This window comes from Sylvia atricapilla, chromosome Z, assembly GCF_009819655.1.
Source record: "Sylvia atricapilla isolate bSylAtr1 chromosome Z, bSylAtr1.pri, whole genome shotgun sequence".
NCBI lineage: Eukaryota > Metazoa > Chordata > Aves > Passeriformes > Sylviidae > Sylvia > Sylvia atricapilla.
Genome location: NC_089174.1, coordinates 7,396,985 through 7,679,088, shown reverse-complemented (window position 1 = coordinate 7,679,088; position 282,104 = coordinate 7,396,985). Strand labels below are relative to the sequence as shown.

Here is a 282,104-nt window from a genome sequence, read left to right as displayed (position 1 = left end):
TCCCATTCCCTCCACTCTGTGGTCTCAGGGAACTGGGACCATATGACTCCAGCAGTTGGGGCAAGTCAGTTTTTAAGCCCTATAGGGGGACACCACAGGGCTGGATAATGAGCTAAAATTTTTAACATTGTTCAAATACCCAGGAAAAATACTAGCAGCATTCACGTTGCTGAGATAATTTTTGCTGTGAATGATGAAACAGGAATGTCTTGGTTTCTAGGCCTGGGGATGCTTGTGTAACTGTGATTGGTTTTGCATCACCCTTCTGCGTCACTCTTCTCTACCACTTCCATCTCCAGAAATCAGTCTTCAATACAGAAATAATTGAATCTTGTAATTAAATCTCATCCTATGGAACAAAATCAGATTTAACTCTGATTTATGAGTACTGATAGCATTTCAAAATAAAAAAGCTTAAGCAACATGAACATTGTGCATCCAGTGCCTCTAACAGCTATTTCACTATTAAACAGTTATTTCTAGTAACAATCAATAATCATGCAATTGGTCTTGCAGGAGTAGAGCACGAAAAGGATTGCTCCTTTTCATTTGCTCATCTAAACTGCACTAACAAAAAAATACTGTGCCCATATTTCTCCCTGTTCTGTCTGGATTTACATGGATCCAACCATGAATCTCTAAAATATCCCTTTCTAGAATTAATAGAGATAAATCAACCTACCTCAAATTAAAAAAAAAAAAAAAAAAAAAAAAAAAAAAAAAAAAAAAAAAAAAAAAAAAAAAAAGGAAAAAGCACATGATTGCCATTCCACAGATTTTAGTTCCATTTTCTTGGTTTTTTTATGGACAGGAAAAATAATGCAGTTGCAGTTACAAACTTCGTCTAACATAAATTTTAAAGAAGGGGAAAGAACCCAAGCCCACATTTTGGTAGCAGTGAGACATAAAAAAAACCCTCCAAGGTTATTTCCAATGAACTTTCTCCTTACCCTGTGTCACAAATTGCCTTGTACAGAGAAAGGAATTGGGTAAATATTTTGCAGGAAGATGAAACGCAGAGTTTCTTCAAGAAACAGGAGAAGCACATGGAGAAAACTACATCAGCCTTTTGCTGCAGCTGGATTGTCACCGACATTGCCAACACATGGAATTTCATCACTAATTATACAGTCTGCAGATTCTAACTTCAGCTGTGGGTGCCAGATGACCACATCCAATCCTCAGTCTCATTCGTTTGTTTCTTGGGAAGCAGAAATTTAAATCTCCCCCAGTTGCACAGGATAACTAAAAAAACAATCCAAAAGCTCAACACCAATGAACTGGTTTATTCTTCGCTTTCCAGAAATCAGAATAATGAGCAATACTCAAGCCCTGTCCTGTCTCCCAGCATTTCAGTGTCTCCCCGACTACTCTGACAGGCTGGGTGTCCTCGGGTGGCTTTGTAATGCTTGTATCCCCAATTGTCTCTTCGTTTGTGCTGTGTATTGAATTCAGTGCCTTTAAGACTGGTTCTGAGAGTGAACCAGGGAAAGAACACTCACTCAGTTTGTTTCGAAAAACAGCCTTCACTCCTCTGCATTTTCCCCCCTATGGATGGTGTTGTTCATCGGAGGCATGGACAGCAGCTGGACAGAGATCTTTTATTTTGCTTTAATTACTTTAGCTAGCTGAGGTAAAGAAGTTTCCTGGACTATTTTTTCCCCCTTTTTCTTGGGACTGTTTAAACCTGCTTTGGACTGAAAACTCAGAGAAGCACCGAGGGCTGGCACCTGTGGAGGGACTAGGACTGGTGGGAGACTGAAGGAACTGAGCTACACCCACAGCAAGGACTTCCTCAGATTTGCCATCTCTCTTTGGAGAGAGGTTTCATTGTTTCATATTATTCACTCTTTGTGCTCATGGGAATTTTGTTTGTTTAAATAAATAGGTTTCTTCCACTTTTCTCCAAGGAAGTTCTTTTCCCAGATCGGCTAGGAGAGAGGGGTTATTTAGATTTGTTCTCCAGAAGAACTCCATTGGGAAGTTTCCTCCCAAGTTTGCCTTAAACCAGGACACTTTGCAACAGCTTCACTGTTTTTTCTCCCTGCAGGGACATCCCAGCAGTGCCTACATCAGCAATGTCCCTTTCTCACCTGCATCCCAAACCTGTCTCCCTGCAGTGCTGCTCTGTCCAGCCGTGTGTGAGCAGCATCCTCATCCCCTCCTGAGCCCAGCGAGAAAGGTCTGACAGGAACCTGGAGGGTCCAACCCTGCACAGTCAGTGGTGTCAGTGACAGAGACACCTCCTGTAAAGCCCTCATGGGAAGCAAAGCTCCAGCGTGAGGTCAGGCAGGACCTGTGAGCTGCCACCAGGCTGGCAGGCAGGAGCATGGGAGGGAGTCAAGGGATGGAGCAGCAGCAGGGAATAGACAACGTGCAGAGGGGAGGTGTCAGGATGCTGTTGGGAGCGATGAAGAGGGATATGGGATGAACGCCGCCGGTGGTGAAATCGTGTGGCAGTGCTCAGTGGCAGCTTGTTCTCCAGGGACTCTGCTTTGTGGCTTTGCATGGTGAGTGCTCGAAGCCTGACAGAATTGTTTCTCTTGGGAGCTGAAAATGACGACGTGTGTCACAGCTTTCTTCAGCTAGTTCCCTCCCAGTTACAGGTGTTGAAAGTTCTGCCTCTGTAAACATGGGAAAGGTCAGCCACAGCTAGCAGTTTCCATGCTGGCAGTTTTCAACCACACTTTCCTAGCCAGTTCTGTGCCCTGAAGCCCTTTTTGTTCTCTCCTCCAATGAATTTTGAGGCTTTCCAGCTGCCTTCTTCCCTGAACTTAGATAAAACCACAATGCCCTATGAGCACTGGCAGCCAGTTTCTTAGGAAAATATCTGGGTTTGGCACAGTTATTCCTTGTTTACTTCTTGTGAAGCAGCATTTCAGCTCAGGCGACAGTGTTCTATTCATACTGCTGTCACAGAAGAGTGTTCAGAGGTTGCTCAGGTACCACCTCTCCTCTTAGTCTGAGGAGGATCTTAGGTTCCCAACACTCCAAATGAATGCATGTTCATTAACCATTATTACTATTGTTTTGTCACATGCCTCCTTTTCCACGTGGAGACAGACCTAAATTTTGATTTCCACCATTCCTAAGGACCTGGATGAAAGAGGGTTCATTGTTCAGTTCATCACACTGTTACACAGCTGGAGAAACTGTGGAGTGAGAAAAGGACTTGTTTTCCAAAAATGGATCTTTACCGTGCCCTGTACCTGAATTACATGTTGTAACATGCACATGAGTCATACATAATAGATATGCTGACTTTAGAACAGAGTTTAGGATGAAATAAAGCTCAAATGTAAACCCAGTAGAGATTAAAGCCCAAAGCATCTGTCAGGGGCAGAAGAGCAGGAGGTAACAGAAGGTAACAAAGGGTTGTGCTATGGACATGGTGGAGGAAGGAGAAGAAGCAGATCAGAGGAGTTGGAAGCAGCAGGACTTGCTGGCTGATTTCCTTCTCAAAGTTCTAAACTCCAGCACATGTCAAGGCAATCAGGAACATGGAGCATAAAACTGCATTTTTTTGTAGCTAAGCCTTCATATGGATCTAATACAACTGAACCTGTACAGACTAAACCAACAAGCTTCCAGTGGCTCATAAATAACTGTGGATTTATGTCTGTGGCTGGCTGCTTCACTTCTGAACTTGTGGTAGGGATGGAAAAAGCCTAAAGCTCTTGGAGCTGGTGTGGAACAGGAGCTGCTGGATGTGCTGATTGAATCCCCTGACTCCTCTGGAAGTGGCTCAGCTCCACCACAGGTAGAGAGAGTTCTGTAAGGAGCAGAGGTGAGTAGCTCTGTGCCAGTCCTCCCTAATCCCTGCACCATAATTCTCTGCTGAATCCTACAAGTCATCGATCAAATCCTGCCTAAGGCAAGAGAGGAGATTTTGGAGGACAGGCAGATTCCTGCTGAGGCTCCCCAGAGGGGTGCTCAGGTTGGCCAAACAAACCCTGGGCTGCTCTGCTCAGATGGTGCCAGGACATGTGCAGGGCTGGGCATGCCAAGGAGGCAGCCACAGGAATCTGCAGAATTCACTGTGCTGCAGCATCGTGACAGGGTCAGGATGGAACCTGAAGGTTCCTTTGGGAACCTTTCCTTTGGGAAGGAAACCAAAGAAATGAAACTAAAGCAAACCCAGAGGATTGTGTGAATTCCTGCTCACCCCTGAGGAGAGTTTGGAAGCGTGGGCCAGCTGGGGGACTGGAAGTGCAAAGTGACAGACAGAGGCCTGTGTTATGGAAAAAGCATCCTGGCCTCTTTGGAAAAAGGCATATTTTTGTTCTAGAAAGGCATCTGTGCAGTGAAAAAATGATGGGAGAGTGTAAGACTGCCTGAGGAGCTTGGAAGGATGAGGGTATGTGAATTGAACAGAAGGTAAGGAATTGTTCCAGCAGATGATGGGCAGGGAGACACTGGTGACAAAGATGCTGTGTAGGGATATGAAATCCTGTGGAACTTAGAGTCCCCAAAGCCCATGATTTTCTGATAGCATCACAAAAAGAGCCAACATTTCCTCAAGGAGCTCTGACTCACTTCAACTTTCACAGTTACAGAGGATTTAAAGCAGGGAAATATGATGTCACAATAATGAAACTGCAACATTTCCACGGCGAAGGGAATGTAGGAAATGGTATCAGCGATGTGGCTCTGTGGGAAGATTCTCAAAAAGTAGAAGCAAAGGAATCTGCGGGTTTCTGCCACTCTTTGCTTTGTTGCAGAAATGGCAAAGGTAGGAAAAGCAGCAACAAAAGAAGGGAAAAAAATGGAAGAAAGATTTAATTCAAGGGGAATTGAAGACATTTTAAGCATTTTTGCAAGGTATATTGAGATGAGAAGTGCTGAATTTCTGTTCCCTCAACCAGAAGTTCACCTCAGCCTCTCCCTTTGCCTGAGCTCAGGCACACTTGGGCTTATTATAGGAGTTTGCTGTTGTGCACATAGGTTTGGGAATAATTGGGTGAGAGACTGGGAAAGTGGAAGCTGAGCGAAGTTGAGGTGATCATCCAATGCTTTATGTCAATCCTGTGTGATCTGTGTTCATGGAAATGTTCATGTAAAAAAGAGGAAGCAGTGAGTGAATCCAGAACTTCTCGTATTGCCAGATCTTCACTGATTCTCAAGTCCTTCATGCCAGTCTGAAGATAGGCCTGTGCCCTCCTCTGAGATGCCTCTGTTTGCTGAGAGTGGAACAAACAGTCCTAAAGTTTAACTCTTTTTTTTCTTTCATTTCTTTCTTTTTTTTCTTTAATTTCATTTTCCGAATATTGGCATCCTGCTCTATCCCTCTTGGGCTGCCCTAGAGCCTGCACTGAGAGTTTGTGGTGAGAGACAGTCCATCAACATGCTGGAATATTTGTGAGATAATGCTAATAAAAAAACCTTAATGGCCCTTTAGTCCCCAATTCTTTTTTGAATTCTACATCACCATAACTTATTTCCCCTTGGTGGAGGAGTATTTATGCTCCATATTTCATGCATAAATTGCAGACAGTTGTCAACTTATAAGGAAAGCAAGATGGCAACATTACCTATGCAAGTGTTTTAGCTAAATGCTTCCTTCATTGCTCCCAAAAGGGAGAGAAGAGACAGTGTGTAGCCATAATGTTCAACTGCAACATTTATGATCTTTAGCTTTAGTCATACTAATTAGGCACACACTACTTACGTGACTGCTGGATGTGGATTTTTATCCTACTGCAGCAGTCTATGCACATCTCCCTTGGAAGGACAGTCAAATCAACGGCAGCATTTTCAGAAAGATGCTCCTGTGTACACTCAAAGGGAAGAAATCTCAAAGAAATAACTTGCTGTCAGGCTGAAAGAGATTACTCTGTAATTAAACTTCAGAAATTGCTAAGTTTAACTGAAATATGGTCTAAAATGAGGACCACTGGAGGCTTGCTAAAAGCATTCCTAACAGTGGAAATTGTTGTGGTTTTTTCAGATTTAGTTTTTCCATCTCTTTCTTAAGCAGAATGCTCAAAGGTGTCCACTGTAGTTCAGCAAATAAGAGAGTAGTGCTCTGGGGTGGGAACTGGCATCATTCTATGACTTCTTGGGTTTTTTTTTCCATTTTCCTTATTATTTTGCTTTTAACCTTCCCCAAAGAAAATTCACCAGTTCGTTAGGCTAGAAGGAACATGCCCCTGTTTCCCAGGCAGAATCAGTGATTTAGGTATTAGAGAAGAACTCTTAATGTACTGGATTGGTAAGTTAGGTGGTCAGCAAGGTCAGCACACCTCAGCAAGGGGCACAGCTAAAGCTCAGCCACAGCAGCATTAGGTTTAGTGGCACTGATACTCATGACCAGTTTGGACATGGCAGGTTTTTTCCATCCTTGAGTTAAATCCCAAATGAAAGAACAGAACTTTTTTTTGCTGCAGATTTCCTAAGTCAGCCACTGACCAAGAGTTCCCAACCAGAAAATTTATCCTCCAGTCAAAATTAGCCGTTTGCTGAAGATTTTGGAGATGTCCAGCCTGCTGCTGACTATATTTAGTCACTTTCTGTTTTCTCAATCCTCACATGTATCTTAAAATTCCTGATAAGGAACAGAAGGGAAAAAACCAAATGCCACAGAGGGAGATAACTACCTTGGCTGAAACTAAACAAGTCTGGAAATCTTCTTGGAAACTGAGATCCCAGTAATACCCTAAGGGAAAAGTTTTCCCAACACACTTTGGATAGTTCAGTAACAGGAATTTCAAATAAGACTTGAACTGTCTGACAACTTTTGCCTGTTCAATATGAGCAATATGTGATCCCAAGCCAAGTATCAATTCAGATTTTAAAAAAAAATATATGGGAGAAAAAGAGCATTGGTTTGGTTTAGGACAATGCAATCATGATAGATTTGCTTCATCATGCAGAAGATGGCATGGATTAGTCATGCATTTAAATTCAGGAGTTCATTTGCTGATTCCTAGAGTGTTTCAGGTCTTTTTTCTTGCCAAAAGGAATTAGGCTGTGTTGTGATTTCAATTTGGTTTCCCAGCCAACGCACCATTCATGTCGTGGTTTCACATTCGCCAAATTTCGTTTATCAACTGGGAGATAGGGCTTTGGGAGAAAAAGGCAAAACAAGCACAACTTAAAAGTAAAACCAGATAGATTTTAATAATATACACTAAGGAAAAAGAGAGAAAAAAAAGAGACATTCTGAGACATTAAAACACCTTCCCCCTTCCCCCCTGCCAACTATTCACTTTCCCACTCATCACAGAGAGAAAACTATGGTTTTCAGTCAGTTTCAGTCAGGTTTTCAGCCACCATTTAAACACGATCTTACATCACCTTGGGAGAGGAGCCTCTCTAGGGTTATGGAGAACACGCCACAAGAAAAAGTTCTGGTGGCCTTCACAGATCTGCAACTGCCCGAAATTTTTGCAGATTCTGTGCTGTCTCACCCATATAACAGTTTTCCATGCTGTTTATGGGCTTCCACATGTTTGGGGTATTGTTTTAAGAATGCTTTTCTGGTACAAAGCAGGGATTCTCTTCCATCTCTAAATTCGCCTCTATCTCAAAAGAAATAGAAACCTCCTTGTTCATCCCCAGGAGCCAGGGACATATTCTAATCAAAATTCTCAGTTAAAACCCATGTATATCAATACACACAACCCTTTGGCTAGAACCTGCATTCCCCCAAGCAGCATTAGGATATTACAAAAACAATCCATTTCCCCATAATTCACATCCAGAGAAATCTGGTCAGAAATGTCCACTTCCTCCATCCCATCTTCCAATAGTCTTTCTCAGTTCTTTCACTGTCTTTGTTTCAATACTGTCTCTCTACATTTCAAATCGCTCTGTCTTCCATGGAGGAGGGAAAAGGGTTAAAGTCCTTGCCCAGAGTTTTTTTTCTCTCCAGTGGACTCCAGGAACTTCAAGGCCACAGGTGATGGTGGGGAGAGGAAGGGGGAGAGAGAGAGCACATGCTCAGGAACACTGATGGACGAAAACCTCCTCCACCCCTGGTCAGATCTAAAGCGACTCAAACTTGGATCAGCTCCTTGGAGCTCTGGAAAAAAAGTTCTTAAAGGTCTCTCCTCCTTTGGACCGGCGGTTCTGGCCACCAAGGCCCAGAGCACGGCCACCATGGTCGTGGCACAGGGCCAGACTGCTGGTCTGCACTCCTGCTCCTCCTCTCCCCACAGGAGGAGCTGGGAGGGGACAGAGGGGACACTGCCAGCCCTGGCCGCTGTCCTGGCAGGCCTGGCCCTGGAGTAACCAGCCTGAACCCCGACTCACGAGATGGTGTTACCCTTCTGCTGGCCGGAAAAGAAAAGGGCCAAGTCACTTGGGACTTGTGATTTAAGACTGTGTTTCCAGAGATGTAGAAACACTCCCATTCGCCAGCCAAGCTGTCAATCACAATTCATGCTAGAACTTCCTTAGGAAAAAAAACTTTTCACATTCATGCTAAACCATCACAGGCTGTAGATTACATTTCACATTCAAAAGAGCTGAACAGTTTGGATCCAGCACATACCTGGAAGAGATCAGTGAGAGCTCCATCCAATTTTAGTCTACCAATGAGTCACTGAGTGGCTTGAGCCACTTGCTGATCATTTTCATCCTGCACGCATCACTGTGTTTTGTTTGCCTCTGTAACCCAGGATGGAGAGTCTTGTTAGGAGTGATGTCCTTATACCTCAACTAAGTTTGAGTAAAGTCTCAAATCCCATCCCTTAGAGGGGCTGCTCTTCAAGGGAAATGCAAACTGGCTGGAGAGACTGTGGGCAGAATAACAGGGATAATCAGAGATCCTTTAACTTGCCTTCATAACCTACAAAGACAGAGAACTGTGGCGAATCCATGGAATGCTGTTGCCCAGAAGGGAATAGTCTGTTCTGTGAGCTCATACTGGGTAAGACAAGAAATAATGTGCGTAAACTGCAGTGAGAATGATTAAAGGGAGACATAAAATAAAAAGAAGTATTGGCAAAGGACAAAGAAAGCCTTGGAATAGATTGTCTGGGGATGTGGTGAGGTCTGTTCCTGGAGGGTTTTAAGAGCAGGTCAGGAGTGCTTGGTTTTGATTAGACTTGGTTCATGGTAAAGACAGATTATTTGTTCTCTGAGGTCCCTTCTGGTTTCTGTGAAGCTGGTTTTTATCTTCCATGACTGCAGTCCTGTGTCCTGTGCTCTTGGTGTGCCGCAGGAGCCTCAGCAAGGAGTGTGAAGTCACTCTTCAAACCATCATGGTGTAGCAAATGCTGCCAAGGGTGAATTTTCATTGTTTACAAACTCTGTGAGAATAGAGCCTGAGGAATTTCCAATGAAGTCATCAAGGATCTCACACACAAGATAGTATAGACCCAACATGATGTTTCTTAGATGTTTCTATGAAACCTCAAAATCATGTGTGATTTTTCCTTTCTCTGCAATTGCTAGCAAATGTCATTATTCATTTTCTTGAATGGTCTTGTTAGACTTTTTATCTCCTTTGAAGTCCTGATGCATCCTAAATGCCTAAATCTCTCTGTGCAGCAGTGCTGGCAGATTACTTCCTGTGATCTTCCTGGTTGCTACCCATTTCTTAGGGTCACCTTAATTAACTTTGTCAGGAGCTGTTGTGTGATACAGTCAGTGCAGACAGGCTGGACCCTGTACAGGTCTCTTCTTGATGGTGAGGCAATATTCATTTTTCAATAGATGAGACTGCTTTTGGGGAAATAACTAGCTGTTTTTGCCTCAGTCACTTGTTTACAATACTGAGTGATGTGTGCAGCCAGGGACATCACCTTAATGTCTGATCCCTTGGATTTACTGACCAGGACAGAGGAAAGTCATGGCCTTATTTCCCTTCAAAGAAGCAAGTGAGGCAGATCCGTAGCACAAGAATGGAGATGTATCCCAGCTGGGAAACTCCCACAGAGATGCATAACAGAGCACTGTTGAAAGGTGGAAGAACAAAAATAAAAATAAGATAAGAGGAAAAGAAACACTGTTGTTTTGTCAGGCCACGGGGTTAACCCAGGTGCTGTAGGACTGGCTTGGAAAGAAACCTGTTGCAGGCTTATCTCCAATCACAGCTGCACCTCTCAGTGCATTGCCTTCCACAGTCCCTAGGAATTTGTACCACTTGGTTACTCATGGATTTGAAATTGAAAATTTACCAGTTATGTAAGAAATGGGACAGAATGAACTCTGCAGTTGTGTGGCCAGTGAAACAGGCACCAGGAAAGCATCTAAAAGGTGTCTACCAGACTTCCCAGTGAGAGGTTTATTCCTTGTCAACCCATCCCATCTTATCCCATTCCAAAAGCTGGAGAAAAAAAAATTTAGCATAGCCAAAAACCTTAATGACCATATTCCCCCCAGGACAGGCCCTTCTAGCACCAACACAGCTGAGTTGAATGTGCTGTGGAAAACATTTCTGGTCTGTGCACTGGCCAAATGGCTTTTTCACGTGACCTTTTGTTGCAAGCCATGTCTGCTAAGTAAAAAGGAAATTAAAAATAAATAAAAGTTTGCAGTGGTTAGTTGATCAAAGCTTTTGATTTCCCCTGTGGTCTCAGCAGAAAGCAATGTTATAGCCTCAGACTGGATGGGTGTGTTTGGTGAGATCTGATGGGAACTGATAAATTTGCAGACCTAGAAGCCAAGGAAGAAAAGGTAGATGGCTATCTGGGTTCTTCTTTGGGGGATTTTCCCCACAGTTGTTCTTTCTTGTGACAGTGAGATTTGACTTTTGCACGTCCCAAATGAGAACTTCTTAGTGGGTATTAAGCAATAATACTGACTTGAATAAAAAGGAAGATTAGAAATGGCATTAAATGGTGTCACAGCTCTGTCTTGGGCCATGGTTCTAACATTTTTATCTAAGAAGTAGATTTAAGAAATAAAATTCAGACTGCAGCAGGTGTTGAGAGAGAATCTTGGGATGTCAGGGAGGCCAGACAACAGAGCTATATACAAAGCACTGGCTGCCACATGGGGCAGAGGTATCTGAGTTATCTTTAAACCCAGTATCTTGAGGGCTGAAAGAAAGAAACCCCTTTGTTCAGAAATGTGCCCTGTGCCTCTTCCGTAGGAATAGAAAGGAGGAGAGAAACAACCAAATTCTTTTCTGCAATGGTGTTGGATGAATTTTTGATTGGCCTTGTATGAAACAGTAGTGAAATTACAAACAGTATGAAATTGCAAAAAACTGTTCTTAATGACTTGTGATATCTTTTGCATTTTCTCTTTCTGGGAATTGGAGGAAGCTGTCTGTGATTTTATTCTAGACTGGAAAGCCTTGGAGCGAGAAGTGATCACTTTTAAAAGGCATAAATTAATTGAGCCAGTTCCACAAAACTATAATCATGCTGGAGTTTCTGTTCCACTACGTACCTGGTGGGCAGGAGTGGTGGCTCTGCAGGAAGAGAAACATGAATATCTGACTCTGGTGCTAGTGTCCTGGGAGTTTACACTTGTATTTTTGCTTTTTATCAAGAAAAACTTGCCAATTGGATTCCCTGTAAGATCACAATGGCCAATGTGTCGGAAGTATTCAGTAGCCCCTCACTGTCACCTCCTTGTGCCATTGCAAATTTTTTTACCTTGTACAGCTGCAAAACAGAATGTCAGAGAGCTCAGTTTTTAAACATGCTCAGAGGGCCACAGGGTTATCTGAGAGCAAGAACTATTATTTTCCCTGCCACATTCACCCAGATATTCCTTCCCCCCATGCAATTCTTGCTAGTTTTTGCAGCTGTACAAGGTAAAAATTTTTGCAATGGCACAAGGGGGTGACAATGGGCGACTACTGAATTCTTCTGATGAGTTGGCAATGCCAGTCAAAGAGAGGGACTGACACCAAGCTACAGCTCACCTCCATGTACCCAGGGCAGATCTATGCAGAATTCACCAGAGCTTTGGCTTAAAGCAACCAAAACTCCTATCTCAGAGCTGCATCACTAGAGAGAATCCTGGAGAGAACAGCCTGTTCCATCACTGATGCCCAGTGGAGGCATAATGAAATGCCAGGGCTGAAGCCTCGAGTTACAAAACTGCAGTCAAGGAATATAACACAAGTTTTTAAAGGTGAGGTGGGCAGCCAATGCAACGGGCTCTCAAGAGAAAAGCTGTAAATTTTTCAGCACTTCACATAGGTAAATTAGGACTGAAAGATTTTATGAGAGATTTCTAGTTCTATGAGCAGCTGTCAAACTGAAGAGAGTTTATTTGCACAGCAAGGCAGCCTGTATCCTAATATCATTCAGTGAAGGTGTTACCAGGCAAAATTGCCATGGCTTGTGTTTCAGGGATCAAAGTAGATCCTGGCAGTGGCCTCCCTTAGCCTTGAAGAATACAGGAGGGATGTGGGAGAGGCAAGATGCAAAGGGCTGCTGGTTCAGTCAAGGACCATCCTCTTACCACAGATGAATTTTCACCACCATTATGGGAGATATTCAGGGAATGTGGTAATTAATTCACCCTAGCTGTGTAAATAAATAAAGCCAGTTAGAAAAACCCCAAGGAACACTCACAACACATTCTGGTTCCTGTAAGAGGATATTAATGACTGTGTTAATTAGGCAGTGTAGAAGCAGCTTACAGTGTCAGAGACACAGAAAATTACAATGGCAGGATATTGAAATATTCCTTCCCACAATGCTTTTTGTACAAGCCCCATCATCATTTTAATGACATTTACCTCATGTTTTACTAAGGAGACTGAATTTGATGACTCTCAGAGGAGCCTCAGAGGACCATAATGACCCAGGTGACTTAAATTGATTCATGTTGTGTTAGAAGAATGAAACTTCTCAACAGAAACTCTCCTCTCTGTGGCCAGGCATGGCTGGCCAGCCATCCCCATACATGGGTCATTAACATATGGAAATTGGGGATTTCTAACCTCACAGTCTTAAGGCAATAGGCTGAGGAAGAAGAGATGTTTCCCTTTTCTCAAGCAACAATTTGTACCTGCATGTTTTGGAGCCAGTGGAAATAGTGTATTAGTCATTCTCAAAAACTGTTTGGTACAAGAGGAAAAAAAAGTATCTCCCAGAATTTTACTGTCTGGATCACTGCAAACATTTATCCATTTTTAGAACTAATTTTTCAGTGACTATCAAGAACTCCTGCCTTGATGCATTTCCTTTCTTTGTGTTCAGAGTGTGGGCAGGGGCAGGGAAGGCAGCAGAGTTACACTATTTAGAAATACAAAGAACCCGTGAAATCATCCATTCTTCCATCTGCCTAGGCAGACATACCATGGTGATGTTCATTTCTGAAAGGTGGAAGGTCCACTTCTGCTGGATGGATTTTTCAACCACTTCCAGTAGGAGATAACTCCAGTGTCTTAAAAACACATTGCTATGAAGATTTTCTAGATATTCCATCTTTACAGTCCTGTCTAAAAGAGAAAAAAAATCATCTTCCATCCACTGGGTAATTTCAGTGCACAGTGGCCAGGAAACAGATCTGATTGCCTGTGTTTTTGCCCTGAGACAGGCTCTGAGGAAGCCCTCTGAGACCCCTCAGAGATGGGAAGAGCTGCCAGAGAATGATGAACGTGCTCCATTTTCTATGTTATTTAATGGGCTGAAGATTCCTGATTTCATCCCAGTTCACAACGTTTGAGTGGTCATTTAGGAAAGGTTGACAAATGCTGGATTTTGCTACTATGGGTTTCCTTTATCAGTGTCAGCACATCTCCTTGGAGCCACAACTCTGGGCTGTGTGGATGGATAGTAGAGAACATTTTGTTTATATTTAAACTTGTTCCAGCCATGAAATTAGTAGAATAAATAAAGATAGAAGTACAAAGATTAGAGAGGTTTTAATTTGGTACAGGCACCATTAATGGTTTATTTACTTTGCGTGCTTGTAGCTTGAGCTGTGTATTGATAACTAAAAATGCTCCAGAACAGCTGCAGGGACAAACAGGGAGAGGAAGGCACAGACAAAAGGAGTAGAAGCCAGGTAGCCTGGGACAGGTATTGCAGTCAAAAGCAACAGGCCTTGTTGTTTTTGGGTGGATATTTGCAGATCCCACAGAAAGGAGTGAGCTATGAGTAGCATCAGGTGGGCTTCTGATGTTTTGTGGTTTATTAGCAGTGTAAAATCAAATTAAATAGTGCTATAGAGCTGGTAACAACATAATCCTCTGGAAAATGTGTTAGAAAGCACTTCCTCAGGCATGACAGGCTTTAAGACAGAGTGAATTCAGCAATGTGTACATGATTTCTATGTCGTTCCCTAAAAATGAGGAATGCAGGAGTCCAGGTGAGTCTAACTGAGAATGCCTCCAGGAATTCCTTCCTGAACTCAGGGTTTAAGCTCTTACTGCTTTGTGGGGGAAGACCCAGCATGACTTCCACTGCAGGCAGAGTGTTCACAGCATCCTAAAACGTGCCAGTGAACCATCTGAAATTCATGTTCACAGGTTCTCACACCTGTGCTGTGACCGATGATGCTGAACAAAGTTGCTGACCTGAATAAGGCATTTTACTAACACAAAATTGGTTTATCAGGTTGGTCAGTGGCTGCTGGTACCTGCAGCAAATCCAAGCACTGGGTCACTGCTGTGCTGCTGTTTGATGTCAATGCTGCTTCCTCCTGAGAGGGAAGGAGAGGAGGCTTTCCCCACCTGTGCCACTGGATCACTCCTTCACCTCTGCTCATTTCCATAACTCAATTATCTCCCACATTCAAAGGGAAATATTTCACCAAATCATTCAAAGGATGAGGAGCTGGTCCAAGTTTGTGAAGTAATTCATAATTCTGGCTGGAAAAGCTCTGCAGAGGAGTTGGTGCACAACACAAATGGTTTTTAGAGTTGTACTACCTAAACTCACATGACTTTTGATTTTTTCCCCATGTTTATTTCTTTATTTATTGCATATTTTCATCAAGCTTTATTTAAAAAGTCTGATGTAATCACATTAATCACTGTGAGATGTGGTGTTTTCCTGGTGCTTCATTTTATTATTCTTTGAAGGAAGTAGAAAGAAATTCCAGCTCAGTCCTGGCCTTAGAACAAGTTTTGCTTTTGTTTTCAGTCAAACTAACATTTTCCTCCATTTAATGTTCTCTTTTCCCAGCCTCAAGAAGAAATCAACAAATGTTAGTTGTTGAGGCTTCTTTCCATCCATAAGGAATTCAAGGAAGTTCTCCTATGAGACCTTGGGGTGGTGCTAGTTCTGGCATTTTTCTTTCAAGAATTAAAATCTCTCCTGGCTTGATATATAAACAATATGCAACAAACAATATGAACAATATCTGAGTGCAGCTTTGAGTGCTCGTGGAAACATACTGCCAGGTAGGAACAGACCACTGGAACTCAGCTCCAGGCTCAGGACCTGAAGAACTGCAATCATGTGGAATAGCTGTGATGCTTCCATTCGTGTGTTTAGGAGTCATTGAGTAAATTTTATCCTTTATTTACAGCTTAACCAAGGAGACTGTGGAGAAACTGCAGGGAAAGTTTTATCTCTGGTGAGCTCTTGGAAAACAATTAGAGTATATGCTGGGACCTTGCAGTTCCCTGGCTTTTGGATTTGCAATTCATGTGAAGGCTTGTCCAATAGCTTGGTGAGCACCTTGAGCTTTGAGATTTTTTGCCAGAAAAATCCTAGCAAAGGAATTCCTTTCTCTTCAGTGCTTGACAGCTCTCTGACAGGTAATGTTCTCTCCATTGTCTTTGTCTATCCCAGAACAACCCCAAGCTGGTGATTCAGCAGTGTGTAAGATGGGAAGTTTTTTAGACAGCAGGAGTTCTTTGCAGGTTCCAGGATATCTAGATCCTGGACAAGGGCACAGTTCACTGTTGGTATTTCTCCAGTCACTTCAGTGCTGGGTTTTGATTGATTGCTGTTCGCGGTCCAGAAAAAGGAGAGATTGCAATTGCCAAACAGAGCTCGTTAACTTAAAAGCACAAGTTGATGAATCAATGTTACACATAATAACTCTTCCTTAATGATCCAAATATCTTAAAAGCTCAAATTCCCTTTCATCATAGAACTTCTCTACCAACACTTTCCCAAGCCAATGACTGAACTCCCTCCGTGGAAAGCAGTCATGATCAGTCCTGGGACACACACTGCCACAATTAATTAGCCACAAATCCATCATTCCAGAGGTTCAAGAAGGAGATTATTAATTAATTTGTTCTGTACTTTGCCTGAGATTATCCTAGGTGATTCTGGCCTTCTTTCCAGCCGCTGGTTTTCCAAACTGACAAAAATCTTGGAGATAGATGGGTCTTGTTACCTCCTGTTGCTACTGAGACATCAGCTCCTTTTTCACTCCAACATTGAGATGGTTTTGATGCCAGTGCTGTTTCTTGCTTTGCAGCAGAGAGAATATTCAGTCTTGTTGATTCTGTTTATATTATAAACGCCATAATATCTCCAAGGATGGAGACTCCACAGCTTCTCATGTCAAGTTGTTCCAGTGTTCAATCATCCTTTCAGTGGAAAAGCATTTACTTAAGTATAAATGTACATCACATATAAGCTCACACCTTCTCCTCATGTCCAGCCATGGAGGACAGGGAGACAAATGAGCAGCATTTCTCCCTCATCCCTGTGCTGTGGCCCAGGCACCTGTGTTCTCTTGTTTTGCTTATTCACCTGCTATTGCCACTAACAGTAGATACAAGATGTCAGCAGACATTTCACCAGACATATTGAGGCAGAAAACAAGTACTGAGCTTCTCAAGTCTTTGAGTTAAGAAATATAGAGGCAGTTAAAAAACACCAACAACCCAAAGACAAGATGTATGGGCTTGCAGGCTTGCCACAGCACTGTGACCATTTCAACAGCTTTATTTATTACCAGCATCTTGGAAGGAAATACAAACGTGTAAGCCAGAAGATGATTAAAGAGTGAGTTGGGGAAGTTTAGACTCCTTCAGGACACATTTGAGTAATGAACAACAGCATTTATCATGTCTGTTTAAAGGCAAGCTAATAAGGACAAAGGGTAAATCTTCACCAACAATTAACTATGGGTTCTGGGTTGTATTTCTGCCTGTGTCACCCAGCTCTCTCACGTAAGTTCTCTGTACTTGCTTGCCAGAACAAGTACTTTCCAAGCCCATGATTTCTGCTCAGGCAGGAGGTAGATCCACACTCAGCTGTTGTCCACAGCTGCAGACTGTCAATAAACACTGTGCTGGCAAACACAGAGAGTTCTTCCCAAGAAAATCTTACTCCAAGCTGAATTCATTGCTCTGATACCTTCTTATCTTCTGCCAGCAGCAGTTCTCTCCCAAATTCCAACCTCAACTGCCCCTCTTGCCTACCTGGGGTTTAGCTGTTTGTACATCCCCTGTGGTGCACTCAACCCTTCTTTACCTCCAAGACCAGACTGGGTTAGCAGATCTAGACTGGTTCCTTCCTTTCAGCCTCACTGGGAGGTGTCACTGTGCTGCCTGAGGAGCCAGAGGGGGACAGTACGTGAAGGAATGCAGCAGGTCTCTTGCTTCTGGTCACAGCAGCCCCATCCCCTCCTTCTTTGCAATGAGTGGTCAGAAATGGGCATGGCCTGGTTGGAGAGAAAGTCTCCAATATCACTCTCCAGGAGGGCAAGGGACACATACTGGAGGTGTGATGGTGCACGAGATACGTCCTTGCTGTGCAGGATCAATACTCCACCTCAGTCCACTCCAATTTCCTCACTAACTTCTTCCCTGAGAGGAAACAGCTCATAATGCTCTGTCATTTTGCACTGAGAAATCTGTGTCATTGTGCACAGCCCGCCTTATGCTGTTGAGGTCTGTGGCAATAACACGCTCCCGCACATAATTATTTTTGTCATGAGATCTATAAGATAACTTTAGATTAGTTACTAGTGCTGGATATGTTCAGCCATTAAGAGTGATCTCTTCACCTACATCTGAGTGGGTTTTGACAAGTGCTCTTACTCACTACAGAAGTTAGGAGTTGTCAAGGCCAAAAATAAATTATGTTGAGGTGCAAACTCCTCTGCAGGGAAGTCGCAGCTCACCATGTAACACACAAACAATAAAATGGTTTCTATAACCTGCTGCCTGCCTGGCAGAGATTAAGCCATGAGGCCACCTGTACACAGTACCAGCCACTGTCAGCTCTAGGGGACCACCACTCGTGTCTCTACATTGCTTCACAACCTCTTTTGTGCCTCAGTGTTGGTCAAACCCTTGAACAAAATCCTTCAGTTCACATTTTAAAATCTGTGTGTAATTACTGAGCTGTGTCAGCCCATCACCAGACAGGGGAGCTGCTGCAGAGCAGCCTGGAGGAGGTGTTTGTTAGAGAGGGTCAGAGCCACAGGATTTGTAATTGGACTCCTTCAGAGTTCAAGTCAAGGGCCTCCTTGGTCCTCAGTATGGATGAGGCTTTGCAGATTCCATTAGTTCAGAGGTGTCTGAGCTCAGTTTCCATTTGAGGCTCCGTGAACGACGTCCCACGCAATCTCCTCAGCAGGATTTGCTGTATGTGCTTAGGCACGAGCAAATATTTCCCTGTCTGAATTTCTGGATTTGTTTTCACTTTTCAAACTTTGATCTGCTTCTCCAACTCTGGCCATATGTTTTCCTTTCTCTCCCTCTTTTCCTTTGACGTGCACTATTACCTACTGAATTTACAGCCTGTTTATGTTGGTCATCAGCCTCAGAACCTGTCCAGGGCTCCCATCCTCTAAGCACTTGGATGAATCATTCTTCTTTGCAAGATGATATCTGCTGTCAGTGTTCCAAGATAACAACCAAACTGTAAAGTTTTACTCACCCCGTTGCTTTCAGTGGCCATTTTGCCATGACTGCAGCCCAGACAAATTACAGTATTTACACATTTATTTATCTGTCTTCATTCCCGACCTTGGGATGGACATTTTCTTCTGTTTCTTTCAGGAGTTTAAGTGGGAATATAGTGCAAAATTAGAAACTGGATTCCATGTATGTAATTTCCCTGGCCACACCAGTGTTTTTCATTTAAAGACAATAGCCACAAACCCTGTCTGACTAGAAAGGGCTTCTGTTTGCCTCTGCAATTGCATGTACCTCACAGGACTGTGGGGAATCATGTTCTGACTCCAGACAGGAGAGCATGGAGTATGTGATCCTGATACCTTGCTTTTTTGGTCAGCATTTTAATTCCAGTGATGGGTCAGGCATCTGAGGATCAAAAATCTGAGGGTTTTGTCCTCAGAACATCTCTGTGACACAGAAGTAATGGTGCTGCGCTGCTGGAGGAAGTAGAAGTCTTGTTTGATCCACAGAGTATTGCCCAAGGTCCCATTCCTACTGTTGGCTTGTCACATAAGGCTTCTAGAAGAATTCATGACTGTGTCACCAGCTCTGAGATTGGCAAAACTGCTGGACAGCAGAGATTGAGGTGAGAAATGAGAGATTTAGAAATGCTCCAAAGTCAAGAGGATTATGCAACATACAAACTTTGCAAAGGAACATGGCCTTAAAGTTCCATTAACTTAATTTCTTAAGCAAAAGTACAGCAGAGGAAGGAGATTAAAAAATCCATAATCACGTTTTTGCTTAGCATATGTTGCAAATTCTGCCTGGTCTTACAGGGGAAAAAAAGGCATTAGCTGGAATTTACTCCAGAGGCAGAGAGTCAGAAATAGGAAACATGGGCTCATTTGAAAGAGCAAAGTGATCAAACCCTGGAACAGACACCCCAACAAAATACCAATCTTTCATTCTTGGGTGTCATATTCTCATTCATTTTCTTTCTGGACCATGGATTGAACTTGATAACGTAAGGTCTTTCCTCAAATATGATTTATTAAGTTCAATAGGATATACAGAATATCCCTTAAAGATTAGGAATTTGTGGTTCATCATTATAAGCGCAGAAAATTCTGAGTCCCCAATATTTCACAATGCTTAAACCAATATTAGCACTTTCTTGTTCCTTGCAGGTGGACAACCACATTTGCAGAAGCCTGGGCATAGCTGGAGAGGGAAGGAAGTGCCTGGAGTGGGCTGGAAGCCCTTTGGGTGTTTGGGGAGCTGTGGGACAGGACAGGAATTCTCACAGGGCTCTGTCTCCAGCAGGGACTGGTGGAGTCAGCTGGGACCACCTCACTTACACTTCTCTTCCCTTGATGTAGGGAGGAGAAACCATGTGTCTGGTCTCATCGAAGCATCTGATAAACTTTTCTGCCTACTCCTGGTGCCATCAGCTCCTGCCAAAGCGTGAAAGAAGCTGCTCATCTCTTCACTCTTTAATTTCCAGTTTCTGATGAGAATATCTCAGAACATTTCCCTGCAAATCCCATTTTCATCCCAGCTATCATGAGTTCCACAGCTGATTGAATGGCAATTACAGTTGTTTTAAGACTATATTTACTCTATTAAATAGGGACTGTATTAAGCAGCAGGGACATTTTTGCATAGGGGTTCTACTTTCCAAGGGGTTCTACTGACTTAGAGAAGTAAATTAGTCTCAAGTCTGTGTGAAACCAGATGGCTGGATTAGGGAGAAGGCTCGTGTGCCTGAGTCTATCACTGCATTAAACCCTGGAACAGACACCCCAACAAAGAACCAGTCTTCCATTCTTGGTGTCACACTCTCACTAGGTTTCTTTTTGGACCATGGGTTGAACTTGATAATGTAAACAAACATAAACATGGCTTCCAGAAGTAATATCATAGTTAGTGTAACATTTCATCTCTGAAAATAAAAAGGAAGAGCTGCTTGCAGGTTCTTCTTCACCTCTGGCTTTGAGTTAATTCCACTGCATGCTCCATAAATTAAATACCAAAATCTGGCAACATGAGAAGTGACTGCTGTAAAAAGGATTCTCCTACATCTGTGATATGTGACTAGTATGTGATACTTCTGAACATGTAGAACTCACATTATGAGAATCTGCTGCTGCACCAAACCATCCCTGGAGGTAATCTCTCTCTGTGCTCACCCTCTGTTCTCCCCGAGCTCTGTGAAGCTGAAATCCCACTTCTTTTGAGTTCCTGAAAGAACACCACCATTTCATGGGAAATTCAAATCCTATAAGAAAAATAACATATAGTTAGGGTTAGGGTTAACACATACAAGTGATATATTGAGCTGTGTGATGTGTGATATGTTTACAAGAACTTGTGCTGCTTTTCTCCTACTTACATTGGCTGTTGAGATTTAGGAAGGGTGCAAAGGCTGGAAACCCTGCTCTCAGGGAAATAACCATTCTTGGAGTGCTCCCTTGGGCAGTACTGAGGCAGCCCTTGCACTCACATGCATCTCTCACCATCGGATCCTTGTCTTGTTTATTTCCACAAGAATGTCTCTCTTGTTCCTTCGCTCCCTGTTCCTGCCTCATGGCCTCGTGGTGACCGCACACTGCCTTGACAGAAATCTCTGGCTGGAATGATGTGCTTTTCCAAGGTTGTCTTTATTTAGACAAGGTTTCTGCTTTCTGAATTCTCTTGTGGGAATGGAGGGATCGTAAAGCAAGTGCCGCATCCCCCATGGGGTGTTCAGGGGAAAGGATCTTTGATATTCCTACCTTGTTTAGCATCTTCTCTCAGCTTTTTACAGGGAAAACAGGAACTTCTAAATAATTTTGCAGTGTGGTAGACAAGAAGGATTTTTCTGCTTTGAATTTGAGCATGTCAACCACTGGGAAACAATCCCTGCTACCAAGATAGCCAGGGCAGTGGCTGTCTTTGAAATCCCAAGTCACTCCTTCCCTGAGCAGTTGTAAAAAAAAAAACCTGTGGGTATGGTTTCTCCTCCCTTCACCATGTACCAGAACACAGGAGACTGAGCAGTGTGTTGTGTTAGTGTTGGAGGAGAGCCTCACCCAGGGCAGCCCTCCCCAGGCAGTGTACCTGCAGACAGCATTTATCCAGAAGACCTGGCACTCAGGCACAGGAAAGGTCACAAACTGATTAGAGATTAGAGAAAGCAGATTTTCCCAGTGGCAAAGTGACAAAGCAGATTTTCCCAGGCCAGGGACAAAGCCCAGAACAGAGTTCTGGCTCCTGTTAAACTAACAACATTTCCTAAATTTATATTAATTGGGCATAATATATTGACCTGGATTTAATAAAAGCAAATTCTGTACATATTTGCATCATTTTTCATGCTGAGTGTCAAGCCTAACACAAGGAGTTGAGACATGAACCTAAGTGTGTATAGCAGAACAAGTATTTAAACTGGAAACAGAATTTAGAATTGTGATCCTGCCCTCCAGTGTGGGCTGTGCAAGCCAGGGCAGGAGAAGGGTCTGAGCACAGGTATCAAGTTCATTTCCCCATGCAGAGTGATTTGGATGAATATTTCATCAGTTCAGAAAGGTCTTGACAAACATGGATGTTTAAAAATACCAGTTATTGTAAAAGAGTTATTGTAAAACATCTACTTAGGATAGATTTCATGGGCTTTCAACCAGCTAAAATAGGCATTGCTCCTTGTTTGGGTGCTGTGACAATTCCCTGTGGTTCACCAAATCTTTTCCTTTCAGGGAGATGGGAAATGGCAGCCTCAGCCAGAAGAGATGGATTTGGCTAGAAAACCATTAAAATCAGCCAACTAATGTTGCTGATGATGCTTCCTATTTCAGATTTTTATGTGCTCAAAAGAGATGTTTTGCAGCAGACAAGTAATCCCTAACTCTGGAGCAGGATCTGAATAATGGAGTAGGATTGCTGCATCACCACTTCCAGCCTCCCTGGTGAAATATCTGCACCCTAGCACCTTGCCCGAGGTTGAATTTGTAAATATCCCTGGCAGAATCAGCCTTCTCACCATGCTGGTGTGATTTATGACGCACAAATTCATCCCAAGCAATCAATAAACGAGTGAGCACATCACTGAGGGACAAAGTTGCAGTGCACAGTCACCACACATCACAGAGCTGGGACTCCCCTGAAATAGACAGTTTTCTCAGCTGCACGCAAAAGTCAAAGTTCAAGAGCTGTTTTTACCATTAGCTTTGCTGTGACTTAGTGCTTGGACTGATTATGCACATTATTTTGCTTTTAAATGCTCCTAAAAGGAGTGCTGAGGCTTGTGACATGCTGGGTGATTATTTACTGAGGGCTGACTAGGCTTTGGGATATGACTCAGTGTCTCCTTAGCCTTATTCTACTTTAGAACTGGCCTCACTCAGTCTGGATCTGCTTGAAAACTTGAAACATTTGAATGTCTGAACAGTTGAAAACCTTCACATTTATATTTTATACTATAGCATAGACTTGACTGTAAGCTCTGCTGAAAAATGAAGTTTGCATTCAGCATCCTGATTCATCCAAGAGGATGTGGCACTTGAGGACTGGATTTACTGGTGAACATGGTGGTGATGCTGGGTTGGGCTTCATGATCTTAAAGATGTTTTGCAGCCTGAATGATTCTGTGATTTTGTGATTCTACATGAGATGGTCAATTCTGTGTTCTGAAAACATTGGCTTCAGTGTGTGCATCCTGTTTCCAAACACACTGTGATTACTGGTCCTCAAAAATGCTCTTCTAAATCTGGAACTGCATTTGGTGATAGCCGTGCAAAAAACAAAGAGACTCCTAATAAATTTGTCAGCAGTTAGGTCCAGCAAATTCCATACAGATGGATTCAGCACAAACAGCCTGCACAGCTGTGAGCCTGTAAGTGTGGAGGGAGGGAGAGAAGGAGCCCTTGTGCCCTGGCAGGATGGTTGGAGGACATTTCTTGCTAGTGAGAAGCACTCTGATGGGGGTGCCCTTACATCTCTGCACTCCAGATGCTTTCCTGACTCCTTCAGTGCTGACTGGAATCATACTGAGCACATCCCTGTGGCAGGTGAGACTGCTGAGGACAGGGAAGAGCTGTTTGGGTGCCAGGAACGTGCGTGTTGGTTGGAGCTGTAACAAATCCATCAGCTGCACACACCAACAGAGCATTGACCTCGGCACTGCAAACCCAAGCTGCTTCAGCTGACTGAAAAGAATGCAGAGGTGAGCAGGGGTTGTGAGCAGGGGCACCCTTTGGGTTTGGTGAGGGGCAGCTGTGTGCAAGGCCATGGTGGGGGTGGATTTTGGGGGTAGGAAGGAGTGGTAGCACATTCAGCCTGAAATGGGGCTGGCCAGGGTGAATGGCTTGCCAGGTGGCTCTGCAGCCACCACAGCACATTTTGACAGAGCCTGGGGCTGGCCTAGGCACTACAGAGAGGCTGGGGCAAGGCCAAGCCTGTCAAATGAAAGCCCAGAACTGACCAGCATCAGCAAGAAATGCTTTGCTTGATGCTACAAACACCCATGAAAACTTCCCATCTTTTCGTGTCAGACAGATAAGATCCTGATCACAGCATGGTAAGGGGCAGGTGCAGTGGGCAGCACTGCACTGCATAATGCTGATTTGCTGCAAAGAAAAGCCTCTTTAGAAAATCCAGGTCTCACAGAGAAACTTCCAGAGTGGATAAAACCTAAAAATATTGAAAATGGAAACAAGTAATTGCTAACCACTCTGTTATTCGTTACCCTCCCTCCATATAAACACAATACTCACTGCTTCCTGTATTCAGTTGCGTCTCCTTAAGCAGAATTTCAGTTGCATCTGTTAGTTTTTTAAGTGCGCACACACACAATAATTTTAAACCTTTTTTGTAAGTGTCTGAGCGGGCTATTTTGTTCTACATGCATACAGAACAATTTCTGCATTCACACCACAAAGGAACCAGAAGGCAGGCAGGGAATCGAGATGGAATTAACAAGAGCTGATATCCTTGCTGTCTGCTGGATGCCGGCCAAAAAAGCTAAAGCCACCCACCACAGACTGTGAGGTATGAGAATTGCTGCTGCCGGGGAGGTTGAGCATGCCTGAGCACCCCCCTGCCCTGTCCCAGTCTGTCCACCGGGGTCACTCACTCCAACCCCAGCCAAAATACGGGCAGGCAACAGATGATTTGTGCAGATCCTTCAGTCTAACGAGGGGAAAGTTCCATCTCTTTCAGCTACCTTCTTGCTTGGACGGATCCTCATTTGACCTTGAAAGTTACTTTGAAAATGTGTGAGTATGGTTCTGGGGCAAGACTTAAGCGACCCAGCCCGAGGAGATGAGGCACGGCAGAACTGGAAATCAAACAGCATCTGTGTCCATGTCTGAAGTGCTGCCAGCAGTGCTGGTTCTGCTGACTGACATCTCACCTCAGTGAAAGTGTGTGCTCCAGGCAGGACACTGATGGCACTCACCTTGTGCCACTATTTCTGGCCTTATGACTAATATACTTGTAATTATTTCCCAACCTGGGGGCATCAAGCCTGGAAGAGAGGACCACATCAGTGCTTAGGTACTAACCTTGCCAGTTATATGCAAAAGGGAGCAGCTCCCACTGTTCCTGCTGACTTCTTTTCCTAGAAATGAATGCAAGACTTGCAAAGAAAACAAACTCTGTTGATAGTCTCAAGGACAGGAGCGCAGCTGAGTTCACAGAGCCCAGGATTCTGGCCCTGGTTTCACTGCTGTTCAGGAATTCTGCTCAGTAACTATTGAATAAACCTCAGGCTCCTCCTGCTCTGTTTTCTGCTACTTTGGCTAATTCTCCACTTTTTAAAACGATCCAAACTACTCCCAAGCTTCATTATATACCTTTTGGTATTTTACTTTGCCACAGTTATGATCTCTTATTGCCACAGACTCCCTGAGCTCGGGGGTCTCTGGGAGCTGTTCCCACAGACCCCACAGGCTCAGTGATGCCTGTTTGTCCTTGGGAACAAGGTGCTGCTGAATTTGGATTTGGCTGCTGAATTAAAACCCTCATGCACTGCTTCGGTCTGGTCTTTTTTACTGTTTTGGGTACAAAATGGAAACTTTGGGTTTATTTTGGTATGTGCTTTTTAAACTTGGCTGAAAAGCTGCAGTACTCTAGATTATCCATTAAATTAAAATGTACATTTTTCTAAAGAAGAGGCAGAGGTATGAAGGAGGAAAATTAAAGAGAAGGAGGAAAATGAAAAGCACTCTCCAGGTTATTCCCCGTGTGAGAATGAGTCAGCTAAATAAATTGATATTTGGACAAGGATTTTCAGTGCATCATCTGCAGTTTACTACAAAAGAAAAAGAAAAATTAAGAAAAAAACCACCTCTGTTGGGAGGATGAATTCTTCGTGGTGCAGTGCACTCAAGCTCTGCCCTAAACTGCTCTCACTGATGTGCAGTTGCACACTGGTGGCCCGAATTTGAGAGGATTCCAGAACTAGAATTGCCTTTGTGATAAGACCACCTGTCTAAGGCCCCTTAAAATACCAGCTCTTTAAAAATGCATCTCATTTCACAGAGTCGCAGAATCACCAAGGTGGGGAAAAGACCTCCAAGATCATCAAGTCCAATCTGTGATAGGTCACCAGCTTAGAGCACTGAGTCCAGGCATTCCTTGGACACCTCCAGCTCCCTTCCAGCAGCTCCAGCAGCTTCCTGGGAAGCATTTTCCAATACTTTGCAGCCCTTTCTGTGAAAAAATTCTTGCTGAAACTCACCTGATTTACCTAACTTTTGAGTAGCACTGTTGGGCTCTGGTCCTTCTCCTCCACAAATGTGACAAGTGTCATGGGGTTGGGTTGTTCTGGCAGAGCTTCACAAACAGCCCAGGCCTTGGTGGAAACAGAGAGGGAGGAGAAGAGCAGGGCAGAGAGATCAATTAGCAGCAGAAGAAATGAGAATTAACAGAGAAGGAATGAACGACTGAGGCTTGCAAGTTTACTGAAAAACCTGCAAAGGCCTGGAGAAGGTAGAAGCATGGGTGTGGACACATGCAGGAAAGCCTGTGAGGTTTCTGCGTGAGGGGGAAGCAGTGGCAGGGGTGAGGGGCTGCTCCCTCCCCTCAGAGCCCAGCAGCACACCCAGTGTTCAGCTCTGGAGACTGTGGGCTCAGTTTATCCACACTCACTCCAAGAGCCAACACCTGGGATTGCAGATAAAAACCCTTGTAAGGAGTGTGTTCCCCAACCAACAGATCATTCACAGGCTTCATTCTGTGCCTGCTTCATCGGGCAGAACATGCTCTCTCCATATTCTCCAGGGTATGGGTATCGATCTCCATCAGAGCAGCCCCAGAAGAATGAAAGTGCAATCACAGGAGTGCTGGAGAGAGTTACAGCCCAGGGCCGGGAAGCTTAGTGGTGGCAGTTTAATAGACCTGCCATAAATGAAAGGCAAGACAAAAACAATGTGCTGTGGGAACCATAAATATGTGATTATGAAATAAGAAACCAGGATTCTCAAAGTGCTAACAACCTGCTGGCATTCCATTTAATAACTATAAATCTGCCATGGCTTGAGTTAAGTGAATTCCCCTCAGCATATTAAACTCTTTGTTTACAGGGAGAGTAATTACTGTGACTTTTAGTGCAAATAAGAGATACCCCGTCCAGGACCTGTAAAATAGAGCACAGACATCTCACGTTAGGCTGCAAGGCTCTCGCTGACATTTGGGGAAAGCTCCCTAAACTGTTCTCAGGCAAGAGGATCTGTTTCTACCCATCCTTGCACATACCTGCAGCCTTTCCTGATGTGGTGGGGGCAGGAAGGGGTTAAAGTATCCTGGAGGTTGCTGATGTGGGCAGGGATGGATTGCAATGTGCAATGTGCAGTGTGTCACTTCCAAACCGAATGGGGAGGTTTCTGTGGGAGCAGCAAGGTCAGATCCCAGCAACAGGAGTTGAGGATTTCTGAGTTAAACCTCGGTTCTGACACTGACTTGTTTTTTTGGTTTGGAGAAACCAGAGAACTCCAGCATGGACAGGCAGAGGATCAGAAAGCTCACCCACCTTACAAGGAAGCTTGGCAAGTTCATTAGGGTGTATTTCCTAGTGCCCTGAATGTGAAAGCTGCCAGGACATACACCTGATAACATCTACAAACAACCACAGATAAACTGAGAATGTTTAAAAATGTTTGTTACAAATTCAGTGGGAGCAACAGGAATGGTTCAGATACAAGAAGAGAATGGGAATGGTGTAGAAAACCAAGTAATACCATCTCTTAGGTCATGAGGCTATCGAGGACTGACAGCCTTGAGCCCCTTCCACCACAGACAGTGAGAATTCCCAAGGGTGACAGGCAACTACCAAATGGACTCTCAAGGACACTGGGCAGCCACTGCCCAATCTTGTAATCTGGATTGAAACTGAGCAGCAGGGAATGTCCTTAATTATGCCTCAGGGAGGAGTGAAAGATGAAAATAAGGTTGACGTCAATCTAGTGGTCCTCGGAAATAGTCACTGAATAGATGTTTGGGCGAGAAGAAAACAAACTGGATAACAAAAGTAACTTTACACAAGGTGGCACAGGATAGATGTTGGAGTCACATACAGAATGAGGAACTCCTCAGCTGGTTTATGCAAACCCTTCCTGGAATTCTTCTGAAACAAGAGGTTGCTCAGATGCTATCAGGTTCCTAAGTTGTGATCCTTGATGGAGATCAGAGGGTGGGGCAAAGAGAAGAGTCCTGTCCTTTTCCATTTCCCATGTACATCACACAGATTCTTATACTCCATCAATGAAAGGTGCTTGCAGTGGCCCAAAGATCGTGCTCAGGTACAGACCTGCCTGAGACCATGCTGAGAGTCTTTCTGACCAAGAACTGGGTGCTGGGTGCCTGCAGGGGCAGAGGAGGGTCCAGCACACTCTGTACCTCTCACAGGTGAGTTGTAATTATGGCAAAACACTGGAAGGAATCAGAGACCATACTGGTTTACCTTTTCCTTACCTGCGTGCCTTAGGAGAGTCATTCTTGCTTTATGCCCGACTCCTAATTGTGATTAACCTTAATAAGCCCCTTGGCCATTCCAAATACTTCCTTCCTGTGAGATCAGTGGCTTTTCAAACCCTCTCTTTCAAGGAACCCAACAGGCACAAGAGATGTGTTTGGGGGTGTTTTTATTGAATCTGCAAAAATACATCTCACCTTATTTCCTCACCAGAGGTGCACACGGGCTGTGAGCTGCTCCCACACATGGGGAATGGGAGATGGATGAACAAAGAAAGCCATGGATGCCCTCCAGTTCCAGCAGTGTCAGAAGTAGAAGCGACCAGATGAGTAAAAGAATAAACACATAAATAAAGCAGCACTGAACTGCACTGAACAGCACTGAACAAAGCTGAGGCATGGGGAAGGGCTGTGCGCAGAGGCAGAAGGGCTGGCCCACTCAGAGGGACAGATCCACCAAGGGAATTCTCTCTTTCATGCCAGTAGCCTCACACAGAGGAAAAGGAGTTTTCCCTCTCCTTGAAAAACAGCTTTTCCAATATAGCAGCCCACTAATCATCCTAAGGAAAGGGAGAGATGACATAAGAGGTGATTATTCCCCCAACATATTTTTACTTTGTTTACCATTCTATAGTAGCCTGTGCAGCTGTTGGTCTTCCATTTCCCCGTCAAAATTTATGACTTCTGCCAAAAGCAGTAAGGTTCCACCCTTAAAGCGACTGGAAGCATTCCATGAAACTGATTGCATGCAAAACCTTCTTTCAGGGCTGAGAAGAAGACAGAGCTGGATAAGGAATTGTATTTCACTTTGCCAAATTAGTCAACACAATGAAGGCAGCAATCACTCCGTAAACACAAGGCAGGAGCTGGCACCTCTTTGCAGACGGACAGGCAGATAAGGACACACAGAGGCAGCACATCCCAGTCACCCAAAGGGCAGCTCATATGGGTTTGCACTGTTATTGCTGAGGGCTGGAACAGGAGCAGATGACCTATTGAAAAGACCCTTTCTCTGCAGAAAAAAAAAGGACAAATTGGAAATACAATCAATTGGCCCACTCCAAACCTCTGAGACACTCTGGGGTTTTTCAATGGAGCTTTAAATATTTGTTCTTGTGCTGGTAAAAAGAAAAGATTCTTTCCATGTTACTGTTTTTCTGAGTTCTTAAATCTTTTTTTCCAAGGAGATTATAAATAATACTCCAACCTTCTCTGCAGCACTGCAACAGTCTGATCTCTCCTTCTTTGAATCAGGTCTCCGATTCCTTTGGAATTCCTCATGCCTTGTTAGATTCCAAGAAAAAACTGCAGATAGTTTGTATTCTATATTAACATCAGGGCCCAAAAGATTGCGGATGCTCAAGGACATGCAGAAATTCCTTTCTCAGATCCCCTCCTTGGCCTCTGTGGCCTTTCTGGGTATTGGTTACACTGGGGTGTGAAACAGCCAATTCACATTTCCTTGCTGTTTGTCTCATGGCTTATTGACCCAATGCTTGATGTGTTTGTGTTCCAGGTCTAACAGAATTATTTATATATAAACCAGACCCACTCTTTTTTGTTCAAATCAGTTTTCTCATTGCATTTTTGTTCTATGACAAATCATTTTCAGGACTGGAGGATCTTCCAAGCCCCAGTGGACATAGTACAGGATGATGCATGCCTGTGGCTGGGGACAAAGCATCTGTTACGTGTGAGCACAGGGACAGCAGCTGGGAGAGCTCTGCAGGACTCACTGGGCTTATAAAAACCACAAAGGCATTGAGGGGTTCCTATCCTACTCCAGTGCTGTAGGAAGATCAAAAAGGAAAAGGAAAGATCAACTGCCACTAAAAGAAAGAGGCAGAGAAGATTATCCTGTAGGTCCAACTCGCTGCTCTTTAGCTGCCAAAAATTGTACAGCCTTTGCCTTTCCCTTGTCCTGTGGTAAATTTATGGATATCAATGGGGTAATAATTTCTTGGCTTTGGGACAAGAAATAGTTTCTTGTGGTCTTTGGACATCCACATTTTGCATTTCTTCTAAACTTGTTTTTCTTCGGCTGAAAATGCTAAAAACATTTTGGCTGGGTTGTTGTTGTGATTTTTCAGGTGAAAAGCAGCTCAGTTCAGGTCCTGTTCTGTCCAGCAGACAGAACAGATTTCAATTGTTCAAAGATCTGTTGTGAAACAGGACTTCAGCAGTGGCAGTGGATTTGAAACACACTGCTCATGCTTTGTTTCTCCTTTATTTTGGTAAAATTGAACAGTGTTTTGTCTATTAGCACAGAAATAATTAGCTGATATGGGTTGCTGTGAGCAGCACTAGTAAAGAGGAAGGAAGCACTAAATAATTGTCTTGTCAGAAAATAGGATAAACAAGGTTGGCCTCAACGAGACTGCAATGCAAGTGAGTTCCATTTTCCTTTCAGGCTATGTTCTCTCTAATGCAGAGGTTTTGCCCAGCTTTTTGCTGCAGATTAACAAACACAGCGCTGATCCCCCAGCAGAAAAGTGATAAATCCTCCTCCCTTTTCTAAATCCAGGAAGATGGCCCACCTTTTAACAAAGCCAAAAGCCTCTTCTCTTTGCAGAATGAATGGGCACTGCAGACCGTGTTTTTAAGGGATCACAGAATCACACACAGCCCGAAAGAAATGCTCTGTGTGTGTGTGTGTGTGTGTGTGTTGATATGCTGGACCAGCTCTGTAATACACCTGGGATGTGCTGCTGCAAGGAACACCATCCAACAGAGGTTTATATTCTCAGTGGCTGTTGCCTCTTTGGTGCCAACAAGCCCAGAAAGTTGGTGCTTTGTGCTGGCTCTGGGTTAGAACGTGATGCTGCACCAGGTTGTTTTTGCAGGGTTACAACTGTGCCTAAATGGAATTAAAAAGAAAAAACAAACAAACCCACCACCACCAAAAACCCAACAACAACAACAACAAAAAAAGCAAAACCACAAAAAACAAAAAAAAACCCCAAAAACAAACAACAAAAAATCCAAAACCCTAAACAAACAAACAAACCCACCAAAATTCATCAAAACAAGCAAAGTGAAGCTCTGCAGGAACTGAGGCACGGCTTAACTCCCCTCCTCTTCCTGCCAGCTGTGGCTGATGCGGACTCAGGCTCAGGAGGAGAGGAGACCAGGAATGAAATGTGGTGCTGGGCTCCCAGCTGCAGAGGCACATGCAGCCACCCCTCAGGCCTCCCTCAGGCAGGAAGGAGCCAGCAGCTCTCTGCATCCACAGGGAGAGGGGCAGCAACACAGCTGGGGGCTCACAGTGGAGGCAATTAGTGACCCTGGTAATGAGCTCGGCTTTATGGCAGGGTGGACACCTGCCTAGCCTGGGGATCTGTCAGGATTGCAAAACCTGACAGCACAAGAAATGGCATTTCTAGTGTCTGTTTCAGCATAGGGCTGGATATCAGAGGGATGGATTCCTTGGGGGCAAGACTAAACAACAAAGTACAAATACGCACAGGAACTGCAGAGCTCTGTGCTTAACAAGGAGATACATAACAACAAGAAAAACGTCCTCCCTTATTTTTCTGTTAGTAAAGCTGCCAGTTTCTTGATGTTTCAGAAATATGAGACATCTGCTGATGATTTACAACCACAGAGACCTCCCAAGGAAACATGCAACAGCAGTTTGTGAAAGTACCCAGAGAACATCTCATGAGATACAATAATGGGCTCTACAAAGGAGGCTTTGGGCAATATGGTCCCAGATACAAATTTAAATTTTTAAAGTCAGTAAATGTCAGTTATTTGTTGAGCAAGGCCCAGACCAACACTCAGTTTGGCAGCATGTCTGGTCTCTGGCCAGTGCCCTGAAGTGTTAGAGAATGGCTGCAACCACTGGTGTAACCTCTGCTCTCAGTGTGGGACCAGACTGAAGCATCTGTGTCTGTGTGTGCACACCCTCGTGTGTGCACCATTGTGTGCTGCTGAGGCTGGAATTGGAGCAGCAAAGATAAAGCCAAAGGAGCAAACACCCTATGTCACTGCCCATGGCAGCAACATTACAGAAATCACACCTCTGCCCAGGGTGCAGAGGGTTGGGAGTCTCTGTGGCTTGTTTATGTCAAGATTTACTGCCCCGGAATGATGTCACTAGCAGGTTTTTGCACTACAAGTCAAAAATTTTCAATGCTAATTGAAAGGCAGCAGGAGATAAATCACCGAAAACTCGTTCCACCAGCAGGTTACTTTTGTGCTGCAAGAGAACATGTGGGGAGCACGAACCCTTATGACCTCTCTGGGTTCTCTGTAAATTATTCTCCCCTCTGTGTTGCAGCCGTCCTGGTGACTTCAGACTCCTGTGCTTAAAGGTTTCTTTATTTTAATTCACTGGAGGCACTTTGGAGACACTACACTACCCATATTTATGACATTCTTCCAGGGCACCTAAGTAAGGCATGCCTTGACAAATACTTTCCATCTCTACTGTCTCCCTTGGGGATACACTATTTTAGTTTTTCCTTTAATTTATTACCAAGCACACTTCCTCCTTATACTAGAGAGGCAGGGAAGTGCTTCAGAAAGGGCAAGAAGCAGTGAACACCAGCCAGGCTTGGACTCATCTCTCCAGGGGCAAGCCCAAGGACACCCCTGATACACCTTGCATGTTGTCCTGGGATGCTGGGCAGTCTGCAGTGTGGAATGCAGTGTCAGTATCTCAGGACCTGCCTCCAGGTGAGTGCTCCAGCATGAGTGTTATGCAGCAAAGGAAACACAGACAGGAGAGAACAGGAGAGATGGAAATTCTCCCCTTCAGAAGCATGCCTGGCCCTACAGACAATAAAAACAGGCTTGTCACACCAGCGCATGGAGGAAGGGCTCCATGCTCAGTGAAGGGAAAGCGGGGAGTTCAGAGTCAGTAGATGGGGAGAACGAACACTGAAGTCAAGGTACAAGAGGAATGACTTAAAAGGGCGTGGGAGGTTTTCCTGATGAAAGAAGAGACACCTCAGTATCCAAGGACCAGTAAAAATACACCTGTGAGTAAATCATGCAGTCTTTCACCTCTAGGGCATTGCACCAGAGTTTTTGTGAGCTGTGCTGTAACATGAAAGAGATATGCTGTTTTATTGAAGTTTCCAATGGGCAATTTTTTTTTTCCCACAGCAGCTCTTACATTTGATCAACACAACCTTGTCCTTTCAGTCACTCTCAGCTGAGCCCTGTCATACTTTTCTACTCTGATTATTCTTTAGATGTGTTATATGGTCTTTAAACAGCAGTGTAGGAAATTAGAACACATGCAGTGATCTCTGAGGTGTGCTGGGGAAGAGCTGTGCCTGCTGAGCTGGGGCAAAGACCAGCAGCATTAGAAACTGCAGATAAAGGAAAACATTCTGACACCTGTTGAAATCCTCAGAGTATTCAAACACACAGCAATAACAAAACACAACTCCACACTGAAGCTTGGATGAGCCCTGGCCCGCTGAAGGCAGCCCAAAGTGCCCACAGGCTTCAGTGGAGCCACTGAAGCTCCATCAGCCTCTGGCATCTCACTTTAGGTGGGCATCCCTGCTGAGAAATGGGAGTGGACTTGCCCCAGTCTTCTACCAGCTGCAGGCTGGGAAAATTCATCTGCCGGTGTTGTTGCCTTGGTCCAGATTTCAAACTGGAACTCATTACAAACTGGTTTATCATTTCTCTGGCTCCTGAGAAACTCCAAACTCTGCCCAAAAGGCAATTGTGTAAGACATGGGAAACGGTACAAATCTGTATTTCATTAGGTGTGAAGATCTGTGTTGTTCTCAGCACTGCAAGGATTGATCAAACGGACCAAGCACTTCAGTCATCTCACTAAGGTGCATGAACAGGCTGTTCTGAAAATTGGCCTCCAAGCTGTCAGAGAAGGAAAACATGCTAGGGATTCTGTGGAGGTGACAGGGATGAATTTGGGCAAAGAGAGGAATAACACTTCAGGTGATTGTAACTGTTCCAGGAATATTACCTAAGACATCACTTGGCCTTGTTTTTAAAGCAAGATCTGTTCCTAGATGTGAACAAAGGCATTTGAGAGGCACTGTGCAGGTCTGCCTCCCTCTGATACTGCTGGGCTGATGTCACCCCTGGGCAGGGCCCAGCCAGGGAATCCTGCTGCCAGCCAGGTCTTGGTCAAGCTCTCCTTCTCCTGCTTTTTGAGAGGTGACAATCCTCAATCAATCCCCCCTCGCTGAGAGAAGGCTTATGGAGAGACACGAGCACAGCAGGATTCTCTCACTGATCTGTCCCAAATGCCTGATCAAAACTCACTGAGGGCAGCAGATGATTCCTGCCCCAGGGGCACCTGAACTGAGGGATTTCTTGGGTAAAAGCAACATCAGTCTTGGCCACTAAGGAGAGGTGCAAGGAAGAGTTAAGCAACCTGTGCCCTAAATCAGAAAGGTGCAAGCTGTGAGAGATGTAAGGCATTATTAATGTTAAGAATTAAAATAGATGAAAGTGAAAACATTGTCTGCACCTTCCTGCAAGGGCAAATTTAAAAGCCTCTTATGCCACCCATGTGAAGTCACATATCTGTGTGATGAGACAAGACAGTTAGCAATCCAGGATTGACAGAAATGGCTAAAATATTTGAAATCTTAAGAAAACGGTATTGTTGTGTAGCTCTGGCAGCCTAAGGATAACAGAGTGGATGGAATAATGAGGAAAAGCTGTGGGAGGCAGCAATAATGTGGCATCCTGGTGTCGTGCCTGGTTGCTGCCCACGGGTGTGGGCTAGTGGAAGGCTGGGCTGGCTGCTCCTCCAGCCCTAATGGGCTCACACACCCTGGCCACAGCATCCAGGAGGGTACAAACCAGTCTTCTTTGCCTCATGCATGTTGCTTGCCCCTAAATTAGCATGTCATCCTTGCCGAGGGGCAATTAGGTGAGAGCAGAGACATGTTCCAACCTGCACAGGCACCACTGAGGCTCAAAGTGCCTCTGGCTCATCCAGCTGCCTCTGCCCCGGCAGGGAGTGGAATATAGCACTTGTGCTTGTGATTCTTTCTGAAACTCTGTCATTATTTTCAACGCTCCACAAGAAACAATTCCTCTTTTTCTCATGCAGGCTGCTGCAGCTGGAAGAAACTCCGTTACCCCACCATTTAAGGGACAGGTGTACCACAGACAGGTTCACAGCTGCTGACATCTCCTCACAGCTGGGATGGTACAAAACGAGGAGAGCAATCAGAGTAATTCAGTAAGTGATGGCTAATGGCTTATGCCTGCAATTGGCTTCAGGGAATGGAACCAAAACTGTCTGTGTTACTGGCCTCATTTTACTAAAGATTAATGGTGAAAAACGATTGATTCTGCTCCTGGCAAGTTCTGCAGGGCTGTGATGATAACATTTGAGCTCTCTGTGGCTGCAGATTTGAGCTCTTGGAGATCACCTGGTGTTGGATATTTTTTCAGGCAACAAAACAAATGACCACCTGTTACTCTTGGGTCTAAAGGGAATCTTTTTCATGGAATAGCCCCTATCTCTCTGAAAAATGTTGTTTGCTGCAGTTCTGAGCAGTCACACAGGACATTCTGAGCCAAAGGATTTTATCAGAAAAAGTTTTTTCTTGGTGTCCAATGTTTTTGACAGCACTTCATAAATAATGGTCTTGGTAGTGATCCAGCAAAGCACTTAAGGGAATCCTTAACCTTAAGCACAGGAGTATTTCCTAGATTTCAGTGGGACTACTTATACACTTCAAGATGAAGATATGTCGAAGTGTTTTGCTGGATCAGGTTTCCTCAGCATCTCCCCCCTGCCCAGACTGGAGCTCTCTGCTTTCGATGAGGCCAGGAAAAGTGCCTGTTCTACGACACACACTCGAGTCCATCATCTTCAATTTTTTTAACCCCTCATGCTTTTAAATTGACTTTGAACTGAAAGACCAAACTGTTGGTGACATAGACAGCTCAGACCTCAGACTGTGGAGAAAGTCTTATGAATACTTGTGTGGGTAAAATGGATGTTAAAGTCACATTTTAATAACCATTTACAGATACAAATTACTTGAATATGTGTTGCTGGGAGAATGGGAAAGTATAATTGAAATCCATATCAAATTCAGCCTGGGAAAAGGACATCTCTAGAACACTGTGTAATGACTTCAGCAACCAAGTATAAAGATTAAAATACACAGAGCCTTTAAGCATAGCATATGCAGTCGTGCACATATACAGCCAGAAAATCCAGTAACATATCATCAATTTTAAATGAAATGTGAGGACTAAGTGTAAAAAAAGAAAAACAACCAAACCCTTGGAAGATGCTTGTTCAAGAAATAAATTAAAAACATCTTTACCACAGATCATCAGTCAGAACTGAAGTTGGCTGTGCAGGCTGAAGTACATAAACCATTTAGTTTAGTCTCTTAACTTTAGTTTAGTCTCTTACTGCACCTCTGCAGTGATCAACATTCCAAAAACCCCACAGCATTCAGATGGGAAAAATCCAGGGCCCTGTGGATGCTGCAGTGAGATGAAAAGGCAAGGCAACATGAATAGCATCAAAGCCAAAGCTCCAGAGCTGGGAGCTGAGGCGCAAACAGGTCCCATCCCAGACAGGAAGGTTGTTTGAACATCAAATTTCTGAACCGTGCTGAAGTCTTTGTAGGTTGAGGTGTTTCAGGGGGTACAAGCTGAGGATGTTTCCTCCTTGTGGGAAAAGTAGAGTCAAACAAAGCTCTCTGGTCAGAACCCAGGTCTAGTTTGGGGTGTAGAGGCCCTTGTTCCTTCAGCAATACCATGCTGCAGCCCTAGCCCTCAGCCCTTCTCAGTACAGTTCTTGAGGCTGATAGCAAGAATCCTCCCCTAGATGTTTTCCAGAATCTATATATTTCACTCCATAAGCCTGTCAACTCTGAGAGGCTGGAACAGCAAAGACACTGGAACCCACATCCACTTGGCAGCACACATCTTATTGCATCTCCCTCGGTTTTTGCTGTCTCAGGTGTTAGCTGAGCTGCCTTCAGTGCCTCAGGGGCTGTGGGACTTGGCATTAGAGCCCAACTTGGTGTTTCAACCGCATGTGAGGCTGATGAGGTTTCTCCGCAAACACTTTTCCTCAATGGTGGCCAGGGAGAGCTGGGCACAACCCTGGGCCCGCCACGGCCGGGGGATGGCAGCCCCTGCCCGCAGCCGTCCCGGGCTGTATCCCTGTCCTGTCGCCAGCGGCAGTGGCTCTGTCCCTACCGGCGCACCAGCCCTGCTCCCCCTGCTCCAGCTGCTCTCATCACGCAGGCAGGATGGAGGACATTGCCAAATTTTGCTTGGCTGGACTTTGATTTTTATTTTTATCTTCTACAGCTTGTAAAAAGGCTTTTAAAAGATGGGATATGTCTCTCTGTTTTCCCCGCGGGCTCGGCTTATTTATGACTTTTTTCCCCTATGTCTCCAAAGGGGCTCAAAGTAACGTCGTAAGTTAAGGGCTTTTTTTAAGCTCCCTCGAATGAAAATGATTCCATTCCCAGGTTGCCTGGGGATGGTGCCTCCCAGAAGTTGCTTTAGGACTGTTATTCCAGGACCAGCAAGGGGAGCTCAAGCCTTGTTTACGGTAGGTCCCGCACTAATTTTTTTATTTTTTTCTTTTTCTGCTAGCGAGGTGTTTTTCATCCTAGTGCGTGACCCGGGCGGGGATGCCCACGGGATGGTTTGTGCTTTAGCGGGCGGGGGCTGTGGCACGACGCGGGGCAATGGGAGGGGGAAGCGGGCGCTCGATCTTCAGGCAGTAGGCGAACCAAGAGGTGCGGGGGTCGGCTCGGGCCCAGTCGGCGGTGGGGAGCATCTGGGCGCCGACACATCAGCGCGAAAAGAAGCATTTTTCTGAACAAGTCTGCCCAGCTGCGCCAGCTGTCAGCCGGGGGGACAGGGGGGGAGCAGCTCAGACGGCCCGGGGCGGGTGGTCCACACGCACCCGCTCCATCAGCAGCCCAGTTGGGAACCGGGACAGCCGCGCCCCCGTCCCCGCCCCGTCCCGTTCCGCCCAGCCGGGGCGCGGGGGCTGGTCAGGAGCTCACCCAGGGGCCGCGGTGACAGGCGATGTCCCCAGCGGGCCGGGAAGCCTCATCCGGCTCCGACGCGCCCGCCGAGGCGCCAAGCCCGGACACTGCGGCGGGGCTGCGGCTCCGCGGCGGCGCTTCTCCAAGGCCGGCGGTGGGGCCGCGCCGAGCGCGGGGCCGGGCTGGCATCGCTGCCGTCACAGGGTTAATCGCGGCGGAGCCGCGGCGCGGGGCGGTCTCCCCGCCGCGCCTCCCTCCCCGCGGCCGCCCCCGCCCGCCCCTCGCTCCGCCGCCGCACCTGCCCGCGCCCCCGCCGACAACTTTCGCTGCCTGTTGCGCGCACCGAGCTCCGTGCCCGGCGGTCACTGCCATGGGCGCCGCGGAGCAGCGCCGCGGGTAGGCGGCCCGCGGGGGTCGGGCCGGGAGCGCTGCCAAGGCTCTCCGCCCTCGCCTCGCTCCGCCGCCGCCGCTGCAGCGATCGCTGCCCCGCGCTCGGCGAGCATGGAGGTGCAGCTCGGGGTCGGTCGCGTCTACCCGCGACCGGCGGGCAGGACCTTCCGCGGGGCTTTTCAGAGCTTCTTCCAGAGCGTCTGCGACGCTTTCCAGCCGCCGCGAGAGGAGCTGGGCGCCGGACAGCCGCCGCCGAGCGCGCCCTGCCCGCCGAGTCCCCGGCCGCCGCCGGACTCCCCCGCTTGCCTGCCGCCCCCGCCGGGCTGCCTGCCGCCCCCCGAGCCCCGCGCCGTCGGTAAGGCGCTGCCGGCCGCCGGTCCCGCCATGGGCTCGTCCTTCCCCTGCGCCGGAGAGCTGAGGGAGCTGCTGGGCGAAGCGGGTGCGATGCCGCTGCTGCCGCCGCCCGAGACCGAGCCGGCGGACAAAGAAGACGCGCTGGGCGACAGTGCCCGGCAGTTGTGCCGCGCCGTGTCCGCCTCCATGGGGCTGGCGCTGGAGGCGCTGGAGGCTCCGGCCGAGCCGCTGCCCCGCGAAGACTGCATGTTCGCCGTGCCCGCCGGGCCGGCCCGCGCCCCGCGCCCGCCCGCCCGCGACCCCTCGCCCGCCTTCGAGGCCGCCCTGGCCGCCGAGCCGCCCGCCGGGCCGGGGCTGCCCCGCGGCTTCGGCCGCGTCAAGCTGGAGAGCGCGGCGGGGCCGGCCGCGGGCGGCGGCTGGGGCGGCCCGTGTCGCTTCGGGCCCGAGCTGGTCCCGCCGGGCCCCGCGCCCCCCTGGCCCACCTTCTTCGCCGAGGAGGGGCAGCTCTACGGGCCGTGCCCCGAGCCGCCCGCCGGGCCCGCAGACTGCCCTGCCGACTCCTGGTACCCACCGGGCCGAGCGCCTTTCGGCGCCTCCGCCCCCGGCATCAAGAGCGAGCTGGAGCCCTGGGTTGAGGGCTACGCCGGCGCTTACGGCGACCTCCGGTGAGTACCCGCGTCCCGCAGCACACCGGCATGCGCACCCTGCTCTGTACTTCCCGCTGGCATCCTGCATCCCTCCTCCCGGCATCCTGTGCCCGCATCCCTCATGTCCCCTTCTGTGCCCCGCATCGCCCCCAGCCTCCCCGCCGCTCACCGCGGGTCCAACCCCGCTGTGTCCTGGCAGTTCCTGCTTTGGTGCACCTCTCTACTGCCGAACCTTCCCTTCTGCCGGGATGCCGTCATCTGGGGCTGGTTAGGTGAGATCCTGCCAGGAATATCGCGGTGCGCGCCCGGTGTCCCCGCCGTCCTGTGTGAGGTCGTTGTGTTTATCTCGTTTCCTCACGCGTCTGTTACTCCGCTGCTCCCGGCCGCTGGGAGCGGGCGAGATCGGGACTCTGTGCCCCAAAGCACGGACGGATCTTGACATCGAGTTAAAGTCTTCTCAGCGACTTGTCTCGCCAAGAACTGTCTGCCGGGAATGCACTGTGCAGAGCAGGAAACCCCGAACGCCGTGGCAGAGAAACATCACCTGTGCTTCGGGACTGTTTTAAGTACAGGGAGATAATGTGTTTTAAAGTAGAGCTACAACAGGTTTTGGGAATGATCCAGGGGAGGGGAGATTTTTTTTTTTTTTTTTTTTTTTTTTTTTTTTTTTTTTTGAGAAATAGGATTCAGTCGAGAATGATTTTTCCTAGTGGATGAACCTCAAAAAAAGGAGATGAGCCGTCTCTGTAAAATAGTTGTACAGCATTTAAAGCACTGGGCACCTGCCTGCTCACCTGTCAGCACGGCAAAACGTGGCCGAGCTGATGGAAATGGGAGGGAGAAAGGGCTGACCAAGGGATTTTCTGCTGGCTCAGAGGCAGCCCCATCCAGGAGTATGTGAGACCTCAGCTGGGGTTTGCATCGTGGGAGTCCTGCATCCACACACTCAGCCCATGATGCTGGGAGCAAAGGCTGAAATGAACAATTAGATTTTACCTCTGAATTAGCACCAAGCGAGTGCACTGCCCCTTGGCTTGTTTCTGTTTTAAATGCTCACAGCTTCATTTGGGTATTGGGGCAATTTCCATCCACACAGTGGTTTACTGGGGGATTGCATGGACATGTCAAGGGCTTGGCAAAAGAAGAAACAACAAAAGTAATGACAGGTCAGAAGGAATGCAGCTGTGAGCATTATCCAGATGTGAGCTTCGTACGTGGCAGGAGCTATGCAAGCTCCGGGTGTGCCTCTGGAGTCTGGATAAACCTCTGCTGGAATCAGCACAGAGGGGGCAGGGAGGAATCCAGTTGGGAAAGTTCAGCATTCGGATGCTAGTGATGGTGGTGCAGGTTTGTTCTGTGCAGCTGTTCTGCCTACAGAGCCTGTGCAGTGGGACCTCACACAGACAGGGAATGTCACTCTGAGGAGAGCAGGTGTGGGGTCCCATGGAGGTCTGCAGGCAGTCTTGCAGGCTGGACTAGGCAGCAGCAGATACATTTTGCCCGGGTCTTGCATTGGAGAAAAATGACATCTCCCTCATTCCTGTGGGAAGTGCTGTATACTTCTCTTCCTTGCAGTTCTGTTGGGTGTGGTGTGCCTGCTTCCCCTAGCAGATTTCTGTGAGATCAGCAGGGTTAGAGCTGGCACAGCAACCTTAACAACACCACTGTCCTGTCCTTTGAACTACCAAGGCTTGTACAGCACGACCCTGCTGCTGCAAAGGTGTAGTAGAGTGACATTGTTTCTGTGTGTTCAGATGTCATTTTCAAACACCGTAAGGAAAGCCGAACACTCGTCGTGGTCTGGCTCAAGCCACATGTGTGAATTGCTGCCAGGTTTACATTTCATCCTAGCAGAGTCTCCATTAGCTTTACAGCGTGCTGTTGGCCCATTCCTGCAGCTTTGCATTTTCTCCCGGATCTGTGGGTGCCAGCATGGGAACAGCCTCAGCTGCTCCTGGGGCGGCAGATCATGTACCAGCATTCCAGGCAGCAGTGCCTCTGGGAAGTAAGGTTCATGGGAGCTGCGAGGCTCTGTAGTAAAATTCCCTGATGGAAGGATGATTGGTATTTGGACCTGCACCCCTGTGCTCTCTGGTGCTTGGTCTGATCTGCCCTACTTGACCTTGTACGTGATGCAGTGTTCTGTGAGTACAGTGAGGGGCACTTCTGGGGCTTTACAAGCTGGGGGCAATGGGCACTTCAGAGCCCTGTCCCTCGACATGCTGCTGGGAGCAGAGAAACACATAGCCCCCTTGCTTTGGAGAATAAGGAGTATTTCAAGGTGTGCTGCTCCTACTTTCTTTCCTCTCTGAATGGTCCTTCTATCTGCCAGCAGGATCATGGCTTTTCCCTCACAGATGAAGTTCTCCCAAGCCCAAATTCCACCCTGCTGCAGTGGGCATCAGCTGGTAGGTATATTTTGAGTTAAACACCCTTCATACGACACTAAAGCATGAGCAGTTTTTAATATTTGAGGAAGTGTCAGGGTTAAGAGGTGCTGGCACAGCTCAGAAACACTGTAGTTATTAACACAATTTGGTTTAATTTAAAGCTTTCGGTACAGTGTTCCTGACTGTGCCAGTCAGGCTTGCATGTCATTTGCAAATTAATCTGAGGTTTTGTTACTCTGTGGACTTGGAGCTGTTTATTTTTGTGCTCTGGTTGTTGCATCATTACTACCAGCAGTATTTGAGGTGACTAAATCATTTCAGGAGCAAGATGGAGCATTGTCAGAATAAATCCAGGGTTCTGCCATCAGAAGACAAATTACAGTGGCAGATTGGAGGCAGTGGCCTCTGGTTTAAAATGAAATGGAATCAGAGAAGGAACTGTTACTGGATCAATGGAATCAAAGGGGAGAAAAGGATTTAAGGGGCTTTTGGCTCAGGAAAATCTGCTGTCCGTGTAGCTTCAGACGTTTTTAAATGGCTATTTGCTATCACTGCTGTTACCTGGTGCTGATACTGGTTGGAATCCCGGTGTTTGCTGGTTACATCTGCCTTTGGTTCCTTTCCCTAGTCTGGCTGTGGTCGGTTTGGGCCAGCGCCACGTGTTCATTCATCACCTGGCTCGATGGCTCTGTAATCGGTTCAGCTCTGTAATTGTGATAGGCTTAAAGATAAAACCTGTGGTAATTCCTTCCTATGGAGGGAGGAGATAAGACTGACAAAGAGATGAAGGGGTGAAGGGCAGCTGTTACACAGAGAGATGGAATGAGGCAGGAGGCTGTTCTCAGGGTTGCCCTCGCTCCCAGTCATGCCCACCAGCAGCTGGTCTGGTGTCCCTGTCCCAGGAGGGCTCTGGGGACCCCCAGTACTGCGCTGCAGAACTCCAAAGCCCTTGGGAAGACCCTGCCATCTGCTGTTGTCAGTGTGACTTTTCTGCTCTGGAAATTGGCAGAGGATGTAAATATTTCCATGAAGACAAGAGGACCATGGCAGAATGTCATGTGGGCAGCCGGTCCCTTCGGCCCCTATGGACACATGGATGGGGAGCCTCTGGTGGCCAGGAGAGTTGTGGATGTGCTAAAGCATGTTGTCAGTTCCTGATAAATGGAGAAAAGATAAATAAATTTCTTCCTAGCACCTGTCACCCTTTTCTTGCTCAGAGACACAGGATGACTAGGATAATTCAGCTGGAGCTGGGTGAAAGAACTCAGGGCTTGGTTGAATGTGAGCTGGCATGGTAGCAGGCTGTGGCAGGGTGCATGTCTGTCATGGCTGGAGCTGAGGTTGTGAAACAATATGCTGAGGCCGGGTAACTGGAGCTGCAGGGATGTTGGAGATGTGCTCCCCAAGGAGAACCCCTCAGGACTGGGGGAACAGCCAAGCAGGTGCTGGAGCATGGCACTGGTGGCTCCTTTTCCTCGCTTCTGAGCATATGTCCAATCTCATAAAATGGTCTCCTCCTTTTCTCCTGACTCCTCTGCGTGTCCCTCCCTCTCCTCCCTGTTCTCCTGTGCTCTATCTGTCCCTTACTCCTGGGAAGAGGAGATGGGTCACCTGTCAGGGGTTGGGTTGTGGAGGGCAGACATGTAGGGTGCTCATGTGGGATCTACCCAGCTGCTCTGAGGGTAGGTCCCTTTGACTCTTCACTGCTCAAAGGCAGACTTTGCCCCATCCTCCTCTAGGCTTTCGCATCCATTTTTACAAATGTCTTGAATTTTTGAGCTCTTGCACCCTCTGGAAGCTGGTTCCACAGTCTCATGCTTGGTATCGGCAGTGAGCATTCCACCCTGGTTCCTCTAAAATGCTGGTTGCAGTGGAAGGACAGGCTTCATGCGGCACTTGGTGTTGGAAACCGCAGCTGAGAAATCTGAAAATTTTGCCGAAGAAACAAACCACAAAGAGCTTTAAGAGTTCGGTGGGTTTGAGTCACACAGGTATTTTGTGTGTTTTCCTGAGGCTTCAGGGCTGGAAGCTGCACAGGATCTGCTCTTGGCAGCTCTTCCTCTGCTTATGCAGCTTTTACTTTCTTCCCACTGTTTACAGATTCCCTGGTATTTATGCATTGCACAGATGAGCTGTGTTTTGCACCACACCCTGCAACCAGTCTGGCATAACCAGTGGTTTTCCTCCTGGGAGAAAAACCTTCGTTCCAGACTGAGAGCTGGTTAACAGTGGGAAGTACTTTAGTGCTGCTTCTGAGGACAGAAGAGTGCACCCAAATACTGTTTTGGAACAGGGACAGAGTGTATGTTGTAGCCCAGGGGACAGGCGGGGCTCCTGGGTCAGGACTCCCACTGCAGAGATGGGTTTTTCCCCTCGGGACAAGATCCCTACAGGGATGGGCACAGGTAGGGGATGGGCCTCAGTGGGTGCTGGAGTTGGGATCATGTCCCCGCGGCACGGAGCTCATGATTCCTGGAAGTCACTGCCTCTGTCTCCTTTCTCAGAGCGAGGAAGGTGTGGGACAGGCCCGGGGAAGAATGAAAGCAGAAACACTGTAACGAGGCAGCGAATGACAGCGGCATCCAAGGGACGATGCCAGCTTCCCACACTCCCACACCAGGACTCTCCAAGGCCACGCTGGGCTCCAGCAGGGACAAGAGCCCGCTCTGTGTCCATGCCAGGGGTCACCTCCGGGTCCCAATGGGAGCAGATTGCGGATGGGCAGTGGGAGGAACAGGCGCAGCAGAAACTGGAGCAGTCCACAAGTCATTCTGTGCATGGCAGGTGGGACATGCTCCTGAGCTGGGAGGAAAGCTGGAAACGCTGCCATGTGTGGCAGGAAAAAAGTCACCAAATTCCCTAAAATACTGAAAATCTTGTAGTTCTGTTTTGGTGTGATGAAAACAGTTTCGTTACACAGGGTTAAGAATAATTTGTAGTAGAGAGCAGTAGCTCAGTTCTTTACGTTTTTCTGTCATTCCCATGAATTCCACTCTTGGCACGGACCTGCATTCATATTTTATAAATTACTTGTTTGAAGGTGGCTGTCCCAGTTTGCCAGTTCTCCATTGCCAGTTGCTGTCTAGACTTGGAATGCTCCCTGGAGGCCGCTGGGTTGGTGTTTGCAGTGGATACTTTATGCTAGTGATTGTGGACTGAAGTTACAAAAGAAGGAAATTGTATTTATTTTATCCTCCTGTGGAACATTTAAAATTTATCTAATGAGTGTTTACTGAAAGAAAACTATTCAGTGGGAGACTTCTTGTAAAAACTGTTTCTGAGAGCTGCCCTGGTGGATCCTGGAGATCTGTGCAGCTGTGGATGGCTCTGGAACATTGGAAATATATAGGAAAAGTGAAGATTCCTCCTTGCACAGCTCCTCAGCCTCATTACTTTGTGCAAGTTAATTTTCTTGTTGGAAGATTTTCTGCATAAGGCACATCTGCACCTCAGACTGATGCAAAGTAAGTGCCACAAAGCCATCATGGACAGCCTGGGCCAGCTGGGGAAGGTGGCTTGCTGCCACCACATGCATGTAGTGATGTGGCACAGGGGGCACAGGCACCTCCTGTTGGGATCATCACTGGGTACAATGTGAGCATTGACCAGATTGATCTGCTCTCACCTTGGGTGAGCCCGGCTCTACGCCATCTCCATAGGAAAACAGCAATGGCAGCGCTTCCTGGGGGGGTGCTGGATCCTTTCCAGCTCTTTCTTTTCCTGGAGAAATCCAGCATACAGCATGCACAGGAGGCAGATATCCCACCTCCTGTTGTAGCAGAGCATTTATGCCTGGTAAACAATTAAGAGGCAGATAGGGTCACATCACCCCTTAGTGGGTGGCAGAGCAGGCACGCCCAGTGGTGGCCTTGGCAGCGGCTGATGTCCCTGGTATCGACGTTTGCTGCACACTGTGGGCACCAGAGCCAGCCCTGTTTGTTAACAGTAATAGTGGTATGAGGGAGCTCTTTGAAATGAAAAGGAACTGGCCCAGTTGTCATGGCAAAGACTTGTGACGGAGGTTCTCCATCCATATTCTCTCGCTGTTACCACTGCCGCCTGCCTCCCGTGATCTGCCTCTGCTGCCCATCTGTGTCCAGCCACACTTAATCCCCCTGCCTGCTCCGGGTGAGGGGCACAGGGAGGGAAGAGACCTCCTTGTGGGGGGAGTCCAGCTCACCCTGGCCAGGTGGCTGCAGTGGGCAATGCTTTGTTCTGCTTCAAACCTAGCCATTGCCACCCTGATTCTTCTTGCCAGTGTTTTTAAGTGAGATTCAAAGTATTCTCTGACAGTAATAAAAACACTCCCAGTAGCAGGACTTTACTGCTGAAGCACTCGTGAGCAGCAGTTCATTCAGCCCTCAGAAAACTGTGGAAAAAGGAATGGTCCCTTTCCTGCAGGCAGGGTCTGAGGTTTGACAGCAGCCCCTTGGTGTGTGAGTGGCCGCAGCCCTGGCTCAGTGCTGGGGTCGTGCGGGGCAGTGTTGACTTTGTTCCTAGTGCTGGACTTTGCACCCCATCCACTGGCCCATTCACCTCTGGTGGCCCCAGTGTCCCTGTCTAGCCCCCGGGATAGTGTTTGCAGGAGAGGGGTTACGGGAGTGCAGCATCCTGGCTCAGGAGCACACAGGTCCCTGGGGACCTGTGTGGGACAGGCTCAGTTTGCTCGGTTTGCCTTGGGTCAGCTTGGCTCAGCTGCCTTCAGGGTGCTGCTTGCTCCTCGGTTAGTGCAGTCTGAACAGAGGCCAGAAAGAGCAAGGTCACCCGCTGTGCTCTGGCTCGGAGCTCCCCAGCCCCTGCCCGGGGACGCCTCTGCAAATAGTGAGAACAAAGTCAGGTGCTGACACGTTCTCAGAAGTGGTGGGATTGGTTTGTAGGGACACAGACCTCACAGATTAAGTGATTTGCAATAATAGAAATAATCTTGAAAGTATAAGCCAGTTCTCCAGGTATTTATAGCTTCTGCCCTTTTCCCAGGCCACCCAGCCCCAGGCAGCTCGGGTGTCCACAGGGGTGGATTACACCCGTGCTTTCCACAGGTGTCCTGGTGGCTTCCCTGTGCCATCCAAAGGAGAAGGGAACCCATCCTAATAAGTAAATAACAATTCCTGGGATGAGCCCTTGTTTCTGCTAAGGGGGCCAGTCTATCATGTTGCCTGGCACGTGGGGCTGCTGGCGGCTGGGTGGACCATGCTGAGCAGCTCATGACAGGCAAGGCAGCTGACACTTCCCAAACAACTCCAGGGCAAAAGAGATGGCCTAAGTCAGGATGGGAGAGTCGGTGTAGAACCACCAGTGTTGGGACACCAGTGCTGGCCTGGGACACCCCTGGTGTGGAGAGGGAGTGCTGTGGGCAGCCTTAGCCAGGGCAAGCAGCCAGGCACGGGCACGTTTACCATTTGGTGTATCTGCCCTGAGATCTGGGTACTCTTGGGACACATTTGGGGTGTGCCTGGGCTGGCAGAGCAGGAGAACTGGTTAAAGGCTCCATGCAGAGTCCTAGCCACCCCTCATGTGCTGGGCATGGCAGCAGTCATAAGGATTTACCTTTCATGTCTGTAGCCAGATGTCTGTGACAGGTACTGCCGGGGGGATGTTCTGGGTGCTGGCTGCCTGATCCAGCTCTTGCTAGAGTCTGGGATGCATGGTCATAGACTCAGGGAATGGATTTTTGGAAGCGGCATTAAAGTCCATTGCATTCCACTCCCCTCTGTGTGCAGGGACGCCGCCCACTAGATCATGTTGCTCCAAGCCGTGTCCTGCTTGGCTTTGTCACCTAAGGATGAGTGGTGTGTTCTGGTGGGTGACCTCTTCCTCTGCACCAATATGCTCCAGCAGGGACTAGACATGGGCTGGCTGTAGCCAGTGGCTTTGGGAAGAACCTCGGAGCAAATCTCCCTATTTTACGGCAGCATCCTCACCTTCCAGACCCCCATCCCACTGAGTGCTTCTGGGATTGCTGCCAGCAGGAGCCATCCCTACAAATGCCAGAGGGGAGGCTGCAGATCTCCAGAATATTTTTACGGAGGATGTGTTCAGTCCCTGGGATAAGGTGGGAAAACCCTGGAGTTGCTTCCCTCCGCCTGTGCTCTCTCTGCTTGGGGGTGGGTGGAGGGGGCTTCTTGTCTTTCCGAAAATGACACGACACTTCTTTCTCTGGTGTTTTTACCAGTCCTCAGCATTTTGGCTGCTGTTACACGTTTTAGCTGTGTTTGCTTCTTTGCTGGTTAGAAATGGCAGAAAAAAACCCCGAATTTGACCTTGGCCTGTGTGCTGAGAACAGGCACAAGTTTCTGTATCACAAATTTCCTCGTGAAGGCTCCTGCCTCCTCCCCGTCGCACCAATCAGCAAAGCAGCATCCGCACATCTCCCGACCTGCTGTTGGGAGGGCTGGGACGGGATGTCTCGGCAGCTCCGCTTTCCTCCTGAAAGGGAAATACAGGGAAGGAAATTTTAGTGCGGATTGGGTTGATAGCTTTCATCTGGGAAGCAATGAGGTGAGTTAACTGGAAAATGAAATCCCCCTGCAAAGAGAGCTCGCATGATTTACTGTGTCTCTTGAATCGTGTGCGTGCCTGTGCACATTTGTGGATGTTTCTCATCTTCCCACGAACACCACACACAGATTATGTGTGTGTTCTCTTCTGTGTGGGGAACATCCCCACCCCTCACCCTGGGGCCTGCAGTGTTCCCTTTGCAAACTCGTCCCTGGAGGGCAGGCACAGTGTGCTGCCCGCTGGAAGGAGAGGTGGCTGGAGCTCCCTGAGCCTCTGCGGGCAGCACAGGGCTTGTTGTGGGATTGGCATTGCTCCTTCTCCCTGCTCAGACGCTGAGAACCAGCCTTACAACTCACCCCCACTCCCTCTCCACTGTCCTCAGTGCCAGCTCTATTAGCAGGGCAGGGCTGGGGACACGTGTCTGGAGCCATGGATCCGGTGTGGACTGTAACCCCCGTGGGCTGGCCTGGGCTTTGTCCCTGTGCATGTTCCTGTGCTCCAGAACATGTGACATTGTCCCGATGAACTCAGCCTGTTCACATGGATTTCGTTTTTCTGGCTCTCTGTAATTGGCTTTGTTTTCACGTGTTCCCTGTGGTCAAAAAGTCTTTTCCTGGATAATAGGATCTTCCCCTTACAAAGAAATCTATCACTTCCCAGTCTGCTCCCCAGTCCTCTGGAGCATCTTTAAATGGTTAGAAAAACAATAGCAGCACAGAGACTTTTTCTCTTTTTTTGTTTACAGCACAGCCTGTGCCAAAGTGCTGGGTCCTTGATTCTGGGCTGTATTGGGGGTGGTTTGAAGAGGGAGCAGAGCACAGTGCTGGGAAGCCTGCAGGACAGAACATCCCACTGGAGCTGTGCTCAGGGTTGGACATAGCTAAGGTGAGATGGGAGCTAAGGTTCTGGAGGGGGTCCGCTGTTCTCTCCTTGTTCAGTTCACCCTCCCTTTTGCCGTGTGTGTGCTTAAACCCTTGGATTATGGCCTGAGCTGAGCATGTCCAGCAGGGAGAAGGTGGCAGCCTGGGGTTAGCAAGGTGGCTGGCCAGTCCCTCTGCACTCGACTGTAGTGAGTGGAGGAGGCTCAGTGTGTCCTGCAGGATCCCCTGGGAGCAGCAGGGATCTGTGAACTCCTGGCCATGCTGTGCCCTCCTGCCATGCCTCTGCCCTCTTATCATTTCAGAGCTGGGGTCAAGGCGGGTGCACAGCCACTGCGGCTGCGGCGTGTCCTGAGATGACTATCTCACTGCTCACTCAGAGAGACTCGGGAGAACACTCTCAAGGCTGGGAGGCCTAAAATTAGATGTGGCATCTGTGTTTTGGTTTGCAGGCGGGCTTGAAAGAAAATGATTCCTGCTGCTTTCATTCCTCGCCTGCTTGGAAGAGCACAGCCAAGGGGTAGTGGGCAGGGCTTTGAGCCCCGGCGTGCCACGGCTCTCTCCGGACATCGCTGCCCAGCAGGGCCAGTCAAAACTCCAGCATGGATCTGTGATAACAGCAGGACCACCCATACCCACAGGTCCCTGGAGTCAGCTGGTTGCAGGGCAGCAGGGCTCTGCTGTCTGTGTTTTCCTGGGAATGCTCTCAGCCACCAAAACAACAGCTCTGGCTGTCCCTGCTGTGTGTCAATAAAAGTGCAAACTGGCATCAAAGCACTGTTTCCCGGTGCGTGCTTTTTGGGGATACCCTGGGTTGCAGTAGTGTGCCACTGGGGTTGGTACTGGTGCAGCTGTCCATCCATCCATCCATCCATCCATCCATCCATCCATCCATCCATCCATCCATCCCCACCATCCAAGCCTTGCTAAGGGGCCACTCCTGCCCTGATCCTGCCCCAATCCATGTGCAGCTGGCAGATGTGGGCAGCTGTGAGCTGTAGGCATGCCAGGAAGGCCAGGCTAGGAGCAGGAGGATTGGTGGGGTCAGCCAATGGCTGTGTGTTGCTGGGGAATTTGCTTCTGTCTTGCCTATTCTGCTGAGACTGGGGCTAAGAGTGGCACATAATATCTGAAACCTTCATTATAATTAGTGTGTTTATGTCGGGGATGACTCACAGCACGATCCGCTTGGAGGACGCGGGAAGATGATACTGTTGCACAAGTCGTGAAGTCTCCTCTAGAAACTCAGCGCTTTGCCAGCAGAGATGAAGGGAAATGCTGCAGATAGAGCTGGTATCCACTCCCAGACATAATAAGCAGAAGATTTTTTTTTGCCCCTGCAGTTGTGTCTCTGCAAAGGTTTGGTCTTGACGCCTAAAAATAAAGCAGTTCTGCTGATAAGTTGTGGGACCAATGCTGCAGTGCCACTGCAGTGATCCTTGGCTTCCTCTGCCAGAGGGGCAGGAGGGGGGCTGCTCCCTGAGATGGAGGGTTTTACTTCTTGTTTCTGTCCCCGACCATCCCTAGGGCTCTGTGCTGTGCCAGGGGGAGGGTGCTGGCTTGGGCCATGTGCCTTTCCAGCCAGGTGCCAAATCCGTGGCATTTGTGGTCTCCTCGTATTTCCACACCAGGTTCCCGCCCTTGTAGCTGTTTTTGCCTTGTGTTTTTTCCAGTGGAGAAATAAAAATGCAGAATTTGCAGCAGTGGTTTCCTTAGCAATAATTCCGCTGCCAGAGGAAGAGGGGAAAATATTTTGTGTTTTAAATATCTGAGTCTGGGAATGATTCCTAGCGTCCCTCAGCAGCCCAGCTGGGATCCGACCACTGACCTCTGGCCACCAGCACGACTTGATCTTTGTTGCCAAGTTAAATTCCACATACATTTGGAGTTCCATGTGACACTGATTGGAATTGTTCTACCCTGGGTTTCTCTTGGTAGCCCTGTAGCGGATGCCATAGTTAGCTGGGGGACCTTGGGGGCCACGTGGCTGGTTCATCTGAGGTGCTGTGCCCCATGGCTGGACACTGGTACAGTGTTCTGTTCCTCTGGAGATTTTCCTGGCACACCAGCTGTGAGAAAAGCCACTAAGAACCCGCATCCCCTCTTCCGGAGCATTTCCTAAGTGCCACTGCACTTGATTTTGGAAGAGGGAAAGGTAAAAGTTCTCCCACAGGTGAAGATGTTGGTGTGTGGCACCACAAATCTGTACCCTGGATGCTTTCCTGGGAGTGGTAAGCCTGTACATGCATCTGGCATCATGGCAGTGTCTCTTGGAGCATGAAATATATATATATATATATATGTGTATCAAGTGTCTCATTATTTGTGATTTTCTTTACACAGGTGCATTTTCTTTTTGTGAGCAGAGGAGATGGGTTTGAAAATGGAAGATTATGGTGTGGCTTAAACTTACTGCATAAATATCAGTGAGGACAGAGTGTTTCCTTGGGAAATAAGTAGGGTTCTCAGTGCAAGAAGGATGCCAAGGTCCTGTCCTTGACGGCTCCAGGTGACTCTGCAGTCACCAGGAGGATACAGTGTAGGGCTCTGGTGACTTTGGGAGTGCTCCTCAGGGCTGCAGCCTGCCTGCAGCCTTGCTGCTCCTTGTTTGTTTTTTGTCTCTGTGCTTCATAATCAGGAGAGTTGCCATCTGAAGTGACCTTGCAATGCGCTGGTGCCATCTCTTTCTGTAGCTATCTGCTCCATCTGGGGGATCAAGTGTTTGTTTCATCTTCTCTGAACTGATTTATTTAAGCTTCTTCCTGGACCTCTGTCTGGACATCAGGCTTTGAGGCAGAAGTTCTGGTGTCTGCTGTACCAAATGTGGGCAGCAGCCTCCGCTGTGGCAGCTGGTGAGGTGCAAAAGCTGCGGGGTGGCTTCGCCCAGGCTTTGCATTCCAGGTGTAGCAAACCTGCCACCTTTCACCTTTTTAAGCTCATTTTCTGCCTCTTCCTTATGGATGATGGGAAGGTGAGAGCCCAGGATGGCCATTAAATGAGGGAACTCCCCAGCAGGCTGGGTTGTGCCGTGGCTCTGCCACCTGTCTCATTGATGGGTGTGCATTGCCTCAGCCAGTCAGGTGGCAGATTGGGGCTGTCTCCTGAGTGCAGGGACAAAGAGTGGCTGGCTCCATGCATCTCCAGGCTTGGAGGAGCATTCATGAATCACAGAGGAGCACAGGAGAGAGGAAAGAGCCAAGGGCTGGGAGTAGTGGGGGATTCAGCTGCAGCTGGGACACGCTGTGTGAAAAATAAACTGTCAAAATAAGTAAATAAAGTGTTTGAAAACAAAAACCCAGAGTGTAATTTGGAGATTTGAGAAAGGATTTGTGCAGCTGTGCCTGTGAAAGCTATTTGTGCCCCTGGGGCTGAGAGGCAGTGCCAGGTCTGGAGAGCCAAGCCTGCTCCTTGGAGTTGCTGGTGGGGGGAGATTTTCTTTCTCTAAAGTGCGCTCTTCCTGCCAGCCTGCACTGCTGGGATGCTTGGAAAACCCATTGTCATCTGCTAATATTTGTTTAAATCCGGTGAGGATCCAGTTCCTATGTGTATTTACCAGGCCTGGGATCGTGCTGTGCCCTGCTCTGCTCTCAGACGCTATCGTGCCTCTGCTGCCATCACACACAAAAAACAAGGCATGGGCAGACTGGAAACATACTCAAGGCTATTTAGCACAAAGGACATGAATTCAGTGTACAAAGCTGCATGTTTATAGATTAAATGGCTCAAAGCATTTAACAGATAAACGCTTTAAAGTTTCTGTGCAGGCATTGTTATCTGGATGAGCATGATGTGGTGGCTGTGAGCTGAGCCTTGGCTCAGCTCTGGCTGGAGCCAGCAGCAGCCAACTGCAAGGGGGCACAAGGATGTGCCCAAAGGGAGCAGTCATGCCCTTTGCTGAGCATGGGTCTGGCCCCGTGTTGGGAGTGACAGAACTTCATCCAGGCAGGAGCCCATCAACTGCACTGAAGGGAACCGAGTTAAATTTAATATTGCATTAGAGAATGTCAGGCACAGGTGATGCTGTTTTAAAGGCAGAGATTCCTCCTGAAAACATCCTGAGTGTCCCATAAATGACGGTATGTGAAATGACTGGATAGGGTTCTGTGGCACCTGAGTTCATGTGTGAGTGCTAGCTCAGTTCTGAGCTCAGCATCCTCCTGAGCACCTCAGTTTATGAGTAAGTGCTGGTTCAGTTCTAGCCTCAACAGCCTCCTGAGCATCACAGATGTGCAGGCTTTGGACACAGCACAGTGAAGGTGCAAAGCCCCTTTCTTCAGGGAGTATGGGGCCAGGGAGCTCTGCTCCGAGCTTCCTGTGTGGGATGAGATGGGGGTGTGTGGGAGCTGCCATCATTTTGTCCTGGTCTGGCTTAGTGTTGGGAAGTCATGGGCAAGGGGGCAGTTCTGTCCTGGGTTCCTTCTGAGCAGCTTGTGCTGGCTGTTGCTGAGATGAAGACTTCCCTTGTGTACTGGGAGAAGTGGTTGGCTCCTCTTTAACCAGTGCTTTCTCTTGCCTTTCTGGGGGTGTTGTGAAATGTGGCTGTTTGGTGATATTTAACTTATGCCAAACAAATGCTCCATTGCAAAATGATAGTTGCTACTCCCTTGAATTACTTGCATGTGAGGGGAGCTCAGTAAATCCTCCTTAAATTTTCTTACAGAACCCTTCTGAAGCAAGAGTAAAACTCACCCTGGGGCTGTAGAAGAGATACTGAGGTTGTTTTTTCCCTGCCCCCAAAAGCCACCAAGCTCCTTTGTGACAGCCACGACCTTGGCCTTCGAGGAGGCCTGTAACCATGTCCCAGTTGTGTCTGCCCTGATGTGCTATCACCCTGCTTTGGGCTCTGTCTCTGCACAAGAGCTGACACCGCCACACACTGTACCAACTGCGAGCCCCCTGCAGCACCCAGGACTGGTTTTGGTCAGCCCCGAGCACTCCTGCAGCCCTGTGGGCCAGCACAGCTCCACAGAATAAAAACTTCCACCCACAGGAAAGCTTTGGAGCTGCTGGTGGCAGGCTGGGTGCTGAGCCACCCCTCGTGTCCTCCCTGAATGGGGGGCCGGGGCACTGCTGTGCATTGGAACCTTGGGGCAGGTGGCATCTGGGGCTCTGCCCAGAGTGCTGCTGGCCCTGCAGCTTCTCCAGGCACCTCCTTGGCTCTTTTGCCAGTGTTGTGTATTACCTGCACGTTTTGCAAGCACCCTGGAAATGGCCCTTGGAAACTGGAAAAATGGATCATTAAGGGAACCGTTCGCATAGCTCACTCCGAGTTGCTAGAACATTTTTACATTGTGTTTTTCTTGCAATTCTCTCACTAAAAAAGAAAAAAAAGAAGAAGGAAAGGCAAATTGGCATTGTTTTAAAGTCAAGGGCATTCCAGGGCAGATACTTCAGCTCTGAGCAGGGAACCACACTGGTGCTGCAGGGCCTGTGGCAGAGCTGCTCCCCACCTGCCTGAACACCACCTCCTGCCCTTTGGGGTGCTGTGCACGCCCTACCAAAGCCTTACCCCAGGAGGAGCCTGTCCCATGGCCAGGAATCACCTTCCATGTCAGCTGGTGTCCCCCAGCCTCCAGACGCTGGTGGCAGTGGGGACGAGGGTGGCTGAGTGTGGGGGGTGTGCAGGGAGCCCTGCCCAGCCCCATCCCAGACAGGGTCATGTGTTTGAGGGACTCTGGATGCACACCTGCTGGAAGGTGTTTCTGTACTTGCACAACTCTTCCCATACATGAACAGCTCTTTAAAAGCTGTTTCAGAAGCTGCTCAGTTGCAAACCCACTTTACAGTTTCAGATCATTAATCCTCAAAAACAGCCTGGGGTCCTCTGGGAGTCCTGTGTCTGCTGTCACGACACCTGCTGCAAGAGGCCCTGCTGCTCACGGCACACCCAGAGCTGAGTGTGGGGGAGACAGAGTGGAAGCCTTATGGAAACAGGGAAATGAGCGCTGATGGATTTCTGACTGCACAGAGTGCAGAAAAGAAGTGTTGGGCCATTAGCAGAAAGGGCTGTTATGTGTGGATTTAAAACACACTGGATAAACGAGACGTTTTTATCCAGGCTCTTCTGCTGGTATTCCTCGGCTGCTCTCCAGCAGCCCCTCTGACACAGTGGCAGGGCTCTGTAGCACATGGCATGGGAGGGATGTGGGAATACCCTGAGATGGGTGATGGGATCACACCAGGACATGTGGGATGCCACCTAAGCCAAGAAAGGAACACGTTGGTTGCAGCAGGACTTGACTGTGCGGTGCAGCCAACTGTGTCTCCTCCATTTCATCAGGAATTCAGGAAAAGCCTTGGAAATGGAGATAGTTGGGGAAGGGTGGTTGAGCTGCATCTACAGATGAGTCACTGATCGCTCCTGTTAAAGAGATGAGAAATCACTCAAAAGGTTTCTGCCTTTTAATAAATAAGAATTGAGGATGAAATTGCTGCTCCAGTTACTGACCTGAAACTGAGGTGGGGTCTGCACAGCTCCCAGGTCAGGGAAGGGTGAGGACAATGCGTTTTTTCTGGGTATAAAAGTTTTTTTCCAGAAGTCCCATCTTCGTCACACTCACTGTTGTAGTGACCTGATTTCTCAGAGTTCACCTGCAAACAACAAACAATGCCAAAAATGAAAGGGAATCTAATTTTACCCAAAAGTTGTGGTGACTTGCAGACTGTTAAAAGCTAATTGCCTCATCCAGTGGTTGCAGAAAAATGAGTTCTGGTAGTTAACTCAGCATGCTGGTGCTTCCCAAACTGCCTGAACATGTTGGCTCCTGATTTGGATAAGCCCCTCTCCTCCTGCCATACCCTCTGGAAAAGCAGTTTCTCCATGGATCTGATCAAACAGATCATATCAGGTTGGGGAGGGGATGGTATGAGATGGTGTAAGAGAGCAAAATCTGGGTGTGTGGAATGCTGAGGTGTTGAAGAAGGGACATCAGGCGCTGGGGACATCTTGGCATGGTGGTTGACGTGGCATCAAGAGTTTGGCAGTGCCTTGCTCTGCCTTGTTTGGTGCATGAGCTTCATTATCGAAGCCAAAATTCCGTGAGCACTGCAACAGCCACCCTCAGTCACCTTTTCTCCCTAGGCTGTGCTGTCACTGTATGTCACTGTCACTGTACTTAGTCACATTTTGTCACATACTGCACACAGTGGGCAGTGTCAGGAGGAGCACAGTCTCTGCACGATCAGGGCTGGGCTTGGCTCAGTTGTTGCTCACCCCCTCGCTGCTCAGTGCTTGGCTGATCCACCCCTGCAGTTCTGGGATTGCCATGATCGTGCCCCTCACAGCTTGTCCTGACCACGTTTGCTAATCCTTCTCTTGTTCTCTCTGTTTTATGCTGCAGGTTGGAGGCTGGCCGTGACCATGTCCTGCCCATTGATTATTACTTCCCACCTCAGAAGACCTGTCTGATCTGTGGGGATGAAGCATCCGGGTGCCATTATGGAGCCCTCACGTGTGGGAGCTGCAAAGTGTTCTTCAAACGGGCAGCTGAAGGTAATGGGGACAGAGAGGGAAGGTCACTGCTCCACTGTGGTGGCAATTCTAAGATCTCTTCAACCAGGAAAGGAGAAAAATCGATTGATCCTTGATTTTTCTCTCCTGCGTTTGTCATTTCATTTTACAGATTGCTCTCAAAAAGTAGCCAAACCAGCTTGACAAAATAGAATTCTTTTCAGTGGCATTGAGCAACCTCATCTCTTAGAAGGTGTCCCTGCCATGGGAGGGGTGTGGACCAAGATGGTCTTTAAGGTCCCTTCAAACCCAAACGGTTCTGTGATTCCATGATTATCTTAGTGACCTGGTGGGACCCAGGAGCAGTCAGTTCTTGCTTCTCTTCTTGACTTTCCAGAGTGCTTTAAGCTCCCATCACCCCACCTGCAATTTCAGATGCACAACTGCCAGTTCAGGGGAGGCTTTTCCTCTCTTCTGGAGGGTTACTTCTGTCACTGCCCACAAAACAGCACAACCCTCTGTCCATCAGGAGCCATGCTCTGACCTTGGGGTCCATGATCATTCTCCCCAGCCCATGAGAATGCAACTTCTCTTTCATGTCCATCTCCATAGTGTCAGGCTCTCCAGGGATAAGTGTGAGCCCAATGTTCCCTCTCAGCAGCAAGGTCTCTGTTGCATCTTTCCTGAGGAACGAACATGCAGAAGCACCCAGCCCAGCTGTTTCCTTAGGCTGTGCCTCAGCAATGTCTGGTTTCTACCTGCAGTTCAGAGTTGTGCAGCAGGGAGAGTCCCTGCTGTGGAACGTGAACTGTCCTGCAATGTAACACGCCTGCAGTCACTCCTCAGGCTTGCTGTCAGGAAAGATGAACCAGCACAAGCTGTCATTTTTCCTTGGTGCTAACACAGTTTATGTGGGCAGGCTTTTGGCAGCTGGGTCACTGGCCGTGGTGTCCTTGGGAGAGGGCTGGCAGCAGAGATGGGGACGGAACTTCTGTCTCACCCTTTCCCTGTGCTCTGCTTCCTTTATATGAGCGGAGATTCCAGGCTAGGGGTGCTCACCTGCTGTTGTCAGAATGCTGCTTCCACATCAATGAGATCAATTATCATTATCCTGCCTCTTTTTGGAGTTGTGTTTCCCTCATTCTTCTGTGCCAGGAGCCAGCTTGCCAGGGAAGAAGAGGGGTTATGCCACAGGGGACATCATTGTCCGGCTGCCAAAAAGGGCAGTCAAATAACAGTTAACCAATTTTGCATATTTCTCCCAAGTAAATAATTTGCAGATCTGTCTCTGCTGCACACCACCTCTGTGTCAAGCCAAGTGGGTTGGCTTGTGCAGCCAGAGTAAATAACAGATGCTTGTTTAAGTCAGCAAGTTATTGTTGATTTATAGTAAGTGGAGTCTTGGCTCTCAGTCAGATAAACTGCCGCTGGAACGAACGCCTGTGTCTGGGGTGGATGTGGGAGCTGTGCTCCCCTGGCACAAGGTGGGCTCTGTCCCTGGGGGTGACAGGGGCTGGAGGTGCCCACGGGCAGCAGGGCAGCTTGGGCTGCTCAGCCATGGAGTTGTTCCCTCTCCTGGATGTGTTATATCATTAATTTAAATGGCGTTTTTGTCTCCTCTTGGTTCTTCAGCCTCGCAGTGTGGCAGAGGGTTGGGAACATTTGGTCATGTTGGTATTGGGCAGCAGCCCTTTGCCTTTCCTGAGGAGCTGTATGTGTGTGCAGGGAGGAGCAGGGGAGGCTGCCAAATTGTGAGGTTTCATCTTACGCAACCCTGAGGGTACATGGGTAAGTCTTTATTTTGGGGAAGTGACAATAAATTGTGCTCCTTTATAGGTACTGAATGCAGAGATGGCAGGTGATGATTTCTTTTCTAACTTTTGGTGAGTTTCCAGACAGATCTCTTCCCTCTTAAAGCTGAGGAGCATTATTCTAAGCTGATATTTCAGCGCGTTCTCATGTTCTAAAGTCCATAAATGCTTCTCAGAAAACCTAGGTTGCCCTTGTAGACTTTACAGCAGTAGATCAAAATGCTTCCCCATGAGAAAAGAAACCTGTTACCCTCCTCATGCTGGTGTCAAGCCACAGCCTTCAGTGGAGGGAGCAGCAGAGGGCTGTGACTGGGGCAGCACAAATAGCATCTTAGAGGAGAGGGAAATAGCTGAGAACATAATTTCTTTTTTGTTATATTATTCTGAGATAATAGTGGACTAATCTGGAAGGGATTCAGGGATATGTGAGGAGGTTTTATAGACACGCACTGGCTTCTAGGATGAGAAAGAAAAAGATTAAAAAAAAAAAAAAAAAAGTTGTGACGCTGGTTCTTGTTCCCGTTAGATACATTGAGGAGTTTATGGGCAGGAGCAGGTCACCCCTGCTTTGATCAAATGTTTGACAGATTTGAGAGGTTTCACAAGTTCAGGTTCAACTGCTTTTTCCAAAAAGGTGCTGGAAGAGTTAATAGAAAAGACAGGAATGTTGTCCTGATCTTGTTTCGCCAGCTCTCGTGATTCACAGGCTCCCTCAAGATGTCCTGGCCAGCACTGAAGCACACTCTGCAGATTCCCCATGCCAGTGGGGTCCCCTGGCCTGCAGGGTCACCACCCTCCTTTTGTCACCAAGCCCAGCATTGTGCTCTCCCTTGCAGTCACCTGTCCCAGGGTCCCATCAGGGAGAGTCCAGAGGGCTCCGTGGCTGCCCTGTGACCAGGGCTGCTGCTCCTCTGCTGTCCACGGAGGATTTGGTGAGCAGAAGGCTCATCCAGCTCAGCACAGAATTTGTTTTTCCCTACACGAGAAGGCAGGACACATCTGTGGTGAGCATGGCTGGGCTGGGTTGGAGACACGGGAGTTCAGTCCTTGTGATGCCACCCTGGTCCCTGAAACAGAAAAATGCTTCAAACAAAGCAGCTCCTCTCTCAGTTAGCAGCCCAGGGGTTCCTGCTGCTCCATTCTATCCAGGAGGGGAATCACTGTGTCTCTGTGTATACCCCTGGAGAGAAGCAGAGCTTCCTTGTCCCTCTGAGGTTTCTGAGATCTGGTGGCCAGCCCAGAGCTGCCTCCATGCAGCGTTCCTGGCAGTGTACCACTGGGATGCTTTGAGATGTGCTCCTGATGGGGCTGCCTTTAAATAGCAGAGAGCTAAATGAAAAAAATAACACAGTATTTGGCAATTTTCCTAGCAGGCACCCAGCCAGGCTGCTGTGCAGATTGCCCTGAGTGCCTCCATCATTCTCCATATGGATTAGTGTTCCTCGTTCTGACCTGCTGAGGATTAGCCTCACACCAGAGAAATGTCTCTGGGCCAACTCAACAGTTTTTTGCCAGATTTCAAGATGACACCAAGTTAAAGTGAATGTTTGCAAAGATCCTTGCCATGTTATAAAAAGCTTTCTCCTCCTTGCCAGGCTGATGTGATATGCAAAGACATTGAGTCTGCTCAGTTCTGAGAAGATTCAGTGGTGCTGCAGCACCAAGATGCCCCAGTGGTGCACATTTCTTGTGGCTGTTTGGGTATTATTTGCCTTAAAAAGCCATGGGGAGAGCAAAAGATGGGACGACCAGAGCACAGGGAATGCTCTGGGTGCTTTCCCTATGCTCACTGTAGCCATCTGGTGAATACAGAGGACTGTTCAGAAAACGACTTTGCAAAGGTTGTTCATCAGCAGTGGCTCAGTGCTGGCTCCTGGGAGCCTTGTGGCTGAGCCTCCTTGAGTTATTAATAGGAGCATCACATGGGAAGGGTGCCAGCACCAAACCCCTGGCTCAGCTCTGGGCATGGCCCTGCTGGTGACAGCCCCAAGGACCAGAGGCTTTCCAGGGGAGCTCTGGGGCCTCCATGGTTACCTGAGACCTGGGGGAGTTGCTTTCGCAGAAATCTTGGCCTTATCCCCCAGCTGTTAAAACTCAGTTTATGCCCTGAAATACGAGGATCTCTCTATTCCAAAAGGCATTTACTGGTTTTTCACATTTACAGTCGTATATCTTGCTCCAGATGTTTGCACAGATTACTTTGTTGTCTGGAGGAGAAAGTCTGGGCACAACAGCTTGTGTGGCAACAGGCTGTTAGTTATATGATTCCTCCGGATTGAGCAACTCACCTCCATAAATCATTATTTTAGTCAAGAAGAACTGGATAGAAGTTCCTCCCCCTTGGCTCCCAGTGTGTGCTGTAGTTCTAGGAGATGAGTGGGAGCGCTCAGAGATGGTGGAAGCATCTCTCTGCCTGGTGTGGGGTGGCCCAGGAGGGGCCCAAGGTGGAGGGGACATTCCTGGCAGAGGGGACATGGGCACTGCACTGTGTTCATGGTGGGGGCTGCTGCAAAGATGCTCTCTTGGTGTGCCTGTGCCAGTCTGGGAAAGCAGAGGGTGCTGGGTGTGACTGCCCTCCTCACCTCTGCACATGTCAAACAGGTCCTGGGTGGCAGAGGAGGAGGTGGGACGTGTCTGGGTGACACTTGCAGTGTCCTCAGCTGGACAGTGGTCTGTGGGTTGCCTTGCCAGTGCCCTGGGGAAGGACAGGCTGGGTGATGGGCCTTGCTAAGAGCAGGACTGCTGGGGACCACCAGAGAGTGAATGTAAGGTTTGGATCTGTATGTGCAGGTTTGCAAAACAGGAGCTTCTGCCTTGGAGTGACACGAGAAAACATCTCTGTTGTTTGCAGGGGATAAAGGGAAAACAAAGAAGTAGTTTTAGTGTTAAACTCTAGAGAAGGAAAAACCAGTGCATTTATCTTTAAATAATGAATGGCTAATTGCAAATGCCTAACCTTGCTCTGAAATGAAGAGAATGAATTGCCCTGAAATTAGAAGCAGGTCTCTGTGTGTGAGAAGCCACGTCAGAGGGAAGGAACTCACCCACATTCCAGCCACTCTTCCCTGTTCTCACACCTTTTAGAGCTGGTGGTTCCTTTCCTGGTGGTGAAAGGGAAATCTCTGCATCTCCAGGAATTGAGGCAAGGTGAGCTCAGCTCATTCTCATGCTGAGCAGCAGCACCGTGACAAGTTCTGACTGTTTGGTTCTTTTTGTCACTGGCAAAGAGCATAAAGCAAACAGGGCTCACCTGTGCAGCCCCAAGCAACAGAGACGAGGTTCCTGCCCCAAAGAGTCTAGGAACCATGAAGCTGTCCTGGCCATCTCAGCAGTGTCACTGTACCGTGACCGTGGGGAGAGCTGCTGGCTGCAGCTCACAGCCTGTGCTGCTCCAGGGTGGCACAGCCATCCTGCAGCCTCCTCCAGCCTGCCCTGTTTGTCCCCTGGGGCATTCCACCTGCTTCTGGCTTGTGGGAAAGGCTCCCTCTCCATTGTCCCTTCTCAGCAGTTCTGGAGCTGGGAGATGCTGCTGAGGAGCAGAAGGGAAGCAGCACAGTGGCCTCCTTGAGCAAGGATTGGACTCCATCACCAAACCTCACCCGTGCTCCCCTCCTGTGGAGACAGAGCAGAGTGGGGGATGAGCCCACATGTTGGGATCTGTCCAGATCCCAGGGATGAGGAGGGGATTGGGGCTGTGGGGTGCTGCTCCTGACACAGGGGAATTCGGAGGAGCTGTGCCTGATCCTGGAACTTCCTTGGAGGGGCTCAGGCAGCCAAATCTCCTGCCAGCTCTTCGTTCCTCAGAAAGTAGGGCGCCCATTTGTGAGTACCTAAGAAGGTTGAGTGGAGGGAGTGTGGTCTCAGTGCTCAGTGCCCCTGGCACAAAAATAACTCCAAGTAACCCAGTTTCAGATGAAGTTCTTTGTTACTGATCCTCCTCCTCAATGAACTGCTGAAAGGGAGGATGGTGTTTGAGCTCCCATTAGGATCTGTAGGGATTTGGGTGTCATCAAGGCTTGCCTGTGTATCCTTCTCACGGGAAATGAGCCAGGGAGAGGGTGGGAAGAGCTGTTTTGAGGACAGTGTTAAAATGAGTTAACAGGTGTGAGGTGTGGTGGGCAAGGCAGGTGATGGCTGAGGTCAGGGGTGGGTGATGATCCACTTTGAAGAGGACAGTTCTGAGAAGGTCAAAGATGTTTGTGCAGCCCCTGGGTGCTGTGAGAGGAGTGGGATGGGTGCTGAGCCCTGCCAGGGGGGTCTGTGGGGTGCCAGTGGCAGCTGGTCCTGCCAAAACCATGGCCAGGCACAAGTTGAGGGAACCCAGGAGGGCACTGTGAAAGCCTCAGGCAGCAAGGGCAGCAGTGGTGGAGGTGTGGGGGTTGTAAAATCTGTTCACCAGAATTGGTGCATCTCATGTCAAAACTGGTACATTAAGGTGTAGGATTCAGCCTGGTCCTGTTCATAGATCTCTGATGACTCCAAAGGGCAGTTCATACAGGAATGCAGAAAGTAACCCCTTGCAGGATGATAAATAAAAGCCATGGGCTGGTTTCCCATGTGGCCTGCCTATGGGTCTATAAGCTGCACCTCTCTGTTGTGTGCTGAGTCCAGTTTGGTTTGGAATATCAGACAAATCTTGATCCGGTAAATGTCTTCAAACTTGACAAGAAAAGTGATGATTCTTGTCTTGTCTGGCAACTGGGGCTGTGAAAAAAAGCTGTGGCCTGGAGCTGCACTCTGAGTGGGTGCAGGGTGAGTCTGAGGTATGGATGACTCTGACCATAAGTAACTTCAAAATTTTCTGCACCTCCCCAAAACCCATGGGTGCACAAGGTCCCCCATAAAGGGAGTTGCTGGTCCCAGTTCCCTCCTGGCTGATTGCAGATGCATCCCAGGGGTCAGGGTGGCATCACACTCATCTGTGGACCAGCAGCTCCCTAATCCCAATATCTGTAACCTGGAGACAAGAGGCCTGACTGGTATTAATGGGTTGCACAAAAGATAATTCAGTCCCAAAAAGGTCTGTACAGCATCATGGTTAGAAGGGGCCTGACAGGTGAGTGTTGTGGCAGAAAGATCAAACAGTGGGGTTTGGTGGTCTGGGCAAAAACCCACCAAAAGCCATGCAATAGATGGATGACATTTGAAAAACAAGAACCAAACTCTCTGGGCTGCCCTCAGTGATCCCAAAAGAGCCCAGCCCTTGTCTCTGTTGGTACCCACCACCCGTGTTCTGTTTCTCTGGTGTTTTTAGGCAAACAGAAGTACCTCTGTGCCAGCCGGAACGACTGCACCATCGACAAATTCCGGAGGAAAAACTGTCCCTCCTGCCGCCTGCGGAAGTGCTACGAGGCCGGGATGACTCTTGGAGGTATGGCCAAGGTCCCCTCCTGGGTCCCCTCCTGGGTCCCTGCAGGTCACTTGAGGCATGAACAGTCAGTGAAGTGGCTGGAAAATGAGGCTGATGGAGGGTGGGAAGATGCTCAGGAAACATCTTCAGGGTTCTAATACTGAATTTCAATAGCTTTTGTTTGTGTTTCAGCTTTCCCCTGATTTCAAACCTTGTTAATCTAAAAAATACGTGTAAATAGCAGTGTGAATTGATTCTGGCTCCTGGAGTGTCAGAGCAGAGCACTCCCCTGTTTTGATGGGATTATTCCAAGGCAGAAATGGACAATTTCTTGGTGAAATGGCAACCTCAGTGTTTTCCTTTGCTGCTCCTGTGTCCCTGGTGAGGGTTCTTGTTACAATTTGTCTTTGTTCCCAAACTGACAGAGTGCAAATATCCAAAATCTTAGGTTTTCTACTCAGAGTCGATAAGCTGGTGCTGATTACTGGGTTGAGTCCATTTGGTGAAATCCTTCCCTGTGTGGTGAGGCCCTGGCACAGGGTGTCCAGAGAAGCTCTGCATACCCCAACCCTGGGAGTATCCAAGGCCAGGTTGGACATGGCTTGGAGCAAGCTGGGATAGTGGAGGGTGTCCCTGGCCATGGCAGGGAGGGGAACTGGGTGGTCATTAAGGGCCCTTTCCAACCCAAACCACCCTGTGATTCTGTGATGTTACAGTGAGGAGGAAAATACCCTGGAAAAGGGGGCTGACAGACCTGCTCCTGCTGAGAAACCCTGGATTGAGGAGAATTCTGGGGCTGCAGAGAGGAGCCCCAGCAATGCCAGGCACGGGGCAGGGGAACAGAGGCAGCCCAGACTGGCTGGGTGTGGCAGCATTTTGGGTTAAATCCTGACCCCATTTCTGGGATGGGATGGGCCTCCAGAGCTGCTGGGCTGCAACAACAGTGTCTTGAAGGGCTTGTTACCAAAGTGGCTCTGATTTGTGGCTCACCAAGGAGCAGAGGGTTTAGTTTAATTTCTCCCCAAATGTCCCAAAAGGCAGTGCAGTCCTAACTACCTTTTCTTAGCTTATTTTTAAGCGCTTTTTTTTCTGGTGAAGTTTCCTTAAGTAAGAGAAGACATACATCAGTGCAACCCTCTGCTGCAGGACACACTGACAAAATAATGCTAATACGGATACCCCGCTCCCTTCTTTTTTCTTCAGCTCTTTGGGTCAACCTGACCTGTTCTGCCTGGTCTATTTTACATTTGGTTTGGATGTCGGCTTAAAGGCAATTGTTAGGAACAGGCAAGCTTGTGGTTGCCCACAGTAACCTCTCCCACAGTGGAGGCAGGGCATTTGAAATTACTCCCAAGCGCCAACCAGTTGTTTTTAACTGGTGGTTAATTACAGGTATTGATGGGGTACATCCCGGCAGACCCGTGGCTATCCTGGGGGAGGAGGAGGACGAGGAGGAGGACGAGGAAGACGAGGAGGGTGGTGGTGGTGGTGGGGGAGGTGACACACTGAATGCCTTCTGCAGGCTCTGCTCTGGAACAGGATGGCAACGTGTTGAAGCACTTCATTATTGATTGAGATCACAGTGACCTGCAAGATGGTATCCAGTAACCAGGATCTTCTCTATGTAGAGAGGGAAAAGACACTGTAAAGAGAGAAAAGTAAAAAAAAAAAAAAAAAAAAAAAAAAAAAAAAAAAAAAAAAAAAAAAAAAAAAAAAGAACAAAACAAAAAACCAACCCAAAAAAGAGCAAAAAAACACGGTGATAATGCAGTTTTAGTGTGTTGGGTCTTGCTGGTGTGCTGGCCTGTACCCACCATCTCACTGTGCCTGTGCCTGCTGCTGGGGAAGATGCTGCTGGGATTCTGACAGCCCTGAGCCCAGGAAATATCCTGGTATGGGCATGACTGTGGAAGTCCTGCCAGCCCTGACTCTTGGGAGATATCCTGGTGTGGACACAGCTGTGGGAATCCTGTCAGCCCTAGCCCAGGGAACATGTGAGGTGCCAGGGGCTGTTCCTGTGGGGAATTCCAAGCTCCAGAGTGCCCACAGTGCCCACAGCCAGAGCTGGCAGCCACCCGAGCTGCAACCATGTGGGTCCTGGCTGGAGCAAAACCTCAAAACACATGCAATTCCTTTCATTTTGTTTATGGTGGGGCTACAGATCTCCTGTAGTAACAGGTAAAAGCTTGCGAAAGCCCAGTCCTGAGTTTAGTCCTGATTCAGGTTCAGCTGCTGGGGGCAGAGCTCATGTCTCAGCAGCACAGTGGCTATTGATGTGAGCAATTCCAGCCAGGGGGAATCTAACACAGTTTTTGCAGAGCTATTGCAGTAGTTACAATCGGTGTTATGTTGGATGTATCTGGTTTTTCATCTTGTCTGAACTTGATTTACAGCAATTGTATCTTTATTACAACTTGGTTTGCTTGATTAAAACCCCTAATTTTACTGGTTTTCTGTCCCCACAGTGGGTATTTGTCACCTGTGATTCAATAACCCTTCTGCCTCCTACACAGCCACTCAAGTGACATTCCTTACCTCCTTGCTCCAAGGCATGTCGTCAAATCTTTAGTGTCCTCATGGCTTCTGCAGTTTGCCAACACCTATCAGCCCTTGTCTGCTGATCTCAGTCCATCTGTTCAGTGAATATCCTTAAAGTTCATCCCTATTTTCCCATCCCTACATTGCCACACAGACTGGTTGAGTAAAAATGTTTAAGTTAAGGTTTTAGGGTGAGTGTAGCAATGAGCCAGCCACCCTTGTAAGAAACAAACCTGTCTGATGTTGTTTCAACACTTATAATTGCCTTTTAGATGTATCACTAGGGGGTTTACAATCATTCAGCAATACTATCTGCTGTTACATCCTTCAAGTTCTTTTCATTAATGTGGACCTGTCTGACTCAGATCTCATAAATGTGTCTGCTATAAGCAGTAATGTTACTATTATCAAGTGAAATTGTTGAGCCAGGCAAGATTGATAGCTTGACAGGTTCAGATTTTGACAAGCCTTGTGTGAAGTTCTTAAAAACTGCAAAGCACAGCAGGTTATAAATCAAGTCCTGTTCAGCTCCTCAGTGTCCTGCTGGCAGCTGAGCTTGACATGTGCTGCCAGGGGCTGCAGGATCTCTCCACTGAAGCCAGTGTGAGAGCAGCTTCTCCCAGGTCTCCATAACTTCCCTAAGTCCTGGCAAAATGGAAGTTGTTGCTGGAGCCCAGACTGCTCCTTCCTCAGAGCTTTAGATGTGCCTATTTAGGGAGATGCTTAAAATGTGCATCACTTTGGCCATCTCTCTGAGTGTACTCCAGGTGGTTCTTGCTCTGGTGAATATTTTATTTTGATATGTAATTGTGTCCTTTAAGTTTTTTTCCAGATCTGTCCAGTACTTCCCCAGAGATGCACAGGTCAGCTTGCAGGGCTTGGGGCTGTGCTGCAGCTGTACCTCGAGGCTCCCTGGGCCCCTTGTTGCTGCTGACAGCCAAGCAGGAGCATCCCAATATTGGTCACAGGTCCTAAGGTTCTTCCCACCTTGGTTTGAAGAAGTGCAGTGTAGACTTCTACCCAGCCTAGGACATCCTAGAGTAAAAAAAACACTACGGATGTCTTTAATCCCAATTTTTAAACTTTTGTTTATATTACCTGCTGGGTAGGAGCCACCACCACAGAGGGGTTTGGCACAGGTGAGTGATTCTTTACCTCTGAAGGTTTTCTCCACCTGGTAATGTCAGTGTTTCAGTGACCTGTGAGACAGCTGGATCCTGGATGTACAAACCCAAAGCCTGTCTGATAGTCGAGTTATTACCCACTGTCACAGAGGAGTCTGATTTGTGGCTGCAGTCTCAGAGCCAGCACAGTAGGTACTTGCTGTCTACTCACTTCAGTTGTGATCTTTTCATACTAGATAGTTAAATGTTGGGGAAAAAAACCCAAATATTTAAACCAAACCACGTGTGTGCTTTATACGTGCGGGTTTGGCTTTGCTCACACACATGTCCTGGGGCCCTGTTTATTTCTAAATCCTGTCACAGGCTGCCCAAGGCAGTGGTGGAGTCACCATCCCTGGGGGATTTAACAGATGTGCGGATGTGGCACTTGGGGACATGAGTTAGTGGTGGCCTTGGCAGTGCTGTGATTCTGGAGGCAAGGGAGAGGAGGCTATACCAAATGAGTGGTTGATGGCCAGAGGCCATCACACTGTGCTGTAGCACTGTTTTCCTCTTGCTCTGCTTTATTTTTATTAATCCTTTCTCCTCCCTTTTTATGGAGAGTCCTGTCTTCATTGCCCGTACAGCAGATCATCCGGAGTACGACGCTTAAAGATCAACTCCTGGATTTAATTTACAGAGCTGCACTTTGGCTTGACATTTTTACGTTTTGCTGCTTATTTTTCTAATTACAGCTGAAAGGAAATTCGAGATAAGTATCATATAATGAAGGAGCCAAAACCCCAAGGACAGCTGGTTTGATGTTGTATTCCCTGCTGAAGGAGACCACGGGCTTTTGTTTTCCAATTAGCTGGAGTTTGGATTTGGTGGGGGGGGGGGGGAGGGAGGGGCAGTAGCAGGCCACATGTGCTGAGCAAAGTCATGCTGGTATCAATGAGGGGAACATGGACTGTGCAAGACCTCTGGCATCACGCCTCTGGAGTGCTGGTGTGCCTTGCAGGCAGACCAGCAGCTGTGGTTAAGGGCTGGGTGCGTGAGGAAAAAGCCTTTTCGTGTTGGGCACAGTCACAGTCACCAGCTGCTGCAGTCCCCCTGAAATCTGCCTGCACTGCTAATGGGGGTCATGAGGCTGCACAGCAGAGTGAGGCCACCCAGGCTGGGTCTGCTCCCCCTCAAGTCCTTCCAGTTGGGGCAGCTGGCAGACTGCAGGGAAACAGCCCTGGAACCACCTGAGATGGCTTCTGAGATTTGTTTTCTGTAATACCTGTGCAGTGTGTTTGGGAGAGCCTGGCTGTGGGGCAGCAGGCATTGCAAGGGAGAAGGCTTTTATCTCGGATGCATCCCACTTCTACTCTGGTTTGGGATGGAACAGTCCCACTTGGACTGTGGGATGTGCACAAGTGCAATTTTTTATTTTTTTTTTCCCCTGGAGGTGAGTGACCTGGTACTGAGTTTATCATCTTGTGTTGCTCCTCTTTTTGATTGCATATGAAGAGTTGTTTGAGTCAAGTCAAAACTTCTTCTCTCTCTTCCCTGGATCTTCCTCTCTTTCTAAGTGGGAGTTAGAGACTAGTCGTGGCTGAGGATGTAAATGAAGTTGGTTCTTTTCCATGTCAGAGTAGCTGTGAAATGGATTTTGTCACGCAGTGTGTTCTCCTCTCACCCTTAGGTGAGAACTGCAGTGTCAGGGCACTCCTTGGGCAGTGCCCACTGAGGGAGGAGCTGCTGCCGGTCATCACTTTTCCTTTCCTTGTAGGAATGATGGAGCCAAGAAGCCCTGACTTTTTTTTTTTTTTTAATATATATTTTAAGTATAACACTACACTGTACCTTTCCCACAGCCCGCAAGCTGAAGAAACTGGGTAACCTGAAGGCACAGGATGAGGTGGAGGGAGCCAGCTCATCCAGCCCCACAGAGGAGCAAGCTCCCAAGCTGGTGATGACACGCATTGATGGCTACGAGTGCCAGCCCATCTTCCTCAATGTCCTGGAGGCCATTGAGCCCGGAGTGGTGTGTGCTGGCCACGACAACAGCCAGCCTGACTCCTTCTCCAACCTGCTGACCAGCCTGAATGAGCTTGGGGAGAGGCAGCTGGTCTACGTGGTCAAATGGGCAAAGGCCCTGCCAGGTGAGAAGGAGAGCAAGCAAACAGATCCCCTCCCAGTTCCAAAGCCCATCTGCACTGCTGGGGGTGGGTGTAAAGGGGTGGTCTGCAGCCCGTGTCCCATCACACAGCTCCCGGGGGACCATCTCCATGGGCAGTGTGTGTGTCCCCTGCCTGGGAAGCAGCCTGTAGCAGAATGGGACTTATCTCTAGAGGGGCTGATGATGGGAGAGGGAACTGAGGGGTGATGGAATGTGTTGGAGCTTAAACTCTGGGTTCAGATAGCCCCTGGCCAACGATACTGTGTGGGCACAGGGCATTTCTCCCCCTGGCAGGGGTGCAGCTGGTCTGAGCTTGGGGTCCTGCTCTTGTACCCCTCTCTCCGTGGAGGATTTGCTCCCAGGCCGTGTCTGCCAGCCGTGCAGAACTGCCCTCTAGACAAGGGTTAGCCCTGTCCCAGAACCCACCTGAAGTGATGGAAAGGGTATATTGCAGCATGGCAGAGGAGCAATGCAGCATGCCAAAGGGCTCTTCCCAGCAGTCACTCAGGTTGCCCATGTGATAGCCTGGCGGGATATATTTATGATGCCTTCAGAGAGTTAATGAGGATCAGAAATTTCCCAGATGCTGGTCAGCAGGTGCAGTAAATGGAGCATCCTGGTGACTGATGTGTTTATTGAGCTGGATCTGCAAGGCGTCACTGCAAGGTTGGTGACGTGCTCCCTGTTCCACGTTGTAATCCTGGGACTGAGTGAGTGGGATTGCAGAGGGCTGAGCTCAGTCTGGGCAGAGCAGGAGCTCACCTCCCAGTATCCCAGAGACTAGGGCATGGGGCTAGTTCGTGACACCTGCTCCGTTTTGGCCCCACTCCTCAGGGGACATTACAGAAAAGAGGGACCCCACTCCTCGCATGTGGGGGGAGATAGAAGCCAGAGGAGGAGACTGAGGCGCAGTAAATTTGCACCAGTACTCTGGTGATGAACTGTGGGCAGGTGTCTGACATTCCCAAGAGTTTGGCAGCCCCCTAGACTGGTGCTCCCAATGGGATATTGGTCTGAATACCTGTAAATGTAGAGTAGCCTGCTCTATTTCTGTTGTTCTTGAGTCACTTGGCTTGTAAAACCAGGGACAAACCTTGCTTCCTCTTTGGCTTACCTGTGCCAGACATCAAAGTCAGACACAGAGACACCATGAAAGCCACCACCTGGCATCTGGGGCTGAGGCTGTACCACTGCAGTAGAGCTGATGGAAAGGGAGAGTGCTTTGGAAAATGTTTTCCATCATTAACATCCCCTCATCAGAGGGTTTTACTCTCCTGAACTGCACCTGATGCCCAACCCCTCAGTGTGTAGCAGTGTCAGCTGCTGCCCTGCTGCACCCCAGGGCAGCACCAACTGTGCTGGGCTAGCATCTGGGCAAGGTTCATTCTCCAGCTTATTTGCCTTGAAGAGCTCTCCAAATCACAGAGATCCTTGCCTCAATGGGTTGTAATTATACACTAGAGCTGTTAAAATGCTTTAATATTTGATTGAAATAATGCATGATTGCCTTGAAACTCAATTATATTTGCCTATTTACAAGTGCGTTTTAAAAAACAGCGTTGGAGGTGGTATAAGCCTACCTGGGGTTTAACTGGGCTGCCATCTGGGAATGGTAATTTGAATTAGTTGCTATTTTTGTTTCTCTTGCAATGCAGCTGAGGTTTCCACGCTGATTCCCACAGTCATTAGATCCATGCAGTGTGTATGGGACAGAAACTGGAGCACCTGTAACCATGGCAGGAGGCCTTGGGGCTGCCTGCTGGCTCTGGGTGCCACACTGAAATCCAGTTACTTAAATTCGGAGAAGTCCTAATGAGACTTTCTCCCCTCCTTGTGTCCAAAGTCACATATCTTCTTGGGGCAAGTTTGTGCTCATCTATTCTTGATTCCCAGTCAAGGTGGGAGCTCCATGTCGTGACTCATATCCTGGGACATATGCTGAGCTTGGGCTGTGGACTGACCACCTTGTCCTAAGAGGATTGCTGCAGGAGAGCTGGTGTCTGCATGGAAACATCCCTGGAAAACTGCAGGAACCCAACAGTAATCCATAATATCCCTCCCTCGTTGTTTATTAGGATTTCGCAACCTGCATGTGGATGACCAGATGTCAATAATCCAGTACTCTTGGATGGGCCTGATGGTGTTTGCTATGGGGTGGAGATCCTTCACCAATGTCAATTCCAGGATGCTTTACTTCGCTCCAGACCTGGTCTTCAACGAGTAAGTTGGAAACAACAACAGCCTAATGATGAGTTTTGGGTCAACTCAGGTGACAAACTACACTTAGAGCAGCCTGGCTGTGCCCAGCCTGCTCCCCACTGCCACCACCCATGGTGGCCTCCAGGAGCAGTGAGGGCGCTGTGATGCCTCTCTGAGTCCTTCTGCCCACTCCCTCAGCCTTGCTTGGGCTTACACCCACCAGGACAGCAGCAGAAGCTGGTGTGGAGTGAGGGGCTGCTCCATCTCTGTCTTTCTGCTACAAAGTTTGAATTCCAGTTTCCAGCTCTGTTGGGCAGCTTGAGTGGGCACAGACAGAGACAAAATGTACTGTAAGGTCCTGGTGGGCTCTCTCTGGTGGGCCATCAGCTTAGAGCTGGGGAGGGTTTGCTGGCACTCAGATAGAAGAGCCTGAACCCAATAACCAAGCACAGCAGCAGGCAAACCCCCACCTGCCTGGGAGCTCCAACTCAGCCTCATATCCTTCTCAGACAGAAATGTTTGGGAAATCATTGCAGTTGCTCATCAGACAAATGCTGCAGGTCCCTTGTAGCCATCCATGTCCAAGGAGGATCACACACAGGCATTTTGGAAAATGCTCCACTCCTGCATGTGGCATCCCTGGGACAGAGCTGGGGCCCTTGGCAGCAGGGTGTGCCAGGCAAGGGGGGGTTGCTGGGTCAGGGAGTGTCCTCCCCATCACACACGTGCACTTTGGTCTCCGTGCCATCTGTACCCATCTCACCCTGCCAGGTACCGCATGCACAAATCCAGGATGTACAGCCAGTGCATCAGGATGCGGCACCTCTCCCAGGAATTCGGGTGGCTTCAGATCACGCCCCAGGAGTTCCTCTGTATGAAGGCTCTCCTCTTCTTCAGTATTAGTAAGTATCCACACCCTTCCCTCCACAGAGCTCCAGCATCTGCTGCTGCATCGCCCTTGAGGCGTCTGCTGCTTTCCCTGTGCCTGGACTTTCACTTCCCAGGAGGAGGCTGGGGATGTCCTCTGCTTCAGTCTTCCTCTTGCTCTCCTATTGTTGTCACCCTCTGGGTTCCTCTCACTGTTTCCTTCCTGTCCCACCCAGTTCCAGTGGATGGCCTGAAGAACCAGAAGCTCTTTGATGAGCTCCGCATGAATTACATTAAGGAACTTGACCGCATTATTGCCTGCAAGAGGAAGAACCCCACCTCCTGCTCCCGGAGGTTTTACCAGCTCACCAAGGTCCTGGACTCTGTGCATCCGGTAAGAGAGGACAGGGAAATGCCCATCTATACACATAATGTCCATCCAGATGCATAAGAAACAATATCAAAGGGAAATATTTCACAGTAAGAATGGTCATTCCCTGGGGCAACTTCCCCATCAAGGAGGAGTTCAGATGCAGCTGGAGAGAGCAGTAGATAGTCTCATCCAGGCTCCCTTTCCCAGAGAAGGTGGGACCTCTGTCGTGTGTCTTCCCAGAGAAAGCACTGCCCAGGGACGTGTTTAACCAGCTCTCTTCCTTCCCTAGATTGCCAAGGACCTGCATCAGTTTACATTTGATCTCCTGATCAAGGCACACATGGTGAGCGTGGACTACCCTGAAATGATGGCCGAGATCATCTCTGTGCAGGTTCCCAAGATCCTGTCTGGAAAAGTCAAGCCTATCTACTTCCACGCACAGTGATCTTTTCAGAGGGATTCCCATGCTGCCACCCCCATTCCAGCCATCTCCTGCCTGTTACTTCTGCACTACTGTCCTGCAGTGCCTTGGGGAATCCCTCTGCGGTGGTGGCCAAGGGGACAGGCAGTGACAGACCTGCTGAGATTCCTGAGATTACTATTTTCCTGAGGTACCTCTGAACTGAACAGCCTTTGCCTGGCTCCAGCTGCTCATGGTGCTGGGCAGGGACTGGCAGGGGCAGTGGCACCATGTCTGAGTGTTCTCCTCTGTTTGTCACTGTGACTCCAGCAGCCCAGGGCCATGGGACAACAGAAGTGCCAGGGGTTGGTGGGTTTGTGGTAATTTTTATAAAAAGAACACAACACAAAGCAGGTTGCAGCTCCACATTTGGGTGTGGGTTATGTTGACAGCCTCCTTCCAGATGTTTTGTTTGCATTATGGTACTGGGAAGAAGATAAGTTCAAACATTGCAGAAGAGAAGCAGAGCAGAGCTGAGGGGCAAGGCAAGTTTGTGGCTGAGGAGTTCACAGGCCCTGCAGCCACTGTGGGATCTGCTCGGCCCTGGGACCTGCCTGTGCTGCTGAGACACGAGTGATGGAGAGCACAGGCTGCAGTGGAAGGCCTGCCAAGGAGGATCACCTTGGAAATCACCAAACGGCACCTGGCTCCTGTTTTCCACCTGGGATGTTTTTCCTCTGGCCTGTCCAGCTGGGTCTCAGTCTGCCTGCAGAGCCCTGGGTGCTCAGCAGTCACATTCCTGTCCTTGCCAGCTGCTGCTCCCTGGCAAAGCCGAACCCACCTTTGAAAGTGCCTGATGCCCTCAGACCTCACACCTGCCTGGATCCCCTGGGCACCTGCAGCCCCTGCCCCCACACCTGCTCTGCTCCTGTCGAGGCTCTGCAGACCTGGAATTCCAGCTATGCTCTCTCCTTCCATTTGTCTCAAATATTGTCCCAACTGTTTTTTCCAATGCCAGCAGATGAGTGTTCTGGAGCCAAGACCAAGGCCAGGGTCTTTGAGACCTGTGGGAGACCATGGGATTCCTCTCTGAATGCTGTCCATGGGGAGGTGGCAGTGGGAACTGGCTGATGCCACCATGGCTTTTTGGGAGGCTGGAATGGAAGCCCCCTGCTCTTGGAAGCAGCACACACTGCTGATGGCAGTGGCTGATTGCAGCCCAGGAGGACACCATGGTGCACTCTCTGTCCCATTTACATGGTCCTGTATGCACCACATCACCCACACACCATCCCTTACACACCATTCCTCACACACCATGCCACACACACCACCCAGACACACACCACCCGTCACACACCATCCCTTACACACCATCCCACACACCACCCATCACACACCATCCCTTACACACCATCCCTTATACACCAGGCCACACACACATCACCCCACACACCATCCCAAGCACACCCCAGACACACACCACCCCACATACACCATCCCCTACACACCACCCCACACACCCAGCCTGTCCCCAGCACACACAGTGGCCAAACCTACGTGCCCTGTGGTATTTTAGCTCCCCTCTTCCTGCACATCCTGAGTACATCAGAAACACCTGCCCAGACCCAGACAGGCTGTCAGTGACTGCACACGCACAGGCTGGTGCCAGGGTCACACATGCCATCACGGGCTGTGACATGGTCTGGTGTTACCAAGCCAGATATCTACAAAGGATCCTTGAGCTGGTACAGACAAACAGCAAACTCTGCACCCTTTCAGGGCAGTGAGCCCACCCAGAGCCCTGTGCCCACCTGGAGCCTTGATCCCACCCAGAGCTCTGAGCTCTCCAGGAAATGCCATCATGGTGCAGCTGCTCCTTTACATACTTAGAGTAAAACAAACGATTTCCCTGATATTTTCCAACTTTTTGGTGGGATTTTCATTATATGAAGGAGTGGGGGAAAAAGCCCCTGTTGAAGGGGAAGATCTTGCTTTGCAATGGCTTTCATTCCTCTGCTAGATACAGCTCTGATCCTGCTTCTCCCTGAAATCCTGTCGTGTAGGCAGCAAGCCATAGGTGAACTTTCTGGCTGGTAGCCAGCAGGTTGCTGCTCTCAAAGGCTCCCCCATGCCAGGGGGCTGCTGGCATTTTCAATGCTGGTGTGAGCTACAGATATTTGCAAATGAACTGGTAAAAAATTCCAGCTGGTGCATTCCTGTCTTCTGGAAATTTCCCTGGCTCTTCACAGCAGAGCTCAGTGAGCACATGGGTGGTGATTCCCAGATGATGTTATCATCTCAGGATGGCTCCGAGCAGATGGAACAGCAATTTGGGAGAGCTCTGTGCTTCACACGGGCTTGTGTCTGTGAAGGTTTTATTGGTTAATGAGTGTGGCAATGTCCTGCTGGGTGTTCACCTGCTGAAAGACTGGAAAGAGGCCAAACTTGACAGGAATTTGCCCGTCCTGTTTTGCTGGTGGGAGCACCGTGTGAACGAGAAGTGGGGGAGCAGGGAAAGGACACTGCCCTTGTATCACATGCCCTGTGTGTGTCACCTGCTGTGAAGCTGCTCTGGACAGTGAGTGCTGAGCAGGGCAGGAGCTCACGGGGAGCACTCCCAGCCCAGGACAGTGGGTCAGTCAGGGGCATTGAGGTCATGTTCTGTGTCTCTTCAGTATCACAGTAAACATCTGCAACTTGTTCATTCAAAAGTTGGGTTTCTACAGTATAATTACCAGGAAATGCGGGAGCCAGGACTTGCAGCACGTGTATGTGTGTATTTGCTGGGGGAATTAATGCTATTTTCCATGTGGATTTTCATGAGCTGCTGCAGGAACTGGGGAAGAAGAGGCTTTAAGAAATACCAAAGTCCAACTGCTGCCATTTATCTTTATGCTTTTTTGTTTTCTTCTGCGTTTTCTTGTCTACTTTTGCTTTAATAAAGCAAGGAGAATTTCACCGTGTTCACAGTCCCAAAGAAGCTGTCCCTGAGGCTCTCCTTGGGCTGGCTGAGCCCTGGAGTGGGAACCCCCTGGGTGTCACAGCTGAGAGCCAACCATCTCCACGTTTCCCTGTGGATTCCCTGACTCTGCTCTGGCTCACCTCAGAGATGTGGGGGATTCTGAGCTGGCTCAGTCTGGGTGGTGGCTCAGCCCATCAGCTCCTGCCTAAGGCAGCAGGTGGATGACAAGGGATACAGACGTTGGCATCTCCCTGGGAGCAGTGTTTGTGCATGGATGGGCACCATTCCAGAAAAGAGGGTGTGGGATAAAGGATGCTGCCTTTAGTGAGGGCAGGAAGGGATGCTTCCTTATCTCTGTGTCAGGCCAGAAGCATGAGACAGATCAAATGGTGCAATGGCACACAGCATTCCCAGGGCAGGGATCACCTGTGCCCACCTGAGCCTGACAGGCTCCTGCCAGCACCCCCTGCCTCAGCAAGGAGCTCAGCACAGCAGGAGCAAGAGCCAGGACAGCAGCTCTCTGCTTGGAGAGGCTGTGGCTGAGTTTGGAGACCCAGCAGCATCCACACGCCACTGCCAAAATGTCCAAGAGGCCCTTTGTGCTTGGCTCAGGGAACAGGGTGCTCAGTGAGGGAGGTGAAGCTGGGGCAGGACCCTCCCTGCAGTACCACTCCTTGCTCTGGGCCGTGGGGTTGTTGCTGTGGTCTGTAGGGAATGCTGAGGGGTACCCGAGGTGTCACCTGCCTCCCAGCCAGCCCGAGAGCTGCTGCCCTCACAGTCACCTCCCACCAGCAGCCAGCCCTGCAGACCCCATGGTGTCCCTCCCCTTGCTGAGCTCTTGCCCTGGATGTTTCTATAACATAATGTATGCTAAAATTATCTATCTCTGTATAGAATAAAGGCATGGCCCATTTTCTATTGCTAAAGATACCTATTTAGTGACATGCTCTAAGAGTCTTCTCTGGTCGCCTACTGAGGTACTGGATGCTTTGCAGGAGATGAGTCAGAACGTGCCAGTTTAATGGAAACTTTTAGATATTTTTCTGGCTGGGTGCTGCCCAGTTTGCAAAGGTCCTCTCTTTTGTGGTATGCACAGACCACACTCTGGCATGGGCTGGGGTCAGTATCAGCTTCTGCAGCTTTCCTGTGTCTTCTTGAGTTTAGACAAGGGACAGTGTTTGCATTCAGGGAACAACGGCATGTCTTTTGTTTCTTCCCTCTTTGACTTGCACAAAAAGTCCCCACACGTTTGGGCGGAATGCTGGGATTACAGAGAGTGGCTGTGTTCTACCTGTTTGGCTGTGGTATCCTGGCCCCCTGGAGTGGGTCAGAGCCTCCCTTGCCCACTGGCAGCTGCTCCCTGTGCTCATTTCCCTTCAGCAGCAGAGGGACGCTGTGCTTGTGACTCACAGAGTAAATCTCTGCACCCGCATAAACCCTTAGCAAGTGGATAAAAGCTGCTCTCTGTGCCAGGTATTTGGTGTTCTGTGGCAATTTTATGCTGTTTCTCTTTGTTAACATGTCTCTGTAATAGTAAGAGTTCTCTATTTGATATATTTTACTTTTTTTTTGTAAAAAGCCAAAAAAGCTCATTGCTGGTGCCTTTTTGCCTGGGGCAGGGGGGGTGCTCCCAGCCCACAGCTGTGTTCCTGGGAGTAACAAAGGCCAGTGTCTGCAATTGCTCCTTCCACTTGAGGGAAAGAGAGAAGGCAATGCCACAGCACTGCCAGAAAATAAGAGCCAGCTGCCTTGGAATGGCAGAGAGACTTTGGGCTACGATGCTGGTTGTCTCCTAGGGCCTGGCTCCAAGGTGAGGGCTGAGCATGATACTGGGGACACCTTGGGCCCGTTTTGGTGGGGCTGTGGCCCTGGAGACCCCACAAACCTCGTGATGCAGGTGCATGCACACAGCCTGGTCTGGCTCAGTTTGGAATCGCAGTGCTTTGCCCAGGTTATAGCATTACCTGAGGGTAAGTTTTCCCAGAGAAGGAATTGGGTGGATTGCTGACACAGGTTTTTTTAGTGTTGTTTGGGTTTTTTTTAATTGGAACTGAGTGTATTGGATGAGGAAGAGAGAGCCCCAGAGCATTCTGGTACCATGGGGGCTGGACTGTGGTGACAGATGCTGCTGAGGCCAATGGGGTGCAGGATGCCCTGGGGGCAAATGCAACTCACAAGTCCCCGTGTGGGACTGAAGGATGTTTATTTGTGTAACCAAAGAGAGGGGTCTGCCTGGCACTCAGATCAAGAAACCAGTGACACCACGCTGGGGATAAATGAAAATTCTCATTTCTCTTTCAGCCATGCCTGGTGCCCACTCGAGCCCCCAGCCATGTGACGGAGTGGCCCCTCAAGCTTGGTGTTCAGCTCTTTTTGTAACCTGAAAATCTGCTGTTGTTCTGAGTCCAATAAATGCAGAATCCAGTTTGCTGGAGCTCTACCCTTTGCCTGCATTTGGCTTTTGTGTCAATTTTGTGCATGAAATTGCTGTGGGTGTGATGGCTGCCAGCAAGCAAGGGCACTGGGAATCAATGGGTCGTTTGCCAGTAGATGAGGCTGTACATTGGGTCATTGTAGGGTTTCTTTCACAGTCAGATCTCACTGTTAATCATGTCTGAACTCATAATTCAGTTACATATCAATTGGCTAATCCTTTGATATATTCCTCTTTAGGTCTTTTAAATTGAATTTCAGTTGATTAATGTATTTCTCGAAGCAAGGAGCTAATAAAGGCCAGTGTCCTCCTGCTCTTGTCATTGTTTTTGCTATCTTTATGAACAATTGTAAATCTATTCTTCTGGAACGTCTTTATAAAATTGACCTGTGCTCTCCAAGTAATAAAGAAGACGCTTATCAGCCACTTGTTAAATCAAGGCACAGATGTGAGTCCTGCCGAGGGCCAAGATTTGATTCACTGAGACAAAGCAAAGAGCTTGGAAAAAATGAAAGCAGCTCATTGGGCCACAAATATCTGGCAATGCCTCCTGTGTAATTGCACAGCAGCAGTCCACACATTGTGCCCCATGAGCCGAAGAACAGTGTGCCAAGAGAAAAAAAAAAAAACCTTGGGTTTGTCATCCGCAAGAAACCTGATTCCATCCCTTGCTCTGAGTCACAGTGAAAAATTAATATGTTATTTTCAAAATTCACCCTTAATGGACACTGAACAGGCTTCAGCTCCTCAGGGCTGGTGTGGCGCATTGGGTACCTTACCAGCTTGCCAGCTGTCACCTGCCAAATGGCCACCTGGGCACCAATGTCCCCAGGGACATTCAGGAGCCACTGGTCCAGCACCTCATGCGATGATGGACTCCGTGCCTCAGTGACTGCACATCCTTGGGCTTACACTGGCCTCGGTCTCTGATGGCCCTGAACATGTGTGGCTTGAACAGTGTCTGTGGGAGAGCACTGAAGGAGCCCAGCTGGGGGCTGCCAGGTCAGAACTAGCTGAAGGACAAATCCTCCTCACTCAACTCCTTCTGCCCCATTACGCTCCTGCCACCTCTGCTGGATGCACATCCTTGCATCTCACATCCTCCATTGCCCCTGCACAGCTCACCAGGACCTACAGGTCACAGGGAAGCTGCTGACCTCCCTGACCATTCCTAACTGCTGTAGTTGTGAGGCCTGACAGGCACCATGCCAGCCTGGGGATGAGCCACATGCCAGCAGGCTCCAGAGCTGCCCTCAGGGATGCCTTGGCTCCTCGGCAGAATGGCACACCAAGCTCACAGGAAAAATTCCAGTTACCATGAAGAAGAAGTCAACTGAAAACATGGAAACATCATGAAAACCTCCAAATGGCCCCATGCTTTCAGGTAATTTATTTGTTCTTGTCCTGAGAGCAGAAAATGGGATATTTTTAAAACAGAAAGTTCTGTTTCCTAAAATACAGACGAGTTGTGTCAAATAGCCCTTTCAGCTGTGGTTCCCCTCCCTAGGGGCCTGTGAGCGCCAGCACTGTGGCCCTGCTATGCTGGCAGCCAACCCTGTGTGCCTTCCATGGTGTCAGGGCTGTTCTGTGCTCCCAGGAGGAGCCAGTGGCAGCCACAGACCTCAGCAGGGTCACTCTGACTCGAGCGACCTGACACCATGGACATCAGCCAAGGCTGGGGTTTGCTCCTTACCCAAAACTGCTGCTGCTTCCCTCTGCCAGCGGTGGGCAGGTGCCAAGGGGAGGGCAAACAGGGCCTGCCTGGGATGCCCCATGTCCCATCCCACAGGAGCATCCATAGGAGCAGTGGCACATGGTGTGGTGGCCACCACGAGAGCCTGTGGGGCCAAGGCACAGAAGGGAGCTGGGGTGTGCAGGACACAGAGTGAGGAAGGATGCAGCTGTGGGACGATGGAACTCCTGGGGACTTGCCTCTCTGAGCTTTCATGGTCATGTCCACATTTTATACAGGATTTCAAGGATCTTCAGAACTTCTGCCTTGCAGGAGCTCTTAGAGACACTGGCTGAGGCTGTTAAAGCACTGAAACTTCTGAAAACACAGAAACGGAAAACATTGTGGCCTTTGCTGGTTCAAAGCATCTCCTGATTGTTTAAGCCAATCACAGGATTTTTTGGAGGCCTGACCTGATTTACAGCTATGAGTACAGGCCAAGAAGGGCTAAGGGCTGCCAGGAACCCGCCCATCGCAGGAGCTGCTCCAAGCTCAGAGCCTCCAAATGGCTAATTGTGCAGTGGGATGGGTCAGGGAGAACTACAGAGCTGAAAACCACAGCTCTGATCCTCCAAGGAGTCCCGCGTGGGTGGATTCTGGCGCCTTCGTGGGTCTCCGTGTAGCACATAAATTTCAGATGTCAGTGCTCCACTAAGTATATTTCAATTCTAAATTTATCACACAGATGTGTCTGCTGCAGAGTCTTTGGCCTCTTGAAATTTTTCCTCTAAAAAGAACTAACTGAGGCTCAGGCTCAAGCTTTGGAACTGCTTGTTATCTTCTCTCTATAAAAACCTGAAAGGTTTTACTTGTGCTGGAAAATAATTTTCTTGCTCCTATTAAATGCTTTCTGTAAGAAAGCAAGCCAGGCACCTGTGGGTTGGGAGATAACGATGCTCATTCCAGTTCATGATCACTTCATATAAGGCCTAGTGAGGAAAGAAAACATTTTAGTTCCCCAAACGCCGCTGTTCTGAATGCATCCAGCCCTGGAAAAATTACAGCTCTACAAAGAAAACTTTTGAAACAGGAAGCCAGTAAAAACAAGCAGGAAAGCCTCCAGCTGCTGCTCCAGGTGCATTGTGTCCATGCCCGTCCCAGGAGTGCTGTGGCTGCTCGGGCACGGCGCCAGGGCACGGCACAGACCTCTCCGAGCTGGCAAACCTGGTGGATGTTGCACCAAGAGCCCGCGGGCGGGGGCCGGGCATGCACAAAATAATTGCAGGAGGATCCCCAAAACAGCGACCAGCCCTGAGCAGGGTGTGGGTGGGAACGCTCCCCTCCTCCAGATGGGGACCCTGGCGGATGTGGGAGCAGCTCTGCTGTCCCTGGGGCACCCTCTGGAGTGGTCACTTCCCTCAAGGCTTCTCCAGAAATCTGGGCTCCGAGGCTGGCTGCAAGATTCCTGTTTTGGAGAGAGAAGCTGTTCTCTACTGAGAGAGTGATCACTGTTAAAGCAAAGCAAGAGGCCTGAAAAGCAAACACTGGTGCACAATGTCAAGAGTCAGAAGGTGGGGGAAAACAGATGTGAGGAGGGGAAAAGAGTGCTGGATAGACGGAAAGAAGCTGTTGGTGGCCACAGGAAAACCAGAGTCCCAGTGACCCCAAGGCACAGGACGCTGTCCAGACACTGTGGCAGTACAGGAATATTCAGCCTTGACAGGGAAGCTTCTCCAGTCGGAAACATACAGAAAAACAGCTTTGGGGACTGGAAACCCAGAGTGGGGCTATGGCAGAGCCGAGGGCACTCCCAATCCCATGGAAACAGCCCTGTGTGGGCTCCCCAGGGCACAGAGCTGGGCCCCCACAGCAGGGTCTGCCTGCAGAGGGGATGGCAGTGGGGGCAGCACTTGGGCCTGGGGAGAAGAGGAACAAAACACACTGAGATGGTTGTTTCACTTCATGAAAACTTTTATAAACACTTGCAGTAACCTAAGCTTATACACATTACAATGGTTCTGGGGCTGACGCTGGGGGGCTGCCATGCTGCACAGGGTACTCCTGCATTCCCAGCTGTCACTCTGGGCCACTGGCAGCAGCGACTGTGCTCACAGCTGCAGGGATTGGGCCCCACAGCCCCCCGCCAGCACAACCAACATCCCCTACCACTCCAAGTGCTGGTCCCCAGTGTTCAGCTGCACCCAGAGGTGCAGGAAAAATCAGCACAGATATACAAGTGACAAAAAAAAACTTCAAAAAGACACCATGAAATAGTCTGCAAGAAGCTGCCTCTCCCCACTGCTTGCACAGTCAGACTGAAGCCCAACCACCCTTGGATTCTCCCTACCCAAGGAGCCTGGCTCTGGGATCTCTGCTGGACAGTGGGCAAGAGTAGGAGGAGGATGTGACAAGCCACTGCTGCAGAATGCCACCTCCAGAGCAACCCACATCAGCAGAACCCAAGGAGCCTCCCAAACTGACATGCTCCCCAGGGATCCCCAAAGAGCAGCCCAAAGCAATAAAGACAGTTGGGAAATGCTGGCCTTTTGTGTGGGAGCCACAGTCCCAACACCCCAGCAGGGCCAGGGGCTGATGTGCTGCAGGCAGGTGGCCCCACTGCCAGGCTGGTCAGAGCAGCTCGCTCCAGCTTCAGCTCCATCCCACCTGTTCAGAGGTCCCTGATCAGAACCACTGTGTGTTGTGCTTGAGCCCCTGGTGAGGGGCTGCAGCAGGAAGGGCCCAGCACAGCCCCAGTGCTGCCAGTGCATGTGGCACAGCCTCAACTGCCACAGCACAAGGCTGGTTTGGTTTTAAAGCCACATTCACGTGCCAGGCCTAAAGGAGGGAGCAGCTGGGGCACTGCAGAAGCCAAGAAAGCCAAGAGCACCATGGACATGACACATGTGAGTGCCAGTGTCTGCCATTCAGCAACAAGAGGCACGAGGTCACACAAAGGCAAAGCGCCAGGCAGGACACAGAAATCTTGAGGGATGGAGCACACGGGAAGCAGCTGTAGGAATGTTTGGCCACTGTTTTGCAAATGCTCTCAGCACCTAAAAAAATGATTGAAAAGGGGGAAGTAATCTTTGGGCAGGTGGAGGAAGCGGAGAAGCAGCTCTCTGCCAGGCACAGTCCTGGAGCTGGGTCCTGGTAGCAGCTGGAGCAACTGAAAAGCCTCTACTGCTACTGAGGTCCTGGCCAGGGACACCTCCTGGGTCAATGGACATCATTCACAGGGCCATGGCTGAGTGACAGACTGGGCATCTTGTACTGAAAGGAATAAACAACAAGAAACTGGGCAGTTCTTACAAAAACAATGGGTTTGACCCACAATCAGTGAGTTTCAGATCCTCAGCACCTCTGTGCTGGCCACCGCAATCATCCAGGATGGAGACTTCTTGGTGGGCCTGTGAGAAGTGGATCTGGTGGGAGTGTGGCTCACATGGAAGAGGAGGCAATGAGGAGGAAGAGGAAGAGGAGGAGCACCTGCTGCCCTCTTCCCCCAGCTGCACCCTTGGAGGCTGCTGACTCGAGGGTGCTGCTTGAGAGCTGACCCCCAGCAAGGCTGTGGCCATGGCTCAGGCCAAACCCCTGGCCAAGCCACCTCTGTCAGCGTGGTATCCCAGGCCAGGGATGTGCAGGAGGAGATGAGGAGACATCCCACAGAGCTGAGCACAGTGGTTTTCCTGTCCCTGCCCAGCCTGCATCACCATGGACAGTGTTACCAGGCACGGCTATCCCACACACTGACACTCACCAAGTGAGGGACACAAACACAAAGGAAGGGGCTTCTCAGGGCAAGGGGGGAGTGCAGCTGTTTTGCCCTTGCATCCAAACACAGGGACTCAGGCCTTGTGCTGTCCAACACCCTTTTCAAAGTGAGTTTACTGAAAGTGAGCAGGTGAGCAGGCAGTCCATATCCCCCATCCCTGCCCAAGCTGCTGTCACCTCCGTGGGCACAACACGGGCACTGTCACAGTCTGCAGAGAGGAGAGGAGAGAGAGCAGGGAAGAGTTCAACATAGATGTGTGGGCAGGTCCTGCTCTCCATTGTGGTCTCCGTCTCCTAATTTCTTGAGCCACTTGTGGCTTGGAAATCATTGTCTGGTAAGATAGCTGCTCTCCAGGGCACTGGGGCTGGCAAGGCTCAGCTCCGACTCCTGGGTCACAAGCACAGAAAGTCTCCTGGATTCAGACGGGCTGAGGTGTCATTACAAAGCCTGGAAGAAGAAAACAAGCTCCATGTTCTGTGCAGTCGTGCAAATCCACCAGCAATGGCAGAACCAATGGACTCCCACAACCCCAGAAATGCTGACTTTGTATTCCATGTCTTTCAGTCTACTATTTGATTTGTTGTCATAAACACGTACCTTTAGCCTCAGCTCTCATCACTTGGGATCCTGCCTTGTGGTGATGAAGAACTGAATAAAAAGAAGTAGAAGAATACAGAAAAAAATTAGTGCAAGGAGCAAGCTCCAACTCAGCTCCACAAGCTCCTTGAGGCTGGATAATGGGCAGGGAGGAGTCTATTTTGCAACTGAACAAACGTTTTCTCTCTCAGTACCAGCAGCAGCAGTTCTCAGACTTGCACACAAACCTACTCTCCCTTAGGCAATGGTTGGCAGCTTTTCAGAGCAAGAGGCTGAGGCTTACTTGGGCAAATATTATCACAAATATTATCACAAATGGCACCTGCTGCCCCTCAGTGTGCCCCCATAACCTCCTAGCTCCCTGTCTGCACAACCCCTGCACTGGACCAGAAATGCTCTCGGCAACTGCTGGGACCTAACCAGCCCTCATCACCTCATCTATGACCTGATCCTCCCACAAAGCCTGAGTACAACAGGCACTACACCATGCAGATCCAGACACATGGTAACCGAGATCCACAGGGATGTTCCTCATTTGGCAGATGTAACTTATCAAGTCTGTATCTGGACTCACATTTTACGCTTTGTGCTCTTTGTTTAGTTTCAGCATTTTAGCAGTGCCTCATCTGCTGTTTATGAGTACGAGACAAGGCAGGCCTGGGACTGGGGCTGTCTGCACTGGCTCTGCCTCAGAGGGAGCACCCTGCACTGCAGGGCTGCTGCTATCCACGTGCCACCTTCCCCGTGCCAGCCTTACCTGCCGGTTCTTCGGGAAGCGGTCTCAAAGAACTTGGTCCTAGAGGCCACCCTGCAAAGTAAACAGGAGAAGTCTCTCATCTGATTCAACCTGGCAACTTGCTAATGACATTTGCAATGAGATCAGGGGAATGAGCATTGGCAGAACTGCAGAGATCACCTTCAATTGACAGTTCTTGTGCCAAGGCACAGCTGGGCTCTTTCTGCAATGGCTACACCCTCACATCACCTGCCAGCGCTTTGGCTGGGCTGCTTATCGAACCGTGGAATCATGGAATCATCTGGGAATTTGGGTTGGGAAAGATCTCCAAGATCATGGAGTCCAACCTTTCATCAAACACCACCACACCAACTAAAACATAGCACCGAGTGCCACATCCAGGCATTATTTCTGTACTCTTGCCTATAATCCTATGTGCATCCTTCCCCTTTATGGTCTTTCCTTCAGTGTTTATGTGCTCCTGCTTGAGCTCAAGAAAGAGAAGTTCTGCCAGGCAGTTCTGGCACAGAGCTGATTCTCATGGCACCTTTTGTATTCTTTTGGTTAATTCCCTCTAAAGCCAGCAGGGTTTCTGACTCTCAAAATCTGAAAGAAAACTGAGGATGAGATGAAGCTGAACTCCATCCAGTTTCCTTAAAAAGATCCAAGCGGAATCTTGTCCTGTCCCAGAAAGTGTCTCATTTGAGGGTTTTTCTGGGGGCAGGCAGGGAGAAGCCCAGCTCCACCGACTCAGGGACAGCAGGGAGGGGGATGAGACAAGGCCCAGCCCTGAGAGGCTGTGCTTGAGCAGCTCCAAAGCTTCATGTTTCCCTTCACTGCAGGCCCACTCCCCTCCCTGGCCATGCCCTCTGCTCAGCTCTCCAAGTGACAGTCAAACCTGCACTTGCACCAGTGCCAAGGGGACATCCACAGGCTCAAGCCACTGAGCCCCAGATGTCCCCACCACCACCATGCCCCTACCACAGTCTGCTGGCTTACACAGATGAGGGCATCTCCTCTGCTGTCCCTGCTATCAGATCTGGCCTCTGCTCCAGCTTTGGAGGGATGGGAGTCCGGCACGGTGGATCTGGAGGTCTCACAGGGGGACGTGTTATCACGGGCTTATCACCATGGGAACGTGGCTTAGGGACACCGTCACAGTCACCTGCAGAGATGGAGATGACAAACACTGAGCAGGAAGCTCTGGCAGAGGCCAGATATTTATGAAGGAGCACTGAACAGGTTGGTGGGTTTAGTTCTGTCCTTCTGCCTCAACACTCTCTCCCTAAGAGCAGCCAATAGCCAGATGGAGGGACAGATTTCAGGGAAAGGAAGTTCCCACACTACCTGCCCCAGAAAAGCCTTCCTGGCACTGGGAACAGGGGCTGGAGATGGACCTGCAAGGACAAACTCAATGTAGTTGCTGACTGTGAAGCTGAAACTTCCTGGGAATGACAAGTGTCCGTAACCAAACTGTGTGCACTGCTGCTTTGTGAAAGGGAGAGGAGCAGCACAGACTGGTGATACCTGCAGCTGAGCTTTCGTCTTGGACAGTGACACTACCTGTCCTCTTCTCAGCTGCTTTTCTTCCTCAAGATCCAGCCAACCTCACTATTCTTACCTTTCAAAGTCTTTAAGAGTCAAGTCAACAAGGAATGAGTGTCAGACTTCACCCATGCCTGCACCTTAGGCTTGTTCTGGTATCCCAGCCCCTCCTGCTGAGCTGCATCAAGAGGACTCAAGGGGAGAAGCCCAGCACCCACCCAGGGAGGGCTGACTCAGGCATCTCAAGCTTCTCCTGCCTGGCTCTGGCCAGGCCCCTGGTGGACACTCACCCTCTTTGCCAACAACGCCCGGCCGGGGCGCGGGTCTCCTGGCCTGCAGCGTGGCGGTCCTCAGGACAGGGCTGGTCACCACGCCGTTGGCCGCCCTGCCAGCTGGCTTTGCTCCTCCATCCTGCAGCCTGTTCCCTGGCTTCCCCAGCTCGGGCTCAGTGCGTGGCTGGGGCCGGCTGTCAGCGGGGGGACGCCCCAGCTCGTCCCCTCCTGGCCGGGGTGCGGGCAGGCGGCTCCGGAGCAGGGGCTTGGGGACCTCCACGCCGCCACCGTTGGGGGTCTGGCCGAGCCGCTCTGCTGCAGGGACAAGAGGGCACCGAGCCGTGGGGTGAGTTGTGTGCCGCACTCATTGTCTCCCCAAAAGTCGCTCGTCCCACCCCTCTTGCTGTGCTACAGACCCATGTGCTATGAACCTGACTGCTCCCTGCAGCCTCGGGAGGTGCAAGGTGAATGTTTCTGCTCCCAGGTTGGGGAAGCATTGAAATGCAAGACCAGCCCCAGCTCCATTAGCAGTCTGGGGGTTTTAAAGAGCAGTGTGAATCAATCACGGTATGCCAGAGTCACAAAGTGCACTTTACACCTAAACATCATCAGAGCTCTAAAAACTAATGGAGAAAGAGACTTCCCATCTCTTTGGTGACTGTGGAATCAGGGCACAGCCTGCAGTGCCAATTAGAGCAAATTAGGTGCAGAAACATGATTTTAAGCTGATGTGCCTTTTGCTGTTAATACAGCTGACAGTAAAGAAATGCTGAAGCCCTTATCATAATGTCAGAGTAGAACTTGGCCTAGAAAATACCTTCACTGTGTCCTGAAAAAGCTCTTTGGAGTTCTTGCTCTGGATGTGGAATTGCCAGCAGCTGAGCCAGCTTGAGACCTCTTTGGGCCTCCTGCAGCACAGCCCTCCCTGGCTACCATCCCACCAGCACTCCATGCAGTTTTTTTTGCCTCTGATGCCACAAAACCTCTCCTCTGGGCCTTTCCTGCACCAAGAACCAGCATTAATTTAGCTAATAGAAAATGCAACAGATACCAGAAAAACCCAAATCCCATGAAGTCTGACTTATTACATGATGCAACCAATGTATGAAGTGTTTTTGGCTTTCTTTTCTCTCTGAACTGCTTCTCATGTCCAGGACCCAGGAAGTGCAGTCCTGCTGCTGTTACCTCCATTGCTCCTGGAAAGGTGTTAAAGGAAGCAGGAGGGGTGAGAGGCAGGTAAGGCATCAGGGAACAGCCAGACTGACCTCCACTCTCCTCCACAGAGGCACCAAAGAAGACAGGTCTTTCCCTCAGGGGACGCTTGGAGATGGTGATGGGTTTGTGCCGCCGGGCAGCCACCCTGGGTGGGGGCACCGGGGGGGCTGTGGTATCTTCTGGGGGGCCGGAGTAGATCTGCAAAGGGAGACACGTTCAGATGACCCTACACAAAGGGGCTGCTGCCTCATCTCCTGCTGCTGGTGCTCCCACCCAGCACAGAAGGAGATGGTGACACTGTTCCCACCATGGCGTCATCCCCACCATGGCACCCTCCCCACCACCGACACCCTCCCCACCACTGACACTGTCCTCACCACTGACACCCTCCCCATCATGGCACTGTCCCCAGCAATGACACTGTCCCCACCAACACTGTCCCCACCACTGACACTGTCCCCACCACTGACATTCTCCTCACCACTGACACGGTCCCCACCAATGACACTGTCCCCACCAACACTGTCCCCACCACTGACACTGTCCCCACCACTGACACCCTCCCCACCACTGACACTGTCCCTGCAGCTCAGCAGAAAGATCACAAACACAAACCATTTGTAGAAGCAAATTCCCCTGGAGCAGATGAGAGAGGCTTTGAAGCTTTAGAGCAGACAGCTCCCGACCAATATCAAGATTCCCATCGTCAAAGAGATACAATCCTCAAAACACACAAACCAACTCTGCATTGTTTCAGATCTAACACTAAAACTCTTCAGCTCTTGGCTTACAATGACGTGCTTGGCACCAGGCAATCACCTGGGATGAAATACTGGCATAAAAACAATGCTACTGAGAAGTTTTATCTCCTTTTCTCACTGGTCATGTGGCACTTATTTGGTTGGAATTAATGGTGAGGTTCTCATTTATGTCAGGGCTTTATTTAAGAGCTGAAAAAGAAATACATCTGAAGAGCTGAAACACTATAACAAGGCCCAAAGCAGCTGCCCCTGTGTTCTTCCCAGAGATGTTAATTGAAGTTTTATCAGGCTTTAAAGCCTGAGTTACTATGGGGAGGTGGCCTGAGCTGCTGAGCCCAGAGGCTGCACTGCCTGTCCTGGGAGATGTAGAGCTGGTCCCTTCCTGGCTCCAGCCCAGAGGAGGAGAGCTGTGCCAGCCCCACCGGCACGCTGGGTCACCACACCCTTGGGCCACACTTCGATATGGAAAAACAACTTCATTGCATCACCCAGAAAAATCTTAACATGAAGAAATGTAACATTCTGCTTTGATTAAGTGCCTCATTTTGGTAATTCAAACCAAAAGCATATTCCTTCTTCTCTGGGCCAAAGAGCAGGGCTAGGAGACCAAGATGGGGGATGGAAGAGGCAAACATGACCCTCATTTTAACTTCTTGGTCCCAAACATGTGCCTGGAGAGCGCAGGCAGTGGCAGACAGCTCCCCACTCCCTAAGGTCAGGCTGCTCTGGCGCAGCCTGGATAAATCCACATGCTGGGACCAGGCTTTGCTCCCGACAGTCTGGCCCACTCAGCACAAGGAGAGGAGGAGCAACACAGAATCACAGAATGGTTCAGGCTGGAAAGGCCCACAGTGGGTCATCTAGTCCATCCTCCTTGCCCAAGCAGGGTTTCCCTAAAGCAAATGGCACAGGACTGTGTCCAGACAGTTCTGGAATATCTCCAGTGAGGGAAGATAACACACCCACTCTGGGAAAAATCCTCCACACTCAAGGTTTGGTGACACAGGGCAGGTGCTGGCTGACTGCCTGCTGGGCTCTGCCCTGGGCAGGGGCAAGACATATTCCCTGCTCCAAAACACAACGTCTGGAGTGCTCTCTTGCTGTGACATAGCAGCAACTGAATTAAAAGCAGCAGCTCATGTGTTATTAAAACAGCAAAGGATTGCCTGTAGGAGGGAATTTTTTTGGAATTATTGACCTAATCCCTATATCCTAAGCAGAATCTAATCCTGCTTTTAAAAGAAACATTAAGCTCCCAATGGACACGTATACAGGTACCAAAGAATGCTGCTTTCAACACCTGAAACCCAAGCTAAACCAACCACAAATGACTGTTGAAGAGATGGGTGCAGGCTTTGATTTACTTCTAATTGAAAATCCAAATTAAATAAACTAAAGGTACAAAGATATTGACAGATCCTCACCTTAAGGAGATTTGTACAGGGAAGAAGGTGTTTCCAGAACAATCAACCTATTTAATTTAACCACAGCATTGAAACATGAGCTGTGGAAACAGCAATTATCCACAAACACATCATGAATAGTTACTTTATCCTCAGTCTTCAGATTGCACCATATAACCCACATTCCCTCGTTCTCCAAGACTCATTTGAGCTGTTTGCTCATGTGTGAGCTGAAGACACTCAGCTCCAACACCAAACTTATAAACTCAATCCAATAAATGTGACTAACTTAACCTTATTGCTGGAGAAATTAAAAGCAAGCAAAAGGACATCTGTCTTAATTAAAATTGCCCTCCCAGCTCTCAGAGGTGGCGGGGTGTGTTGATTCAGACTGTGCTGCAGGCTGTAAGTAGGGGGGCACAGAGCCTCATCTCTGGAGCCAGCATGTGAGACACAAACCAGACACAGTCTGTTTTTCTGTGGGAACTTATTACAAGTGTTCATAGTGACCTACAAAGGAATTGGCTGGTGTTTCCATGAATTTCTGCTGTGGATACTCAGAAGCCTCTCTGAGCTCCTTCATCCCGTTTCAATCCTTGGCATCACAGCCTCCTCATCTGGTCGCACACACCCATGTGGGCCCCACCTGGTTGCTCTGGCTCCAGATCCCTGTTGCAAGACCCTTGCTTTGGCTGCCACTTGCCTTTCCAAAGGGAGCTTTGTCGCCATCCATGTGCTGCCCTGGATGCTGAGAGCTGCCCCAGCCCCCTCACAGCAAACAGCATCCCTGAATGAACAGCTCCACGTGCTTCCTGCTTGTAAGGCACGAGAGAGGCTGGACACTGTGCATTCTGATGTGAAAAGCTGGAGGAACAAACTCACTCCCTGGAACCCAGGGCTTTTACCAGGGCAGTAACCTGCTCGCTGCCCGGGATCTGCTGCTCAGCTTTCAATATTAACACCCAGCTCTTGTCATCCTGCAGCCACCTGACACCCCCGAGCCGGTGTTGGGTATCGCTGAGAGCAAGTGTGAACAGAGACACAGTGGGATATTCTGCTCTCCAAAGACACAACTCCACATGATAAAGCTGCTGTCTACACGTGCATCTTCAGCACCACTCCAGCAACTGGACTCTGGCTGGGCACACGGGCGATGCTCAGGCTGAAATATGAAATACCCAGCGCAGATCCATGGAAGCAGATGAAACTGGAGGCTCTCCAGGACTCTCAGTCCTGTGAGAGCATGGCCCAGGGCCACGGGCAGCAGTCTCAGCTCCTCCAACAGCTCCACCCCAGGCAGCACCTTCCTCAGACTCCCCATACCATCTCCACACTGTCCCTGTATCTGTATTTGAACACAACCACAGCTGAATTACTTTCATCAACCATTCAATGCTTGTCTGCTCTAGGTTTCTTCCACTGATTTAACACTTGTGTAGTGTCTCACCTTGGACTGTGCCCATTAAAACCACTTCTGCTCTGGCCTAGCTCCTGTCTAGCAAAAGGAAGAGTGAAGCCCTGTAATGTCCAGTCATACAACAGGTTGGTTTTTTTTCAATAAAGCTTCCCCCTATTTTAAAACAAAAGGCAAAAAATGCCCAGACTCACTGTTTCCTGTGGGACCAGATAACAGCAACACTGAGGAACACACCTGCTACTCTTTGCTTCCTCTTGAAGCCTTTTAGAGCAGCGTGTTACATAAAGCCAGCCCAAGGAGACTCCAGAAGGAGCCGGAGCAGTGCCGTGTTGCCACAGCAACAGTCTGCAGGAGCAGGCTGGAGCAGCTGGGGCTGCTCCGGTGCTGCCCCGTACCTTCCCAAAGTGCTCTATCAGGATCTCGACCACGATGTTTTGGAACTTGATGTTCATCATGGCTGCCACAGTGTCCTCCTGTGCTCGCATGAGGGTGGGCCCAAAGATCACCCCCATGTTGGACGGTGACATCAGGTTCTCCCGGCTGTGCTCGCAGACGCTGCAGAGAGCAGGGGAAGGAGGAATAGAGTTCGGTTTGATTTTTTTCCAAGCAGGTCTTATTCCAAGTGAAAAAGCCTCAAAACCCAGGATATGCTAGGAATCAGTCATTCAGTTTTCTTCACTGTGTTTCAGAATTTGTTTCCCAGCAGTGACAAACATGGCTCTAGCTCTGACACACACATTTGGCTCGGACAGATGCTGGAGAGTGCAAGGTGCTGACAGCATCTTTATTTGATCTCTTCTCACTCCCAGATCCTCTTTAACTCTGTAATCAAAAGTTATCTGCACAACATATACACAAAAGGAATCATTTGAATCTTGTATCCTTTCTATCCAGAACTGACTTCTGGCTTCAATTTTCTCTCTCTCTGAAGGAAGATAACTGAATATAGGGAGCACACTATAGTGGCTTCCAATAAATTCCTGAGGGGTCATTATTTACAGCCCCTGCTCTCAGAGAGTATTTTCATTTTAAATCATTTCCTGATCTGTGCATGTCTGAAAGGGGATGGAAGGAGCAACCAGAAAGGGAAGCATCACTTCATGCACAGGGCAAGAAGGATAGTCACCCTCATTGTGCAATCCACATGGAAATCCTCAAGACTATGGTGGGTAAAATTTTCCAAACCTGACCTCTCAAAAAGGCCTGTTCTGCTGATTCTATTTTTCCCCTTTCTTTGGTTTTAGAGGAGAACATCTGCTTACTTGACGAGGTGCTGGATGAGGAGTTCTAACATCTCCCTGTTCTTCTCAGGCAGTTTATAGACCAGTGCATGAATGGCTCCCAGCCTGTAATCCAGATTCTCAGACTCTGGAAAGCAGAAACACAAAGAAGAATTTATACCCAACACTTTCAGATTACACCAGGGAAATACAAAGCCAAAGGAAACCTGTGGAAGCTGTTCGCTGTGCAGCATGGGAGCAAAAGGGAGCAGAGGGAAGTGAGATTTCACAGCAACAGGATGAACACTGTGAAAAACAATATGAAGTGGAAAGAGGAAGAAAAGGAGCTTGAAAGGGAGCCCAAGGACACACTCCAAAAGAGGCTGGGCATGGGCAGGTCCTCTTCTTCCCACCCCTGTTCCACACACCTGCCTCTGGGAGTCCAATCAGCCCAGAGAGCTATGACACTGAACAACACTTAAAATATTCTGCAGCAAAAAAACCCGAGTCCCTGACCCAGAGAGGTCACCCTTAGAAGAATAAGTAATCAGGAAACAATAAAATACTCAGCGTGAAAAGAATGGTGTGGGGTTTGGGTGGCTGGGAAGCTCAGTGGTGCAAGTTTCTGAGGGAGGGCAGGGAAGGTGTGCCCTGCCCACACCCAGCTATCATGGCTTAACCAGCTCTGAAACTAATAAATCCTTGGCTTGACCACCTTCAGCAAGTGGTGGAACATTTCCCTTTCCAAGAAAGAATGGGTGTTATTCATTCTCCAGAAGGATGAACAAGAAGTGGACACCCTCCCAGTCTCCCGGTGACTTCTGGAGGCACAGTGGGATGAGAGATGCTCTAATGCCACACATTTCCAAATGCCAGCACTCCCATGCTGAGGGTGATGACCAGCTCTTTGCATCCCTGTCCCCTTAACAGGGCATTGGCTCACAGCTGTCACGGCTTATCTGCAATGGCCACAATAAGGTGACAGCTGAGGACAGGCTGTCTCAGCACAGGTGAGGCCCTGGCACCACACTTGAACTTCTTGGCTGACATCTGTTATTCCCAACTGTGACTCAATCCTGACAGCTACAGCAGAGAAATGTCTTCCATGTACTGGTAGACACTGTTTTCAACATCCCCAGACAAATTCCACAACCTGAAGGGAACACAACTTATCTGGGTAGCAACAGCACATCCAATTCCCTCACAGGTTTTAAAATAAATACATCAATAAGAGGGGGAAACAATTCTGGTGCCAGCTTCAAGTGAGTAACATCTTCTGGCTCTCCAGACCGCCCGAGACCCTGTCTTGTGAAGGAAGGGCACTGCACTAGCAAAGGAGGGAAGGGAACATCCAGCACCACATCCCCTGCACAGAAAAGAATTTTGAGGAGAGAGCCACTGCTCTTTTTACAGGTGAAGCAGCCAGACACCATGGAGCTGGGCTGGCAGAGCTCTGCCAAATGATTTTGGGGAAAGCAGGATCAGGGACCATCACTGGAGAAGCTGTGGGACTTACTGGCAGCCAGGACCAGCTCTTTGTGGAGCTTGTATGTCATGACGGGTTCAGACAGGTTCCTGCAACAACCAGAAAGAAAACTGAGCTCTGCAGGGCATTGTGACCCACTCGTGACTCATCTTGGACCAACAGGCAAACTGGCTCATCCCTCAGTAGCACCAAGTCCAAGTGGCATTTCCCTCTGCAGGCAGTATCAGTGAAACAGCCCTCCCCATGGGATTGAGGGGTTCTGCAACACCCATATTTATCATTCCTCTTCCCAAAGCCTTTGTCACTTTGCCCTTTACAACAGCCAGATATGAATATCTGGCAGCTCATTTCACCTTTCTGGATCAGCCCCAGTCCCCTTTGCCTCCTTGGGGCAGGTTGACCTGCAGTGCTACCTGAGATAGAACTTCAGAGAGCTGGTAATGGTCTTGATGTCCCAATCCCCACTCTGGAGATCCACATCCCCAGGGCATTTTGGATCTGGAAGAAGAATGAAAACGTTTTAGTGTACAGTTAATTTAGATGTTGCTAATAAACAGTCTGCTTGGGGTGGGGGTTTCCCCTCGAGACACACAAAGCCACAGCAGCACACACAGAGAGCTCCTAATTCCCATGGCTGGGAAAAGCAGAAAAACAGCACCAGTGTCAGTATTTTGGAGAGGCTGGGAAGTGGTGCTAATGAGGGACAAAGAGGGAAGCACAAGGTAAAATTTAAGCAGTGCTGAGAAGTCACTGAGGGCATATTCTCTATAGTTTATTTTTTTCCCAAGGCTGGCAGAAACAACGCATTTCAACATGTCCAAGACAAGCTTTCTGACATCCAAAGTAATCTGAATGCCAGCTCCAATCCCTCAATTGCAGCTACTCCCCTGAAGGCTGTTCTGGAAGCATTCCCTCTTGCTGCACAGAGAGGAGGGAGCTCAGGGGAGGCCCAGCAGCATGGAAGCACAATTTGCTCCTGCCTATCCCCCTGATAAACCACATCATGTCTGTGGCACCACGAAGTGAAGGATGTAGCTGTTGAATGGGGGGAAATTGGGCTACAGAAATAGACAGCAGGATTTATTTTTGAAAATAAATAGGACTAGAGATAAAAAAAAAAAATCTATCTCCTTCGACTGGTTAAAGATGAAATCCTGCTGTTATTTCTGTGGTGTTGGACTTTCCATTGTCCTTTTATATGCAGTGGGGTGGCAAGTGGTTACCCAGACCCACGCAGATAAACAAAACAAAAAGCCACTCACTGGTGGGATTCAGAGGAGAAAACCACAGAGCTGCTCACAGGGAGGGTGAGAATCAAGCAGCAATAGAACCTGAGGCTCAGCAATGAATCATAAGCCAGTGGAGCTGGGCAGATGCCCAAAGTCGTGGCTCTGTGAGAACAGGGCATAGCCAGATACCAGCACAAACCAGGGTTTTAATAAACAACATCCAGAGTAAAGCAATAGGAAACAGCCAAAGCCTTTGAATTCTGTGTTAATATCAGATGTCTGAGCTGGCGTGAGCCCGAGGCAGGCAGGCAGTGAGGTGAATGCAATCCCTGCCCTCTGCTCCAGCCCCAGGCAGGGCTGAGGAGAATGGCCCTGGGCACGTAGGGATTGACCCCAGAGGTCCCCTGAGAGGCTGGCAGGTGACCATGAGGTGAGGGTATGATGGTCTCGGCCAGGGCCCAGCCCAGAAGGGCCTGTCCCTGCACAAAGCAGTGCTGCTGAGCCCCACAGCATGCCAAGAGTGCACTCATTGTCCCCAGTTGCCAAGCCAGATCCAGCCACAGGAAGGCTCACGGCAGGAATGCATCAGTTGACTTCTCAACACGTACACTGGCTCCTTATTGCACACACTGCACACAGTGAGGCGTCCTTCCAGAGAAAAACCTTACACTAGGGTGGAGGGCTCCCTGCAAATGCCACCTTCCCAGTCCAGCTCATCGTGTTATCCCAGGAAAGACGGGGAAGATAAACCTCAGAGGGGTCGCAGGGACCAAAACTCATGCTGGATGGTGGACATTTCTCACTGTGGAACCCGATCTTCTCTGTCCCTCAGACAATTCAAGAACAGGACAGTGTAATTGCACGGAATAATTAATTCTTACCAAAAAAGGCATTCAGTAACTTCTGCACCTGGATATTGCTGCCAACAGTCCGGTACACGCCCTCCGTAGTGATTCCTAAGAGGAAAAAGCCAAGAGCCTTAGCCGAGGTTTCCCAATGCTGGTCCAAAAGCCCCATCTAGTGGAATTGTTTTCCTGCTGCTGGGCTCTGTCCCACATCCCGAGTCTTGTCCCACATCCCGAGTCTTGTCCCACACCCTGGGTTCTGTCCTATATCCTTGGGTCTTGTCCCACACCCTGGGTTCTGTCTCATGCCCTGGGTTCTGTCCCACTCCCCAGGCCCTGTCCCACTCCCCAGGCCCTGCAGGCAGGGGCTCTGCTAATCCCAGCAGCAGAGGCCACCAGCACCACTGTGGTCACCATGTCATGGTCAGGTGAGCACAGCCAGGGTGTGACACACCCCACTTCTGTGGGGTGCTGCTTTATCACATATTTGCTCAAACCCCCACAGAAGACAAACACAGTGAAGCAGAATCTGAAAACACTGCCCAGGGCTGGGACAAGCAGAATCACTGTCTCTATCAGCTCTGAGAGCAGGGTCTTTGTGCCCCGCTGCTCCCCACACCACTGGGCCTTGGCTGCCACAGCCCCAGCAGCCCCAAGCCCACATCTGGAGATGAATCCAGGCCCCCATTTCACACTGGTGATGTTCAGTGGTGCAGGCTGTATGATATGTGGCAGCACAGAGGATGAGCTGCCACCCTTCCACCTGCTTCTGGTGCTTCACAGACTGGGGCTGAAGCAGCCTGTGCCCACCCTTTGGCCCTGTTGCCAGAGCTGTTCTCCTGCCCAGCAGTGGGTGTGCTCAGGGCCAAAACTGAGAAAACCATGAGTGAAAACAGCATAAAGGTGAAAGTTCAACCCCAACCGGCCTGGTACAATATTCCAAACCAGGTGGGATTTCTGTTCCCAAAGAACATGCATTTACCTGAAGAACACACATTCCTCAGCTAAAAGCTGAAGTCCTGTGTCAGTGGCTAACACTGTACTGCAGGAGCTGCAGTGAAACTCAAGGCCATGGGAAACACAGCCAGGCTGGATGAGCTCCTCACCTTTGGTCTCCACCGCATTGATGCACTTCCGAACAAACTTGAAGCCCACCTCGTTCAGCTCCACTGTTTTGGACAAGGAAACTGTGTTAGTTAGCTGCCTGAGCACTCCTGGAGACCCCCTGGGATGCCCCCAGCCCCAGCCTTTCTCAGCACCTGCAGCCACAGTGCCCCAGAACACAGAGTGTTCACACCTGCACCCACATCCCCTACCCCCTCAGGAAACACCTGAGCATTCTGGACATCCTGGCAAGGAGTTATTAGTTCCATATGTTCTCACATTTTTCCTCAAATTTATTTTGAGTTGCAGCACTGCTCCCTACTCCCTCTCTGTCTTTAATAATAACAGTGTAAATTGGTGTTTAATAGCAATAATAGTGGAAATTATTTGGATTGTGTCTGATAAAGACTTGAATAATCACTTCCAGAGCAAAATCTGTAGTTAACGCTCTTCCTCATCATGGGACTGTGTAATTTCTGCCTATCTACATCACTAGGATTAAAAAGCAAAACCAATCCAGCTTGATATGCTGAGGAAAGCTGAGCACAGGGCTTGCTTCACTGAGCTGGGGAATCCTATGGGATCCCTGCATTTTCAGCAGGTTGTTTATACTGATTCTGCCTGCTCTGAGCAATAGCAACATCAAGCTCAGATATCTCTTAGCCCTACCCCCGGAATAAGCACAGACCCACCTGGTGCTTGACACTGAGGGCTATGATACCACTGGAATTCTTACCAGCTCTAATCTATGACAAATAGAGAATGTTTATTCAGTGAAACGCTAATTCACATTCCTCTCAGTGTGTGATGTGAACATGGCCACACAGAGGTTTGTGCTATGCTTCTGGGAATGCTCCCCCTGTGCTCATTAGAGCCAGCTAGTTACAGTGCTGATGAAGAGAGCTCTGAGACAGAATGCAGGCTTCACCCAGCTAAGAGAGCCCCATAGGGGTTCCAGAGCTCTGCAGGAACTACTGAGAGAAGGGACACAGGACTTGGTGGTGGGTGGGAGATCTAGAGAACTCAGTGCCACCTCTATTGCCCCATTACAACCTTTGTTAAGGAACACATCATCAGAATCTCTCACTAGGGGTTTGGAGGTGCAAATTGAACCTCACCGTCCCATTACTGCTGGCTAAATAAAATCTGCTCACTGCAGTTCCTGTGCAACTCATTCTCATCTGGGCTCAGTGCCAGACACTGTGATACGAGAACAGAAGTGACACTGCTGTCACGGAGCGGGGACAGTGCTACTCAGCAGGAATTGAGGATGAGTGTATCTGTGAGGAAAATCCTGCCCGGCCTCGAGGCTGTGAGAACCCAAAGAACAGCAACAGAAGTGACTCACTTTCTTCCTGCTTCGTGATGGGACTGTGATAAATCTGAAAAGGGGGAGGGAATGGGGGAGGGAGAAGCAAAAACACCATCAGAATAATTTGGTATTTCTTTCTGAAAGAAAATGCAGCATCCCACAAATCACTCGTAGATCACCCAGAGGCAATCACAGCCAAAAGGACAATGTCCCATAGAAATTTCATTTTATAATTAGGCACGAACCCATTATCTGCACAATCAAGGAGTTTCTGCTGCCTCCCTGCATTTCAGTCGGGCACCTATTGTTAGGGAAATTCTCTGTTCTGTAGGCAAACCACAGGGCTCTGAGCTTTGCTCAGACTGAAGGAATGGAACACCATAAGCACAGAAAGGTGGGAGAATACGGGTGTGGGATGGACAGTGGCACCTTTGAAAAGGTGGCTAAGAGCAGGGACAGACAAAACATCATTTCCAGCAGGTAGCAAGGAGCAGTAATGGGAGCGAACCAGCCCGGGAAAGGCCGGTCCTTAGGTGGGCTGGCACTACAAGGGAACGTCCCGAGATTTAAGAGGGAAACCCAAAATCCACAGTGAGAGCTGAAGGAACAGCATGGACCCCGTGGCGATCGTGCAGCACTGATCCCGACCAGCACCCGCCGGCAGAGGACACTGCTCGGCAGCGCATTCCAGCTGGGAACAGCTCCAGGAACACTCACCGGCTCCTTCCCGTCCATGGCCTCCATCCACAGCCTTCGGTTGGCTTCTGAGAGCGCCTGCAGCGTGATGGTCCCGGACCTGCGCAGAATTCCCACAGGGACAGGCAGGGAAAGGAAGAAAAGTTGTTTTTAATAGACAGCACAGAGGGATTTGCTGCAAGCCCGTGTGGTTTGGGGCCACCAGACACGAAGCCTCTCACCTTTCATTAGTTTCAATGTCAAAACAAAACCTTTTGTCTATGGAGTCAGTCTTCCTCCTTACGCAGGATTTCAGAGTCAGGTCCAACGTGCCCTAGGAGAGAACATAAAAGCAGAGGTGAGAGGTCAGAAGCATGGGAAATTTTGGGCTCCTCAGGCTCAAGCTGCAGCCAGCCCAGCACTGCCCACAGCACCTGTCCTGACATTCCCATTGCACTGGTACCAGGAGCACAGGTAATCCTCCCAACATCATCACAGACAGACGTAAGAGGCTCTGAGTTCCAGGCTTGCTCTCAGCCAGAGAATCTTCTGTACTCAACAACAGCACTCTGCCTCTACAGTGCTGGAACACTGCTCCAACCAACACAGCAAGGCACCCCCTGGTCTCTGAGGCCAGGACCATGCTCACCTGTGCTCTGATACAGCTAGGTCCTTACTTTCATCAGGGCTGGTCATCAGTACCAATTATCCACACCACCAATGATCCACATGGCTTTACACAAACACTGTGTGGCGAGGGGATGTACCTTTTCTCACCCCAGATTGAGCAGATGTGCTCTGGAGAGGCTCAGCCCTGGCCCTGTGTGTTGATGACCTGTGCTCCGCAGCAGACTCAGTTCATAATTGATTGTTGGTTTGTGGCCAGCAGTGACCTGATGGTGCAGGCTACCAGACTGCCAGTGTTTGAGAAAGTTTTCCAAGCCCTCACCTGCAGTAATGGGCCTTAGTAGACATGCTTACAGCACAAATGACAACAAATCTCTCCATACAATAATTTGGATATTTCTTTGCCCAGCTCTCTGCCAAAGGGTTGCAAAACATCTATTTTATTTTCCTGCTGCAGTGTGCTGAGCCCTGCCAAAACCAGACCATGAGCTCACACACTGGAGCACACACGGCTGGCTGGGAAGGCCCTGAGGACCTGTTTCATGGCAGAGGAGGGTGGGGGACTCAGCTGGAGGCACTGGCTGTGCTCCGTCCTCCCACCCCTCCCCTGTCACGCGGAGGGACTGAGGGAACTCCCAGACTTTGGTAAACCAAAGCACTTTGTGAAAGAAGTAGTCACCCAAATTGCTGCCTTAGTGCAGTTTGGAGCTGTACTGTTGCCCTCTCCTCTCCCCGCACTGTCCCAGTCCCACAGAAGCAGTGCTGAGAGCAGAAATCAAACCACAAACCAGTGCTGTGAGCACATGCTGAGGCAACGAAATGCTGCATTTGGAAGCAGTAACTCCTGTAGTAACTTGAGTCATTCAGGCACTTCAGTGGCTGCCACAGTTCTTGTGGCTCCCAGCCCCTGTGCTTGGGGAAGGATCAAGATCAGCTGGTCCAGAGAAGCACAAGTTTCATCCCAGACCAAACTCATGGGCCAGCACTGTCTGGTATCTCTCATGTCACACGACCCACGTGTGCTGCCAAACCCTGCAGGGCCTGGGCTCTCAAGGACACAGTGGAGTGAGATGTGTCCTCAAGAGGGTGGCTCTTCCAGGTGACACCAAACTGCCCTGCGTGGGCAGGGAGGGGACAGAGCCCACCCTTCTGTCCTGTGGCACCTGCAGGGTCAGCTGCCATGGGAAGGGAGGCCATACATAGGTGGAAGGTGGTTGGGCCAATGTTTGCAGACATCCAACTCACCTGCTTAGCTCCAGGCTTCTGGTCTATGGGTGTCATCCGTAAGGTTTTTGCCTCTTTTTCGTACTGGCAGTAGTACTTCACCCAGGAAATGCCCAGTGCCCCTGCAGAACACAAGAGGCCGGAATCAGGGACAGGGCTGTGGCTGGATGCAGACAGCAAGGCATGGTGAGTGTTGCCCACATGTCCTTGCTTCTCTGGGAACAGACACTGACAGCCTTGGGGGATATGTTCCTTGCAGGTGTCTCCATGGGCAAAAGCCAGGAGGAGAATAGGAGGAGAGGAGGAGGAAGAGGGAAAGGGGAGGAGACAAAGAGAGAAGCAGGAGGAGAGGTGAAGCAGGAAGAGGGGAGGAGGAGAGAGGGAGAGAAGGAGAGGAGCACAGGGCAGCAGCTGCCTCCAGCACCCTCCCAACTCACTGATGGTGAAAGGGCGTTTGTGGGACTCTGACCACAAGCCAGGCTGGTTTGGCCAAGCCCAGCCAAGATCTACACTGGCAGGATCCTACATGTCCTGAGCGTCTGTTTCACAAACCCCACTGCTTTTTCCTGTGGGTGAAAACTCAATAATAAAGACAACAGCAGCTTTAAAATACTCTGAAGTTCCTATTTCTGGATTCATTGCCACTGTTCTCTGTTTTCTTACCTGAAGCACTTTATAGGAAAAATTCAACTGGTATTTTTTCTGTAATTTGTTTTTAAGTTGCAGTGGTCAGGAAAAACAACTTTCCATACTTGATTTATAGGGAAGCATAAACAGAGGCAGCAAATAGCCACATTTTGGGTCTAAAATTACTGAGTGTGCTTTCTTTTAAAAGCAAGATAAACAGACATATAAATATATGTATAAATAAAATTCTATAAAGGATTAAGAATGAATGCTTACAAAATTGTCTGTAGCCTCAGAGGTCACAGTTTTGCACAGACTTATGTCCCCTGAGCATTCCTGCTGCATGGCCGTGGAGAGCTGCAGCCAGGGTTTGGAAAAGGCTGTATTTGGTCTGATTTGATTCTGCTCAGAATTACAAGTTTCACTCTCAGCAGCTTAACCCAGCACTGGTTCCACCTTGGCTGTGCTCAGCTGCTTGCAGAGGCTGCCAGAGGAAGGCTGGGCAGGACACCAGATCCATCCTGGTAAAACACAGCCAAGGCAGAGCCTACCAGAGCTCCAGGCTCTGGAGCCATAAATCCCATCTCATTGGCTAATTGCCCTGTGCTGTCACAGATATGTCACTTGGACAAAGCTCTGTGCCACTGCTGACAATGCTGCTGGTGCTTCCCCAGGCACGGCAGGTGGTGACACCCCAGGCACCTCAGGCACTGGCAGAAGGTGACACTGAACATGCCATGCCCTGGCAGTGGTGTCACCCAGTGCAGGGCTGGCCTGGGGATGGGAGCTGAATGCAGCCCACAGCTGGGTTATGTCAGGGCAGCCCAGGCCTGAACATTCCCTATTGCATCCAGGTGCATCCCAAAGCCATTACATTTCTCCTGGGTGTACAGGTAGCCCTCGATGGTCGGCTGCCCGGGCAGCTTGCAGGTTAGGGGCGCTTCCTTCATCCTCTTCTTCAGATCTTCCAGCTCCTCCCTCGTGCTGGAAAAGTGATTCCTTGTCTGGCAACAGAAAACAAACAGAAGCATATTTGAACATGAGCTGCAGGTTATTTATTCCTGGATAAATCTGAGGTGCTGTAGCAGAAATGAATCAGTTTCCAAGGTAGAAAACTTGGAAACCACTTCCACAAATCCAAATGGAAACTGGGTATAAGAATCCCTAAGCTCTAAGGGATGATTGAAGAGATACATCATGTGCAGAGATGGTGCTGGAGTGCCACAGCTGGGAGGTCACTTGTTCCCTTAAATTAGGAACTTCAGCACATTTCAAGGCTGACTGGAGCAGAGGCAGCACCTGAGCTCTCGTTCACACCACTGCTCAGGTAACAAGTGTATTCTCTTCCCAAAGGTGTTGATTCCCACAGGATCATGCTACACTGCTCAGCAGGAAAGAGTCACATCAACAGGGGGTACAAAATCCAGGCATTTTGATTAAATACTACTTGGACCAATTAATGAGCCAGCAGCAAAACCATCTTGGCTCAAATTTATGGCTGTCATTCCACAGAAATGAAGGCCAGTCAGGAAAGACTGAGGATAAAGAAAACAGGACTCAGATATTCTACCCATGAACACACTTGGCCAACAGGGGAGCTTACCAAAGCATGTAGGAAGCCTGCAGGAAACCAGTATCATTAAGACCAAGGTTAGAGACTTTCTTAGAGTACAATTTCAATCTCATGAAACTGAAAGAAAATCTCAGGCTTGTTTATGCACCACGTTAAGTGATGGAGTAGCCCCTTCCAGAGAAAGCAATGTCATAGACCTGTGAACTGTCACATGCAGGAGAGAGGAAAACACATGTGAACTGAGACGGAAATAACTGTATCTGCAGCAATGCAAACATGGTCAGATTGCTTTGGTGGGAAGACCTTGCCATCAGAGGTGTGGAAATCCAAATGAGAACAGAAGTCACACAGAAAAGTCCTTCAGATGGGCAGGGACTCACATTCTGCAGGCTGAGCTGGAGTTGCTGCTTGTACGGGAGGAAATCCTGCGTCAGCTCCACTGTCAGGTTGTTGTAAGTGAAGAGGCTGTGGAGAAATGCCAGCACCTGCAATGGAGGGAAAGGACACACTGAACTTCTGGGTTTATAATGGAAGGAAAGATACACAGTGTGTGGGGTTTCAGAGACTATATATACAATTATATTTTCCTCACAATTTTGGAATGCCAACCTTGGTATGGCTTATTTACCACGGTGTCCCTAAAGTCCAAGCTACCACCCACACATCTGACTGAATAAAACACCCAGAATGAAAGACCCAGAGCAGATCTGCAGAGTGCTCACCCACAAGATCCACAGGATCCCACGCTCCCCTGCAGCTGGCACTGGGGCAGAGCCACCACCCAGGGCAGGTTCCCTGCACTCAGCCAGTCTGGGATCCCTGCAGGCCTGGCTGGGACAGGTGAGCAGGGCAGGTAACACCTCTGTCCCTCTGCAGACAGACAGCACTTACCAAACCCAAGGGGGCCAAGATAAGCCATAACAAGACCTGTAGCTCTGTACAGTGTCCAACCTGCTCCTCAGGATCCATGGACAGCCAGAAGAAACACGGCTGGGGCTTCACAGTGCTCCAACATGCACCACTAAGGCTATCAAGCTGCAGCAAGCCAAGGGTGCAGGGTTAACTCCTGCCCCACAGAACCTAATCCAACCTGGTAACTCATCCCTTCCTGCCATTGCCAGCATATCTGAGCATCAGCCAATAAGACTGAGAGAAAAGGAAGCTCCTACCGGCTCCACAATACTGAATTTCTTGCTTTCTTGTACTTCCTGGATCTGATACACATACTCGAGGGAGGACTCAAAGAAATTGTGTCTCTCTTTGTCCACCTGAAGGTCAGCCTAGAAGAAAGAGGGAAAGGTGGAAAAAAAATATCACGTGTAGTCTGAAAATATCTGACTCGCTTTTGTCTGTCAGCCTACACTTAGTTCTCTCTGGGTGTTAGTCCTCACTTTAAAACTTGCCTGGTGTCCAGCCCAGCTGTGAACTAGAACACTGGATATTCTTCTAAGTCTGCCCATTTCTGGCTGCCTTTCATTCAAGGATCCAAAACCTCTTCTCACTCTGCAAGGACAAGGCTTTCCCAAAGCTCATTTATTATTTTAGCACAAATCTCTTCTCCACCTCTTCTTCTGACAAGGCCGCCATCACCACCCTCTTGCCCGACTCCATCTGTGTCCCAGAACCAGCAATTCTGGAGCTGCAGCAGTGGCAGGAGCACACAATGCTCCCAGAGCTCACACACAGTCTGCCTTGCAGAGAGGCTCGTAGGTTGATCTGACAACTGGTCTGACAGATCTGACCAGATCCAGCTGCTCTGGTGTGGGCTGGAACAGCTGGGTTTCCTTCCTTGCTGCAACACGCCTGCAGCACCAGCTGGAAGGAACCCCCCTCCTCTGCCTGCCCCCACAACCACAAAGAAGCACCAGCAGCAAGGCAGGACACCAGGCCAGCAAAGGGAATAACTGGTTACTTTTCAGCCAGAACACTTCCCCAGGTGTAAGGGTGGCCAGTACTCAGTTGTGCCACTGCCACTGGTCACTGCCATTCACCATCAAGGTGACAACAAGCAATGACAATGTCCAAAGCCACTACCAGCATCCAACAGACACAGGAGGACTATAAAACCTTGATTTCCCTGGTCTCACAGAGAATCTAGGCTTTGGGTAGATTTGATTATCAGTTTCAACAGGTTACTGGAAAGGATGATTCCCCCTCACCCCACAGCTTTTTAAGACCTAGAGCAGCTGGTGCTGTTGCTTCTGGACCTAACTCTGAGAAAAATTCCATATGTACCTCCTGTAACTGAGATTCCTTCTTTTTGGAAGACAAATGCAAGTGACGATCCAGCATAGAGTAGAACTTCTCACCATCCTTCTCAAACTTTTTCTTTCTTTCCTGTAGGTGCAAGAGATTGAAACAGGACCAGTTATTGGCATTTTCCAGATAAGAACATGCATCAAAATCAAGATCCTTTGTGCAATTCTGTATTCCCATGGACAAATTTTGGTCAGCCCAGCCAGAGAACAGAAGAGCACTTCTCATTTGCTCTGCTTTCACAGCCCCTTGCCTACCTTGGATGCAATTACACCTCAAGACCCAGTCTAGCAATACTCTGTGGCACAAGAAGTATTTTTTCATGCCAATATTATGGCATAAGCCCCACTGATGAGGTGCTGTTCCCTCTCTAAATCTTTTCAATATCCAGTAAACTGAAGACATACTCATACATCAAAAACCTGTTCACCGTCTCCTGACGTGCTGTTCACACAGCCCAGAAACAACTGAGCAAACACTGGAATGTCAGAGACATGTCAAGGTCAAGAAAAGCTTCAGAAGATTTTGGCAGCTTTCTGTTCTGAAGAGTTTATAATTTGTTTCTGAAGAGTTCCAGAAAGAAAGCAGAAGCCTGGCAGGCCCGCAGGCAGGCAGGAATTCCTCATCACTGTCAGCAGTGGTGGAAAGAGAGCACAAATGAAAAAGAGCAGCAAACAGAGACACTTGAGAGCAGCAGAACTGAGGACCAGGCTGTTGGCTCCTGCCTTGCACTGACTATGACACTGGTGATCACAAAACAACCGGAGTAGGGGCCAAGTTTACAAATACCTGCTTCAGATGGTATCTGACATATCAGGGATTCCTGGGAGGCAACTACATTACTAAAATCAGGAAATTCCAGCCTGGCAGCAGCCTCAGTGCCAGCCAGGTCCAAGCAGTTGAGAGCTGGTGTACACACAGTGCAGGTATGTATGGGATGCCCCGATCTTTTGTCTGGCTTTTGAAAGCTCAAGAAAGTGGAAAGCAGTTCCAGCTTCCTGGGGAATTACTGGTATCCTTCAGCTGGTATCTATCTCCTGAAAGCCCTGAAATCCTGTTCTCTTGCTGCCAGTCAGAAATGCATGGATAAGCAAGCATACACCAGTGCTACCACAAACTAGAGCAGATGGACTCTGCTAGACTGCTGGGTATTAGGAACTTTCCTCACAAATTCAGTAGTGACCGCAGCTTCCCCTGCCTGAAGTTTTGCTTCCCCATTCCACTTCCATGGACTATTCCATCTGTCTGTCAGAATGCCCTGCAGCAGGATGCCTGGGGGGCTCCCAAAACCCCTGGGCTCAGCACAGGTGGCTCCCAATAACAGTAACAAGCCTTCCTGCCAGCTGCCTTCCAGGGAAAATGATTCTCTCCCCACATGGCTGTGGTGAAAGCACAATTACCATGAGGAAATGGCACCAACCCAACTACCCCTGCTTATAAGAAACTGTCTGGAGCAGGGCAGGCTTAGCCCAGCAAATTTTTTCACCTCAGCAATTACACATCCTGCCCTGCAGAACCCGAGATTACAGAGACCTGAAGGGAAGTGCATCCTCTGGAATCACCTCCTGCAATACCAGGTACTGTGACTCCATGTTAGCAGCCTCACACATCAGAACAGAGAGATCTACACCAAATCCAGAGGAGCAGAGAGTCTTCCAAGGGTGAATCCTAATTTGAGCAGCTCAGCAACTGTGGGGCTGAGGCCAGGAAGGACGACCAAAACAAACCACCACCCTCGTGACTAACGCCCTGATCAGCAAACCCAAACCCAGCGCAGCGAAAGCGTTTGCGGAGCAGCAGTTCCTGTGTCTGTAAGGTCACACTCCTGGGCTGTCTGTGCCATCAATGCCCTGTCTAATGCAGCCAGGAACTTGCCTTGTTTCCATTTCCCTAAATAGGACTCTCCAAACCCCAAGGCCACAGAAGTGCAGGGAAGCAGAGCTGTGGGGCTGCAGGCACAGTGCTCTGTGGCCACCTCCTCATGTCTCAGAGGAGATGGCTGTGCCAGCAGCAGGTCCCAATATGGAAAAGCAGGTGCTGCCATGGAAAGCTAGCTCCAAATCCAACCAAGAGCTCCACTGTTTCCACCAAACTGGCATGCAGAGGTGGTGGTGGGCAGCACAAGGATGGTGCCATCCCATGGGCAGGGAGCAGGATGGGATGGGCAGGGGGATGTGCCTCTGGATGCAGCAGCCTGGGAGCATGTGGCTCCTGGCGTGTCCCCAGGAGAGGTGACATTGCTGTGGGAGGCTGTGGTACCTGTGCAGATGGCCACAAGAACCCATGGAGAAGGCCCCGAGCTGTGTGTGGCCGTGGTGCCTGCACAGATGACCACAAGAGGCCACAGCCTGAAGCTACAGGGAGACCACAAACCACCAGCTTTGCCACCAGCTTGTGGGCAGCTCCCTGTGAGAAGACAAGGTGGGTTCTGAGAAAGAGGAGGCACCTCTGCTCAGGTAAAGGCTGGTGAAGAGAAGGGAAGAGCCTGGGAGAGCAGTGGAGCTCCTTCTGCATCAGGAGCTGGGAAGCCAGACAATAACTCCTTTGGGGAGTGCTTCCTCCTCTGCCAGTGCCCATGGCAGGCAGGGGCACACGGCTGCTCTGGGGACATGGAGCACTGAGCTCTTTCTGGGGATTGAAGAGACTGGGAATGATGTCCAATACAGACCCATGCGTGACAGCATGGCATTTTGGGCCACTAAGAGGGAGCTTGCCAATCATTCCCACTCTGGCTAATTAGCATATAACTGAACAGCAGAAGGGTGACCTACAAATCCTTCTGAGTTGGCCGCTGAACAGAGCAAGCCAAGACAAGAAAACAACACCAAAAAAATCACCCAGACTGAAGCACAATCTGGAAACATGAGCACAAATTAGTTCCTCATGAATATTCAGCAAAGGGCAGCACCACGTTCCCATTAAGGTTTGCCAAGTCCAAGAGCCACCCACCTTCCATTTACTGCTCACTGGGAGCAACTGAGCAGCTCCCACTGAGTGCAGGCAGGAGGGTGCTCTGCAAAAACCCCACGCTGGGAGCTTTGATGGGCAATGCTGTGCCCAGGAACGAGCAGGGGCCCGTGGGACAGCAGTGGCTGCCTGCTGTGGCAGGTGATCCAGCAGCAGCTCTGGCTGCTCCGTGTGTGCTGGGTCCCACTGGCACTGGGGTGACACTGGAGCCCCTCAGCAGCTTTGGGTCACCAGGAGGAAAGGGGCAAAGGGACTTGCCAAAACTGCCCCTTAACCATTAGCTGCTAATTAGGATCCTCTGAAATTCCCATCTTTGCAGAGGTGGAGCAAGTAGGAAGTGAGAAGCCCAGCTCATGGGCCACTTCTCCTCTCCATAAGGAATTAAACACACTTTCCCTGCTGGGAGTCCCCACCTTCACGCACACCTGAGGGGTTTGGGTGCAAGAGCAGTGGATGGAGGATCATCATAACTCCTTTTTATGAGGCATCAGCAGTTAATTCGAAAACAGATTTCTAAAAAGTCGAGGGGTGTAGAAAAACCAGTTCTATCAAAGCACAGTCAGTTCATCCTGGCATTTTTCCCTCACGCACTGCTTTCTCTCAAATGCTTCTTAGGTCCTGCTCCCCCACAGATGAAAGCCAGTAGAAGTTATTATCCTCCCTTTCTTTTAAAATTATAATTAATGAAATCAATAACAGAATTAGCTAAGAACTTTTAGGAATATGTTATCTCCTATGGAAGAAATTTTGACGAACACTGCAGCTATTCAGCATTCCTCTTGCCCTTACAGTACATCCAAACAAGCTTTTGCCTCTGATTTTTTGGTTGGCTCTAGTTTTTTTAAAAAAGCCGTCTCCTTCCAAGTGAAACTGGAATTAAACTTCTCTATTCAAATCCTCCTCGACTCAGTAAGTGTGGCCAAGCTCTTCCCAAAGTGTCCCAGCCCCACAGTGTGGAGCTGAGCCCCGGGGCTATGGAGAGGGAGGGATGGTGTACCAGCTCCTTTCCACACTCACTCCCCACCATGAGTGCCAGAGCTGGGAAATGAGTCAGCTCAGGGGGTCCCAGACCCTCCCTTTTATCTGTGATGGGGCACGGCATAGCACAGCAAGCCACTCTGATCACACTGATAGCAAGTCAGAGGAAAAACAGTGACCCCATGGGGCTGTGGTGGGAGGGAGTGGCTGGAGGGGGTCCCAGGGACAGCCCAGGGCTGCCCGTGTGGGAGTACACCCTCCCGAGGAGATTCCATTCGTCCCGGGAGAAGGGGTGAATGCAGACTCAGATGTGTTGGTCAGACTGGCTGCTCTCCAGCCAGAGGCATCACAAAGCCTCGATTCAAGAGCTCTTCCTATTTGGCTCCAGCAGCTCGTGAAGGGAACAGAAAACATCTCACAGAAGGCGACGCTGCCAAAATACGGAAACTAAGCAGAGGGCACAAATTCCTTGTGTCATGTCTCCAGCCTGTTCCACAGCCAGGCCTCAGCCTCTGCCTCTGGTACAGATCAGAAAGGGTCCACAGGGTGATGCAAGGCCCAGCAGCGATGAGAGGAACCCACACTGACAGGGCACTGCTGTGAGGAGCCTCATTTGTACTTCACACCTTCTGCTGCCAGGTGGGGATGACCTGGAGATGCTCTGCAGGCTGGCAGGTGAAGGAAGGCTCTGTGCCTGAGGTGACACCTGAGGATGCAGCCCACCAGCAGTGTGGCATAGGGTCCTGTCAGGGAAGCATCAGAGCTGAGGACAAGGGGCTGGAGTGGCTGGGGCTCCCTCCCAAACTCACACCCTCTCAAGGCTTTGGGGTGGCACTGGGGACAGCAGTACCTCCCTGTGCATCCCTGTGAGTGCAGGCACACCTGGATCTTGGTTCCTGGCACGGTGCAAGGTGCTGCCCTGTGAACTCCTGCATGGAGCACTTGTGCTGAGCCGCAGCACAGCCTTCTTCCCACCGTGGTGCCCTGGCACCTCTGCAGTTCATGTTCCTCACAAGAAACAAAACCCCAAACCAAACTACGATGGCTGAGCCACCTGCAACAACCCTCTGCCACCTCTCCAGCTGCTCTGAGCAGTGTCCTGCCACTCTCACCACCCCGTGCTTCCAGCTGGAGCTCCCTGCCCACCCACAGGGATGGAGGAAGGGCTGCAGGCTGCCAGCTGAGTCTGTGCCAGTGTTGGGGGTATGGCACCAGCCCTGCTGAGACCCTCCAGGCACAGCCACTGTGGAGCAGGACATGGGCTCACGGCCTGTGGGTGCAGGCAGCTCTACTCTTGGGGCACAGCATGCTGCAGGCTGTGGGCAGAGGCCCTTACACACCTTGAGGGCTCTCTGGGAAGAAAACAGCTCGAAGGACATGAGAGAAGGGGCCATGGGCAGCAGCTCTGCCATGCTCATGGCTGTAGCTCTTCAGAGGGCTTCACACACCAGCCCTCGGGGCATGGCAAAGGGCAGGAAGGCCATCAAGTATCTCTTCTCAAACCCTGTATTTATTAAACGTCAAAGCCTCCAGATGGGCTGGGCTGAATCCAAGCCTCAAGTGTTCTCCAAAACATCTCCATTTCAGAGCTGGGTCAGAGCCAGACCCATTTTAAGCTGCTGCTGAGTAACATGGAACCTGGACTTCTTGATAGCAGACAAGGGAAAAATGATCTTTTGTGCTCCACATGTGCAGAATTTGCTTTTTATAGCTTGTTTCTTTAAAAGTTTGGTCCATCTGAAAGATTCATTAGACGCTTTATGTAAATATTTCATAACAAAAGCCCTATGACTACAGTCAGGTTCTGCCTGCTGGCCTCTCCTGCTTTCCCTCATTCTCTTTTTCCCTCCTTCCCTTCCTCCCTCCCACTCTACCACACACTTCTCTGCAGAAAGTATTTATTCTCAATAGCACTGATTGAACAAAGCGGAGAGGAGAGAAAGCAGCAAGGAGGATCTCCTGGTTGAAACAAACACTCCTCGCTCAGGACAGAGGCGGTGCTGGAATCAGGCCAGGAGAGAACCCAAAGAATTTAGGAAAAGATTTTGGAGCCTCTTATGATTGAAAAATCAGACTAAAAGTCACAGCACGAACCCTCATGCCAGCAGCTGAAAGCCAGCATTGAACAGGGAGTTTCTGAGCGCCTGAAGTCAGAATGCAGTAGAGCAACTGCTTGTTAACAACAACAGGAGAAAAATCTGAATTCAAACACAGTAAACAAATCTGTTTACATTGAAAACAAACAAACAACCCTTACCTTGGTGAACCCTATCTGCTCCTTACGGAAGTTTTCCAAAGGTTTGATCAGCAAATCACTCGCATTCTGCACCTACAGCACAAAGGAAAAGCAGCATTTTAATTGCAGGGAGTTGATCAATTTTCTCCTAAACAGAGGCTGAACAGGGCTAGAAGCCAAGAACTCTGAGATTTTAATGTTTTTGACTGGAAACTTCTCTCTCTGTAGGTGAATTCACTTAAACCATCTGTATCTGCTCTTGCCCATCGGTAACACTCAGCAAACCCCAACCACACCCTAGGAGGCTTTGGTTGTATCCTGTGGATGATCGGGTGTGTCCCCCACCCCCATCTAATAGGGCTGCTCTCAAATAAAGGATGGACTTCCCTTGTCTTGAGATTCAGCCAGAAGGTTATCTGTCACAGGAACAACTAGGGAAAAGGGAAAACCTGCCTGTGCCTCCCACTCCTGTCTCATGTCTGAGAGATGCTTTCCCGGATGGTGCTCTGCACACCTTGGATTACCATGAATCCACATGAAAGCACATCCCAGTTTGTATCACTGGCTCCAGCTCCAGCCTGGCACTGGGACCAACCTGCTGTCTCCTCCCATCCCCACTTCCCTGACAGGCTCTGTCCCAAGCTCCAGAGAAGGGAGAGAGGAAGGGAAGGGGACAGGGCACCACACAGCCACAGCCCTTCAGGGAATTTAAAGCTGGTGAACACAAGGAGTGTGAAGCCTCCTGAGGGAGCTGCTGTAAAACAGAGCTAGTCCTATCCTACAAGCAGAGGGCAAAAAAACCCACCTTTAAAAAGTGGTGCTCTTAATCCCTGAAACAATACCTTCCACTGCTCCCCCACTGTCAAAGGAACCACTATACCTGGGATGTAATTAATAATAAAGAAGTATTTCAGTGCTGTCCTGGTTCCCTGCTGTTCCTTGCCTGCCCGTGGACCCTCTGGCCCAGCCTGGCAGGAGCTCCTGCTGCTGCACGAGGCAGGGGAACGCAGAGCCAAGCAGCACATTCCTGGCAAGCTGTAAGCTCTCCACCGAGCTTAACTTTCATGTTTTTCCTGGAATTAGGAGTGAACTGGGAAGCCAGCACTGGCTCTGGAGGAGCCCTGGAGAGGCTGAGAGCACATGGCAGTGGGAAGCTGATGGCAGTGCATTATTCTGCAGGAGCTGGACCAGCACAGATGGGCTCAGGGACACCTGCCTTCTTGCAGCGAGCAAAAACTGAGCAAAACCACTTCTTTAACCCTTGGTTTCACCACAGAAGCAGCTGGTGAGCAGCCTGCAGTCCCTGGAGCTGCAGGGGTGGGGCTCTGTGCCTGCCTGTACTGCCTGGGAGAGCCACAGCCCCCCACACCTGCAGGCTGTGCCTGCCCCATGCTCAGGGCCCATGGCCACGGGACCACGGACCAGATGAGTACAAAGCACATTCCCAGTGCTCCCAGCTTCCCTCTGATGAGAAGCCTCACACTGAGGTACATGGTGCTGTGGCTGTGATTTGGCATTTAGTCAGGTTAGGAGTGACAGAGCCCAGTTCCCATCTCCTCACCATCATGGACCTCTCCAGCTCCACTTCCTGCAGCAGCTCTGCAAACTCCTTGAAGGATTCAGCTGTAAGAAAAGAAGAGGCTGGTCAGTGGAGCTGGGATGTGGCACTGGAGTGTGGGATACACGTCAGGACATCCCAGTGTGGCTACATCCCCCGCATGGCTGTCAAAGAAAACAAAAAGAGCAATGCCAGGTGCAGGCTGGCCTTGAGTGGTATTTATTTATGCAAAGGAGAGGAGGATTTCCTGCCCAGGGCAATAAAGGAGTGAAGGCCCTGGGAAGGTAAGAAGATATTAATTAGGGTTTTTTTAGGAATTGTGTTATAGACATGGCAATACAGGTGGTAGAGAAGGGGCAAATGCAGGAGAAGGCCAAACAGGGGTAAGGGGAGCTGCCATCCTCAGGGCCTGCAGCAGGACAGGCCGTGCCGCAATGGGAGCTGCCTGGCCTGCCTGGACAGCTGCCAGCAGCACCAGGATGGTACTGGCACCACTGTCCCAGGAAGAGCTGCAGGTGCTTGCCAGGACCAGGACAAGTGTGTCAATAAAAATGGCCTGGAATGACAAAGATCACATTCAGCACCAGGAAGCACAAAGTCCCTGTACGGGAAGGAGGAAAGGAAGCAGGTGCAGACAGGGTCACAGACATTGACACCAGTCCCCAAAATGTTAGAAGTGAAACAAAAAGATCTCATTGATAAGCACTGGAGTCCAACTGCAACAGAAATAGCATGAAATGTTTTCTTTAACAACCTGAAATAAGAATAATTTAGCCTGGGGAAATAAAAGACTAGGTGGGAGTAGCTGACTCCACACCCAGGGAGAACATGCAGCCCCTCTCCCTGCCCATCGAAGGAGAACTTGGGAAGGGGCTGAATTTGTCACAGGGAAGGAAACCTCAGCAGCAGAGCATTGACAGTGCCAAGCCAATCTTCCAGCTCTCTGGGCTGCAAGGCAAGGCTGGGCAAACACCTGCCTGTGCAGGTAGTGTGCCTGTGTGCTGGATGCCTGGGGAAACTGCCTGATCACCCCAGTGTACCTGGGAACTACCTCGGAGTTAGCTGGGGAGGTTTCCCACAGTTCCAGCCTGCTCAGCACAGTGTGGGACAGGTCTGGTGAGTCCCAGGCTTCTTCTTGCCCTGGTGGGAACATCCCAGAGGGGCTCTATCACACCCCAAGAGCTCTGCAGTTCAGACCCTCCCTCCCTGCATCATACTTGGCTGGGCAGGGCAGCACACGAGGGGGCACAGCAGGTGTCCAGAAAGGCAGGCAAAGGGTTAGCTTGTCCCACAGGTCAGGGAGAAGGTGCTCCTGGGCTCTCTGTGCAAGGTGAGGGCCCTCTCCCCTCATCCACAGCAGCACCTTGGGAGAGGTACCTGTCCTGCTAAAATCCAGCATGAGGATTCATTCTGCAGCTGCCAAGACACACAAAAGGGAACAACTGCAGTCCCGTGACACGGGCCCTCAGCTGGCAGTGGCACAACAGACCTTCCTGGTGAGTCAGGAACTTCTGAGCTCTCCTCCAGTGAGGGTCCAGCACCCAGCAGTGCAATGGCCCTACAGCTCATGGTGCTCAGCCCAGGGCCACACGTGGCTGTCACTGAGGCTCCCCAGGATAATGGAGTGCACGGACACCGGGAACCTGAGCCAGGGAAAGAGTTATCACAGGGAGAAAGAGAAACCAGCCCCAAAGTTACAGGGAATTATGTCAGTGCCTTAAATGTTCCCTAGCTGTTTTTTCCCCTTTGCTCTACAGGAAAAGCCCAGGAACATGTTTCCTGGCTCCAGTCACAGAACAGCCCACTGAGTTTGACCCTGCACCACACACACGAGGCTCAGATTCTGCTGCCAGCCCAGCAGTGCCTGGGAGCAGTGGGGTGGATCTGTCCTACTGGCCTGGGTCAGAATTTGCCAGCCCTTGCAGGGCTGGAGCACGGGGGCTACCAGCAGCCACCTGCGAAATAACACCTGGAAATGCCAGAGCAACTCTGCTGGGCAGCCAGAAGCATTCCAGGAAGGTCCTTACTGCCAGAGGATTCCAGGTTTCTGTGCCTGGGAGGAAAAAACATGCCATCCCATTTCACTGCCTCTGTCACCTCTGCAGGAGCTGCTGATTCGGGTCTGTAATGTGACAGTGGAGGAGCTGCAGGAGGGAGCACAGGAGGGGCTGCAGCTGTGGGGTAACATGGGAGCATCCACGACCTTTCACATCTCCAGAGAAAAGTGCTGCTTACAACAGAAATCAAACCAGTGTCCTGACTGCCACATGCAGTGTCCCCGCTGCCACCCGCTCGGGTGCCTGGCTGCTCTGTGCCCACACAGCAAGAAAGCAGCATAACTTTAGCTCTATTTACAACCCAAACACGTTCTCTTGCAGAGCATAAGAAATGCCTGTAAGTGTTCTGCTTCACTCCCATATCCTGCACATCAAATGAGCTCTGCACTCCCACGCAGACCCCGGGCACCCTGGCAGGAGATGGAAGCTGCTACGGAGACATGAACCCCTCACTGCTGTGTAAGGAATAAGGAAGCCTCAACCCCTGCAGGCACACCAGGGCTTGGGTGGGAGGAGGAACACAGCCCAGGCTTCTCCACAGGGAAACTGGGGATCTCTTCTCGAAAAAGCAAAACAAATACTCCCCAGCAAAACTGAAGGGAAACAAGTTCCTTTCACCAAGGAAGGTTTCACATCTGCTGTGATCTCTTCTTGCTCCCCCTCATCCCACAATCCCTTTATTCAACCTCTCTCATTCCCAGCAGCCTTGTTTGGTCTTTGGAGCTTTGTCCTTTCCAGCCAAGAGGAGGGATACTCCTTTCCTTGCCTCTGTTTGCCTCGGACCCCTCAGCTCCCAGGAGGGTCATTTACATGGCAGAGTTTTGCCCTCCCTGACCCATGTGTGTTTGGAAGCTCAGCACCTCTGCTGCCATTAAATTTGGAGGCTGACTCATTTCCAGCGGGTTTCACCCAGAGACTTTCCATAAAGGAAACAAGCCTTGGAGGGTCAGGCTGCAATCTGCTTCATGTGGCTTAAAATACAACAGCCCAAGGAACCGGCTCTGCTTCCTTCCCCTTCTGACAGCGGCCAAGAGACCTGACACCAGCAATATCACACTGCTGCCACTCTTCAAATGCTGCCTAGCTGGTTTTCTTTTTCTCCCCTATCTGCAGCCCTCGGGAGCAGCCTGGAAAAGACCCTGTGCCCTGTGGCCCACCCCATGAATGCCCTGTGCTCTTATGGAGCATAGATGGGGAATGCCCTGTGAGCCTTTGGGCAGCCCCAGCCCCTCAGCTGGTGGTTTTGTCTGATGGGGCAGGGTCAGAACCTCGGGGGCTGAGGATCCGCTGTTGTCCCTCCTGCACTCCCCTATCACCCCCCTCAAGGTCTACTCACCCTTGCTAAGCCAAGAGCAGCTTCATGTGCAGGGTTTGGGGCATTAAGGCCCTTGGCTCAGCCCTCCGGGGCCGTGGATGCTGAGTGACTCCCAGATCTGTGCCGGGGGAGGGCAGGGATGTAACATGGCTCCAGGATCACTAATCCCCAAGCAGATGTGCAGGGAGCAGCCCTGCAAGGCTGCTCAGGGCACAGATGGCCATTGTTTTCCATTTGAGACACATCCAGCAGCCCTTTTCCCCAGCAGTTTGCAGCCTGCTGCCTTTGCAGGGCAGCGTGGGGCAGTTTGTTCCTGTGAGGCTTTTCCAGCACAGCAAAGGCAGCTCTGGGAGAATGGCTCCGTGGCAGCACTGGGAAGAGGGGCTGGCTGGGAGGTCAGCACCACCCCTCCTCCCCAGCACCTGGCAGCACGGAGCAGGCCTGGAGCCATGGAAAACCTCTGCAAATTATCCGCTGAATTGGGAATGTGAAACTCGACCCGTGACTGTTCAACTTCATAAAATAAGCTCTGGAAGAGCTGCCTGGAACCCAGCTCCTGAGGTTGCTTAAAAACCATCAGGCAGGCTAATTCCTAGAGAGGTTGACTGTTCCAGTTACTGGAAGTCAGCTTCAAAAAGCAGAGAACTCACCAATATTGATCTCATCATCTGTGAGTGTGTCACCAATGAAGTCGAACTGGAAGGACTGCAGAGTCTGGGAGAACTTCTGCACCGCTGAGGAATATCCTGGAAAAGGACAGAGTAATCAGTTAGGGGGTTTTGCAATTGTTCTACAGAGGCTGCATGTCTTCGGAATTTATTCTGAATAGAACAAGAGCATAGGAAGGTAGTTACGAATATCCATAGGCATGGGGAATTTCAGCCCTGCAGAAAATGCTGCAGCTTCATAAATAACCCTCAGGCTGCAGAGAGCAATGGGTTTGGGTTTTTTCTCTCTCTGAAAAAGCTTTTGCAGCACTAATGGATGCACCACACAGTACAACAACTGATCAATGGCCTTGTGTCCAGCCACATACAGGAAGGGACACTGACACACTTCCCTGCAGGAAAATCTTCAGGAGATACTCCAGGGTTCTGTGAGCACCAGCACAGCTCCTTGGAGCAGAGGGGCTGTCAGACAGGCTGGCCACTGTTCACAGGAATTGTTTCATAATACGGGAGAAAAATCTGTAGAGTCAGAAAATAAATGTGAGGAAAAAGGCAGGACTAAAAATAACTGTTCCTCTGTGGGGCCATGGACACAGAGAGGCCCTGAGGGAAGGACAGAGCACAGAGCACAGAGCTGAGCCAGGGGGCTCAGCTGGGCTTGCCTGGGCACCCACAGATGGCCCTGGGGTCCTGCTGGTGAGGAACAGTCTGGGCTGGAAGCAAAGAAATTGCCTGATGTTTTCTGTGGCTCAGTCCAAATTATTTTTGGACTTCCAGAGAAGTTTCTGGCCCAAAGGAAGCTTTGTGTCTTTGCACCCTGTGTGGCTGCAGGACGTGTCTGCTGGCATTGGCAGAGGGGCCCTGGGACGTGACAGTGACACCACAACAGAGCCTGACCCAGGGGGGACAGAAGGGACAGCACACTCATTGGATTGACCACATCATCCTGCACAAAGCTACAATTCCTGAGACACAAACAGAAGGAGGCTGCACTTGCTTGACCTCAGAGAGTAGGATCTAGGTGATAAAAAGAAAAGCAAAGGAATAATGTTAGACTCTGATTAACATTGCCACTTTCCCTTATTTGGGACTTCAGCTACAGGCACAGTCCCAGGCTGGACTCCTTTGTGGCGGTGCACAGAGATGGCACTTTCAGAAATTCATGAAATTACATGTGGAAAAGATGTGATGGCACAGAAGTTAACAGGCAACCAGCTCCCACCACTGCTTTGCCAAACCAGCACCATGATTATTGTGTATAGGAACTTGGTGTACATGGATGGGGTTTTTTTTATTTGAAAATAAAACTTACTACTGTGGTGGCAATCATGGGATGTTCTGAAATGCTGCTGTGAAGGGGGAGAAAAATTGGACAACACTGAAATGAATGCTGGGGAAAAGAAATCACGTGGCCTGTGTGGGATACTGGCAGGTCCCCAGACTGCCTGCTTTTCCTGTCCCCAGGTCAGGAGCTCCTGACCTTCCCCAGGTCCCTGGGCAGGCAGGGGTGGGGGGACACTGGGTCCCTGGTGCAGGCTCAGAGTGCAGTCCCTGCCTCTCCCTCAAAAGCCTCGTTCAGCAGCTCCCTCCGATGGGTCAAACCTTTGCTCCTGAATGGGCAGATTCAGGCCTGAATGTCGCTATTTAGCCCCAGCTGCCAGGGGCTGGAGCACGTAAATGGGTGAACTCTTACACAGAACGATGTCATTGAATTGATGGAAAACCTCAGCAAATAATTCCCCCTCAGTCCCCCAGTGCTCACTCAGGCCAGGCTGGAGGCTCATTCAGCCCTCCTCGCTCAGGGGAATCTTTGTTCATCCCCCTGCAAATTCCCGTCACCATGACGCTGCTGTGGCCCCAACCAGTCCCTCTCCTGCTGCTGGTCGAAGGTGATTTCAATCCCTCCCTCCAAACTCCTCTCCCAGCCCAGTGTGTGTCCTTGAGCCCCTCTGAAAGCAGCAGCACCCCCAGCCAGCATCCATCTCTCTGTCTGTCCATCTGTCCCCTCCATGGGTGCTGTCTGGGGGCAGGTGACAAGGCACCACGGCTCCAGTGTACCCATGAGCCAGGAGCACAGCAGCACACACAGGTCCCTGGTATCTGGCAGGGACAGAGGGTCTCCATCTGCCATGTGTCCCTGTCAGGGGAGAAGGAGGGAGAGAGAGAGAGGGGGGTGTGAGCCTATACCATGCGTGCCTGGCAGGCTCTGCAGGAACTCTTAATGGAAACCAGGCTTCTCCAGACCAACACAACTCGACTCCCACACGTAGCAAGCCTTGGCTGAACACTGGCTCCTGACAGAGCTCCTGTGTGCATGCACAGGACAGCATCACTGCTGCTGCAGCACTGCCACAGCTCTGGGCTGTGCCTGGGACATAACATAGAGCTGACCGACTGCTGGCACTAGGAGAACAGACGTACCCACTCAGGGGTTGTGTCCCTGCAGGGCCCAGCACCAGGCCCCTGCAGCAGAGAACTGGTGCCAGTGCTCAGAGACATTTGGTGGTACACTGCATCTTCTCTTGGTGGCACCTGAATGGCAGGGTGGTGACACCAGTGATGGGTCAGGGGAGAGGGGCTGGGGAGAAAGGGATAAGCCATGGCCACAGGAAAGAGGCTTGACCACAGGAAGGAGCCAGCAGGAAGAGATTTGCTGTGTGGAAAAACAGGGCTCCATCCCACGCTGGGAGAGATAAGTCTGTACTCTCCCTTGTTTTTACTGTTGGAAATGTTTCCCCCACCCAGTACAAACACTTGGTTGCCAAAGGCTCCTGCTCTGCACCCCCAGAGCCTGGCAGGAGGGAGAGGTGGCTGCAGGGCCTGTCCTGCTCCCCCAGCACCAGGACCCAAGGATAAAGAACAATGCCACGCTCCAAGCTGGAATATCCCTGTGAACTGCACGCTAGGGCTCAGCACTACCCCAAGGACCCTGCCTGCTCAGCCTGTTTCCATGGAAACACACCAAAATGAATTTAATTAGGAGTCCTCAAGCACTCATCTCCCTTCCAGCATCAGGAAGCAATGCCAAGTTTCACCGTTTGTGGTTACAATAATACTCCTCTAGTCAAAGTGAAGTTCCATCCCTGCACAGAGTGGCCCCAGCCGGGCTGCAGGACGAGCACCAGTGCCAACCGTGCCGGCCTCAGGAGGCACACAGAGAACTTGGGGCTGTATTTATGTGTGGATAAACACACCTCCAGAGCCAGCAGCTCTGGAAGGATGTGCCTCACAGCCCGTTCAGAAAGGACCTACTTACTTCTCCCTTCTACCTTTGACAGCAACCACAGGTAACCAAAAACCACAAAGAAAAAAGTGCTGCTACCACTGCAAAAGCCACAGGTTCCTGACAAATGACAAGCACAAGCAGAGCCCTAAACCAGGCTGTGCTGCTGCTTTTTCCTCCAGTGCTTAGAATCTAAACCAGAAGGAAACCATCACCACAGGCGAGAACCACGGGGGAACAGGGTGAGCAGACACGGCCAGAGAACGGGGCATGGAGGTGCTGCTTGAGGATCTGCAGTGCTCGAGGTGCCACAGGTGCACAGCTTTAATTAGCTTTACTAATTGCAACTCAGAGGTTGCAGTCTGTGTGACTGCAATGGTCCTCTGTTCCCAAGAGAGGAAACCATGCCCCTGAGCACACAGAAATAGAAGTGGCTGTGACAACCAAGCGGTGACAGCTATGGGGACCAGCAGGATCTCTGAGCCAGGACATGAGGGCCCTGCCTGGGCTGCCTCATTTAACACCACAGGGACACAGTGAGACCTCGGTGTGACACTGGTGCAAAGAACAGCTTGATGTTAGAAATAAACATTTTGAAAACCAACAGAACATCCCCAACTGTACAGGAGAGTAGGTGTGGAGAGTACACATCACATCAGCCAGGACCAGGCTGCCAGCACTCTCACCCTCTTTATCCACACCCAAATAAAATAGCCCTCGTTTATATGACCCTCATGGGCTGCGCAGCAGACGGTTTACACAGCACCACTCTGCTTCTTCCTAGGAAACAGCCAGGTGGGAATTGCTCCTTCTCCAGAAGCTAAGGGACAGAGGAAGCAATGGCACAGCAGCCCTTTGGCTAATCTCCATCACACACTGCTCCCAGGGCATCACACAGCAAATAATGGAGGAAGAAAATAAAATAAAAATGCCTCTCCTCCCAACCTCATCATCTTTGCAATCATTGGCCAGTGACACTTCCAGTGCAAAGGTGGTCCTGAGTTTAATCTGATGCAGCTGAAGGCATGAATAGTTGAGCAGTGATGGGGCTGCAGCATCCTGTTCCTGGGAATGGACAGGATGTCCTGGCCCACACTGGAAGGTGGGAAGTGACTTTCACTAGTCTCCTTGCCTGCACCTACGCATGGGCAGCTCAGGGAAAAGCAGCCAGGAGAGATTTCCACGGGGGAAAAAGCAATTCCTGAGATTCTGCATCCGCCCGACCCACAGATTGCAGTGCCAGAGCAACTCAGTCACAGCTTCAGCAACTCATGAATAAAACCCATAAGGAATCAATAGGGAAAACACAGCCCAGGCTTGACTGTGGCTGTGCAAATAACCAGAGCAAAGCTAAGCAGGAGGCTCCATCTTTGCATTTTGCTTTCTTCGTCCCCAGCTTGAAAACAGAACTATCACAGCCGGCCACACACTTTCCTTTCAAATAAGCAAACAAAAGACAATAGAAGTTCACTCTGCCCTTAAACAAGAGCATTTTAAGACATGGAAATTTTTCAGTTGTGATCCCAACTCTGGAAATCCATTTTTGTCAGGGAAACGTTGCAAGTCCCCGACACACAGCAGCTGAGGACACACCTACATTTCCTACTAATGGTCCCTATGGATGATTTTCTCCTCCCTGGTGGAGAGCTGTGCGCAGCATATGTACAGCACGAGAAATGCCAATTTTCCCAGCATGTAGAGAGAGGGCTGTGATTCCTGAGGGGAAAATAATGTGGCCATTGTTACCAACTCCCACCAAAGAATTCCCCAGGGAGTTGAATCACCAAGGAGATGAAGCTGATCACGACCCTGGGGACAACATATTGGACACCTGACCCACCACTTCCTGAGAATTCTCCGTCTTTGCAACAGAGTTTTAGGAGCCGACACACAAAGCAAGTGGCCAAGTGGCCACACTCTGCTCTGAGCTGCTGGATTTGCAAAGTGTGTACTATCTGCAAGAAGTCCCCAGTCTCTGTCCCACAAAAATACCTCAGCCTGGAAAGCCATGAACTGCACCTCCTGAGCCCAGATATGCCATCAGGATCAGGAGTAACGAGCCCTGACTCATGGAACACTCATGAAATACTCTACAGCTGCTCAAACACAGAAACAAGTTGATTTTCTCAGATGAGGATAAAAAATAAACTTCTGGTCGCCCTTCTAGAGAGTCCCAAATCCACATAGGATTCTGCAAGGAATCCAGCCCTCTGGGTGCTGCACAGAGCAGAGATGCTCACCACTAGGGAATTACAGAGCAGCCCAGGACAGGCGGTGCCTGGCATTGACCCAGGGCAAGCCGTCCGCAAGTGCCCCTGAAGGCTCTGTGGGGACTCAGAAATCCTGACACATTGGACAAATGCCATTTTTCCCACACTGACACGGGTTTTCCACTTGCCAGGAGTAAGTGGCTAGCATGAACTGCTAAAAATAACTTGCTATATTTAGCTGTGCTTTACAAATCTCTTGCAAAGGAATTTACTGGGTGTCTCACACTCTGTCACACATTTACCTCTCCTAACCAGCTCCTCATTGACTGAGTTGTTCATAAGCTGCCACTTCCCTTTCACAGCCAGTCCAGCCCAGGCTCCAGGCAGAAAAGCAGGCTATGCTCCTGGTAAAAAACCATCTCTCATCACCTCTCCCTAACCAGTGATTTTTTTCTCTGCAAGCTGGTTACCTACCCTCTGGACCACCACCTCCACTCCCACATCTCCCCCCCCACTCTCCCCCCACCCTCCACAGTTTCTGCTTCCTGTCCTAAACTTTAATCATTTATCCTCATGAATTCTTCTCCTTGCCCAGCCAGCCTTGTGGGAAGTGCCCAAACGTGCTTGACAGGCTTGTTTTCTTATTTACTTTTAAATTAAATACCCAAGGACCCAGACAGCAAATGGTTCACACTCATCATATAATTCTCACGCCTGCTTTATCTCCCTCATTGCCTGAAGGAAATTGGCTCTGCTGAACCTGCCATGCTCCAGAAGAGCTGACAAAGGTTATGAGGCTGCACCTAGAAGCTCAAGGTAGCTAAACTCATAAAGGGGCTTTCCTGGATCGCTGAAGCACAAGGAGATCATGGGTCTCCTCACCAACAGCTTAGAAGTTTGGCAACATATCAGCCTGAAATCCCAACCAAAACACAAAGCAACCATGCAAGACTGGAACAACAATAAAGTTTTGGGGTATATGGGTTTGTTTTGGAGAAAACTGGGAGTGATGTGGTATACAGCTTCTGGGAGAAGGATGCACTCTCACCCTCCTTTGGATTAAGTTATCCAGTATCTTCTTCCCAAGACCTCCACACTGACAGATCCATTGGTCAGGATGAGAATCATGCAGCAGAGACGCATTTCAAAGCGAAGACACGGAACACATGATTCTCCCAGTGACACTCACTGGCTTGGACTGTCTCCTACAGAGTGGCACCTTGGGCTGTATTTTTAATACTTTTATAAAGGATAGTGTGTTGGATCATTTTTTAAATTATTTTTGCTTTTGAAACACAATGGCAGCACAGGGTGCTGCAGCACAACCTCCTGCCTGGCCCAGCTCAGCCAGGCACCCCTGCTCTCCCCACAGCAGCAAAACTCTCACTGGCATTAGCACTTCCCTTAGTGCTGCTCAGGATGAGCCATGAGGAAAACTGGACTTTGGACACCTGAACTTCTCAGAAAATAGTTTTTTCCCCCTTCGGCATTTTGCTGGCCTTTCAAATAAACCTTGCAGCCCTGCAAAGCTGGATAAGCTGCTTCAGCAAAACTGGAAAGAGACAGAGGGCAGCCAGCCCAGAACACGTGGCCAACTGAAATGGAAGTTGAGAAGAGATGAGGGGCCTTAGAAATCAGCAAAAGTGCTGAAATGCACAGTAAGAAATAATGCAACTGCTTTTAAACAAATGCTCCCAGGGTCGCAGAGGCAGAAAAGAGTCACAAAGGAGGAAACACCATCACAGCTCCTTGGTTCACCACAGACCAAGCCCAACCACGGGGCTGGTGCTGCCACACCTGCAGGAGTTTCAGATCACCTGGTGTCCCAAACTGTCAGCACACCAGGGAATTGCTCACCACTGCCCTGCAGCACAATGAACCTGGGTGTAGGAGGGAGAGCCACTGCTGGGAGACAGCGCCCAGCTCCGTGGGCACTGGTGCTGCTGATGGAAGTGGTGGTGGGCAGTTCCTGTGCCGGGCAGTCAGCAGCTCCCAAACCCCTCATGGGAGGCTCCAAGGGTGGCAGCACTCAGCAGCTTTCCTGAGAATTCCCAGCACAGAGGCTGCTGGATGCCTGCCCCTGCAGCAGGGATGGCTAGGTGATTCGTGCGGATGGTGCTGCCAGGTGAGCCCTGGGGATGGCAGTGGCAGGTGAGCTGTGGCTGTGGCAGCCTGGTGACACTCTGGGGCTGGAAGCCAAGCAGGCAGACAGCTGGAAGCAGGGTGAGGCTGGCAGGCGGCTCTGGCTGCTGCACCTATTTATGCACCTGTTTACATCACTGTTCCATAGAAGCCAGTCACCGCCTTCAGAATATCAGCCTGGGGACAGGTCCTCGGGCTGGGGAATGAAGGGCAGACTCTCTGAAAAATAGAAATACACAAAGCTGAGCCATGGAAAACAAATGTATTTGCTCGTCCTTTGGGAGGAGTGAGCTGTAAGGGAGGGGCGCTTTCCCAGGGGCATCAGGAGAGCGAGGGCAGAGCTGCAGAAATCCCTGCAGTGCTCCAGGCCACCCAGAGCCCCCGGCTCCGAGAGCAGCCGAGCAGGCTCTTGGCACGGTGCGCTGGCGTCAGCGGCAGGAGAGGGGTGTGCTCCAAGATCCGCGGCTCCCCGCTGCACAGGCAGGACGGACACAGGGAAAACAAACATGAAAACAACGGACTCTTATCCGGGGCAGAGCACGAGCAATCCCCACGGAGACATCCCATGATCTGCAGAGCCCTCCCATGCATCTCCTGCAGCCCCCCTTCCCAGGCAGGGCAGGTTCCGACGGGCGAGGGAGCCGAGCTCGCTCCAAGCACAGATGATTTCAGACTTTCCTTCGATAAGGGCGCAGCGGGGCCGGGCAGGAAGCCAGCTGAGTCACACAGCACGCCAGGGAGGGATCGCCGGCGGCTTACCAGCGATCCGAAGTGGTTCGGTGCGGGGAGGACTGCGCATCCCTCCTGATCCAGGCTGGGAGACGATGCCAGCGTGGAAACGGCCTGTCGTGCACCAGCTGGCACCTCCCGGGAGACTCCTGGGCACCTTCAAAATGACTGACACTGTAGAGCACACCTGGGGGGTTTTGCTAAGAGCTGCTACTCTCACTCTGGGCACCTCTGCAAGGACTTGAGGGTCTGGCTTTGTGCTTCCACCTCAAAGGGTCCCCCAATGCTCTGCAAGTCACTAGTTCATCCTGTGATGGAACGGGAACAGATTGTGTCCCTTGTTCTCCATTCTCACAGCTACGAAGTTTAGTAACTTTAGTATATCTATTCTTGTTTTTAACATCCTCAGGCTGTTTAAAATCAGGCTTGGCTGAGGGAACAAGATAAAAAGGAGAGAGACCAGACTGAGAGAGCAACTGACTTCTGGGCTGTGCTTATATTTATAGACTTTATCTCAGGCTATTCTGCTGCGCTTATCATCACTTGAAGGACTCATGACTGCACGTTTCACCTGCATGGAGAATTCAGTGACAAGAAAGGACATGGGGCAGAGAGACCAGGAGAAAACAGCCAGCACCGTCTGGGATCACTGCTCCCAGCAGCATTGAGGAGGCTGCGAGACACAACACAGCCCAGCGAGGACAATTCACGATCCCCAGAACAGAAACAACAAGGTTCCAAAAGCTTTCTCATTCACACGTGTCAAAACCTCAGGCAGAAGCTTTACAATCATTTAATGCTGAGTGAGGAAAAATAACTGCTGCCTCCTGAACTTCTCCAGCACTTCCAAAGCTGCTGCATTTTGGTGTTCAGTACCTGTAAATGGTGCTGATGGTTCACCAAAGTTTTTTTTCTATGAACCCACAGTTCTCCAAGCCTCTGTGTTCCTGCCAGGCAGTGCCAGGCAGCAGTGCTCTGGACACTGCAGCCCCCACAGCAGCACCTGCCCCTCTGTCCCTAGAGAACAGCCCAACCTGGCCCTGCAGGCCCTCCCTGCAGCCCAGATCCATGGCTGGGCAGCCAGGGATCAGTGCCAGAGCCATGCTGTGGGCAGGCAGGACAATGCAGCATGGCCAGGATGTGCCACATGTGTCTGGCTCCGTGCTGCAGCAGAACAGAGTGGGCACACCACTGTCACTCCACAGAGCCAGGCTGGCACCCAGCAGGACAGAAGCCACCTGTGAAAAGCCTGGGGACAAGCATGGGATGCCACATCCATAGCGACCAGTGTGCCACCAACAGCATTAGGAAATAAAATATCCCAACAATTCCTCAAGAAAAAAGCTAGAAAAGCTGAGTATTCATACAGTGACTCAAGAGGAAACTCTTAGGTCAGCAGCAGCGCTGCTGTGAGCTGTGAGACACACAGAACATGGATAACACCCCACATCCTCCCAGGGAAGGAGCCAGAAAAGGCAGTAGAAGATGGACAAAAAGCTCTGTGCATGCCTCATGTGCAGCACAAGAAAAAAATACCCTTACATACATTAAAATCACTTCACCTCTTGTCCCAGCCCCTTGTGCTGCTGTACACAGGCAAGTCCTTAGGAAGTGTATCTGAGTTGGAAAAAGCTACGACAAAATATTGCACATTGGTTTGTTTAAGCTGGACAAAGGCTGGTCCAGAGCCCTACCACCAGCCCCCTGACTTGGTGCCATTGCCAGCCATTCCTGCCCTGGGGTTCCTGAAACAAGCCAAGCCCTGGGCACACCTGGGCATGGATGGAGCAGCTGTAACCAGCAGAAGCCAGTGGTTCCTGCGGGGGAGGCTGGGGAGCTCGGGACTGCAGCAGCGAGGGAGTGAGGGACAAGGAGCCAGGCCTGGGGCCATCACAGCATGGCGAAACCATCCTGTGCCCATCCAGTGCCTCAGCCACTGGCGAAGCAAACCCAACAGCAACAACTTGCCCAGCCAGAGAGCTGCTCCAGGGTAAGCAAAACCCAGCAAACATATCCCTGAGGCCCAGAACATGGGGTGGGATCTGCCTTGCAGCTGGATCTGGTAAATCCTGTGCTGGCCCCTTGTCTCTCCTGCCTGCACTGAGGATTTGACTCTGGCGCTGAGGGTGAGTTGGCTTTTGGGAGGGTTTTTGTTCTTTTTTCTGCTATTGTGTTTTAGACTCCGGTTAAAGCGTGTCTGGTTTAGATTTGCACCAACTGGGGCCCTAGTCCTGTGCTCAGAGCTTGCAGCTCAGGAGCAGGAGTTGCTTCAGCAGCAGCTGTTGGCTGCAGAGACCCCCTCTGCCCACCTGTGCTGAGGATGCCTGCAGGGTGCAGATGCTCCCAGGGAGAGCTGGGGTCTGGCTCTGGGTGTGACTTCTTTTGAGACAATTAGAGCTGGAATCAGGAGACCATTTTACAAGTTACCAGCAGTAACTGGTGCCCTTACTGGCTGAATTTCCCAGTGAGGATGAGGAAGACCAGCAAGGAACCGATAAGTACAAGAGATCACATTATTGCTGGAGGGGAGTGATCCATTTTCCAGTGGGTCATTTCCCCTCTGCTCCATACTGTCTCATGGCTAAGCTGTCTTTGTGGGACAGGACATTGTCACTGCAGCACTTCAATGCCCAGTTGTGGCTCCCAGCAAAGCTGATGCTTGCCTGGAGAGCTGCAGCCTCTCCTGGTGTGGGACAGACTCTTTTTTCTTCCCCATTTTCCAGAGAAAAAATGGAAAATTTTAGAGTTTTAGAGTTGTTTGGACACAGTCCCCAGGACCTGGCTGTAACATACTGCAGGAATAGATTCCAGCCATTGTCCCCACAGCTTTCCCATGAAACATGGGCTTCTGGGGAACTGGGCAGACAGGCTACTCTGGTGGCCTCAATCCCATTAAAATAACCTGTTCCAATGCCACGCTGCTTCCCACACTCCATAGCATTAAACCCCCAGGCACCACGTCCAACACTAGCACAGAAAACTGCCCAGAACAGGTCTGCCATGTTGAGAGACACAGGAGTTCCCTGAGGGGACACGCCAGTTCCCACACACAGCACTGCAGGACCTATTCATGGGGAAAAGCTCCACACAGTCCCTACACATCTTTATCATGTTGTCTTTCAGCAGGAAGTGCTCACAATACTGGGGGAAACTGGGAACTGCCAGCACAGTCCCAGGCACTCTGCAGAGCTCCATGCTGGACAGAAATCAAATGCAAAACCACATACACAACATTTGCATGAGAGCTCACAGCTCTTCGAGCTTCAAAGGACAATTTTCACCATCACAGCACTCACAGGTACTAATGAGAAAAGCCACCATCTGACATTTCTCCTACTCTATTAACTGGGAGAGAAGATCAAAGACAGGGGAAATAGGTGGTTTTGCATTATCACACATACAGCAGAGCACAGTGAGCAGGAGAGATTAAAGGAACCCACACTGAAGCACAGAAAAAAAAACTGCTGTAAATCAGCCTTTCCTACAGCCACAGAGATGCCATGGAGTCACAACATGGAGACACCATAGTGGCCTAGAGCATGTGCCCTGAGTGAGGCTCCTCTGTCACATCAGTGCTGGCCATGGTGAGCTCTGGGCATGGACAAGATGCTGCTGGAGCTGAATTCTCAGTGCCCACATCACGTCCTGATCCTGCCCATCTCAAGGGGATGGGCACCAACATGTAGGGACAGACATCTCCCACTTCTTCTCCCTTCCTGACCAGGGACAAGGCCATGGTGGTCCCAGCACTGCCAGAACAACGTGTGGGACCAGCATTGTCACTTGGCACTGGCAATGACTCTCCATACTCCTGGCACGAAAAACAAGGGACGCAGCCAACTTTACAGCAAAAATAATTTCCACTTCTGACTCAAAGTATTATTTTCTATTACTGGCTTTCACACCCAAGCCTGTTACAAATGAACAACAGTATTCTCTGCTTTTGTCACTTTAATTCTGCACTTGGCAATATCGAATATTTTGTTTCCTTATGGTGTCCCACGTGGTTGTGACTACTCAGCTGTTGGAGGAGTGTCAGTCAACAAGAGAAAATAACACCCTCAAAGGCAGCAGTGGTAGGGCTGTGACTGCAGGATGATCCTCCCCAGGATATGGTGGGCTGCAGGCCCCTGGAAGAGCTTCATCCCAGAATTTTACTTGTTCCAGCTAGTGACACATCAGTTGGGTGGAGGGCATGGAACCAGTTTATCTTAATCTATAAAAGGCCAAAGAAGTTTAAAGCCTCCTAAAGTGCCCCCCTCATTCAGGTAACCTGGCCTTGGACATTTCCAGGGATGGGGCAGCCACAGCTTTTCTGGGCAACCTGTGCCAGGGCCTCAGCACCCTCACAGGGAAAAAATTTCTCCCCACTATCCCACCTAACTCTGCTTTCTTTCAGTTCGAAGCTGTTCCCTGTTGTCCTGTCACTCCATCCCTTGTCCAAAGTCCCTCTCCACCGTTCTTGTAGGCTCCTTCAGGTACTTCACCCTCCATCCTCATTGGAATCTCACTCTCCTGATGGGACCACCACCACTTTTGCATGCCAGCAGCTGAGGACACCTCCACCCCACCCTGTCAAGGGGCACAGAGGGATTGTCAGACATGGCCATGGCTGCCTGAGAGGACATTGGGATCTGCCAGCTGGTTGTGGTGAGGCCATGGCCAGTGAGTACCCCAGATTTCCACCCACAGCTCCACCTGGACAAGATTCAGAGATACATCTATTTTTTTAAATTACCTGTTAGCTAAACACAGGGAGCTGATGGAAGCCAGGCAGGATTGTCCCCAGCACCTCCCTGGCAGCCTGCTGGATCAGCTGCAGAAACACCCCACAGAATTTCAGGCAAGAAATCCTCAGCCCTGGGGGTTCTCAGTGCTGTCTGGGTGTGCTCTGCTTTCTTCTGCTTCTGCCCTTCCTCCCTGGCCAGTCTCCCTGGGCCGGGTCTGCTGACCCAGCAAAATCCCTCACATCCCTGTGCACTACAAACACTGAAAAGGGAAATGGTTTTGAACAAAGTGATGAAGAAAAGCATTTCCATTAGCAAGCAGGTTTGTTTTAATCCCTCTGATTTCAATTTTGCTGTTTTGTTTGGGTTGTTTTTGTTTTTGTTTTGTTTTTGCTTTGGACTGTGCAGAGATTTGGGGTTTTGTACCCACATTAGGTCTCACAGTCCTGTGACATCGGCAGTTTCAGTCACACCAGCTTTTGTCTCTGCTGCTTCCAGATGGGCAAACATGGGCTATTCCAGCCACGGCCTCGATAACAAGGAAGCTCTGAATTATTCTGAACAAAAGGGCAGCAGCTAAACCTATTAACACCAACTGAAACCAACCAGCTGGCAGGAACACTGCGTGTGACCAGTGTGGATTGTCTGTGTCCCTCCACTGCCCCTGTGGATGCTCTGTCGGCCTGGGCCTGGATTCTACTGCATCGATAACAGCAGAGAATCATGGAATCATTCGGATTGGAAAATCACTTTAGGATCATGGAGTCCAGGGAGGCACAGGAGACGACACAGGGAAGATGTGTATGAAGGTGTATCCGCAGCAGAGGGGAGGGAAGACAAATCTAAGCGGTCAGAAGAAGGTCAGTGTCAAACACGTGGGACATGGTGGTTTCAGGTGACACAACCTGGCCCAGGTGCTGCGGTGATCTGTCAGCACTTCTGGACGGCTCCCGCAAAAGTCAACATTGAAATCGACATTTCATCGGGAAAAAAAAAAAACAAAACAAAAAAACCGCTCACCGTGATTTCAAGAATGACAGTACACCGACAACAAAAGGAGGGCTTAGAGCAGGGCGCTGGAGGGCCCCTCTGATGCTCTCAGCGGGCCCCCGGGGTGACGAGATGCCCAGCGACGAGCCCGCCGCGCTCCCCCCGCTCGGGAGATGCGGAATAACGGAGCTCCTTCCCCGAGCCGGGATCACCGTCCCCAAAACAGCAGGACGATGCCAGGGAAAGCTCGGCCGGTCCCGCCGCCGGTGTCAGCCCAGCGGGACTGGGGGATCCGGCCTGTCCCTGCGTGGGGACAGCTGTGGGTGTCCCCGGGGATGGCAGTGCAGGGACAGGGACACGCCGGGGGTGGCGGCCGCTGCCCGGGGAACGCCAGCCCTCCCCGGAGGGATGCAGGGCACGGGCCCAAAGCGGCTCCAGCACGGGGCTGCAGGCGATGCCCAGGGGACGGGACACACCCCAGTGACCGGCCGAGCCCTGCCCGGACCCCCGCCCCGGCCCGCTCACCGCGGATGGCGGCGATGAGCGCGTTGCCGTCCTTGATCACCTCCTTGATGAACTTGTTGGTTCTCTCCAGCTCCTGCTCGTAGCACTTGAGGCGCTCTCGGAAGTCGGGGCTGTCCAGGTAGCAGTCGCTGAACTCCAGCGGCGGGTGCCCCATGGCCGCGGCTCGGCCCGGCTCCGCCGCGCTGCGCCTACGGAGCGCCGCCGCCGCCGCCGCCCCGGGCGCCCCGCGCCGCCGGCATCCCGCGGGCCCGCCCCGCCCGGCCGGCCCCGCCCGCCGCTCCCCGCCCGCTCCCGCAGCCGCGCCTCAGCAGAGGGACCCCCGCCCACCCGCCCGCTCGCCGCGCTTCCGGCCGCGCCGCTGCCGCCGGGAGGTGTAGTCCGGGAGGAGCCGCCCGCGGCCGCCGCCCGCCCGCCCGGGCCGCTCCGCTCCGCACGGTGCGGGATCCGCGCTCCGCTCCCGTCCGCTCCGCGCGATCCGGGCCGGGCGCTGCCGCCGCCCCGCGGGCCGGGCCCGGTGCGCCCCCTGCCGGCGGGGCGGGGCCGGCGCCGCCCTCACGCGTTGCCATGGACGCCGCGGCGGCGGCGCGTGACGTGGCGGCGCGCGGTGATGACGTCAGGCGGCCTCCACGTCGCCGGGGCGGCCAAGATGGCGGCGGCGGAGGGGAGCGGGGCTGGGGAGACCCTCGTGAGTGCGGCCGGGGGGCGCACGGGGGAGACGGGGGGCCAGGAGGGGAACCGGGGAGGCCGGACTGCGGGCGGGAAGGGGGCGTTCGGGCTTCCCTCTCTCGCTGAGCAGGGCCAGGCAGGCGGTCAGGTGCCGGGCAAAGGCGGAGCGGGGTCTGGAGGCCTGGGCGGGCGGCGGCTTGTCCGAAGGGCGGGGACGGGGATAGCGGCCGAGGATAGGGGCGAGGAAGGCGACTGGAAAAGAAGATAGGACAGGGGACAGGGTCAGGCGCAGGGCTGGGCAGCCGCTGGCTCCCGCCGTGCCCTCCCTGCCCCAGCGTTTGCCGTAGAACCGGTCGGGCTGTGCCCTGTTTGCCTTTCTCTCCGGGCACCCTAGAGCCTTCCTCGCCCGCCGGCGTGGAGGGCATCAGCCCGGTTAAGCTGATTCCTGAGCAGCCTCGGTGTGTGTCCGGGCTGGCAGTGTCTCTGCAGCTCCCGGGGCTGTTAAATCCTGGGTACTCGCGGGTTGGTGCAGCTGTGCAGCCCTCAGGCATCGCCTCCCTTAAAACACAGCTTTTTAATTATTTTAATTACAGCTGCCGGAACAGAGCACTAGGGGCGGGTTCTGGGGGTGACAGGGGACAGGCTCACGCACAGACCTGCTCAGCTCTTCAGGCCATGACCTGCTCACATCGGGCAGCAACAGCCTGGCCCTGCTGCAGAGCCTTTTATTTGTTGTATCCCTGAATTCTTAGCAGCTCTGGCCCTCCTCAACCCATCTGAATTGCATACAAGCATGTTTGTGTTTCTTCCTAAAGGTTTGTACCCATTCAGTTCCCAGGTCTGGCAGATGTGTCCATATCCCAGGATATTCCGGTGGAAGGGGAGATCACTGTCCCTGTGGGATCTAACTCTCCTGATGAGGATTACTCCACACTGGATGAGCCGGTCAAGGATACAATTGTGAGTCTGAGCCTGTGGCTGGAGTAAAACTCAGATTTTCTGGTGTCTTTGGCAGCTGTTGTGCAAAACCTGTGTTTTTCCTCAGCTCTGCTCAACCTGTACTTCAGTGGAGATTGCTTTAGAACTCATCATGTAAAACAAATTTTTCTATGAGTGGAAAAGTGTCTGAATTGTGGCCCAGAGTTTCTGTGTGATCCAAAATCAATGTGAGGGTGGAGCAGGAGCTTGTGAAAAATTCTACTGACTGAAGGTGTTTTTTATTTATTTTCTTTTTCCAGAGGAGGAAAAAAAAAGTTTGTTATATTCTGATGTTATTAAAAGATACAATATTGCGGCTGTTAAAAAAAAAAGAATGTGATGCTGTGGTTAAGGAATGTAGGAACAGTAGGCATTGTTGCAGAAGATGCTATAGAACTTTGTGGGTTGAATCCTCTCCTGATTTGCCGTTCATGTTCCTTTACTTCTGCCTCTTTGCTTTAGCTGGGAGCTGTAACTTTTGTGAGGGGATAAATTAAAGTGTTCTGTGTTTGTTTCAGATGAGGGACCTGAAGGCCGTTGGGAAGAAGTTTGTCCATGTCATGTATCCTAGGAAGAGCAGCGCGCTCCTCAGGGACTGTACGTGCTTCCTGATCTCCAGAGGGGAGGCAGAATCCAGTGGGACAGGGATTCAGGAGTGCTGAACATCCTGAGCAGCAGAGTTGACAGCCAGGGTGTCACCAGGGCTCTGTGACAGGGTGGCCTGGGCCAGGATGGGTGGAACTGGGACCTTTAGCAACTGGTGGGTCTTGAATGAATTTTATTACAGATCATGGTGTAAGATCCTGAATAAGAAAATTGTAAATCTGTGAGGTGTGGAAAATGACACCTTGGGAATTGGCCAAGGGCATCTATGACTCCTGAAAAAGCAGAACTTTTGTGTTTTCTCTCTCCCTGCAGGGGATCTGTGGGGCCCATTGGTGCTGTGTGTCGCTCTGGCTCTGTGAGTATTCCCGAGGAATTTGGAGTTTTGTAGCCCAGCACATGAGGGAAATGGAGTGTTAAAAATTACTAATTAATGTGTTAAGATGAATTGCATCTGATCCCTCTCTGTCTTGTGCAAGCACTACTTGGTTGGGTTCTCTGATAAAATGTGTTCGTGACATTGCAAGCCCATGAGAACCTCCTGTCCCTAAATTTAGGGCTTAAGGATGAACGCTTCCTGGTCCCCTGGCCTAGGAATGATTTTACTGAAGGTATCTCAGTTGTCCTGATTCAGCTAAAGTGCCTGCATCCTGTAGCTATTCCAAGATTTCCCTGAGGCTGTTTTTTTCAATCACACACTACTCTGCTGCTTTGAGAGGTACCAAAACTTTGGAACTTTAATTTCCATCTCAGCCTGTTGTCCATGGCTTGATTCCGTTCTGAATGCTTCCATAGCCCTCAAAACAGGGAGAGAAATGGGCTGAAATCGCTTCAGTTGAGCCACAACCATTTTCTTTTCCTCTGCAAAGCTGAAATATAAAATGGATGAAAATATAAAATGGATGGCCCTGCAGCATAACTGGAGATCAGTGCTGGGGCTCCTGCTCTGGCACCTACTCCAGTCTGGGAAAACTCAGTCAGTGCTGATGTCTCCATCTGTCTGTTCCCCACTGCAGCTGTTTCTCCCTGTTCCCCACTCCAGGATGCTGCAGGGTGGCTCTGCAGACAGCAAGGATGACGGAGGGCCCCAGTTTGCCGAGGTCTTTGTCATCATCTGGTTTGGGGCCGTTGTCATCACACTCAACTCGAAGCTCCTGGGCGGCACCATGTGAGTGTGGGGTCATTCCGTGGCAGCTCCTGTGCACAGAGTTCTGCCCTGCCTGGCCTGACTGCTGTTTCCCTGTTGCTGTCTCCCTGTGCAGCTCCTTCTTCCAGAGCCTGTGTGTGCTGGGGTACTGCGTGATGCCCCTGACCGTGGCCATGCTGGTGTGCAGGCTGGTGCTGCTGGCGGGCGGGGGCACCGTCAGCTTCATCATCCGCCTCATCGTGGTGGGGGCCATGTTCGCCTGGTCCACCCTGGGTGAGTCCCTCACCTGTGCCCTGGGCAGCTTGATCCATGTCCAGCTCTGGCCCCTCAGTTTAGGAAGGACACTGAGTGCTATGCCCAGCTCTGGCCCCTCAGTTTAGGAAGGACACTGAGTGCTATGCCCAGCTCTGGCCCCTCAGTTTAAGAAGGACGTTGAGACACTTGAGTGCATCCACAGGAGGCAACGAGGCTGGTGAGGGGCTTGAAACACAAGCCCTATGAGGAACGACTGAGGGAGCTGGGGCTGTTTAGCCTGGAGAAAAGGGGACTCAGAGGTGACCTTATCACTCTCTCCAGCTTCCTGAAGGGTGGCTGTGCTCAGGTGGAGCTGGTCTCTTTCTTCAGGCAGCAAGTGACCGAATGAGAGGACACAGCCTTAAGCACCAAGGGAAATAGAGGCTAGGTATCAGGAAAGTCTTTTACAGAAAGGCTAATAATGTATTGGAATGGTCTGCCTGGGGAGGTGGTAGAGTCACCATCTCTGGATTTATTTAAGAAAAGACTGGGTATGGCACTTGGTGCCATGGTTTAGTTGAGGTTAGGGTTGGGTTGGACTTGATGATCCTGGGGGTCTTTTCCAACCTAATGATTCTGATTCATTCCCTCAGGCAAAACCAAGGGATGCTCTAGTCTAAGGTGTCCCTGTGCTGCTGGAGGGCTGTAGAAATAGTTCTCCCAGTCCTTGAGCTGGCAGAGGTTCAGGCTCTGCCTCTGCTCCTGGTGATTTCCATGGTCATATGCAAATTGTCTTTGGCAGCAGGATGACGATTTAGTGTTAAACTCTGTGAGACTGTTCGGTGGTTTATTCTATGATTATGTTATAAATGCTATTAGAAAATGCTGATTTTATAGAGATGCATTTGCAGGATTTCTCCTGTTCTTTATCTATAAGTCTGGCTCTCACTGTACAGTGTTAATCAGCATTTATGGCCAGGCTGGTCAGGGCTTGGAGCAACCTGGGCTAGTGGAAGGTGTCCCTGGCTGTGGCAGGAGATGGAATTGGAAATCCTTTCCCTGCCAAACAGTGCTGTGATTCTGTGATTCCATGACATGTCATTCTGTATGATAAAGGCAGTTGCACTTGGTGATTACAGCCCGTTGGTTTGAGCAGTGGTTTCTTTTTCAACACAATGGCAGTGCAGATCCTCACAGCAGTTTTCTCCATGGAGTGGGGGCTGTGAGGGTTCTGATGCTCCTGCTCCAAGTGTTTTGTGTCTCCACAGCATCCACGGCGTTTCTGGCAGACAGCCAGCCCCCCAACCGCAAGGCACTCGTTGTGTACCCCATCTTCCTCTTCTACTTCGTCATCAGCTGGATGATCCTGACCTTCACTCCCCAGTGAGCACCATCCTGAGGGACTGGTACACGGACTGGACTTGTTCATGGACGCTGCAGTGAATCCTTGGCTTTATCTCTTTCTAATTTATATATAGGGATACTGTAAAAAGGCAGGTTGTGGGATAAAGCCAGAGAGCTGCAAAAAAGTGCTCATTTGTGTGTCCCTCTTTGTGAAAGATACTGAGGTCCAGCTGCTGAGGGGTTTATTTAGCCCTGTTCTGTACTGGTGTTAAATAAACAATGCCCAGTGGGACAGGGATTGTTCCATCTGAGGAGAGAGCAGGAGATCTGGATTTTCAAGCTTTTGGGAGATGAAGTTCTCACAACTTCATCTGTGCTTGGATTCTCACTGAAGATAAAAATGCCTTATCAAACTGTAGAACTTCACTACGATGATGTGTGGAGAGGAAAGAGACGTGTCTGACTCCTTTTCATTCCCTTGTACAGTGGTGGGATTCGCACCCAGGGCATTGAGCGACTGGGATTTTCCCAGGAAAGGAGAGTTCAGTCAAAACTCAGTTGGGACTTAGAGCTGGTGGCAGGGAGTTGTTTTTGCCTGTATTCATATGTTGTGTGTGTCTGTCCCTTCATATGGCAGACAAGAGGGTTCCAGCTTGATGCCTTCAGCATTGCATCCATGAGGGGAATGGTCTCACAAAGCTCCTGCAGGAATGCTGAGACTGCTTTGTAGCAGGGACTGGGCTCACACTCTGCATTTGGGAAGCGAAAATTTCCTTGGAAGGTACCATGAATGTGTTATATATGATAAAAACAAGGGGATCTGTGCAGGAAGTTGAGGTTTTGCTGAACAGGCTGTTTGGGTCTGAAAAACCATACCAGGGTTTGGGGCCAAAAGTGTTAAAACAGCTTGAAGGAAGGGAAGTAAATGGTACTAGAGGTGTGGGAAGCAGGATGTGAATTCTGCTCTCACCTGCCTGTGTGTGACTGTTCCTGTGGTTGTTCCTGGGAACAGCAAAGAAATACGTGCAAATCTGCGTTTACGTTCCCGTGTACTTCCTATGAGATGTCAGACACTGTTCTTGGGTTGATTTGTGGGGATTTAATTTTGCTTAATACTTTATTGAAAGGGAGGGGGCTCCTCCAGTCACTGCAGGTTCATCGTGTACCTCTCCTGGGTACAGGTGTGCAAGGGTTAGGTGTCTCTTGGTGCAGACACTGGGAGCTGGGACTTGTTTTTAGAAACTACAGAAATTATTCCTGTTGTCTGTTGTTCTCAGTCAACAATCCATGAAATATGTGAGGTGAAAAAGCTGCTGTAAAATGTCCTTTTTCCTGTGCAGACAGACTGAAACCGAAGTCAGTGTGTTCTGCTGAGGTGTGAATGTGCCTAATTTCTAGTTATATGTGCAAGAGCAGTCTGTGCTGTAAACACTAGCAGTGGGTGGGAGTTGGGATGGAAATTGCTGAATTTCAGATTAAAAGTGCATTTTTGCATTTGTGAATAATGAGCTGCTGTGTGTGGCAGGGCCTGGCTGTGGCACCAAGGGGCTGGAGGGGAGCTGTGGTGGTTTGTAGACATGGGAACCATGGAAAGGGGAATTTTTAAGCATCCATTAAATTATTGCTGGTATGGAATGTGGTTTTTCTTTTAAAGTGTGCCATTTTTCTTTCATTTAAATGTTAGTTCAGCTTTTTGAAGCTGAAGAGAAGTATTCAAGGGAAGTGCATGGTAAAGCTTGATGGCTTATGGTGGAATTCCTTGAGCCGAATCTTTCTGTTCTACAAGAATTTAACCACGCTTTCAAAGAAATCCTTGGATTCTCTCTGGGTCTTGTGACTTGAGCTGCCGTTCTATCTGAAGGATAATTGGAATAGCATTTAATTGATCCAATAATATTTTTAAATATTTTACACAACTTCAAAAAGTCAAAAAGTTCAAACTGGAGTTTGTTCCTCAGCCACTCTTGGAGGTCCTGGAGAGCCCCAGCTGTGACAGAACCAGTCCTCCCTCGGCTAGATGGTGATCCCAAAGGCAGTGGGACACTGGCACATTGAACACAACCAAACCATTTTGGTTCAGGGAAACAAACTGCCTTGAGCTTGTTTGATATTTGCAGATGCCTAGAATTAATGCAGATGGTTGATAGTCCCTTAAAGTGCTGGTGTCACCTGCGAGTGCTCCCTGAATGTCCCTCATCCTGTCCAGCCAAGTGTGCAGCACATCCCTCCCAAGGGCCCTGCAGCGGAGTGATCCCTTGACACCACAACAGAGAGGTTTAATTTGTGCTGGAAATGTCTATGGTAAGAACTGTTATGCTTTCCAAGGGGAAAGGCCTTTCCTTCTTGTTTAAAGCTGCTGGGGATGGGTGGCAAGGAGAAGCCGCTGTGTTGCCTATAATGGAGTGTTTGAACTGCTCTGCAGAGAAATGACTGATGTTCCAATGCACAAACCAGGCTTTCTTTCCTACTAGTTTTTTTTTAATACTGTTTATCAGCAGAAGTTGTTGTATATGTTTAATTTTGATCTATTTAATACCAATAAAAGGGAAAAGAATTTATTAGTTTTAACTTGAGAAAAGCAAACAGGCGGAAAGCCACGTGGGCAGCGTGACCTGTGGATGGAAGAAGCTCTGTGCTCTCTGTTCCTGTGGCACCTGCAGTACCAGGAGCTCCCCTGGCCTGGCTGAGACAGGAGGGGGGAAGCTCCCTAGTCCCTATACTGTGTCCCCTGGCCCCACATGGAGAGTAGGACCCAGGTGCCAGAGCCCCTGAGGCTGAGCTGGTTCGTCGCCCTGCCCAGGCACGGATCCTGCTGGGCTCACAGACTGCTCGGGGAAGGAGCAGTGGTGCTGGTGTACCCCAAAATCGGGGTTCTAGTGGCTTCAGGGTCGGGAGGTCTCAGGAGCCATCCAAGGGACCTGTGCGTGTCTCAGCGGCGCTGGCCAGGGAGCAGCAGGGGCTGAACGAGGTGGAGGCAATGGGGGAGCAGAAACCTGGCAGGAAGGGGCCTGATGGGTGAGTGAGTATTAAGGTCCATCCCTGAGTGGCTAATGAACCGATGGCAATTAAACCCATCCTCGAGCCATACCATGATCTGAGGGGGCGGCCGGGAAGGAGTTTGTCCATGCTCTCCCGCTGTGCTTTGGGCTGACAATGAGGACATCCATGACACTGCCCTGCTTAGGGAGCCTTGTCCCGGAGCTGGTGGGAGCAAGCACACGCTGCCCCTGTGCCGAGCATGGGCTGGGGAAAGCCACCGCGGCCCGGTGGTCACCAGAGGGCGGCAGGACCGCGCCGTCCCTGGCAGCCCTTTGCAGCTTAGTTGTCACCTCCCCGTGGGTCTGGGTGCCACAGCCGAGGACCGGGCTCGCAGCTCGAGGTCTGAGCTGCCACCACCAGCCCCGGCTATGGTGCCTCACCTAGTCCTGCCGCTGGGTTTCTGCCTGCTCTGGGCAAGAAAACACTCTCATTCAATAAGGGGCATTAAAAAACAAACAAAAACCAAAAAACCCCGCCCCAGTTTGCCAGTCCTGGAAATGTAACTGCGCCGCTCAAAAGAGGTGTTTCCAAGTGCAGCTCTGGGCTTTGTAGTTAGACTTTGTTTGAATAAAGCTCGGATTTAGCATTTTTGTTCCCCAAGGAAATCTTTTAAGGCAAATACTCTGCATGCTGAATTGTGTACTAGGGTAAGCGAAGGGGCAGGTGACAGTGGAAGGAAGGACTTTCCCAGTAAAATCAGGAAGTAACCCTTACAGTGCTGCTGTTGACAGCTGGGACTGTGAACGTAATTCCTGACCTTTGGCTCTTCTGGCACGGAAACCAGGTGACATGGCTGCAGGAGCTGGAAGTCAGGCTGGAGGCAGCTGAATCTGCACGTTGCAGGTACTCAATGAGAGGGCAGTGATGGGTGGGGTGGGACAGGCACTGTCCCGTAGGGAAGGTTTCTCGGTGGAGATGTCAGGGAGAGTGTCACCGAGGGGAGGTGTGACAGCCCAGCCCTGGAGGCACCTGCTGGGACAGACATGAGCGTTGCTGCATTGCTCTGCTCTCACCTTGTCAGGGGACATTGCCTGTGCTGGCAGGCTCAGGGTCTCTGGGAGACAAGAGTGAAGGTTTGCTCTATTTATTCTGAATCCTAGGTGGAATAAAACCCAATAATAAGTGCATTTCCTGACTTGGGAAGGACGGGTTTGGTGTTTCTGCCCCAGTTACCCTCCCTGAACCTTGTCCCCTCTGCCCACGTTTCAGGGAAGGGAACAGGGCAAGTTTTCTGGAGTGCCACGGCTTCCCCATGCCTGATACCTTGCCATGTCTGTGCTCAGATCCCTGTGTCTGAGCAGCTGCTGTTTGTGCTGCTGATGGAAGTAAGGAAGCATCATCAGAGCCTTGGGGACAGTGGGACACATGTACAGGCAGGGTCTTCCCACCTGGGACCTCTGTTCTTCCCTGCTGTTCCCAGGTGGGAGGAGATGGAGTGATTTCCTGCCTCAGCCAAACTTCCCCTGCCTGTACAGGAGTCTTGGCCCCAGCTCCTCCCAGGAGCCTAAAACACACCTCAGACAGCACCTGAAATCCATCGCAACAAGCTCCCTCCAAATCCCAACTCTCCCTCCAGTGCTGCATTGCCAGCAGTGAAAAGGGCACAATGTGAAGCACACCCTCCTCTGAAGGTATAGAGGGAGCTAGGAGTTTTAAGAGAGAAATGAAGAATACAAACCCAGCTGGTCCAGTTGTAACTGTGGATCTCTGGTGAGGAGAGCATGGAGGTGCCAAGAGTAAGGACCAAAACACCCCTTTCTAATCAAATGGAAAGGAAATTGAGGAAAAGCAAAATAAATGTTAAAAAGTCTCCTGACTGGTTCTTGCTAATGAGTTATGGTTTTACATTGCCAGCTGTGCCAGTGGCAGTGAGGGCTCCGTGCATGGATGATGAAGCCAAGGAGAGCTGAGCATCAAGCAAAGCCACCGGTGTCTCCAGGCCAGCAGGATGAGCCCCTGACCCCATGCCCTTCCTCATCAGCTGAAGATGAGGAAGGTGTCTATGGCTTCCTCTGTCCAAGGAGCAGCGTGTGCAGTCCTGAGGATGAGCCTGGTTATGAGCTGATCCATGACAAATCCTTGCTGTCCCTCTGGGGATCTTTTCCCAGGAGACCCAGGAGGCAGCGATCAAGATTTATCAGCCTCCCACAGGGACCTGCAGGGCACAGTGGGGATGCTACAGGCCACAATAAATTTTTCAGCAGCAGGGAAGCATTGGCCTTTGATGAACACTCTCAGACAAAGCCTGGGCACATGCTCAGGCACAACGAAACAGATCAGATGGGGCTGCTCAGGACAGACCTGGGGAGAGCCCACAATGCCCTAGACTGCAAGGAAGATGAGGTTAATGCCTTCTCTGTGTCTCCTGGGGAAGTGAAGACATGCTCTGGACGTCTGGTAAGTGTTCCACCTGGTGGCAGTGGGTGCCTGTTCCCTGTGCCCCATTCCCTGCTCCCTAGAGATGCCCAGCTGGTCTTGAGGTTGGGATGCTCTGGCAGACATGGATGATTTATCTTCTCTTTTGTTCTAAACTCCTGCTTCTCACTGGTGATGTGCAGCTCAAATACAGTGGGTTAAGCTGCCTTTGTATCCTTTAACGGTTGATCTTACTACCCTGAGAGATTTCTACCCAAATAGGAACAGGACTTCTGTTCATCCTGAGGTACTGACAAAGCAAAGCAGGGAATGTGTCAGGGGTTGAGGGCAGAAGGTGATTCCCCAAGGCCCTGCAGGGAGGATAAGCCTCCCTGGCCAGGGGAATCGGCACTGGCTGTTTTCCTCTGTGTTTGGTCTGGGCATTGTGGGCTTTTCTCTCAGGCTCCTTCTGTGCCTGTGGGTCCACAGGCTCCTGGCTGGGCTCCCTCAGCACAGTGTCTGTGCTCCTTGTGCAACTTGTTTGTCTGTCAGGTCCCAATGGCATCTCTGTACCCCTCTGAAGACCTGTGCTCATAAGAAACTCGTGTGAGCATAGTGGCCCTGAAAACATCTGGTCCTGGCTATTCTGGTTGCAGAGAGCTCCATGCTCTGAAGCCCTTGGAGCAGAGTAGCTGTAGGGGCCAAGGGAGCCATTGGAGCACCCTGGTCCCCATGGCTGTTCTCCCAGTGCTTCCCCATCCCTGTCTCTGTTCTTGTTCTTGTTGTTCTCTTCCCACAGCTGCTGCTGCTCCTGCAAGTAGGAGCCTGATAAACTGATTGATATCTACAGGAGAAAGGCAAAGAGTGAATTTCAGAGCTCAGCAAGAACTGCTAGATTTCACCAGGAGCCTGTTTTCTGGTTCTTTTCAACTCTTTTTCTGGTGTTTTGTGTTGCTGTCTCAGGATCATAAACAGAACATGCAATTATTTATCCTGGGCACTGATTTAAGTCCTTCCTCTCCCCATAACTCAGCCTTCTCTTAGCAAAACCCATGGGGCTGAGGTCTGGGCTGGGGCTGCTGCTTCTTCTTTCTCAGGGTTTTGGAATTCTTCCCAGCAGTAGGAACAGAAGCCTGAGACAGCTCAGCACAGGGTGTGAGGGCTCTGCACCCTGCCTGCAGCCAGGACCTGTCCCCAAAAACCTCTTCTACCTCTTGATTCCCTTTGGAGTGGGGAAGCAGGTGGCAGCAGCTCAGCCCTGTGGCACGGGGCTGGGAGCAAGATCCCTCTCCAGGACAAGCCTGGCAGCCCCCATGGCCACAGGGGGCGAAAAGAATTCGCTGTCACATAATGAGGCTTTGTGTGTGTGAGGGTTGGCATAAAGGGTTTTCTGAAGCTGCCTCAGAGCCGTTCCTGGCATCCCCAAAGAAGGCTGGCAGAGGCATGTGGCTCTTGTCCAGCCTGAAAATATCCTGGGGTGTGGTGGCCAGGAGCAGGGGATGGGCACGGGATGGGCACTTGGTGTCACTGAGCGTGGAATGTCTCTCCTTGTCCATGCCTGAAGGAAAGGACATCTTTGGGCAGTGGTTTTGACTGAACAGGTGTCAAAGGAAGATGTGCCCGATGCTGTTTGCTGTAAATCCTGCTCTGATGCTCCTGACAGGGAGGAGCACCGTGTCCCTGCTAGCCCTCACTCCAGCTGCCTGCCCATGCCCTGAGCCCCCTCAGCTTTGCAGTGCTCTCGGGGTGCCCACAAAACCAGCCTGGTTCTGGTGGGGTTTGACAGCAACCTCAGGCTCCTGAGGGCAGCTGGGCAGGGTCTCCTATCACTGGTCTCTGCACTGTGGTGGAGCCAGGCAGTGGGTCAGGGTGGAAATCCTCTGGAGACCCCAGAGTGCTGGAGTGGGACAAACTGGGCGCTGGTGGGCTTGCAAAAGCCCCTGGATCCTGTCACCTCCATGCTTCCAGCTGCTCTGGGGCTGCATGCTTGGAGCTATCAGGGGATTTGATTGTTGGCACCCAGGAGCTGTCAGATCCCCCATCCTGTGTCGCAGTCCTGATGCCATGTCCCCTGTTCTGCCCAAGAAGGTGCACTGGACAGGGTTTACCTCTGGATTTGGATGTGGGAAAGTTGGTACATGAATGGCCCAACCTTCCACAAGTGAGAGGAGGCTGGTGTGAATTCATGCCAGGCATTCAGCTTGCAGACACCTGCCCTCACAAGGAGCCAGCACTGCACCTGACAAGATTCCTCTGTCCTGGCATTTAATCCCAACCCTTGGCCAGAATTAGGGCTGGGATCCTCCCCAGACAGCAGCTGTCATCAGAACTATGTGCAAAAATACTCAAGTAGCCTAGATGCAGTTTATTAAGTGGCATTTCATCTTGCCAGCCAGAGGAAGAGGTGTCCCTGTTGCCTGTGGGTTTTTTTCAGCTGCTGAGTGTGCTGTCAGGGGCAGGTACCAGGGGTGAGTGTGAGTATGAGTGTGAGTACACACATGTGCTGCCAGCCCACCCCGTGCTGCACTCAGGCATTTTGCCACGGGAGCCTCCCTGCTCCAGCTAATAATAAGAGCTGTTGCAATTCCTTGGGCTGCTCTGATGCCTGCCTTGGGGGCAGGGGATTAATGTCCCAGGATTAATGTCCCAGCCAGGCTCCAGCAGCTCAGTGCTATTCCCAGGAGGTAGGAAAAACTGCCTGGTGAGCATTCTGCTTATGTCCCTTTCGGTACTTAAAAATGCAGCCTGATTTATACTTCTTGTTTTCACAAAGGCGTCTCCAGGAGAAGTAGAGAGCAGTAGCAGCAAGTTTTTGCTGGAACTCCATCCTGCATGAGAGTCTCTGTAGACGCCCCAAGACAGTTACTTTTGGGTGCTTCGGTATAAATGGAGTTAAAATTGAATGAGAATACAGCCCTCAAAAGTTTCCTTCTGTATCACTCGTGTCTATCTGTAATTTGTGCATCTTGTCTGTAGTATCTAAAAAATATCACTGTATCAGTTATGCCCTTTTAAGTGCATTTAAATGGCCCCATGCTGAGCACAGCCCCAGGCCCCTGTTGAACTCCCCAAGCTTTCTGGCTCTGGGAATTGAGGCAGGAGCACCCCCCAGTTGGTGCAGCAGAAATTCCCCCAAACTATCATGGACTGTTTTCTTTTTCCAGTGGAACTGGGAAGTTTTGCCAGTCTGTGAGGATTAGTCAGCCACAAAGTTTGTTTGGTTTTGTGTGTGTGCTAAATCAGTCAGTGTTTGTGAATTCTCTCACTGGTGTTTGCAAACTGGAGCATCCTGTGTGGAGAAATGCACAGACCTGTCTGTGCCAGGACCCCTCTGAGGACAGGGAGTGCAGGGGGTTTCCTGCAGCCCTGGCTGAGGCCACAAGCCCTTGGCTTTTCTCTGGGAGTCCAGTGCACATCTGGGCTAAGCAAAAGTGTCACTGGCTTTGGAGAGTGAAGCTTCAGCAGGACACAAGGCCCACTAGTGCTGGGAGAGGGGACATCCCAGTGTGCAGCCTCCACCCTCGGGAAGTGGCATTCTGAGGGGATGCCGTGGGATCAGCTGGCTGCTCCATCCCTGTGGGATATGGGGATTGATGCCTTTGGCCCCAGGAGGCTTTCCAGGGTACTGCCCTGCTCACCCGAGCAATTCCTTCTGCAGCAGGAGCTGCACGTGGGGATTAAGTAATTGCCTAATTGTCCATCCCAGAGAAAAGCTTTCCCTCAGCGCAGGAACCTGTGGCTTGTGTGGCAATCCTGACAGCTCCGTGTGTCTTGCACCCTCGCAGGCAGTGTTCATGCCCATCCCAGCTGTGAGCCACTGGAGACCAGAGCACACAGGGACTGTTTTAGATTAGGAACTTTTTAATGGAGAAACAGTGGTGGCAAGAGAGCAGGATGCTCACTGGTGGTGTGGGGCAGCTGTGGGACTCTGGGGAGCTGGGGAGTGTCTTCTGCTGCCCTTCGGCATTCACATCTCTCAGCTTGTGGCCGGGTGGTGGTGGTGCCACTTTGGTGGCAGCAGAGACCAGGTGGCACCGAGGTCTGAGCAGGGGTGGCCGCACATTGGAGCCCGAGCCCTGGGGAGCTGTGGGGTTCCATGGGGTGGGCTTTGTGTGCTGGCCCTTCCCGGGCACAGCCTCGCAGCTCCTCGCTCGGGGGTACACGGCGGGGTTCAGCCCTGTCCTTGCCCTCTCTGCCTCTCCGCTGCTGCTCCCGGGGGCTGCAGTTTCCCCGTCTTCTCCCTCCCCCCGTCCCTCTCTCACCGCCCTCGTGGTGTCCCAGCCCCAGCACCGCCAGCACCCGCCCCGTGTCCGGCGTCGGGAGAAGAAAAGGGTCCCTGTTCCCGCTATGCTAATGGGAAAACGCCAGCTCGGCGGGAGCTGCGCCCTTCCCAGCCTCGGGAAATGCCTTTGCACGGCGGAAAGTGGAAAATCCCCGTGTGCCGCCGGCTCCAGGCTGGGCTGGCCGAGAGGAGCCCCCCGCTCACACCCCACGGTGCCAGCGGGGACACGGGCGGGCCGCCACCAGCCTGAGCTGTCACTGATCCTGTGCGACAGCCGGGACAGCAATAGCTCATCACTGCACAGAAATAGCTCCGGCCGCGGGGACACGGGATCCTCCAGGGAATGATCTGTTGTGGGAAGAGGCTGGTACCTGTCCTCCAAAATACCGGCTCTGTCCCATGACTTTTGGAGAAGGCGGGATGTGTGTGGCAGTCTGGGGCTGGCTGGTGGCATCTTTGGGGTCTGTCCCGGCTCTGGGCACTGTGGGCAGCAGTGGGGAGCTCTAAGTGAATGTGTTCAGGGTGATGTTTTCCTTAGAATCAGCTTCTCAAAATTAACTCCAGTTTAAAATGGGTTCTCATGTGGGTCTGAGGAGGACAGTCACACACACAGACATATTTATAGAATGAATGGATATTGCATCTGCTTGTCCTGTAAGCTTGCCTGTGGAGTAGGTACCTTAGGAATTTTGGGAAGAGCCAAATGCAGCAGTGGGGTCTGTGTACCTGTGCTACTCATCAGAAATACCCATTTGGTGTGCACAGCTCCTGCCACTTCCCCAGGGATCCAGTCCCCAGGAGCTATTCCTGCTGAGGATAGTGTCCTGGCATGCTGAGAAAGGATCCAAGATGTAGCATTACTGGAATGCTTTTGGAATGACCGGGTAGGAAGAAGCTACACAAGTATGCAGAAACCGCTGTGGTTTGTCTCCCAGGCCTGGGAAGGAGACAGGCTGCTTCTATTTATGCTAGCCTGGCTTTTTTGGCTTTTGGAGGAAGTGGGAGCAGGACCTGATGCCACTGGAACAAGCAGGGGCAATTATTTGGGTCCTGGCAGGGTTATGGCTGCTCCAGAACAACACACGGTGCTGAAGAGTGAGCCCCTGATGTGAAGAGGAGCCCAGTGCCACCAAGCCTGGCAGTGTCAACCTCTCTGAAGGGACAGTCCCTCCTGTAAGAGCTCCCTTCAGCCCCAGCCCTGGCCCAGATGTCCCAGAGCCTGTAGAATCATTGAAGAGTCTCCTTGGACTCCCTGGAATAACGACGGCAGAGCGTTTCACAGGATCCCATGCTGGCAGTGCCCTTCCATGTCCTGGCCACAGTGGAGGACCCCTGGCAGCCTCAGCCCTATGACAGCAGTGCCCAGTGAGCTGAATGGGGATGTCTGGCAGTGGGCAGTGTCCCAGCTGCCTTCATCCCTGCAAGGAATTATTTGCAAGTCCTTGGGGTAAAACCTGCAGCCCTTGAGGCAGCAGTGGATGAGTTATGGAGGGTGGGTGGCTGCTGGGCAGTGTTCGGCTTTAAATTCTGGGAAAATCCTTGCTAGGAGCAGTGACCCTGGTGGGCAACGTGCCATAGAAGTGAGATTGTCTTCCCAGCCCTGGGTTTTTTAAGGGAGGAGAAAAAGGATTGATGTACAAAGCATGTGCTGTGCCTTGGTGTCCTCAGCTCTGCTGCACTGGCCCAGTAGCACCAGTAATGCAGGGGACAGGGTGAGGACTGCAGCTGGTGCCAAGGCCGGGAGCGTGGCCAGAGCCGACTGAGGAATGAGTGAGGGGGAGATGGAAGGAGGCAGCTGAAGCCAGAGCTGATGCTGCCTGTGAGCTGCTGCTGGGGCCACAGTGAGGCTATGGCAGAGCTGTGCCAGTGCCACCAGGGGACTGCTGCCACTCCAGGGCCCTGGTTCTGGTCTGGTCTGCTGGATGCAGGCAGTGCCTCCAGGCAGGAGCATCTGCTCCAGCTCAGCTGTGCCATGGCCTTCCATGCTTTTTGTTCTTGCCTTATCCCCCTTGTCCTTATGCTATGGGGCCCCAGCACCCTGTTCTGGCCTACCCTGTCCGATACATGGCACTGGACACAGCTTCCACAGGCACCAGCTGCTGGGGGTTGGGTACAGCCATGTCACATCCTGAGCAGAACCATTGTGCTCTGGCTCGTGTTCCCGCCCTCAGGTCCCATCAGAGTGGAGCTGACACCAGCCTGAGATGGGCAGTGGGCAGGAGCGATGCCACTGGAGAGCCTGATGCCACTCCAGAGTGGGTGACAGCCACCAAGGGTCCTGTGGGAGCAGGGCTGAGCCCAGGCATCACTGTGGATCTTCTTGCTCTTGCTCCTTCTGAACAAGATCAGTAGTTTGTGGGGTGTTTTTATGTGCCTGCAGGAAGAATCCTGGCCCAGGGGGCTGTGAGTGAGGGGCTGGCAAAAATGTTTGTGATGTGACCTTTTACTGTGCCGCTTGTGAACAGATGATGTTTGCAGAAGGCAGATAAGGTGCTGTGGGTAGCTGGAGTGGAGGGCTCAGCCGTATTTGGTGGCTGGGGTGGATTCTCCTGTGTTGTTTGCCCTTCTGGAATCCCTGGGTGCCCCTGCTGGCCCTGGGTGCCCTTGCTCTGTGATAGGGGTGCCTGCTTTGCCCGTGGTGAGGCCAGCAGCACCTGAGCACCCAGGGTTGGCACCATGGCTGGGGTACACCCTGTGCGTCGCAGAGTGCCAGGAGCTGCCAGTCAGCTCGGGCAGGACCGGAGTGACAATCTGAACCATCCAGGGTTTGGGTTTCTGACGTCGTACATGTGCCTTTGACAGCCAAACTTCCCCTTCTCCTGCTCTGGAGTGCCGGTCACGCCTCGACCCCTTCCCACTGCCTGGGAAATGGGGAGCAGCTCGTTGCGTTCGAGGCAGGAAGGAAAACCTGGAGCTGTTTAAAACTCGCAATCTTCAGGGAATTTCAATCGCGTTCAAGCCCGTTCCCAACCAACTGAATAACGGTGCAGGGTTTGAATGCTGGCCCGCCTCCGCCGCTGCCTCCTGCTCCTCCCTCCGTCCCTCCGTCCCTCCGCGCCGGCCGCCGCTGCCCGCACGGGGCTGTGCCCGGCTCCGCCGCGCTGCCATGGGGGTGCCCGGGGGGGCTCTCCCCGCCGCCGGGGGCAGCGCCGCGGTCTAGGGGGGTCTGCCGAGCCCCCGCCCGCACATCATGCCATTGCTGGATTTCTTCTGGGCTTGCTTCAAAAGAGCCAAGGTAAGGGAGCGCTGCTCCGCGGTCCCCGTCCCTGACACCCTGCAGAAGCCTCTGGAAGGTGCGCTGGGGACGCGGTCCCGGCGGGGCTCAGCTTGGTCACGGTGTCGACGTCTGCTCTGAGGGGTGTCCGAGCCCCACGTGCATGCGAGAGGTTTTAATTTTGGCTGCGCTGGTCCCTGTGCCCTAAGCTCGCCCTTTACTGGGGGTCACCGTGTCCCGGCAGCGACAGCCCTGGGCGGGCAGGGGGCTGTGCCCGGGGAGCGCGGTGCTGGGCTCTGTATGTGTCTGTGTGTCTGTGCACCCTCAGCCCCCAAGGTGGTCAGCACATGCCAAGAGGCTCCTGCCGTGCCTGCTTTCATGGTGTGGCCGAAACATCATTCCGAACCCAGAGGCTCGGGTCACCCGTGGTGTGGCTGTGGAGGGTCAAGTCAGCTGTGAGCAGGGTGAGAAAGAAGCAGCGAAGCCAAGGGCTCCCAGTTTTTCATTTTCTGCAGCAGTTCTCATGGCGTGACATCTGAGAATTTTCATTAGGGTTCAGTTCTTCATCTGTCACCTTAATTACAAACGACTCTTCTCTGCCTGCTCCTGACCACTGTTGGTTCATTATGTCCCAGCCTATGCAGTGTGGTGGGAGGCGAGCTGGGAAGATTGTTACAGTTGGTGTGAATTTCGGGAGTTTCAGATTGGGAAAAGTGGTAAAATCCACTTTTCAGGCAATGCTGTACACCAGGCTGTGCTGGGTGAGTGGATCTGCTGTGGTGAAATGGATGTGGAATGCACGCTGTCCCCCGGGCTTTCAGCGCAATGCTTAAAATAGTTGAGTCTAAAAACGACATTTGTGAAATTCATTGGTAATATTAGTGGCTGTCTTGTCCCTGCTGTCTCGTCCCCGCTGTCTCTGGAGAGCTCAGATGTCCTCATTAACCCTGCTCGTCCCTGTGTGCTGTGTGTTGGCATTGCCGTCATCCTGGTGGTGGATGTGGACACCGGTTCCTGCATCGCCACTGGCAGAGCTGCAGCTTGGAATGGCTCCAGCCTGGCCTGCAAAGACTCTGGTGCCCACGGGTTTCAGCCTCTTTGGAAGCACCCAGCAGTCCACTGGCTTCAGCCCATCTCTTTGGCCAACTTGGTGGCCCAGCTGGCCAGGGTGCCTGTCGCCTGGTTGCCTTCAGTGGACATCAGTGGTCTCCTGTAGGGGCTGAGGCTTCTGCTTGAACCTGGACTGGCTCTCCTCCCCATGCCAGTGCTGCTCAGCTGCTCACCAAGAACAGGCGAGGAATTCTCACCTTCCTCTCTGAGGAATTTCTTGAACAGGGAGAACCGTGCTGGGCTCTGTCTGTGGGATTAAAGCTTTCCAGGTTAAACGAGGTGGATCTGTGGCTGGTGGAAGATTTCATGGGAAAAGGAAGGTGTGGGAACAGATTGGGCAATGCCAAAGGATCCAGAGGAGCTGGGTGACCTCCCCTGTGGACACGGGCACGCTGTGAGGCCGCAGCCATGACTCCAGCCCTGGTGATGGCACCCCTCGGGGAGGAGGTGCTGTGGGAAGCACAGCAGCAGAGACATGGTTAAGCCTGTCTTCCCCGGGTCATCCTCAGCCCTGCTGCCCCGGCAGGAAGAGGGGTCCCGGGGGTCCGTGGGAAAGTCCAGCTCAGCAGCACAGCACATTCCTGCGGTGATCCCGCCGGCACCTCTGGGGCGGCAGCGCTGGAAGGGCTCGTCTGCACCCAGAGAGGGATTGGGGACCATCCTGGGCTCTGTGCTCACCTCAGGACCGGGAATGGGGACTTTCTTCTGCTCCTCCAGCTCTTCAAATTGCTGCTGTCTCCCCAGTGCTGCCGAGGCTGTGCTGCTGGAATCCCATTTCTCGTGGCTTTCCTCAGGGGCTGGGGTGGTGGGTGCGTGCGGGGCACACCATGCTTGCCCAGTGCTCTAGGCCCTTGGGAATGGCCATGGAGTTTTAAAACCAGTGGGGCTGATGCCCTTGGGAGAAGCCTTTGCCAGGGCCCTGCTTGTCCTGTGGCTGGTCCCAGCTCTGGATCAGCACTGCTGGTCTCAGGTCACTTCTGGGCAGAGGGGAGGCTGGAGCAGAGACCAAGCCCAGATGTGAAGGGGTAGCATTCCACAAATGTGAGAGTCAAAATGATTTTAAAAAAAAATATTTCTGTTTTTCTTTCTTTCTTTCTTTCTCTCTTTTCACAGAAATTCACGTTCTTAGAAGATAAAAAAGATGCAGGTAAGCTGCAGCAATAATTTTTGGGGCAGGAGTGCCCTTGCTGTGGGGTGAACAGGGGTCGTGGGAAGAGGAGTGTCTTGTTGCTGGATTCTTCTGCCAGCAGTGTGATTTTCCCCCAAAACTGTTATTTTCAAGAGAATATATTTGCAAAGGGACCTTTGTTCCTTTTCAAGTCCTCTTGTCTTTGTGGTGAGCAGCTTTGTGCTGAGCAGGGAATCTTGCTCCCACAGAGAGCTCCGGAGCCATGGCACTGCAGTGCCACAGGCAGGAAGGCCACCCCTGGCTCAGAGTCCCTTGGCTTTGTGTGACTGGAGTGTCTCAGCCTTGACTGTGGGGCAGGAGGGACTCGCAGGGCAGCTGCAGGCTGATCCATGGGAATTGTGCACGGCTGATCAAACCTCTGCCAAGGTGGAGGCAGAGGCTGGGCTTGGGGCTGTCCTGCCATGAGAGGTTTGTTGGTGCTGGGGGGCTGGTGATGGTCTCTGGGAGCCAGAGGAGGAGAGGGAGGGTGTGTGTGCCAGCGGGATCAGGAACCAGGGATCGGGCTGTGGCTGTGGGGTAGAGCTCCCGCCTTTCATCATCCCACTGGTTGGTGCCATGGGAATCTCTGTGCAGTGACATCCCCAGAGTCAAACCTGTCCCGTCCTACACAGGGTGGCCATTGGCTCTGGTGGCCCTGGAAGTGGAGGGACCTGGAGCCAGGGTGGCTCTGCATCTTGGGGCACAGGGCTCAGGACATGGATGGTGGCTCCACAGTCAGAGGTGGGGGCCGTGGGGTTGCCCACACTGCTGGCTGGAGCCCTGGCACCATGAAAAGGGAAACCCACCATGCAGGGAGCCCACTGGATGTGCCTGGGGATGTCCAGGAAGTTCCCTGCCCAAAGGGTGATGCACTGAGGGCCTTGTGTTCTCATCCACGTAAGGGTGAAGTGAGCTCTGAGTCTGGCCAGTGAGAGCCCAGAGCACAGGAGAGCTCTGGGAAACAAAAGGTGCTTTGTCAGAGAGCCCCAGAGGTATCTTGGGTGGTCTCTGGCCCTTGCATGGGAGAGATTAAGAACATAAATGTCAAGAGCTTGTTAAAAAGAGTTAAAGAGCTCTGTGGAAGGGAAGGGGCAGGGAAGGCTCCTATGGATCACGCTGTGATGGGATTTTGGGGCAAAGAATATTCATAGGTGTTTTCCCCTTGGTTAAAACTGGTGTAGGATCCAGGTCTCTCCTGGTGAAGGCTCAATGACACTCACATGACCCCAGCTGACACCTGCCTGTCACATGTCCCTGTCCCAGCCCTGGCTGCTGGAGGGATGCTGGGCAGCCGTGGGCTCTGGGGGCAGGAGAAGCAGGAGCCTCATGTCCTGAGCAGGAGCCTCATGTCCTGAGCAGCTGCACAGTTTCTCACTGTGGGATTTGTCATCTGTGACTTGATGTGATGACGGGGCTGTAGCGGCTCCTGGTGTCACTGTGACCTGCAGCAGCACAGTGCCTGGGGCAGGCTGGAGTTCTCCCTTTCCCATGGATTACACTGGATGGGGAGCAAGCCTGCAGGGAGCTTGTGCCCTCCACTGGGAAGGGGCCAGGGCAGGTGCCTGCTGTCCTCTTCACTCATTGTCCCCAGAAGATGCCTGGACAAAGGGGTCATTCAGGCTGTGGGCTTGGGGGACACCGTTCCCTTCTGTTTTGATGTTTTTCCGTCTCTTTGGATGGTGACACAAGGACCTCAGCTCCCAACACAGTGGCATGAGCAGGGTGGAGTTGTTTCTGGTATATCCAAGTAGTTCTTGGCAAAGTGTCTCTTCCATCAGTTCACAGAGCTTACCTCTGACTTTCGCTGTTCAGCACTGCTGCTTTCCCAGCACACCTGGCAAACTCCCTGAGCTGCTTTCCAGGCGTGGACAGACCCACTCCCAGCCCCTGTTTGGGGTCGTGGTTGTGCTGCCACATCCCCTTCCCTGAACACCGGCTGGATGAGGTCCCTGTGCCTTCTTCCCCCAGCACTAAAATACCTGGGTGTGCCACGGCAGCTCCTGCAGCAGTGATGGTGGAAAACAACTTGGATTTCGTCTGCCTTCGTGGAGGTGATGTTTCAGCCGTGGAGCTCTTGGGGAATCCTGTGTTCCTATTCTCCCTCCTGCTGCCCTGCCCCACTTCCGAGCCCTCCCTGGCCCACCCTGCAGTCCTCCAGGGCAGCACCCTCGGCTAGGTGGGACACAGAGCCGGTGCACAGCCCCATACCACTGGAACAATCCCAGCTGGGTCGGGTTTCCATGGATTTCCTAACCCTCTGCTTCCTCCCCAGCATTCACTTCCCATGTATTGTTCTGGACTGAGCAGAAAGGAAAAGCTTGAAGAAAGGAAAGGCTCGCAGCCTGGCCATGCACCTGAAAACTGCATCCTCAGAACAAATTCCTTCCAACAGCAGCACCAGGCCCCTCCAACAGGGATCAGGAGGTGCTCTGCCCATGTCATGGAGCAGTGGCTCCTCTTGCTGCTAAAGGACAGGGACAGAGCTGGTGGCTCCTGCCAGCACAGCCAGACAGTGGTGACATTGCAGCGTTTCAGGGTGTGCTCCTGCGGCTGAATGTGGTGAACTAACAGGGAAAAGCAGCACCAGGGACTCAGCTGAACTTTTGCCCCGGCATGAAATAATAAGGTCGTATTTACCCAGCATCTGGATTACCGAAAATAACCTGCTAAATTTAGCTGTTGTTGATGTGTTGTCACAGCTGAGCTGTTCTTCTCTCCCTGCACAAAAATCTCCTAACTGACTTGGTGGGTTTGTGGCATGAGGCCCCGGTTCCTCACCTGACCTGAGCCCATCTGTGTGGTTCCCTGGGTTTTGTGGGAGAAACAGGGTCTGGGATCTGGTTTTGTCATTGTCTGAATGTTTTGGAAGGGAGAGGGGCTGGGGGCTAGCAGGGGGCTGTCCTGGGATGTGTGGGCATGCAGGGGCCAGTGCTGCTGCTCTTGGCACTGGGGCCATGCTCTGGCTGCGGCACCAGAGCCCGGGAGATCAGAGGGGCCCCATGGAGTGAGTGGGATGCTGGACGTGGCAGCAAGAACCCATTGTGGGCACTTCTGAACTCGTTGAGAAACTGCTGCTCTTACATGGTGGAAAAGGCAGTCATGGGGTTGGGTGTGGGTGAGAGAGGTGGGAAGTAGAAAAGCTGAACTGAATGTGATTATCTGTGGTTTTGGTGGGACATGTGATGAGGGGATTCTGTGCTGCTCCTTCCTCTTCCTCTTCCCTGCTCTCCTGGGTTCAGGCTTGGCTGATGAATCACCAGTTCTCATTCTTGTGTCCCTCTGCCTGTAAAATCTGTGTAGCTCTGACCCCCTGATGACTGCTGCAATGGCAGAGACCCCTCCCCCAGCTCAGCTCCTTCCTTCTGGGCTTTAATTCCAGGGCTGGAAGTTTTCCCATTTCCTGTAGCTAACAAAATACAGATTCCCCCCTCTGGACAGCAGGATCCGCTCACAGGTTGGGGGATTTTCTTTGAAGGCCAGAAGGGAAGAGCCTGGGTTAGAGAGAAGGTTTTTCTGTGTTGGTGAGCTTCATAGCATGTGGAGTACAGGGAATGAGCAGGAAGAAGGCCCCTTTAGCCACTCATGCCCAGAATGTCACCAAGTTTTTCTCATGGCAGCAAGGACTGATTGAGGCTGACTGGAAAGTAACTGCAGGCAGGAAAGTACATTTCTTTTTGCATCCTCTGGTGGTTTGCATGAGACTGAAAGGATCAAGAGGGAAGTTTCGAGTGTGGTCATTTCCCTGAAATTATCATGAGAACATAAAACTGGCAGAAAGGTTTTGCTGGGCAATGGTTTTTCTTTGGTCAGCGCTTTGACATGCAAACTGCCTTAACATGCTCAAGAAGGTAACTGTGTGCCTGAAGTAGCCCCTCTGTCCTTCTGGGCAAAGCTGGTGCAAAAGGAGCAGGCATGGGACTGTGGGAGCCTCCTGGGGCTGTGTGATGCTCACGGGAGTTTGTTTTCAAAGCCCGAGAGGTCAGACGGGGAAAAAGCAGTGTGAGGCGTTGGCAGGCCAGTCTGATCACGTTAATTTCTTCTGCTCTTAATGAAGAGCCCCTGAGTCCTGCCCGGCGCGTCCGCAGGGCTTTGAACATCCGCCCGCCCCCGCGAGCGGAGGCGGCAGCGAGCGCGCCCAGGCGCGGGGTGGCACCGGAGCGGGGGTGACTCAGTTTTGGGAGGATGCAGGTGGAACACGTGGCTCAGCATCACCTTCACCTTGGCCCCTGGTGATGCCCGACCCTGGGGGAAGGGGCTGAGCGAGGTCCCGGGGGGACGCGTCCCGGGGATGCCGCGGGGAGCGGGCGGGAGCATCCCCCAGGACGAGCGGCTTCCTCGGCCGGAGGCGCGGCCGGGGCGGCTCCGCGGGGGCTGCGGGGAACGGGCGGAAGGAGAGCGGGCGTTCCCCGGGAGTGGCCCCGGTCCCGTGCCGGCATCCCGGCGGGGAGGAGCCGCCGCTCTCGCCCATCCCGCCGGAGCAGCGATGGGTCTCCGGGACGGGGCCGGGGTCGCGGCTCCGCGCCGGGGCTCCGGGCGCTCCCTGGGGCTGCGGCTCCGCCGCGCCGCGGCCGCGGCTCCGTGCGCGGGGGGACGGCGCGGGCGGGCAGGTGAGTGCGGGACACGGCGCCGCGGGGGCGAGCCCGGTGCGGGGGCCGCGAACAGCCCGGTGCGGGGCAGCGCCGAGAGCGGGGACATCGCGTTTGCTGCGCGGCCAGGCCAGGGACGGGGCCGGCGCAGCGTGGGCTCCGTGCGTGTCACTGCGGTGGATGCAAAGGATGGGGACGCGGCTGAGGGGCTCGGGCTCCGCTTTCCTTCAAAACTCCAGCGATTTTGGTGGTGGTCTGGGCCGTGCCTGGCTGTCTGTCGTGTCTGAGTGACTCTGGTCCCAAAGCCGACTGGGGGGGACTGTTCTGAGCCGACTGGTAAAGCAGATCATCTGTCCGAGGGTCGGTCAGGTGAAAATAACTTCCACTTTTCGTCAAAGAAGGTGCGTTATTTTGTATTTGATAGTGTTTTAATGATGCTTGTATCAGTCATCTTGTCAAGACTGTGAAAATGCTTCAGGAGTTTTTGTTCATTTGGAACTCCAGTGCTAAAACTGGTTTGATGTGGCTTGTAAAGATGCCTGTGATAACAGGGTGTGGGTAATGATCTTGAAAGCCATTTATTTTGGGTTGTGTGAAGGAGGAACTGCTGCTGGCTGGTTTCTCCATCGGCTGTGATGCTTAGTGAACAATTCCACCACACACCTGGAGACTCATTCTTTCTGCTGATAAATGATCCCTTCAGGAACGGCCCAAAACACGCTGATTGGACAGGGGCTATTCTTCAGGGATGAGAAGATAAGCTTAATTTGTTGTAGGCGAGGGGGAAGTGGAGTTCTCTAAAGGTCTCCCACAGCTGGATCCCATGCCAGTGACGTTGCCTAGCTCAGTGCTGGGCACACAGGGCAAGCTGTAGCCAAGGGCTGTTGGCCCCTTGGATAAGGGGACAAAATCTCTGCAGGGGACAGATTGTTTTGGGGTCATCCACATGAGAGCAGGGAGCACAGATCCTCTCTGTGGTCTCCTGGAGGGTCTGTGGTTGCTCCCAGGAGCCAGCCCTGCCAGGAAGATTTTCATCAGATTGCTCAGCATCCTGTCTCTTTTCACATGTGCTGGTAACCCCGTGTGTGCTTCCAAGGATGAACCAGAATGGAAAACCGCATTTTTAGACTTGCAAAGTGGCACCCTTATCTTTGGGACCACAGACTGCTTGGCTTGTCCTGTGTCCCCCGAGCAGCCCTGCAGCACTAAGCCCCTTGTTCCCCCCTGCCTGCTGCAGCCAGGTCCACGTGTGGGCTGGGGACCGGGGTCCTCACCCTCCCCTTGGTGGGACTGTCTGGAGGCAGGGCCAGCAGCAGTAATCCCCCCTCCCACCTCGATGTGATGAAAGGAGGCTCTGACTCGGGTGGGTGAGGCAGGAACAGTTGGATAATGGAGCTGGTTGCTCATCACTTGCCAGAGTTTTTTCCTTCCAGGAGCTGGGGGCTTTCTGCTGTGCTTCAGCAGTGGCCACATAATCTGGATTCCTCGGATAAATTCCTGCTGTTTCTCCTAGATCTGTGGCTGCTGTTTTAATTGCCCGGAGCTCCGAGCCAGACACAGGACCCTTGTTGCACAAACCCAGCTCCCATGAATGATGCTGTTGTGTGTGTCTCTGAGCTTCTCTTTTCCTCCCTCTCACCCTCCTCCTTTGGAAGCTGGGGAATTCGGCACTGGTGAGATCTCGCCTGCTGTGTTCGTGCAGCTGGCAACATGGCTCCAGCTGCCATTTCGGGTCTGCCAGTCGGCCTCCTTGTCCCGATTTTCCTCTCATGAGGGACATTGAAGCCATCCTCCTCCTCTTCTTGGCTGGAGCTGGTTTGCTCACTTCCTGCTGGTGTGAGGCTCAGTGCTGAGGCCAGGGGCTGAAACATCCCTGTGGTCCTGGAAGCTCCAAGTGGATGGGGCAAAGGTGGTTTCTGGGCTTTCTGTGCTGCAGATTCACTGTTCTTAGGGGTGTTGGGGAGGCCCTGTGGGCCTGGGGCTCCTTGTGGGATTTGCTGGGCACCCAGTGGTTGGAAGGGCTGCATGGCACCTGGGTTCTGCTTTTAGAGGTGGGGATTGGGAAAAGCCAACAAGTGTTCTGCACTAGGGCTGCTGGACAGAGATAAATGGGGCATTCCGAGGTGGGCAAGGTGCCAGAGGGGCCAGCTCTGCCAGGGAGTGAAACCCTTCGTGTGAAAATAACACGAGTTTCTCCTGTTCCCCACCCACAGCAGTGGAAAAATAGGAGCCATGGATAATGCATTAGCAGAGCAGGAGTCCTCTGGAAGCTGGCTGTGACACACATGCCCCAGACCCCATCTGGGTGCCTTTCTGGGCTCTGTTTGTATTTATATACCTGAAAGAAAACTGTAAAAACTGTAACTTTTTTTTTTTTTTTTTTTTTTTTTTTTTTTTTTTTTTTTTTTTTTTTTTCTCCCGCGTTTATTCGGGTTGTTGGAAAACAGCAGCAGTGAAAAGGCCGTGGCGTGGTGGTGCAGGATGTGTCCGCTGGGGGTGCGTGAGTTCCCCTTCTGCGGGGGGTTCCCTACTGGAGCAAACGCGTTTTTCCCGCAGACTCGGGGTAGTTTTTTGCCCCTTTCCGCCGTTTCCTTGCCGTGACTCTTCCGGCGGGTTTCCTGTGCCGGGAGCAGCAGGAGCCGTGTCCCGCGGGGCCGGGCGGGGGTCGCGCTTTGGGAGCCCCGGGCCCCGCTGGCAGCGGCCGCCCCGCGCTGCCGCCGCCTCTTTCCAGCTCAGCATCTCCGCCAGATCTCCTGCTCTCTGCCTCCACACCCTCCCTTGCACCGGCTTCACGCAAGGAGCGAGCGGAGAAACGCCTGAATCCTCTGAGCCCGCCGCTTTTCCAGTGGATGTCACCGTGCGGGGACCACCCGGATGAAACAACCATCCCTTGGTGTCCTGCCTTTGGGGGTCAGTCAGCGCGCCCAGGCTCTGCACCCTGGGCGTGTTTCCAGAGGCTTTGCTCGCCCTCTGTCCCTTTTTGTCCCTCCCCATGAGCCGGGGAGCTGCACTCTGGGTTGGGTCTTGTGGGGGTCAAAGGCTTGGCTGGGTCCCGACACAGGGACCCCCTGACCCGTCCTCTGCCCGCGGGGGCTTACAGCCCTTCACTCCTCGCTTAAATGACCTTCCAGTGATCCCCCCAGATCGACAGCTGCTCCTTTTGCTGGGGCTTACCCCGGGGGGGGCACCGGCTGCCTGCTGTCACCCCCCTGCCACCCCCTGCCCGCCCCTTGGGTCCAGCTGGGGAGGGGCTGTCACGCACAAAGCTGCAGGAGGATTTTGTAGCCAACAAGAGCCGCATTGAGCAGCCTGTGCTGAAGTCCCTTTCTCTCCGTGGTGAGAGCCAGGGCAGGGGGGGCTGCGGTGAGGCAGAGGCAGGAGGGAGGTTGGTGGGAGGAGAGTCAGGAGCTTGGGAAGGAAGGAAGGAGATGTGCCTCTCAGACTACGAAAACAATGGGGAAAAAAATCCTGTTTTTTAACTTGATTCTCCCATTTTGGGAGCTTGGGCATCCCTCCAAGCAGTGATTTCCAGAGGAAAGCTGGTTTCTGGCATCTCTGCAATGTACCTGGTCTCTCCCCTGCTTTTCTGGTCATGGCACTGCAGGTTGGTGCCTGCCTCCATTTCTCCCACTGCCTCCTCTGCCTCTCCCTCCATGCTCGGGCTGGAGGGAGAGGCTGACCTCCAGCCCTTTCACCTCTCATTGCTCACAAAAATTCTGCCTTCAGGTTCATTTTAAGCACCGTTTTTCCCTCTTGCAAATCACCTGTGGCTGTGCCCCTCTGGTGTGACAGGACTGTGTGGTCCAGAGCGAGGTTGTGAGGTGTGTGTGCCGTGAGGACGTTCCTCCTCACTCTGTGCTGTTGGAATAGTAACTACAGAGCAGTGCTAGGGGATTTTTGGGGACACGAGTCCTTGCAAGCAGCCCCACTGCTCCTCTGAATGCCTCACTGTGGCTTCCACCCCAGCTGTTCCATCTGCTGGGTCTGACAGACAGGGAGAGCTGGGGACAGCCAGGTGTGTCCAGACATTGTCCTGGGGCACCTCTTTGTGGGGGGAGCAGCCAGAGGGATCCCTGTGGGTGCTCAGCCCTGCAGGAAGGTGGCAGCTGTTAGTGTCCCCATCCTGCAGTCCCACGGGCCAGGCCAGCCCCTGCAGTTGCTGCTGCCAGTCTGGGAGTGGAGGGAGTGGGATGGCTGAGCTGGGGGGGCACAGGGCCTGGGGCAGTGCAGGACATGGATGGGGTCTGGGGTTCCACTGGGTTTGGTTCCACATGTGGCTCAGGATCACAGAATGGTTTGGGTGGGAAGGGTCCTTAAAGTTCATCTCATTTCAGCCTCTGCTGTGAGGGGACAACTTCCACTATCCCAGGTTGCTCCAAGCCCCATCCAATCTGGCCTTAGACGCTTCCAGGGATGGGGCAGCTACAGCTTCTCTGGACAACCTGTGCCAGGGCCTCACCACCCTCACAGGGAAGAATTTCACCCCAATATCGCACCTAACCCTTCTCTTTTTCAGTGAGAAGTCATTCCCGCTTGTTCTGTCCCCCCATCCCTTGTCCCAAGCTCTTTTGGAGCCCCTTTAGGCTCTGGAAGGGGCTCTGAGGTCTCCCTGGAGCCTTCTCTTCTCCAGATGAACACCCCCAGCTCTCTCCCAGCCTGGCTCCGTGGCAGAGGGGTTCCAGCCCTCGGAGCATCCCCGCGTCTCCCCTCTGTCGCGGCCGATGCGGTACCGAGGATCCGCCGCGCCTCCAGCGCAGGGCCGGGGGCTGCGGGCGCGGGGCGGTGCCGGGGGCGGGCGGCGCTGGGGAGGGGGAGGCGGATCCCGAGGAGGGAGGGCGGATCCCGGGCGGCCCCCGAGCACAGCCCCGCACCTGCCGCGGCCGCGCTCACACCGACAACAGCCGGAGCCCCGGCTGGCACTGCCCGAGCCCGCCCGCTGCCCGCTGGCCCGGGCGCCGCGGGTCCCCTCTGCGCCTCCATCCTCCTCCACACTCCTCTCTCCTCCCCTTCCTCTGACAAGTCCCCCGAGAGCGCGGCTGGACGTGGGCATAGCGTGAAGGTAAATTGGGAACCCGCGGTTTGGGTGCGGGGAGTGAGTGTAGAGCAGGAGGTGGGTTTGGGGAGAAAGTACCCAGCAATCTGCTGTCTTTGCTCCTTGGCTCGGGCTGTGCTCCGAATGTCGCACAGGCATGGCAGAATACCTTCCTGAAATTGCTTACAGCTCTGTGTGTAATGGAGTAAGCAGACAGGAGGTGTGACAGAGAGATACAGTGGTTTGAAGTTGTGCCAGGGGAGGTTTAGTTGGATATTAGGAACAATTTCTGCCCTGAAAGGACTGTCCAGCCCTGGCACAGGCTGCCCAAGGTAGTGGTGGGGTCAGTGTCCCAGAGGGATTTGATACTGTGTAGTTGTGGCACTTGGGGACGTGGGTTAGTGGTGGCCTTGGCAGTGCTGGGGGAACAGTTGAGATCGGTGGTCTCAGTGGGCTTTTCTAACCCATAATGGGCTTCTGTGATTCATCTGTGGCTCCAGAGAAATCTGCTCAGCCCCGCTGCATCCAAGCAGCACCAGAATGCCTCCAGGTGGGATGTGTGTGCTCCGGCACTGGTGACCATGTCAGGACAGACACGGTGCCTGGATGAGGTGGCTGTTGCTGCAGCCGGGAAGGATGAGAAGCTTGGAGCTGGTACGCAGCTCCTGACAGCCTCGTGCAGTAACTGGATCCCCCTCTGTCATTCCTGGGCTAAGTCAGTCAGGGCAGTGTGTGGGGTGAGAATCTGCAGCTGCCTTTGGAGCAGCCAGGTTTGGGTTTGGCACGTTCAGCTCCTGGCTCGGCTGTGCTGACCCGCACGCTGCTGGCATGGTTCAGGAGGGATGTGAGTTTGGGCCACCTGAGTTTTCCCAGGGCTCCTCCTCACCTCCTCTACCTGGGATTAGTGCAAGTAACCCGGCTGCTGGGAAAACACGGATTTGCCATCTGATTCAGAGAGTCAGTGTGTTCTTGGAGAAACTGTGCTGATGTCAGGAGACTCCAGATCAGGCCCTCTCACTGCAGGAGGGGAGGCTGGGCTCTGTGTCCTGGCTTTCAGTGCCATGGTCTCATGTTTGCAGTAGATTGGCTCCTTTGAAGCCCTTTGTCGTTGGTAGGGATGGGTGGGTTTGCCGTGCATGTGTCATTTATCACATTGTGACCCAGCCGTACTCTGGAGAAGCGTGCTGCCAAGGTGAGAGGCTGCTTCCTCAGGGGCTCTTTGATCGTGCCGAGCTCAAACACCAGCTCTTTGTGCTTTTGGATTTGTGGTTTGTCTTCTGAAATGCTCCGTGTGCTGAGGGCAGTAGAAGCCTCTTCTACTTAAAGACCTTTATACATCCAGCTCTTGGGTGTTGGAGTGCATATCGTGAATTTTTGGCAGAATTCCACGCTCTTTTCCACTTGTGTACGTGAACTGTTATCAATGTTTGTGCCTTTTCTGTTTGCATTCTCACCAAAGCCCAGCTGAGGAGGTGGCTGTGCAGCTGCCCCTTGCTGCTCTTGGCACACGTGTGCCAACAGGAGCAGGGGCTATGGATCACCTCCATCAGTCTCCCTCCATTCTTGCAGGGGAAAAATTACCTCCCACCCTTATCCTGAAAACTTGTCAGTATTTTTCGTGTGTGGCAAAACACAAAGTCCCAGCGCAGAGCAGGTATCAGAGCTCCTTCTGAGGAGCAGATCACGTTCGTGCCATGTGCTCGCACTTCCTCCAAGAAATCCTTTTCTGATAAAAGACTGACTGCATAAATCCAGCCGTGCTTCCGTTGAGCATTCCTTGTCTGCATCGCCTCCAATGCCCAAGCCCCAGTGTGTGTTCACAGGACAGGCTGCCAGCGGTTCAGTTTCGTAAGAGAACAAAATGTGGTTGTGCCCAAGGGCACGTCAGTACTTCCCTTTGGTTTTGTACTAATTTCAAAAAGATTTGAAGGTTCTCAAAGTCAATTGAAGTGAGTGGGGGAACGAAAGGTCGCCCTTTCCCCGAGGGCATGCTGAAGTTGCTGCATGACTTTGGGCAGAGGGACCAAGCTGGGAAATTGGCTGGCACTGAAGGGTACAGGCAGTGCTGAGGGTAAATCACCGCCAGTAGAGAGAAGAACGAAGTTTCCTTCCTTCAAGTGATCACCCCATGAAAAGCCTGAGACAGTTTGCCTGTTGCAGGGGTTTGGGGTTTCCCTTTGCCCTCAGTGTGGCTTTGGAAGGTCTTTTGCATTTGGTGTCTGTGGGAATTTAATCCCCAAATTTGGGCAGCATGCTGGCATCGGGGCTTTGGGGAAGGGAATGCCTTTGAAGTGGTCGCTGTGGCCCTGATGTATGGGGAGCTTGGGGGTCCTGTGGTGGAGTGGGACTCCTGCCCTGCCAGGACTCATCTCCCTGGCCCAGCAGAGCATCTCCTAACACGGGGGTCTCCTTTCCTCCCCCCAGCCCAATAGCAGGGATGTTGTTCCATCCCTTCTGCCCACTGGATTTGGTGACAAGGATTACCAGAGTCCAAGGATGAAAGCTGAGCTGTTTCTGTGCATGTAAAATATTTCAGAAGTGGCATGAGGGCTGTAAAAGCTGGGATGCCATTGCTCTGCCAGTCTTCTCATCCCATGCCGTGCCCAAATTGGTCCTATTGCAGCGGCAATGTACTCCAAGGCAAGAGGAGCCATGGGGAGTAACAGCCCCCCAAACCAGGTCACAGGTGAACTGAGCACGGAAATGTCTCCCTAGAACTTGGGGGTTCTTATTTCTCAACTTCTCTTCTTGCACATGGTGTTCCAGCCCTGCTGGGATGTGTCACAGAGGCGTCTGGGGGGATTTAGCACTGGAGGAAAGCTGTTCTGGAAAGCAGCTGGAGCCTCCAGGGGCTGGTGGCCAGGGCAGGGGAGCGCCTGTGAACCTTTGAGCAGAGCTCCGGAGGGGACTGGCGGCGGCGCATTCCAGCGAGGCCGGGGGTCTCCTCACGGTTAATGATTGAGCTGCTATGGCCCTTTGGTTCCTGCCATTCGGAGAGGCACCTCGGGAACACGTGAACCTTTCCAGGCTGCGGGGCTGGGCGTGGGGATTTAAAGAAACAGGGTCTGAACCTACATTTCCAGTAAGAGGATACTTTTCTAGCACCAGAAGGTGGCGGCTTCTGGATTTTTGCTGTTTGTTTTCTGATTCATGGGGTGTGTTACCTGCACGTTCTGCATGAGAGTTGTCAGTGTGGAGCTGGGCTGGCCTCACTCTGCCCTATTCCATGCTTATCACCCGTTGCCTGATGATGCAGCTGTGACCCCGATCCCACGGGATGTGGCTCCTAGTGGCTCCCCATATGTCCCCTGCTTCTGGGTGCTGTGACACCCGTGGGTGGCCATGTCCCCAGCCTGCTGCTGTCCCCTGCAGCTGCTGGGTTAATCATTGACAGGTCCCCGTGCCACGTGGGCTCTGGCCTGGCTGTTTGCAGAGCCCTTATCACCACGGGGCACTTGTCACCCCGTGCCAGTTACAGGCAGAGCAAACGTTAACGGCCGGTGCTGGGAACAACTTTAACAGCCCAGAGGCTCAGCTGGCTCTTATCCATTGCACTGGAGGCACATGGAATCCCAGCAGGGGTGCAGTGTCAAAGCCTGGGGGTCTACAGGGGAGACGAGGCTGGTGGGGTGGTCAGGATAAATCCCGGGACATCTGGCTTCTGGCGTGGTCCTGGGATGAACATCTGGATTTCCATTGGTGCTGTAGCCGAGGCTTGGTCGCATTGCTTAAGTGAGAACAGGAGCTGGCAGCTTCTCCCAGGGTGTCCTGGTGCTGAGCCTGAGGGGTCCTGTGTGTCCCAGAGCTGGGGGATTTCCTGCCCTGCAGGTGGAGAGGACAAGAAAGCTGGCATTTAAAGGAAAAAAGGAAGAAAGAAGGAAAAGGAGTGAAGAGGATGAGGCTTTGCTGCCAGTGCTGAAGGCTGGGCTGGGGCAGTGGGCCAGGCTGGGGGCAGGGGTGGTTCTGAGGCTCCGTGGGGTTTGAGAGGGTTGGCTGGTGGCTGGTTCCCTCTGCTGCTCCTGCTGAAACTGGAACTGACCCTGGGCAGGGGGGGCAGAGGTGTCACAAGGCTGTGGGACGTCACCACAGCGGTGACGCAGAGTGCACTTGACCTCATTTCATCACTGGGGAAGAGCAGGATGTCTGGGCAGCCAGGGCTGGTGTTCCAGCTCTATTTTTCCGGGGACAGGTCTGCCCCATGGCCTCTGGACACCTTCCTAAGCAAATGGCTGTTGCATGGCGAGAGCCACTGGCATGAGCTGTCCGCACATAGACACGCTGGGGGCCATGGACTGTGGCTGTGGGATTTCCCCTGGGATGAGGTCCTGGGAGCTGTGGTGCTGCATTCTTGGGAGCAGCAAGGATGTAGGAAGCAGTGGTTCTCCCCCAGCTAAAAATAATGGATATACATAAAGTACAAAATCAGGGACAAGGCAGAAAATGCCTCTCTTCTTCAGGCAGGTGATCTCCTGCTGAACCGTGAGCCCGGGCTGCTGCTCTGGACAGACATTTGCTTCCCAGCCAAGTGGCAGCTGACCCCACGCTTCCCTTTCCCACGCCTGGCCTCACACCTCCACACAGCTCTTCCAGCGCCGCTGCTGTGCCGAGAAATTCCAGACCACAGCAGGCACTGGAGGCGTTTTGCAGCAGCAGCTGAATTGGATCAAACCACGTAGTGCCTCTGAAGCTGAAAGCCTCAAGTGCCTGGTTATTAAGGGGACGTTCAGGGGGTTGCTGTGGGGGTGGTGACACAGGGAGTGCTTTGCCTTGTGCCCTTGGCCTTGCTTCTGCTTCGGTGTCCTCTGTTGTGCAGAGAGAATGGAGTCACCCTCCGTGTGTCTGTGACCTGTGAGTGCACGGGAACACTGCCAGATCCTGGCACTGAGCTTATTTATTGTTTTATTTATTGTGCTGTCCCGTGGTGGAGGGCCTGGGGAGAGTGAGCCCTCTCCACACGGGACTGTTGGCTTTGCTCTGTCCTTGACTGACTGACTGACTGAGGCAGCTGCTTCTCCACGTCCTGGATTTCCTGTATTTCTTCTCTTTTTGCTTTCTTGTGCCTTGTGTCAGGACATTGGTGTGAAGGCAGTGTTTGTGCTTCCTAAGCTTCCACGTGTGTCCCTGCAGGGCTGGAGCAGCTGCAGTGCTGGGCTGGGGGGGCTGCATCGCCGAGGTACCCCATCCCTGCCCTCCACAGGGAACTCAGGAGCCACATTTCCATCTGCCAGAGATCCCAGCACACCCCGGAGGGACCCTCAGAAGGGGGGTGACTGACACACCCTGCTCAAGGCCCTGGAAGAAAGGGTCTGGGTGGGGAGGGGGGCACAGGTGCAGCCCCCTGCCCCCCTGGCTGCACTGCAGGACCTCCAGCAATGCCAACAGCTGTGCAAGTTCCCGTTCTGCCCAACGGCTCTGGGAATGGAGCCAGAGATTTTTGTGAAATCAAGAGTGGGTCCCCTTTTGAGCCCCTTTTGAGGGTCCCGTGTTTTCCTTGCCAGACAGAGAGGTTATGTTTAGATTCTGTGGCATTTTTTTTCAGGATCTGGCAATGCCACAGAGAGCCTCTGGCAAGAGGCTTCTCTCATGTCATTAATTCAGAGTTCCAGACACCTCGAGATTCCCTGAGGTGCCACACGGCCTGCATTTGCAGCAGGGACTGAAGGGGTTAAAGCTGCTTTGCAATGTGATTTAAAAAAAAAAAAAAAGCCATTTCCTTCATGTCCAGAGACAGTTTATTTTCTGGGCATTCTTCAGGACGCAGGGAGGTGCCTTTTCTTTAAGGCATTTCCTGTAAGCAAGTTTATATTTGGCCAGGGGAGAGGAGGTGGGTGCTGGGGAGGGTCTGCGGCGGAGCCGGGTGACCTCAGCTTTTGGCTCCTTGTCCCAAATTATGGAGGTGGCAGCTGTGGGAGGTGTGGGCCGGGCTGCCTGTCACAGCAGGGCGAGGAGCAGGGTCCTGTGGAGTCCCAGGTGTGCCCCACAGTGCTGCTGCCACTGTGGTGAGACTCAGCTGGCACCCACGGGGTGTCCGGGGTGCCTTCAGGCCATCCCTCCCGTTATCTTTAAGATGATGAAGATAAGAGCTGCTGAACCCCCTGTTCTCGGCGTGGCTGCCGTCCTTCCCCCAGGATGGCTTTGATTGCCATTGAAAAATCAGATAAGCCAAAGTGGTAATGCACCAGGTCCTCAACATTCACTGTGCCCCTGGGGTCAGTAGTGCAGATTTAACTCTTTCCCCTAGGATGTTTGATCAGACCTTGATCCTGGGACAGGGGCTGCAACCAGACCCCGATGCCACAGGCTGGGCTCCCCAGGCACCTCGAGCTGCTCCCCGATGTTCCCCGTGCCAAATTTCTTCTCCCCCATTTTGTTTTCTTTTTATTACCGTGATTTCCTAACATCGGAAGAGGCAAGTTATGAAACTGGAGTTATCCAAACACGTCTTGTTTGAAGATAGCGTTTCATCCAGCAGATGCAGCTTCCTGCCCTGTAAATGGTTCCCATTGTTTTGCCTTGGCTCCTGGCCCCGGCAGCGCTGGGGTGTCACTCCGCTCCAGCAGCCGGAGGAGCGGTGGTCCCAGCATGGAATGCCTGGACTGGGAGCACTGGTGCTCTGCAGGCAGCCTCTGAAAGCACCTGGGGGGCTCCCTGGGGCTGCCTCAGGTTAAAGGCAGCGAGCTGGCAGGGTGCTGGCGTGGTTGGCTGCAAACATCACCTGCAAACTGGGGCTGTGTGCTAGGCCAGAGGTAGCACTGATCTGATGGATGGTGTCTGCATGGCAGGAAGCAGGGAAGAGAAGGTAAATAAAATGAGGGGGTGCTGGTTGGTGTGGTAAGGACAGTTCCTAGCACAAAAGAAGCAGCGCACATTTTTAATTCTAATTTTTTTTTTTTTTTTTTTTTTTTTTTTTTTTTTTTTTTTTTTAGCATTTAAATGCAAAGAGAGGGTTCAGAGGTGACTCTCAGGTGCTGCTGAGGCACTGAGGAGAAATGTTTTCCTGTGAGGGTGGTGAGGCCCTGGCACAGGTTGCCCAGAGGAGCTGGCTGCCCTATCCGTGGGAGTGTTCAAGACCAGGCTGGATGAAGTTTGGAATAACCTGGTCTGGTGGAAGGTGTCCCTGCCTACGGCAGGGCCTGGAACTGGATGAGCTGAAAGGTCCCTTCCAACATAAACCATCCTGTAATCCCAAGATTTCTATGATTCTGTGGTCCATGTGGTGGGGGATTGAAGAAGTGGTAACAGTCAGAGTTTGTTGGTGAGCTGCACTTTTGTGCCTTGCTTTTCCCCTGGGCATGTGGCCACTGCCAGCCTGACCTTGGGTGAGTGTCTGGAGCTGTGGCTCCAGATGGCTCTGGGTAGCTGCAGGATCCCAGGCACGGGGAGGTGCAGCAGGAGCAGGCTGGGACCCGGCGAGTTTTGGGTGGGTCATCCTTCCCCACCGGCAGAGCCTGCCTTGAGAGGAGCTGGGTGTGCCCAAATCTCTTCCTCTGACTGAGGAAGCTGTGGCGGGGATCACGCTGTCCCTGGAGCTCAGGCACTGCCGCCGTGCTGCAGCCACACTGTGAAGGTGCCTCTCTTTGCCTGCTCTCCACAGCCTTCCCACCTGCTTAAGCAGCAGGGATTGTTTTTTAATTAGTTTTTTGTTTCTGTGGACGCTGTTACAGGCTGGGGAGCTGCAGCTGTTGGCTCATTAATGAAGTTCTGCAGAGCTGTGGCAGGAAGCAGTGCCGGACCCTTGGCTGAGCTCGTGGTTTGACGCTTTTCCTTCCTGCCCTTCTCAGCAAAGCAAACTCACTTTGCTGTGCTGTGGCCCTCCCAGCCTCAGCCCCTGTTCCCTCCCTGTTTTGGGTGTCAGTTTTTGCTTTGAGGGTTGGGCTGGCATCTCCCAGGCAGGGTCCTGGGGAAGGAGCCTGAATCTTGTGTCTCTTTCTTTGGCCACAGTGGCTGGAGAAGGCAGAGATAGCAAGGTCAGGAGTCTCAGTGACTGGCTTTTGATAAGGTTCACTGATATTTTATCAGTGGTCTCCAAGGACAGAAGGAAAGTTTGTGAGTTAAGAACATCTGTCTTGGCTCTTCTTAAGAACTCATCCCCCCCTGAGTGCTCACTGCTGGCTCAGGATGGAACTCAAATCCTTGGAGATCCCAGTGTCTCCTTACTGCCAGCAGCCACAGAGATCTTGCCCGTTCTTGGGCTGTTCTCTGGCTGTTTTCTGGCTGTGCTGGCAGAGCCAGACACCTGCCCAGCTGCTTCACCTGGGATTTACCTGCTCTCAGGTGGTTCGTGCTGCTCCTTGAGCAGGGACTGAGCCGTGAAGGGCTCCTGGCAGCATGGACGGTGTTGTGTAAGACTGGGTTCCATGGCTTATTGAGCATTTGTGTTTCTTGGCCAGGCTCCTCAGCCCATTGTGGCACGGAGTGATGCACTGGTGGCTTTGTCAGTGCTTTCCCTGTTTTTCCAGCACTGCTCCCCTTCAGCTCACTTCCAGCTCTGCCAAGGTCCTGGGTGGGGATTGGCACAGGGATGTTTTGCATTGCAAGTGGGAGGAGATGCCATATCCCACCTCTCTCTCTGGGAATGCTCTGGAGATTGAGGAGAGCAAAGAGCAGCTCCTGCAGCCCTGCTTGGTGCTCTCAGCCTGCGGGGGCCTTGTGACACTCCACAGTCCTGTGGGCAGGTGGGAATGAAACACTCAGTGAGCAGCCGGCGGGAAGAGCAGCGAGTCCTTGTGCGTGGCAGTCACGGGTCAGTGTCACCTGTCACATGCCAGGCAGGGCACTGGAGCATGGCTGGCTGTGTGCACACAACTGTGGCTCAATAAGGCGGTGTTGGCTGAGCAGCCACATGTCCAGGCACTGGGACTGGGATTTTGGGCAAATCAAGGCATGGGCTGTCTTGGATAGGGCTGGGGGTGGGTGCCGTTTGTCCCTGTAGGTGCTGAGGTTGCTGAAGTGTGCTGGGGCTTTAGGTCCCTTTCTGAAAACTCGCATGTGAGTCAAAAATTAGTCATAAAATTAGATGGACAAAGTGCTAGAGAGGTGTGAGCTGATTGTTTGACCACAAACACATCAGCCAGCAGCACTGGGGGAGAGCTTTGCTGAGGCAAAAGCTCCCTCAGAAACACCAGTGGGGCAGCTGCTGCACACTGCTGGGACTTGAAAGGAATGTTTGCTTGGTGAAAGATGGATATTTTAGAGCGTTGTTCTGAAGGACACAGCCCTGACTGTTGGGGATGGCTCCCCCACTGTGCACAGCTACTGCCAAAGGCTGGGGAGGTTAATCCTTGTGTGATCGCAGTGGCCATTCCAAAATTACTGTCTTGAGGGCAAAGTGTCATTGGTATCACCCCTGGGAAGCTCTAAACATGGGCTGGAGCCTTTGCCAGCCCTGGAATCAGCCTGCCATCAGTCACCCACGAGCAGCCCCATCCACACCATGTCCAGCTGTGAGCACCAGCGAGGCTGTTGTGCAGTCAGGCCCAGATGAGAAAACCCCAAGTGGGTCTTGCTGTGACAAATCTTTTCCTTACAGAGGGGCTTTCACATGGAAGGGAAGCTGGAACAAACATGCCCGTTCCTGCCAAAGGCACTGCTCTGCCAGTAACTGGCCTCTGCTTCCTACTGCAAGTGGTTGATGTGTAGAACTGGGGCTTCCTGCTGCCTGCTGCTGCCTGCTGACCCCTGGGCTTCTCCTTGGCCTGACTCTGGGAGCTGTTCCTCTGCCCCTGACACTGCTGTCGGCAGCCACCACTCTGGCTCCGGTGTGTTCACCGTCATAACTTCCCGTGAGCTGGAATAGCTGTGCCAGGGGTGTGAGCTCCTGTGCCTGTAAATCCCTCAGAAGGCCGGGAAATGCTCGGTTAATTAACCAAACTGAGGAAGAGTTGTTTGACCCATGTCTGGGAAGCGTTCCACCTGGGTTACAGCAAAGGTCTTGGGACTGTCTTTTAGCCATGGAGCAGCTCAGATTCCTTTGTGCATCCTTGGATCCTTCCTGATCTGTGGCTGTCCTCTGTGTCCCTCAAGACTTTGCTTGCCTTGGCTCCTCAGGAATGCTGTTTTTTACATAAAGGACCCCATTTTGGTCTATGCCTGGGCACAGAGTGGGCTTGGCTATGGGAAGTGGCACAGGCAGACCTCGCTGTGCTGGATTTTCTGGTGGGAGGCAGATGGATGGGACCACGTAAGCTGACTCTGCTATTTCCATGATTGGTCTTCCATTGGGATTCAGCATCTTGACTGTCAGACCACTGCAAGAATCTCTAATGCTGCTTGAGGCCAGCTTTTCATCCTGTTTTATAATATTCCCTGACATTCCCCACATTCCTGGTGAGGAGACTTCTGTATTTTTCTGAAATGTTCCTTTGTCTCTTTGGAAAACTGAAATCCTTTAAGACTTCTTCAAAATGTCGCTGTCCTGCTGTCCTGGCATCTCCTGCTAGGTCCATAAAGAATGGGACACCTTGAGTTTCAACTCCAGCCCTAGCAACATCTCCTTCCAGCTGGGAAAAAGAGGAACTAAGAAAGAGGTAGACCATGTGCTCCTGTTTGGCTCATTGACCTCCCTGAACCTGATGTTCCTGCTGTGTTTCCACTCCTGTCTGCAGGTTTCACTGCCCCCATGTTTTTGGGATGATACCTGAGCTTCCATCGTTGTCACAGCCTGTCAGGACAGCCAGGTCTGATGGACTGTGGTCCCCCCTGGGGTCCCACCTGGGTCTGCAGGGTCTGACCTGCCAGGTGTGAGCTGAGGGTGGGTGGGATGTTTTCCAATGCTGTATCCCTGGACAGGGATGAGGGACCTATGGTGTTTCTCACAGGGAGTCAGAAGCAAGGTGAGATGATGCTCAGCTCCGAGGATCTCACAGTGTATTCTGGGAATGATTTGTGCCAAAGTTTGGGAAGCACAGGTGCAGGGAATGTGGTTTTCACTGCAGACTAATCCTGTGTCAGCCACAGCTTCTTGCTTAGACCGTGCTGACCCCTCTGCTTTGGGCTGAGAGGTGAGCTGACCCCTGCTGCATGGGGAAGAAGCACTCTCTGGGCAGGGGGAGCACACTGGGCTCAGCACAAACCGGAAATCTGTAGGGAACTGGGTAATTTAGCCTGGATAGCTCAGATTGCAGGCACTGCTGTTCTTGTCCCTGAACCATCTTTTTGAGCTTTTAGTCCTCTCTGGTGACTTGAGGGACTGGGAAATTGACAGTCCTTGCTGCTAGTTTCTTGCACGCAGAACCTGCTGACAGCTCCTGCCGAGGAGCCTCAGCTGAGACTCACGGCCAGTGGTTTGAGTAGCTGATGTCTGAAGACGAAGCGGGGATTTTGGGGTGCCCATCGCTCTCCTCCATCCCAGTGTTCTGACGACAGTATCCCACTCCCCACCGGCGCCTCTCCCAGCGCCTCCCAGGCACGATGGGACGCTTTGCTGTCCACCCGTGATTCCTGGTTGGAATGGCCCAACCGCGGCTCACCTGGCGGGTCAGGGGTCCCGATCCTGGCGGGACAGGGGTCCCGATCCGGCAGGACAGCCCCGCGCTGCGGCGGGGCTGGGAGCGGTCCCGGATGGAGCCCTCCCCGCCGCTCCCACCCCCGCCGTGGCGCTCAGCCCTGCGGGGCCGGGATGTCCTGTTTGCCGGGGCGGCGGGGACACGTCGGCTCGGCACAGCCCTGCGCGGGGAAAACTGCCGCCCTGCCATGGAGTGCCCGTGGGAAGGGCTCTTGCCGCCGGCGGACAGCGCTGGGTGGCCGAGGAGGGCGTGAAGGAGCCCCGCGGGTCATGCTGATACTTTTTTCGGCATTTAATCCACGGGTTCCAATGAACGAAGCCGGGATTAACAGCTCCTGCCATGGTGAGTCTTGGTCGTGTCCTAGCTCTGTGTTTGGATTGGGACGCTCCAGCCAGCAAACGCTCTCGGGGGAGGTGGGAAAGGCTGTAAAATGACCTTTTTTCTTGTTAGAGATTTCTTGGAAGCAGCGTTTCCTGTGCACCAGGGCGGTTTGCTCTGGTTTTTACACAGCGGGGCGAGGGCAGACGGTTCAGAGGAGTCACTTATGTTGTTGTTAAGTTGTTGGGGTATTTTTTTTATATATATATTTTTTCTCGAAAACCAGAATTTCCTTCACTTTTTTTTTTTTTTTTTTTTTTTTTTTTTTTTTTTTTTTTTTTTTTTTTTTTTTTTTTTCCCCCGTGAAATGTTCCGCCCTGCCGGGAGCGTGTGGCCGGAGCGGGGCTGTGGCGGGGTGTGCGGGGAGCTCTGTGCCCTGCTGGGACACGGCGCTGGCACCGGGAATGCGGCTGAGCGGGGCAGGGATGAGAGTGAGTAACAGAGATGAGATGGCAGTGGCAGAGCACAGGCTGGCCTCAGTCACACCGCGTGGGGCTTCTTCTTCCCCACTCCGCTCCCCACTGAGGGTGCAGCAGGCAGCAGAGACCTGCAGCCCTAGCAATATCTGGGTTTATTTCTGCCAGAGCCAGCCAAGCCGGTGGGAGCGCAGGGAGCGCGGCGTGTCAGCTCCTCCTGATCTCCGATTGTTTCCTGAGCCTGAGCCAAAAAACCCTTCTGTGTGTGCCCGACCTGCCAGGCGGTGGGGGAGGCAGCCAGCATGGCCAAGGGTGCTCTGGCATGTGGCATCACCTGCAGACACCAATTCACTGACTCCTCCTTTAGAAGGAGGAGAGGAGGACTAGGAAAGAGGGGCTTTGGAGCTGTGGGGTGGAGGTGGAAGTGCCCCCGGAGCTGTGGTGGGCGATGCCCAAGCGGTTGCCGGTGGGTGTGGGGTGCAGCAGAAGGGGGTCCTGATGGGAGGGACCTGTGAGCTGGTGACAGTCCTTCCCCTGTGCACACAGACCGATGTCCCCCTGAGAAATGTCCCTTGGCTGCATTTTGAAATTCGGAGTTTGGGTTGTCCCTCGGTGTCCGGCTGTGCCTGGAGGGGTCCCTGCATGGACAGGGTTCTGTGCCTGCAGCCCCACGGGCTGAGCGGGGCTTTGTGCTCAGCTGCACATCCAGGACTCCCTGGGGTTAAACTCCTGAATTTTGCGGCTCTTTCTGATGTGGGATGAGATTTCAGAAGGAGCACATGCAGGCACCTGTACTTTCCCCGCGCTGCAGGGACCAGTCCACGAACCAAAATTGTGGCTGGTGGGGAAGGAGGCAGGATCTTGTGCTGAGCTGGAAAATACTTGATTTGGGGTTATTTTCGTGTTGCAGCCTTTAAGAAGGGAAGAAGAAAGTCCTAACGTAACCCTTCATGACTCTGCTGGGAATTCAATGCCTGTTCCTTCCTGCGAGGGCTTGTGCCATGCCAGGGCTGTGGCAGTGGCCACCACCATCTGGGTGTGACAGCCATGCTTGGGACTCCCTGTCCCTGGGGCATGTAGGGCTCCCACCAAAGCGGCTGGAGCCTGAGCATTCTTCAGCCAGGAACGGGCTGGGTTTGTGATTCTGTACAACGTGGAAAAAAGCTGCAGCAAGACCACAAGGGAATTCTGCTCCATGGGTTCCTCTGGTAACACACGTGTTTGTGCTAAATAAATGCATAAAAGTAGGAGGGAGTTCCCTCGTGTATTAAGGAAGTAACTGTTCTTTAGTGCCTGGATTTAGCAGTAGGAGCTGGGGGTCATTCCTCGGCGTGGGAAGCAGGAGAACAGCTGGAGCAGGTCACATCTATGGGAGATGCAAAAGCTCCGATGGGTGATTGGAGCTGAGAGCTCCCTGCAGAGCCAGAGCTGCTGCTGGTTCTGCTTTTCAGCAGAACTGTTGGTGTTTTCCTTTGACTTGGCCTTCCTTGGCCTTTGGTGGTGGCTGGTGTTAGGTCTTGTGCAGTACTCGGGACGTTGCCCTCAGTCCATGTTGAGTTTGGCGCTCTTCCAGATGGTGAAAACTGAACTTTTGCTGTTGTCCACGTAAAGAAATGTGGGATGTGATGGCTCCTCATTGGGAGGTGCAGCCTGGCTGGTACCTGTGGTGGGTGATGGATGCTGTTCCCGGTGCTGCCGAAGCTCCGGCACCGCTGGCTGCCCTCGGAGCGACGGCGTCCGCTTGTCCAAACAAAGTGCGCGTGAGATCCATGGGATGGTCAACAGGAAAACGCTGCAATTTTAGAAAGGGTGGACCACAGGATGGGCAAGGTGGATTAGTTTTCTTCAGCATCTGAGTAGCTGTTTTCATCTGGCTCCTTGTGGATGCCTCATGCCTCAAAGTGTCCAAGGCCAGGCTGGATGGGGCTTGGAGCAGCCTAGGGTAGTAGAAGGTGTCCCTGCCCATGGCAGATGGCCAGAATGAGATGATTTCCAAGGTCCCTTCCAACCCAAACTATTCTGGGATTCTCTTCTGGATTTTTCTTTCTGGCTTCAGCAGACACCAAAGAGAAGGAAGAAGCTTTTCCCCAGGCTTAAATCTGACAGAGGTGGCTGGTGGCTGTGCTGGCGCTGATAGACCTTCTTGGGGTGATGCACAGGGTGGGCTGGAGCCAGAGACTCTCTCTGCTATGAGCTTGCTTTGCCATTGCCTTTTTAGAGATGGACTCCCAGGTCCCCTCCATGCTGGCCTTCCCCTCAGACATGGGGGGCTGCTGCTGTGTGCTCCTGGCACAGTGGGACGGTCCTGCCCTCTCTGTTGTTCCTCTGGGGTCAGAGCAGCTGCAGAAATGCAGGTGGGAGAGGCAAGGACGGATCAGGGTCCTCACCTTCCTGGCCTTTTGTTTCTGTTCCTCTCTTTTCCATCCCTTGTTCCCCCCAGACATCTGCTCTGCAGCTGCAGCCCAAGCAGTGGGACGTGTAACCCCCAAGCTGCCGCAGAGCTCCTGCTCCCGAGTGCTCTGGAGCTGCTGGGAGGAGGTGTCCTGCAGGCCAGAGGGGCTACAGGACTCTGAGGAGTAGCCTGGGGGAGTGGGATTCTGTAATGTGCTGTAGGACACTCCTGTAGCCATCAGCAGTGCCAGGGGACACTTGGTCTCTGCCACTCTACCGTGTCCTGCTGCCAATGTCCATTGGATGGCATGTCCCAGAGCCCTCCAGTTCTTCCCTCCTGGTGCATCCCTTGCCCCTGGTTGCGGCTGTCCGCTGTGGAGTCTGTGAAGATGTTTTGGTGTGAAGAAGGAGATTGGGTTAGTGGTGGCCTTGGCAGTGCTGGACTCAATGATCTGAAACAGATTTCCCAGCTTAAACCATTCCATGATTCCATGATCCTACACGTCTTTTTTTTTTTTTTGTGGCTAATATGTCTGCCTCAGTGCTTCTTCCTTATCTTTATTAAAAGACAGCACGGCTGCAAACCTGAATTTAGATTGTTCTGAGTGATGTTTCTGGAATCAGAAGTGTTCTCTTGTGCAGGTTGGGCCCAGCTCCTCTCCCAGGTGACAGCCTGTGAGAGCAGGAGCTGCTTTTGTGTGGACAGGTGCTGCAGCATCGCCTTGATTTCCTGGTGGCTGCATTCCTGCGTTGTGCAGCACAAAGCTCTGCACACTGCAGGTGCAAAGGGCTGGTTGAGCTTTCAGAACAGAATAAACCAAATCTGTGGCTGCTGTTGGGCTCGTTTGAGGGGAGGAAATGAGAGCTATCCCATTCAGCTGATAAAGGTGGTCACACAGAGCCCTGGAGTCCAGCTGAGGGATGAGTGAGGCAGAGATAAGGTGGGGGACTGCTCTGGGGGTTCTGATGGTGCTGCTGGGGGTCTCCATGCTCAGCCTGCCAGAATTGTGATCTAGATCTGATCCAGACACCCAACAGCTACAGTCTCCTTGCCCTATGGTGGCCAGAGGGTTCCTGTCTCGGTTGTATCAGCCAGTGCTCGCAGACACCATCCAGCAATTCCTGTGCAACTTCTAGGATCATTTTTTACCCCTGGATGTCCCTTGTGTTCATGTTCCCAGCAGCTGTCTGGGACAGGAGTGAGGTGGCAGAGGCCTCTGCTGCCTTCCCCCCTGCCGGGTGCCATGCCCAGGGAGCAATACCCTTGGAGCAGACATTTCAGGGCTGGGGGTGAAGGAGGCATTTGAGCAATTCCTTGTTGGTGACATAGCAAGGAGGAGTTCCCAAAGCTTGTGAGACCTATTTACTGCATAAAGGTTAATTATGGAAAGGCGCTGTGTCTGGGAGAGCATCCAAGAGCATTCCTCATTCCTGTCTATGTGCCCTGTCCATGTCTGTGCTGGCAGCTCCAAAATCTCTGCACTTTGCTGAGTGGAGCTGGAAGCAGGAGGTGCCCGTGGCTGGCAGATGCCCGTGGCTGTGTGGAGCTCTGTGTCTCCTGCCCCAAAAGCCCAGCTGGATGGGCAGTGAGTCCCAGCTGTGCCCAGTGCCAGGAGGGGACTGTGGGGGCTTCCTCCAAAGCCCAGTGTGAGGGTCTGGGATCGGCCCTTGGCTGCTGTGGGAATGGTGCTCTGTTCAGGAAGGCAGCTCTGATTTCTCTGGGCAGAGTCAGTCCTTCTGTCCCTGGTGCACCTTTCCTATGGGACACCTGCTTCAGTTCCTCGTGCTCAAGCAGTGAAGGCACATCCTCCTGGTTCAGGAGATGTGATGAGACTTTCTGTCATTCCTGTAAAAGGCAGGCAAGAAACTTCTGCTTACAGCCGGGAAGTCCCTGTTGTAGGCAGTTTTACTTTCAGGCAGGATGGAAACAAATCACACCAAAAAGAAAGAAAGCAGAGTAATTTTCTACCCTTGGTGCTGGGGTTGAAGCTTCCCCCGCAGTGCCAGGCAGCTGCTTCCAGCTTTCCATGAGGTAATGTGTGAGTGATTTTGTGGTGGGGTTTTCTCCTCACACACTAATTGGCCGTGTGGGATGTTTTATGGGGATTTGGAACCTTGCTGTGGGAAGCTGAGAGCCTGGCCTGGGACTTCTTGTCGGTTTTGATTGTTAAAGTGAAAGTGCAGAGCTGGGGTTCTGGGAAGTGGCTTTCCTGCCTGTAATTCTGCTGGCCTCCAGTGTTACAGGTTGCTCATTTTAGAGTTTTTATGGAATGTCCTGGGCTTCTCCTTGTCCACACCTGTTCCGGGCCAGGGTGGGGAGGATGGAACACCAGAAGCACTTGAGAGAGAGCTATCAGGCTCCAGTCACCCCACAGCCAGGAGCCATCCCTGCTGGAGCCACCAGTGGGTTGCCCCAGGGAAATGCTGCAGTGCAGTGACTGCAAGAAGGGGATTAGGGAATTTGTCATTTTTTTCTGCTTCAGTGTTGGTTTTCATTCTTTTTGTTTGGAACAATGGGAGCCTCCTCTCTTCCTTCATTTTTGATCTCCACCCCTTCCCGGGGGTGTTGGGGCATCAGGGTTCCCTGGCTGGGGGGGACCAGGCTGTGGGGGCTGGACCCACTCAGGACATTTCTGATGGACCATGGTGGCACTTGGGTGACTGTCTCTGCCCCTTGCTGGGTGCAGGGCATGGGAGAGCTACTGTGGATACCTTTTCCTTGGGAAAAGGAAATTTCAGCCTCAACAACTCCAGCCTCAACAGCTGCTGGACAAGGGCAGAAACTTTGCTGGGGGAGGATTCTCTGATGGCTCATAGGTTTGTGGACCACTGGGAGCTTTTTCCACTGAAGGTGCTGGTGCTGGTTTCCCCCATGGTGTTTGTCCATGTGTTTCCTGAAGGTTCCAATGGAGAGCTTCCTATAGGGCATGAAACATAATGGGGCTGCAGGCCTACCTTCCCTGCCTGCAGTCAGGAAATTGGTGGGATTTATCCCCTTGTTTCTCAGGGATGCGTGGACTCTGCCTGTACCCTGTGCCTTCTCTACCTGATACGCAGCTGGAGTGGGACAATTTCTGCACCATTTAAACCACAGATCTCAAAGATACTGAGTTGCTATAAGCTCCTGGAAATAGTTTTCTGACCACTGGAGGCAAGGAGACCCTCTTTGTGCCCTGCTGAGGCTGGGTGTAGTGTTTGATGAGCCTAGATTAGACACCAGAAAATCCTGGCCTCTGGAGATGTTGGAAACCCATCTCTGTTGCTGCTGCCTGGGGCTCAGGCTGAGCTGGGTGGAGGGTCTCCAGCAGCAACCCCTGGGCTCATGTTGGATTCCCAGTGGAGGCTGCGGCCAGGGTTTTGTGCTGGGCTCAGGTCCCATCACCCTGCCCGACAGTGAGGCTCCTGAGAGGTGACAGGGAACGCAGGGAACGTGGCTGGAATGGGTGACCCTGTGCCCAGCACCCAGCCATGCCCCACGGCAGGAGTGTTTGCCTGCCCGGCCTTTCCTGCACTTCCCTGGGAAAGCACGTCCATGGGAAGGGCAGGAAGAGGAGGAAGCTGGCTGCTGGCTCCCTCTGGGACAGGACACTTGGAAACCTTTTCTGTGAGAGCACTTCTACATGAGGAAGGCTCAGCCTGGGCTGGCCAAAGCCCCCCTGCTCTAGGGGGCTTCTCCTGTTTGAGGGGCTCTGGGGGGGATGCAGGACTTGCCACAGCAGGCAGAGCCTGGGACCTGGCTCCCAGGGAGGAGAGGAGAGGTGGAGGTTCAGGGCCCTGGCCCCCTGCCAGCCCGTGTGTGGGGGAGGCAGCGGAGGGAAGGAAATGTCGTGCTCTGACTCCACATTTCCACCACGATGGTGGGAGGCCGAGCCCAATCCTGCACAGAGCATCCTGCTGCTGCCCTGGGCCCTGGCTGCTCCTGGCCTGGTGAGGTGGCTGTGGTCACTCTGGGTGTCACCAGGCTCCAGCATGGCCCCAGTTGGTGCCCAGCCAGGCTCTGGTACCAGCTGAGCCCCACTGTAGGCAGGGGTAAGCTCAGCCATGGCCCTGCTCCTGCTGCCCTCCTCCAGACCCATCCCTGGGGCAGGATCCATGGCACAGCTGGGAGCTTGGTGCTTTTGTTTATGGCTGGGGGCACACGGAGCTGCTGGCTGGGATTGGCCCCATGGAATTTCCATTGGGAACAAAGGGGCAGCAGTCAGGCAGGAGCAGGAACTGGCAGGTCTGGAGGCTGTGGGAAATGCCTGTCCCTGGGTCCTGCCCACTCCAGGAGTGTGGGAGGGATCTGCTTCCAGAGCTGGCATGGCCAGCATTCCCAGGCACAGCCAGATGCAGCCATAGGGCATCCTCCCCACGGGGTGTTGGGTTCTTTGGAAGAGATGTGGTGCTCCACATGGTCCAGCTGACCCGGGATAGCTCCAGAGTTGAGTTCCCCTCTGGGATTGCTGGATCTGAGCCCTGTTGGGGGCAAGAGGGGTCACCCTGGGTTTTGGCAGAACTCATGGCACGGCTAATGACAGCTGTGAGGTTTGGATCCAGATCCACATGCTCATTCCGAAACTTCTTCCCAAAACTTGCCAAGTATTTGGGTCCAGGGTTTTGGCTTGGTCCTGTCCTGAATTGAGCTGCTTATTTGGAGCTTTTTTTTATTTTTTGCTGGTGTACGTTTTGAATTGGGAATGCAAACTGCAGCCAGAGCTCTGGCCCAAGGCAGTGGGTGGATGAGGATCGAATCAGAGTATTCCAGTGCTGGGTGGGTCTGGCCTCAGGCCATTCTGTGCCGGGTGGAGCCTCTGGGAGGGACAGACCAGACCCTGAGGCTGCCAAGGCATTTTCTACACTTGAGGTCAAACGTTGTCACCCTCAGCAGTAGAAATGTCATCGGGCCAATGGGTGCTGACACTTGGCAATGACTTGCTGTGGCTGCAGGAGCTCTGGGCTGTCTTCCCTCAAGTTCTCTAAACTGGAGGAATTTCCCAGGAAATACTGCTGGCTGCTGAATGGGCTCATCTGGGCCGTGGCTGATCCCTGTGTGAGGGGTTGGAACCAGCTGGGTGAGGGGTGAAGAACCCCACCAGGGATTTGGTGCCCACTGGGACAAACACCAGCGTGAAAGAAGAGGTGGGGAGGGCTGGGTGGTGGGAAGGAGATGAGGGAGGAAGGGCTCATTTGGCAGCCTTTGCTCAGGGATGTTTGCAGAAGTGATCAGCACTGAGCTTTAATGAGCTCTGAACTCATGATTACAAAGAAAGATCTTCCTTTCCTGCCTTGCTGTAAACTGTGTTTGGTTTGGTGGGCTCAGAAACAAAACACTTCATCAGGAGGTTAAAACTGCATCTTGTGGCCCTGTCATTCAGGTGGCATTACTGTCACCTCCTGCTCTTTGCCTGGTACTGGCAGAGAGCTGCAGCTGAGCTATGTCTGCCCAGGACCCCGCTGCTGGTGGGACCCGTGGCTCTGCAGCTGTGCATCTCCTCTGCTCTGTGCACATGGAACATGGGCTTGGTATTAGGGCTCTGGGGGCAGTGGGCTGTGTTCTTGGTGTGTTGCTGCTGGTGGGATGCTCAGGCTGGTTCTTTGCTTTCTTACAGAAACTGAAGCCAAGAAAGCGTGCGACTGGCTCCGGGCAGCGGGATTCCCCCAGTATGCCCAGCTGTACGAAGGTGAGAGCTGCCTCCTGCCATTGACCCTGCTCTGGGCCTGTATCTCATCCAGATTCCAAGGGGGGCTGCAGGGACAGCGCCCACAGCTTCAGGGAGAGGAGGGGACAGAGGGGGTTGTTCCCTGGTTATATGATTATTTGTTACACTTTGAGCCCTTGGCCACAGCCTAGAGAACCAGCCAGTTAACTTCTCTGCATTCCTGAACTTTTCCCCTTCAGGCAGGGCTCTGAGGAATCCTGGGGCGGCTGTTTTGGCCAAGGGCAGCCAGGCTTTGGAGAGCCATCAGCTCTGAAGAGGTTCAGGGAGTGTTTGCCGTGGGTGGGAGCATAGGGGCAGCCAGTGTAACATGGAGGGCGAGCATGTTCTCCCTCCTCCCGTCTCTCCCCACTCCCACAGCCCCTGCCCTGCTCCAGCCTGTCATTCCTGAGTGCTCAGCGAGCCCTGCCTGGAGCAGACCATGTCCCTGTGCCTCCCTGGGCACGGGGCATGGGCACTCCCCGGCTGGCATTCCTACTCCCAGCTCCTGTGCCGGGCTCCCAGGGCGGTGTCAAGGTGGCTGTGCTGGTGGCTCTTGGCCCAGCTGTGTTTATGTGGAAGCCATGGTGGGACCCTGGTCCCGGCTGGTGCGAGGAGCAGCGGCTGCAGCCGGCCCCGTCCGGCGGGACAATAGCGGGAAGCGGGGCTCCAGCAGCCACAGCCATGGCCATTGTTCTGCCGGGCACTTCTCCCGCCCCCTGCAGCACCAGCCCCCCGGTGATGGCTTTATGAGCAGCTTGTTTGCTGCCAGTGCCTATTTTGGGGGGCAGGCCCCACGTGCAAGGACAGGCTGTGTTCCTGCTGGGACAGCCAGCCCCAGGTGCTGACCCCAGACAGCGCTCACAGCTGGGCAGCGAGGAGTGGTGCTGGTGCTGGAGTCTGTGAGTGAACCTTCTCCAGCCTCTGTCCACAGAACTTCCCTCATCCTCCAAGTGCTTCCCTTCCCGTGGTGATCATGCTGCATGCCCTCATGAATAGATGGATTGAGACCCTTAGGGCTGAGGGTCCAGGTCCCACATGCAGAATCCTAGCAGAGCTGTCTCTGAATGCACAGGGATGAGCAGGGAACTGGATGGAGGCCCTTGGGCACCTTATCACCCTCACTTAGTGTATCTGGGAAGAGCCATGCCCAGGGATCCTGGGCATGCACCACCTCCAGGTCATCTCCAGCCACTTGGGTTTCTTCTCCTTCTCCCATGCCATTGCTGCCCTTTATCCCTGATGGAGCAGCTGGCTTGGGATCTCTCACTGATGTCACTTCTCTCTCCAGAGTCATCATTCCCTATTGACATCAGTGCTGTGAAGAAGGACCACAGCTTCCTGGACCAGGATTCCCTCAAATCCCTGTGCAGGTAACACAGCGTTGCCCTGCCCTGCAAATGGAATCAGCATGGGGATGTGCCACAGACAAGGGCAGTGGCCCAGGCTGACAGGGTGGTGGGCTCAGGGAGGTGCCTGCTGGGGTGGCAGGCTTAGTAGGGTGCCTGCCTTGAACCTTGGCTGGGCTCAGAGCCTGCTCCAGCACTGTCACTCTCTCTGCAGTAGGAACTCAGTTGTTCAGGGAACATTATTGGTGTTGGGTGGTTCCAGGGAAACAACAGGGTTTTATGCTCCATGTGATTCTGGCCATCCCAGTACCAGGCACCACTGGCTGAGTGTTTCCACCTGGGCATGGCGCTGCTGCAGCTGCAGCTTTGGGAGCTGCCCAGGAGTGGTGTGGAAGGAGCAGTGTGTGGGGGACTCAGGCAGAGCAAGGCAGAGCTGGCAGCCACAGCGGGGCACTGACCCAATGGTCTCTGTCTGGGTGGGCCATGTGTCACTCGGAGCTGCGGGTGACTCAGCCCTGCCTTGGCTCTCGGGACACGTCATCACACCCATGTCCCTGCGCCGGCTCCACGCTGTCCCTCCTACACAGAACAGAGAAGAGGCGGGAACAGGGTCTGTTTCCGATTTGTTTCCCAGCAGAGAGGCTGCTGTGCTGGGCAGGAGGGGATCCCTGTACCATTTCTGGGTGCAGTGAGGCAGGAGGTGATGGGAGGTCTCTGCCTGTCCCTCCCTCTCTGAGCTTTCAGGTTCTTTAGTCATTCCCTGTCTGGGCACAGGAGCTTCGAGGTGATTTTGCTTTAATAGCCTGGAGCAGACCATCCCTGCTCACTTGCAGAACCAGTGGCCCCAGAAGCTGGCATGGGCTGACCTGGCTTGGGCTACCATCTGCTGGCACTGTCCCCTTGTTAGTCAGGTGTGCCTCTGACCATGGAACCACAGCTGCTGGTGACAGGTGACAGGCACAGCCAAAGTTCTAAGGCAGGAAAATCGAAAGAAGCCAAAGCCATCTCTGTGACTGCAGCAGGGCTGGGACAGGGGCTGGGGCCAGGGTAAAGCCTCTCTGTCTCTTGCAGGAGGCTGATGACCCTGAACACTTGTGCCTCCATGAAGCTGGATGTTCACTTTCAGCGTAAACAGGTAAGTCCTGAATACTCAAGGCAGGTGAGGGGGTGGCAGGGGATCATGTGCTCGATGGTGGGGCAGTGTCCTGGTGAGCTCTGGGACTGCCCTGAGCACAAGGTGGCTCCTGGAGGCCTCCACTGCCAAAGGAGTGCTGAGTTGGTTTAAGGGGATGAACACACTGCTCTCCTCCCCACCTGGGGCCATGTTGTGCCCCTCCGAGGTGGGGGGATATGCTGATCCCCCTTGGCTCTAACTGATTGATCATTCCCTTTTTTCAACTGCCCACAGAATGAAGACTCTGAGGAGGAAGCCCAGTGTGCCATCAGCAGCCGGTGGGCCTTCCAGAGGGACAGCAAAAGGTGGTCACGGGTGGGGTCCGCCGATGTCCTGTCCCAAGGCTCAGAGGCCCTGAGCTGCACCATGTGCCCGGTGTCCAGCCGCGAGAGCATCCTCACGGACCTCAGCACCAACCCCGAGGCCGCGTCCCTGCACAGCACGGGCAGCGTGGGCAGCGTGGGTGGCACGGGTGGCACGCTGGGCACCGCGGCCATGCCATCCGAGCCCCCGTCCCCGCTCCGTGCCGCCGCCACCGCCTCCAGCTGCAGCCAGAGCGAGGGATCTGCGCCGGAGCAGCCCTCGGGACAGGGAGAGGGCTCTAAGGAGAAGCTGAAGAAGCGACGGTCTCGCAGCTTCCTGAAGCGGATCGAGTCCCTGCGGAGGAAGGACAAGGAGAAACCCAGCCCAGACAGGAGAGTGGCTCCGCACAGCAGCGCCACTCTCCCACCAGGATGGGGCCCTCTGAAGAGTAATGGGGATCTTGCAGCCACCAGGACCAACTCCTCTAAAAGAGGCAACGTTGCTGCCTCTTTACACAGCAAAAAACACTTCTTCTCGGTATCGTACAGGACTAACCGCCTGCTCAGCGCCGGGGGCACCAAGGGGAGCTCTGACCCCAAGCGCGGTGGAGTCTACCTGGAGGACTACGACACAGCCACTGCCGCTGGCGCCGGCGGTGCCTGGGCTGCTGCCGAGTGCCAGCGCCGGGCTCGCCATGGCGATTGCCTGGTTTATATCCCCTGTGACCACAAGCCCGGCACCTTCCCCAGATCCCTCTCCATCGAGAGCTTGTGTCCGCTGTCTGGCAGCTCCCTGACCCACTGGAACGCAGGGAGCGCGGCCGTGGGGCTGGGCCGGGGCGGCAGCAGCAGCAGCGTGGAGGGCTCGTCCTTCCCGCGGGGCTTTGCCCGCCGGCGCCGGGGCTCCTGCAGCTCCCTGGGCAGCCGCGTCAGCGTCTACGACAACGTGCCGGAGTTCGGCAGCAGCGAGGATTTCTGCAAGGACGGGGAGGTCACCTACGAGAACCTCGACGACATCCTGCAGGACATGTGGGGGCTGCAGCAGAAGGTGGAGCTCTGGTGTAAAGCCGTCTCCCCTGGCCTGGATGGGGAGGAGGGAGGCGAGGAAGAGGAGGATGAGGAGGAGTCGGACTCGGGAGGGGAACCCTCCAACCTGCATTTCGAAGAACAGTCCATGTCGGATGTTGGCACCTCTGCCAGCGACTTTGATAGCACTGGGAACTCCCTCAACGAGGCTGAAGAGATGGAGACACGGGAGCGCCGGGATTCGGGGGTGGGAGCATCACTCACAAGACCCTGCAGGTATCACACAATCCCGACGTGGTTTGGGTGGGAAGGGACCACAGAGCCCACCTCGTTCCACGCCTCCCTGTCATGGACGGGGACACTTTCCACTAGACCATATTTACTCCAAGCCCCATCCAGCCTGGCCGTGAACACTCCCAAGGGACGGGGCTGCAGCAGCAGGGAGGGGTGCACAGCCCATGGGTCTGGGGGGCCCGATCCCGTCCTCGGCGGGGCTGGATGATCGTCTCTTCCCGGGAGGCAGAGGTGGGCGGAGGGAGGGGAATGCCGCCGGAGCCGCAGGGTGCGGGCAGGGGAGCGCAGCGCGGGGCGCTGGTGCGCTCTGGTGGCCGCAGGACACCACTGCCACTGCTGCTAGCACCTCAGCTCTGCCACCACTGCCGGCCCCGTCTGCCTGCACAGACCCGTGATTAAGAGGTTTTTCATTAACTAATAACACGTGAAAAGGCAGGGGGCACATGTCTCCCCTGTGCCAGTATTCCCTAGGCTCTTCCCAAGAGAGCTGTGGCTGCCGCCCAATTCTGTGGCTTTCCTCATCCAGTTTGGCTGGTGCCAGAGGGTGATATGGGAGTAACCATGAAGGAGTGGAGAGCAGTGGGGGTTTCCTTAGCTAGGAATATCCCGTGTGTCCCCAGAAAGCTGCGTTGGCACAGCTTCCAGAACTCGCACCGGCCCAGCCTGAACTCGGCCTCTCTGGAGATCAACCGCCAGTCGTCAGCCCAGCTCAACCTGCTCCAGAAGTGCTCCCTGCTCCGGCTCACAGCCATCATGGAGAAGTACTCCGTGCCCCACAAGCAGGCCTGGACCTGGTGAGCTGGGGCAAGGGGGTACAGGATGGGGCCCACACACTGCAGCTCGTGCAGTGCCCCCAGGCTGGGCAGCTTTGGGGTGTGGAGGGGGAAAAGCCAAACCTGTCTGCTCTGGTAAGTGTGAGGCAGAGCTGAGGCCCAGGTTCCTGGCAGCATCCTGGCTTCCAGGGGTCTCTTGGCATCATCTGCCACTGTGGGGGCTGCAGGCGTTTGTGGGGCATTAAAAGTTCTGCAGCAATGTAGAAGAGTGGGACAGTGATTTCTCTTCATAGCCAAGTACCAAAATATTTCAATTTAATAAAAGGTGTTGGCATTCCTGCTGGGAGGCTACTTCGCTTGTGTTCAAATACTGCAGAAATGTATGTGTGTGTGTGTGTGTGTGTGTGTGTGTGTATGTATGTTTCCAGGGTCCTGCTCTATTTGTGATGGGGTGTTGAGGGCACTAATGTCTCTCTTTCCCACTCTGCAGGACTGTCCCCAAGTTCATGAAGCGGAGTAAAGTCCCTGACTACAGGGACAAGACGGTTTTTGGGGTGCCACCCATCGTCAACGTGCAGCGGACGGGTCAGCCTCTGCCCCAGAGCATCCAGCAGGCCATGCGATACTTGCGCAGCCAGTGTCTGGACCAGGTGAGGCCACAGCACCGCTGGAATCTGGGGAAAAAAAAGCTTTTGGGGTCCTGCTGTCCACCTCTTGTGGTGTGTGGTGAAGTAGGAGAGTGGGATTGTCTGTGGGAACCCAGCAGCATCCCCCTGGCCTCAATCAGTGTCTCCTCTGGGTTGAGGGATGATCCCTTTGGGGAGGGAGTGTCTTTGCCTGTCCCACAGGTGCCCGCTCACACCCTGCTCTGCCCTGGCAGGTTGGCATTTTCCGCAAGTCTGGGGTGAAGTCCCGGATCCAGGCACTCCGGCACATGAACGAGACCAGCCCTGACAACGTCAACTACTCGGGGCAGTCAGCCTACGACGTGGCTGACCTGCTGAAGCAATACTTCCGTGACCTGCCCGAGCCCATCTTCACCAGCAAGCTGACTGACACCTTCCTGCAGATCTACCAGTGTAAGGGCCGGGCTGGGGGCAGCTCGGGGCCTTTGGGGAGGAGGGGTCCCTCTGTTTGGATGGAGGGGGTGGGTGGTGGCTGTGGGGACGCCCTGCTGACCCTATGCCTGCAGTTGTGTCCAAGGAGCAGCGGCTGCAGGCGGTGCAGGCCGCCATCATCCTCATGCCGGACGAGAACCGGGAGGTGCTGCAGACCCTGCTCTACTTCCTGAGCGACATCGCCTCGGCTGAGGAGAACCAGATGACAGCTGGGAACCTGGCTGTGTGCCTGGCCCCCTCCATCTTCCACCTCAACGTGTCCAAGAAGGAAAGCACGTCGCCCAGGTAAGGGCTGGCTGATCCCCAGTTCCCCAGTGCCCCTTCCCTGCCTGCTGTGGGAGGGGGCCAGCAGGGAATGGTGAGACGTGGGGGGGCTGTTGGCTCTACTCTGTGACACAAATGGGAGCCATGGGGGTCTAGAGGCGCCCACCAATGCCAGCACTTCCTGATCTTCTCATAGGGCCATGCACAAGAGGGGCACCATGGGGAAGCCGGACCAGAAGGATCTCAATGAGAACATGGCCGCGACACAGGGCCTCTCCCACATGATCACCGACTGCAAGAAGCTCTTCCAGGTGGGTGGCAATGGTGTCCTAGCCCACTGCTGCCTATGGGAAGTGTGACCTTACTGGAAGGTGCTGGTTCTAGGGTGAGCTGAGGGCACTCTTCCATCAGTGGGACAGCAGCCACCAGCCATTCACCCTGGAGTGAAGCCCAGCTATGTCCTGGGGCAGGAAGTGATACAGGCTGTATGTCCATCCTCCCAACTCTCCGGGGAATGAGTTATGGTTCTCTTTCTGTCCAGGACCACTCAAAATCCCCACAGGATCCCTCTGCCTCACTGAACATCTGTCTTTTGGCTTGCAGGTCTCCCATGACATTTTGCTGCAGCTGAGCAGCTCTTATGTGGCCGCAGATGCTTATCCCCACCCCCTGGCTGACTTAGTGTGCCAGGGGGAGAGCAAGGATTTACACTCCTACTTCGAGCAGAGTGTCCAGAACCTGCTCAAAGAGTCGTCAGAGAAATTCAAGGGATGGCTGAGCACACCGGGGCCCCTGAACACAGAGCTGTCCTGCAAAAAGGTAAATGCCACTGTGTGGAGGGGCTTGAGAACATGCAGGGAAATGTGTATGGGGTGACCTCTCCAACAGCCAGGACAGGTCCCACGCCATCCCTCACTCACCGTCAGATGGGACTGTGCTGCTCTGTGGCAGTGGGAGCCATCAGTGAAGCTGCTCAGGGAGGTCCTGTGGGACAGTCTGTGTGACCCTCACCTCGTCCCCTCAGGTTGGGGATGGGCACCCTCTGCGCCTGTGGAAGGTCTCCACGGACGTTGAGGCCCCTCCTGCCACGGTGCTGCACCGGGTGCTGCGGGAGCGTCACCTGTGGGACGAGGACCTGCTGCAGAGCCGGGTGGTGGAGGCGCTGGACAAGGACATGGAGGTGTACCACTATGTGACGGACAGCATGGCCCCGCACCCGCGCAGGGACTGCATGGTGCTCCGGTGAGGGCGGCCGGGACCTGCGGCGGGTTTGGGCTCACTTTGGTGCATCCCCTCTGCTCCAGCCTGTCTTGGTTTGGCAAGACAGGTATCTGCCAGGGAAAGCTAGAGTTTCCCTTGGAATGGAGAATGTAATCATCCCCTGCCCCCTTTTCCAAATTATTAAGATTTTGCAATTAAAGGCTTTTCAGGCAAAGGTTTGGGAAAAGGAGTAACAGTTTCTTTACTAGAAATAGTAACAATACAAATGTAGTAGTAAAAAAAAAAAAAAAAAACCAAACCCAAGCAAACAAAACAAACAGAAAATCCTAGAAACCCTGACAGAGTCAGAAATACAGTGTGATACCCTGTTGGTCAGGGTGTTGGATGCAGTCCAGAGTCAGCCCTCCTGGAGTGGCAGATGTGGTTCTGTTGGTGTAAACATAGTCCGATAGAAAAAGGTAATGGTGAGATAGGTTCAGTCTCCCTCTGGAAACCCAGTGGGAACACTGGATATCTGGTGCTCCTACGTCTCAGTTTTAATCTAGTTAGGAACAGTTTGGCTCCCTCCACTGGGTGGAGCATCTCACAACGGAATGAGCAATGTATCATGTCATTGGTGAGCCTTAATGGCCCATTAACAGAAGATATCCCCCGGAGGGAGGAGAGTTCCTGGAAGGAGATAAGGAACAATGCCCCACCCAGTCTTACCCACACCAGTCTTAACAGCTGGCCCATTATCAGAAGGCACCTGCCCCCTCCCCCCTGGAGTTACAAGATATAAAGAAAAAAACCATCTTTCCAATGGCTTTCAACAGATGAAATACAATGCACATTTTTTTGGTTACGTAGCCCAAGACACAGCCCCATCTCCTCCTTCCCGTGCTGTGTGGGGTCCTGCACTGCCTGATCCCACTGTGGGCACGCAGTGACTCCGGCTCTGTCGCAGGCGCTGGCGTACGGACCTGCCGCGGGGAGCCTGCCTGCTCAGTTCCCTCTCGGTGGAGCACGACAAGGTGCCAGTGGAGGGAGGTGTCAAGGCCATCGTGCTGACGTCCCAGTACCTCATCGAGCCCAGCACCATGGGCCGCTCCCGGGTGACCCACATCTGCAGGGCTGACCTCAGGTAACGGGACTCTCCCGGGAGGGGATAGAGCAGCAGGATGTGCTGCTCCGTGATACTGCCAAGGTGTCTCCTGCCCACTCACCCCCCTCTGCCTCTTCCCTTCTCCAGGGGCCGGTCTCCGGAGTGGTATAACAGGGTTTTTGGCCACCTCTGTGCCATGGAGCTGGTGAGGATCCGAGACTCTTTCCCAGCCCTGAGTCCCAACGGCCCCGAGACAAAGATCTGAGGCCACCAGGAAGATGCTCTGTCCTTTCAGACTTGGACTTAACAGTGGATCCGGACTCGGTCTCTCAGCAGAAAGCACGGTGTGGTGCAGTGCCCGTGGAGGGGGAGACAGAGGCACATATTTATAAACATCCTTTTACCCTGGGCTTGGCAGTCCTGTCCCACAGCCCGGGTGCTGTGGGGCAGGTTGGCTGCAGAGGGGAAGCCATGGTGTCCACAGGAGAGATGGGGGAGCAGAGGGAAAGAGTGGCCATGGGGTGATCCCTGAATGCAGCCTGTGGCAGGAGTTGGGGCGCCCTACACAAGCCAGGAGCAACAGCAGGGGTGCAGGAGCTTGGAGTGAGGTGGGAAAATGGGGCCATGTCCGCAGGTCGGGTGGGTCAGGAAGTGGAGGGTGGACAGTGAGGGGGGGCATTGTGTGTGTGGTGTCACCCGGTGGGGACAGCCAGGGAGTCAACTGTGTGGTAGTGGAAGGGGCTGCTGTTCTGGGAGGAGGGGGCTGCCTATAGATACATAGGTAGAGCTCAAGTGCCAGCTCTGTCGAGGGGCAGATGAAACCTGTTGCAGCATTGGTGTGGAATTCACAGAAGAAGCAGTGCTGTACTCCCGTGCTTTGCTCTTCCTTGGCTAAAAGCCCTCTCTGCACTGGGTGTCACTGAGAGGAGGGGTGCATGTGTCATGTTCCAAGCCAAGGCCATCCCTTAACCAGCTGACCCATTATTTGCATGGGGCCGGACATTTCTGGAGCCCCGGAGCAGCTGCACCTCAGTGGGAAGGGGCAATACCTGGAAAGAGGCACCGTGGTAGGGAAAGACCCCCCAGGCCAGCTCCCTCTTTGTTGAGGGCTATACCTGGAGAGAGAGGAGATATGGCAGGAGAGGCAGTTGTTTGGGATTCTCCCCTCTTTGGGCAGCTACACATGGTCCATGCCCACCTACTTCCTGCAGAGACATTGTCCCCCTTTCCACCCCTTCCTTCCCTTCATGAAGGAACTGTTCACTGGAGCTGTCAGCACCCAGGAGATGACCTGGTTTCTCCATTGGGGCAGGGACCCAAATTCCCAGATGTCGTTCCAACTGGAAGGCAACACGACCCATGAGCTGGGGATCCCCGATGTCACTTTGGCCATAACTGTCTGTCTTTTGGTAAAAGGAAAAGCACAAATCAGCCTCTAGTCTGTGTTTTTATATATATATATATGTATTTTATATACATATATATATATTTAAAAAAAAAAACCAACTAACATATGGGGATATGTATTTTATGAATTTTCTCTTGATATTTTTTAAAGTGTTTCTTTTTTTCTATCTATAAATACTTGTACAGGTGGAATATTAATATATAACTCTGGTGGCAGAGCTCAGCAACAGGTGATGCTCACTTAGACCTGGGTATTTTGTATTTAAGGGACTTTCATTTTGTATCATATGAAACTGCAGCAGTTGTTTGACTTGGATTGGGGCTGCTTGTCCCATCTGTGCAATTAATAAAGTACTAACAAGATCTGCTGGCTGATGAGGGAACCTGTGCTCAGGGCTTCTCCAGCACCAGAGCAGCCCAGTGATGAGCAATGTGGGCAGCCTCTGCGTGGGTGAAGAGACTCAAATCCAGCATTTTCCACATTCCAGCTGTGCTCCAGGGCCTTGCCAGGGTTTGGGGTTGTCCCAGCATGGTCACCTGCAGCAGGGAGAGCACCTTGAGGAGGAAGAGGAGCATCCAGCATCAGTGGTGCTGATGAAGAAGAACCACATTGTGCTTTTGAATTCCCTGGAGGAGACACTTCTTGCTGTTGTTTTAGAAGTAGCGATGGGAATGGGGTGGAACATGCTGGAGTAGATAATGATGATGGTGATGAAGGTTGCAAGAGGAAAGCCTGGAGAGGAAAAACCCCTCTCTGAGCTTGGCTAAAGTGTAGGATTGGCAACAGCAAGACTGCTCTGGCTTTTAGCACCAACGGGCAAGAGACTTTGGGGCAGCCCTGGTTCATCCCAAATCCACCCATGGCCAGGGCTCCAGCACTGGGATGGAGAGGGTACTCTCCCCATCCTGAGGTGGAGGCTAAGCTGGCATCTTACCTTCCAGGGACCCAGCAGGATGGTAGCACTCTACAGACCCACCCAGGTGCCCCACTGATGGAGGGGTGTGAGCTCTCAGGGACCACCATTCCCACAAGGAACCCTGTCCTGCCTCACATCGTCCCTATCCCCAGGTCCCAAGTCCTCAGAAAATTGAATTGAGAGGTTCCCTACCCCTCTGCCTGATGCTGTGCTGGGCGCAGACACTAAATAACTCCCCAAACCCTCTGCAAAGCTGGCTGGAGCCATCCCAGGACTTTTGGGGTTGCCCCAGTCATTTGTTCCCAAATCTACCCCTGGTTAGCACTGTCAGCTGATCAGCCCGAGTGTTTTTCTCCAACCCCTGCTTTGCAGACACTAACATTTCAAATCAATTTCTTACTGAAATCCTCCAAGTTTCGTTAACAGAGATTTATGGTTTTTTTCCCCTGCACATTGTTACAGATTAATCTTTTAAAACCTTATAAAAGGCAATCCCTACAACTTAGCGAACCCCTGCACTGGGAAATGATTGCAGAGCAGCAATGCCAGGCTCAGTTTGGCTTAATTAGAGATAAAAGGAGAGAAAATCATTCCTTGTTAGCCAGTCAGGTAGAAGCTGTACTGTATTTAGAGTGCAAACAGCCCAATTACAGGGAGGAACATGCACAGTTGTCTTTCATTACAGGTACTTGAAAATGTGCATCTGGGGAAAATTAATGATGATTCTCTCCTTCCAAAGAGAAGCTGCAGCCATCCCAGCTGGCTGTGTGGGCCATCCCCAGCACAGGAGTGATGCTTATCCTGCCTGACCATTTGCCCATCCCTGGGATCCCTGCTGTTATCTCAGGCCTGGCAGCAGGATCTTTAAAGGCCTTGCTCAAACCACAGCTCTCAGTGTACAGGTAGCACCCGTCTCGTGGAGTCTGCCTTCCCCCTCACCCCACCTACCCAATGTGCACCTTCACAAATGCACCTCACTCTCTGTCACACCTGTGCCAGGACGGGGTCCCCATGGCTCCCCAACTTCATTGGGCAGAATGTTCCCCTTGCCCTAAATCAGCCCCAGCCAGGAGAGACCCTCTTGTCTCAGGGGATTTGAGCAGTATCTTCATGCTAGGGGGCTTCCAGTGGGCTGGAATAACTTTCTCAGGGAATAGGAGTGAACTGGTTTCTCTTCCTGCACTCAGACTGGGTTTTTAACCCCAGGCAGTAGCTCAGCACCACAGCCACTCACTCCCACCACTCCCCATGTGGGGATGAGAATGGGAAAGAAAAGGGCAACTTCGTGGGTTGATGTAAGAACAGCTTAGCAATTAATACAAAAAAAATTATTATAATGCTAATGAAGAGAGAAAAATAAAACCCAGGAAAAACAAGTGATGCCCAGTACAATCACCCACCCCCTGCTGTCACAGCATCTTTGCACTCTGGTTGTATTTCTCAACATGAGCTTTGTTAGTGGTCCAAGAATTTCCCACCCTTTGGCAGCAGTCCTTATCCAGCTCCTGGGATTGCATCTCCTCCCATGCCTGGGATGATGTAGGGCTGTTGGACACCTCCCCACACGGGTTCAGCCTCTGGGCTGTGCAGCCCAGCAAATGTTACAATACAGACCTCGAGGGGCTTGGGGAAGGCTTGTGCAACCTCATGGCATAGATTTATACCCCAGGATTTCAAAGGTGTGACCTCCATGGCAGAGCTCTGCAGTCATGTCCCAGGCAGCCTGCACTCCAGCACGGCCACGCAGCCCCTTCCCACCGGGATGTGTTTGAACAAACCAAGCCAGCTTTTCCTTTTGCTTTGTTTGCCACTGGGATGGTCTCTCAGTCCTCACTCAGGCCTGGCTTCCCTGGAGCTTTTTCCCCCTCTCTGGATGAAGACCACCCCACCTGCCTGGCCTGGCAGTCACACAAACAGGCACTCTGATTTCAGTATTCCTGCAGAACACACACTGTTTGGTCACGGACAAGGTGGGAATTCAGTCATCCTCACTGTCTGACTCCACTGACAGAGATTTGGGACAAAACCAATCATTTTTACATAAAAGAAAGGGCTGTGAACCTGTCCAGTGCTCCTGGCCCTGCCAGCACTGGATTGGCACCTTGACAGACACAGCTCCTCTTGGGATCACACACCCAGCTTGGAGAAGGGCCTGCCATGTGTCCTGTGGGATGGTGAGTGGTCCCAGCAGGAATCCCGATAGTTGAGCCCACTTCAGAGCACAGATTATCCATCTGCAGCTCCCAGCCTGAGGCACCTCACTGGGCTCTGCATTCCTTTTCTGTCCTCAGACACAGGAAAAGATCCTTCAGGCAGAAAAGAGATGGAAGTGGGCAAGTGGGAGATAACATCACTTTAACTGGGACTTTGCAAGTTAAAAAAGGAACACGGGCAGAGTCATGATGGAAACAGATTGTACACATCTGACCAGATCATGTAAGAAAGTGAAGTCAGACAAGTCCTCCAATTGTGGCAAGGGGAGGACCCCTGTGCTGAAAAAAGCAGAGGATGGTTTAGTGGCACATCTACAAAACAGGATGGAAAGATCATTGAGCAAGGCACTCAGATGATGCTCCAGCTCTCCTTTTTGTGACAGTCACTGTGTCAGTCCCATGTTTTTTACCTAGAATGAGGATGCCCTGCAGATCCCTTGCTGTGCTTGCAGAGGTCAGGGGGACCATCCCCAGCTGGTCCATCTTCAGTGCATGTGGCTGCTGCTGGAGCTGGAGCAGCATCGAAGCACTCCCAGGGCACTTCCATGGTAATAACAGATGTGATCCTGCTCCCAAGTGCAATTCATTCTTACGACGTCCTGTTTCTGCTGGGGCTATAAGAGGCTTTCTAGGGCAGGACCATGTCACATCACCTGCTGAAGTTGTGTGTACTGTGGGACAGCTGGCAGGCGAGTGGCTCCTGCTGCCCTGGCCCTGCCCTGCTCTCACTGTTCCCTCAGTGCCTCTAGAAAAGGCAGTTCCACCGTGGGTGCTCTCCCAAAGGTGCTGCTGCCTCTGCAGCCCAGCCAGGAGCTGGTGGCATTTCATGTTTATTCACAAACTGTCCAGGAATTTTACTGTCTCTCATCAAACCCCTGTTTGTCACCCGGTGTGAGTTTATCACATCTATTATTTCATCAGTATTACACCTCCCCCCATTCCCATACAATCAAATAAAACCCACCCAAACAGTGCCACAATCTCTGGTTCCAACTGAGGTATCTCCACAAAGCACAACCCCTTCCTGGAAAACATGCTTTCCCCAGAAACTTCCCCAGCATCCCAGCCCCAACTCCAGATGCAGAAGCAGGGTTTGCAGTAATAACCAAACATCATTAGTAACAACTTGCCAATGAGCAGAAATAATTACAGGCAATTGCTCTATGGACAGCCAAGCAGGGAACACCATTTTCTCCATGTTAAACAGAGAAACACAAGTAGGGAAAGAGAAGAAAGGGCAAAAGTTGCTGTTTAAGGCCACAGAAAGAGGAAAGACACCCTCTCTGAGCCTACACCACCTCCTGCTCGGCTGGCCTTGTACAGGGGCCTGAACCCAGAGCTCCAGGAGCTTTGTCATTCCCGAGGCTGGGATCTGGAGGCACAGCTGGCTCCATCTGCCTTATCACCGTGCCCCTGGCGTTCTGTTGCCCCAGCAGGACATAGCACCCCGGTGTTCCCTTGTCCCTTTGCTGGGAGACCCGCTCATCCACACCAAGCTGCTGTGGAACACCTCGGGAGAGTCACAGTAAACTGGTGCCACTTTAGGACGCCGCGGGGAGCGGATTATGCAAATGAGGACATCCGCTTTAATGGCATTCCAAGATTTTTAGTCAAATTTAATTACCTTCCTTCTTCCCCCCTCTCTGTGCCCGTCCCTGATCAAATTAAAACAAACAACCCCCAGCAGAGTGTTTGTGACAGGAATCGTGTTGGAGACTAATTAAAACCTGACGATTGTCACCGGGGCGAGCCTGGCAGCCGCCCGTGCCAGGCGGCGAGGGGGACAGGGTAGGCGACACGGGGACAGGGACAGGGCAGATGGCACGGCACTGGATGCTCCCCACGGCAGCTCATTATCCGCACGCTCCTGATCCCGTGTCACCGCTCCTGCCCGTGACACGGCTGGCGGGCAGGGGGAAAAACGTGGGCCACAATTACTTCTGCAGTAATTTAATGGGCTAATTAATAAACCCATGCGGCACCTTCTCCGGGGTGCTGCTGCGGCGGCGGGCGGGGTGGGGTCTGTGCGGGAGCTGCCGTCTGCCGTGGGGCTGGGGAGGGGACAGCTGTGCTGAGCGCTGTCACATGTCTGTCCCTTTTCGAGAGACGGTCCTGGGCACACGAGGGCTCAGGCTGGTTCTGGCAGCTCCCCCCAGCACAACCCAGCGTGAGTTCAGTGTTCCTAGACCCGCTTCCCCTTCCCGGCAAATCCCCAGGTTTCACCTTGGTATGGAGAAACTCGCACTGCGCTCTCCTGAGGATTTTGCCTTTTCCCTGTGGTTTCCAGCACCCGTGTGCACTCAATCCCACTGAGATCCAGTTGGCTGCTCTGGTTCCCTGAACCCCTGGCCACACAAGTCCAGCTGGGCTGGGGAGGATTGGATTGGATGTTTGCAGGCACTACTTGGCTGAGCAGTAGGAGGGAACAATCTCCCTGTGATGAACCAGCTCTGACCCAACCTCTTGTTATATGGCATCGATGAAGTCACTGAATGATCCCTTGTTCATATTCCCGTAAATCAATAGGTCCTGGCGCTGTAACACACTGGCTAGTTCCAGTATTTTAGTTGGGATAGTCCTCAAGGGGAGCTGGGCTCGTTAATTAAATCCATGTAATCAATCTGGCCTGGAAGGGCACCGGTTATTTATTCATCAGAGGCTGCACCGTGCAGCCCAGGCCATCTGAAAGGCAGTAAATAAACATGAAAATGAAAAGCTGAGGCAGCAGAGTTTGCCTGGGCCTCGGAGACTTCAGAGCTGGGTCAGATAATATGGGATCATACATTTAATTTAACAAAATCCAATAAAAAGTGCACCTGGACTGAACAAAATCCCTGGGATGGGAGGACCCGCCAGGGTTTATGTGGGATGAGCCCCCGGGGATCAGGGTGTGCTCAGGCCCTGTCCTCTCTGGACAGCCCATCGCTGTCCACACACCCAGGGAGACCTCAGGGCGAGGGCAGCACCAGGCTCAGGCCAGGCGCTCCCGAGGAGGCTTCCCATGGATTGTCCTGCTTATCCACCTCTGTTGCCATAGCACGCTGAGGCTTCCGTGTTCCTGGGAAGTTAATTACAAAGAAAGCCTTCCAGGAACTAGGGAAGAGGAAAATTTGAGCTGATGGATGAGAAAACAAAGCAGGGCGATTGTGTCACTTTTCAGCTCACAGTTTCCAGAATTGTTCCCTGCAGTTTCCCTGAGTGTGAAATGCTGAGGGGGGCGAGCTGCCGGGAGAGGATGAGCTCCCTCTCACCCCGCCCAAGCCTGGTTTTGCCATTGCTGGACACCAGAGTCATTTCAATGTTGCAGTGAATGCAAAGGCCTGCATATCAGCGCTGAATAAAATATCACTGCTCTGAGTGGGGCATGTCTGAACCCTCTGTCGGCTGGGTTTGCTGTCTCTTGCAGCTTGAAGACCTGATGCATCACTTCATCTGGCTTGGTTTTCGTGCACAAGAGCCTGGATTAACCTTCACGGTGTTGGGATTGCCCAAGAGCATTTCCAGAACAAAGGCAGTGAGGAGTGAGGGCAGATCTGCTCTGTCCAGCAGCCTCTGGGAGTTTTCACCAGCCCTGGAATGATGCTCCTGCTGTGGGCAGTGCCTGAGGGATTTATGGGCTGATGGCAGAGCTAAATACTGGGGGTGGGAGTGGGAATGTGGGTCAGGGACCCATAGGGAGGACAGGAGGAAGATGAGACATCACTGTGCCTGTGCAAAGAGACATTCTTGCACTTCTGCAGGGCTTGAGTAAGAGAGTGGCTGGATGTGGAAGATGAGGAGAACCTTCCAGAACACAAGCATGGGAAGAAGGACTTGGAAAGAGTGGGGCAGACACAGAGAAGAGCAGACACTGGCTCTGGCTGGACCATGGTCGGTGTTTGAGGCTCAGCCCCACCATCACAGGAATGTTCAGAGCCCGGGTTTGGTCCCGGCTGCTTTCCACACGCTTGGGTGACTCTCAGAGGGAGGTGGCTCCCTGAGACACGGAGGGCAGGGGGTAGGAGGAGGCCTTGGCACTCCCGTGGGTGGTCTAAGCCCAAGTCTGCAGGGAAAAAGGTGATTCAAGTATGGGTGGGTGCTGAGGCTGTCAGGGCGCAGGGAGGGGCACGGGATTAGCCTGTAAATCATAATGAATGAATATGCAAAGCTGGGGAGAAGTGTTTGTCCCACTGCAGCTCCCTCTCAGTGTGAGAACTCTGATTCAGATGCCACCCCACCACGGAGTCATTTTCCCAAAGCTCCAGACACCTGCAACCTGCAAAACTTCTGCAAAAGAATGCTCTGCCACTGAGGGACAAGAACACTTGGGAACAGCTGCTGTGGAGGGGGACAACTTAAGAGAGAAGGAAGGTGCCCTCAATCTCCTTCTCCCTGGGATGTGTTGGGCTGGCAGAGCCTGCAACCCTGCCTTCTGGTTCATCCAGCACAGCAGCATCACCCACAGCCCTCACCATGGGCAGGGTGCGGACAGGGCCCTGCAGAGCCAGGGCAGGGCTCTGCAATTCCCAAGAGGGCCTTTTCCAAGGGGCAGAGCCCAGACCTGCCTGAGCCCCTCACCCCCTCGCCAGCTCCTGCATCCCCCTGGGCTGGGTTGGTTCCTCTGGTACCTGAAGTTTTGCCCTTCTGCTTTCCTAGGAGCTGGCGATGGAGCTCTAATGACAGGAACACAAAACTATTAAGTGGTTTCAGTCATGAAGAAAGAAGCAGGGTTTGCATCCAGATTTGGTCTAATCCAGTGTTTTTCCGAGCTGGTTTCTCCCCCCCCCCCTCCCCGTGTCCCAGACTCCTGGTGATTCACCACGACCTCATTACTTCTGAGTTAACACAACGCACTTGGCTGCTGGGAGTTGGTTTATTAATTCTGGACTCGTTCCCAACAAGATGTGTCCTATCTAGAGACAAAATGCTTTTATCATGTGTCCCAAGATTCTGGCCAACCCCTTTGGTCTCCAAGCTTGCCTGGGGTGAGGATGAGAGCATGAGGAACAATAAATATGATCTTTCAGACAGTTTTTCCTCTGAGGATCAGAAAGCCCAGACACACCTGCCCAAAGGGTGCCCTGGGCAGGGGATGGAGAGGAGAGAGTTCATCTATGTCCCTGTAACAGCAAAGCACAGGAACTGTGTCCTGTTACTGGGACGAACAGAGCACATTCCCCAACACAGCATGTTCCCGAAATCCCTGAATGGAAAATCCATAGGCCTGGAAATGAGTGCATTTGTTCTCTTGCTGCCTCCATTGTTAGCTGGAGGAACAGCTAACAGAGTGTGTCTTCTCTGGGGGCTGCTGCGGGAAGACAGATGGTGAGAGTGACTCCAGCTGTCAGCTCCTAAAGATGTGTTCAGGAATCAGTGCTTGACATCTGATTTAGCTCTGCTCCCTCCTCAAGTCACCACTGTCCCTGGCTCTGAAAGATGTGTGTGCTTCTGAGATGGTTAAATTAAACCTCACTCAAGCGAGGGGCACATGCTCAGCTCCTCAGAAATGTCAGCTGGCAGCTCGTCACGAAGAACCAATGGATCTGGGTTCACTCCCTGGAATCTGGTTGTCTGCCTCCTTCCTCTTGCAGGGCAGAGTTACGCTGGCCTGGGAGAGGACCGGCAGCCAAACCAAACAGGGAGAAAAGGGGCATGAGCAGCTTCTGGGAAAGGGGAGCCTTTGGGGAGCATCCCCTTTCCAGAGTGGGGACAAGCCAAAGGGAGCCCTGCTTAGGGGACAGCTGTGTTAAATGGGTAGGGGACACCTGAGAGGCAGAAACACTGGAGGAGGAGGTGGTGGAGAAGGCAGACATTCCACGAGAATCCCCCATCTGTATGGAAAGGGAGTATGGTCCAGGCCCGTAACACGTCCCAGATGAGGTGGGAAGAGCTCAGCAGAGCATGAGTCACCGCAGGGGAGGGGAGAGCAGCTCTCTGATAAGAGGTGAAGCAACTCCCTGTGGCTGGTTAATCTTCATTCACTGTCTGCCAGTGGAGCCTTGCACAAGGCTTGGTGATCTCAGCATTCAACCCCCTCTCTTGGCTGCTCGACAGTCCTTGTGTCCCTCCCGGGCATGTAGCAGGTTCTGGTGCCCACAGAGAGTGTGGGGCAGGGAGACATGAGAGCTGTCTGTAGGATCAATCAAGATGACGCTGCCTCTGGAGACTCCAGCAGGTTCCATCCATTTCCAGCACAGATAGGACCCATCCCCACTGGCACGAGAAGCTTAAGTTAAGTGACCCTACCCCAGGTTGCTCCAAGTGCTGTCCAACTTGGCCTTGGACACTTCCAGGGATGGGGCAGCCACAGCTTTCTTGGGAAATCCGTGCCAGGGCCTTGCCACCCTCTGAATAGCCTCAGTCTTCTCTCCCAAGTAAATCTCCCCGAGTGTTTCAGCATTTCCCTCCCACCCTTCCCATCGTTCTTCTCTCCTGGTGACTCTCGTCTATCCCAAACTACTGCGGGTCTGTCCGTGCGTCTGGGCGTGGTTACCCGGTGGATGTGTGTCCTTCTGTGGGTGTGGGTGCAGGTCCGTCTGTGGGTCCGGTCCGCCCGTGGATGTGAGTCCGTCCGTGGGTCCGTCTGTGGGTATGGGTCAGTCCGTGGGTGCGGGTCTGTCCGTGGGTGCGAGTCCGTCCGTCCGTGAGTGCGGGTCCGTCTGTGGGTCCGTCTGTGGGTGTCGGTCAGTCCGTGGGTGCGGGTCCGTCCGTGGGTCCATCCGTGGGTGCGGGTCCGTCCGTAGGTGGGGGGGGTCCGTGCCCGGAGCCGCCGCACGGGGGCAGGCGGAGACCGCGGGAAGAGCGTGGGACCGGGCTATCGCTCCTTTGGGAATATCTCCTGGTTGGAGGCGAAGCCTGGAGCAGCGGGAACCCCGCGGGCTGCGCTGCCCTCACTAGGGTCTGCAAGCTTTCTTGGGAACGGTGGGACAACGAGCTCTGGATCTGAACCGACACAGGGCTAAAGGGAACGAATCCACCTGGAATGGGCTCCCGACTGCAGGGGCAAAGGGGTGAGCTTGGAGGGTTACAGGACACGAGAGGCACAGGCAGAGGACGGGCCCCATGAGGTGTGAAGGCACGAGTGAGTGCAGAGAGGGAACTGCACTGGGGGCAAGTCGCCAAACTGCTCCCAGACCCTCACTCTGAGCTGCGGGTTCTGCTTTTGTCCATCCTGGAGCCAGGGTTTGACCATGGGGGTGGATGTCCACACCTGCAGATCCCACAGGCAAACACTTGCAGAGTCACTCTCGTGGGTGTTGCCTGGGGCCAGCACCTGCTCCTGTCAAGAGCATCCTCTTCTGTTTTCTCTTCTGTGGCTGTTTTCTCCAATCTTGGGTTTGTTCCCAGCCCCTCTCCTCCCTGTGGTGGTGCCCACTGGAGACACCCGTGTGGCAGCGGGATCCTTGTGCCGAGGTGTGGGGCTGGCACAGGCCCCAGCTGCCACCAACATCCCTGCCTGGGCTGCCGTGGTTGCCGGGGTGATGGATATGATGTGATAAACAGAGGGAAATGGGGATGACGCCAGCAGGGAAAGGGCAGAATGGATTTTATTTCACGTTTATTGAAGCACAAATTGCCATAAGAACCAACTTCCTCAGGAGCAAACAAGGGAAGCTGAGACCCTCTGGGCTGTGTGGTCTCTCTCTGGGCTTGGAAACAGTCTTTTAGCCTGACCTGCTGCTTGAGCTGAGACGCGGGTTTTCCATGGAATTGCCCATTTACATTTGGATCTCAGAGTGTTTGGGAAGGATCTGCTACAAGTCTGGGTGGCCACAGCAGGGTGCTCTGCAGGGAGCTGCTCCCTTCTGCAGGATGCACCACTGGACCAGCATGGGAGATGGAGAAGGAGATGGTGACCTCGAGGGGACAGCAGAGTTCTGCTGCCTCTGACCATGCTGGGAGGGGGCGCCAGCAGAGGTTATGACTGGTCTAGCAGCAGATAAAGAATAAAAAATCCCATATTTTGCATCTACATTTGCACAGGCTCTGGTGATTGATGTATTTCCATCTCCTTCTCCCACCTTCCTGGGCTGCAAGATGTAGAGTTGGAGAGACAAGGAAGACACTGAGGGGCTGGAGTGTGTCCAAGGAAGGGAACAAAGTTGGGAAGGGTCTGGAGCACCAGGAGTGGCTAAGGGAGCCCGGAGGGGCTCAGAGAAAAGGAGGCTCAGGGGAATCCTTCTGGGTCTGCCCAACTCCCTGACAGGAGGGTGCAGCCAGGTCAGAATTGGGCTCTGCTCTCAGGGAACAGGGACAAGGTGAGAGGAAACAGCCTCAAGCTGTGCCAGGGGAGGCTCAGTTGGGTATTAGGAATAATCTCTTCCCCAGAAGGCTAGTGAGGCACTGTGAGAGGCTCCCCAGGGCAGTGGTGGAGTCTCCATCCCTGGAGGGATTTAACAGATGTCCCCTGGAAGAGTTACAGCGAAGGAGTTTAGGACAGATCAAGTACCTTGGAGCTGAATTTCCATCTGTAGGTAACAGTACCCCCATGGGCTGATGCTCTCCGTGCATCGGTGTGTGTCCCCAGCACAGCCCCCAGCACACAGATGGCTCCTGGCCGGAGCAGGGATGAGCCAGCAGTGGTAACGTTATCCTTGCTGCAGATGGAATTGCATTTACTGATATTCAGACCCAGGAGGGCCCGTGTACAGCTCTCTGGTCTGATCTGCAGGGAGGGGAGGGCTGCTCCGAGTGGGAAGGACAGTGGGAAAATGAGCCAAGGAATGCTGATCCGTACAAAGCCTTCCCAGGTACCCCGCTCCATGCAGCTCCTGCTGTCCTGCTTCCAGCCCATCCCACTGCGGGTGAAACGGAGAAGCCCTTGAGGAATTTTAAAGTGTCTACAGGAAATACCTGAAACTCTGTGCAGCAGGAAATGGAAGTGGAGGAGGTTGAGTGGCCGCGAGGGCCGGGACACTGGCCCAGAGCATCCTCACTCTGCTGTGGCTGAGAATGTGTAGAGAAAGGGATTATCCACAGCTGGTGAAACAAAGGAAAAAGATTTCCTTTAAGAGAAGGGGAAGGATCCTCTGCACTCACTTACGGAATCCCTGGTTGGATAATTCCCTGAGCAGAGGGGAAATGTGCTGCTGGTGCCAATGGAGACCATTTATGGGTGAAATTATTGTTGATTTATGTTTCCACTCAGGTGTATGAGAGCAGAAATCCATGGAGAAATGGAGGCAGAGGCCAGGAGACTTGGCTGTGCACTTCTTCCCTATGCCTTACGTTGTAGGGCTCTGTCCCCCACTCAGCTGCTCTCCCCACTGATCCCTGTTCCTGCCATCCCAATGGATGGATGAGCTTGGAAGTGGCTCCAGCTTGCCCAGGACATGTGCCACAGGCACTACCAGAATCCTGTCTCCAGAGAAGTCCCAGCTCTTCTGGCCACAAGACCCACTCGAGACCCTCTGGAGAGTCTGGGGAGAACAGAGAAGGGTGCCTTGGGAGGAGGAGAAGGAGGAGGAAGAAGAAGGGGAGGAGGAGGAGGGTAGCAGAGTGAGGACACACATCTGCTGTTGGGAGCCTGTTGGGAACTGAGCACCCCCTCACCCTCTGGTCTCCTCATCAGCGACGAACACGTGCACCAAGGGCCACCGCAATGAAATATATATTTATAACAATCATCATTATTATTCTTTCATCAATTTTCTCTCCCGTGGATGGAGCCTGGCAGAGACTTCAGAGCAGGCAGAACTGCTAAAGCAGAAAGTAATGGTGCCCCCAGGACGAATAAACGGAGCACTTCAAACCAGCAGATGCTGCGGAAAGCCCCAGTGCAGGAAATATCTGCGGAATGAATCGGGAGCTTTATGGAGCTGGGGCTGAAGGGCCGTAGGAAAGTTCACCAGCCCAGGAGGGGAATGAAAATAGGGAGGACCAGGAGCTAGCACCTCCATAGCATGGGGTTGGCACCCTGGGGAGTGGGGCTGGCACCTCAGGGTGTGGGTGCTGGTGTGGGATGGAATTCCTTGATGGTTTAGGGTCTGATATCAGCCCTGATAGGAAAGACAAGCTGTTCCTGCCCCAAATCACCTGTGCAGGAACCAGCAGTTCACCGAAACCCCACGAAAAGCTGAGGGGCCCCAGATGGGCACAGGCTCAACCCTGAGGGAGGAGGGAGAGGGCTCTGACAGGTAAAGGATCTGAGGAACAATAACTGCAGCAGCATCCTCTGGACAATGAGAGGCCCCTGCTCCTGCCCCTCCTCACGCTTTGCAGCTCCACTGATACCCACACTCCCACCCTGATTTGGGGAGCCCTGGGCAGGGCCTCATGAGATAGGACCCAAAGGACAGACAGCATCACTGACTGTGTACAGCCACCACTACTGCCCAGTGCCAGGAAAAAAAATCAATAAACCAAGAAAACAAGGCTCCTGTCCTGAAAAGCCTTCAGACTCAGGCAATCCAGCAACAGCTGGGACAAAGGCATTCCTGCATGTGCTGCTGAGGTTTGGCACGTGTCTCCTAGTTCCAGGTTGGTTTTTTTTTTTATAGTACATCATAAAATAATGCTCTATTTTCTATATATTTTTATGGGCGGCAGGAGAGCAGTAGAGGGCAGGGACGGCAGGAGGCTGGCCAGAAGGAGGGAGGCTGGGGAAAAGAGTCTCCAGAGGAGCACCAAGGTGGGCAAGTACCCTGGAAGCAGGACCTGGGCTGGGGCAGAGGTAGGGGAGCAGCACCTGGAGAAGAGATGTGTCAGGTTCAGCAGGGCCAGAGCAGAGCAGGGGGAAGGAGGGGTGGTTGGAGAGAGGGCACAGCCCTGGTCAGCTTTACCCAGTGGGATGTGAGAGGAAATCCTGTGCTGTGGGCTGGGATGAGGCTGTTCCCTCCTGCAGCAAAAACATCTAAAGGCTTTCTCATCCACATAGTGGATTCTGTGTTGTTCACAGCCAGGAAAGAACAGAGGCATGGAAAGCTCCAACAAATTGCCCTCAGCCCAGCCCTCAGGTGCCTCTGAGATGGCAACAGGTAGGACTGCTGCTGCCCAGCTCCGGCAGTGAGGACGCACAGCACAGAGGAGATGGCACCATGGCACAGAAGAGATGGCACCACAGCACAGAGGAGATGGCACCATGGCACAGAAGAAATGGCACCATGGTATGGAGGAGATGGCACCATGGCATGGAGGAGATGGCACCATGGCATGGAGGAGATGGCACCATGGTATGGAGGAGATGGCACCATGACATGGAGGAGATGGCACCATGGCACAGAGGAGATGGCACCACAGCACAGAGGAGATGGCACCATGGCACAGAAGAGATGGCACCATGGTATGGAGGAGATGGCACCATGGTATGGAGGAGATGGCACCATGGCATGGAGGAGATGGCACCATGGCATGGAGGAGATGGCACCATGGTATGGAGGAGATGGCACCATGGCACAGAGGAGATGGCACCATGACATCAGGGCACCACAGACAAGCCCTTGTCTTTAGCCTGAGGGCACAGGACCTTTCCCAGACAGCCACCCTTTGGTGGCTGAAGGAACACGAACCACTGACAGAAAGACATAAAAACGTGTTTTCAGGAATTAGAATATTTCTGGGAGTCGAAGGGCAAAGGGCTTTGGTGAGACAACTCAGCGTCACACCAGATGTCCCCCACCTCTCTGCAGTGTCCCCAGGCCGTGTAGGTCGTGTCGGTGTCCCGGGGCCTGCTCTGTCCCCACAGCCCCACACGGTTCTGTGGGATTCACCCCTCGGGCCGGACACGGCGCGGAGCCCAGCTGGCACCCAGCCCTTGGCTGCGGGACGGGCTTCATTAGCCGCTTAATTTTTTAAGGCGTTCGCTAACTTTACGGGCTCTTTCCTGGCCGAGAGTGGGAGCCCGGCTGCGGGCCCCGGGGCGCGGCGTGCCGAGGCCTGCCCTGCCGCTGTGGGTGGCAGGGCTGGGCCCGGAGCCCGCCCGTGCCCGGCGTGTTCCGGCAGCCCTTCCCGGGCCATCCCGGTGATTCTTTCCCTTTGCGTGTTCCGGCAGCCCTTCCCGGGCCATCCCCCGTGATTCTTTCCCTTTGCTCCCTGCCCCTGCGGCGGCTACCAGCCTTTGATTCCGCAGGCTTGTCCCGACACTTCAGCAGCAGCTCCAGAAGATGAGTGTAAACACGGTGATTAAAAAAAAAAACCAACAAAAAGCCCCAACGTGGTTCCAGGGGCTGTGCTGAGGCTAAAAATGGCACTGAGGTCGCCCAGAGATTGAGGGGTGTGCCACAATGATTGATCTGGGTTTTTAAAGCCCCAGGAGCTCACACCTGGGGCACAGATGGGGATGTGGGAGTGGGCAAAACCTGGGGACAGCTCACCCTCGGAAGACAGCATTCTCCTCAAACGTGTTGCTCCAGGGTCCAGGGAAGATTCTCTGACTGCTCAGGGAGGAAGGAAGAAGCAATTTTTAGATAAAGTGACTGAACTGCCCTGACAACCACATTGTTTATTAGAGGAAAGTTGCAGGATTTCAGAGAATAAGTGTTATGAAGGTCATTTATTCTGTTCAGCTCTGCAGAGCAGCCAGGGCCTCACCATTCCTGGCCAGAGATGGAACAATTCATGGATGTTCTCCCGGTAAAATACAGCTGGGCAAGGAAGGTCGCCTCTTTCCTCCTTCCTTTATCATTTCACACCTTTCTCTCACCACATCAGAAGCTGCCTTTTGCTGTGCCACATATTGACAGCTGCTGAAGTGGAGCCCCAGCCAGGGGAGTTTGGTAGGGAGGGGAAAGTGGTTTTGGTTGTTGAGCTGAGCAGGGTCCAGTGTGGAAACTGCACCGGCCCCTTCTCTGCACAGCATCAGCTGCAGGTACTGCCACAGGGATGCTCTGCTGGTTGGCCCCTTGGTGCTCTTGCAGCAGAGGGTCCCACTGACAGTGCTCAGCAAAGCTCTCATTAATGCACTCCTTGCTCTGTGTTTGGGATGATCAGATCTTCAGAGCCTGCTCTGGCCCTTTCTCACCCTCAGTCCTCCACCCCAGACCCATCTCCCTTCCTGGGGCTGTATTTGTCTTTGTGGCTTTGAGGAGGAGTAAGAATGGCAGCAGGAGTGATGGCTGGAGCAGGAGGGGTGGCTTTCACTGTGCCAGGCACATGAGCTCTCTCCAAGCCAGCTGGAGGAGAAAGAGCTCTTCCTCAGAGCACTCAGGGTATCCCTCTCCGTTCCCCAAACAGGCAGGCTGTGGCCAGCAATTAATATCCCTCTGGCACAGTGCCCTGCCCAGGCAGGGTGGCAGGCTCTCCTTTTAATAACTTATTTATCTTTCCTTATTGCAGGAATGATGACAGTTTTCATTATTAAGCTGCTAGGTAATAGTGTAGCCTTTGGTGGGAGCTGACTCATCATCCCCTCTTTGCTGACGGCTGGATTCAGTTCCCTGGGAGAGCTGTGACAGGAGCAGGACAAGCAGTGCCCATCACTGCTGCAGCTCCGGGGCTGGCAGGGCGGGCACAGTCACACTGGGCACATGTCCTGTGAGGTTCGGGCTCCCCAGTGATGCTCCCTGTCCCTCAGTCTGTCCCCCTCTCTGCTGTCCTGTTGTCCCCGTGTTCCAGAGAGAAGCTGCTGTGTGCCTTGCCGTGGTGGTGCCACAGCAGGCACACTGGGGACATGGAGCACAAGGTGATGGGAAGCACAGAGGCAGTGCCAGGACTCCAGCTCACCCCCAGCCCCAGCACCCATGCAGGCTGCAGGGATGTGGAGAGAGTTCTCCAGCTCCTGCCTTGCCCTAAAAGTAGCGTCCTCCTCCCCAGCCCGAGGATTTGGAAACCACCAGCCCACAGTGGTTGTGTGTGGGCACCATAGAGCTGGAGCGAAGCCATGAAACAGCTGGAGAGGCTCAGCCTGCCCTGCTCAGCCTGGTGCTCCTCTGGCCAGGGGGAGCTCCCTGGGGATGGTGACACTTGTGGCAATGCCAACAGTACAAGGGCAGAGCAAAAGGGACACCTGGGAGCCAGCCATGTGCCTGTGCCAGGGATGCAGCACTGCCACCATCACTGGACTGTGCTGGCAGCAGCAGCAGCAGTGATATATGAAATCAATTAAACATGACCCATTTTTAATTAGATGTACAAACACGCCTAAAGTTAAATGAGGGCTCTTTATAAAGAAAGAATGCAGTGTGGTACCACGTTAAATGAGAAACTCATGTACTTCCCAAGTGGGAGCTTCCCAGATTTACACGTGGAGCTGCCTTTGCAAAGCAGCCCTTCTCCTGCTGTTTGCAGAGGCAGGTTCCCACAGCAGGGATGTCTGGCTGTGAGGACAGAGACCCACAGTGCCACGGGCACTGGTGGGGCTGGCAGCTGGGAAGGGGCCTGATCCTGCACCTCCAGAAGCCTTAAGGCCACCAGATGGTCACCAGTGTGTGCCCAGCTCCCATGTCAGCTGTGCTGGCAGATCCTGCTGCCCCTCATTGCCCCCCCAGTTGGACCCTCCTGCTGGGCTTGTCCATTCTTTCCAGATGCACACCTTGAATGCACACCTTGCTGCCCTTCCAGAGGGGAAGAAACTAGGAAAGAAATGAACCAGTTTCTAATTATGCCTTGTTTGCTTTCATTTAGAGCTAATTCAGCCCACACAAAAGTTACTCACCCTATTAAAAGAAATACATATTTAAAAAAGCCTCACAGATGCCTGATTCATTTTAGACTGTAGAAATTAAGTTGTAGCTATTTCCACCTTTCCCCCTCTGATTACAAACTATTTGCATCTCAAAACAAGCCCATCTTTAATTTGGACCAAAAGTTGCAGGGCTCTTCTCTCTGGCCCATGTAGTGAAGCAAGTGGCACAGCCTTGAACACTTCCAGGGAACTTCCACAGCTTCTCTGGGCACCCTGTGCCAGGGCCTCACCACACAGGGAAGAATTCCCACCTGACCCTTCTCTTTGTGTCTTGAGGTGGAAGGAAGCCGTTCCATGTCCTGTCCCTCCATCCCTTGTGAAAAATCCCTCTCCAGCTCTCTTGAAGCCCCTTCAGGCACTGGAAGGGGCTCTGAGATCTCCCTGGAGCCTCCTCTTCTCCAGGTGAACACCACCAGCTCTCCCAGCCTGAACTCTTTGCTAGGGCTCTGCCTGTGCTACCCAGGGCCAGGACTGGGGACACTGTGGATGTCCCCATAGCCATGCTGCCAGAGGCTGTGTGGGAGATGGACAGGTGTGACTGCACCCTCCTCTCCTGTGTGTTTTGGCATCCTGTGGGCGTTTTGACAGAATCGCTGTGAATCAAAATGATTTGCCAAGGCTTTTCACTCATCCCAGCTCCCTGCTGTGTGTGTGGCTGGTGCAAGCCCTGGGCACCCAGCGCCCTCAGGCACAGGGCACTGCCCTGCTCGACCCCCACCAGCCCCAGCGTCTGGTTCCTGGGGCGTATCAGCCACTGTTCCCCTCGAATAACATTCCAGAGGTGTTTACAAGATACGTACCAAAAATAAATACTCAAAAAGAGATTTTATTAAAAATAATAAAGCTGAGAAGCTGTGGAACACTGACATTGCACAGTGCCCGGGGCGCTGCCCATGGACTGGGATGGGGCAGCCCTGCAGAGGTTTGGGAGAAGAATGGAGCTGTCTGCTTTTCCCATCCTCATGTTTCACGTTTGGAGCAGGGCATGGAACTGAGAACATTCTCTCCAGGGTCAGGCTGCTGCAGGTCCCAACCCTGCCCGGATCCCCCTCCTCACTTCCCCGTGCCCCCCAGGATGCTGCACTCAGAGCGGAGCGTGAGGCAGCTCGGAAGTGCCGTGCCAGAGGAGGAAAAAGCAGCCTATTAATTAACAGCAAATGTACAGTTAATGGGGCTTTTCCCTTCCTAAACAATTCATCAAAATGATTTCATCGAAATTTAGCTGATGGGGCGCGAAACGCAGCTGCTCTGTCCTGCTCTGCGCTTTTTCTGTCCTGGCAGGAGCAGAACGCTGAGAGTGCAGCCGCGAGTTTGGGATTCACGGCGCTGCAGGATGGAGGCTCTGGGAGTGAGTCAGTGCCTCTGCCACTGCCAGAACTCAAGAGATAAAGGGGCTGTAAGTGAAGGAATTCCACTGCACCAAGCTGACAGAGCGCCTCTGTCACCCCTCTCTTTACACATTTACTCCTTTACTGCCTCGAGTTCATTTCAGTATGGAGCAGAAATTCCTGTTGGGCTAGTTTGGGGACTGCAATAGAGCCAGGCAAGGGAGGAAGACCAGGCTGGCTTTTGGGGATGCTGTCCTGGATATGTCCTGTTATTATCCAGTTCACCTGGATAACACACTGAGCCCAGGAATGGCCTAGCTTCACAAAATACTTCAAAAAACAATAAGGTAGTTAAAGTTTTAGTGGTTTTTAAAAGATTGCTCTTATATAGGAAGAGGGAAACCAGCTGTTTACAGCTTTAAAGGCTTGGCTTTTTCCTCAGAAGTTACAGTGCTTTTGGAATTTAAAGGTGTAGCGAAAATCTAGAAAACTCTGTAATATTTTGAAGTGCTGCCTCCAGCTGGACTGAAGGCAGGCGCCGTGTTCCGAGCAGCAGAGCGCCTCATCTCATTCCAGAGTGGGATGAGATGGAATGGGATGGAACAGAATTAAGTAGGGTAGAGTAGAATAAAATAAAATAGAGTAAGTATTAGAATAGAATAAGGATAAAAATAAGAATAGACTAAGACTAAGACTAGAATATGAATAAGACATGAATAAGACAAGAATAAGACAAAGTATAAGAATAAATAAGAATAAGAATAAGGATAAGAATATTATATTTTCAGCTGGGAGGGACTGACAAGATCAATCTCTTCCAACCACCTGATTCTTTCAGGAAGCTGAAGCATGTTAAGGGCACTGTCCAAATGCCTCTGACACCCTGATGGGCTTGGGAGATTGACCCCCTCTCCGGGAAGCCTGCTCCGGAGACGTGGGGTTGGAGCTGCAGCGATGGACAAACAGGATCCAGCTGCCAGAGGAGCAAATCCTGGAGCCTCACAACTTTCCCATCCAGCCATGAAACAATCTGCTGATTTTATTGAAACCAGATCGCCGGCTCCATCTTGCAGCCGCTGCTCCAGCGGGTTCGGCACGTCCAGCAGCCCCCGGGAGCTGCCCGCCCTGCGAGGGGAGCGGCGAGGGGGGCACAGGAGAGGCCAGCTGGCCACGTTCCCACCACAGCTTTGCCCACACTCACAGCATGGACACGTGTTTTTAGGAAGGTGAATCAGGCACTGCCAGGGTCTGGAGGGGTTCCTTGAAGCCCTCACGGTTCCCATGCAGTCGCAGCGCACGTTCCCTGTGGAAGCCCAGGTTCATCCTGAAGGTCACGACTGAAATGAGCAAAACCATCCAAACCTGGGATCCCTTGTCTTTGTGGTGGTGGCACAGGGAAATCGTGGCACAGGAGCACCCCTGGACTGAGAGAGTGCAAGGACAAAACTGGGTTTCTCCCGGAAATGCTGCAAAGTCTGGAGATTCTGGACTGGTGAAAATCAGCCCTGGTGAGCCAAGCAGAGATAAGAGAGGTTCACACAGGGGCTCAGTGATGTCACCAACTGGCAAGTGCTGCCACATGCTTGGTGTTAGGGCTGGAAAGTCTGAACAAAACCCAGAGTATTTATTCTCGTTTCACAAACCTGAATTTAGGACTGAGCCTCCAGGAGCTCAGGGGGGCTTCAGGATGTCCAGGGGGCTTTGATGGGGTCCCCAAGGAAGCCCATTGGCTCCCAGGGATGGAGGGAGGTGGACAACAGGATGAAACCCTCCAGCCATGGCAGACTGCCCTTTACCATGGCAGGAGGAGATACAGTTTGGGGGGATTGCAGTGGGACCCTCTGAGTCACTGCTGAGGCATGGCGGGGGTCCCACACCGTTCCTGAGGGTCCTGGTGTGGATGCCATGGAGGGGCTGATGGAAGGGCTTCATTTGCATCTGCAGTTCCTGGGCAGGGAAAGCGTCAGCATTCATGTTGCTAAGGAACTCCAGCAAGGTCCAACCAACCCCAAACCACCAGCACTTGGAAATTGGAGGCAACCATCCCACCTGGCACTGTCCCTCTGCCCCTGATGGGACAGTGTTAGGCTTGGGGGGTGAAGAAGGGTGACTGGTGCAGGACCCCAGCCTGCTCCCTCTCTGGGAAAGTATCCCTTGCTCACCAGGCAGGGAGACAGAGTGCAGCCACTCAGATGTACTTAGGGACATCCCAGATATGCTTAGAGACACTCTTGATGTGCTTGGTGGCACCCCGGGTGTGCTTAGGGACACCCCAGGTGTGCTCCCAGACCCCAAAGCTGCTCACAGACCCCAGAGCTGCTCATGGTCCCCCAGATTTGCTCACAAAATCCAGATTAGCTCACATAACTCAGATCTGCTCACAGACCCCAGATCTGTCCATGAGCCCCCAGGTTTTCTCTCTTGGGTTCATTTATTTCTCACCAGCAGCATCAGGGCAGAGTGAGGGCCCCCCTCCCATGGGATGCAGGCATCACCTTTGTCTGTGCAAGGAATTCCCCCAGGCATGCTGCAAATAACACACCTCCCAGGATAAGGACTTAGTCCTGGCAGCCCCTTTCCATGCAGGAAAATATCCTGAATGTTTTAACAAGGCAGAGAGTCATCCAGCCCCTCACCTCCCCTCTCGGCTCAGAGAAACCATTCCCAAATTTCCACAGGGATGTAAGCACGGCAATAACTAGAGATGATAGGCTCCTCTCTAGGACCACTTGGCTGCAGTCTGTCAAAGAGATATTTTGGGCACTTTTTTCTCCAAAGCCTGAGGTTTTTTGTGAAACAGAATGAATTAACAAACCCCAGAGCTGGCTGATTTCAGCTGAGTGTTTTGATGAATAATGTGCCATAATGGGCCCAAACAAGCTGGGGAGTTTATCTCATCCCACTGCACATCCCATTCCATGCTGCATCCGCTTGCTCCCAGCCCTCCTGCCCGGCTCTGATTGGAGAGTCTGTTCTCCTCCATCATCTGCTCTGGCTGCTCCAAAATGGGATATTTCGAGGATTCTAGAGAGAAGGGGGGTTTTGTCTGCCAGAAAGCCCTTCTGCTGAGAGGTGTCTGCAGGAAGCTGAGCACAATCAACTTGTAAAGTTGGGAAATTTGCTCAAAATGCAAATCCTGTCCCTCTGGCTTGGATCCCAGCACAGCGCAGGTCATGGAGGTGAGGAACAAACATGGCCCCAGGTATTCACAGCTTCCCAAACCAAACACCTGAGCTAGTTTGGGAATTGATCCATCATTTCCATTTCTGTACATATTTATTACACTAAGCTCTCCTCAGCACTGAGTAAAAAACAAGTGCAAATTGAGCCATTGATTGATTAATTTATTGTTCTGTGCATTTACCAATTGGTTTCTATTCCTTTGTCTGAAAAATACCCTCAAGTCTTAAAAGCCAGATTCTTGCTGATATCTAGAAAACTGAATTACAAAAAAAGATGAGGGAAACCTGCAGGTTTGTGGGACAGTTTGTGGGACTGGTTTCTATTTCTGAGCTGGGATGCTGGGAGCTCCTGAGGCATCATCCTGAAAATGCCCTGGGTAGGATCACAGGACCACAGAATCCTTTAGGTTGGAAAAGACCTCTGAGCTCTTTGAGTTGGTGGTGCCATGTGTTCCTATTTATAAATTAATTAGATCTCAAATGCACTTGTGACTGTTGTGGGCTCCCTGGCTGGCAGGATCTACTGGCTGGAGACCATGCAGTTCTGACCCTCAGCAGCACAGGGAGTGGCTGGACATGGAAACAGGCTCCCCAAGGAAGTGGTCATGGCCCCAAGAGTTCACAGAGCATTTGGACAATGTTCTCAGGAACGTGGAAGGATTTGGGGTCTGTGCAGGGCCAGAAGTTGGACTCAGTGATCCTTGTGGATCCTGTGTGATTTGCCCACAGATGAGTCTGAGGGGTCACCCACAGCTCAGGTGGTGGCTGAGGGGTGAGGAGCTCATCTCCATCCAGTTCTGAGCCACAGCTGTTCCTTTCTCTAATCCATGGACACGACATCAGGAGGAGCAGCATTCCTCAGGGAGCATGAGGGGTTTATGTTGGGCCAACACAAAGGCTGTTCTGCACCACTGAGATGTTTGACCTTGGCCAGGAGGAACGACTGTCCTTTTGTACTGCACAAAATTAATCGTCCTAACCCCAAGAGACCTGAGCAATGGTGGGCACGCCCATCAAATTCCCAGATTTACGCTGTCCCTCTCCTGTCCCAAATAACTGCATCCATCATGAACTGGCATCTTTTGCCCTGCAGCTTCCCCCAGGGCACAGACCTTGCCCTGGGGGTCTAATGGGGGGACAGGGGGTGCCCAGGTGGGCAGCTCTGCCAGATGAGCAGGCAGCTGGTCCTGATGTGCAGGAGCTGGCAGGGATGCAGTGCTTGCTGTGCTGGAGCCCTGCTCCCCTCTCCTGCCTCATTCACCACATTTCCTGTTGTGGGACAAATCTGCTTTTTGTGTAAATCTGTCAGCAGCAAGAAGTCGGCGAGTTTCCCTAAGTGAGTTTTTCGTGTATTTTTAATAAAGGTCACTCTGTGTTTACTGGCAAAGACGATCGATATCGGCTCATAATTCATGAAGGATCCCACTGGTCTGTAACGACCTGTGGTCAGAGCACACAGCCAGCCTTGTCCACAGCCTCTGCCAGCCCCCGGAGGGTCCAGCTGCCTTCTGCCTCTGCCCAGCCTGAGGGTAACTCCCCTTGGAGCTGTTTCCTCCTCGTGTCCTGAGGTGGGGCTGGCAGGAGCCCCCAGCTCAAGCTGTCCTGGCCGGGCTCTGCTGTACACCCCTTCCCTGCCGCAGCCTGAGGGAGAACCATCAGTTTGCTTCCATCCATCCCCTCGCCCCCAGGCTGCTCCCAGAGCTGAGGGATGAGCTCTGATGAGGCTGGATGGGGCACCCACTCCCAAGGTGCCCATGGGTGGACATGCTGAGCCCCTGGCAGTGGCTGCCCCTCTCTGTGACTCCATGACATCCCCCCTGTGCCCAGAGCCAGCTGTGGCAGTGGCTGCAGGGAACCTTGGGCTGGCTGTGATGAGGGAGGGAGGGAGCAGGAGACTAATGCCTTAACAAATTTGATTTCAGAGCAAACGAGCTGGCTGCTGTTGTGCAGCACTGGTAACCTGGTTTTGTGTTGCCGGCTGCACTGGGAAGCGCAGCTATTTTTAGGTTATTTTTAGGCTCTTAATGCTAGTGGAAGAAAAGAAAAAGAAAGGAGGAAAAAAAGGAAGAAAGTATAAGCCCTGCGGTAAATAACTGTGTCTGACAGGAACTGAGGTGAGCTCTCAAGGTACATCTGGAGCTGCTTCTCCCAGTGAGCCCCATCTGAGGTCCAAGCAGGGGTGTCCAGGCACACAAAGCACACCACCTCTTCCAGGGGCAGGGATTGGGATATGCCTAGGGTTGGATGAGGCACTGGAGTGATAGGAGGGTTCCAGTCCCATAGGGTCAAGCAGACACTCAGGCTCAGGGATGGCCCAGAGGTTTGTTCTGCTGCAGGACACCACATCCTGACCATCTCTGCTGCTCTCCCAGCCCTGATCCTCATAGTCGATGGGTGGAGCCATCCATCCCCCCCTGCTCCGCCTGCAGCTCCCTGCCCACCCCCCAGTCACGATTAATGCCTTTAGCTGGGGTCTGCTCCAAGCAGCTACTGAGTTCATTGCCCTGAACTTTGGAACCAAAAAGGGAGAGAAGTTTTAGATAAATGTTCCATCAAGCTTTTGTTTGCATGAGATGGTGCAGGGATAAACCCTTCTGGGGATGTCAAAGCTCTAAGGACTGGTGGGAGCTGAGACCATGGAGCAAGCAGGAGCTGGTTGGAGTTACTGTCTGTGGGAAGGAGCTCGGCTGGTGATCCCAAACATCAATTTGGAATGATCAGCTCACTTCCCCTTCACTAAGCAAATCCCTGGGAAGTTTGCAATGGGGAGACGAATTAATAGCACAGAACTTTTTGTCGGGCCAAGCATGTGGCTGTGTCAGAAGAGGCTCAGCTTGTGAGCAGCATTTGAGGATTGCCTTCCCAAGGAGCCCTCCACTTGACTGGAAACTTTTGGAGATGGATTTGGGGTTTGATGAGCTCTTGTGGCTGGAGCTGCAACATGGCTGGACATTTGGTGGCCCCTGCTGGGACAGGGGCTGCTCTCAGCCCCTTAGGACACTGCAGGCTATTTCTATCCCTCTGGCTTTTATTCCAGTTGGATTTTGGCAGAATGAACCTCAGCATGAGCCTGTGAAAAGCTGCTCATACATGGCCTTGGGCTCGGGTGGACTCCCACTCTCAGGGGCTGGGGAGCAAAGTCAGGCAGGCACTGCAGAAACAGACAATTTCTGATCAAATATTCAGCCTGAGCTGCCTTTGAAACTGCTGCTAATCCCTCTTTGGACACGGCTGGGATTGCATTTCCCAAATACCAGTGCAAGGATGTATTTGCACTGCATAAACCTGATCTGTGTCAACATTTTCCCCTTTACACTTTGGTCCCATTTCCCAGGTCTCGAGGTGTGAGAAGCTCACCCTATGAAGGGTTTGTCACCCGGTCTGTGGGTCCCTGCCAGTGGCCAGGGAACTCCCAGGCTTCTGGCTCCCCAGTGGGACCCTTGCCCTCCCCAGTCTCCTCTGATTGAGAGACTTTTACAGCAGCACAGCCAGCATTTTTACAGTTCTGTCTCATGCTGATTTTTCCATTCCTCTCAGCCCAGGTCTGTGGGATATCACTTCCCTTTTGCTGCTGGGCTGGGAGCCACCAGCTGCTTTCAGTGACATCAGTGATAAAGCCACTTTAGTCCTCTCTGCCCCACTCCTGTTTGTGTGCCCCAAACCTGCTTTCACTAATCCGGAGGGGAAAAATAACAATCATTAATACTGTTTCTTTATCAATTCTCTCTTCTGCCATTCTCATCTGCTGTTGCTCAGTCCCATTATTTTGCTCTATGAAGACCCCTTTGATTCCCTTCTCCCCTCTTCCCAGCTCCTCTTCCCACAGTGGAGCCACAGGGGACACAGGATTGTCCTGGCCTCCAAGCACTGTCACCAAAAGCAGTGGCAGGAAGGATGGGCAGCCTTACACGACAGGGACAGAACCCTCTGGGGAGCTTTGCCAAGTATTGATGCTGGCAAGAACATCCTGGAAAGATGGGATGGAAGGATGGCAATGCAAGAGACAAGGAAAGGATGGGCAGCTGTGGTCTGAGACCTGGAAAATCTGCCCAAGCTGGGAAGAGGCAAATTCCCAACCCAGGGTTTTCCACAGTGCTCAGAGACATCCCAGGGCTCGGACTTGTCCCTGTTCCAGAGGTCACTCTCCTGCATCTGCTCCCTGGAGAGGGAGGCTAGCTCTGGCGAGCGACACTCACCCAGGAGACTTTGTTACAGAACAATAACAGTAACAACAGGAATAATACAATTGAGCTTCCCTAATCTACAGTAAATGACTGGGGGACCCGGGGTGAGTTAATGAAATCTGTGGCTCAGAGAGTCCCGTCCCACAGCCAGGGTCATCCATCACCTCATGCACTGGGACTGCCCCTTTCGACAGCTGCAGCTTATTTTTAATTATTGATACTATCTCATAATGTCCCAGTAAACGTGGAAGGGAGTTCTGTGGGAACAGTGAGGTCCCTGCACAAATGCTTGGCAAGCCTTTGTGGGGAGCAGGGGCTCACGGGTGTGCAGGGCAGGGAAAGCAGTTCCTGACTCCCCAAGCCCCAGCACCGGGCTCTCCTGTGACAGGGCTGAGCTGAATCGAGAGGCGGCTGCTCTTATTTCTCTCTGCAGTATCGGGCAGGTCTTTCACGGCCACACTGCTCTCCCACCGGGCACAATTGCCTTTGTCCCCGCTCCAGCCTGCTCTCCACACCCTCCTCCAGTCCACGCTGTGCCCAGGGTGCCCCCGACCTGCCGCATCCCTCTCTCCCTCCCCGCTTCCCCAGCCAGAGGTATTTTGCAAACACAAATGCATTAACAAGCTGGCGAGAGCCCCCATGAATATTTCATGTTTAACATGCCCTCGTTTCCTCCCGGTTAATGGATCTCTCCCATTATGCCTCCGCCTGTCTGAGCAGGATACCTTTTCAGTGGAACATAAAAGCTGCTCCCCGGTGAGGTGGAGAGGAAACCACTCTGCTCTGGGATTCAACCGCCCGAGAAGCAGAGGGTCCAGTGGCTGCCCTAGTGTGCTTGAAACATTGGGTTTCCCTTACCAGCTCCTGTTTCCCTCCCTCAGCCCGTTCCCCTCCTTTTTTTTTTTTTTTTTTTTTCATTGAATTTTGCTGGCCTGGGTGTCCCTAACACCTTTTACGCCTGGAGCTTCCCACGCTGGGATGCTTCAGGCACAGCAGAGGGACTCAGTCAGAGTTGCTGCTGGCAGAAGCACGGGCTTAGGGAATGAAAAAAAAGAAAAAAGGAATTGATCCAGGTTTAATGAAATGTTACATTTTACTCTCAGGGGAACATTTGGTTTGTTCTGAAGTGCTGATTTTTAAAAAGTAGGATTGAAGGGTGTTTTTAAAAAGTGAAGGGTTTTGGAGAGCAAAATCAACACATTCCATTGTCAAAATGTCAAAGGGAGGTTCTTAATCTGAGAAAAAGAAAATTTAATTTCAAGATCTCAGTGTGACTGAAATGAAGGAAGAAAGGGCAGAATTGGAATAGCTGGCAAGGAAACTCGTACACAACAGGATGATTTCCCATTGTGGAGGCTCCAATGGCAGCTCCAGTGCTGGAGAACCCCTGATCCCAGGGGAGTTTTTGGCTCTGCCCTGGCGCAGTGCTCTGTCCCACAGCCCAGGATGGGAGCAGCCCTCCTGCATCCTGGTGCTGGCAGGGCCGGGATGGGCCAGCAGAGCAACCAGCTCTTCGGTTTGATACAATTAGAAATTCCACAGAGCAGGAATGAAAACAAAGTCTGGGCCAAGAGCTGCTCCTGCCAAGGCGTCCTTGCAGGGCTCTGGCTCCGGTCAGGTGCTGGGGTGGTGGGTGTTGATAGATAAAAGTGTGCACACAGCAGGAGGGCCACGGACACCCCGTGCCACTGCCACTGCTGGGGGCCACACCAGCTCAGCCACAATGTTCTGGCACCAGGATCCAGTGGAGTCGTGTATCCCGAGGGCACAGCACTCTGGGAGCAGCTGTGCTGGGCATGGGATCATGTTCTCCCATTTCACTGGCGCTGAGGGATTCTCATCCTTGGATGCCGATGGTAACCCCTATTCCCAGCTTCATCCCTGGCATCACCCATTCCCAGCCCAAAATAAGCTACTTTTCTGTATGAAGTGATCTGGAGCATCTCCCAGCTGGAGGATGAGGGAGCAGTGGAAGGGTTTGGGTACTTTGGGTACTGGGGAGGGAAAGGTGTCCCCTGTCTCACTCCATTGCCAGTCACCTCCTGACTCCTCTGCCAGACTTGAGGTCCCCTCTGTGTCCCCTCTCCCCCTCCCCAGTCCCCTCCATGCCCGCTCCCTGCCTCCAGACCCTTTTTCCTTTTACATGCAGGATTTTAATCTAATTTTCTCAATGCAAATCTTAACAGGGAAAAGCCTTGAAATCAAATCTCCAGAAGTCTCCTTTCACAGTTCAGAGATCTGATTAAATTGCAAGCTTGGTTAATATTTGGTGCGACGGGGGGGAGCAAGGGGTGGGAGGAGAGGGGAGCAGAGTGAGTGGATCTGTCGGAGGGGCCGGGGCCTTTTCAAATAATCTGTTTACCCCTGCAGCTAAGGAGCCCATTAGCAAGTGTTCTCCGTTCTAATTTCCCGTCGTGCCGTGTCCCGCAGACCTCACTGTGTTTATTTGGAGAAGCAGAACAAAATTGTTTGTATAATTAGATCTGCTACAAGGGCTGCCCTTGAAGGGTCCCCAGCAGGAAGCTTTCGATTGCAAAGGGCCCCCGCTGCCGTGGACCCCCAGCCTCAGCCCCCAGCACGGCCAACAACAACATCATCCCACTGGGATGGGCTCTGGGGGGCCCAGATGTGTTCCCTGCCCACGGACACGCAGCCCCGCAGTGCTCCAGCTGCACACGGGGATTTTCCCAAGGGATGAAGCAAAGGGCTGCTCTGGCTGCCTGCTCCAACCCCTGCCAGGACAGGGAGGGCCCCATGAAATGGCCACTGCTGCCCATCTCCAGCAGCCCAGAGTCTGGCTGCTCCTGCATCCCACCCAGCTTCCCACCAGCGTGGCCTCAGTCCAAAAGCTGGGATGTTTTCCAGCTGTGCCAGTGTGGGGAACCCTCCTTCTTCCCCAGTCGCTTCCCCATGGCTGGGAATTCCAACAGAGCTGCCCTGCTCCCCCCAAACATCACAGAGCCAGGGATACTCTCACTGCCAGCTCTGGCTGGAATCACCAGGAGGTCTTCTCAGCAGTGCAGGATGGCTGACAGATCCCTCCTCTTCCTCCTATGATCCCTCTACAAGCTTGGAAGTGGTTATTTTGGTAGGAGAAGCAGCAAGCAGTGATAGGTAAGTCAGATCTGGCAGAGGCAGCCCTGCAGAGTGCTTGGAGCTACTGACATTCCTCTATTTTGAGAGTATTTTACTGAAAAATAGTTTTTTTGGGGCTGTTGACAAAAATTTCAGTGTGTTTTTTGGTAAAAGAAAGTGCTTGAAAAATCCGTATTTTCAGAAAACATTTGGCAATACATTAAAGAAATTATTAGGAAAAAAAGTGGTCCTTAAAGATTCAGTCACTGAAAAAAATTAGAATTTTTCCCCCCAAGAAACAAAGACTTAAATGATAAAAACAAAACATCTTTTCTCTCTGTGGGGTAGAAAACTTCCATCTCTTTGACTCTGACAGAGACACAGAGCAGAAGGGCTTGGGGGCAAATGTAGCCCAGGGGATACTCTGCCTGTGTTTGGTGTTTAACCTCCTCATCCCAACTCTCCTGACTATGAATACTTCCTAAATAAGCCTGATGAACAACACTGGGCTCAGTGTGAGTGATTAATCGTGGTGCTATCACCCCTCAAATGTTCAAACCACGTAATTTCCACTGTGAACATCCCCCTCTCGGGGTGTTCACCACATCCCACCGTGCTGCCCTGGAGCTGCTGTGTTCTGGGACACACAGCTCTGCTTCTTGGAGCTAATCCCAACACATTGTCCATGGGATCCACCATCCCTGCTCCCAGAGATGCCCCTGGGGCCGCTGGAAGGGCTGGAGCTGCTGGGACTCCCAGAGCACTGAGCACCTCCAAGGCTCCTCTCCTGTTGTGCCTCTTCCTCCCTTGGGGTGGGTGGGAAGCAGAGAGCACATGAGCAACTTAATGGAGCAGAACTTGGCTTTAATCTGTTCCCATAAACGTTTATGATCCCCTAATTATTAACATTTAATGCTGTATTAATTCATTGATGGGCTTTCGTTTTTGATTTTAATGGCTCAGCAATTCCTGCTCTCCCTCCTTCGCTCTTTTGTTCTTGATGGGAGGAAGAGGAGGCAGCAGGACACAGTGGAGTGTGATGGGCATGATGGATTTGCCTCCCTTGCTCCTTCTCCTCCAAGAATGTGGTCCCAGGGATCCACAGCCACTCTTCTCCACATCAGGGAGGAGAGCTGGGAGCAAGGAGAGACCTCTTAGCCATTGCAAGGGTCCCCCTGGCTCGTACCTGCCTTGCTGAAGGGGGCAAAGCAGCACTAGAAATGCTGTCAAGCTTTTTGAAGACACAGTGGGAATTCAGAGAGATAATCTCGGAGGAAAGCCCCTGGGAGGGAGAGCACACATGGTTTAAAACGCTGTTTATTTGAAGTGTCCTGCCGAAGTGCTCCCTGCGCTGCCCAGCTCGCACACATCCCCCGTGCCCCCACCCCTGCTCCGCCGGCTGAGATGTTTATTTAAGTGTCCTGAAAACTTTATCTGGAAATCAGTTCCCTTCTCTTCCCCTTGTCCGCCTTTCCACTTTCTTTTCCTCCCATTCATCACTTTGAAAAATGACCCGTTTTCTCTCCCTGGCTGGTGCCTCCTCCTCCTCCCCGCGCTGCCCGGCCGGGAGCTCCGACAGCCCGGGCTGCCCGCTAATTAATGGGCTTCTACGGGCCGTCACAACTACATCCCGGGGATCTGGGGCTGACAGATGGTCCTGCTCACACCAGGACATGCCACAACCCCTGGGACATCGCTGTGGGGCAGCCGGGGGTGGCAGAGGGACTGTCCTGTACTGCCCATCCTGTGGGACCACAGCAGTGGAGGAGGGATGGACCTGCAGAAGACCCTGGTGTGGGTTTCTCCCACCCTGAGCTGCAATGCTGCTCTCACTGAGGGTTCTTTCACACAGCTTCCCACACTGGGAGAATTCACCAGGAAAAAAAAAAAAAAAAAAAAAAAAAAGAAATCAATTAACTAAACCAAACCCTGAAACAATTATTTGTCCACTTCCCAACCTCATTTGGGAAGCATAAACCCCCCCACACTTACTGAGGGCTGACGTGCAAAGGCACATGCTGACTGTGTTTTCATGACTAATTTCATCTGCACCAAGAAGCCCCCTCCCCTTCACCCTTTTCCACCTCCATCTGTTCCCCACACTCCGAGCTGTGACAGCAAAAACATGGAAAAACAGCAGAAAAGAGGAAGAAAAAAAGGGAAAAGGCAGCAAGCTGTCACTGCACCCAGTACCACCTTCCCGGCAGGTTTTCCAAGAACATTCCATGTGGGCCTGTGCTCACGCCCTGGTGCTGGGGGAGGATGGAGGTCAGGAAGCCCCATCAGCACTCAATGTCCAGTTACCTCACCCCTTTTCTCTGTGGCTTCCCCTGAAGCAAGGAGGTGACCTGATCCCATCCCTGTTCCCCCACCAAGAGCCCAGGTATTAATTTTCCAGAGTGCAGAACGAGTACCCTCTGGCCCAGTGCTCCCTGCACTGCTTGTGCTGATCCTGAGTGCCATTCCCACTTCTCCACTGGACTTCTCCTCCAGGCACTCACTGACTGTGGCATCTGCTGTAGCTACATCCTGTGGCCTGGAGCTGGGGACAATGGGTACATGGACCTTTCATTCCCACAGTCAGGCTCCTAAATTGTATCAAGTCTTTGAGACCAAAGGGATGATTTTCCAAAGCTGTGGGGATCATCCTGTGAGTCGCTTTGGCACTTGGGAGGGTGCAGAGCTGGAATGTTGGGGTTTTGGCTGCTGAGCACCTGCAGGGGAAGGAGAGAGTACCCAAAACTGGGGCTGGAACAGGGGTCAAGGATCATGGATTAGGGGCTGGGAAGAGAGTTCAGGGACAGAAGTGAGGTGGGGAAGAGGCCCTGTGGCACAGCAGCACGTGAGTGTGGGCACTGGCATGTTCATCTCCCCAGGGAAAGGTGAGTTCCACTCTCCCTCTTGCCTCCACTTAGCAGCTCCCTATCCATCAGCATTCCCCCCTGGAACATGCTGCTGCTCCTGGGACCTTCAGCAAACAGAGGCTGAGGCACAGCCCTTGGGGCTCAGGGGGCAGCACCAGATCTGCCAGAGATACCCTGTGTTTGCACAGGGTTTCCTTTCCCTTGATCACTCTCAGGTTTTTTAACTCTGCTCTTCCTGCAGTTTTTCTTTATGTCAGCAATTAATCTGTTGTCCCTTGTGAGGGAACATGATTTTCCCTGGGAAGAGAGTCAGTCAGTTGTGTCACACGTGAAATGGGGCAGGACCACATGTGGGATGTGAGGGGCCTGGTGGCAGGGAGAGTCCCCACATCCCCACAAGCACGGACACTGCCTGTGGGATGGATGTGTGTGGTGGTTATGACTGGGGATGATGTTGCTGCAGGTTTTTAGGGGTGCAGGACCCTGCGTGGCCACACACCTTACAGTGCGATTGGTTTTAGAGCTGTTTGTTAAATGGCCCCTACAGACAGAAAGGTTTTAGGGTCTGATGTCAGCTGCTCTCACTCCCAGCTCTGTATTCCTTGGGATACCCTGGTTCCCCAGCTCTGGCTTGCTTTAGATTCCTCCAGCCTGCCACAGAGGGAGGGAGTGGAACAAGAGAAGCAGGGGCAGGCTGGGCTGGTGCTGGGCTGCACTGGCAGACCCACAGCCCCCCAAGGCTGTGTGAGCAGATGCAGCTCCTTCAGCCCTCGCTGCAAAATGCTGATACCAACTTTGATACAAGGCAGCATTAATTGGGAATTTATTTGTGAGTCTTCTCCTGGCAGCAGCAGCAGCAGCAGCAACAGCAACCGTGCCTCTGCAAGGAGCTGAAAAGCTGCCAGGCAGATTTTTGAGTGAAAAGATGGCAATAAAAGGGCCCCGGCCATAGCACAGCCCCCACCTCCCCATGCAGCTGCAGCGAGTCCTGGTGTTCTGGGCTTGTCTCTGCAGGGCTCTGGGCCCATCTCTTGCATCCTGAGCCCACCAGCTCTCAGTGATGTTTCCAAGCAGTGGAGGCGGGAGGGATGGCAGCTTCCTCCAGTCCTGCTGCAGCACGTGGCTGGGAGCAGGATCCGACGTGCATGAGAACCAGAGGGAACGGAGCAGTCTGGAGACGGCCTTTACACAGGGTTTAGACTTTTCCTGGGTGAGTGGAAAGCTCTGCCTTGGCTGTACTGCCAGAGTAAATATACTCTCAGCTGCCAGCACACCGCTTCCATCCAACAGTGGGGACCATAAGATCCCAGAAAAATCTGGGTTGGAAGGGACCTTAAAGCTCATCTTCCTCCATGCCCCTGCCATGGTGACACTTGCTCCAAGCCCTGTCCAACCTAGCTTTGAATACTTCCAGAGGTGGGGCAGCCACAGCCTTTTTGAGCAAACTGTGCTAGGGCCTCACCACCCACACAGGGAAGGACTTTTTTTCCCAATATCCCATCTAAACCTACCTCTTCCAGTTGCAGCTTGTTCTCTGGGAGCAGGTACCCACTGCACTGCATCAGCATCACCCCGAGAGGCTCAGAGGTCCCTTCCCATTCATCTGGGCTGTTTCCAGGGAGATCCCCCACCTAGGATTCACTGGTAAAAATGTGGCGATCCCATAAACGACAGAGGTGATCCCAGCTCGAGTGAAATCCCTTATGGCCATGAACCTGGCAAACAGCATTTGGAGCTCTGCAGCAAAAACAAAACAGACCAGACGGCACATATTTTCCTTCCTTTGAAAGGGAAAACACAAAGTTAAAGGATTTAAACCCCCCCCCCCCCCCAGCCCCCCTCCGCCCTTTTTTTTTAAGGGGAATTAAGGCAAAAATTCACATCTGGAATGACAACTCCTAACCCTACCCTGTACCCCCAAATTAATCAGGGCCCATAATGGAAATGCTGACAGACTCATAACTCCAACCTTTCAAACACAGATCTGGTGTTAAACTGCCTCTGCAGCCTCCTAAGGAGGGGACTCGAGCGACACAGGGGGGAACATCACGGGGCTGATGTTGGGGGGCTGCTCCCCTCTGCCTGGCTGGGGACACTGCTCCTCTGCAGGGCACTGAGCCCACAGCACGGGTTGCATGGGCACTCAGACCCCTCTTTCCAGCTCCCAGGGCTGAAGCATCCCTGTTCTAGGTGCAGGCACATCTTGTCCCCTCGACCCCAGGCTGTGCCCCCTCGCAGTCCCTGGGACAGCCCTGGTCTCCGTCGTGCTGCACCGGGAGCTCGTGTGTCTGGGCTTTTGGCACCCTCGCCGAGGGCTCAGCTCACACTGGCTGTGCTAAACCCGGCGTGTTCTTCCCTGCAGAGACGCTGCTCCCTCCCAATTGTCTAAACTTTGGGAGCATTAAGGTGCAAGCTGTATAAATAGAGCCCGACGCCAGGAGCCCCGCGCACACGGCTCCGAGGCTGATGTCGCCCTCCCGCCGCTGCCCGACGGGGCTCAGGTTTCACATCCCTCCCCAGAACAGCATCTCTGTTTGTGGCATCGCCAGCGTGATGGTGGCTTTAGGGCGACAGTGGCTCTGCGGTGGTGGGTGATTGGAGTATCCAGATCCGGGCTCAGAGGGAAGGGCTGGGGAGACATGTGAGTGCCCAGCTGGGGGACAGGCACAGGGCTTGCCTGGTGCTGGCACTGCCAGGGACTCCGATCCTGGGCAAGGCAATGGGGGGCAACAACATCCCCCCATCTCAGCTCTAGGGTGGATAAAACACCCCCGGCCTCCAGCAGATGGACCTGGAGACTGGGATGGATGTGCAGCCCTCACACACCCCTCAATAACTGGGGGCTTTGCCAAAGGGTCCCTGTCACCACAGCTAGCCCTGTCCCACCCCTGGCTGTGGCTGTGGGGTCCCGAGGGTCCTGGGGAAGGGAGCAGCCCCCAGCCTGGGCTGGAGGGAGGGGCTGGGAGTAGAAACCTCTATTGTTTTCCCACCTGTCCGAGTTACAAAGGGCCAAATGGATTTTCATGAAATGTTATTAAAAAATGAAAAGGGTTTGGCTTCCGGGCCAAGGCCCCGAGTGCCAAATCCGCCCCAGGCAGAGTTTTATGACTAAGTCTGTAATAAAAGCCTTTGAAAAGGGGGCTTAAAACTGGAGTCTCCACAGACCCTCTCCACTCAAGGGCAGCACGTGGGGGATTGCAGTGTGTTCATATCCTGCTCAGCCTCTTCTGAAGGCTTTTCTCTGTGACAGGGACAGTATGCCCCTCCTCTGCTGTCAGTGTTCTGCTGGAGATGGCTCCCAGGCAAGCAGGGGTCCTTCCTGTGGCAGAGTTTGGCTGGAGGGAGCATCAAGGGAGCAGGGAGAGAGGAGACGTAGCTCCAGACACATCCTAGGACAGAGCAGCTCCCAAAAAGCCTCGTCCTTGGTGCATGGCAAGGAGCTTGTGTGTCCTGAGGCTGCCTGGGGGGTACCCCAGGCCATCACCCCATGGGATGGGGGTGCCCTGCATCATCACCCCACGCTCCAGTTGATGTTTTAGTCTCCAGAGGGTGGAAAAAGCATTTCTGAGGGTTTGTCTGAGGGCTGGAAGGGTGTGAGCACCCAGTGGCTTGGGATGGTCCCTGGGGGGTGAACACAAACAGGTCCAGGTGGGTGTTAACTGGATATCACACACACTGAGCGTGGCACACGTGCTTCCTGCAAACGTGTTCCGGCTGCTCGGAATTCTGTGTGCAGACCTCAGCTTCAAATAATTTGTAAATAATGTTCTCATTACTTTGCAAGGTCTAATTAGGACAAAGGGGGGAGAAATGAAGTATTTAGGCTGACTCCCAGGGAAACTGCATGGAGTAGAGCATCTCCATAGGCTGCAGAGGAGTATCCTAAAGGGAGTGCTGGAAACCTTGAGCTGTTTAAATTTAGGCTGGGGAGGCCCTGGAGGTTAATGCAGGGCCTGTATTGGCCCGGGGAGAGGAGGTGAGAGATAAAAAGGCCTCTTTCATTGCTCTCCACGGCACTGTAGTGAAGGGCAGATCTCCCTTTCCTGCCGTCCATCTCTCCTCGGGCTGGAATCTCGGGCTTGGCTCTTTTGTGATCAGGCTTTCAGCTGGCGTTTAACACGATCAGTGCAGCAGAGCTGTGAGACATCACTTCAGTGCTGCAAAGCCCCAGCTGCAGCTAAAGCTGTGTCACTTGATGGCTTTGCTGCCACCGTCGCCGTGTTCGCTGTCACTCACAGGCTGAGCGGCTCTGAGCGGCAGTGAGGGACGGGAGGGTGAGGGGGTGTTGTCTGGAGTTAATGACCGTGGAGGGATGACAGGAGCTGGGATTGGTTCGAGGTGATGCCCGTGGAGCTGCTGGCAGCCAAAGGACAGGTTGGGCTGGGCTCTTGGGTGACATCTGGTCAAGACCGGGGCTGTGAGGAGATCCCGCGGGGCTCCTTGTGGTCATGGCTGGGCTCGGCTGTGTCACAGTTCACCAGATAAACCTCGTGGATTTCGGCTCCTACATGATTCTAACAAATGAACACTCCAGCTTCTTGTGCCTCCTTCTTTGCCTGCAGAATAATCAGATACTGTGCGGCAGAAGTAGCTGTGAAGGTACAAAACCTCTGTGCCCCACAGAAAATCAGCTCTGAGAGGGGAAACAGCTGAGCCAGGGTGGAGAGGCCCTGGTACACACAAGCTGTGGCTGCCTTGTGCCTGGAAGTGTCCCAGGCAAGGCTGGATGGGGCTTGGAGTAACCCGGGATATCTGTCTCTATCAGGATGATGGCTCTGGGATGGTGGTGTGAAATTGGTGACACCGGTGGGGCTGGATGAGGTCAGGATGGCCAGTGCCAGCTGAGTACCCCTGCAGCTCTGGCACTGTGCCACAGCCCGTGCAGAAGGACAGAGGGTGATGCCAGAGGATGGGGGGGACAATTCCCCCCTCATACCCCTGAGGAGGGCAGCAGGAGGGGGCACATGGCCATGCTGGGATGGGCAAATCCCACTCTGTGAGCCCCAGGAGAAGGGAAGCGGGTGTTTGGGATTGTTTGCTGCAGAAGGGAATGAGCTGAAGACAATGTCAAGCTCTGTAAATATTTATCAGATGAATGGGAGCAGGGTTTGAAACGTTAGACAGCTGAGAAATGGCTGTTTTAATAATTCTCCTGATAAATGAAAACCTCGGGTGGGGGGACAAGGGAGCAGGTCATGGGGGAGGGGAGTTGTTTAGAGATTTAGGGCTTGGGAAGCTGTCCCAGGCTGAGATGGGGCCATGGGCCTTCCCCCTTGGGGATGAGGAGCTGGGACAGCCCTGCAGGACCTGGTCTCTGCTGCCTCCCATGCCACAGCATGTGCAAGGCTGGTTTAGGGGCGACACAGGGATGCACAAGGGAAAAAGACCCATTTCCTGTTTTTTCAGACCTAAAATTCCTGCTGCAGTGGAGCACAGGGGGAATGTGCAAGCAGGGCATCCAGCTCTCCCTGTTTTCCCAGTTAAGCATCTAAAGCTCTGCGCCTAAGGAATGCAGGAGCAGGGTAGCTCCAGCCTTGGAATTCTCCATCTACGTCTCCTGGAGCTGTGCCTGGACCAGGACCCAGGTCTGGCTCAGAGAGGCTCCGTCAGCTCCTGACAGGGGAAGCCCAAAATCCCAGGGCTGGGGCTGGCAGGTGAGCAGGGGAGCTTGGCTCCACGGGCTTTGCTTTCAAACGTGTGTGCAACTTCGAAGCCTGCACGGAGAGTTGATTAATTGCTGGCCATCTTGGAAGGGCTGTATTTTTTTTTTTAAATAGTGTTATTTTAAACAAAACTTTGCCGTTCCCCTTTAAAGGAGACATCTGGGCTCAACGTGGCAGGCGAAGGAGAGGCTGGAGAGTGGGGATGGGTGCAGGGAGAGGTAAGTGTAGGAAAACCACCATCCCTGCATGGAATCCATGGGGAAGCTCGCTCTGTGCCAGGCTGGGACCTGGGCCAGGACATGCCCATGCTCCTGGTAGTGCCAGGGGGCTCCATGGGACAGGGGATCTTTGGCCAAAGATCCCTGATTTGCTGCAGGGAGGGGAAATTTGGCTTCTCGGTGACTTTCTGGAGAGAATACCTTGGAGATAAACACCGTGACAATGCTCAGGAATAGCCATGCTCTGGATCCACTGGGAAGATTCCTGCTGCTGCCAGGCATGCGGCAGGAGAGAAATACCGGGGAAATAAAGCTTCCCCCCTCGACTCCTAATGCATCCCCAGACTCTCTGGGGCAGGGTAGGAATATCCCACCTGGGCAGGCTGTCCTATCACTGTCCTTTATGGGATGTGCCTCTGGCTGTGGGCATTGGGGGACTTTGGGGTGTTTGGGCTACAGGGAGCTCTGGTTTGGCTTTTTATCCACTGTGAAGTCTCGGGCTCTTCTCTTCCCTGGGCTTTGGGGCAAGCTGCAGCGCAGCTGAGACAGAGGAATAAAGCAAAGCTTTTGTATTTATTTGTCTTTTAATGCTCTACCATATTCACCTTTCAGGAAATTTCCGTCTGCTCCGCGAGCTCTCCTTGCCCGGCTCCGCACCTCGGCTCCACATGGTTTCGCTTTCCTTGCAGCACCAATAAATCTGTGAGTGAAAGCGGCTGCTGGAGGGCTCTGCTCCGCGGCAGACCCTCCCTCGCCCACGCAGGATGTCCGTGTCAGCAGCCTGCAAATCCTGCTCCCGCCCAGTTGGGAGCCGGGGATGGGGGCCTGGGATGGGGCTGCCTTCCCGCCGGGATGCCGCATGGGCAGAGGGCTCCTGACGGGGCAAAAACTTCTCCAGTGGATCTGTTCAGAGCCAGATCATCTGTTCAGATGGCTCTGGGAGCTCACCTGAGGGCGCGCACAGCCCCGGGCCAGGGGACAGGGTGATGCCCCTTTGGGTGCTGCAGGACAGGCAGGCACCCACACCCAGCACAGCATCCAAAAGCTTTTTGTGGGAGCTCCTTGAGCTGATTGCCCAACGTTGTTCCATCAGCTGCAAAGCCTCCAGAGCCACTTTCCCCCCAAACAGGGTCCTGGGAAGCAGAAATCATTGCCAGGTTCTCCTCACTTCAGCCAACTTCTCGGCTCCCACTGTGAGAAACGTGTGTTTTTAGTTAATGAAAGCTGAGATTAACTCATGACCCCGGAGTCTGGGAGATGGCACTTGAATAAAACTGATAAATAGCAGCTCTCTGATAAAAATCACTTCTTAAAATGCAACAGGATTGTTTTCCCTCCCTCCCCGTGGCCCCCCAGGCTCAGGCGTAGCTTGGGAGGGCCTGAGGGCACAGAGAGGGTGTGAAACAAGAAGGTTGTGGGTTTGTTCCCTGGCAGAAATTGCCTGTGGTTTGCTCCAGGGCTGGCAGGTGCTCCAAGCTGAGGCTCTGGCTCTCAAATGGGCTCCCTGGATTAGGAGCAAACTCTGTTATCCTTTATTCCTGTAGATCCTGTTGATATCTCATGAAAATGATTTTGGCTGCACTCATGGTTCAGGCTGGGAGCTCTGACATCCGAGGGCAAAGCCTGTTCTTTGCTAAGCAGAGCCTGGAAATGTTTGGGTTGCCAAACCCCCTCCTCACTCTCCCTCCTCCCCAGCCTCCGGCAAAGGTGGTGCAGGGTTTGCCGGGCTGGAAAATTGCATTTTCCCACTCATGTCCTAGCCAGGGTTTGGCCTGGAAGATGGGAGGCTGGAGTCTCCTGTGTCCCCTCCTGGTGATGGGGTCATCATTTGCTGTGTCCCACCAGCCCTGTGGCTGTGTGGTGCCAGGAATGGCCTCAAGTTGATCCAGGGGAGGTTTAGGTGGAAATCAGGGACAGATCCTTCATGGAAAGAGGAGTCCAAGCCTGGGAAAAGCTACCCCGGGCAGTGGTGGAGTCCCTATCCTCATAGGGCTCCCCCTGTTAAATCCCCAGGCATTCAACAGACGCATGGATGTGGCACTTGGGGACATGGGTTAGTGGTGGCTTTGGCAGTGCTGGGGAAGAGGTGGACTCCATGGGCTTTTCCAATCTTTTGTAAACGGTTCTGGGATTTTACAATGCCATGGCTCTCCACCTGAGCAGGGCACAGGTTCCTCCTTGATGCAGACCAAGCCCAGCGTTCAGTGATACCCCGCTCCAACTGCCTGCATCCCCTCCTCCTCCTCTTCCTCCTCCTCCTCCTCCTCCTCCTCCCAGCAGCCTGGGACTTTCTTCCCAAGCATTGCTCTTTTCCCCGGATCCCCTGACTGTCCCCATTTCCAAATCCATCCTGAGTTACAGCTGAACTGGGATGCTCAGGGAGGGCTGACTCTGCAGTCCAGCCCCTGGTGTTACCTTTCCCTTTGCTCCAGGGTTTGATCCATCTTGGATAACCAGAGAGCTCTTCTGGGGAAAGCAGCTATTTTTATTTCAGTTCTTACACCAACCCGAGCACATTTCTGCAGGCACAAAACAAATTCCACGTGGAAGAGAATTAATGTGGCCCCAGAGCTGTGCTGGGAAGGATACAGACACAGCAGAGGAATGAGGCCAGAGCCCTGAAGATGCCTGGGAGTAAGAAAATGTTCACTGACAAGAAAAGCTGTCATTAGTGGTTTATGAAGGTGTTTGTCCTGCCTTGTGGCAGGAGAGAGAAGGGAGAGGTGGGATTTGGGGGAGCTGTTTTAGCCATCCCCCATCACAGCAGGTCACAGCCACCACCATCCAGAGGAGCCCAAATGTCCCTCATGGTCCCCTTTGCACCTGAGCTCCATCCCCCCGGGGGTGCTGGCAGGGATGGGGGACACAAGCAGGATGTTTGTTCCTGGGGATGACGATCCCACTGTCCTCATCCCCCATCGTTGTGCCTGCGGGAAGATCAGCAGCTGATTGGGGAAGTCATTTTCTAACAGCACAAATCAATATTTATTATAATGAAAAAGAGAGATTGATATCAGGAAGGGTGATAATAATAAAAAAAACCCATGTCTAAAGTTATTACTTGTATGTACAGCCGAGGATGAAAAAACCATCTCCAAACAGAGGCTTTGTTGGTTTCTTTTCCTTTGTAGAAACAGATTCCTCTGATATTCTCCCTCAGATGCTCCCAGGCACCCTGCTGAGGTTTTGATGTTCGGCTTGCATCCAGAATATTGAGCATGAAATCCAAACATTCCTTCTGGTGGCAGCTGAGGGAAGGCACAGTGAGGGATAACAGAGGAGCCTCTACCATTCCCTGAGGGAGAGGAAGACCAAGGGGGTCAGGGAGACCCAGAGCTGGGGGGAGGTGTGCAGGTAGGGCACAGCACCCAACCAGACCCACATTTTGAACTACTTTGATGTTGTTTTTCATATTAGGGCTACAAACATCATGCCCAGTGCTCTGACACCTGAGCTTTGCTGCCTGGGCCACTGGGCAGAACTGTGTCTTGTGGAGGCAGCAGGAACAGTCAGAGGATGGTCAGGGAGAAGTCTCACTAATATGTGCACCACAGACAACCTCACCTGGTCAGGAGACTGTGTGGTCACTTCTCAGACCCACCCTGAGTTCTCCTGAATTAGGTGGGGCCAGAAGATGCTGCTGGAGAACAGTTTGGGAGACTTGTTCCTAGCCTCTGGAAAGAGCCTCCCCAAAATCTCAGAGATCATCCCAAACCTCAGCAGCTTTTCACCAGTGGTGGCTTCTCAGAGTGCATCATCTCCAGCTCCATCCTCAGAATATACACGGTTAAAGCGGAAGAAACAAGACAAGTTTCAGGATGGTGGTGTAGAAATGGGACTCAGAGGATGCTCAGACATGAGCAAACCTGTTTCTGTGCCAGTTCCCTGAGCTCCTGCTTCCCAAATCCCTGCCCTTTGGTCCATCTGGCAGTGAGGGAGAGCAGGGACCAGGCAGGAATGAGCAGTCTCCTTAGCAAGGTGACTTACTGAGTAATCAATAAATCAGTTTTCATTCATTAAATCACCAATCCCTATCTGGAAAAGCTGACATTAACGAATTGATCCTTTTGGGTGCTGTACCCGGGCTCTTTGGTGCTGTTCCCACTGACACTCTGCTCTCTCCTGTCACTGCCATGTGTGCACTCCCCTGGCCACCTCCAGCCTCTCCAGCGGCACTCTGGAAAACAAAACAGGATTTCGGCATCAGGAACCTCACTAACCAGGTCTGGGATTTGGGTCTGATGCCTGGAATGTGCAGATCCCAGGTACTTTGGGGTGATCCTGTTGCCCTCATTGCCCTCCTGCTCTGGGTTGCCTCACCTCAGGTCCTGGGAGAGAGTTCCCACTGTTCCCCCCATCCCAGCTCCTCATTTCCCAAAGCTGACACCCGTAACTGTTCCTTCCTTTGCATAGCTCATCTCTGTTCAATTTTCCCTTCTGAAACGCTCTAAAGCTCCGAGGTTTGCTCCTTCAAAGGACTCAAAGCTTTCCTCTCTTTCTCAGAGATTAATTATAGCTTCAAACACCTGCAGTAACTTCCTTCAATTACCGGGATTCTGCTCAGGAACTTCTCGAGGATTAAAACTTCTTCTGCCTTTCACCTGACAAAATCTTGCTCTGAGCCAGGCCCAGGCCCCACTGGCAGTTACAGCTGAAAGAGCCATAAATTCGGGTTAATCTGACTAAAACCCTGCAGTGTGCAGAGGGGGGCTGTTTTCCAGTCTCCCAAGGATCCTGCCCCTGGAAAGGGTTACTTTCCTGCAAATCTTGGACTGGATCTGAAAGCCAAATCCTTCATTTCTGCTCACACATCACCACTTAAGTGCCCGGGTTTGCTCTTCATCTCCTCAGTAGTGGCTGCCTGGGGCAGGAGGGAAAAGAGCCAGGGATGGGAGTGGAGCTGGGGATGTGGGGGCTGGACCTGGATGGGGCAGATGCCCACGGCAGCATCCCTGCACTGGCTCCTCCAGAGGTTCTTCAGGGGACAGCTGGAATTGATGGCTGTGACTCCAGAGGATGAACAACTCTGCTGCACTGAACTTCCACTGTTCTGTGGGATGGAGGAGAGAGGAAAAGGCATGGAGAAGAAATGGAAAAGGAGATGGAGAAGAGGCGGAAAAGGGTGTGGAGAAGAGAGAGAAAGGATGGTGGGGAGATGGGAAAGGGGATGACAGTTCCCTGAAGGAGACATGGGACATACTTCACCCTGGATTATTGCTCTGCCCCCTCTCTGCTGCCTGTGGAGCAGAGGATGGGACAGCCCAAGGCACGTCCTCACTGGATGGGCACATTTGAACCCACTCCCCACTTGGGAGGCTTCTCCTTTTCCCAAGGGTGAATCTGAAGGGCCCAACATTTTTCCTTCCCACCCAGGCACTGAAGGAGAGCCGGAATTATTTGATTGATATTTGGAGACAGCGTGATGACAACACTGACTGACAAACTGATTGTTTCTCTCTATCTCTCTTTTTTATTTCTGCAGTTAATGCAGCATTCCACGAGCCTTCCCCAGTGGATGAAGCATGGAGTTGATCCCGGGGGGCTGTCTGGGCTCCGTGGCCCAGCACATGGTGTGTGCTGTGAACATGGACCCCCAAGGTCTTTGCAGTGAAGGGAGGATGAAATTTATATCATCCCAGCGAACTGATCCTCTTATCTGCACTGTCTGCTCAGCATCTAATGAACTAATGAAATATGCAACAATTCAGCTCTAGAACAGACCTCGCTTTTAAATTAGCACTAATTAGAGATAATTATCTTGGCTGGTTTGATGTTTCTGTGTAATGAGCTCGGGTTTTCTTTTGTTAGGAATTGGTGTGGTCAAATATACGAAGCGACATGCTGGATTTCCACAAGTGCCTCCTCGTTCCTGACTTGCTTCAACGTCTCCGAGGGTCCCCTCCCCTTCTGATGCCATTCCACAGATCTGCCTTGTTGCTGCCCCTCCTCGATGGTGGGAGGGGATGTGAGGGAAGAGCCAGGAAAAGGGCACTGCAATCCCTGCAGCTCTCATCCTCCGTGCCCTGTTCTTGCTCCCCGCTCTGAGGAAGGGGTAGGACTGACACACAGCTCCTGCTGGCACTTGGAACCAGGCACAGGTGGTCAAAAATTCCCCTCCCCTGCCTCCAGCCCCATCCTTGTCCCTTTCCCAAGCAGAAGGACGTGGCACAGCCCGAGGACAGCCCAGACACAACGAGAGAGCGGCTGTGTGGGGCTGGGTCTGGGGTTAAAACACCATCCTATAAACAGTAATGTGCCGTGAATCCCTCATTTCTCAAGGGAATTTTAACAGCCTGGCTGGTGTGACAAGCTGCCAGGGCAAAATGCTGTAAAGGGTGATAAAATCACACGTCCCTTTATCACAGGGCAAGGCACTCACCCCTTGTGCTCTACAACAGGAGAGCTACAGGGCTGTGGGGGCTGTGAGGGTCATGGGGCAGGACAGTCTGGCATTGTGGGGCCGTGGGGGACGCATGGCAGGACAGTCCAGAACCACAGGGCCACCCAGCCAGCCCTGGGCTGCTGTCCCCAGCCTGTCAAATAATTCTGTCAGCACCTCTTTTATGGACCTGAAACAGGAAAGAGGGAAAGGCGCTGGTTGTGCTGCATTAGTGGGGAACAGGGGGAAATCCTAAAATGGTTCCCTACCAAGAGAATGGGATGTCTGTCCCCAGGTCCCCTCTCCCCATGGCATGGCCAGGACTCAAACAAGGCTCAGTTTCCCTCTGCATTTCACTGTGGGTTAAGCAGCAAATGATGCCTTAAGTTTCAGCTTTCATGTTTTCAGGTTCTGTGCTGCCTAGGGGTGTAGTTCTGAGCCTCATATTAAGTGCCAGAAAGCTCTCTCCACAAGGCAGATAGACAAAACAAATCCTTCTCCTGCTGCAGACCAAAGACAACTTTCAGGCCCAAAGGCACAAACAACGGTGGGCTGAAGGGAGAAAACAAGAAGGATGAGACCTCACAGCCTGAAGCTGTAACAGGACAATTAAACCCCAATATGAAAATGGACCAAAATTTATAAAAATGTAAAATCTTGTGACCAGTCAGGCATTTTGTGACCATCCTAAGTTCACCTTAGCTCACCAGGGTGTAGCCCTGGCCAGACCCTGTCCTGCCCACGGTGGATCCTGGAGGCCTCTCAATAAACACCTACTTTATTCTCTAGCCCTGTCCAGTCTCTGTTTCATGTCAGCCTTCCCAAGGCATCCCAAACACCACAGACCCTTGCAGAGTATAAGCAGAGGGATGAGGAAATTCCAGCCAAGGGAATTCCAGCTAAATGATCCTCAACAAGTCCTCCCCGGAGAGGCTTTAGGAGCCATGGGGTGATGCTGTGGCTCACAAGAGCAGGGTCCTTGGGGAGCTGGGACAGTCATTGAGGTGTTCCAGCCCTCTCTGCCAGCACTTCTCCTCATTGCCATGTCCATTGGGAAGGCTGGGGGCACTTCCCACCTACCCTGGGCAGGGTCTGAGGGTGACCTGGGCAATGAGGGCCTTGCAAGAGCTGCAGAAGCAGCAGTGGGGCAGCCCCGGGGGACTGTGGGCTCGGGAAAGGATGGAGGAGGGGGCTTGAGAGTGGAGATCTGCTTACTACCTTTTTCATCCCACCAGCAGCACCACAGCACCTCTTTATTAACTGCCATTTCCCATTTATTTCGATTTATTTCCCTTTCCCATCTATTATGATTAACACTTGGAGGTTGTGCTGGATCAAATATTGGCTTCTGCAGAACATTTTTATTAACACACATACCTGGATCTATATATCAGCTTGCACACAGACATGGAGTGCACAGACACTTCCCAGACCTTCCTTCTCTCCCAGCGTGGGCCCAGAGCAGAACCAGTGCAGGGGGAAGTGCTGAGCCAAGGGGTTTCTGTGCCACAGAACAGAGCCAACAGAGCTCCCAGTAATTTGCATCCACTGGCCCTTCCTCCTGTCACAGCCCAGGCTCCCTGAGGCATGGGAAGGGCTCATGAATCCATAAAGCTGACAGGGACTGCTGGGCTTCACTGGATGCCAAAGAGCCCAAGATGCCATCGTGGGCAGTGCTGAGTGCCCTGGGGCTACGGGAAAATACTCTGAGCTGCCTTTCCATGGAACCACACGTGAGTGGGAGCAGGTGGCTGTGAGCTGGCTTTCCATGGAACCATTCACCAGGAGGAGCAGGTGGCCCTGGGCCTTCCAGAGCTGCTCGAGGGGCACTGGGAGGCATTGAGGCTCTGCAGAGCAGCGCTGCAGGTGCTCATAAAGAGAGGAGGGTTCTGCAGCATCTTACATCTCAAAAACTGGGTTTAGTTGCTGGCTTAGGCTCAGGCTGACTTAGGCTAAGGCTAAACTTATCTGGTTTAGCTACAGCCTGAGTAGCTGTGGGGTTGGCTGCAGCCTGAACGACTGGGGTAGCTGCTGATTTATCTCCTTGCCTCCTTGCTTCCACCTGCTGCCCTTCAGTATCTAGTGTGTGATAAGCATATGCCAGAGCCCAGTTTATTTCAATGAGCTTTTTTGTTTTCTTTTCTTTTCTCCTTTTTGTGTGTGTTAATAAATTTATTTGTTTATCTTTAAGTTTAAGCCTACTTTACTTCTCCTGATCCTATCTCACAAAAAAAACCCAAACCAAACAAACAAACAAAAAAAAGGAGAGTAAACACCCAAACCACTACACTAAATTTAACAATCAGAAAGAAGTGAATGTGAAACCACTACAGGGTGGCTGCAGGGCCCCCTGGATGGGGGGAGTTGCACAGGGAGTGCACAGTGAGGCTCGCTGCTATCAGACCTGAGCCTCACTGCTTTCACTCAACCAGACCACAGCGAGACAGAGGTGGGAGAACAGCAGCCCTGAGGCACCTTTCAGGCAGTACAAGTGCTCACATGAGGAGCAGAGCCCGCCGGGCAGAGCAAGGAGGAGCAGAACGCCTCCGGCTGCTGCAGCCTGCCCACAAACTCAGCAGCTCCTTTCCCCTCTCTCTGCAGAACAGTGGAGATGCAAGACTGGGAACAGCCTGACCTGCTCTTCCTGGGCAGGGGTGGTAAGAGCTGAAGAGACCAGAGGGATTTTGGGCAGCAGACAGCAAGGATGGGGAAAGGATCACCCACAGCAGCCTTGGCACCTTCTGCAACCACAGCTGTGTCACTACAGCCGACACAACTGCTTGTGTCACCTCATCTGCCTGGCCTGGACAGAGAGGGACAAGGGCATAGCGAAAAGTGAGAGCCTGCCCTAATCTCCCGGGGGTGGTCAGGATCATCTGTCATTGTTATTTCTAAAGTTAGCTGCAGAAGAGCTTGCTCCCGTCAGGAGCAAAGTCAACACTCCTGCCTGTCTCTGGGATCTCTGGCTACAGAGACAAGGATTTTACTTTTCCAAACAACATATAAAGCTGCATTCATGGGCTGGTATTTGCCATTTGAGCCGTGAGTAACACGAGGTGATTTAAGGCACTGTTCTGAGTGCCCTCCCCACCGCCCAGCCCACCTGCAGCACTGCAGTGCTCCCTGGGCCCTGAGCAGCCCCTGACGGGCACAGCAGGGCTCCAGGAGCCCCTTCATGGCTCTTTCCTTCTCAGATCAAGGACACAAGTGTCACCTGCCCCACGAGCAGCTGCAGGGGGTGGCTGGGACAGTCCTGCACTGCCGGCAGCCCGAGGGGGATGTCTCACAGGGGATGGAAGTGGAGATGTCACTCGGGGCTGACACATCCCAGCATCACACCTGCATCTGTTCACAGCAAGGAGCATCATCCTGTCACAGAATCACAGAATGTGTTGGTTGGAAGAGTCCTTTAAGATCATTGAGTCCAACCCAGCCCTAACACCTCGACTAGATCACGGCACCGAGTGCCGCATCCAGTCTTTTCTTAAACTCATCCAGGGATGGTGACTCCACCATCTCCCTGGGCAGACTATTCCAGTATTTAATCACTCTTTCCATAAAAAACTTTTTCCTAATATCCCATCTGTATTTCCCTTGGCGCATCTTGAGACTGTGTCCTCTCATCCTGTCCCTCCCCATGGTGGCCTCGGCTGTGTTGGCCTGCCTTGTCCCTCAGTGTGCCAGTCCTTACTGTGCTGCTGCGTGCCCCGCTTCCAAAAAGCCAGAGGAGAAAATGAATTCCGCGGCCTCGTGGAAATTTGCAGGGATTTTCCTGCTGGGTCTGTGTGTGACAGGCAGTGACAGGAGCCGAACATGACACTTTGCCTTCATCACGGGTCTGTGGGCCCCACCTCCAGGCTGGCACAGCAATAATGGATGCTGAGCAGCCAAAATCCATCCCACAGCTTCAGCCATGCAAAATAAAGAGCAAACGCAGGGGTGTGCCTTTCCTTTTCATTCAATCAGAGAATCATTTGGGTTGGAAAAGACCTTTGTGATCGTCAAGTCCAGACTAAGCTGGTTCCTGTTAACCATCTCTTGGTTAACATCCCTTCTTCCACAAGGAATTTCCAGAGGCTTCAGTACGGCCAGAAAAGTCCTTCCTGCCCATCTGCCCCAGCAGCTCCTCTAAGCAGGAGCATCCCACGTGGCGCTGGGTGCTCACCCTGCTCTGCCTTGATGGTGCCTGGGCAGGAGCTGGGTTTGGGGATCCCTCTCCCACATCAGGGCTCTGGACCCCAGCCTGCACCCAAAAGGAGGAATTGGCTGAGCTCCTGTTTTCAGTAAGCAGCCTTCTCTCACTGTGTTCCCACAGTGCTCCTTCCCACATCTGCCTTCCCTGAGAGCTTGGCATGTTTTCTCCCAACTGCAGGGGAATTTGATTTGGTGGAGGGAAGAGTTTTTCTAGGAGGTTGTACCTTGGACAGAACCCTTCCCCGGGCCAGGCATCCAGGAGCATCACCTCCCTCCCCAGCCCTGCCCTTGGGCCGCACAATGCTGCCATCCAGCCATCCCCTTTGGCATCAGGGATGGAAGTGGGGATGTCACTCGGGGCTGACACATCCCAGCAGCGTGGACATCCACCTCTGGCACAGTCATGGAGAGTGGAATTGACTGCAAGACATCAGACACGGAGACTCATTAACTCCTGGGAGCACTTGGGGTGGCTGGCAGGTACTTTCCCTTAGCTGCTGCATACCCCCAGTCCATGATCCTGGAGTCAATCCAGGCCTTGGTGCTCCATAACACCCAGCACCAAGAGAGCAGCACCTCCAGAGAGGTGTTACAGCACGGAGGACCTGCTCCCTGCCTCCCACCTGCCTGCCTCCCCGTAACAGGGAGGAAGAGGAGGAGGATGTTCTCCCCCTTCAGGAAACATTCCCTCCAAGCAGCTGGAAGGGCTGAAGCTGAGGCAGCCTGCAGAGGGCTGTCCCAGGAATGATGTCAGGCTGGATTTACACACAGCTGGTGGAGGATCTCCAAGGTGTGGCCTCCCTGGACAACCAGAGCATCCAATGTTATGAAGCAATGGGGCAAATGACATTGGACATCTCTGCCTCCTGCAGGAATCCTGCACCCCAGAGCCAATCTGCCACGTGTGGGTACTCATGCAAGAGGAGGAATGCTGAGGGGTGGTCTCATAGCCATTTACATTGTCCAAGGCCATTAATTTCCCTGGTGAGGCTTCCCTGGCTGGCTAGGAGCTGGGGCTTCCTTCTGAGCCCACCCCATGGCATCATCAAGCTGTGACAGGGCTCAGGGCTGCAGCTCCCAAATAACAGGGAAGTTTAAAGTGAGGAGGAGGAGGCAGGAACAAAGCAGGACACTGTTTTGTAGCAGAATGTCCCTGCTTTAGCCCAGCGTGGGGCTATTTCCAGCCCTGCTCCCAGCTCTGGGAGCAGAGCCACCCTCTCTGTACCTTCACCCACTGAAAGCTTTGCTGGCAAGAGGCTTTTTTCCTCAAAACCTCTGTCTTGCCTTTTATTCCTGTGGGTTTGGGACCCCTCTCCCTGCTGTCATGGCAGCTCCAAGCTCCTCTCCTTATCCAGTCTCAGCCCTGTTGAGGAGGAGCAGCTGCAGACTAACCTCGTTAAAAGCCTCTCCCCCTGCTCTCACAGCTCCACTGCTCTGGTGATGGGGCACCCCTGAAAGGGGAATTGCTGCAGCTGTGGAGAGGCAGATGCTCTGTGCAGCCAGTGCATCCCTCTGGGAATGAACCTCCCAGTGCTGCTGCAGGAGACTGAGCATCCCTGAGGAGGCTCCTTCACCTACCCTCCCTCAGACCACACCAGAGATCAGCTTGGAAATGGGAGAATTAGCCCACTTTTTATTGCTTTTTCCCCTTTCATCCCCTACCCAAGCACCCTGGAGCCAGCTCAGGCTGCAGGAGTCAGATCCATGCCCACAGGCCCCATGGGTTGGGAGCCAGGCACACGAGAGAAAGAAGAAAGCAAGAGAAGAAGGTGCTGGAATATCATAAGAGGACAATGTGATTTCATTATCCTGACCTAGAGGTGCCTCCTTTTAAGAAAAAAGCATCAAATTAAGGTCTTTTAAACAACAGCAGAGAGGAGACACAGCAAGTGAGCGCTTCTTCCCGCCTTCACAACATCTGTCTCACATTGTCCTGCTAATTTCAAGTTACTCCAAACTCCTTTAATTCCCTGCCAGGGCTTTCAAAATATTTTTTTTTTTTTCGAAACCACAGGCTAGCCAGCTCCACAGCCTCGAATCGAACATGCAAGGCAGCAATGAGAACAGGAATTTTAAAAAAGAAAGGTCAGGCTGTGTTCACAAGGCATACAAGCTGCTGCCCAGCAGGAAGGGGGGAGGGAGGACAGTCCCCTTGGCGATGTGCTGGTCCAGCCTGCCCAGACCCTGAGGATCTGGGAGGTATGAGTCCACAGGAACCAGTGAAGAGCAGCCAATCTCCTCTGCTTTTCCTGCAAAGCACCTGCTTGGCATGAGGCAGGGGAAGGGAAGCTGGTGTGGCACAGCTCTGTGTGTGCCACAGGGATGCTCCAGTCCTGCCTAGCCTGCCTCAGCCAGACCAGACCTTCTCTATCCCAACCTTTCTCTCCAGCATCCCTCTGGGTCTCCCTTTTCCCAGAGACCAGCTCTGCACCCACTCACACATAAGCAGTCCCAGCTGGTCCCAGGCATGTCTCAGCAGGAGGTTTTAATCTCCTAATTGGCACATCCCGGTGGAAAAGCATTTAGGAAGATCCTGGTGCTCTCGGGAGGTCCTTCTCCCATGGGAGTGCTTGTGCTGGTGTCTGTCCTGTGCCCAGCAGGTTGGGCTGGCTCCCTTGTGGCAGTGGGACTGGTCCGGGGCGAAGCAGGACATGTGGGGGACTGGCACCAGGGCTTTGAGTGGCAGCACAATGCACAGCAGGGAGAAAGGAATTCTGGCTTTATCCCCAGGCACCACAAAGCTGCAGCAATGCCGAGGACAGTGGTGAGGGGACAGGGACAGAGATCAGGTGGGTCTGGTGGAGTTGGGATGATGATCTCCAGGTCTCCTGGTCCGTCACGGTGGTTGGGAAGCCAGAAATAAAACAGGAATAGGATCAAATTTCTGCAGCAAGTGCACCTGCAGAAGCACTCCCTAAGTCCCTGCACTCTCATCTGCTTGAGAGCAGAAGCAAAGATGAAAAGACAGGGAATGCAGCACTGCTATGAATCCATGTCCTGGAGCAGTTATCCTGGTTTGTGCCTGTGGAAGATCTGCCTGGAAAGTCGAAGCTGTGCTTTCTGTTTCTGGACAGGAATGGATGGAATAAAAGCTGGGCTGGAACAACCAATTCCCTGCAGAGCTCCCTGAACGTGGAGCCCTCGGGAGAGTCCCCCCGGTGGCAGCAGCAGCAGCTCAGGGCCCTGCAGGCAGGGATTTTCCTCCTTTCCCAACACCTTCCCTGCCCAGAGCTGGGATCAGGGGCTTAAATAAATATGTGCCTATGTAAATAAATAGGAGTGTGGAGTTGAGAGGCAGGTTAATGGCTGGGGAAGCCGGGCTTGACCTCGGTGACATTTCAAATTAGTTCTGCTGCGCTGGGCTGGGCCTTTGAGGGGATTTGTGCTCAGGCTGGACACGGAGAGAAATGTTAAAATTCATCATGTGAAGAGGCTCTTTGGAGCTTCCTTCCTCCTGGGGAGAGACCTCTGCCTCCTCTGGCACCCTGGAATGAGTGTCTGAGGCTGGGGCAGGTGGGCAGCTCAGGCTGGGCTCTCCCCCTGCTGTACCAGGCTCTCAGCCTGGGATGAGGGTGAATTTTCAGGTGTTGGGGCAGGTGTGTGCTGTACCCACACCAGTGGGTTGTGTCAGGATGCACCTCTGTCTGCGCAATATCCACACATACATGAGAGATAAAATTCATTAGAAGTGGGCAGAGAATGTATTATTAGTGCTTAATACATGCACTGAAAGGCAAGTAGATGGCATGAGGGAATACATTCCAGGAACAAAAAGAGGTCATCTGCATGGGTCTGGCTCACCCCTCTCGTGACTGTGTGTTATGATATAGTTTTTAATTCTCTCAACTCTTGCTGTCCCTCCTGCAGGGCTGCAGCTCTGATTCTGGGGCAACCCTCAGCCCTCACGTGTGAGATGTGTTAATTCCTCACTGAACTGATACAATCCTTTGCAACGTGGAAAGAAACCCGGTTTCCTGTTCCCCCTGGGGACTGGCTGAAATGTTCCTGTGGAAATGGAGCCTTGGGCAGGCTGTGTGCAGGGACCATCAGCCCAGCTGGGTGCTGGCGGTGCCAGGGACACAGACCTCAGCAGGGAATGCTCGGTGTGCCTGGCTGTGGCTGCTGGCTCTGCCTGGGACAGCTGGGCACGGCCCCTCAGAGCTGACCCTGATGGGTGCCTGCCACACTAAGTAGAGGTGTGATGTGGGTCCAGGTGGCACCACCGAGATTGCCCTGTGGGCACCATCCCCAGGCAAACCAACCTATTTCCAACAGTCCCAGGCTGCCTAATGCTGGATCCTGATCCCCTTTCCAGCCCTTCCCATCCTCCAACCTGGGTAAATTTGTTTTCTATCCTCATTAAGAGGCCCTTCCCAGGGCCCGGGGAGAGGAGGAGCAATGGAAAGCTCTGGTTCTCCAGCACCATCCTGACCTGAAGCCTCTCCTAAAGCAGTGACTGGCAGCGTTAGACAGGGATGGGGTTTTCTCCCTGACACTGTCTGTGCCAGCCTGGAGCTGTTGGGACTCCTGGGGATGTGTGGCAGCTGTTTCCAGTCCTGTCCAGCTGCCTCAGTGGCTCTGCAGGGCAGAGAACCCAAGGCCCAGGGATTGCTCTGGGTCTCCTGCTCGGCTCGCAGTGGCACAAAAGATGTAGGAGCTGGTGCGCATTATGAGAAGGATCCAGTCCATCCCACCTGCAAGGACCACTTGGGGACATTGTCCCCACTCTGGGCAGGGCCTGCATGACCCTTCTGCCAATGCCTGTCCCTGCACTGGTGGCAGTGGTGACACACTCTGACAGAGGGTGGAAGGGGAGAGACAAAGCTCTTTGCTCCCTTCCATGGGAGGAAATCTCTATTTTGAGATGCTGTGTAGGAAGATGCTGCAGGAGTTGGGGGTGTGTGAGGGATTGGGCTCCCAAAGATCTCAGGCTGGGAAGACGCATTTGGATCAGTTTGGCTGGTGGAGTGACTCAGCTCCTGACAGCCCTGTGAGACCTTTGCACTCCGCCTAAACAGGGATTATTTCATCCTCTCAGAATGGCTTAAGCACTAATAAAAGGCATTAAAAATTAATTTTCCACGCTGTCTGTTGGTGTTTCTCCCAGCCCTGGATCACACTCAACAAGCAGAACTGATAAGCAAACCCAGACCGTGTTCTCTGCGCTGATGCCCCCGCACAGACACTCCCCCCCTCGCCAGCACATCACGAGGGGTGAACGTGCAATTATTAACCTTCCTTCTTTTCCCTTTCCTTTAAAAAAAAAATTAAAAAAGGAAAGCTGTTGCTGGCAGCTTGGAGATTTGCTACGGGTGTCAGGCCTGCTCCTCTCTCTCCTTGTGTCAAATCCCGTATGCAAAGGAGATTTGTACACACGCACAAGGCACCGCTGTGTGTGACATCCACTGCCCCCCTCTCCCAGTGACTGGGAGGGAGGATCCTGGGGGGAGAGGGAGAGGGAAAAGCAGGGGGCAGAATCACAGACGGGTTTGGGTTGGAAGTGACCTTACGGACCGTCTCATCCCAGCACTTCCACGGCAGGGACACCCTTCACTGGAGTAGGGTGCTCAGAATGTTTTGGGGAGTCAGCAGGAGGGGATCAGGCAGGGTCTGTGCTCAAGCCTGGGCTGTGTGGGGTGTCACTGGGGCTCATGGCAACTTCTCTTTAGGCCAAGGATGGTCCAAAAAGGGCATTTACATCCCTTCTGCTGGCTGGTGGGGTCTTTCCTGCTATATAACTCAGGTGGCAGCTGTCAGGAGACATTTGAGCATTTGGTGCTTAAAGGTGAAAACGTGGGATGTGCACATGGGTGTTGAGCAGGATCCCCCCCAAAACAGGGATGAACAAGCCCTGGCCAGCAGATGGGATCCCAGCACCCATCAGACAAGGCACGGTGGAGGGATGCTTGGCGGAGGGACCATCAAAACACAGAAAGCCACGCGAGGACCCCAAGGCGACTCTGGATATGCAGCACCTGGCGCTGCCCCACTGCACAGGCACCACCCCAAAAACACCCCTGACCATGGGCAGTGGGGCAGAGCCTGCCCGTGGTGCCAGCAGGACTCTCATCCCTGCAGAGACCAGGTCCGGGAAAGCCACTGGTGCCCCATTCCCAGCCAGCACCGCCGCTGCCCCTGCCTTCCTTGCCTTGGATCCACCCAATTACAGCTAATTAGCTTTTCTGCCATAAAACCCTAAGGAGACAATGGAGAAAAGCCTCCTGCCTTTGACAGTAATGAAGTTAAATAGATATTTATTTATCCTTTTATTAGACAAACCAATTATAATTTTACGCTTGAAATAGCTAATTTTTAAAAGTGATGTCGAAGCATATGTATATACTGGGGTAATATATGGCCAGCCCTGGCCTGTAACAATCCTGCCTCATTACCAGCACGGCTGACGTGGTATTTAAATATCCTCTAATGCACCCATTCATAAAATGATAATTAAAAATACGCTGAAATGCAGCTATTAGGACAGAGATCCTGGTTATTTATAGGCTCTGGTTTTAGTTTTGAATGATAAAATCCTGAGTAATTGCTTGGAGTGGTGAAGTGTTGCTTCCCCTGGCACCCTCACCCGCCGTGAGGCTGGGAAAGCAGAGGCTGCTGATTCCCAGCGAGCTGTCAGTCTGTCCAGCATCACGGGATGGACAGGCTGAGCCTCCCGGTGCCCTGCTGGGGAGAGGAGCCCAAAACATCACCAGAGCACAGGGAGAAGGCTCTGAGTGTTCCTCCTGCTGCGAGGTGAGCTGTGACCATCTGGCATCTCCAGCACCCCGGTGTCAAGCAGTGGGATGGGCAGAAAAGCTGCTGCTGATTGCAGAGCAAACACTGGGAGTGAGAATCCCAGAGAGAACACCTGGGAGTGAGGGTTCCAGAGAAAACACGGGGAAAGAAGGTCCCAGAGCAAACACTGGGAGTGAGGGTCCCAAAGCAAACACCTGGGAATGAGGGTCTGGAGTGGGCTCTGGTTTCCCCACCTCTCCCTGCCATCTGGAACTGGAGTCGGGTGGCTGGAGGCCACCTGACTGCTCAGCCAAGCACCAGAGACCAGAGATCATAGAGGGACTCTTAAAAAATTAATTTCCCTGGCTATAAAGCCGCGGTGAGTGCTGCTGAGTGCTGGGCTCAGCTGGCCCCAGGCAGGATCTCTCCCTGCGGTGTTGGGAGCCATCTGGCCCAGCCTGAGCCCCTCGGCCTGGCCTGGGTCCTGTGCTGCTGATCCCACCCAGTCCTCTGCCTCTTCATCCACTTCCCTCTTCCCACAGGACCGGGGCCTCCTGCACACGTTTCTAAAGGCAACCGGAGTGACTTGGGAAATTAGGAATTTGTTTTAAGATGTGATTTCAGCCGTCTCACACCTAGGTAGGATTTTCAGCTAATTTCCCTGAATATTCCTAGTTGGAGATTTCTTGCCTCAGGCTAAAGGGTCAGCACAAGCCACCAGAAGTGGAAGCTTCCCATCCTGCAGCCCAGGGCTGGGGTACAGCCCTGGTGCCATTCCTTAGTACCATTCCCAGGATACTGGACACCCTTTTCCAGCCCATCCCCACTGTGTTGTGAATGGAGCTCTGCAAGGTGATGGTTGAGCTTTCGGGAGACAAGGCCAATTCCGCACAAATCCTCATGGTTAAACACTTTTCTTTCCAAAGAAAAGAGGCTTTCCAAGGACAACCAGCTGCCAGCAGATGGGCACAGCAGAGCAGGGCAGCTGCTGGAGCTGGAAGTGCTGCAGGAGCCTGGAGCTGTGGTCAGGAGACCCACGGAGCCCACTGTGGGTGCTGCTGCCTCTCCAGCCCCAGGCAGGTTCCTCGCCATCCCTGTGGCAGCTCCATGGCTCCAGGGGCTGTGGGATGTCCCTCCATGCAGCCATGGGACCAAGGCCTTGGCTCTCTGGGCTGTGCAGGTTGTTTTCCATCTCCCATCTGCTCCCTGCTGCTGCCATCTGGCTCCTTCCCAGCCTGGACACTTCTTCCTCACACCTTTTTGTCTCCCCCAGGCTCCACAGCTTCAGCAAATGTGAAGCCCTGGCTGCTGCTGCCACCTCCCAGCCTTCAGTGCTCTGGAATCATCTCTGTGCTCCAGCTGGGACTGTTCCTGCACAGGGACAAGTGCTGGCTTTTGCCTTGATGCCTCTTGCCCCCGTTCCCAGGAAGCCCATGGAGAATGCCCGGTGGGTGTGCTGCACCTTCCTGTTTTCAGTTTTACTCTATGTTACTTCATCTTCCTAAACTGAGCTGTTCTGGGTCATTCTCTGGGGAGCCTTGAGGAGCCAGAACAAGAGCAAGACCCCCGGGATGGCAGGGCTGGGAGGGGATGGGTGTCACTGTGTGTGTCACTGTGCCACCACCTGCCAGGCCAGCCCAGCCTCGTCCTGCACAGCCACAGTGCTGAGGTCGGGCAGGACTGTGTGTGACAGATGTGAGCCCAGTGTGTGACAGATGTGCTGCAGCATCTGGGCACGAGGAGGGAAAGGGCTCCCAGGGCAGGGAGCAGCCAGGGTGTGGAGCACAGTGACTCGAGCCAGAGCTCAGCTGCCACAACAAAACGATGCAAAGTGGACCGGAACGCCTTAAATCCTCTTCTAAAGGCGCCCAAACACGTGCTCTGCCTTCACCCTGCCGGCAGCAAAACCTCCAGCAGAAGGCTCCAGGACACCCCATCCCTGCTGGTTCACAGAGATAGCGGAGATCAGGGGCTCCCCCAGTGCCCCCTCAGCCGTGTCCCCCCGCTCCTGCTGGCAGAGGGCTCGGGTGACATCCCAGGGGCTGCGGGTCTGTGCCACCACCCGGCAGCGTTGTGGGGTCTGCCCCAGCCTCCTCCAGCTCCAGCTGCTGGAGCAGTCCCGATGCCACGGTGCCGGCTGGAGCAGCTTTTGGGGGCACCCCGGGCTGGGGGTTTGCTCGCTGCTTTGCTGCGTTCTGCGGGGGCACCGCGGGGACACCGAGGGACCGCACTGTCCGGGTGTCCCCCCTTCCCAGCCCCCCAGCCGGGCTGTGCCCCCGCGGGGTCCCCTCGCTGCAGACACTGGGTGGCACTCGCACGCCTTGGCACGGGAGCTGCCAGCAGGATTTTTTTTTTTTTTTTTTTTCCGGAGGAAAGCACAGAGATTGAGGGCTGGGGAGGACGATTTACCGCCCTCCCCCTCCCCCGGCCAGCCCGCTGCTCAGGGGGGTCCCTGGGGTCCCTTCTTCTTGCTCCCCGCTTCCAGAGCATCACCAGAGGCTGCACACCCGTGCCCAGCACTTCGTCCCCCCATCGCGGTGCCCAACCCCTCGCAGCTGGAGGAGCACCGGGAGAGCTGCGGCTCAGCCGGACCCGCTGCCACCCCACAGTCGCCACTCGGCACCGCGCCGTGTGCTGCCCGTGCTGGGATCTCCAGCCGCCACATCCCACCTCCCGGCCCCGCACCCGGCCCCGCACCCAGGGAACTGGGTGGGAATTACAACACATCATTTATTAAAGGGTCGCTGTCAAGGTTGACAAGCCCCCAAATTAAGTAGCTTAAAAATTCCATTAGCTGAGGTCTTTCTGGTGCCATGTCCTATCTCACTTTTGTTTATCAACCTTCACGGCTCTGAATATCTGGTAGCTGCTCAGCTGTGTCCGTATGGTGGAGAGGCTGGGGGAGGATGGGGGAGCCGGGGGAGGGAAAAGTTCACCGCACGCAGCACGTCCGAGGAGCTGTGAAGGCGCCGGGAGCTGCTCACACCAGCCCGGGAAGGCGAGGGGCTCCGAGGGTACTCAGCACTCCAGGAACACGAGAGGAGGATCCCCCACAGGGAGGGAATGAGTTGGATGGAATTTCGGGGCTCTGAGGTGCCGCAGATGGTGGCCCAGCCCTCCCACACCATCCCTGCCAAGATAAGGGGTGCTGTGCCCCCTGCTCCCAGCCTGGAGCTGCTGCTCCTTTGGCCATGTGACAAGGGAAAAATTCTGCATCTGGGTCAAGACAGGTGCAGGGGTGGGCTGAGCAAGGGGACACGGATCCCTTGTGCCCAGGCACCAAGGAAGATGTGGTGTTGTTGCACAGCTCCGCCTGGCACCACTGCTCCATCCCTGGGATGTGGCAGGACCTGGCAGTTCCTGGGAATGGGGACTGACTGCCTACACAGGCATCTCTACAGCGCAGCATTCCCAGCTCAGGAGAGGGCATTTGCACAGCTAGAATGTCACATTCCTTTAAAATAAATGCTGGGACAAGAAATGTCAGAGAAGCTCTGGCAGGACTCTGTGTGTGGCCACCGAGAGGGTGACAGAGTCTGGCACATGTCACTTCCAGTTACCAGCGTCCCGTGTGGGCACAGCAACGTGTCCTCGCCCATCCCATCTCCCAAAGCTGCAGGGCTGGGGAGCAGAGTGTGTGACACAGGCCATGGGGATGGGCCACACCAGCACTGCAAGTTTGCTCACACTGTGTCACCAGCCAGGGGCTCTGGGCACAGCTGTGGACATGGCTCTGGACACTGTTCTGGACACAGCTCTGGACACAGCTCTGGACACGGCTCTGGGCACAGTGCACAAGGGAAGGACCGTGTGGTACCTTCACCTCTTGCTCCTGGGCTCCAAACTACCATGCTGCCTTTGTCAGAGAGATTTCCTGGGAATGGCAGGAGAGGCAACCAATGCAATCTGCTCTGGATATGCAGTGCAGGATGAAGCCTCCTCACTCACCCTGGCCTGAACTAGCTCAGAGTCAGGAGGGGAGATGCACCCCTGATGTGGCTGCTGGAGACAGCTTTGCTTCCCCATCCCAGCTCAGGTGTGGTCCTGTGATGGTCCCTCACACTTGCACAGTGGCAGGAAAAGGGGATTTTGTGTCTGTAAATCTGTCAGTCCTTGTTTTTCATTGTCCCTCTGCACAAAACCAAAGAGAATGGGATATATCACAAGAATCAACCAAATTTCAGGAGCCATCCCCAAAACTCCATCTGTTTTTAAGTGCTTGAGTGTTAATCACTCCATGCCTTGGACCAGTGTGCCCCTCACCAACTCCTGCCCACCTGGTGGGTTCACCGGGGTGCCTGGTTATTAAAGATGCTGAGATCTGCTGTTCCCATTAAGTGCCCTGTCCCGAGCACCCCGTGGGATGGGAACATCAGCATGAACCAAACCTGGGGAGGTGGGAAACACCTTCATGCCCAAACCTGCCCTGTCCCCGCGGCACAGAGGGGAAGGGAATGTGTGTGTGCAGGGCCAGGCACCCTCCCTGCGCCCTCCCGGCTCCAGGAGCAATTACTGGGTGTGAGGGGAACAAGAAATCTGCGTGAAAAATCTAGGAAAAGCAAACTGCTCCATTCCACCAGGAAGGAACACAGTTATTTTTAAGTTCAGGGACGATGCACGCAGCCAGATAAAATATTCAGACTTGTACAAAAGAAAACAGAAGGAGACTGAAAACCCCCAGCTCTGTCTGTCCCTTGCAGCCTTCTCCCCACCCACTCCCTGGGGCTGCCTGAGCCCCCCTCGCTGCCCCCGTGACACTCGCCTGGAGCTGGGAGGATGCAGAGACACGGGGATGGGTGGCTGGCCCCACATGGAATGCCAAACGCTAAACATGTGCCAGGGCATCTCAAGGAATGGCTTGTGAAACCCACTGACCCAAATTCTCCCACCCAGAACACGTCCTGGCTGCGCCACAGAGATAATGAGCTGAGGCAGCAGATGAATTGTTGGCAGCCCAGCCGCCGGAGAAGCGACGCCGGCGGCCACAGGGATGAGCAGAGAAAGGGCCTTGGGTCACCCCCACAGTTTGTTATCACAGTGAAATAAGAGCACCCCACAGACACCAGTCCTTCACCCCCCTGCCCTGGGTGTGGCACCCCGAGGTGAGGGGACAGCAATGGCTCCTGACAGTGCAGCAGGGACCTCACTGCTGCCACCACAATCGGGGGGAAAGCAGGATCCTGGTCCCTGACCCACTTCCCGCAGGAACAGCCAGCACCCAGGGGGCTCTTGGGCTGGGAGGGCCATGCCCAGGAGCTCAGGAGGCTGTGCTGCCCAGGATCACCCTGGAAGTGCCAGCATGGCACATCCTGGGCACCATGGCAGAGACTCCTCGGGAATTTAGGGTTTTTCCTCTCCCCTCAGTGTGCAGACCCCATAAATCAGACCCCGCAGCACCAACACAATCTCTGCCTTTTGGGGCACATTCCACTGATTGCTGCTGTCGCTGTTCCCATTCCCGCAGTTCTGCCAGCCCACGGAATGGTGTCGGGAATGTTTTTGTGCTCCCTTTGCACTCTTGGCCCTTCAATGCAAGCACAAGGTGAACTAATCCACAAGCCACGTGGGCAGGTGGGGACATTCCTGCTACTGGGAACCCTCGTGGGCTCTTTTCCAACCCAAGACCCCCAGCACTGCCTTTCTGCTCTACAAACCAAACCACCTTGGTTTTATCTCAGCCAAAGAGAATGGACTTGAAATGTTGTAGAGTGGTTTTTTTTTTTTTTTTTTTTTTTTTTTTTTTATGTCAGGCTGTGCTCAGTTATTACTCTTTGTCTATCCATTTTCTTTTAATATTAAAAGAAGTCAAAATCCAGGAAACCAATATTCCTGTTTCTTCCTTAAAATTTGATTGTATTAGAACTGAAATGAAGGGTTTTACTACAAATCTCCCTGTACAAGATGAAAATGCCTAAAGAAATGTTTTTGATGATCCAAGAAATACCTGTTCAGGAGCTGCTATGCCCCATCACTGGGGTCAGGCACCTGCAGCTCTTCTGGCTGTGCTGGAGAGGCCACAGTCGTGCTGTTGTGGGTGCCCTTGCAGAGACAGACTGCCTCTAAATTCATCCTGGGAGCACTTAGCCATTTGAAATATTTTCTTTTTATATAAAGACCGTGAGGATTTGTTGCTAGCTTCATGTGCCAAGACGTCCTTCACAGGCTGAGGGTTGTGGGCATCACCTCCTCTGGCCAGGGTGGAAATGGCAAAGTTCCCTCTTGCTTCATTGTATTGAAAATGGGGAATATTTTTTCAGGTTCTAATTATTTACTCCACACACTAAAGCTACTTCCCTTTGCAGTTCATTTCTCACGACGGTTTTAAAACCAACAAACAAAATTACCCAAACCAGGGAGGTGATGCTGAGGGTTTCAGAGAACTCCTCTGGCTCCTATTTCCCCAAAGAGCATTCCATGGATGAAGGAGTTTAAAGTATCTGAGAAGTGATTGCCAAAAAATGGATTGGAGGAATAAGGAGCAGCAGTGCAAAGCACTCCCAAAAATACTCAGGATTAAAAACAAGGTTTAATTTTAGTGTTTGTTTTGTTCTCAGCCCAAAGGCTGCTGAGGGACGTGCACAGAGAGATTGAAAAGGTCAAATTACCCAAGAAGTGCCCGTGTTAGAGGTGATTAAAGTACAGAGAGGTGTGGAAGAAAATTATTGTGTCAATTATTTTTAAAAAAGGGAAAAACACAAGGACTGGTTGATCACCTGCCTGCTGAAAAAGGCTCCTTCTGGTGTTCCCTGAGCCCTTCCAGAAGCAGCAGGAAGGATGGAACCCCTCACTCCCGCCAGCCTGGTAGAGATTATCATTCCTGGTGAATAATAATAGTATTTCATTTGTTGGGTTAACTGCCTGTATCCTGTTCCATTCATGATGAACAAAGCAGACTGGGATCCACATGCGAGCAGGGGCGGAAGACAAGGATGAAACCACCTTGTCTTGGGTTTTTCCCACATTTCCTTCAGCAACAGCAAAACATTTTGATTCACTGGGCCAACGTTTGCCTGGTTTGTTTAAATATTTATAGACACGAGTAGTAAATATTAGTGGCAACCTATGAGCATCCCGCAGCCATGGGAAGTATGTCCCCACAAGCGCTGAGGCTTGGCTGGGATGTGGAATTCACTGTATTTTGTAGGAGAACGGCAGATAAAGTGCTCACAGCAATTTTACCATGATTTGCCATAAAATGTGGCGTCAAGACACCATGAAAAAAAAAGATTACCGTGGGGTTGTGGGTAAATATTATCCAGGTGTCACCAGTGTTACCTGTCGGCCACGGTGCGGTGGGCAATGCCCCCACCCTGTCCCTGTCCTCTGCAGGACCTGGGCTGTGCCTGCTGGCACAAATCCTTGGCCTTTCCATGAGGCACAGCAGCTTCCTCTTTCCTGCCCCTTCTCCTCAGAGCAGCCTCTTGCCTCTGGGGATGAGCGATATTATTGTTATTTAGCTCAGCAAACCGGCGGCAGCCGAGGCAGCAAGCGCTAATGGAACAGCTCCGGCACGCTGCCAGCTCCATTCCCACTCTCCTGAGAATCCCCCCTGGCTGAGCAGGGACTGTGCTCCCAGTCCGTGGTTGCTGTTGCTGCTGCCGTGCTCAGCCCTGTGGCCGTATCCCAGCGGAGCAATCAGCGCTCCATGGCCGGGCATTAAACAGCTTTGGGGGACACTGCCCCTCACCCCGGCGTCTGGCTGTCCCTGCAGAGACTGGCACATGTCCTAAAGCCACTGAATCGTGGTGGCATGCCAGATGCACGCTGGATGTGTGTAGGACGCGTGTGGGATTTGTGTGGGATGTCTGTCGATGCCTGTGCACAGGCAGGAGCACACACATGGGCACACACAGGGAGTGGCAGTGCTGGCGCTGTCCCTCTGCTGCACTTGGCTGACACGGGGCTGTGCTGCTCCTTAAGGCCTTTTCCTGTCTGTTTTATGTGGATGCCCCTGTGGCAGGGTGCCAGTGAGGGTGCTGAGTGAAATTCCGAGGGAGGTGCTGAACCTCCCAGCTCAGGGCCAGGCTGCTGGGTGCTGTGTCTCCAGAATGTGGGTGTTGCATCTCCGGGAATATGGGTGCTGTGTCTCCGGGAATGTGGGTGCTGTGTCTCCGGGAATGTGGATGCTGTGTCTCCGGGAATATGGGTGCTGTGTCTCCGGGAATGTGGGTGCTGTGTCTCCGGGAATGTGGATGCTGTGTCTCCGGGAATGTGGGTGCTGTGTCTCTGGAATGTGGGTGCTGTGTTCTGGAGTGTGGGAGCTGTGTCTCCGGGAATGTGGGTGCTGTGTCTCTGGAATATGGGTGCTGTGTCTCCGGGAATGTAGGTGCTGTGTCTCCGGGAATGTGGGTGCTGTGTCTCCGGGAATGTAGGTGCTGTGTCTCCAGGAATGTGGGTGCTGTGTCTCCGGGAATGTAGGTGCTGTGTCTCCGGGAATGTGGGTGCTGTGTCTCCGGGAATGTGGGTGCTGTGTCTCCGGGAATGTGGGTGCTGTGTCTCCGGGAATGTAGGTGCTGTGTCTCCGGGAATGTAGGTGCTGTGTCTCCGGGAATGTGGGTGCTGTGTCTCCGGGAATGTGGGTGCTGTGTCTCCGGGAATGTAGGTGCTGTGTCTCCGGGAATGTAGGTGCTGTGTCTCCGGGAATGTGGGTGCTGTGTCTCTGGAATGTGGGTGTCTCTGGGAACACTGTCTGGGGCACCGGGAGCAGCGGCTGCCCTGCTCCCTTTGTCTCCTTTCCCCTTGAGGGGGCATTTCACATCCCTATTGACAACGTGTTGGGGACATTTCGACATCGAAGTGACAGTGGCATTTCCATGACCTGAAAGCGGAGCCGGGGCCGTGCGGGCTTTGAAGGCATTCGCTGTCCGGAATCATGAGCTCGACTGTGCCGGGCTGTTAAAGCGCCGTGATGGGAACAGCAAGTGACAAAGTGTTTCTGCAGAGCGCGATCCGCCCTGGCAGGACTCATCTCCCCGAGCCCTCGGAATTTGCAATATTCATTAGGACTTGGGAAAAAAAAAAAAAAAAATGTGCTTCCCTCAGAACGATGCAAATTGTGAAAGGGACCCGTTCTCACGCGTGTGCCCCCGAGTGCTGAGCACGGGGTGGAGGGGACCAATTATCTCCCTTCCAGCCCGTCCTGGGTGCGTTTGGAAGGGCCAAGGAGAAGGGAAATGTCACAGCTGGTGTGTGGTCCCTGTGCCCCATCCTCTGCCAAGCCAAGGAAAGGTCCCTGGAGGAGTCCAGGCATTCGTGGGGCTCCTGGCAGAAGTTGGTTAGGGGACAGACACAGTGTGTGACAGCAGCTGTGGCATGGCAGCCCCGGGGCTGGGGTGGCAGGGCAGTCTGACACCCAGAGCTGTTCCTGCCTGTGCCACGGCGTGGTTATGGCACTGTGAGGCACCACAGCATGTCACCCCTCCATTGGGACACCACACCATTCCAAGGGACACTACACCAGTCCATGGGACACCACAGCACCATGCAGTTCCCCACCAGGAGGGACCATGGCACATCATGTGGCATCATGCCACGCCACATGGGACCATAGCATGGCATCTGCACAAAGCACAGGGACGCTGCTTCCACAGGGTTTTGTCTTCCCTGATGCCATGTGTCCCCACAGCCATCCCCCCCACGGACAACCATGGGGACCAGGGTGGCACTGAGGCTCTCTGGCCCTGTGGGGACAGCCCTTTTGAGAAGCTGATGCTGGGATCTGGGATGTTCCCTACGCTCCAGGGCTTCCTTCCCCTCTCCTCCCTGTCTTTGGAGGCACCTCAACCAATGGTTGCTGGGGACTTTGAAGGCAGTGGTGACACTTGAGAGTCCCCAGCGATGCTGCCAGCAGTGAGGAGGGACGAGTCCAGGGGTGTTCAGAGGGCAGCACTGTCCCTTTCCCCATGGTGCCCCACTGGTGGAGCCCTGGACCCAGGAGCCCAGCTGGGAGCAGGGAGGGGAGGATGGCCTGGAAGCACAAGGGCCATCTGGAGCCTTTGGGAGATGCTGTATAAACATCCACAGTCCAGGCCCATCTGTCAGGGCTCACTGTAAACACCCTGGAGTGGGAGCATGGAGCCCCTTTCCCAGCAGCAGGGCTCTGGGGGATGACAAAGCATCCAGGCTCTTCCCCCAGTGTCCAGGGGAGCTGCTTGCAGACACCCTGACTCTCCTGAGGGAATCACAGCACTGTGACAGCACAGCTGGCTCTGCCTGGGCTGGCCACGGGGAGCTTTGTGCAACCATGGAATCGCAGAATCTAGATGGTTGTAAAAGGCCTTCGAGATCACTGAGTCCAACTGTTCCCCCAGCACTGCCAAGGCCACATCCACACGTTTTTTGAACACTTCCAGGGATGGCTGTGGAGTAGCTGACGAGGCCCATTCAGCCTCTTCACCACCCAGCTTCCTCTGCCCCACCAGTTCAGGAATGCTCTGCAATTAAATGGAATTTGGGTTTACTGGAGATATGCTCTCTTGCTGCCACTGCTGCCGGAGATGCAGCAGCATCCAACCATGCACAGGGCTCTGGTCTGCATCCCCTCCTGCTCCTCTCCCACAGGATCTCACAGGAATGAGGGCAGGAAAGAGAGAAGTGATCACACTGGGTGGCTGCAGAGTTGGGTGGGCGACGGGGCCAGTGCCAAGGGCTCTGTGGTGCCCTGTGTGTGAGTAGACCCAGTGCAGGGAATTAATGTCTTAAGGACAAAGGGGAGTGTTTCGATTGTGGACTGATAATTTTCTACTTGACTAACAGCAACATTTCCAAGTTTCTGTCCTGATTTGATAGAAATAAGCCTGTTGATAAAGAGAACAGTTGGGTTTGTGCTGAGCATGAGGCACACACACACGATCCATCGTGGGGCCCAGAGCAGGCACAGACAGCTCCCTGCCTCCTTCTGGAGCCTCCCAAGGGGTGGCCAGCGGGGAAAGGGTTAATTTAACCAGTTCTCATGGGGTTTTGGAAAGTTCCCTTTTTCCAGGAGGCTGCCTGACGCGCTCTGACAGGGCCCTTTGAGCTGGCACAAAGGCAGTGCTCTGCCCCTGCCCTCCGAGCGCTCCCACCCGCGCCAGCAGCAGTTCAGAGCAGCTATAATCTCACTAGCAGCGGCTTTTACTGCTGTCACTTCGAGCCTCCTGCGCCATGTGAGTGCCTCAGATCTCCAGCAACGTAAAAAAAGCTAATGAACGAGGAATAAACAAGTGTAGCCAGGCAGAAAGGCTGCACGCGGGAACATCTGAGCCAGCCCGGCTGCCGGGCCAGGCTTGGAGACACCGCGGCCAAACCGAGCCGTAATTAAAAAAGTCTAATCTTCCTTGGTATCCAGAGATAAAGCACGGTGGGAGGTGGAGGTGGCAGGGAGGGGAAGTCGTGGTGGGAGCAGAAGTGGAAGGAGACAAAGAGGCAGGAGCAGAGAGGAGAAGGGAGGTTGGTTGGAGAGTGCATGAGGCAGAGGGATGGCACAGAGGGAAAGGTTTTGGGGACCCAGCCCTGCCAGCTCTGCTCCTGTTCCTCCCTCTGAGGGGAACAGGGCTGGAGGAGCACCCTCCTCGCTGAGCCCAGGTGATTCCTGCCAGGAGCACAGCCCTGTTCCTGGCGCACCTCTTCCCCTCTGCTCCCTCCTCATCCCAGGAAAGCCTGGCCTGTGGGTGTCACCACCTCAGCACAGCCCACGGGCAGCAGGGACCCTCTCCAAGGGGTCTGGCACCTTGTCCTGGTGTCACTGCTGGAGAGGAGTTTCTGGTGGTTCAATCATTCCTACTTTCCCCTGGCTCATCAGAAAAGGAAGAAATGTTGCTTTTTTTTTCCCTGTGAAGATAAGGGAATGGAGAGCCAAAGCTCATTAAAGTCATGGCCATGAATCCTTTACTCTTCAGAGCCTTCAGGGGCCACGGACCAGTGGGGTTAAGCTGTGGCACCGGGCCAGGCTGCGTCCCTCAGCTGTCCCCAGAATGCCCACTTGTCTGGCAGAGAGGGGACAGCTGAAGCTGTGCAGCCTCAGCTGCACACCAGCCATTGAGCTGCTCCCCAAAACAGTGTGAGGAACCCCCCAATCCACCTGGAATACTCTAGAAATGCTGGATTAATGTTACTTAAGATAGCAGCTCCAAGCATTGGCAGTTATCCCATCATTTTCCTTCGCGCCAATATTAAAACTCCTGGCCACAGCAGCGTGACAGACCGAGTGAAACTCCAGGAGATCTTATAAGAAATGACAACCTCATACCTCATTGGGATGGAGTCACAGGTCACTTTTTTTTCCTCCTAATTTCGAGAGTTAAAAAAAAAAAAAAATAATCACAGCCCTCTTGTTCCCTCTGGTTAAAAGTCATAAGAGCAGTAAATTAACAGCATCAAAGATAGGGCAAAAACCCAGCCCTACATAAAAGCAAGTGGTCAATTTGGAGCCCTGGGAGGAGAGCTCAGGGCTGATCCAGTGGAGCTCAATGCCTTAAATGTCTCTGTTGTTCCTTTGAAGAAAATCATTGAAGTCAATGGACTCACTTAAGTGTTGGAAATGAGATGTGTGATTAAGCCCCTTGCTGAAGGGAGGCCTCGAAAGCTAAATTATCTCATAACCACAGCAGTGAAACAGTCTCGGGAATGGGGAGCATTCTCTGCCCCATTGCAGAGAGCTCTGCTCTGTGTTTTGGGCTGGGGGAGAGCTCTGCCCCCCAGCTCCAGCCCCCTGAGACCACAGCCTTTCACTGCCCACACCAGGGAGCCGCCGTCTCTCCTCACCCCTTTCGTCGTTTCCTCCCTAATTGGCAACTTTTAGAACCAATTTTACTGTCAGCTTCCTTACATCCCACATTATCCTCATCGGGAGCAATTTAGGGATGAATTATCTCACCTGGAAGTGCTGCCCCTCCTGCCCGGCAGCGCTGCACATCTGTCCAGCAGCTGCCAGAGAGGAACAGGGGGAGCGGGAGAGGTGCCTGGCAGAGGTTGTTTATGGAGGGGTTTAATAAACTCTGCTCAATGCAGGAGAAACAGGTTCCTGCAATCTCCGTTATTCGAGCCTGGAAACATCTACAGAGCCCCAAACAAAAGGAGGCAAAGATTATATTGTGTTCAGTGTTTCTTCTCCAGATTGATTTATCACTGTCACGTCTGTTCCTTCCTTCCCTCTGCATTCCTGTCTCCGGGTAATGCCGTAATATCGTTTATTATAGGACATTATATAATGCACTCCATCGCTGTGAGTGTTGTTATTCCTAGACCAGGCTTCTTTATTCAGACCCAATTCTGCAGTCAAGGGGTCTCCTGCTCAGAGGCAGAGCTCTGCAGAGACACCTGCGCTTTGTCCCTGAAGGAAGAGGGAAAGCCTCCTGCTTTAAGAGGTCCTAATCTGAGGATTGGTCTGGCCAAGCTGCTGTATGGGGTCTGGATGTGCCCCAAAAAGAAAGAGCATTTTTTGTACTGTGAGTGGGTTTTGATGTGGGTTCTGGAGTTTGTGTTGGGTTTTTCCTGCTTTCTGTGGTGGCTCTTGGGCATGGCTGTGCCAGAACTGTCCCTGTGGCCAGCTGAGGATGATCCTGGTGATGACTCTCTGGAGATGCCCTGCTCTGGAACAGAGCTGGGAGCTGTGGCTGTGGTGGGTGGAATTGTGGGCACATAAACCTGCGAGATGAGCTTTAAGATCCTGTCTAACACAAACCATTCTGGGATTCTGTGATTTATTCCTTTTTTTTTTAACTTGAGCAGCCCGAGCTGATCCTTGTGAATCATTGTGGCACGACTTCCTGGCAAAGTGATGTTTCCCTGGTGTAGCAGGACAATAAAAGTAGAATTACAAGTTGTTCTTCTGCTGGAAACCACACACAGAGCCCTTCTCTTCTGCTTTGGTCCCAAATAATGTCTATGGGTCCCCGGAGCCCCAGCCACAGAATACCATTCCAAGGGCTGGTGACTGGAGCAGTGGATGTGCAGGGAGGACAGGTTTTGGGGGTCTCTTTGAAGTCTGAACACCCCTCTGAAGCTGTTGGGGATGGCAAGTATCCAGGAGAGCTGATGCTGAGGAAGGACTGGCCAGGCCCACAATAATTCATGGCCGCAAAGCAGGGAAGTAGCCAAAGGTATTAGGAAGTTTCCTGGAGGGATTAGGCACCGTCTTTGAAGGCAGGTCCAAAGGGGTGATTAAGCAACTCCAGAGGTATGAACCACAGCCCAGCAGAATGTGGGAGGACACCCAGAGGATAAAATCACCCTGTACGTGACTGATTTCTTGTGCTCTTCCTGGAGAAAGCCCATCTGGCTGGGGCTGGAGCATCCCGAGCTCTGAGAGTGCTTTGCCAGGGGCTGCATTTTCATCTACCAGCCGGAATATCAACAAAGGAGCTTTGGTGGGGGCAGGTGGGCTCTGGCAGGGGGGCCAAGGGTCCTGAAAAACCCAGCAGTGACTGAGGTGGCCGAGGAAAATTCTCTGGAAGGGAACGGACACTGCAGGGAATGGCTGGGGACACAGCAGCAGCTCTCCCTTCTCGCCATACCCAGCATTGGACATTTCTGTGGTGGCTTCTGACCAGTTCCAGTTCTTCCATCTTCCATCAGCTTCCCCAGTTTGTGACTGGGAGGGCTCTGGTGCTGCTGCGAGACCAGGAGTTAACATTTTCTAGAACCCAGGCAATGGGGGCCTGGAGGAGGAAGGTTCTGGAGTGTCAACAAAAAAATTATCTTGTGCAAATAAACAAGAGAGATGGATTATCCCGCGCTGTTTGCGCAGGGAATTGCTGGAATGCCTGCTCACTGCGGCGCTCCCCGGAGCTGCCGGGGGCCAGGGCTGGTTTTCCATGGGGCGCTGGCTCCAGCCTGTCCCACCATTTCCTTGGGCTCATGGAGGGATCTGCTCTGGGTCACCTTCCCAGGCTGTGGTGTGGCCACGTGCTAAATCAGTGCTTGTATCCATGGGCATCTTCTCCTCCTGTTCTTGGGTGAACCACAAAGCTCAGACCCCCAGCATCCCTGCTTCCCTGCCTCCTGCCTTAAGCCTTCCTTAAATCCTTTTTCTAGGAACAGAGGCTTAGATCAGAGGGAGAGCTAGCCAGGAAGCACAAAGACGTACAAGAGATAAAGAGCCAAATGCAAAACAATCCTTACACTCTCCAAGCAGAGGATCTCCCAGGCAGTCCATTGTCACTGCAGTGTCAGGAGAAGGTTGGGAGTGACACCCACGCCTTTTGTGGTCCAGCCTTTGTGCTTGAGGAGTTTGTGGTGACAATGGGAAGCCCAGGTGGTTCAGGAGAGCTGGAGATGCGTGTGACACACAACGGGGATCCCACACCATCACAATTCCACACTCTGATGATCCATGCCATGCCAATCCCATGCCACGATGCCCCTACCTGCCTCAGTCATTCCATTCCTGGCTTCACCTTCACCTCTTGTCCTGGCAGAAAGAGTTTCGCCCCTGCAGCTGCTCCCCAGCCATTGAAACTTCCCCCCTGGCACATTTCCCTCCGCTCCTCCACAGCCACTTGGTACTGAGAGGGATGGAGAATCTGTCCTGGAGCCAAGGCTGGACCCCAGCCTTGCTTAGGCTCATGTTGGAGCTTCTGGCCAGACCAGAGCTGTGGCAGGTGGCAGGGAATACACATCCTCAGGTCTAGGCTGTCAGCCGCTGGTGAGCATTCTGTGGGGCACACAGAAGTTTTAAAGGGTGCAGAGATGTTTTAAGGGGCACAAAGATATTTGAGGGGCCACAAAGATGTTTTAAGGGGCACGGAAAGCATGGCCAGGCCCTGGATGACACACAGCTGACATGGCCCAGCACATGTATGTTGAGGAGCAGCAGGGAGGAGCAGGTCGTCAGCTTCAATATCCTCTGGATTAATATCTAGGATCTACACATTCATGGGAACACAATTACACACACACAGACCTGCACATGTGGCAAGTGAGGGGTGACCAAGCACAGGCCCCTGTTCTGCTGGCAGGACTGGGGAGGCACAGAGCAGGGCCAGGGAGGCACAGGGCAGAGCCGTGGAACTGGAGAGGAGCAGGAAAGCAGCCCCAGCTCATTTGTTTTTTGTGACATCATGGCCTCCTCTGGCTTTTTTCACAGTTTTCCTCTGTTGTATTTAATAGACTTAATGGATCACACAGCACTATAAGAACAACAGACCTTCAATGTTTTTATTAAAGCCATCTACAAAAATCCCTCTGTGCTCAAGCTTTCCTGCGGGGTGACTCTGCTGAGATGCTGTTTCCATTAAGGACAATTGTGGCGAATAAAGAAGGAATGAACAAACAAATGGAAAAAGAGAGGGAGCAGTGGAGCAGAGAGAGCTGCTCCTGGAAAGAGGGTAAGGCTGGCTGTGTCCTCCTGCACACACTTGACTGGGGCGACTGTCACCCAGCCTGGCATGGGGGGCAGTGCCAGGACCTCCTGCAGAACCAGACTGGTTTGGGGAGCGCTGATGTTGGAATTGCTGCTCCATCCTCCCAAAGGAGTCACAGAGGGGAGACTCTGCTTTCACACCTGCCAGGTGGGGTTATTGCCTCTCTCCTTTGGAGCTGTGAGCGCTGGAGGGAAGAGGCTCTCCCTGTGCCATGTGTGTGACTGTCACTACCCAGCCACTGCCAGGTTCCTGGGTATCAAGCCTTTCTGGTTGTGGACTGTGGTTGGTGAGTGTGTGCTGCAAGCAATAACGGGAGCCGTGGGCTTTGGTTGGCAGGTTGGGGCTCCATGTGCCCCCCACACTTTGCTCGTGTGCTGGGGTGGAAAGTGAGCACCAGAAAAGGCATTTCTCTAGCCCTGGTGATGCAGCATCCATGTGGGACCTGCTACTACTTCAGAAACAGTGGGGTGAGGGGACAGCAGCAGGGAAGGTCACCGCCCCACTGAGATGCCACTGAGGACCCTTTGTGCACTGAGACATGAAACATCACCAGCGAGATCTACCAGGGCAGGGAAAGGGGAGTCATCTCCAGCCCTAAGACCCACATTCCCTCATGTGCAGCTGTGCTCTGGAGTGGCTCTGACAGGCTCTGAGCTTGGGCACACTTGGTGATGTTGGACCAGCATCTTTGTCACCCAGCTGGAAGCAGTCAACACCAGCCCAATCCCCTCTGATCCTGAGCTGGTTCCACTGCCTGGTCCAGTGGATGCTTCAAGGCTGAGCAAGGCAGGGGCTGTGGCTGCCAGTGGAGTGTGTAGGATGGCCTCTGCTCACCCTTGGCCTGGCAGGAGAAACATCCTCCTCCATCTGCCGAAAGACTCTCAGCTTTCCTTCTGCTGCTTTGATCCTTTTTTTTTTTCCCAAAACTGATACACAGACGTTTCATTTTGTGGGTGCTCAGAGTTCAAGAAGGTCTGGAAAAGCCCTTTTGTCTCTGCAGAACCCTGGGACTCTTGTCTGGCTGCTGCTGTCAGCAGCCCCTGCCCACAGTCCCAGCCTGGACATGATGCTCTCCTGCCACATGCAGTGGGGAAAGTGAGGGACACACCAGAATTCTTTTGAAGGGGAGATGTCAGTTTTTAACTGGAGCTTTGAACCTTCCTCTGAAATCCCAGGGAACCTGACCCAGCCGATCCCGTCAGTCAGCACACACAACTCCAGCTCTGAAGTTCACTCTTCCGCCCGTGCCACCATCCCAAGGAGCACGATGATGGATGAAGCCTGTCAGTCCTGCAGGTATTTTGGTTGTGAGAGCACCCTGGGCACACAGGCTCCACCTCAGGACATCAAATGTCGTGGCCTCTGGATGGCAGGAAGGGAAGCACACAAACGGCAGGAAGGGAAGCACACAAACACCACGGGTGGGTTGAGGGTTGATGTGCTGGTCACTGGGTTACTCTGGGGCTCTTGAGGCGCTTGGCACATGAGCCCCATGGGCACAAAGCAGTGCTGAGCAGGAGCAGACGTCCCTGCGCTATCCCAGGTGGGTGAGGGAAGGTTTTTGGGGCCCAGCCTACAAGCACATGCTGCAGGTTGGTGTCTGGGTTTTTTATTTTCCCGAGGATTCTCTTTCCATCTCGTTTCCCTGTGCTCCTTTGTGCGCCCTCAGACTCCGCAGAGCTCTCCTCGAGGGTTTGACAGACACGGGCAAAGCTCTCTGATTTATGCCACTCTGCTCGGCTGTAACACCTGGAGAAGCCCATCCTACCTGCCCTGCCAGAACTGCTCACTCAGCCCTAAATCAACAGAGACGGCTCCTGCCTGCGCCTGCCTCTCGCAGCTCGCAGAGCAGCTCCGTTTGTGCGCGGCCAGCGCCGTTCCCTGTAATGCGCTAAGCTTCCCGACATGATGTTTAGCACATGTTCCCTGCTCTGCCCCCCCGCTCAAAGGCAGCCTTATAGTTTGCAAATGGGATGAAACCACTGTGCGGCCCCGCGCCTTGGCCGAGCTCCCGCCCCGCGCCGCGGCTGCCAGAGCCTTCGCCGCACCTTCCAAGTCATTATGTGCAGTCAAAAGCCTGCCAGAAGGGCTGGGAGGATAAAAGGGAAAAAAAAAATAAAACAGAACCAAAAACCCCCTAATGTACGTGAAGGAGCGGCAGAGTAAGCGAGGCATGTCCTCCATGGAGCGCTGCCCGCCGCTCACCGTGCGCTGCCTGCTCCAGGTGGGTCTCCTCCTACGTTGGCCTTTTGGGGAACAAAAAGCCGTGCTTGCCAGGGGAGGAGAGCTCCGTCCCCCCTGGGTTTGTCTGGGACGGCTGCCACCATCAACAAACCCCGATCAGTGCCGAGAAGCTCGGGGGAATGTGTCGGGGCAGGCTGGGAAGCGCGGAGATGTGGCTCAGCCCCGCGCAGACACTGGGACCGTATCGTGGGGATCAGGAAACGCCTCCGAGGAGCTGATGAGTGCGGATACAAAGAGCTGTGGTTGTCTGTGTAAACAGGGAACCGCAGCCAGGAGAAAGGATCAAAGCTGGGATATTCACCCAAAGCCGCAGACCTCTACTCCGGGCTGGAGGAAAGCGCCGGTGCCCGCCCGGGGCTGTCAGCGAGGGCACGGGGCAGCTCCCGAGGAGTGGGACACAGGGACGGGTCTCACAGCTCTCCCACCTGCTCTCGTGGTTACAGAGGTGGCAGCGGGCACCGGAGGGACCGCGGCACCTGCGAGCGCCCGCGGCGGGATCGGCCCTTCGCGGGGTGACAAAGGGGGGGGGACAGAGAAAGGGGGACAGGGTGACACAGACCGTGAGGAACAGGAGCAGTGGAGAGAGGAGATAACGAGCAGACAGAGCCGCCACGCTCCCGCCGATGTAGCCGGTCCTCCGAAACCACTGCTCGGTGTTTTCCCGGCTCCCGCCATCAGGAGAGGCTGTGCGCTCACCAGGGAGCTCCGCTCCCGCTCTCACAGCCAAGGGAACGGGATATCTCTGCCCATATTGGCACCTCCCTCTCCTTTTGTTTCTTTTCTCCATCCTCCTCAGTTCTGCCTGCGCTGGATGCGGTATTTCGAGAAGCAGTCCTCCGGGAGGGAAGCAGTCCCTCGCACTGTGCCGGGGAAGCGCTCTCCATGCCGAGCCCTGCCAAGGTCGGGAGCGGTGGCTGCTGGCACTGCCCGTGGCTGCTGCTCCTCTGCTCCCAGGAGCTGCTCCCGCCGCAGCTGCCGGACGCCAGCGGCCCCGGCCACCCCTGGCTGGAGGTCCTGGACTTCTCCCAGTGACCTGGAGCTGTTTGCCGTGTCCCTGCACAAGACCTAGATTTTAATGCCAACCGAGCAGCTGCATAAATGTTTTGTGACATTTCGGAGACAAGAACGGATCGTGCTGCTCAAACCCCCTCTTTTTACGAGCACATTCAAATGGTACCTTTTCAGTTTCAGGGAACTTTGTTTGCTTTAAAGGCTTTGTGATCATTTCCAGCGGAGGCCTCAGACAGCCAGCCTGCCTCAGTCCTCCATCCCAGGACATCCTGCAGGCCAGAGCTCCCTTTTTCTCTGCGGGGTGGCCTCCACCACAGCCACACTCCTCTGCATTCAGAGCTTCCCGGGGGCTTCAAACTCTTCCCAATCCTGGAGCAGCCATTCTAGTTATTAACAGCACTTTCTGAACACACACAGCCCTCTGCAGTGTGTGCCTGGCCCACGGGCTCTGGGCTACCTGAAAAAGAAAAAGTTAAAAGCACTGCTGAATTTGTTAATTGGCACAAACTGCAAAACTCCTCCGTGGAGATTCTGCCATCTTATTTAACGAGACCATTCCCTTGGCCTCGAGGCAGAAGGGAAAGACCCCAGACACCTAATGAGCTTCACAAAGGCCGGCGAGTTAATAGAGCTCAGTGTGTCGACTGGAAAAATTAACTTCAGAATCAAGTTTTCTGCAGTAAAAGAAAATGGTTTGAGGTCTAGAAATTATCACAGGGGCCCAGTACACACAGGAGAACCCGCCATAGTGGTAACTGTGTGACAGGGACATACCACAGGACTGGCACAGGGTGCGGTGCCCAGAGCAGCTGTGGCTGTCCCTGGATTCCTGGAAGTGTTGGACAGGGCTCGGAGCAACCTGGGATAGTGGAAGGTGTCTCTGCCCATGGCAGGAGTGGGACTAGATGGGCTTCAAGGTCCCTTCCCATCCAAACCATCCTGTGACTCCCTGATTCTCTGATGAGTGGTCTCCTTGCAGCAAAGGCATTGCTATCACCTCTGGCTCTTAGTTCTGTCACCTCTCAGCTGCGAAAGCAAAATAAATATTTCAGCATTTAACAGCCTCCTTTCTGTGTTTCGGAGCTGGTGGGGAGAATACAGGTTCATAACTGTACTTCAGAATATGAGGTTGTTTCTTACATATGGTCTGGGCTAAAAGGCAAACAAACTTCCTGCCCTGTCCCTCAAAATAATTTCCAATTACTGAGAAATCTCACTACACACTGGCCTTGTTTAAACAGTGCCTCGATGCTGATAAGGATTTAAACCCAACTAAACAGCAGTTGCTTTTTACATGAGAACTACACATTTAGTGCTCTACGTGCTCTCAGAAAAGAGGCCTGAATTGGTCAAAATTTCCTTCCAGATCTGTGCACACACGGGGAGTGCTGTGGCTGGATGATGAGGGTGTTAAAGCCAGCTTTCCCTCCCTCCTGGCAGACACCGACTTATTCTTTACCCCAAATCCTTACAGTTCATTTTTTAAACCTCTTGAGCAACTTATCTTTCAGTATCAGTGTTTGGAGCCTCCCATTCATCACGGCTGATTGTGGGCTGCCAGCACCCAGAGGGGATTCTGCAGCTTGGGCTGGTGTCATGGTCTGGTGGATGGCATGAGGGGAATGGCCGAGGCTGGGCTGGCATTTTTCATCTCTGAGAAGAGCTGGCTTAAAAAAATAAAAAGGCAGAGTCTGGACAGATGAAACTGTGTCAAGGGCCCACACAACAAGCCTGCAAAATCCTGCGAGAGGAAGGAAAACCATTCCCTTCTTTTCCCACAGGCTGGGAAGCACTGGAATTCCTTGGAGAAGGGACATGTCAGGGACAGCAGGAGCTGCAGCTCCTCCTGGCAGTCCCTGGGCTGCCTCAGGCTTTTTACAGATTTCCTGAGAGAAGCATTAAGGCCTTTGGTGTTTTGGGATTTTCTCCCCCACCTCCACTTCAACACAGAAAGGGAAGAGGGGTTTGTATCCTCTTCCCAACACCATTTCACTGAACACCAGCCTTTCAGCAGGAAGAAATTATCTTCAGCTAAGTTTTGTTTAGAAGGAAGAAATAAGCATTTTGATAACCTCTTTGATATAATGGAGGATGTTGATTTCTACTTTTTTTTTTATATCTCATGATAGCTCCTAATCTCCAAATGTTTGCCAGACTCAGTTAAGAACAGGGAAGGAAGCAAAGTGCAGGACAAGGCAGGTTTATCACTGCACAAAGAGGTGCTTTAGCCCTGTCCTTAAGGAGCTCTGTGTTCAGATGGATTTTCCATCACTGCCTTGCTCCATGGCCTGAGCAGCCTCCCCCCAGGCCAGGGTGCCATCCAAACTCATCCCTGAGGGATGAGTGGCTGGGATTGCTCCAGGTGCTCAATCACCCAGGCCAGGTTGGTGCTCCGTGCCTGAGGGGAGGTGTTGGGATTCACGGAACATCCATGGGGATAAAGAGATTTCTCACATCTCCCCGTGGTTCTGGAGCACATATTCAGAGGCAGAGGCATCCCCTCCCCTGGGGTGATCAGGGGGAGCAGAGCACCCTGAGCTTTGCTGCCTCCAAACAGCTGATGGCAGCCAGAGCACTGCAGAGTGTGGGCAGGAGAGAGCCCCAAACCGAGCCAGAAAATCCAGCCTGGAGAGAGGAAAAAAAGGCAAAACCCACAAAGCTGAAAAGGCAGAGTGCAGTAAGAGAGAGTTACCAGGAGATTTTGAAACACAAAACCAGAGCCAGCCCAGAAGGAATGTACACAGAATGCATGAAAATATCTGCTTCTCCTCTGACAAAGAGCATTTTGCAGTGCCTCAGCCTCAGCTCCTCATGCCTGTACTTTCCCTCTCCTGTGGCTGTGGGGAGGGGGCCGAGGGCAGGGCTGCAGGCTGCCAGCCATTGATGTCTTCTCCAAAGGCACCACGAGCTCTCCTCACTGCTGAAAACCCCAAGCAAATTGCAGAGGTTCACCCAGAGCATCCTCAGGCAAAGGAAAAATAAATCCAGAGCTCCTGGGAGGACCTGCCACCTTGTCACCTCTCTGTGTTTCCCGCAGTGGGGAAATTCCAGGGTTATGCACAGCAAGGGAGTCCTGGAAACAACTGGGGTTCATTCCTCAGGGCTGTGGCAGGGATGGGCAAATCCCCATGGTGGGAAGGTGGCAGCCAGAGGTGACATTTCTTTCCAAAGTGTAAAACCTGTGCAGTGAGAACTCCAAAACTCTTCCTTTCTCAGTATCCAAGGGCAGTGGGTGGTCCATGCAGTGCTCGGTGAAATACCAGGAGCAAAGAGTGCTTGGAAAAAGCTCTTCTGCAGATGGCTGCTCTCTGAGTTATCCATGTGTTCTGGGTGGGATGAGCTCTCTGGACGCTGCACCATCTCTGAGCCATTCAGGCATATTTTCCTGCTTGGTCACACCCTGTCACCTGTGCCAGAGCTGGGGTCCCAGCACACACACAGCTCACCTCTATGTAGGAAAACCCGAACTCCATCACCCTAGCCAGGCCATAACCTCGTCTGACCTTTCATTCTGAGCAGCACTCCGAGTTGGTAACAATCCTAATCCATCTCTTTGGTACTGAACTTCCACCATCTTTCTCCCTTAAAATTCCCTGGAGGCCACTCACAGGCATGGAGCTGATGCCATCTCCCCATTGTCTGAACCACAGAAAAGACTTAAAAGCTGCTGTTCTGAAACATTTCAGAAAAAAAAAAAAAAAGAACATTATTAACAGCAAGATGATAAGACTTGCAGGTTTCAAAGGCAGGAGACATGAATGATTCCTTTTCCTAAAGAATGAAACCCAATGAAAACGCGACATTTCCTTCAGAAGCAAGAGCTCCCTCAGCCAAAAGGAGGACAGGGAATGGCACGTGCTCCTGATGATCCTGAGTGAGGAGGGCTCTCCCTGCACCCAGCACTGCACCCTCCTGATCTCCCCTCTGGAAGGACGTGAGATCGGCACTGTGGAGGGAGGCTGATGGATTCTGTTTGCCAGAAGGCCATTAGGATGAAAGGAAAATCTCACTTAGCAGAAGTCATGAATTTCCCAAAGCCAGGCTATTGGCACCGGCGGGGGACGGGAAGTGCTGATTATTAATGGATGTGTTGAATTACTTCCTCCCTGGGCTGCCTCTGAGATGAGCAGGAGCTGCCCAGTGGAACATGGAGCAGGTTCTTCTCCTCCCAGGGCATCCATGGGGTGGTGGCATTAACCACAGGTGTCACCTCCCTGCAGCTTGCATTCCCAGAGAGATGCTCACAACACAGGGAACAGCCCCACTATGGGCAACCCAACCCTCAACTGGGCCACCTCTGAGAAGAAGGGTGGCTTTGTCTTCTCCTGTCTCAGGGCAGTAGTGGGAGAATGTAGAGACCCTTCCTGTGCCTAAAGGAGCTCCAAGAGAGCTGGAGAAGGACTTTAGGAAAGGGTCTGGAGGGACATGGTACAAGGGAATGGCTTCTCCCTGCCAGAGGGCAGGGTTAGGTGGGATATTGGGAAGGAATTCCTGGCTGTGAGGGTGGTGGGGCCCTGACGCAGGTTGCCCAGAGAAGCTGCCCCATCCCTGAAAGTGTCCAAGGCGAGGTAGGACAGATCTTGGAGCAACCTGGGATAGTGGAAGGTGTCCCTGGCCACGGCCTGGGAGTGGAACAGGATGGGCGTTACAGTCCTTTGGTCCCTTCCAACCCAACCACCCTGTGATTCCATGATTCTGTGAATGCCATCACAGAGCAGCCGTGGGCTGCCCAGCTCCTCCCAGCACCCCAGAGCTGCCGCCTCGAGCTGCAGAAGCCCCCGGGACAGAGCTCCCCAAAAGAGCCTGGAGGTGCTCGGGGCTGGGCCAGCCGGGTGAGGCAGGATCAGCTGCTCCCCGCCCTGAGGAGCCTGTGCACCACATGCTGAGCTGTGACGGACAAAACCTGTTGCCTGGGAGGCAGAGTTCCACCTGCAGGCTCTGATGGATGGAAAGTGTTTAAGTGAGAGCGTGGCAGCCCCAGCACAGCCAGCCCAGCACTCCTCCATCCCTGCATTGATTTATTCCCTTCTCTGCCGCCCCTAATGCTCCTCTCAGCTCTGCGTGGCTCAATGCAGCACAAATTAACAGAGCCCACAAAAGCCCTCCGAAGCCATTCCCCTGATTAGCAGGTCTGTAGTGCTGAAAGATATCTTCATTTTCATAACTTGGCACTGAATGGATGGCAGCCACGGAGCTGCAGCACGTCATTCCCCAAAGGGAGGAGTGGCATGGATTTTTCTATACTGTAGGAATTGCTGAAGATTGAGACAAATGACTCAAGAATCAAAAAGGGGAAAGGAAAGCTGGGGAAGGAAGGACAAAACGCTGCCAGACTCACTGGGGATTGAGGGGGTGGGCAGTGATGGCCCAGATTGTGACCTGCCATGGCTCTGTCCATCCATCTGAGCTGCGCAGGTCAGAGCTCTGCCCTGGGGCTGGCCCAGGGACATTGGTGGCTGCAGCTCCTCGTGTCCCTCTCTCAGGAGCCGACACATTCATCAGCTTACAGCAGGGCAGTGACACACATACCCCTTGGAACCATTAAATATGAAGTTGGAAAATACCTCCAAGCTCACCGTGTCCAACCCTTGTGCAGTGCCAGGCCTTACACAGCTCCTTTGCCACATCACTGGAGTTTTATTTTCCTTCCTTGCCGTGGTGAAATTGTCACTGCTGGAGGGGACCCCAGGCACTCTTGTGTGGTGCCTCCAAGCAGTGTCATGAGTCCTGCCTGGCTCTCACCCAGTTCCTCAGCTGGACCCTTGAGTGCCAGCCAGGCTGTGAGCAGAGCACAGGGGAGCAGCAGTGTGGGGCAGTGCTGCGTGGCCATTCCCAGGTCCTCACAAAGCTCCATTTTCACTCAGTCATCAGGACTAAAACCCCAGGAAATCCTGGGATTCACTCAGGGTGAGAACCCTCCCTGCACAGAAGGTCTGGGCATCGTTCATGGTCTGGAAGCTGGGCTTAGGCCACTTAGTGGCTCTCCAAGCACTTGACCCTGGGATTTAATGACTTGCTGGGCCTGGCTGCACCTCCTGCATCACTTCAGAATTATGCAGAGCCTGTTTTGTGCTCCAGAGGAATGATGGGGGTGGGGAGGGAGCCTTCCTCCCAGCTGTCCCCTGTGCTGGGACTGGGGCAGCCCCACTGGCCACGTTTACTGCTGCTCCCCCTCTGCGGCCACATCCTCACCCCAGATAACCCCGGCCAAGGGAGGGGAGGAAAATCTCCGGAGCCAGATAAAGACAGAGGGATTATAAGGTGTTTATGCTTTTGCAAAATTAAAGTCTTGAAGGTGAGACAGGTTTACATTGGCACAGAATTAATGGCTTGGTGCAGCGCAAGGGGACAGCGAGAGCAGGGAGCGGGGCCATCCATCAGCACGCGCCGATGGCACAGGGGAAGGAGATGCTGGCATAAATCAGGCCCTGTGCAGGAAATAAGCAGGATGGATGACAGGCAGGAGCTGGTGATCTGTTATTCCCACCGCGCCAGAAGATGCAGGAAATGTGGCTGGGTGAGTTCAGGTCTCATTCCAGCACGGGAGTGCTGGGTGGCTCCGGGCAGGATGAGCCTTCCCTGCACCTCCAGGTCCACGGATGGGGCTGCAGGGCAGCTCTGTGCTCACCCCTCATCCTGAATGGACCTGGGGGCTTCACCCTCCTCGCTGGAGGTGTCAGTGCCAGCTGCCACCTTCATATCCTTGGAGAACTGAGCCCAAAAGGAAGCAGAGGAGGTTTTTCTTCCCTTGGGCAGCGGCTGAAGGGGATTAGGGGTCTCTCACCAGTCCTCCTGGCATCTCTGCATTGCTCTCCCTCCCTGCCAGGATGTTCCAGCTCTGCTTTGGGAATGCGGGCGCTCTCCTGAGAGAGATGAGACAGCAGCTGGGCTGCTCCATAGGCTTAGGCACATCTCTAGTGCGCAATTCACCAATTTTAAGACTTTGGGCTGGGTTTCTCTGGTTATTCTCCAGACCTCCCCAGCAGTTCCTGGTGCCGCTCTAACTTCAAAGGGAAATGAGACCTTACACGTTTAATTGAGGCAAATTTCCTCCCTGTTGTCGGGTCAGCGAGGGGGGATTAATGGGGGCCAAGGCTCAGCCCTCTGGGGACACCCAAACATTTCAACACATGGGGCAACCCTGGAAGGTGGAAAACAGGCGATGGGGAGCTGGAGGTGACCAGGGCTGATCAGGAGCAGCTGAGACACATAAATCTCCCCAGCCATCACGAGCTGCAGCCTCCCCCCACCTCTTTATTTAGGCTGTGTTTTTCGAATGTAACCTGAAGCAATTAAGCTCTTTCATCAGATGTCCTGCCTTCAATTTACCTCCTGCTCGGCAATATCACCGGCAAAGGAAGGACGTGGGAGGCTCCAGCAGCCTTGCGCGGGTCTGGATGTGGGCAGGGACAGCTCAGGTGAGTCCTGCTGTCCTGGGTCGTCGCTGCAGCTCTGTCACCTCCAGCAGCAGCTGTTGCCCCGGGGTCACCTCTCGGGAGGGCAGCACAGCTGGTGGGAAGCAGCTTGGGTGCTTCACACACTGTCACTCCCCTCTCCTGGTGCCGTCCATGCCGTTCCCGGGCGGTGAAGGAGAGTTTTAGCGAAGAGGAACGAGGTGTCGGTGTGGCTGTGACGGGGAAGCGCCAGCCTTGTCCCTGTGGGACACTCCCGGGAAGAAGGAGAACACCCAGAGCCCTGCTGAGCCCCCTCCCTCCCTGCACCGACGCATAGCCAGTGACAGATTGTGCCTCAGCCGGCCAAGATGTGAGACGGCGTTTGTTTGGACAGTTTTAGGGTCACTTCCAGGCTCCCGGAGATCCCGCTGCTGTCATCAGCCGGCCATGCAGCCCCGCGGGGACACGACCTCTGCTCCTGGAGGTCCAACCCCCGGGGCCGCCGTGCTGACACCTTCTTCCTGGCTTGGGGAGGAATTTGGGATGGGTTTTCCCCCACCGACCCACCCCAGCCTCCAAGATCTCCTGCTGGCAGCGCTGGGATGCAGCTGGTCCCAGGAGCCATCCCTGATCCTCACTCCAGCCGTGCTCAATGAGGAGGGCACAATCCAACCCCAGCGGGATCTGGGATCGCTCTAAGGGATTTCGGATCCCACAGAATCCCTGCCTGGCATTGTCGAGGCAGCGAGTCTCACTTCTCTGAGCGAGCCCGCTCAAGACGCGGTGCCGTGGCAGAGGGAAGGGCGGGCGGAGGGTGCAGGGCCCGAGGTGAGCAGAAAAATCCCCTCCATCCCTTTTTTTTTCTTTTTTGCGTGCTCAGCCCCTGCTGCGAGGCTGAAGCCCACGAACATTAACCCTGAGGCTGTAAAACCTGACTCGGTGTTTAACAGCCACACGGCGAACCACAGCGAGCCGAAAAGCTGCGCGGAAATTCCCAAGCCAAGGACTGCGGCTGGAATTAATTAGTTCTTGCTCTGACAACCTTTTCTGGTGCCACCAGGTGGTAACAACGTGCAGGAACCGGCTGTCCCTTCATGCCACCCGGTCCCGGACAGCTGCTCTTAGGCACTGGTGGGTGGGGAAGAAATCTTTGTGCCTTGGGACATCGATCTCCAGGGAGCAGCGGCGGAGCATAAACCCTCCCTGGAGCGTTGTACGGCGATGGGGAAATGCTTTTGAAGGATGGAAGGATCTTTGCTGATACTACATGTCAGTTTTCTCGAAAGCCTTTCGGAGGGAAAAAGGACTTTCTTTTCATGAACCCCACGGCACGGCAGGAGCACATGGGACATGGCAGGTTTTCCTGGGAACAAACCTGGTCTCCCAAGCAGGTCAGGGAGGAGAAAGCCGGAGCGGGGAAGAGCAGCAATGACCTCAGCGCTAAGGAGCACGGTAAAGGTCCTTCCTGGGCTTTGCCCGAGCCCTGGTTGCCCCCGGGCGAGCGGAGCCGCACAGGGTGCTTTTCATCCGCCGGTGCTGCCCGGCCCCTGCCCGCCCCGCTCCTCCTCCCGCCGTCCTGCCTTTCCTCCTTCAACGAGCAAGAAAATGAAAAATCCTTTGATGCCAGCAAGCGATAGAGAGTATTTTCTGCTCCCAAAATAAAGGATACAATTTTCTGAGCATCTCCTCTCCTCCTGGCGCCCTCCCACCTTCCCCATCCTCGCTCCCTGCCCAGGTGAACTCCTGGGCAGAGCCGGTTGTCATCTTTTCATCAACTCGTTTTTCCCTCGCTCCGAGTGTGCGGGGAGAGGCTCTTACTGTTTACACACGCCCGGCTCCAGGGCGGGAGGTGAAACAATCCCGCCTTTCATTCCATGGAGGGCATCGGGAGATGGAGCAGCCCCTCCCTGGTACCCACCACAGCGCCTGGGATGCCAAAGATGCTCCTCCCTAGGGACTGCCACACTTCCCCCCCGCACCAAATTACAGCTCCTGCCTCTGGGATGGCTCCTACTCCATAGGGAAATGCCAGCTCGAGATGATCCTGGACATCACCTGCCCATGGCCACCGGCACACTCCTGGGTATCTCCCCACCATGGAGGGCCCCATCCCTGAGATCCCATGGCAGTGCTGGGTGCAAGCTGAGTTTACCAGGACTGGTACAGCCCCTCCCTGAGCTGTGAATTAATAAAGGCTGAGCACGTCTCAGCCATCCCCAACCAGGGCTGGGGCAAATTACCCCACTCCCCTGCAGCTGCAGTGTATCAGAGCCTCCAAACTCTTAACTGGAAAGGAAAACCCTCCCTCCGGTCTCCTCGTGTGGCAGTGTCTCCACCCAAAGGTTTCTCCTGGGGGCTGTGCTCGGGGAGTTTCACAGCTGTGTGTTTGCCAGGCTGCCCCGATGGAGTGTCCCCAGTGCCAGCAGATATGGCACGTCCCTGTGTGTGCAGGGCACGCCCAGCCTGTGCCTTCTGCTGGTCCTGAGCCCAGAAATGTGTCCTTCCTTCCCCGTGTCCTTGGTGCCCCCTGAGCCCTGCTGAGCACTGCACAGCTTGTGCTGTAGGGGCTTGAACAGACTGATCAGGTGTGGGGGAGCTGGATGCTGAGAGCCCCCGAGGACCTTCCCACAGAGACATCACCTTGCTGCAGGTGGAGGTGGGAGCCTGGAGCCACCTGGAGCAATGGGCACTGCTGAGTCAGTGGTGGAGAGGAGAGAGAGCAGACTTGGGGGATGAGATCTCTGTGCCAGACCCCTCCAGGGGTGACCTGAGAGCACCCCTGGCCCTGCAGTGGGTGCTGAGCATCACCCCTGTGCTCTCTCAGGCCCCACAGACAGGAACAGGCTGGTTGTGGTTTGGCTGCTGCAGCTCCTTTATTCATTTATCATCTCAGTCCCATCTCTGAGACCTGACAGAAAACACGCAGATGAGGGAAAGAAATAAAGTTTGCTGAGCAGGGTGGGATTTCTTTGCTGCTTGGGGGACTGTGTCCTACTTTCTGGTGTTTCTTTCTCTCTCTGACAATACTCCAAGGGCAAAGCCTCCTAGGACCCCAAGCCCTTGACCTTCTTCATCAGGCAGAGCTGCTCAGACTCAGCCTCCCCGACGGACCCCGGCTGGCATCGGAATCAAGGATGTTGATTGCATTCAGATTCTAATTTACTCAACTTGCTACTAGGAAGTCATCAGAAGAGATGGTTTAAAATCATTCAGGGAAAACTCAGAGGATAAAATTTTAATTGCCACCTAGCGAAATGAGGTTCTCCCGGGCTGGCCAAGCCTGGCTGCTGTGCTGGCGTGGATGGAGATGTTCCTCACCAGCTTGGTTGCCCTGGGCAGGAGGATGGTGATAGGGACAATCAGCTGTTCTAGCTGCTGCAGGATTTGATCCCTGCAAGCAGTGTAGGGAAAAGATTTTGCTGGATTTTGCAGCAGCAGCCCTGGGTCAGGCACTCTGGGCACTCTGCTACCAGCAACACCCAAACTTTCAGCCCTTCAGCAAAACCCTTCTGACATCTGTAAGAGCTCCCACCTCCACCAGCAGGATTGCACTGTTCGTGGTTACCTGGTTAATAGAATAATTCTGCTTGGTTTTGACTCAAAATTGACTGTGAACAGCCTCCAGTTTTGGTGATGTAATTCAGAACAGAGAATAAAAGACCCAGTGGTGAATATGTGGCCAGTCTCTGAGCCTTGGGACTATGGAATACTGGCTCTCCCTGGGCACATACTCCAGCCATGGAGCCCCCTGAAGTCTGCGTTCGAACAAACTCATGTAAATCCATCCCAAATAACTTGTGAAAATCTCCATAATCCTCTCTGGCGCCCCACAATGACCTGCACCCCTCTGGTGCAAGTGAGGGCAGATGGAGCCAGCACAGACACGGCCTCACTCCTCTGCAGAACATCACGAGTTTGTGACTGGAAACAGGAAAAAGCCTCTGCCTTCCCTCTCATCCTCCCTCTGAGCAGCCTCCTGGCCTTACACAATTATTTATGTGCTGGAAGAGGCAAATCAAAGATCATTAAGGCGAGCCCAGCAGCAGAGAGACGGATCTGCCGCTGGAGTGGTACTTTGCCAGGTGCTCCGAGCCTGCTCCCCGCTGCCTCAGGCACCCCTGTCACCTGCCAGTGTCCCCAGGTTCCCCAGAACCCACAGATCAATAAAACCAGACTCGGGCTGGAGTGTGAGCCTGCCCAGGACAGCATCGATCCCTCGTCGCTGCAGCGAGCAGAGTCTGTAATGGGCTGGGATGAGCCGGGGCTGACGGATCCTCGAGCAGCTGGAGATCAATAGCTTTCATAAAGCAGACTGAAAAATAGGGGAGAGGCCTAATGGCACCGGAGTGCTGGGCTACACTTACACAAGAAAAACAATTTGAGGAGGACAAAATAGCGACATTGATCATGCCACTATTTCCCCATTTTTATCTGTTCTTTGGGAAAGTTCTCAGCCAACTCCAGACAGCACAGACCTTTACCAGAGCCCCGGTGCAAGCGGAGGCTGCACGTGGCATTGCTGCTCTTTGCACTCCCAGTGTGTTGGGCTGGGTTTAACCCGTACTTTAATTAGGAAAATTCCCTTGGCAGGTCCCCTCTCCCCCTCCCTGCAGTGTCAAACCCTTGGATTGGAGGGAGAAAGGACAAGGAAACAGGGAGAGGGGCAGAGCTGCTCTGCTCTTGCATTACCCTGGTCTGCTCCCCACCCTGCACCGTGCTGTGGTGTGCCCCACCACCACTGGGACAACTAGTGGGAGTTTTGGGGCTGAACACATGTCCCCTCCCAGCCCAGGCACCCTCTGAAGTGCCAGGGGTTCTCTATCCATGCCAGGGAGCAAAAGGCAGCAGGAGCTGCCCCGATGGCACCACTGTGGTCACAGGACACGGCCCCACAGCAACTCACAGGAAGAGTTATGTGCTCAGGATTAACTCCTGTGCTGTTCTTGGCAGCACCTGACCAGATGATTTATCTTGGAATACACCTGCCTCTCACTTATTATTTTTTTTGGAGATCTGTTCTGCAGTTGTGGATAAGTTCTGCCAAACAATGCTGGGCCGGGGTTTTCTGTGGGATGCACCAAGTGATTCCTGAAACTTGGTGCCACATCAGAGTCTGTGGGGAGAGTGCTCAGGTTGTCACGGACTTAATAAAGTTTATTGAGTCTTTGAGCCTTTAGAGTCTGTCTGATCCTTCATCAGGGCTTACAGCTAAACTGCCAGGGAAAATAAATTTGCTGCCCAGGGGCAGGTGCTGAGATTGCCATGGATGGTGGGGCAAGGCTGGCAGGAGCCCTGGGCAGAGAGGAGGAGGTGACCACAATGGGAGCTGAGTCACAGCCAGGGAATCTCAGATTTTAAATGAAAAATTTGCAGAAACTGCCATGGAAGTTACTGTAAGGTCAAAGTGATAAAGCAGAACACAGTGGTGGGATAAAGCAGTTCAGGAGAGATTTATCTGCCATGTAAGGAAGAATCGTGGCAGGATTTGCTGGGTGGCAGTACTAGGGACATGTCCTGAGACTGTGAGGTGGTGGGAAGCTCAGGAAAAGCTCTTCCAGCAGGAGAAGAGATCATGGAATCATAGAATCCTAGGATGGGTTGGAAGGAACCTTAAATCTCATTCCAGCACCTGACATGGGCAGGGACACCTTCCCCTATCCCAGGTTGCTCCAAGCCCCGTCCAGCCTGGCCTTGGAAACTTCCAGAGATGGGGCAGACACAGCTTCTCTGGGCACCCTGTGCCAGGGTTTTACCACCCTCATTTTTAAAAAATACATCCAATCTGATTAGACCCTCTTTCAGTTTAAAACCATTGCCCTTGTCCTGTCAGACCTTCCCCTCTTTCAGTCATGGCTGAGAACAAAGGAGGATAAAACTGATGATGGACAAACCCAACACTCACCCTGCCTGCAGCTTCATGCGGTGTCTCCCTGCACCTGGGGCCGTGTGCTGATGTTTTAGGGGGTGCACAGCTGCCCTGGGGATGCTGCTCCCAGAATCCTGAGGCAGGAGGGCACTGCCAGAACTGTCCTGAGCCAACCTGTGCATCAGCCTACTCATCCTGGTAGAAGTTCAGTCCTTGGGGACTGAAAATCACCCAGGCAAAAACCCTTGTGGAA

General features: G+C 52.4%; 5 protein-coding genes across 7 annotated transcripts; 4 read left to right on the top strand and 1 right to left on the bottom strand.

Moving 5' to 3' along the window:
• The first annotated feature begins 38,941 nt into the window (after positions 1–38,941).
• AR (androgen receptor) lies at positions 38,942–75,860 on the top strand. The gene is made up of 8 exons (XM_066338745.1): positions 38,942–40,013; positions 57,102–57,253; positions 64,277–64,393; positions 69,876–70,163; positions 72,256–72,400; positions 73,151–73,281; positions 73,483–73,640; positions 73,909–75,860. Exons 1-8 carry the CDS (start codon positions 39,106–39,108, stop codon positions 74,062–74,064), a joined length of 2,055 nt encoding a protein of 684 aa, XP_066194842.1. The 5' UTR covers positions 38,942–39,105; the 3' UTR covers positions 74,065–75,860.
• Positions 75,861–82,517: 6,657 nt separating this feature from the next.
• OPHN1 (oligophrenin 1) lies at positions 82,518–133,563 on the bottom strand. Its single transcript, XM_066338744.1, has 24 exons — positions 133,312–133,563; positions 118,748–118,843; positions 114,729–114,790; positions 113,189–113,260; positions 106,966–107,067; positions 105,900–106,010; positions 105,111–105,215; positions 104,032–104,161; positions 102,552–102,652; positions 100,922–101,013; positions 100,722–100,800; positions 100,041–100,074; positions 98,695–98,757; positions 97,625–97,699; positions 95,928–96,012; positions 95,545–95,603; positions 94,071–94,176; positions 93,204–93,363; positions 89,278–89,425; positions 88,031–88,327; positions 87,195–87,360; positions 86,217–86,267; positions 85,460–85,510; positions 82,518–85,309 (listed from the first exon to the last, which is right to left on the bottom strand). The coding sequence occupies exons 1-23, from the start codon at positions 133,463–133,465 to the stop codon at positions 85,468–85,470; spliced, it is 2,391 nt and encodes a 796-aa protein (XP_066194841.1). The 5' UTR covers positions 133,466–133,563; the 3' UTR covers positions 82,518–85,309; positions 85,460–85,467.
• A 352-nt stretch (positions 133,564–133,915) lies between these two features.
• On the top strand, positions 133,916–138,594 carry LOC136374575 (protein YIPF6-like). The gene is made up of 7 exons (XM_066339975.1): positions 133,916–133,996; positions 134,809–134,937; positions 135,474–135,552; positions 135,874–135,916; positions 136,601–136,726; positions 136,821–136,978; positions 138,208–138,594. The coding sequence occupies exons 1-7, from the start codon at positions 133,919–133,921 to the stop codon at positions 138,324–138,326; spliced, it is 732 nt and encodes a 243-aa protein (XP_066196072.1). The 5' UTR covers positions 133,916–133,918; the 3' UTR covers positions 138,327–138,594.
• A 4,598-nt stretch (positions 138,595–143,192) lies between these two features.
• LOC136374346 (uncharacterized) lies at positions 143,193–144,234 on the top strand. Its single transcript, XM_066339661.1, has one exon. The coding sequence runs from the start codon at positions 143,210–143,212 to the stop codon at positions 143,828–143,830; it is 621 nt and encodes a 206-aa protein (XP_066195758.1). The 5' UTR covers positions 143,193–143,209; the 3' UTR covers positions 143,831–144,234.
• Positions 144,235–151,067: 6,833 nt separating this feature from the next.
• On the top strand, positions 151,068–193,811 carry STARD8 (StAR related lipid transfer domain containing 8). 3 transcript variants are annotated; one of them, XM_066339658.1, is made up of 15 exons: positions 151,068–151,194; positions 153,397–153,430; positions 183,350–183,421; positions 184,728–184,809; positions 185,857–185,920; positions 186,194–187,563; positions 188,202–188,375; positions 188,845–189,004; positions 189,235–189,433; positions 189,547–189,757; positions 189,933–190,047; positions 190,340–190,555; positions 190,761–190,978; positions 191,904–192,080; positions 192,189–193,811. In XM_066339658.1, exons 1-15 carry the CDS (start codon positions 151,150–151,152, stop codon positions 192,304–192,306), a joined length of 3,255 nt encoding a protein of 1,084 aa, XP_066195755.1. In that variant the 5' UTR covers positions 151,068–151,149; the 3' UTR covers positions 192,307–193,811. The 3 variants fall into 3 exon arrangements, with proteins under 3 accessions (XP_066195755.1, XP_066195757.1, XP_066195756.1); XM_066339660.1 differs by lacking the exons at positions 151,068–151,194; positions 153,397–153,430 and adding an exon at positions 162,914–163,096; XM_066339659.1 differs by lacking the exons at positions 151,068–151,194; positions 153,397–153,430 and adding an exon at positions 174,702–174,915.
• The last annotated feature ends 88,293 nt before the right edge of the window (positions 193,812–282,104 follow it).

Excerpts from the sequence above, each read along its gene's own strand:
- LOC136374575 (XM_066339975.1), top strand. The coding sequence starts at position 133,919 with ATGACGTCAGGCGGCCTCCACGTCGCCGGGGCGGCCAAGATGGCGGCG. Across the intron at positions 133,997-134,808 it reads GCGGGGCTGGGGAGACCCTC|TTCCCAGGTCTGGCAGATGT; the intron begins GTGAGTGCGGCC and ends GTACCCATTCAG. Across the intron at positions 134,938-135,473 it reads AGCCGGTCAAGGATACAATT|ATGAGGGACCTGAAGGCCGT; the intron begins GTGAGTCTGAGC and ends TGTTTGTTTCAG.
- OPHN1 (XM_066338744.1), bottom strand. The coding sequence starts at position 133,465 with ATGGGGCACCCGCCGCTGGAGTTCAGCGACTGCTACCTGGACAGCCCC. Across the intron at positions 104,162-105,110 it reads TCCAGCTCAGCCTGCAGAAT|ACAAGGAATCACTTTTCCAG; the intron begins GTGAGTCCCTGC and ends TTCTGTTGCCAG. Across the intron at positions 97,700-98,694 it reads CAATGCGGTGGAGACCAAAG|GAATCACTACGGAGGGCGTG; the intron begins GTGAGGAGCTCA and ends TTTTCCTCTTAG.
- STARD8 (XM_066339658.1), top strand. The coding sequence starts at position 151,150 with ATGCCATTGCTGGATTTCTTCTGGGCTTGCTTCAAAAGAGCCAAG. Across the intron at positions 185,921-186,193 it reads TTCACTTTCAGCGTAAACAG|AATGAAGACTCTGAGGAGGA; the intron begins GTAAGTCCTGAA and ends AACTGCCCACAG. Across the intron at positions 190,048-190,339 it reads ACTGCAAGAAGCTCTTCCAG|GTCTCCCATGACATTTTGCT; the intron begins GTGGGTGGCAAT and ends TTTGGCTTGCAG.
- LOC136374346 (XM_066339661.1), top strand. The coding sequence starts at position 143,210 with ATGATGAAGCCAAGGAGAGCTGAGCATCAAGCAAAGCCACCGGTGTCT.
- AR (XM_066338745.1), top strand. The coding sequence starts at position 39,106 with ATGGAGGTGCAGCTCGGGGTCGGTCGCGTCTACCCGCGACCGGCGGGC. Across the intron at positions 72,401-73,150 it reads CCAGACCTGGTCTTCAACGA|GTACCGCATGCACAAATCCA; the intron begins GTAAGTTGGAAA and ends TCACCCTGCCAG. Across the intron at positions 73,282-73,482 it reads TCTCCTCTTCTTCAGTATTA|TTCCAGTGGATGGCCTGAAG; the intron begins GTAAGTATCCAC and ends TGTCCCACCCAG.